Consider the following 275,330-nt stretch of genomic DNA (forward strand, 5'->3'; position numbering starts at 1 on the left):
AGGTCCACCTTCACCTAGATGCCACCTTGAGGAGAATAAGAGAGTGTTCTCGTTATCTACTGCTGTGTAACAAACGACTCCAGAGTCAAGAATTTGGAAAGGGTATGTTGGGGACAGTTTGTTTCTGCTTAAAATCTCTGGGACTTCAGCTGGGAAGACTTGGAGGGCAGAGGTGACTTGACAGCTGGGGGCTGGAATCATCTGGAGCTGCTCATTCAAATGTCTGGATGTTATGCTGGCTGTCGGCTGGGATCTCAGCTGAGGCTGTCAGCAGCAGCACCTACAAGTGGACTCTCCATGAGGTCTCTCTGCTTCCTCAGATCCAAGGTGGCTGGACTCCAAGATGTGGCATCCCAAGAGGACCAAGCAGAAGCTGTCACCTTTGGCTCTGTGTCACTTCCACCTTAGTCATAGGCCCACCCAAATTCAAGAGGAGAGAATACAGACTCCTCAGTGGAAGTGTCAGCATCACGTTTAAGAGCATGTGGTATGGAATATCTAGCTGCAACCCTGTTGAAAAATTAAGAGGAATGATGAAAGACCAAGCATCTTCCTATAGGGACTGAGTTAACCCCCAAATACCATGTTTTGTTATCTATGTCTGTAAAACCGCCTCAAACTTTAGTGCCTTAAAATAACAATTTATTATTTCTATGGTTCTGTCGGTTGGCAGGGGCTCAGATGGGAATTTGGCTGGAACTAGAATGATCAAGATAGCCTTAGGCCTTTCTCCACATGGGCTTTATCTCTGACAAAGTAACTGGTCTTCTTACATGGCACAGACTAGCAAGAGGGAATGTTCCCAACCAAGGCGGGCAGAAGCTACAGATCTGTTAAGTCTCCACCCTGGAACTTACATATCAGCAGTTCCCAGATTCGTAGAGAGCGGAAATAGACTCTACCTCTTGTAGGGTAATTGTCCAGGTCACATTTCAAAACAGCTTACAGGGTGGGACATATTGTTGTCATCTTTGGAAACACAATCACCACCACAACTTAAACAAGAAAAAACTTAGAGATCTTTAACTGGGCAGTTAAATTTCCCCCCATTTCTCCACATCCTGTAGGATAGAGGCTTAAGAACAGGTTAGATCAATTATAAAATAGGCTACATTTTTTCCCATGCATATCTGAATGTAATGAGTAAACTGTGAGCCACTACTTATGTCAAAATATTGGTCTGCACTAGAAAGAGTCTTAGTCTTAAGACGTAAAACTGGAGAACAAATGTGAATCGGAATGGGAAATAGGAAGATTAATTTTGGTTTTGGACCTACATCTGTCCATCATTTGAGTGCGTGCTGTGACTTAACAAATACCCAAGATGGGCCAAATGATCACCTGAGACTTTTAAGGCTAGCTCACTTGTTCTACATTTTCCTTTGCTCTCACCCTGGTTCAATCTACCATCACCCCTCACCTAAACAACTGCAGAAGGCTCCTAATCAGTTTCAGTGCATCCATAGTTGTCATCTTCCAATCCATTCTCCATTTATGTATCTTCAAGATACATATTTAAACACTTAATACTAAGAATATCCTTTAATACCAAAAAATTACATAATTTTATTGTTAGGGATTTTGCTACAATATCTTTAGATCCTTAAAGCTGGAAAGAAACTTAGAGACCAACACTTTCATTTTAAGGATGAGGAAACTGAATCCCATAGAAGCTAAACAAGTTGCGCAAAGGCATACTGGTTAGTAATTGGCGTAAGATGGAACATGACTTCCTAATCTAGTGATCTCTTTACTCATCACATTACCTTTCAAGTAAAGAGGGAAAACATATAATAATAATAATACCTTATATTTTTATAACCCATATTTATACTTTTAAAAAACCTGATTTATCTTTACAACAATCCTGTGAAGTGGCAGGGTAGATGCTATTACCTTTAATTTGTAAAATGAAGACAATGAAATAGCAACTTGGTGACTTGTCCAAGGCCATATCTAGTTGGTAATAGAATTGGACCTAAGAATAAAAGTCTTCAGGCTACTCTTTCAAGGTTTTAAACTTCTTTTCCTTTTTTAAAAAATATTTTTATTACAAAAGAAATACGTGCTTATTATAACCAATCAACACATAAATGTACAATGAAAACTTCTTAAGCAAGAATAACCAAACAAATGGAGAAGCCATACAGGAAAAGACATATTTAACTATCTTTTAAAGGAAATTAAAACAAAAGACACCCTAAATAAAGTAAAAAAAAAAAAAAACTAGAAACATGCTCTGAGAAATAATTCCAACACATATGACTGAAAAAGTGTATCTCTAACACACACAAAGAGTGCCTACAAATTGATAAGAAAAAGAAACAAACTAATAGAAAAGTGAGTAAAGGATATGAATAGGCAATTCATAAAAAAGAAATTCAGTGTAGCCAATAAACATATGAAAAGGTGCTGGTAGTCAAAAAACCAAAAATTAAACGAACAATATATCATTTTCACTCATCAGATTGATAAAAAGAAAAAAAGTAATAATATTCAGGGACTAAAAGGATGGGAGGAAACAGCACTTTTGTATCTTGCTGGTGGGAATATAAATCACTGTGTTTTTTAAAAAGTAACCTGGCAATATATACTAAAAATAAGAATACATGTTCACTTTTGTCCAGCAACTCTACTTTTAAGAATCTAGCCTACTGAAATAAAACCATCAGTATAGAAGGCCAAATGTATAAAGATGTTTATTACAATATTGTGGTAGCAAAAAGTGGAAATATCTTGAATGCCCATTAACAGGGGAATGACTGAATAAATGTCTCCACTATGGAATATTAGGCAACTGTTTAAGAAAATGAGATAAATTTATATATACTTTGTGGTTCTATTTTATTGATTCCTTTTGACTATTGAGCCGCTGAACCTGCTTCCTATGTTTGGGGGATCCCCACCCAACCACCGCTGCCTCTGCCTTGTAAGATACAGCTTTCCTCCCACCATAAAATGCCAGCTATTCACTTTTCTAGCCTCCATTGCAGCTAGAAAATCTGCAGATTAGACCACCAGTCCCACATCTTGAATTGGAAACAGGTGAGGGGAAGAAGCAGGGAAGGCAGTGAATGAAGCCTGGTGAGGGGAATGGCAACAGGGGCAGCTTCAGCCAGTTTCTAGAGGTGGTAGTCATCACAGTGACTCAAATAGTAGCACCCAATGTCCAGAACGTAGGACTGGCTACATGATTTGTGGGAGCCAGTGCAAAATAAAAATGTGGGGCCGCTTGTTCAAAAATTATTAAGAATTTCAAGACAGGAACAACAGACAAACCCAGGTCACAGCCTTTCTCAGTGCAGGGCCCTATGGGACTGCATAGGTCGTATGCCCATGGAGCCAGGGCAGAGGGCAGAGTAAGTCAGATATGCAAGCCGCAGTGTTCCTGCCCAGTGGCAGTGGCAGCTCAGGGTACTAATTCATCAGGACTAACAGGAATAACTTAAAATCCAAGTCTAATTCTCTATCTCCCTAGAAATCGTATGAACTACCCAATGTCCTTTAATAAGTTATTTTTCCACTGAATTAGCCAGAGTTGATTTGTATTTCTTTTAGCTGAGGACTCTGATACCTCAGTGATACATTAAATGAAAAAGGCCAGTTGCAGAGTAATGTGTATAGTACAAGAAAACAATATGAAAGGATGCATAACAAGTGCTGACGATTATTTAGTTTCAGAAACAGTTCCCTGACATAATTTCTCCCACTTCTTCTAGTAATGTAACTTTTAGTTGGGCATATAACCTCTCAGAATAAAAACTGTATTTTTCCTAGCCTGCTATATTTGCAGCGAGCTATGGTCAGTGACTAAGTTCAGGCCAATGAGATGAAAATGGAAATATCTTTGTGTGACAGCTTCAAGTATCATTCCTTAAAAGACAGCTGCTGAGCTTCCCTAGTGGCGCAGTGGTTGAGAGTCCGCCTGCCGATGCAGGGGACACGTGTTCGTGCCCCGGTCCGGGTGAGCTCATGGCCGCTGAGCCTGCGCGTCCGGAGCCTGTGCTCAGCAACGGGAGGGGCCACAACAGTGAGAGGCCCACGTACCGCAAAATAAATAAATAAATAAATAAAAGACAGCTGCTGCGTGCCCTTTGGAACTACTGCCATCTTGGATTACGAGAATCAGGGTTCCACCCTTGGGATGGAGCTGGAAGGAATATAAGACCCTGAGGTCCTCAAGCAGCAGAGCTCCTCTAACAACCCAGGACTGCATACCTCTGGACATTTTCATGGGAGCAAAATAAACCTCTCTATATTTTTAAGGTACTTATTTTAAATTTTCTGCCACTTGCAGCCAAATCTACTTTAACTAGAATAGTTTTTTCCCCAAGGAAGATGAGGTTGGAATGCTGGGGGGTGGCGGAGGGGGAGTCTTTGCATATCTCTGTTTGATTTTCTACAATGTGAATATATTCCTTCTATAATTAAAAAAAAAAAAATCCCTGAAATTGTGGCCAGAAGACCTAGAGTCTAATTACAGCTCCAGTATTAACTGGTTATGGCCTTAGGCAAATCATTAAGTTTCTCAATTTAAAAATTTTTCCAAATGAGAGAAAGTAATTCAAATATTCTCTTAAAATAGTTGAAAAAGACAAAAGCAATATTCTGTATTACATGTAAAGTTTTGCAAAATTTCAGCTAAGAAAATTCCTTGAGATGCTCCATGAAAAATCAGTCCAGTGGTCAAATAAGTTGAGGAAATGGTGTATATTATATCCCCTTTCCACTATAGAAGAGTTTTAATGTACACTTGGAAGTTAAACATCTGAGACTTCCCACAGGAGAAACTTGTTTTGTTTCACTTATCCAATCAGATTAAATGAGGGCTCGAGATTTCAGATTTTAGGGTCTGGACTTTCAGGAACAGGTCAGTTTGGGAGTTTGAAAACTGGTTCTGCAACTTACTGGCTGTGCATCTTGGACAAATTCTTTAACCTTCCTATGTTTTAGTTTTCTCATATATAAAATGTACTAATATTATTCTCATTTTACAAGGGGCTATTGCAAAAATAAGTTTAAAAACTTTGGCTTTACTTTAATTGCTCAAAAAATTTTGATAATTGTGAGAATAAAAACTCTGATCTAGACTTTTTAGGAAATTACTGACTCTGTGCCTTATTTCTGACAAACAAAGAAGAAGAGGGTAAAATTTGGGAGTGGTCTGAGGCAATATGTTCTCAGAGAAGAGGTGTGAATGATGATTGAGTGATTTCTGTATGTAACAAGGAGGGACACAGAACTCTGGAGAGCTCTGGTGTTCCTCTTGGTACTTGTTAAAATGAGACATGAGATCTTATCCTAGCATCGTTCATCGGTACCTATTTTCATTACTTGGCAGTCTTCAGTGAAGTTCACATTACACAACACTTAAAAAAATTTTTTTTTCTTACTGTGGTAAAATATATATAAAAGTTACCATCTTAACCCTTTTTAAGTGTACAGTTCAGTCATATTAAGTACATTCATATTGTTATATGACCAACACCCTTATCTATTTCCAGAATTTTTTTCATCTTGCAAAACTGAAACTCTGTACCTATTAAACAATAACTCCCCATCTCCCCTGCCACCCCCAGTAGAATTCTACTTTCTGCCTCTATGATGTTTGATCACTCTAAGTACAGGTACCTCATATAAATAAATCATTCAGTATTTGTCTTTTTGTAACAGGCTTATTTCATTTAGCATAATGTCTTCAAGGTTCATCCAAATGTTGTAGCATGTCAGAATTTCATGCTTTTTTAAGGCTGATAATATTTCATTGTATAACGTTCACATTACTTCTTGTTATATTAAGAACTTTGGCCTTTAGCAACATGTTTCTTACATTTTGCCCACAGGAAGTGTCACCACACCTAGTTAGGACAATTTTTTCCATCTAGGATTTCAATTCACCTTTTAAAGGGAGGAAGTGAAGGCAGAACAAAGAAAGGTGTGGGAATTGGCTGAAATAGTCATTCAAATGAGTAATTTCCTGGACAGTATTCTTAGGCTAGATATGTAGAAGAGCAGGCCCCCAGAACTGAATTAAGGAGTTAGATCTGGTGGGGGTGGGGGTGGGGGACATTTACTTATTTATTTATTTATTTGGTAACAGATTTATTGAGATATAATTTATAGACCATACAATTCACTCATTTCAAGGGCACACTTCATTGACTTTTAGTATATTCACAGAGTTGTGCAAATATCACCACAACCTTAGAAAATTTTCCTCGTCCCTGAAAGAAATCCTGTAGCAAGTTGCCATCACCCTCAGGTCCCTCCTCAGCCTTATGCAACCACTAATGTGGGCCAGTCTCTGACTCTCCTCTCCCTACCAGGAACTGAAGAGACCGTGCCAGTACCTTTCCCCATGATCAGTTTCCAAGGAAGCAAAGCTTTCACGCATCTGACCTCAAGGGTCAGTGGGACTCTGGGAGAGTCCTGAGGGATGGGAGAGATGCCTGGAATTGACTCCCATCACTCTTTATCTACTCACCACTATTTCTCACCCAGGTTTCTCCCTAAAGCAATGCCTTAGGAGGAGCTATTTCCCTGAGTACACAGCGACACTGACATATTAATCAAATCTTTCTGCGCAGAGGTGGTGGCAATCCTCCAACAACAGGAAGTTGGAGTTCCTTCCCCATTCTGGGTTGAACAACCAAATTTTCTTGGCTCTTAGAGTCTCTCCTCCCCCCCACTTCTTTTTAAAACTTGACTCTGTCCCTGACTCTTTGCTATCCCATTGCTCAATATCTTCCACCACATCTTCCTCCTCATGACTCTAACACTTATGTAATTTAAGGATTCGGTGGCAGGAGACAATGGGCAAAAGATTTCTTCCTTTGTAGTGTAGGGGGTAGGGGACTGGTTGTAAAACTAATCTCCACTAGAGGGAGACTTAGTCTTAAGAAAGAAAACTGGTTATGAAATTTGTGACGTTTAGTAGTAGAGGTATTAACTCATTTATATAGCTGTTTAGTATAGCTGTTTAGGTATTAACTCATTTATATAGCTGTTGTATTTAGCCAATTATCTCTGTAAAAAGAAAACTGTTGTGAAAATAATGAGAATTCATTTGTTTTTTTATTTTAGGAATTACCTTTTTTTAATCTTAATTTTATAATTATATTATAATTATAATTTTATAATTATATTTATAATTATAAATATAATATAATTATAATTTTATAATTATATTTACATGGTTCTAAAATCAACTCTGCAAAACAAGGTATATTCAAAGAAGTTTATCTTCTACCCCTATCTTTTCTGCATTATTTCTCCTCTCTACCTAAAGGTAATCACTAATCATACCACTTATTTTTCCATCATTTTTCTATTAGAAACACATATAATTTATATCTCCTTTTTAATATAAACAGTAGCACACTATTCACATGTCCTACACCTTGCTTTATTCACTTTAAAGTATTTCCTGGAGATCATTCCACAGCAGCATCTTCCTCACTGCTTTTCACAGCTGTGTAGTACTCCACTGTGTGGAGATACCATATTACCGACCGTTGAGTTGTTTCCAGTCTGTAGCTATTACAAATAATGCTGCATATAATAGTTGACACTTTTCATATTTTTGCTAGAGTATCTTTGGGATAGATTTCTAAAAATGGAATTGCTTAATCAAAAGGCATTGATAACTGTGCTAGCTAGATACTGCCAAAGTCTCCATCGTGGAGGTTGTACCATTTTACATTTCCATACTCAACATATTAGAATGCCTGTTTCCTCATAGACTGACCAACAGAGTACGTTATCAAACTTTTAGATTTATGCAGTCTCGTGGGTAAAATGTGGTATCTCCATGCAGTTTTAATTTTAATATTTCTAAAATTATGAGCAATACTGAACAATTTTCATATGGTTAACAGCAATTTGTATGTCTTTCTCTGTGACATGCCCCATTATAACCAGTTTTCTATAGGGTTATTAGTCTTTTTCTTCTGTATTTTTAGAAGTTTTGTTGTTGTTTGTTTTAACATTTATTTCTTTCTTTATTTATTTATTTTGGCTGTGCCGGGTCTTAGTTGTGGCACGCAGGATCTTCGTTGCAGTGTTTGGGCTTCTTAGTTCTGGCATGTGGACTCTTAGTTGTGGCATGTGGGATCTAGTTGCCTGACCAGGGATCGAACCTGGGCCCCCTGCATTGGGAGCGTGGAGTCTTACCTACTGGACCACCAGGGAAGTCCCTGTTGTTTTTATCAAGGATGCTAACTCTTTGCCTGTGGTATAACTTTTTCCCCCAGTTGTCTTTTTACTTTTTGGTGGTGGTGTTATGTATTAAAATTTATCAATGCATCTGTGGAGATGAGCATTTTTTTACCTTGGATCAATTAATATGGTAAACTATATTAATGTACTTCCTTTGACTCTCCATCTTTGCATCCATAGAGTATTATCCACTTGGTCATGATACAATTTTCTTAACATACTATTGGATTCTGCTTACTAATATTTTATATAAGATTTTTGTATCAATATTAATAAGTGAAGTTGATCTAGAGTGCTTTTTGTTTAGTCTTTGTCATGGTTCCAAAATTCAAGTTTGGGAATCAACGTTACACCCACTTCATAAAGTGAATTTGCGAATTTTCCTTCTTTTGCCATGCTCTAAAATAGCTTAGAAAGTTAAGGATTTATTTTTTAAAATTTGATAATATATTCTATGAAACTATCTGGATCTGTTTTGTTTTGTGGGGTAACTCTAACCATTTTCTCTAATTCTTTTATATTAAATGATATGTTTTTACTCTGTCTCCACAGGGGTCAATTCTGTTAAATTGGGGTTTTATACAACATTATACATTTAATGTAGATTTTCAAACATATTTACATAGAATAGATAAAAATTTTTCTTTTCTGTGTCTCTTTCTTTCTAACATTATCTATTTGTACTGTCTTCCCCGCCCCCCTTTATTTTGAGTAGTTTAGTTAAGAAGTTATCAATTTAATTTTTTCAAAGAAACAGTTTTGGATTTATTTATTTTAAAAGAGAATTTTAATTTCCAGTTTTAAAAGTTCTACTTTTTGTTGTTGTAGTTTTCAAACCCATTAACACTGCCTTTCTTTTACTAATTTCTTTCCTTTCCTGACATTGGTTTGCCTTTTTTTTTATTTAAAAAAAACACTTTATTATGAAAATTTTCAAACATACATAAAAGTTGAATAGTGTAAATGAATTTGTATATATCCCTGTCCAGATTGAATATTTATCAATATATTGCCACAGTTGCTTCATCTATCCTTTTAAAAAAAATTTTCCTGAAGTACTTTAAAGCAAACCTCAGACATCACAATCCTAAACTCTTCACGGTACATCTCTAAAAATAAGATCATTATCCACCTGTATCATCCATCATTATCCATCAGTACCATCCAATAGCCACTCCACATTCAGATTTCTCTAAATATCTTTATACATTTAATTAGAATCAGGATCCAGCAATATTCATACTGTGGTTAGTTCTTATATCTCTTTTAATTAAAAACAGTCCTCCTTTTTTTCCCCATGTCATTGTCTTGCTGAAGATACAATCATTTCTCTGTTATTTTCTAGTTCCTTCCTTTGGCCATGTTCAGTTTGATATGACTGATGTCTCTTTTTTTTTTTTTTTACATCTTTATTGGAGGATAATTGCTTTACAATGGTGTGTTAGTTTGCCTTGTTCTTTTTTCTCCCTAGTTTTTTGAGTCATAATGTTCATTTATATTTGCTTTTTAACTTCTATTCATTTAATATTAAATCTCTGATAGCTGTTTTAACTATTTCCCATAGATTCTTATTTTCATTATTAACATTTTCGATTGGTTTTGCATTTCTCCTTTGACCCAGAAGTGGTTAACAGCAAGTTTTTAAATTTCCCATTTGGAAATTCAAATTGGAATTTATTGAGATTTTTTCTGTGGCCTAAGCTGTGAATGTGCCACATTTTTGTGATATTTGTGAATCCTATGCATTTGGGGGGGAGGAAAGCCATATTCTCTATTATCAAGGTTCAGAGTTTAATATATATTAAATCTATCTTATTTATTATGTTGTTTAGGTTGTCTGTATCTGTACTAATTTCTTGTTCACTTTATCTCTCTAGATCTGATTTGTTAAAGTCTCCTATTATTAATGTGCTTCTATTTCTTCCATATTAAGTGTAATTCTTTCTCTTTTTTTAATCGTGGTAAAAATTTCTTTATCTCGAATCCTGCAGCCTGTGGAACAAAAACCACATTCACAGAAAGATAAACAAGATGAAAAAGCAGAGAGGGCTGTGTACCAGATGAAGGAACAAGATAAAACCCCAGAAAAACAACTAAATGAAGTGGAGATAGGCAACCTTCAAGAAAAAGAATTCAGAATAATGATAGTGAGGATGATCCAGGACCTTGGAAAAAGAATGGAGGCAAAGATAGAGAAGATGCAAGAAATGTTTAACAAAGACCTAGAAGAATTAAAGAACAAACAGACAAAAATGAACAATACAATAACTGAAATGAAAAATACACTAGAAGTAATCAATAGCAGAATAACTGAGGCAGAAGAACGGATAAGTGACCTGGAAGACAGAATGGTGGAATTCACTGCTGTGGAACAGAATAAAGAAAAAAGAATGAAAAGAAATGAAGACAGCCTAAGAGACCTCTGGGACAACATTAAACACAACAACATTCACATTATGGGCTCCCAGAAGGAGAAGAGAGAGAAAAAGTACCCGAGAAAATATTTGAAGAGATTATAGTCAAAAACTTCCCTAACATGAGAAAGGAAATAGCCACCCAAGTTCAGGAAGCACAGAGAGTCCCATACAGGCTAAACCAAAGGAGAAACATGCTGAGACACATAGTAATCAAAATGGCAAAAATTAAAGACAAAGAAAAAATATTGAATGCAGTGAGGAAAAAATGACAAATAACATACAAGTGAACTCCCATAAGGTTAACAGCTGATTTCTCAGCAGAAACTCTACAAGCCAGAAGGGAGTGGCATGATATATTTAAAGTGATGAAAGGGAAGAACCTACAACCAAGATTACTCTGCCCAGCAAGGATCTCATTCAGATTCGATGGAGAAATCAAAAGCTTTACAGACAAGCAAAAACTCAGAGAATTCAGCACCACCAAATCAGCTCTACAACAAATGCTAAAGGAACTCTTCTAAGTGGGAAACACAAGAGAAGAAAAGGGCCTACAAAAACAAACCCATAACAATTAAGAAAATGGTAATAGTAACATACATATCGATAATTACCTTAAACATGAATGGATTAAATGCTCCAACCAAAAGACACAGGCTCACTGAATGCATACAAAAACAAGACCCATATATATGCTGTCTACAAGAGACCCACTTCAAACTTAGGGACACACACAGACTGAAAGTGAGGGGATGGAAAAAGATATTCCATGCAAATGGAAATCAAAAGAAAGCTGGAGTAGCAATACTCACAGCAGATAAAATAGGCTTTAAAATAAAGAATGTTACAAGAGACAAGAAAGGACACTACATAATGATCAAGGGATCAATCCAAGAAGAAGATATAACAATTATAAATATATATGCACCCAACATAGGAGCACCGCAAAACATAAGGCAACTGCTAACAGCTATAAAAGAGGAAATCGACAATAACACAATAATAGTGGGAGACTTTAACACCTCACTTACACTAATGGGCAAATCATCCAAACAGAAAATTATAAAGGAAACACAAGCTTTAAATGACACAATAGACCAGATAGAGTTAATTGATACTTATAGGACATTCCATCCAAAAACAGCAGATTACACTTTCTTCTCAAGTGCGCACGGAACATTCTCCAGGATGGATCATATCTTGGGTCACAAATCAAGTCTCAGTAAATTTAAGAAAACTGAAATCATATCAAGCATCTTTTCTCACCACAATGCTATAAGATTAGAAATCAATTACAGGGAAAAGACTGTAAAAAACACAAACACATGGAGGCTAAACAATACGTTACTAAATAACCAAGAGATCACTGAAGAAATCAGAGGAAATTAAAAAATACCTAGAGACAAATGACAATGAAAACATGACGATCCAAAACCTATGGGATGCAGCAAAAGCAGTTCCAAGAGGGAAGTTTATAGCAATACAAGCCTACCTCAAGAAACAAGAAAAGTCTCAAATAAACAATCTAACCTTACACCTAAAGGGACTAGAGAAAGAAGAACAAACAAAACCCAAAGTTAGCAGAAGGAAAGAAATCATAAGGATCAGAGCAAAGGGCTTCACTGGTGGCGCAGTGGTTGGGAGTCCGCCTGCCAGTGCAGGGGATGTAGGTTCGAGCCTTGGTCCGGGAGGATCACACATGCTGCGGAGCAACAAGGACTGTGCACCATGGCTGCTGGGCCTGCACTCTGGAGCCTGCAGTCCACAACTACTGAGCCTGCATGCCACAACTGCTGAAGTCTGGGAGCCTGGCGCCCGTGCTCTGCAGTTGGAGGAGCCACTACAGTGAGAAGCCCGTGCACCACCACAAAGAGTGGCCCCTGCTCAGCGCAGCTAGAGAGGGCCCGCCTGCAGCAATGAAGACCTAACACAGCCATAAATAAATTAATTAATTTAAAAAAAAAAAAGGTCAGAGCAGAAATAAATGAAATAGAAACAAAGAAAACCATAACAAATATCAATAAAACTAAAAGCTGGTTCTTTGAGAAAATAAACAAAATTGATAAACCATTAGCTAGACGCATCAAGAAAAAGAGGGAGAGGACTCAAATCAATAAAATTAGAAATGAAAAAGGAGAAGTTACAACAGACACTGCAGAAATTCAAAGCATCTTAAGAGACTACTACAAGCAACTCTATGCCAAAAAAATGGACAACCTGGAAGAAATGGACAAATTCTTAGAAAGGTATAACCTTCCAAGACTGAACCAGGAAGAAACAGAAAATATGAACAGACCAATCACAAGTAATGAAATTGAAACTGTGATTAAAAATCTTCCAACAAACAAAAGTCCAGGACCAGATGGATTCACAGTGAATTCTATCAAACATTTAGAGAAGAGCTAACACCCATCCTTCTCAAACTCTTCCAAAAAATTGCAGAGGAAGGAACACTCCCAAACTCATTCTATGAGGCCACCATCACCCTGATACCAAAACCAGACAAAGATACTACAAAAAAAGAAAATTACAGACCCATATCACTGATGAGCATAGATGCAAAAATCCTCAACAAAATACTAGCAAACAGAATCCAACAACATATTAAAGGATCATACACCATGATCAAGTGGGATTTATCCCAGGGATGCAAGGATTCTTCAATATATGCAAATCAATCAATGTGATACACCATATTAACAAATTGAAGGAAAAAAACATATGATCATCTCAATAGATGCATAAAAAGCTTTTGACAAAATTCAACATGTGTTTATGATAAAAACTCTCCAGAAAGTGGGCATAGAGGAAACCTACCTCAACATAATAAAGGCCATATATGACAAACCCACAGCAAACATCACTCTCAAGGGTGAAAACTGAAAGCATTTCCTGTAAGATCAGGAACAAGACAAGGATGTCCACTCTCACCACTATTATTCAACGTAGTTTTGCAAGTCCTAGCCACGGCAGTCAGAGAAGAAAAAGAAATAAAAGGATTACAAATTGGAAAAGAAGAAGTAAAACTGTCACTCTTTGCAGATGACATGATACTATACATAGAGAATCCTAAAGATGCCACCAGAAAACCACTAGAGCTAATCAGTGAATCTGGTAAAGTTGCAGGATACAAAATTAATGCACAGAAATCTCTTGCATTCCTATACACTAATGATGAAAAATCTGAAAGAAAAATTAAGGAAACACTCCCATTTACCACTGCAACAAAAAGAATAAAATACCTAGGGATAAACCTACCTAGGGAGACAAAAGACCTGTATGCAGAATACTGTAAGACACTGATGAAAGACATTAAAGATGATACAAACAGATGGAGAGATATACCATGTTCTTGGATTGGAAGAATCAATATTGTGAAAATGATTCTACTACCCAAAGCAATCTACACATTCAGTGCAATCCCTATCAAATTACCAACGGCATTTTTTACAGAACTAGAACAAAAAGTCTTAAAATTTGTATGGAAACACAAAAGACCCTGAATAGCCAAAGCAGTTTTGAGGGAAAATAAATGGAGCTGGAGAAATCAGACTCCCTGACTTCAGACTATACTACAAATCTATAGTAATCAAGACAATATGGTACTGGCACAAAAACAGAAATATAGATCAATGGAACAGGATAGAAAGCCCAGAGATAAACCCACGCACTTATGGTCAACTAATCTATGACAAAGGAGGCAAGGATATACAATGGAGAAAAGACCATCTCTTCAATAAGTGGTGCTGGGAAAACTGGACAGCTACATGTAAAAGAATGAAATTAGAACATTCCCTAACACCATACACAAAAATAAACTCAAAATGGATTAGAGACCTAAATGTAAGACTGGACACTATAGAACTCTTGGAGGAAAATATAGGAAGAACACTCTGACATAAATCACAGCAAGATCTTTTCTGACCAGCCTCCTAGAGTAAAAACAAAAATAAATAAGTGAAAAAATAAAAATAAACAAGTGGGACCTAATGAAACTTAAAAGCTTTTGCACAGCAAAAGAAACTATAAACAAGATGCAAAGACAACCCTCAGAATGGGAGAAAATATTTGCAAATGAATCAACGGACAAAGGATTAATCTCCAAAATATATAAACAGCTCATGCAGCTCAATATTAAAAAACAAACAACCCAATCCAAAAATGGGCAGAAGACCTAAATAGACATTTGTCCAAAGAAGACATACAGATGGCCAAGAAGCACATGAAAAGCTGCTCAACATCACTAATTATTACAGAAATGCAAATCAAAACTACAATGAGGTATCACCTCACACCGGTTAGAATGGGCTTCATCAGAAAATCCATAAACAACAAATGCTGGAGAGGGTGTGGAGAAAAGGGAACCCTCTTGCACTGTTGGTGGGAATGTAAATTGATACAGCCACTATGGAGAATAGTATGGAGGTTCCTTAAAAAACTAAAAATAGAATTACCATATGATCCAGCAATCCCACTACTGGGCATATACCCAGAGAAAACCATAATTCAAAAAGACATATGCACCCCAATGTTCATTGCAGCACTATTTACAAAGCTAGGACACGGAAGCAACCTAAATGCCCATTGACAGACGAATGGATAGAGAAGATGTGGTACAACAGAGTACTACTCACTCATAAAAAGGAACAAAATTGGGTCGTGTGTAGAGACGTGGATTAATCTAGAGACTGTCATACAGAGTGAAGTAAGTCAGAAAGAGAAAAACAAATATCATATATTAACGCATATATGTGCAATCTAGAAAAATCGTACAGATGAACGGGTTTGCCGGGCAGAAATTGAGACACAGACGTAGAGAACAAACATATGGACACCAAGGGGGCAAGAGGCCAGGGGGAGGGGTTGGTGGAATGAATTGGGAGATCGGGATTGACATATATACACTGATGTTTAAAATGGAAAACTAATAAGAACTTTCTGTATAAATAAATTAATTTAAAAAATTCTTTATCTCTTTTAAACCATTTTAGTCAGAATTCTACTTTCTTGGATAATTACAATTGCAACCCCTGCTTTAATTTAAGAAAATAATTCTGGTACTTTTTTAGTCATTTATTTTTAGGCTTCCTGAATCTCTTCAATTTAGATATATTTCTTTTATACAGCATAGTGTTGGAATTTGCTTTTGTAGTCAATGTGAAAATCATTTTAACAGGTGTGGTAAGCCCATTTATATATTTGTTGATTCAATCAATATTTCTGGACTTACAGCTGCCTTACTGATTTAAGTTACATATTTTTTTTATATATGTAGGTCTCTCACCATGGGATCTATTTCATATGCTTCCTCCTCTCCCCACCCAACTTTTTTTTTAACATACCTTCTGGTATTTAAAAGAGTTCGTATTTTTGTTCTAATGGTTAACTTTATCCTAATACTTTTATACAATACATAAGTTCTGTCTCTTTTTTGCTATTGTCTATATGAGCACGTGAGATGATAGAAAATACATATATTGGTCTCTGCCCCTTGTTCATGGCACAGAGCTCCTGAAACCCTTGTAAATACCTAAGTGATAAAAGCACTAGGAACATCTTTTGTGCTAACATTTGGTCTTTGACCCTGGTTACTGACACAGTGCTTGGAATTTCCTGGGTAACAGGGGTGGGTGTGTCTTTTGTTCTAATGAGGTGATTATTGGTGGGCTCCTGGATGGAAGCTAGTCACCAGAAAGACCAAGTCATGATTAGAAGCTTAGACTTCAACTCCATCCCCCATTCTCTGGAGAGGGGAGAGGGGCTAGAAATGGAATTAACGATTGATCAGGCCTATGTGATGAAGCCTCCAGAAAAATCCCAATAAGATAGGGTTTGGAGAGTGTCCAGGGAGAGTGGCAGACCCAGAGAGGACATGGGAGCTCCACGCCCCTTCCCACATACCTTCCCTAAACATCTCTTCTATCTGTATGTTCATCAGTATTCTTTATCATAGCCTCACAGATATCCTCAAGTATTTTGTTGAGTTCTGTGAGCCATTCTAGCAAATTAAGTAAACTCAAGGAGGGGGTCATGGGAACCTCTGACTTACAGCTGATTGATCAGAAGCACAAGTAACAACCTGGACATGCAATTGGCATCTGAAGGGTAGGGGGGCAGGCAGTCTTGTGGGACTGAGCCCTTAACCTGTGGGATCTGATCCTATCTCCAGGTAGATAGCATTAGAATTGAGCTAAATTATAGAACACCCAGCTGGTGTCATGGAATTACTTGATGTGGGGAAAAACCCCTTGTCTGGTGTCAGAAGTGTTGTTAATGAGATAGTAGTGTGAGAGTAAAGGAGAAACACAGGAGGACTGGAGTTTTTCCTAATATAGAGCAACACTGAAACTATCTAGGAATCTCTTAATCAGTCACTCCCCCCACCAGCCCCCATTGCTTTCCCCTAGCACCTAACTTGAGGCAAATCCTTTATTTTTAGCTAATATCTGTATATGGTAATCAGGGCTTATTCTATTGATACTTCTCACATACTACCTAATCTACCTCACATATCTAATCTCTCATTGTTATCTGTACTATATTTACAGGGTTGCCAAGAAATCTGGAAACATAAATGAATACATATTAATGGTTTGTTGGTATTATATTTCAATACAGAACAAAATAGTATCTTTTCCCAGACTTTATGGCCACTGTGTATATCGTCAAAGCACATAGCTATCACATAACTACACTCTTTCCATTAGAACCATCGTTTATTCTTGGTTATTCAAGTAAACATAAATTTAATTCTCTCCACTAGTGAGAGATACTGATGTCTCCTCAGTCACTGTGGTCGTCTACAGCTTGTTCTCTAGATTCCTCAGGAAGTGTTCTTATCAACAATATTCTTTTATGGGGTATGGGAGGGGAGACATAATAGCAGTCTCCAATAGAGGGAGCCTTAGGTTCCTCCAAGGAAAGAAAATAGGATAAAAAATTTGTAATATATAGAGAAATTTTGAAATAGTGTCTATATATGCAGCCATCCATTTCTTCAGTGCTTACTGTGTACAGAACTGTCTTCGGTTCCTATAAAGGAATATAGAAAACAGGGGGGTGTAAATAGTTCAAAGTTGGTCCAGTAGCTTGGTTGGATAAGATCCTGTTAACTCAGGAAAACAGGCAAAAGCCAGGTCTCCAATCCAAGACCCACTACCACCTGCCCCAGTGAACTAGCATGCAGGGTACTTTGGAACTATCTGGAAGAAAACGTGGAGAGCTGTTGGTCAAACTATGTAATAGATGAGATGCTCAAGTTTTTACTAATGAGGTTACTAATGATTTTTCTGGTTTTAAAATTGCCATGGGGGGGAATTCTCTGGCGGTCAAGGGGTTAGGACTCTGCGCTTTCACTGCCGAGGGCCTGGGTTCATTCCCTGGTTGGGGAACTAAGATCCTGTAAGCTGCATGGTGAAAAAGAAAAAAAAAATTGCCATGGGAAGAAAAATACATTGAAAGTTCAGGTTGCTAACTTTTGGCTATTATAAATTAGAAATCACTAAATGGGGTAGTTTACCTAACAACGCAGATTTTTGAGGGAGAAGTTGCTGTGAATCTCTTTAATGTCTGGGAAGAGATGTGGGATAAAAGCAAACTTGGAGATCTCATCAATCTATCAAGGCTTCAAGTTCTGCCAGAGAACTCTTGATATGTGGCTGGAGGGGATATAACCTCTAGAAGGCAATATGGCAGTATCTATCAAACTGCACATATCCTTTGACTTCACAATTTCATTTCTATAAATTTGTCTTACAAATATACTCACACAATGCAAAACAACACATGCAGAAGGTTATCCATTGCTGCACTGTGACAGCAAAAGTTTAAAAACAAACTAAATGTTCAACAATAGGGAACTGATTATAATACATCATTAATGTATACTATGCAGCTATAAAAAAAGCAAGGAAGCTCTTTATGCACTAATATTTAATGATATTCAAAATATATTTTTTAATCTTAAAATGAAAGTAGTATGTTATGCTACAATTTGTGTAAAATGTAATGGTGATGAATAAAATATATATTTCTATTTATTATATCTATTCTTGAATATGCACAAAACCTTGGAAAACTACAGAAAAAACTGATAACTGATTGTGGGAAAGTTATTACCTATTTTTTAAAAGAAGATCCACTGGTTCAAAGCAAAAGCTTTACCTTCTATGGTCTCTTTCCACTTAAACTGACCAGCATTCTTTTTGTTCTTCCCATTCCCTCCTATTGTATTAGTAAGACTCTTACTAGGTTGCAAGAAAGGTACAAGTCCAAGTAATCTCAGGATGGTGGCTGTCAATGAGGAAGCAATCATACTGGCTGACTTGCAGAGAAATAAGAACAAGGCATTGCAGAGAACAATGAGATGGAGAAAAAAAAAATCCCTCTTCTTGATCATGTTCTATCTTCCAGATTCTAGTACCCTTTAAGGCCCAAACTATACTTCCTACTTTTGGAATCTGTTATAAATATCCCATAACTTTATAATAAATTCCCCCCTTTTCTGTTTCAGGTAACCTGAATAGGTACTTCTTTTTACTGGGCAGTCTCGAGCTAATACTAATGCTAAAATTATTGAACACTCACTATGCATCACGTACCCTACTAGGCATGTTACATATGTTTAACTCTCAAAACTCAGATTATCCTCGTTTCACACCATAAGGGTTCTCAGACCCAGAAAGACCAAGTAACTTGTCCAAGGTCACACATTTAGGCAGAACCAGAATTTAATCCAGGCAATCTGACTCCAGTGCTCAGGTTGGTAGTTGCCCTCAATTAGGTAGTTTATACACTTCCTATAGACACAAAGTAAACTTGTAGTCCAATGGCAGATGATCTCAACCCAAATAAAAGATTTCCTAATGGTCTAATTTCAGGCATCAGAGAACTGAATCAAATGATGAAAATATCGTGAGGCATATTTTTTGAGTGGGGCCTTTATGAGCCCTTCCAACTTTGAAAGAGTTAAATCTGGTTCGATAAAAGAACAACAGCTGTACCTAAAGTCAACCAGTCAATCTGAAGAAAGGCTAATATTCAATACAATTTTGTTAGAAGCTCGAAATTGCCTGTTACTATTTATATTACAATTTCCTAGTGTCTGTGAAATTCTAATTGGAGAATTCACACAGGACCCAGCCAGGATTGAACCATGGATTTTAAAGACACAAATAACCTAAAATGGTCACCTCTCCCTGCAGAACAATGGGTTAGAGGATCCAGAAACAGACCCAAATATATTAGGGAATACAATAAAGGTGGCAATTCAAATCAGTAGGGAAAAGATGGCTTATTCAATAAATGATGCCAAGACAACTAGTTAGGTATCTGGAGATTGACTTCAGTTTAGTCACCAAAATAAATTCCAACAGAATAAAAATTTATATATAAAAACTGAAACCAGGGGTGAATTATTTTTTAAATATTGGAATTTACAAAAAGCCTTCAAAGTATAAGATCCAGAAGTACAGAAAAAAAGGGTGATAAGTTTGACTACATAAATTTAAATGACAAACTGGGGGAAAATGTTTGCAACATAACTGACAAAAGGGCTGATTTCCTTAATACATAAAGTTCAAATAGATTAATAAAAGTGATCAACAGCTCAATAACAAATGGCAAAAAACATGAAAGGCTATTTTCAGGGGGAAAAAAAAGAAAGAAAACATAAAGAAAAAACCTTGTAATTAAAGAAAGTTTAAAACAAGGATACACCATGTTTCACCTACAGCTTAAGAAGCAATACAGTGTAATGGTTAAAACTGATCACTCAAAAAAAAAAAAAAAAAAACTGATCACTCTAGAGTCAGAATACTTGGGATTAAATCCTGGTTCTACTCCTTACTGTGCATGCCCCAGTTTCCTAGGCTGGGGTTCTTGTGAGAATCAAATGAGAAAATATAATAAAAAGCAATTAGGACTGCGCCTGGCATTTAGTAACTACATTAGTTTTTATCATTAGATTGACAAAAACAGGAAAAACATTGGTAAGGGAGTGGAGAACTAAGCACTCTCATACACCGTTGGCAGATGTATAAACTGGTACAATGTCTTTGAGTGGCAATTTGACATTGTCTACTAATGTTCTAAATTCATAAACCCTTTGACTTTCCACTTCACTTTTAGAAATTTATCCTACTAATCACATATGTTCCTAAAGATATATACACATATTTCTCTCTATATATCTTTATATTCATAAAGATATATATGTAGATATAGATTTTCATTGCAGCAATGTATGTAACAGCAAAAGTCTGGAAATAACCTCAATGGTCATCCAAATGAGACTAAATAAATACATGATGGTACACCCTAAAATGAAATAATATACTATCATGAAAAAAAAAATCCCCAAGACAGTCAAAAAAGCAAATCACAAAACAGTGTGAACGGCTTGCTCCCATTAATCTTAGAATGTATAGAGTATTTCTGGAAGGAGACACAAGAAAATAATAAGAGTAGTTGCCTCTGAGGAGCAAGACTGGGAGCTGAAGTCAAATGGAGATTTGCTTTTCAGTAAATATCTTTCCGTAAACGTGAAATTTTTTCCCGTGTATACTTTTTTCAATTAAACAAAAACTAATTAAAAAAAATAAAATTGAAGCCATCATATAACATTACATCTCTATCAGAAAAGCATACCAGCTAAAGACAGAAGTTCCAAGAGATATGATGCTTGCTTAAATATCACTGTGGCTTTAGGAACCAAAATGTTATCACTCTGGAGACTAATGAGAACCACAGGGACTAAGCACATGAGTCCCCTTTCCAGACCTCACATAAGCACATCTGTTAACTGCCAGAGTCTGTAAAACAAGAGCTGGTTTTTACCTCCATCTCTAGAAGTGTAGGAGTGTTCTTGTACTTGGTGTGTTGGCTGGGATGAGGACTTTGGAAGAAGGAAGGGAGAAGGGATTGACAATCATCCATTAAAATGCTCTCCTGGTTCTCAATGATCTATTTCTTTGGACAACTTATTTCTTAGTTTTTTCCTTTCATTTTAATGCCTTATGTATAAACTTTATAATTCAGAAAACACAATTCCACTTTCTCCCTAACAACCCAGTAGATGGTTCTGATAATACCATTTTAGATTAGTCTCAGAGAGGTTTCCTAGTCCAACAAATATTAGGTTTGTGTCATAGCACCACCACTTAATTTTCTAAATCTGATGTTTTCCACACTACAGCTTTCTTTCATCATCCCTGCTCAATCTCCTGGCACCAGCTCCTGATTCCACCTCATCCCAGCCAACATCAAGCACCTTTGTTTTTAGGCTCTGTGATTCTAGAGAGTGATGGAAGAGACAGGAGTCATTTAAGGACTAAGGATATGTTTTTCTTTCTGGGGACAAATCTGAATCAGCTGCTTTTAAAAACATCATTCCTGGATTTCCCTAGTGGCGCAGTGGTTAAGAATCCGCCTGCCAATGCAGGGGACACGGGTTCGAGCCCTGGTTCTGGGAAGATCCCACATGCCACAGAGCAAGTAAGCCCGTGCGCCACAACTACTGAGCCTGTGCTCTAAGAGAGCCCGTGAGCCACAACTACTAAATCCCACACGCCTAGAGCCCATGCTCTGCAACAAGAGAAGCCATCACAGTGAGAAGCCCGCACACCACAACGAAGAGTAGCCCCCGCTCGCCGCAACTAGAGAAAGCCCACACACAGCAACAAAGACCCAATGCAGCCAAAATTAATAAATAAATTTATTTTTAAAATAAATAAATAAATAAATAAAAACATCATTCCTTTGTTATTCTGAGAAAATGAAGTAGTGGACCCCGTAAACAGGGTCTTGGCAGTACTGAGTACCTACCATGGTATGACATTATCTAGATACTTTATTCACCTCACCTCATTTACCCTGTAGTTGTTCTATTATTTCCACAATACAAATGACTATAGAAATTCAGTGAAGGGACATCAGTTATTTAATGCCATACAGCTATGTTCCTGTGTTTAGTAAGGACTCAGACCCCAGTGTCTGGCTCTAAAGTCTATGATACATTACACCACACTGCCCAATGAACACAGCTCTTGGGGCTCCATGGTTTGTTATGGTGGTTAAAGACCCCAGTCAAAGACAACCTGGAAGTTCTTAAGCAGGGGAAGTTATGCTAGAAAAAAGTCTGGGCCACTATTCAACCAATTTTCTCACATTTATTTACTCTGTCCCTCACATCTCTAAAATGAAAATGAACCTAAGTTTCAAGGGGAAAGATCGGGGGCACTGTCAGCCAAGAAAGTGATTAACAAGAAGGAAAAGGCAGCCCCTGCTAATTGGGAGGTAGTCGAGAAGGTCTGCCTTCTTGCAGTTGCCAGGCAACACAGGTAAACAGAGGAAGTGGCAGGATCATGGCCACTAACTACAGCGCCAACCAAGTAAGTACTCTTTTCCATTTCTTTCTGTAACGTTAAATTTTGCCTTCCAGATTCCACCTTTGGTCTGACCCCTCCCGTAGGATTCTGATGACTGAATATATAGCTGAGAGTGGGTTGAGACAATATTTTTTTACCTCCTCAGCTCCTCAGGGGAGGGAGGGCCCAAGGACAAGAAATAGGTATCTCTGGGTTAAGTCTGTAGGCCCTAACCCAGAGGTCAGCAAACTTTTTCTGAAAAGGGCCAGAGAGTAAATATTTTAGGCTTTGTGAGTCGAGTGACAAAATCAGAGATATTATATAGGTATGAGAGAAAACACTTTTCCATAAAATTTTGACAAAATTCAAAATACAATAACTGAGTGCAATTTTTTGTAATGTTAATGAAAAGCATGAAATTCTTATAGGATGAGAAAATATTTCGGTTAATTGGGGTACAAAGTTAGTGTTCCCCTTTATCAAATCAAGTGCAAATGTTCATCTATAAAAACAATTCTTAGCTTTCTCAGGCCATCCCAAAACAGACAGGAGGATGGATTTGGCCCAGGCCAGAGTTTGCTGACCGCTGGTCTAGACCAGCACTGCAATAAAAAGATAACGTGAGTCACAAATGTAACTTTAAATTTTCTAGTAGCTACGTGAAAAAAATTAAAAAGAAATAAAGTAAATTTTAATAATTTAGCCCCAAATATTATTTCCAACACTTAATCAATATTTTAAGTTATAATCAGATGTTTCATTCGTTTTTGTACTAAGTCTTCAAAATCCATTGTATTTTATATAGTTGACCCTTGAACAAGGCAGGGATTAGGGTACAGATTCCCACACAGTTGAAAATCTACAAATAACTTTAGAGTCGGCCCTCCATAACCAGGGTTCCACATCCACAGATTCAACCAACTATTGATCATGTAGTACTGTAATACATATTTATTGAAAAGTACATATTTATTTATTGTAAGTTAACGTGCACAGTTCAAACCCATGTTGTTCAAGGGTCAACTGTACTTACAAAGCACCTCAATTTGGACTAGTCACATTTCCAATGCTCAACAGCCACATGGGGCTAGTGGCTCCATGTTGGACAGCACACAGATGAAACAAATCACATCCTCTCTAAAGCAAGTTAAAGCTTACTTAGCATGGTTGTTCACACTTTTGGTCTTCAAATCTGAAGAACTGTGCCTAGCTATCATTTCCTGGGCTTGGGGCCTTTGAGTCTCATAGGGCTTCTCATCTTTTTCTCCACAGTATGAAAAAGCTTTCTCACCCAAGTATCTGCAGAACTGGTCTCTCGCCAAGCCAACAAAAGAGGTATTCCACATTCAGCACACCACAATGCCAGTTTCTGGTTCTTTATGTCACACTCTATGTAATTCACTGGTACCTAACTTCTTTCAGCCTTCTTGGAATTCCCATATCCTCCTCTCCCTCAATCCTTAATTAAAGCCCTTCAGATACTTTCTTCCACTTTTCCACTCCATGTTCACAAGCACTTCTGTCCCCACCTCTACCCCAGAGGATTTCTTCCCATGAAGGCTACACTCAGATTATCGCCAATGATCGTGGCCATCTGTTGCCTTCAGTGCCCCGTTCCAAGGTGAGATACTCATCTCCATTCTCATCTTGAAAGGTAAAGAACTGAGGCACAGAACTGGAGTAAGGGGGCAGGGAGACTTGCAATCTCCTGCAGCTACTATTTGGAAAATTAAGGTGCAATCTAATTCACATTGTAACACGAGTGCCCCCAAACTTCCAGCCAGCTTATCCAACAGAACAGGGTCGTGTTTAACACCCAGAATTCCTTAAGCGGATGAATCATCTGTATAAAATGAACACCTTCAGGTGATAACATTTATGCAGTGGGTACGCTGCCAAACTTAACCTAAGGATGTGGAATTTAAGCCAGCAGAGACAAGCGGATGAAAAAATTAGGGTAGCCTAAATGAGAGAGGGGGAAAAGGAAGAGTGGGGAAATTATGCTTTCATTCTTGTTTCATGACGATGCATTCCCAAAGGTAAAGGATGGAAATAAGACAAACAGCCCACCAATAGGTCAGTTACTGGGAGTGAGAAGCCCTGTTGAGGAATCCCATTTTTCCTTTTAGGCAAGTCCTTGGGGTTCCTTCATGGGCACCTGGCAAATGCCTCTGAAGATACCCCCTGCTCGGGTGACCCTGACCTCCCGTACAGCTGCTGGTGCTGCCTCCCTTACCAAATGGATACAGAAATATCCTGATTTACTCAAGGCCTCCAATGGGCTACATCCTGAAATCTTAGGCAAGGTATCTGTTCCTCCCATCTAACCTCAGTCCTGTTGTCTTCACTTCTTTTCAACCTCAAAAATGCCTAATGTTATACTACCACAATCCCAGCAGGGGGAACCTCTAACCAATTCTGTCTTACCCTATCCAGTCCTTAAACAACCTCTGAGGCCTGAAGGGATAAGCTAAGGGCATCTTATCCACACCCTCCCATTCACACCCCGTCCACACAGTACAGCATGAGCTGATCTCAAGGGGAAGTTAACAGTATCAAATTTAACTCTTCTTATTTGAAACCTGACCTTTTGTTCATGGAATGGGGAGAAAGGGATCTAGAATTCTGAGATGGATTGGGAATGATCTAGGCCTAACCTGAAACATAACTGTCTCTTCTATTCCACCCCTGACAGCCCCATGATCCAGACAGTCAGAAGAAACCTGGGGAGTCTATCACAAAGACTGTACGGCAAGCAGCACCAAATGCAACCATAATCCCAAGCTCCCCAGCATCAAATCTCAATTCCCCAGATCAGCTCCAAAGGTCACACCCCTCTGAAGGTCACACTCCAGGTCCCCAAAGCCCACCCAACTCTCCAAAGAGTCCACCTGGAAGCCCATGTATGCTAGAACACTGTGCAGGTCCTAATTTAGCTGAGGTCCAGAAATGCAAACCTGGAACTCCATAAGGGACTAAGGGACCACACTGAGAAAACCTGTCTAGAGATTGAGTGATGTAAGCAAGAGCTCCCAGTCAGGGAAATTATGGATGGGAATAAAGGCAAATTTGGAAAATAAACATTGTTTGTTGACTCTTTTACTGATTTGGATTTTTCCCTCCTGCTATGTCTGCCTCTTTTAACCCATAACTAGGAGAAGGGTTGGAGGAAATAGAGCAGGGAAAAGAACATGACAGTAGCTTGGGGGTAGAACACATTTTTACAAGGATTGAGTCATTTCCAGAAATGACCAGGAGGAAGTTGGTCTGAATCACAGCAAAAGAAACCTCAAATAACCAGTCTGTCACCCCTACTCGCTCACTTTTCATCCTGAGCATGAACTACAACTTCAAAGTCAGAAGTACAATCATTTAGAGTAGAGTGTGTGTATGTGCATTTGGAGAAGGTGGGGAAGAAAAGGTACAGGAAGCCAGAGTAGAAGACACAATCCTTGTCTAACACTTCATTATCTGATGACAGAACACACAGGGAAAACAAATTAGAAAGAGTTATAAAAGCAAAACTCAAGCAAAAATACAAATACAATTTGAAAACTGAAGATAAAGAAGTGATTAGAAGACAGAGAAGAGAAATAAAGGGAGACAACAAGTAGAAATTTAGGACAGAATAACATACATGATGACCACACTGCCACTCCCCTCACCCCAATCACCTGAATAAGAAGCCACCAAAAAAGTCCCTTATCTATTTCCCAGCCTCCAATTTCTGTTTATCATTATCCCCATTCTGCATCTTCCTGGCACTGGCTGTTAAATTTAATGCCCTTGCCAAACCTTTCCCAGTTCCATTGCCCAATTGTTCCCTCATGAACACGTATGCCTAACTCCAAGGACAAGTACAGAGGACATATGTATACGCTGGAGGAAGGCTACAAACACTTCCCAGGGCCAGCGTAGCAAAAAGGGAGAAGTGATCATCACTTAAAGTCAAAGACTACTTGGGAGCTGGGATGAAGACTGTTGAGGCAACTAAGTAAGGTCTTCCTCTCTAACTGACACCAATTACAGCCACTGTTACTTCTCTCCAACCCACAGCTTTAACTGGTTGGCTAAAAACTCAGAGTGACAGACAAGATAGACCTGTCACCCCAGAGTTTCCAAAGGCTATCAAAACAGCACTCCTGTCAAGGCAGTTAGGGACCCAAAAGCCTGGCCTACATGGATTATAAAAAGTAGCAAGTTTTCTCACTAAACTATAAATGTTTGACAGGTTTCCAACAATCTCTCCTTTCTTACCTCTACTCTCCTTTCTCCCCAAATGGACATACTTAGTTCATATTCATAGTCCCTTGACTGTCCCCTCCATTGTTCCACTGGATCATAATTTGCTGAACTGTACCTTAAGGCTTATAATAATCAGTTCTCAGTGGGATTTTGGAGCCTGTAATAAACAAAAAGCTCAACTTCCTCTCTTTTGCTCCTTCCTTCTCTGAGGTTTCGGCAAGATGTTAGATCCATGGCTACTTGCATTTGATTCCCTGAAAATTTTTCCAGTGGTCACTTGTAGGACAAACTGTTTCCCTCCTGAGAAAGGTCAGATTGGGGGATGTAATCGCCTGAGACCAGAGGGAGGGGGAGGAAATTGGCTCCTCCCCAACCACCACTGTCTTGGTTTCTCAAGATATCAAGGAGAGTCAAAGACAAAATAATAATTTTAATTCTGTTTCAGAAAAAGCTGTCACATGAATTTGGATTAGAAAACATGACAATAAGAGGTTTGGTTTTTCTGGAAATGCAAGGAAGAGAAATAATCCTTAATAGGTTCAGTGATAGTTTTCTGGATCTTCCTCTTGCATCAAAAGCTATATATCTTCTTCTCCCCAAAGCATGTGCTCCAAGAGCCAACTTACTCTCTTCATCTCCCTCTAGCCAGGACAGGCTAATTCCCCTCCCCCCCCCACCCCTCTTCTTTCAGTCACACTGTGTGGGTGTTAAAGACCCTGGGCTCTGACCAATTAACAGAATTGTCCTTTAAGCCAGCAACCCACAGGCAGTGGCAACCCAAGCCCCACTCCCAGTCCCCATGGCAGAGGCCACAGAGTGGCATTGTTTCCACTGTCTTAGGAAGAAGCCAAAAGCTGACCCTCAGCACAAATCAAGGCCTAATATGGAGAGAGAATGAGGGCTCCCAGGCCCAGAGTAGGCTGCAAGCTGGGGGCAGGAAAAGGGAGTTTTTATAGTCATTCCATCTTTAGAAATAAGGGGAAAACTGGATCCTTTTCCACTACTCTAGTTCTATAAGGTACTCTTACTGCTGAGCTCCAAGGGTATCTGCAAGCACAAAAGGGTCTGAACAAATCAAGATAACTTTGCCCTGGCTTAAGATAAGAGTAACAAACAGGAAGATGGGTCAATGCAATAACGGGTAGGAAGATGATGCTGGGAACGTCGGCTCTTCACATGGCTGCCAGCCCTACAGAGGACAACACGGTAAGAACCAAGACAATCACTCCAGACTGGTATAGCTGGGAAATCGTCAGGCCTTTTCCTAGGTCCCACATCTGTGGAAATAAGAAAAAAAAATTTTTTTTCAGCAATCAGGGTCCTGGTCACTCTCACAGCTCCTTTCTCAGAAAGGAACTCCACCTAGGAACAGGCAATTTCTCTCAGCATGATTCTAGAGAAAAGCTCTTCTCCCCTTATTCCTGACCTTCACTTTCCTCAAAACTCACAATACAGTAACGACCACCTACTTATCCCAATGACAGTAAAGGGATCCATCCTCAGCCCATAAGATCTTCCAGAATGAATAAAAACTTTCTCTCGTGACAAAAAAACTGATCAGTGTTTCCCAAAGTGTGTTTCTCCAAAATCTAGTTCCTCAGGATGTTAAAAGGCATTACATGGGGGAAAAAAGTTCTGTAGTCAAATTAATTTGGTAAAAGTTTAACTACAAGACTTCTCAAACAATTTATTAATACACACTGTTAATCTCCAAAATGGGGATATAATATACATGATTTCCTAGGTATAGCCAACCACAGAATCCCCTTTGAGAAGGAACATTTGTCCATCAGAGGACTAGTTTTTTTTTTTTAAATAAATTTATTTATTTATTTTTGGCTGCATTGGGTCTTCATTGCTGCGCACAGGCTTTTCTCTAGTTGCAGCAAGTGGGGGTTTCTCTTGTTGTGGAGCATGGGCTCTAGGCACGCAGGCTTCAGTAGCTGCGGCACAAGGGCTCAGTAGTTGTAGCTCATGGGCTCTAGAGTGCAGGCTCAGTAGTTGTGGCGCTTGGGCTTAGGTGCTCTGCGGCACGTGGGATCTTCCCAGACCAGGGTTCGAACCTGTGTCTCCTGCATTGGCAGGCGGATTCTTAACCACTGTGCCACCAGGGAAGTCCAGGACTAATAATTTTTAAAAATACTCTTTGGGGTCTACAACACCATTTCTCAATTTTGTTTTGACTGTGACCCACACCCCCAACTAAGAAATACCTTTTAATTAGTATCCAGTGTATGTGTGCGTGTGTGTGTATAAAATATATAATATATAAAAGTTCATGAAACAATAAGCAATATTTATCATTACCATGTGTGTTATATTCTATATGTTGTATTCTATTTAAATTTCTTTTTTTTGTTGGTAGCAACCCACTGTATTGATTTTCTACCCATTGAGTCAAAAAAACACAATTTAAAAAATACTGATCTAGACTCTCTTGTGCCCTAGGGACATTAACATATTGTACTCTAAAAGATCCCCTAGGGCAAAAGTAGAGTCTTCAGGTTTCACACTTTCCACATATGACTGTCTCAACACACACATATACCTATACCCTGAATGTAAAACTGAATAAATTAGGATTGCTTCAGAGAAAAATTAGAGAGCCCCCAAAATAATCAAGATAAGAAGATGCTCCACCTCAGCTGCCAAAGAGCTTCTACCTAGATAAGATTAGGAGTCAAACAGATTCCACAAAAAGCTGTTTTGCTTATAAAGGCACAGTGTTTTACCAAAAAATCGAGTCCTACTGGGTGGTGGTGATGGGGGAATATTCTCTAGCATACCAGAGACCTTGTCACTTCCTACTCTCTTAATATCAATTCCACCCTCCACTCCCCCACTAGATCTTCTGGCAAGGCAATTATCAAGCTGAGAGTGCAAGAACTATGGACTGTCACAGAGAACAGATAAAAATCCTGTCCCACACTCAGAGCCAGGACTTGCTAAAAGAACAAACAAAAGCAGATTTAAGGGATTAAGAAAAGCCTTGACTTAGTTCTGACATTTTATAAAATCTCTTCCCCTTCCCTCCCCCCATACTGAGACAAAAGCAAATATATGGCAAGTCCCTGCCTGAGCCAGGATGCCAACAAAGGAAGCTGATCAGCTGATTCCATTGGAAAGCTTTGTTCTGTGGAATAAGAAGTCATTAATGGAAATGCCGTCCCTCTCCATCCCCTCCTCCTGAGGGAAGTGAAGTCATTTTGAATCAAACTGAACACTGCCCCAGGGACCAGTTGATAGATACACTTAATTTAATAGATCATTTAGTCTCTCACTCTTCTGATTCCATTAAACTGTCTATTGGACCAGAATACAATTCAGAAAGTGCTTATCTCTAGGCTCTGATGTGGAAGTTATGAAAGGTCAAATTAAGGCAAGAGCATCCAACTGACAGAGGCTTAGGTTGAGAAATTATGGAAAACCGGAAAGAATAAAGCTGTAATTATCTTCCTGGGAAAGGAAGCAAGATTAGGGGTAGGGAGACCACAAAATATAAATCTTAAGATGCTGTAGGAGAGATTCATCTCTGACCTGGGGCAGGTTTGATTAAGCTTTAATTCCTTAATAAAGAGAAGGAGACACCAGTTTGAACTGACCCCAAGGTCATGTAGGAGGCAACATGGTCAGATTTCAGGCTCTCAAAAGATTCCTAAACTCAATATTGGGATCCTAGCACCCAGTTGCTTGTTAAAGTTGGCCCCATTCTCTCTAATAGTTCAAAACAAACAAAAAACAAAAGCAGTTAACACAATCCAACATCAAGATAATAAACGTCAGAATATTTGACTCCAGCCAAATTTGTCACTCTGTGTTGACAGGAAGTTTAGACTGAAAGCAGTAACTAGTATTTGTCTGATAAATATGCCTTCTATGCCAGATGTATGGCCTGGCTTCATGGGTCTCTTTTGGTAACATCCCTCTTGAAACTAAAAGAGTTCACTGAGACCCTGCAAGTATCTGCCAGGCCTACATCCAGTCTCAGCTACATCACCAGCTGGGCTACCTGGCAACGCACAGGGCATCTAGTTTAGCTTTCCCCAAGAGGCCCCTGAACAAAGGTCCAGCACAACTAACTTTAAGAACAGCACTAAACCCAGACCAGGAAAGAGAAAATCCTTCCAGGCTCTCCATTCCTTTCACCCAGAAAACGTACAAGTCTACAATTAACTTACCAAGTGTCGTATCCCATTCCAGGTGTGATACGTGAGAGGGAAGACGAGTGCAAATTTGGCTGTGTGGATCAGCGCTGGCCCCAAATACAGGGACTTTACAAGTTCCAAATGAGACTCAAAGCTCCCAGGGACCAAGAGGGCTGACAAGCCAAAAAGAGAGACCCCTGCGGAGAAACAAAGTAAGCCCGTCACAGCTACACACCAGCTACAACCAATGTAACACATAAAACTGGGTTCTATGACAGCCCCTAGGACTTCACACAATTCTAAACCATTTTAAAATGGGGAAGATTTAAACTAATGTTCACATTCTCAGTGGAAGATACGTTACTTGGAATCTGACCCTAATCTCTTAAATTTGCCATATTGCTACTTCTTTCAACATCTCTCTATAAAAACTTCACCCATCATTTTAGAAGGCACCTCTGGCTACATCTATATCATCATCTCAGTAAGAAAAAATAAGAACAGTACATTCAATCCAAGGAAAAGAATGAGAAAAAAATTTACATCTCTACCATACAAAAATTTAACTCAATATGGATCAGAGACCTAAATGTAAGAACTAAAACCATAAAACCAAGAAAACACAGGAGTAAATCTTTATGACCTTGGATTAGCAGTGGTTTCTTAGATATGACAGCAAACCAGAAGCAACAAAATAATAAATTGGACTTCATCAAAATTAAAAACTTTTGGGTGCCGTCCATTTCTCCATCAGTCTGGAAGAATGCTGGTGCTGAGAATAACTACCATGGCTTGCAGCTCTTTGACGAAACCTCAGATGCGTCAGAATTTTATAGCATTCATAGGAGAAGCAAAGGCTGAAGGAAGACATGCTGTTCACACCCTAGGATGAGGCAGCCACGTCAGAGTCTGGTCTCCTAGAGGTTAGTGTTGCTGAGTGGCTATTCCTAGGACTCAGTTAGTAGACTGCTGTCACACTTGGTGCACAGATCAAAGCTGAGCCTGGTATCTGAGGCATATGTGTGGCTGTCGAGGTTTCGGAACTTCAGGTTTGCACTGAAATTCAGAGGATAGTGGGGAGCTCCTGTGATCGTCTAGCTTCCTATCTACCCAGGCTGTCAAAGATCCTTGAACGCTCTTGGGTCATATCTTCCTCCCAAACCTTCTCAAACTATCTCAGTTCCATGGTACCTCAGTGTTTTCAGGAATTTTTTTCATGATGCCCCCAAGCCAAAAGAAAAACCTAACAGTTCTGTTTATTAAGTAGTTAGATTCAAACAACTCAAATATTTATGTCCTAACAATTTAGTAGCTATGTGAAAAAAATTATCCTTGTAAATGGAAAGAAAAAACTTTTATTCTTAAATAACCAGAGTTACTTGCTAATATGTTGTTGGATATTGTACATCTCAAACCTCAGAAATTAAATTGGACATTACCATGCTCATTTCCTGTTCCACACTGACATTCACACAAGTCGGATTAGAGAATCAGACCTTCAGTGAGAGACCAGGCAAACCTAGTGCTCAGGCAGTCAGCTTCGTTTCTAGAAAAGCCAAAGGACTTACAGATTTATAAAGTAATTAACGGAACTCTGAAATTACTGTTTTATTCTCTTGGGCTTTCTGTGAGATGGGACATGAATTATTGATTCTCAAATGTGATATGTCATATGTTAGGAATCCCAGTCATTCCAGACAGAGGCAGTGTAGAGAGAGTGAAAAGTGCACAAACTTTGGTTAAGACAGATCTGAGTTCAGTTCTGTCACCAACTAGCTACTATATCATCACTTCCTTCTCTGCTTATAATAATGCCTAGTTAGGACTGTGAGAATTAAATTAAATACATATATATAAAGTTCCTAATACAGGCCTGGTAGTGATTATTATTTACATTAATAGTTGGAATATTTAATCTTTTACCTCTCAGAAAATGTCTGATCATTTGTAGCTAAAAATCTCATTCTCAGCCCTTCCTACTCCATGTCTTAGTCCCTGAATTGTCAAGAGGGGATGACCTGGAAAAACTGATTGTCACCAGAAGAGAAAATGCTTCTCAAAAATGCTTTGTTTTCCCTCAATGCATGAATACTCCTGCCCGCCTCGTGCCCCCCCACACACAAGGCTGCAGGGAAGCAGACAGGCAGAATATATGATGAGATTAGTTTGACAACACTTTAGTTAGGACAGCAATCAGGTACTGCCAACCTGAGTTTTAATCATCATTTGGACAGGTCCACCAAGTCCCTTTTAGATGTTTTCATTTTCTTTGGCAGTGACATCTGCAGAGGCTTGCTGGGAAGAAGTGTCTGAAAGAACTTATGATGGCTTCTGGAAGTGGCAACAGGACTTACTGACGATCCGCACAGCTCTGTATGTAGCACTTAACTGCAGAGGAGCAGGCTGAAGTTGTCTTGGCAGCCAAGTGGAAGCACCATTTAATTTTTCTTAGTGATTAGATGGGACAGCTTCAGTGGCTTTGTTTTCGTAATTTAAATTGTTTGGCTGTTAGAGGAGTCCCTCCTCAGGCACTCAGGTTCTAGGAGGAGAGGCTATTTCCTGCCTTCCAGTACACTAGACATCAGAGGAGGATTTAGGAAATTTCATATTTAATTTCTTCTCATATACTTTTCATTTGTAAAGAGGAAAGCTTTGGCCAAAATCGCTTCTGATTAACTTACTGATACTGATATTTCTTGTTTGAAGATGTGATACAATAAGAAATATGTATTTGGTCTTTTTCCCCCAATTCCTGGCACACAGCTCCTAAAACCCTTGTAATCCCTGGAGTGAAAGGAAAGGTTTTTTGTATGCTAATGAGATAATTAGTAGCTGGGGGGGAGGGGGGGCAGGAGGCTAGACAGCTTCAAGATGGGGTCTAAGATGCCAGAAAGACCAAGGCATGATTTGAGGATTGGGACTTTTAGTCCCATACCTCCCTCCCCCAACCCCACCACACCTGGGAGTGGCTGGTGATTGAGCTAATCACCAATGGCCAATGATTTAATCAACCTTGCCTAGGTAATGAAGCCACCATAAAACCCACTAAACTACAGGACTTGGACAGCTTCCAGGTCACTGAACACAAAGATGTACTGGGAGAGTGGTGTGCCCAGAGAGGGCATGGAAGCTCCATACATACTCCCCTCTCTACTCCCCCATACCTTGCCCTGTGTAACTCCTCCGTTTGGTTTTTTTTTGCGGCACGCGGGCCTCTCACTGTTGTGGCCTCTCCCGTTGCGGAGCACAGGCTCCAGACGCGCAGGCTCAGCGGCCATGGCTCACAGGCCTAGCCGCTCCGCAGCATGTGGGATCTTCCCAGACTGGGGCCCGAACCCGTGTCCCCTGCATCGGCAGGCGGACTCTCAACCACTGCGCCACCAGGGAAGCCCCGTTTAGTTTTTTAAATAAAGGAGTTGAGGACTTCCCTGGTGGCGCAGTGGTTAAGAATCCCCCTGCCAATGCAGGGGACACGGGTTCAAGCCCTGGTCCAGGAAGATCCCACATGCCATGGAGCAACTAAGCCCGTGCACCACAACTACTGAGCCTGCGCTCCTAGAGCCCGAGCTCCGCAACAAGAAAAGCCACTGCGATGAGAAGCACGTGCACTGCAACGAAGATCAGCCCCCGCTCGCCACAACTAGAGAAAGCCTGAGTGCAGCAACGAAGACCCAATGCAGCCAAAAAAAAAAGTTCTGAAGCAAGTTTAAAAAAAATAATAAAATAAAGAAGTTGATGCTTTATTTTAAAAACCAGTATGTCTTGGGACTTCACTGGCGGTCCAGTGGTTAGGACTCCACACTTCCAATGCAGCGGGCACAGATTCAATCCCTGGTCACGGAACTAAGGTCCCACAAGCCACATGGCAAAAAAAAAAAAAAAAAAAAAAAGAAACAAAACAGTATGTCTAAATAAAGTGTCTTCCTGAGTTATGGTGAGCTCTTCTAGCAAATTATCAAACTGAGGAAGGGGTCATGGGAACCCTGATTTACAGCTCGAATTTTATATACTTAATTCTCACAGTCCTAACTAGGTATTATTATAACCAGAAAAGGAAGTGATGATACAGTAGCTAGTTAGTGACAGAGCTGGAATTGAACTCAGATCTAACTCCAAAGTTTATGCTCTTTTCTCTTTCTCTAAACTGCCTCAGTCAGGAATGACGAGGGTATAACACATCACATTGGAGAATCAATAACGCCAGTCCCATCTCATGAAAAGTCCAGATGAAAAAAAGTCATTTCAGAGTTCCATTAGTTACTTTATATATCTATAAGTCCTTTGGCTTCTCTAGAAAAGAAACGACTGCCTGAGCAATAGGTTTGCCTGTACAGTCAAGTGACCTTTCACTGAAGTTCTGATTCTCCAATCTAACCTGTTTTTAAAGACTATCCAAAACACTCAGGACCATTCTTCTACCCATTCAAGTTAATTGTACAATTTATTTATAGTTGTATTCCTCTAAAATATCTGTTGTTTGGCACTCATATTTTCTTTTTTGAATCTCATTCTTTTTATTGTTGTATGTTGCATCTTGATTACCCTTTCCCAGGCTCATTCACATTGCAGCTTCAGGTACCTGTCATTCTCAAGCAATTTACCTAATTTCACCTAGATTTTTATACTGTCTGTCACTATGAAAAATCACGAGTATTTTAATCCCTACAGAATCTAAGCAATGAAAGAGTGTTACTAGCCTTCTCTCTCCATCTTTTAAAGGACTGCTTGAAAAGGTCTTCCTCAATAAATTCTATATAAAGTCAAACTAGTGTCATCATGCTTTTCTAGTTCAACATGCTTTTCAGAATTTATATAGTGGCCACAAAATCTCTACAGTCTGAATAAATACCTAATCATGGATTTGTCTAGGCCAAACAAATGAGAACATGAACCTTTATGACTTCCCATGGTCAATGGGATCAAGTTCCAACTTCTCAGCACAGCAGTCAAAGTCCTTTACAGTCTGGCGTACTTTCCAGCCTTATCTTTTGCTGCTTCTCCCATAACACAACTCTTAAACAAGCAGATCTAGTTATCATTATCCAGGGCTCTGGATGCTTTCCAAACCCTGTGCCTTTGTATAAGGTAGTCTGTCCATTGGAAAGTCCTCCTCTACCTCCTTTTCATGAGTTCTCCTACTCATCCTTCTTTCAAGTTCTCCAATTCCGGAAGAGTTGTCCTCTCCTCTGGGATCTCATATCTCTATTAAAAAGTTATCACAGTGCATTATAAATATTTATTTGTCTTACTCCTTAGACTCTTTCACCCTTGAGGGTAGAGGCTATTATTATCACTAACCAATTTCTAATGCATAACAGGAGATTAATTAGAAGTTAGAAGGAACGAACATATCTGAAATGACCACTATGAGCAAAGTGATTTACATGGTTGTACTCATTTAGTAAATAAAGATTAACTAAGCACCTACTGAGTGCTAGAGGATATGAAAGGTAAATAAGATAGATGCAGTTCCTACTCTATGAAGAGTTTACAGCCTAATAAAAGAGACAGATTTATAAAAACTAAGCAAATAATTACAAGTTATATAATAACCTAAGGAATGGTAACATAGGAATGATAACATCGTATCTTAAATAGGAATTCCTATCTTTACTTGCTTACCAACAAAACTAATCTAATTGTGAATAGCAGAGACTTAGTTTTGGATAATTTCTCCAATGTCTCAGCAGCTGCTCCCTAAATACAGGATCCCTATATTTGAGCCACTAGTTGTGCTGATGACCACTTCAGTGAAAACACACTCTACAGAAGCCTAGGAGGGGCCCCCAAAGGATATTATGAAAAACGAAAATATGTCCACGTCTCCAGCGCTAGCCAGAGAAAACTTTTAAAATACAGCTGATCCTCTTATAAAGTACCTCCCTACTGTGGAAAGATCCATCAGACTCCAGAAACCTGACTATAATCTGTACATCCTACCTGTAATAAACCTTACTACCTGAAAAGGATGCACTAAGACCAGCATATGACTCACTCTGCAGCTGTATTTCATATCACATAAATAAATAAACAGACATTCTGATTTGTAACCAAGAATTTTTGAGATTGGAGAATGAGTTAATGTTTTTGCACCTGATCAATTCTAGGTGATGAAAACTGGGTGCTAAAACTGAGTTTCTGAAAGAATAAGGTTGATGGTTAATCTTGGACTGTGTTTGGTCAGTCAGCCAATCTATCTCCATTATATTTCTATATCTGTTCTCCGTAATGACAATAAACATACTATCAGGACATGCTAGGGATGATTTAAAAATTGGCTAAGAAAAGATAAGAAAAAGAATTAAAAAAAGAAAAAAATTGGCTAAGAAAAGAACCTAAGCATTGTGTGAACTCATAATTAATTGTTAAAGAAATGAACAAACAATAAGCTTAAATGACTTATCATTTTCTCTAAATCAAGTTTCTGAGGAGGCATTGCCAAGAGCCAAAGAAACAGCAAAGTTTTTCAAAGCAGTATGTGTGTGTGTCTGTGTGTTCACGTGCACATAAAAACATACATACATACCTGCACTCAAGGCAATACCAGTGCCACGGTGGCAAATGGACATCACCATGGGAAGAGACCATCTGAAAAGAAACACACAAAAGCAATTTAAAAGAAGGAATAGGACTTCCCTGATGGCGCAGTGGTTGAGAGTCCGCCTGCCGATGCAGGGGACACGGGTTTGTGCCCCGGTCCGGGAAGATCCCACATGCCGCGGAGCGGCTGCGCCCGTGAGCCATGGCCGCTGAGCCTGCGCGTCCAGAGCCTGTGCTCCACAACAGGAGAGGCCACAACAGTGAGAGGCCCGCATTCCGCAAAAAAAAAAAAGAGGAATAGATGACACCATAGTAGAGAGTCCGTCTTGGCAAAGAGAATATAAACCACTTCGGAAATAGGCAACCATTTATCACAAAATAAAAACAAACAGCTTTCACATTCCTGTGTTTCCACTCTCTAATTTGAAAATAAGAACAATGATTTATTTAAAGAGATGCATTACTCCCTTTTCCAGACTGCATCACTAACAGAGCTGAGAGGAGGAATCAATTAAAACTCAAACTCCTCCTTTCATAAGAAGAAGGAACATGGGTCAAAAACATCAATAAAAGTTGCATACAGTTAGAAAATAAACACTAGATTACAACCACCTGCGTCCTTCCATTTCTCCAGTCATAAGACAGAAGTAGAAGAAAACCTGAGTTTTATTTATCCGCTGTTTCATATAACACAGTCATCCGTGATCTTTCTTATTATATACCCCAAAATATCCAAATTGAGCATATCAGTCATTCCCTAATAAATTACCTATCCCAAATTTAAAATCCCATTTTGCTGGATTTAGTATATGTTCTTAATCCACAGTAGTTTTAAAATACTTTGTCATCAAACCACTTTTTAAAGCATGTTCTGGGACTTCCCTGGTGGCGCAGTGGTTAAGAATCCTCCTGCAATGCAGGGGACACGGGTTCAATCCCTGGTCCAGGAAGATTCCCACATACCGCGGAGCAACTAAGCCCATGGGCCACAGCTACTGAGCCTGCGCTCTAGAGCCTGCGAGCCACAGCTACTGAACCTGTGCACCCAAAGCCCGTGCTCCACAACAAGAGAAGCCACCACAATGAGAAGCCCGCGCACCACAACGAAGAGTAGTCCCCACTCGCCGCAGCTACAGAAAGCCCGCGTGCAGCAAAGAGGACCCAACACAGTCAAAAATAAATTAATTAATTAATTGATATAAATAAATAAATCATGTTCTGATTTGTCTGTCTGCCAAAGCATTTCCATTGAAGGACAACCAACACTGCTACATTCTGGACCTAGTGCTCATGCTCAAGAGGGAACTGGTTAGTGAAATGGAAAGAACAGGCATCTTTGGATAAAGTTAACATTCATCCTGGAAAGTCAGCTTAGATAGAGAATGCTGAGCATAATCAGACCACGTACTCCATACTCTAAGGGAAGCAACTCAAGTAGGTTGAAAGGACCGCAAAAGGAAATTCTATGTATTAAAAATGGTCACAGTAAGAAAGGAGTAATGTCTAAAGAAACCAAAAAAACTGGCTAGACACCACTCTCATTAACTCAGACTAACAAGATAAATATAAAAGGCAGAAGAAGAGCCTCATAACAAAGGACAAGCGGAGAACAATGGCATAATTTGATTAGAAGAATCAGGAGACTAAAACCCAGAATGAGCTGAGGCTTGCAAAAATGTCAAGGACAACAAGGGGCTTTTAAAATTGTATTCAGGGAAAGACAGCCTCCTAACTGGGGTTGACAATTTTATGTTAATGGATGACAGAGTGCAAAGCAGATTGCTCAACTATTTTATTTGTCAAAGAGAATGATTATCAGACTCAAAAAGACAGAACAAATATTGATTTGAAAGAAAAAAAAAAAAAGTCGGGAAATTATAAGACATTGCTTAGCATTCCAAGTGCACTTAGGGCTCCTGGCAAGATCAATTAAATCCCAAGAGCTAACACATGGAATATATGCACTGTTCTAGTAATCTTTTAGACATATTGAAATGGAAAATGGGAGTGATAAAGTCAAATGTTACCCTAATTAAAAAAAAATGGTTAGGCTTCCCTGGTGGCGCAGTGGTTAGGAATCCGCCTGCCAGTGCAGGGGACACAGGTTCGAGCCCTGGTCCGGGAAGATCCCACATGCCGTGGAGCAACTAAGCCCGTGTGCCACAACTACTGAAGCCCGTGCGCCTAGAGCCCGTGCTCCGCAACAAGAGAAGCCACCACAATGAGCAGGCTGCGCACCACAAAGAAGAGTAGCCCCCACTCGCTGCAACTAGAGAAAGCCAGCACGCAACAATGAAGATCCAATGCAGCCAAAAATAAATTAATTAATTTAAAAAAATTTTTTTAATTAAAAAAAATGGTTAAAACCATAGCCTGGTTAGCCTAGTACTGAGTAGGTAAGGGAGATTTTATTTTCCAAACAACCATGATATTATTTCCAGTCTCACATGATCTTCCAGAATCTTGTCACTCCTTATCAGGCACTATTTATATTTAGCGCCTTGACTCTGGGCAGGACTTCATGACTGACTGCCTCAAGATATAGAATGCAGCAGAACTGACACTGCACGAGTTCCAAATCACTTGCCCTCCTTCTATCCCTCCATCCCTTCGTCCATCCCTCTCTTATGCAATACGGAAGCCCAAAATAGCCTCAGCAGAGAGATCATGTAACAAGACCCATGCAGAGAGAAAAACGAAGTCCCCTCTAAGAGCCAGAATCAACCCAAAACATGTGAGTAAACGGATCTTCAAATTATTTCAGTTCCAGCCTTGTGTTCTCTAGTTGAGGCCTCAGATATCATGGAGCAGAGACAGATCATCCCCACTATTTCCTTTCAAACATTAGATAAGAGTCAAGCACAGAAAATCAAGATTGTTTAAATTCACTTACAGAAAAGATGATCACTAGGAGCCAGTATGATTTCCCTTTGGAAAATTTTTTTTCAGGAAATACTGAGATCCTTTTGAACACAGATTATATGTTATTCATCTTTGTATTTCCAACTCCTAAAAAAGTACCAAGCACACTGTGAGCAATTAACAAATATCTACTGATTTAAAGTGTGTTGAATTTTTTTCTTTTTGACTGTTAGTAGAATGTTAATCAAGGAAAAGCTGAGACATAAGATATATGATTTTCAGCAAGTGACCTAACATCACGCTGCAAACAATACCACCAAAAAAGTAAAAAGCAAAGAAGATATATAAATGGCCAGTAAGTATATGAAAAGATGCTCAGCATCACTAATCATTAGAGAAATGCAAATCAAAACCGTAATGAAATACCTCTTCACATCCATTAGGATGGCTATTAAAACAACAACAACAAAAACAGCAAATCACAAATGTTGGCAAGGATGTGGAGAAACTGGAACCCTTGTGCACTGCTGGTGGAAATGTAAACAGTGCAGCCCTTGTGGAAAACAGTACGTTGCTTCCTCAAAAAATTAAATATAGGGACTTCCCTGGTGGTGCAGTGGTTAAGAATCTGCCTGCCAACGCAGGCGACACAGGTTTGAGCCCTGGTCTGGGAAGATCCCACGTGCTGCGGAGCAACTAAGCCCACGCGCCACATCTACTGAGCCTGTGCTCTAGAGCCCACAAGCCACAACTACTGAGCCCATGCACCTAGAGCCCATGCTCTGCAACAAGAGAAGCCACCACAATGAGAAGCTATGCACCGCAACGAAGAGTAGCCCCCGCTCGCCTCAACTAGAGAAAGCCCGCGCACAGCAAAGACGACCCAACACAGCCAAAAATAAAGAAATAAAATAAATTTATATTAAAAAAATTAAATATAGAATTACCATATGACCTGGCAATTCCACTTCGAGGATATACCCAAAAGAATTGAAATCAGAGATTCAAAGAGATATTCGTACACCCACGTTCATAGCAGCATTATTCACAAGAGCCAAAAGATAGAAACAACACAAAAATCCATGGACGAATTAATGGATAAGCAAAATGTGGTACATATGTAAAATGGGATATTATTCAGCTTTAAAAAGGAATTAAGGGCTTCCCTGGTGGCGCAGTGCTTGAGAGTCCGCCTGCCGATGCAGGGGACACGGGTTCGTGCCCCGGTCCGGGAAGATCCCACATGCTGCGGAGCGCCTGGGCCCGTGAGCCATGGCCACTGAGCCTGCGCGTCTGGAGCCTGTGCTCTGCAACGGGAGAGGCCACAGCAGTGAGAGGCCTGCGTACCGAAAAAAAAAAAAAAAAAAAAAGAGCATAGGACTTGAATATACATTTCTCCAAAGAAGATATACAAATGGCCAATAAACACATTAAAAAGATACTCAACGTCAATAAAGCCTGTCAAAAAAAAAAATGGACTTAGATCTATTTTATATGGTTCAAGGTAGAACTAGAACCACTGTACAGAAGATATAAGTTGTAGTAAGTTCAATAAAATGAGGGTCTTTCTGATAATAAGAGAAATTCCCAAATTGGAAAAGGGTGATAGTTCCTTTTCTCTGGAGGTGTGCAAGCATAGGTAGACATCCATTTATGAAAATACTGCAGAGGAAATTCACTCATTAGGTACAACAGTGGCTTTTAAACATTTTTATTTTTATTTTTTTATTATTATTATTTTTTTGAGCAGCACTCTTTCTTCAAATGCAAAATCCTTAAAGTCACGTTGCTTTGGTTATCCAGGACTAAGGGCCTACAGTGCAATCTGCATGTTGGCCAGCCCCACACGACTATCCGCAGAAGCTTAATGGAATATCCAAAGCCCCAAGTAGCAGTCTTAAAACCAATGAGGTTGAAGAATAAATTAAAATTTAAGAACGTTTCTAACTCTAAGTTTTTAAACTATTTTCTAACGTCCTTTAGAATGACTTGTTTTCCCAATAATGTAATCCCTATATACACTTTTGCTTTGATAAACTGACTTAATTTATTAAGAGATAAAGAGTACTTCAGGGACTTCCCTGGTGGCACAGTGGTTAAGAATCCGCCTGCCAATGCAGGGGACATGGGTTCGAGCCCTGGTCCCGGAAGATCCCACATGCCGCAGCGCAACTAAGCCCGTGCGCCACAACTACTGAGCCTGCGCTTTAGAGCCCATGAGCCACAACTACTGAAGCCCGCATGCCTAGAGCCCGTGCTCCACAATGAAGAGTAGCCCCTGCTCACCACAACTAGAGAAAGCCTGTGTGCAGCAACGAAGCCCCAACGCAGCCAAAAATAGATAATAAATAATTTATTTTTTAAAAAATTTTTAAAAAAGAGTATTTCAGAAAGGGCTAACTTAACCATATACTTCCGTGCTACCTCCAAAAATCTATGAAAGTTAGCAACAGAAAATATATGATTCCAGGTATCTCAGAAATCTTTCCCAGACATTTCACCTTGGAAACAGCTCTATGTTTCCTGTCTAGAGTTTCATAACCAAAGAGCAAACAAGGTAGTTTAAGTCTCATCTCATCAGCTTATTACTGTTTGTTATATGAGCTGTGAAAAAAGGCCAGGGCTTTAAATATAGACTCAAAATAATTTGAGAAGTTCTTCATCATTATAATCCTCCCCCACATCCTTCAGCTCTTAAAAATAAGTTTTACCATAAAGTAGCAAGGATTGAGATCACTTATTAATCTTCTGTTTTAGTAGAATGTCCAATTTCTACTGTTCAATCAGAATTATTTCTGGAATCTGGCTTGGAAAAAATCTGAAGGGTTGTGGTATTTGTGGAGGTGGTTAAAATATGATCAGCCTCCCTGGCAGGAACCCAAGTAAAGACGGTAGCTCAGCTCAAGATGATTTGCTGAGTTAGCTAGAAAGGAGCAGATCTATAGGGGTTTTTGGGGAAGACACCAGCATAACCACCATCAATGCTACTTCTGAAGACAACAAATTAACAGAAATAGATGTACGTATGCATATGTATATACTCACATATACACATGTACATGTGTGTATTCATACATATGTCTCATAGATCTATCTACTGAAACAGCCTAGAAGCAATGATATCCTGGTAGCAGTGAGCACATCTAGCACCCAGATCTTGATTTCACAGGAGCCATCTTGAAAGAACTCCCACTAGCTAAGGCTGGGACAATCTGAACAACAAAATAAATCAGAGTAACAGTGTAACTCTTTGGGCAAAATAGGAATTGTGCAATAATAGGAAAAAAAAATATATATACATATTTTTTAAATTAATTAATTAATTTTTGGTTTTGTTGGGTCCTCGGTGCTGCTCACAGGCTTTCTCCAGTTGCGGCAAGTGGGGGCTACTCTTCATTGTGGTGCGCGGGCTTCTCATTGTGGTGGCTTCTCTTGTTGCGGAGCACGGGCTCTAGGAGCGTGGGCTTCAGTAGCTGTGGCTCATGGGCTCTAGAGCGCAGGCTCAGTAGTCGTGGTTAATGGGCTTAGTTGCTCCGCGGCACGTGGGATCTTGCCGGACCAGGGCTCGAACCTGTATCCCCTGCATTGGCAGGCACCACCAGGGAAGCCCATATATACATAAATATATATATATATATATATATATATATATATATATATATATAAAAATATCTGTTCCTAGTTTCTGACACAGTGCTCCTAAAACCCTTATTAATCTCCTGAGTGATACGGGTGCTAGGAGTATCTTTTTATTTGGTCTTTGACTCTGGTTCCTGACACACAGTTCCTAAATCCCTTGGAATTTCCTGGGTGGTAAGAGCGATCTTTGTTCTAATGAGGTGACTCTGGATGGGGGTTGGTCCCCAGAAAGACCAAACCATGACCAGAAGCTTGGAACTTTCAGCCCCACTCCCACCTCCTTCCGGGAAGGGAAGGGCTAGAGATTAAGTTAATAATTGATCATGCCTACGTGTTGAAGCCTCCATAAAAATCCCCAAAGTACAGGGTTTGGGAAGTTTTCAGGCTGGTAAATACATCCATGACGGGAAGGGAGTGCACCACCAACTCCATGGGGACAGAAGCTCCTGTGCTCAGGATCCTTCCAGACATAGAACTAACTAAAAGGGCACCTGGCTATCCATCTGTATCATTTGTAATATCCTTTATAATAAGCTAGTAAATTTAAGAAAATGTTTCTGAGTTCTTTGAGCCATTCTAACAAATTATTGAATCCACAGAGGGTGTTATGAAAACTCTTGATTTATAGTTGATTAGTCAGAAGTACAGGTGACAACCTGGGACTTGCGATTGGCATCCAAAGTGGCAGGCAGTCTTGTGGGACTGAGCGCCTAACCTGGGGGGGTCTGTGCTAACTCCAAGTAGTAAGTGTCATAACTGAATTGTTGGACACCCAGTTGGTGCTGGAGAGTTGAAAAATTGGTTGATGTGGGAAAACCCGTACACATTTGGTATCAGAAGTATCGAGAGTAGAGAGGAAACATTAGTGTCTTTCCTTTAGTTGGTGTCGTAAGAGTAGAGGAGAAGAGTTTTTCCTGTTAGAAATACTGGAGAAAGAAAGAAAGAGAGAGAAAGGGAGAGAGAGAGAGAGAGAGAGAGAGAGAAAGCAAGCTTTACCTTATAGTAATAAACAAGGTATGATGGAATTAGAAAAATCACAATTTGCCAACCATCACAGTAATAACTGATTCAGGCAACTACCATCGAAAGATGCTAATGGATAAACTTCTGATGAGAAGTAGAATATTATACTCTCCAGTACCTCCCCACAAAATAAGAATTAATAAATACAACATCATTTTTCATTAACTTTACAGTGGAGAAACCTAGCAGACACACCTTAACCAGTGATAAAAAGTTACATCACCAACCAGGGACTTCCCTGGTGGTCAAGTGGTAAAGAATCCACCTTACAATGCAGGGGACGTGGGTTCGATCCCTGGTCAGAGAACTAAGATCCCACATGCTGTGGGGCGACTAAGCCCCCACACCACAACTACTGAGCTCGAGTGCCTCAACTAGAGCCTGTGTGCCACAAACTAAAGAGCCCATGTGCTTTGGAAGCCATGCATCACAACTGCAGAGCCCATGCACCCTGGAGTCTGTGCGCCACAACTAGAGAAGAGAAAACTCGCACGCCACAACTAGAGAGCAGCCCGTGCACCACAACGAAGATCCCACATGCTGCAACTAAAACCCGATGCAGCCAAAGATAAATAAATTAAATAAATAAATAATAAATAAATCTTTAAAAAAAAAGTTACATCACCACCAATGGGATAAATCATCATCCTGTGTCACTCTCTGATAGGATGCACTAAGAAGAACATGGCATCACTTCAGAGGTATTCCTGCCAAAACCACATAAACACAAGAAAACATCAGATATACCCCAAACTGGGAAACATCCTAAAAATGTCAAGATCATAAAAGATACAGAAAGCCTAAAAAACTGTTCCATACTGAAGGAGATTAAAGAGACAACTAAATGTAATACATGATCCTGAGTTGGCTCTTGGACCTATAAAGGACATTACTGGGACAACTGGCAAAATCTGAATGGGATCTGAGGATTAGTTGGTAACACTGGATCAATGTTAATTTTGACTGTGATGGTTGTAGTATGGAGAGTTTCCTTGAATTTAGGAAATATACACTCAAGTATTAAGCGATTGTGGTAGGCAGAAAGATGTCCACATTCTAATCCCTGAAACCTGTGAGTATTTACCTTAAATGGCGAAGGGGAATTAAGGTTGCATGTGAAGTTAAGGTTGCTATAAGCTCACTTTAAGATAAGGAGACTATCTTGGATTAGCTGGATGGGCCCAATATAATCCTTTTAAAGTCCTTAAAAGTGGAAGGGTCTGGCAGAAGGAGGCAGTTAGAGGAGAAATGTGACAATGAAGCAGGTTCAAAGTGACAGGATGGGAGAACTTGACCCACCATTGCTGGTTTTGAAGATGGAGGAAGACCACGAACCAAAGAATTCGGAACAGCCTTCAGAAGCTGGAAAAGGCAAGGAAACAGATTCTCCCCTAGAGTCTCCAGAAACGAATGCAGCCCTGCTAACACCTTAATTTTAGCCCTGTAAGACATGAGCCAGAGTTTGACCTACAGGACTGTAAGATAATAAATGTGCTGTTTTAAGCTACCAAGTTTGTAGTTAACTTGTGACAGCAGCAATAGAAAACTAATACAGGAATAATGGGGTATCATCATCACTGCACTTGTTCTTAAATCATTCAGACATGTTATAACACACTGGGAATCTGCAAAAGGTATAGAGGAACACAGTGCACTACTTCTGCAACATTTATGGAAATTTGAAATTGTTTCAAAATAAATTTTTTTAATTAATAGGAATTACATTTTGACTTACCAGAATTTTCCAAATAGTAGTTTTGCAGGCTAGATTACCCTTCTAAGGCCAGAAGAGAGAATTTAGTCATCTTGTTATAAAAAAGGCCTAAGGGAAATAATCAGGGAGGCTATGGGCCAACCTCCAGAACTTTTATCCACTACTACTAAATTCCCTGGTTCCAGAGCCCTTACCTGTAGATAGTGACATGGGGAGACAAAGGACGGTTTGAACCAGTGTTCTTATTCCAGAACCTCTCCATCTCTTCTTTGGCTGTGGTTCCCAAAGGAACAGCACTAAAATAAAACCAAAAGGTTTTAAAATGATTAAAAGTAAACTTGGTTTAAATTTTCACATAACAAAAAGTTAACATATAAAAAGGTAAGCTGGGCTAGATAAACCTATGTATTAGGAAAACATGTTTGTCCACTCACCTTATCTTTCTGCCAAGGTTGACTCATTTATTAATAACCTCAATCACCCAATGAGGTCATATCAGAGGATAACTCTTCTTTCCAATCCCCCAACACACAGGTCCAGTAACGGAGGCTAAACTTCTTTCTTGTTGGGCGGCAGGGCAAATATAATATTTCAAAACCATTTACATAAATGGATTACCCTTTTCCCAGGCCATGAGTGATATCTCATATATTACCACCTGCTCTCATCTGGCTCTTCAAGAATCCTTTTTAGGTTCTCAAAAATCAAGAACTGGATTCAGCTCAGTACCTCTGAATAGCTTCTTGGTTTTCCTTGTCACTGGGCTAGGCTGAAGCCAACTGTTTTATTCTTTTTCTTTTCTTTTTACTTTTTTTTTTTTTTTGGCCGCACTGTGGGGCATATGGGATCTTAGTTCCCCCATCAGGATCAAACCTGTGCCCCCTGCAGTGGAAGTGCAGAGTCTTAACCACTGGACCGCCAGGGAAGTCCCTGAAGCCAATTGTTAAACAGCTGTGTTCAACAATTTAACTTTCTAGGTGCCTATATTAAACATGATCTATCCCCCTCAAGAAAATATTTCCCCATAGATTACTTATTAATTGCAGAAGTTAAAAACAGTAACTCCATACTGGGAAAAAACTTAGCAGACATTTCTGTATTCAAGTGATCAAAGTTAAAATCACTAATGGGACAAATGACATCACATGCCCCTGATGTGATGTACTGAGGATACAACATCATTTATGTATTACACTTGCCAAAAATGGATAACCTGAATCTAGTCATTAGAAAACAATCAGACAAACCTAACTTAAGAGACACTCTACAAAATAACTGACCTGTATTCTTCAAAAATGTCAATGTCATAAAAGACACAGGAAGGCTAAGAAATAGTTCCAGGTTAAAGGATACTACAGAAATATGACAACTAAATATAATATGTGAGCCTAATTAGATCCTGGATGGGGGACAGGTGGACTGTATTTCTATAAAGTACATTATTTGGGACAAATGGAAAATCTGAAAAACAACTGTATATCAGATAAGATTACATCAATGTTAAATTTGCCAAATTTGATAATTGCATTTGTATAATTTTACTGTGCTTTATAACATAATGCTCTTGTTCTTAGAAGAAGTTGTGGTTTTTTTTGGCCACATCACACGGCATGTAGGATCTTAGTTCCCTAACCAGGAATAGAACTGGTAGCCCCTGCAGTAGAAGCTCGGAGTCCCAACCACTGGATCGCCAGGGAATTCCCTTAGGAGAAGTTTTTAGAAGTAAAAGGTCATGATGTCTGCAACTTAATCTCAAAGAATTCAGAGAAAATAATCACAATAATTAAATTGTGCTGAATCACACTAAATTGTCAATACTAGGCCAGTTTTGACCCACAAAAATGGCAATTTCATATAGCACAACCTAAAATATATAGAGTGATAGGTAAACACAGCAAAATGTTAACAACTGATGAATGTAGGTGAAAGGTATACAGAACCTCCTTGTACTATTCTTCCAACTTTTCTGAAAGTACAAATTATCAAAATATTTCTACTATCTCTCTTTTTTTTTTTCCCCGGCAGTACCACACAGCTTGCGGGACCTCAGTTCCCCGACCAGGGATTGAGCCCGGGCCGCGGCAGTGAAAGCACTGAATCCTAACCATTGGACCACTAGGGAACTCCCTGGAAGTACAAAATATTTCTAAAATTAAACGTTAAAAAAAAAAAGAACCACAAAGAGACAATTGTTGAAGTCAGTAGACTAGAAATGAATATAGCAGAAAGAAAGAGAGATAAAGACTAAGGCCTGGGAGCTGCCCAAAATGCAAATCAATAAAGTTATATATAGCAGAAAAGCTTAAAGTGAGGAAAATTGAGAAAAAAAACAAAGATATATTCTTATTCTTCCTTCTTCTACTACCAGCTGAGAAAAATAAGGACCACAATCACTAAATTTTCAGCCAACCATCTACAATTACCTGCTTTCGTACATATCCCCAAAATATCAGTCAACCTACTGCTTTTCCCTGATGAAAAAAAGGTTAAATAATAATAATCTCCATATTTGGAAACTTACTTTCTGATACAGAGCAGAGGACTAAGGTGGGCACGGAGGCAGTGATGGCCAGCACGTCTGAAAGATAAGAGAACCAACAGTCAATACACATTTAGAGATGTACTTCAGTATATCAACTTCTCTATTTTTGTACTGTATTAGACTCTGGGTGGAGGGGAAAATTAGGAATAAGATAAAAACAATGACAGTATCAGGATCTTTGAGATATTTTCTAGTTGGAAAGCTGCAACTTTAAATATCTTGAGAATAATCACAAATATTACTCACAAATGCAAAATAAGGTTTTAGCTGAACACAAATAATACAAGGTAAAAGAATAACCAGAGCTGGTAATGTTCAACAAAGAAATACAGAAAGCAAATTTTTTCAAGCTAGATCTTAAAGGAGGTGATGTTTAAAAGACAGGGGTTTAACGAAAAGAGAGGGGGACTTCCTTGGCGGTCCAGTGGTTAGCACTCCTCACTTGCACTGCAGGGGGCAAGCGTTCAATCCCTGGTCAGGGAACTAAGATCCTGCATGCCATGAGGCATGGCCAAAAATAAAATAAAAAATAAAATAAAATAAAATTTTAAAAGGGGGGTGGGTACAGAATAAGCCAGTGGCAACACCGAGTACTATACAACTTAGCCAAAGCAGACACCTGATGCAAATGGATGAATTTAAAAGGTTTAAAGAACAAGGGGTTTGAGGAGGCAGGGTCCTCAGTATTAAGCTGTCATTCTAGGAACTACCAACAAGTTCCAGACAACCTGGATGAACTTTAAGTGAAAAAGGCTGTCATATAATAGTGCAAAAAATATGAGAATGTAGATTTCTTTACTACCCACATGAAAAGGTACTTGAAGTAGGTAACACAAGTTTTCTACTAAAAAGTTGCTATTTTTGAAACGTATATATCAATACCGGAACTGCTTTTCAAGTCTGAGACTAAAATGTACCCAGGCATTCTATCTAAAGAGAATTTAACTGATCCAGCATTTACATGGTATTATGAAAAACACATGATCACTACACCCCTTTAACTCATGTTATATCGAATCTTTCCAAAGGTATTTGAGAAAGTTATCAGAGTGAAGCTCTGGGACCAAATATATTGAGATTCTACAAAAGTTTATTGTATATACACTATGTGCAAGACACTGTGGGGATACAAGATCACATTAAGATCCAATGATCTTCTAAAAAAGCTCATGATGTCCCTCATACCATTGATATTAGATGCATAAATATTTCAAGAACCTTACACTCTACACTAGAACACTAGAAGGGCCCACTATTTGAAGGAAAAATAATCCAACCAACACTTCCTTCAGCTCTTCCCTCTTTCCAGCTTTGGAGGCAAGAGATGAATACAGACATTGTGTACCCAAGGCTCCCAGAAAGAAAGAAGTGGGAACAAATCTCTTTAAATCAATTGTGACTCTGAAGTTGCAGGGCATGCATTCCTCACACCAGGCTACGTCCAGTCACTCAGCTACCCAGCAAGAGTTTGCAGATGTGGGTTGGAATCTACAGCACTCTCTGTCTAGTGCTATTGTCTCCCAGACAAATACCAATGTAAACTTTCCACAAGGCCCTAACAGAAACTAGTTGCACAACTGCATAACCTTATTTGAAATATGACAAGAGTAGATATCTAATCTATCCTTGCCTTTCATGTGAAACCAGGAACCCTGAAAAGATTTCTTTTTCCACCCAGGAAGAGTTATATGTTATATGTTATAGCTAGAAAGTAACAGTACTTTATTTTATTTTTAATTAACAAGCCAGAACTGATTTCTAGTTAGGGCCTGTCCCTTTCTAAATGCATTATACATGTCTCCCCCAAAATGTAATCATGGCTTAAATTGTTTTTGAAACTCTTCTCTGTACTGAGGCAACAACAGTAATGTAACAAGAACACTGGACAAAGTAAAACAGCCAGACTGGAGGTCTAGATCTGCATAAGTTGTGTAACTTAGTGAGTCACTGAGCTTCAGCTTTTTCATTTATAAAATAGGATTGATAATACCTACATTATTGGTTGTTGGGAGGACTGCAAGAGAAAATGTATAGGAAAGCACTCTCTAAACTGCAATATACCCCATACATGTAATTTAGTAATATTTCACTGGTCTCCCAAAGGTCTTTAGAATTCATATCACATTCTTTTTAAAACTCTGCAGTGTAAAAATATTCATCTGCTGAAAATGGATTTGACTTTTGGAAAAAAACAAAAGTTATTCAAAGCCAAGTCTATGTGATCAAATTGAATAAGATCCACTTTTGGTCCAAAACAAGATGTGACTATAATATAATGAATTTCTCTTGTATGCCCTCTAAACTTGATCTGATGGCATGTCAAAATTTAGTTTCATAAATGTCTGAGGTAACAGGAACATTAAAGTATTTACATAACCTTGAAGGACACAATGAAGAGCAATCATTTATATATAGCATTTCTGATTAATTGTATGAGCACCCAACTAACTCCAAAGATACAATGTTAAGTCATTCTTGATTTCTTTTCTCTTACATCCCCCCATATATATGCAAGGCATCACCCAATCTTACCAATACTATCTAGAAAACTTCAGTCCATTGTTTTAGTCTGTATTCTCTTCATTTCTCACTAGGACTGTAACACGAGCTCCTGAATTGATCTCCTAGCACCAATCTCTTCCCTATCATTCAATATTAGCAGCGTTAAATTACTGAAAAATAAAGCTGACTTCATCAATCATCTGCCTGCAAGTCTTCAACAGTTCCCCACTACTTATAAGGTTCACACTGCAGTCAAACAAGGCCCTTCTCAACATGACCTGACCCAATTCTCCAGAGCTATTCTCCCACAAGCTCCCTTCAGCCCTCTATACTTCTACCACACTGAATGTTACATTACCCCCAGACAGAGCATAGTTTCTTCTGACCACATGCCTTTGCTCAGGCTATTCTCTGAGTGGACCTCCCTAGCAGCCTGATAAACTCATCCTTCAAGATCCAACAACTCCCAAATGGCAACTTCACCACTCCTTTAGCCCTACCTGCTGCACCTGTCATGCTCCCACATCACTTGTTCATATCTCTAAATCAACATTCTGTTGCTTATTAATTAATCCATTTATCTCCTTTGCTAAATTTTGAGCTCCTCAAGAATAGAACTGGAATACTTTGCATCTATAGCACCTATAACAATATGACAGAAGAGGCTCAAAAAAATGATTTGTGAATTAGTATGCTTATTTTAAAAGGCAGTCTTAAGAATTTAGACTTTAAATAAATTAAACCTTGTTTTAGGAGGTGCTTCACATGTAGCATTTAATATGATGAGCAACATTCGGAGGGTTAATGACTTGGTGGCTTTGTGCTTAAACTGCATGAACATTACTAGATAGAAGCCTAGCTGTTCTTAGCTTAGTTCTCTATCTCAGTCTTGGCTTTGGCAAGTCATTCCCTGACTGACTGCCAGTGGAGTCTGTGCTACTTAGCTGGTTATTCCTCCCTAGCTAGCCCAAGAACTTTAGGGAGTCTACAAAATATAGAGCACTATTCAAAAGCCATGACATACAATACTGTGATAACTAATAATTTTTAGTTAACCAAGCATTAAAAATGTTTAGCCAATATTTCTCTTAAGTGAGTTCAAGTTATCACTATTTTCATTCACAAGTGAAGAAACCACAATCATGCAATCAATGACCTTGACTTGTCCCAAATAAATGGAATTAGTGACACTACTAGAACTAGAAACTAGCTCCTAGAATTTAAGGTGCCCTTTCCATAAGAGTTTTGTACTACCACTAATGAATCCTAGTGATGACAGTCCTACACAGCTCAAAATGATACAGACTGGACATACTCAATGTGTACAGTGATCCTTGGTTTCTAAGCACTAATCATGAAACTCCTAAAATGAACTGTTTAGACCCAATATGATCATTACAAGCTAAACGTTAATTCCACCAAAAAGCCTGTGACATCTTCTAAAATATGATATATCAAAGAATTCAAAAGCATTCAATTATGGTCAAACTACTTGTAATAAAGAAGGCAATCTGGCAAGACTAGCCCTGACACGCTTTAGAAAAAAAGACACAATTGTAAATAAGAGTCAGGGAGAAAAACGAAGGATTAAGATAAACCATTCCTGATCTCAGCTCCAAGAGGAATCATTCTGTCACAGAGAAAAACTAAATAAAGTCCGTCTATTTTTACACTGGGTGATTGAAGTGGAAAGAGAAATGAGAAGACATTTGGGGAAATCAGGAATTAAATCTCAACTGCATTAAAACTAACTTTCCATAACAAATAGTTTCCAAAAATAGTGCTGGCACGAAACTATGCTGGGATTTGTACCAACAGCGTCAAAAATCGCTATGGCTAGAAAGGCTCTGAGCAGAGAACGAGGCCTTGTCGACAATGGACAGTTCATAATGGAAGACGGTCTAGGGTATTTCTCAGGACAAGGAGTTGACACTACAGAGAAAAACTGGGGCATCTATTCCCCTCACCCACCAAGTAAAAAAATAAACAAACTGAAGTTCCTGGCTGCTCTGAGGCAGCAGAGCAACCACTATGGGCGCTATTGCTAATCGTCACCCCGATAGGGGTCTAGGCCTCCTGCACTCTCTACGAGGGGCCTGTTAGGAACTGGGACAGTGCCCACTCATTGCCAGCAGCTGGTGTTTGCAGGAGTAAAACGCAAAGGTAAAGTACACCAAGATCCTTCTCCTCGAGGCCCAAGCCCTAAATAAGAGAAGTTAGACCTACTTATTTTCTTGGAGCTCGGCTCTCGCTGCAGCCACAAGAGCAATCTGGGGAAGAACTATTTTAGAAGTGGGGAAAAACTATTTTAAAAGTGGGAAAGCTGGGCTTCCCTGGTGGCGCAGTGGTTGAGAGTCCACCTGCCGATGCAGGGGACACAGGTTTGTGCCCCGGTCCGGGAAGATCCCACATGCCGCGGAGCGGCTGGGCCCGTGAGCCATGGCCGCTGAGCCTGCGCTCCGCAACGGGAGAGGCCACAGCAGTGAGAGGCCCGCGTACCGCAAAAAAAAAAAAAGTGGGAAAACAGAAGCGGCGAGAGCCCCGCGACCCATCCGCAAGGAGTAAGGAAAAGATAATCGGCCAGGGACCCCCGAAGCCCTACATGGTGCACAGGAGACGCTAGGGGAGGGGAAGGGTCTCTAGGTTTCCAAAGCGCGTGGCCTCCACCCACAGGTCCTTTCCCTGCCGAGGCACGGGGTAAACAGCTGTTAGCAAGACGTGAGGGGCCAGTGCAGCTCTCCCGAGAGCCGCCGGCACCGACTCCCACCCCACACTAAAGTCACCTCAAACAGAACGCAGCCATCTTGGGTTCCGGCCTGGACGGAAGTGACGCCGACGGCCCCACCACCTCTGGGCGAGGGGAGGGGCGGGGCTTCTGTCACGTGACGACACCAGCTCTTTCTGAGGATTGGGAGGCTCTCCGGATCAGCCCTAGTTCCGACTCTTCGCATATCTTCTGTGCGCAGTTAGTCTCTGACCCCTCCTCTCTCAGCTGACTTCTAAAAAGTGGTAAGTTTTCCGCAGAACTGCCGCTGGGTCAAATTCTGCAGTCTACGTTTTACCTTTTTGTTTTCAGAGGTGCTTCACAGGTAGCACCTCTAAAAACACTCATTTTGTTTAGCACCACAAAGCAGAGGGCTTGCCCAGATTCTTCACTGAGGACTTCTCAGTCTAGTTTCACGCCTTCCCCCTCCCAGGTGGGACTAAAAAGTATTATAGGGTGACTGAGACATGCAGGGAAAAAGATACTTTCGGCTTGCAGCAACATGGATGAACCAAAAGATTATCGTACTAAAGTAAGTCAGAAAGAAAAACACAAATAACATATCACATATATGTGGACTCTAAAATATGGTACAACTGAATTTATTTACAGAACAGAAACAGACATAGAAAACAAACAAACATAGTTACCAAAGGGGAAAGGAGGAGGGATAAATTAGGAGTTTGGGATTAGCAGATACAAACTACTATGTCTAAAACAGGTAACCAACAAGGTCCTACTGTATGGCACGGGGAACTATATTCAGTCTCCTGTAATGAACCATAATGGAAAAGAATATGAAAAAGAATATATATATGACTGAATCACTTTGCTGTACACCAGAAATTAACACAACTTCGTAAATCAACTATACTTCAATTAAAAAAAATTTTTTTTGTAAAGATACTTTGGGCTCCTTCCCATTCTTATGTGAACCGTCTTCACCAGTACAGAGATAGTGCACAAGTTGAGATCCGTGGGGGAGAGAACCTCTCAGAGCACCATCCGAGGATGGGGAGCGTCCTCTAACCACCTCGATTAGCTTTATGTCTCACAATTCCTGGGCTTGAGCCGCTGCATGAGCTAGATGCCCACTAACCAAAGACAACGCTCCCTTGTTCCTTGTTTCAGGGCTCTGTGGGTGACACCCACTGCCAGAAGAACCTGGGGTACGGGTGGGGGAGAACTTGCTTTGATTTATATACATAAAAACAGTTTTGAGCAATCACTTCCAGAGCACTTATAAGGGAGAAAACAAGCAAGTGGAAAGGAACGGAAAAGCGCAAAAGTTCTTGAGCCTCTTTTGAGGAGGAAGGGTGAGGAGAAGTGAAGCAGACAGCCAAAGCAACTCCTGTTCAGCAATAAAAACATATTCGTTGCATTAATATTCAGATCTTATTTATATTTAGCGCTTATGTACTTTTCCTTTCAGGACTTAAATAGCACAGATTCATTTATTTCTACATCAAATGAATATACTATTTTGCATTTCTATAATGCTGGCAAAGAAAGCACTATAATAAACTTCTGGACTGGAAGGGACCTTACAGGCTCTCCAGCCCGATTTTCTCTCCAGTGTAGGAATCTCCTCTGTAGCGCTGCTGACAGCTGATTTTCAAGAGTGTGTTCTAACACATTCGCTAATGGGTACCTCAAAAAACAAGTTTCATTTAGTAAACAATTTAGTCATTAGGAAGTTGTTACATTAAAATACAGTTTTCTGCGATTGATCTTCCAGTCATTGATCTTGCTTTGGCCCTCGGAAGCTTCACATTAACAAATCCAATGAATGCCTCTTTCACTTAGTTCTTCCAATGTTTCATGTAACGTGTTTGTCTTAAAACTCAGCTCTGACCATGTAGACACTCCCATTCCTAACCCCAAATACCATCCCAAAACCATCAGCAGAATTCTTATGATGTACAGGATTAAATCCACCCCCTTTGCTCTGTCATTTAAGGCCATCCACAAACTGGCTTCAACTTTCCTGTACAGACTCCTTTCCTCTGATGCCTGTTCAAGATCCCCCAAATTGAGTAAAAATGGAGGACACCAGATCTGCCCTGAATATTCCCAAAACTTCACAAACCTACCCACCCCCCCCCCACGCACACACACACACATACACACTTTCTTATCTCTTTGTCTTTGCTTTTGTTGTTCTATCTGCCTAGATACCCTCACTGCCAATTTCTCCTTTTCAAAATGGCATATATCCTTAAAGGTTGGTCCACATCTAATACTGCCTTCTAGACATGACTCCCTCTTCCTCTGAACTTCATTTATTAAATGAAAGTTATTGATATTTTTGTGTTTAATCTCTGTTACATAACTTAATTTTCCTAATGTAGCTCTATGTGCCCTCACTTCTACTCTCAGCACTTTGTTCATCAGTCTGCTGCATCATGGTTTATTATATTTCATTGTTAACGGGTTTGTCCTCTGATTCTCCCCTCTGCCTCCCCAAACTAAATTTTGAACTCCTTGAAGGAGGATCTTAATTTTTATTCCTCTTTCTATTACTCACATACCCACATATTCACATACTCATATATGTAGCTGGCTGGCACTCAATATAATTTTGTTGCCTTGCTTTTAACTGAAATGGACTTAAACTGCAGCGTGAGGCAGTGAAGGACTTCCTGAAAAAAAGGGAAAGATCAAGGGATTCTTCCCTGGGTATTTTCCCACGGAAAAAAAAGTTTTTTATCTGGAAAGAATCACCCAAGATGCAGAGAGATAGGAAAAAAAAAAAAAAAAGACACCCAAAGGACTTAGTCATCTCAAGAAGCCTATAATGTAGCTCACAGTAGTGAAGATAGCAGGGATATCCTGTTTTGAAAGTTCTCTGGGGGAAACCCACCTCTAACTCCTAGAGCCCTAGGGGAGCCACTCTCAGGCATGGAGGCTAGGGAGGAATCCCTTTTCATAGCCTTAGGATTCAGGTTCCTCCACCCATCTGTCCCTCAGAGAAATGTGTTTGTGTCCCTTTTTCTGTCCCTCTCCCTCACCCCCCCCCCGACATTCCAGCCTGGGGCAGGGGGAGGCCAGCAGACACAAAGCCCTCAGTGTATGGGGTGGTATGTGTCCCCCCCCACCCCTCTACCCAGAGGACACAATGCCCCTTCTGCTCCCTGTGCTCTGCCCCCCTCCTCACCACCTCTCAACTGCACATGCCAGGCTGCAATTGGCTACTGGCTCAGGACAGCCCCCTCATACCGGGACCCCGGGGGATTTTAAGCGGGTTCCAGGAACCCCCGCTCAGTTCCTTGTCCCCCACTCTCCCAACCCCGCAGACGCTCCGGGCCCTAGCCCTGCCCCAGCTATGGCTCCTGGGGCTCCCTCTTCCAACCCCAGTCCTATCCTGGCTGCGCTACTCTTCTCCTCTTTGGGTAAGTTGAGCCACCCCAGTCTGGGGGCCCCGGGGCTCAGGTTGTCTCTCAGCAACCTTCCCGCTGCCTTCGCTGCGCTCCTCACTGCAATCAAAGAAAGAGGCAGCAACAGCAGGAAGATGCTATTCTATGCAGAGAAAAAATATATATATAGTTTGGAGGGAGGCTGTAAAGGTAAAGGTATTCTGTGAAGGGAAAAGGGAAAAGAGTGTAGAGAGCTTCCCTGAGGTGGACCTGACCGGACCCGGGTTGGAAACCAGTAACATGCCCCCAAAGCAGTGGTGAAGGCCTAGTAGGAAGCAGTGTTAGAGCTTGGTAAGGAACATGTTCAGACATCTGGGTTCTGGTCCCTACTCATTCCCTAGTCGTGCAGAAGGTACCTTAACCTTAGTTTCCCTGAAGAGAAAAGTCAGGGAATGTGATCTAAGGAAGGAGCCCAAGGTTTGTGGTCCCAACTCCTCCGATCCTTTGTCTCTTGGTGCCTCAGTTTCTCTTTGTGGATCTGTTGTCCATTATGTGGGTGAACAGAGTAGAAGGGAGGTTCTGTGAGATTCTAGGGTCTTGTCTCATCTAAAGCTATCTTCCACATAAGTTGACCCGCCCCTTCCTTGCCCCACGGCAGATGTTGGGTGAGGAAGAGAAGTTCAAAGCAGGGTTATCTGAATGGATTGTTCCCTTCTCCAAACTGCCCTGAAGCCTAGTGCAGTGGGTGAGAAGTAGGGCAAATGAGGGGAGGGGAGGGAGGGCTGGTTAGAATGTCTGAGATTCTCTGTGGTCAGCTCCTTGAGTCCTAAACCTAGCAGCTAGACTCTTCTGGACTGTACTGGACTATTCAGAGGTATCCTGAGAAAATGTTAAGGATAGGGAGTTGGAGAAGGGCGTGGTGAGGGAAATGGGGAGAGGGGATCTTGGAGTATAAGAGGGAGATAAAGTTCTGTCCCACTCATAGCACCATTGAACAGAGCTGAAGGGCAGTGGTTGATATTTGAACAGGAGGAATAGAAGTTAGATCCAATGAATAACCTTCCTTGTTACATTTGGGATACCCAAGAAGGCTCGAAGGCTGAGTCCCCGGAGGTGAGTCATTGGTATTGCATGCTGAGGTGGGAGATTTGGGACTATGGACCACGGGCAGGGGTGCAGGGGGCAGTGAGGGGAGGGGAGGCATGAGCCCCCAACACTGGTCAGTGGTCAGACAATGGGTCTCTATTTATTTGATTGCTTCCTCCCTCTCCCATAGAACAAAAGGGTCTACAGTTGCCCCCAGCCAGGGCCAGCCCACACACATAATCTCCCTGGAATGGCCTTGTGTGGGTGAGTCTTGGGAGTGACACTGGGCCAAAAGGGCCAAGAGGAGGGTGAGGAGGGTCAAAGCAGAACCACAAGGGGCTCAAATGCAGAGTCATCTGAGCTTTGGGCTTGGGGGTCCTGCTCTGAATCAAGCTTCCCCTGAGAGGGATATGAGGTCCTTCCCTCCGTGCCCCCCCAACCAAGAGCAGCTGTATGGCAATCAGGGATTCAGCACTGAAGACAGCTGGGTCAGGGAAGAAGACTTACATTCTCTAGTTATCTTCAATTCTTCTGCAAGACATTTGAATTTGTTGTACTGTGAAATACTATGTAGCTGTTAAAAATAATATTGATCTGTACGCATCAAAGTGGAACACTCCCAACAGATACATATATTCTTTTTATACATATATTCTTAAGCCAAAAAAAAAGACTATAATGCAATGTATGTTAAAAAAGAAAAGAAAGCTCCACAGAAAGAAACTATTTCTTATAAGTATATGTGTATCTTTAGTTTATGTTGAGTCTGACACATAGAAAATGGTTACACATTAAACTGATAACGTTGGTAATATCTGGGAGGGGACTACAGGAAAGGAATTGGTCAAGAGAGACTTTAGCTCTCTTTATCTCTATTGCTTGAATAGTTATAAGAAGAATGCACTATGTGTTACCTGTATAATTTATAATAAGTTTTAAAAATTGTAAAGCCTGCATCTAAGGGATAGCTTAAGAATTAGATACTGATCCAAAGGGAAAGTTAGACTTGGAGACAGAATTCAACTTCTGGAAGTCCTCAGGGGAATTCTGGTACTGCTGATTTCATTTCCTCTATGAACATGCCGAAGAGCTTGAACCAACACAGCATTTCCACTCATCTATTCAATTAGGCGAGAGAGACCTGGACCGCAGAATTCGTCATTTCTGTCCCAGTCTTCGCTTTGGCCTCTGACTCAGGCTTGACTTCCTATTGCTCTCACTCCCTCTATATCCCTTTTTGGGCCCACATGTGCATCTGATTCCCCCTCTATGTTTGCAGTGCTCTCCCCAGCCCAGGCCATTGTGGTTTACACGGACAAGGAGGTCCACGGTGCTGTGGGCTCCCGGGTGACCCTGCACTGCTCCTTCTGGTCCAGTGAGTGGGTCTCAGATGACATTTCCTTCACCTGGCGCTACCAGCCAGAAGGAGGCCGTGATGCCATCTCGGTGAGTGCCTGGGGGGAATCCTGAGTTTGCGTAACAGAAAGGGTGCTTCAAAGAACCACAGAAAAGAGAACTTGGGCTAAGGAAGGGGAGTAAGTGGCAATCTTTGTCACACTGACTAGGGCTGAACCCCCTCCCCAGCATTACCCTCACCAGCCCAGAATCCCTCATCCTGAAGCTAGAAATACATGCTTCCCCTCATTCCTCATAGATCTTCCACTATGCCAAGGGACAGCCCTACATCGATGAGGTGGGGACCTTCAAAGAGCGCATTCAGTGGGTAGGGGACCCTCTCTGGAAGGATGGCTCCATTGTCATACACAACCTGGACTATAGTGACAACGGCACTTTCACCTGTGACGTCAAAAACCCACCAGACATAGTGGGCAAGACCTCTCAGGTCACGCTCTATGTCTTTGAAAAAGGTGTGAGAGGAGGTGGGATGTGGGTATGGGAGGGAGTTCAGAGAGGGGATCGGGCCTCCCTGAGAGGCTGGGGGAAGGGGCAAAATGCCGGGGCTAATGCCCCTCAGGCTCTGGGAGAGTGGGCAGAAGACAGCCTTGGTTGGGATGTCTTACAACCCAAACCGCAGGGAATAAGTGTGGGGCTAGGAACCAAAGATACTTGTCCCTGCTCATTCCGCCACTTCTTTTCCTTCCCCTTTTAGTGCCTACTAGGTACGGGGTGGTGCTGGGAGCCGTGATCGGGGGTGTTTTGGGGGGTGTTCTATTGCTGCTGCTGCTTTTCTACCTGATTCGGTACTGCTGGCTACGCAGGCAGGCGGCCCTGCAGAGGAGACTCAGGTAAGGCGCGGAGCCGACTCCCCTTCCCCAACCCACTACTCCCCATGTGGGCGGAGACTAACCCAATGGGTGGGAGGGCCAAAAGGAAAAGGAAGCCTTGACCCCTCCTTGAGGGGCTCCAACAGGGCCAAATCCATAGCACCCCCTTTCCCTGCAGTGCCATGGAGAAGGGGAAATTGCACAAGTCTGTGAAGGACTCGTCGAAGCGCGGCCGGCAGGTTAGTGGGACTTGGGGTGCCTCCAGGCAGCAGTCGGGGGCAGGATGGGAACAGTCAAGCCCCACCAGACCAGTGACTGATGCGTGCACTCCTCCCCACAGACGCCAGTGCTGTATGCCATGCTGGACCACAGCAGAAGCACCAAAGCTGCCAGTGAGAAGAAGACTAAAGGGTTGGGGGAGTCTCGCAAGGATAAGAAATAGCGGTTAGCGGGCCGGGCGGGGGGTAAGGGGTCAGGGGCGGAGGCTACCAAAGGCTCTCAGATGGTGGTCATAGAGATGGAGCTACGAAAGGATGAGCAGAGCTCGGAGCTCCGGCCTGCTGTCAAGTCCCCCAGCAGAACCAGCCTCAAGAACGCCCTCAAGAACATGATGGGCCTGGACTCAGAAAAGTGATCACCCCCTCCCCCCACCAAGGCCCTGCCAGAAAAGGGGGACCTAGGCTCCTCTATCCCCCGTCTAGGTGCTTTCCTCCTTAGCTCCCCAGCCCTTGCCCTGCCCTCACTTCCCTTTGAGATGTAAGTTTCATTCCAAAATTCATTCCCCAAGCACTTCATATTCTCCCCCACCTTCACCCCCTGGCTTTCTGGAAGCCCAGGGCTCCATCCTACACTTCACCTGCCCCAGGGACTGTGTGTTTGGTGCCCGTTCCTCTGGCGCTGAAAAGAAAGGGACCTTGCTACCCCCTGCCTCAACTCCAGGCCACCTGATATTCCCATCCCCTGCACCACCTAGCCTGTCCCTCTGACCCTCTTCTCTCTGACCCTCCCTCCCCTCCATCAGGTGGCCCAGCTGCAGACTCTGCCCTCCCAGCTAACACCCAGGTCACCCAGATCAGATTCTCCTTCAGGTTTTATTTAGGTTGTTAGTTATTTTTTATTTTTTAATCCATTCTTGTTTGTTTGTTTATCTGATCTGTGCCCATGCTCTACCCTCCCCCCATGACTGAGTACCAATGACGTCATGTGGCTTTGGCAATTCCCCACCCCCCATTAAATCCTTAATGGAGAGCCAGCCCAAGCAGAGGGCCCCCCCGATCCTCAAACCTCAGCTACAGGAATGGTGCCCCCTGACCACTTTGGAGCACTGTTCTGGGACTCAAGGTCACAGGAAAGGAGAGGGAGAGACAAAGGATCTTCATAGGTGAGGGGGCTGAGGAGGGGACAAATGAGCCTTAAGAAATAGCTTTTAAATAACCAAAGAAAAAGCAGGAAAAACAAATGGGAAACAGGGGGGAAACGGAAGAGGCTGCAATCCACAGGGGATTCTTAGGATTTTTCTACATTCTGTATATTTCTTCTCAAACCCCCAAATCTCCTTAAATGTTTAATAAACACTGACATTTCCAGAAGCTGTTGCCTCCATCTCCAATTTCCTCATTCTTCTGGGAATAATCCCTGCCCCTTATCCCATCCCCAACCTCTCACCTTCCCCAAACCCTCTCCTCCCCAACTCCTTCTTCTCCCTAACCGGTTTCAGTTGTTAAGAATTTGATTTCATGGCATGGGTTACATAGTATTATGGAAAGAACTCTGAAATAGGCTCATAAGACACATTCATACATTCAACAAATATTCAGTGAGTTTGTACTATAGTACACAGGGTTCGTACTATGTGCTAAACTGTGTGTCAGGCTCTGCGTTTACATGGGTTATAACAGATTCCCTCTTCACCAAGAGCTATGTTTTTAAAATACCCCAGCCACTCACAAGCTGACCCAGGGCTAGTCACTTGGCTTAGGTAAGCCTGTTTCTGCATTTGTAAACAACTGAGATAATGATACCTGCCCTACTGAATTCCCAGGATTCTTGTAAGAATCACATGATTCCATCCTGTGTATGGAAACCTTTGTAAACTATAAATTGATATACAACTAAGATATTGAGGATCAGTCCTTTAAAGATGTTTCTCAATCTTGCCTAAAGGATTACACTTTACAAACTAGCACTAATCTCATTCACCCCTACAAACTCATGCACACACAACTTTGTTTTGTTGGTGCCTTTTAGGTATGATATTAATAGCTCATTAGCTGGTTTGTTGGTATGCTAATGGTACACCATTAATATCCTGGAATTCTTAAATAATTATGGAAAAACATATATATCTTTTTCCCTTGGCGGTTACTGATAGCAAAAAACCCAAGATTCTCACAAGTCAATTCTTCACCTTGTTAAGAGGTTAAAGATAAGATTTTTAACAGCAGCTTTGCCGAAACCCAGAGTGCTTCCATTTATTTCAAGGGCTGTCTTCCACTTCTCTGAAAAGAAAAATTAACCCAAATTCATGTTAATAGAAAAGCTAATAGATTCCATTAGGTAAATACAAATGAAAACTACAATGAGATACCACCTCATCATACCCATTAGGATAGCTGCTATCAAAAACAAAGTGTTGACAAGGGTGTGGAGAAGTTGGAACCCTTGTGCACTGTTGGTGGGAATGTAAAATGGTACAGCCCCTGTGGAAAGTATGGAGGTTCCTCAAAAAAATTAAATACAAAATTACCATATGGTACAGCAGTTCCATTTCTGGGAATATATCCCAAAAAAATTAAAATCAGGGTCTTGAAAATATATTAGTACACTCATGTTCATAGCAGCATTATTCACAATAGCTGATATGTGGAAGCAACCCAAAGGTCCCTGGACAATTGATGACTGGATAAGAAAATGTGGTATATCTATACATACAATGGTGTATTATTCAGCTGTAAAAAGAAAGAAAATTGTAACATGTGCTACAACATGAATGAACTGAGAACATTACGCTAAGTGAAATAAGCCAGGCATAAAAAGACAAATACTTTGATTCCACTTATATGAGGTACTTAGAGTAGTCACAATCATAGAGACAGAATGTAGAATGGTGGTTGCCAGCCGCTGGGGAAATGGGAGAATGGGCAGTTATTGTTTAATTGGGATAGAGTCTCAGTTTTACAAGATGAAGAGTTACGGAGATGGATAATGGTGATGTTGCAAAACATTATGAATGTACTTAATACCACTGAACTATACATTTAAAAATGGTTGAGAGGTAAATTTTATGTTAATTGTATTTTACCACATTTTTTTAAATTGGAAAATAGAAGCTAATAGAGTCTATATAGCTTTTTCAGGGTGGGAGAGGAAGCTGAGTCACAACTCAATGAAGTTGGGAATATCTAAGCTAAAGAGTCTTTATCAGTAGACCAGAATACGGAGCCCAGAAATGCAAATAAGTGTGGGAACATATTTTATTATAAAAATAACATTCTAGTTCAGTGGTAAATTAATGGATTATTTAACAAAAGGTATTGGTGCAATTGACATATGTATAGAAGAAAACAAGGTAAGATCTTTATCTCATGCCATATATAAAAATAAAATCTAAATATTAAGAAATAAAATACAAGTATCTGAAGGAAATAAGCATATTCATTTAATCCTCAAATGGAAAAGGCCTTTAAACAAGACAGGAAGTCCAGAAATCTTAAAGGAAGTACATAAAATCTTGAACCTCTTTAATGGCAGAATATATTATAAATGAAACCAAAAGACACTTGGTAATTGTGGAGAAAAATACAACACAAATGAAATATCTTCCTACACATAACAATTAAATATCTCCCTTATTCGCATCTTCAACTACTGTCCCAGTTCTCTGCTCCCCTCTATAGCAAAACTTCTTGAACAAGTCTAGGGCACTATCTCCTACCTCCCATTCTCCCTTCAACACACTGTCCCCATCCCTCTACTGAAACTGCTCCTGTCCAAGGGCATTAATGATGTCCATTTCGCCAGATTCGATGGTCATTTTTCAGTCCTCCTCACCCTTTCAGCAGCATTTAACATTAATGGCCACTTCCTCTTTCTGATAACACTTTATCTCTTGGCTTCCTTGAAACACGCTAATGGTTTTTCTCCCACGTATTTGAAAACTGCATGACTTTTTTTTTTTTTTTTTTGAGGTACGCGGGCCTCTCACTGTTGTGGCCTCTCCCGTTGCGGAGCACAGGCTCCGGACGCGCAGGCTCAGCGGCCACGGCTCACGGGCCCAGCCGTTCCGTGGCATGTGGGACCTTCCCGGACCGGGGCACGAACCCGTGTCCCCTGCATCGGCAGGCGGACTCTCAACCACTGCGCCACCAGGGAAGCTCTGCATGACTTTTTTAAAGTAGAGATTGAAATAACCAGGAAGACATCTTTTGTTCGTCCCACACGAAGCGTGTTTGTTTATTTAAATTAAGGCTACATTTGAGCGTCACAGGGCAACAATCATCTTGAACTGAATATAGTTTTTTCCCTCTAGATAGGGCCTGAATTCTCACTACTCTCATTTCCTTACCTGCCCAACCACCCTTAACATGAATTTGCTGCTCTGCCTTAAAACATCTAAGAAATTGGACAAATATTTATGTGTGGGAGTGAAGTTGGAGAAGGGAGGTAAAGTCAGACTACAACACAGAGCTTTTCACATTTCCTCAAACAGGCCACCAGTCGTCATGTCCATCTCTGGCTATATTAGCTACTTCTTAAACCCAGAGTTCCACTGAATTTTTTGTTACCTAAAGATTAAATTGTGAAGTTCACTTCCAACAACTAGTATAATAACATAAAAATGGGAAGAAAGGGAGAGATGAATAAAATGGTTAACTTAGACAAATACATATCTAAAACAAGCAAACAGAAAATATGCCAAGTTACCACAGTCCTCATTTCTGTAATTGGTCAAGAAGCCATAATTAATATCTATGAACTGCTTCAACTACTCATTCCATATTTCCTATGTCTTCAGCCAGAACTTCAGATAGTCAGGGTTCTTTACCTGGTAGAGTGATCCAAACTTCCATTTCTGACTCAAGGTCTGTCCTGTCTTTTTTTTTTTTTTTTTTTTGGTTGCTATGTTAACATTTACTCTTAGGCAAGGAAGTACTAAGTGATGCCCCAGAGAATCTCCTGGGTTCCAGAAATAGCTCTCCTTGCTCCCATTGTGTAGCAGCATCCCAACTTCCCCTAGGTCATCAGGATATATCACACCAGCCAGCCAAGTAATCATTTTTTTTTTGCCTCTTGGTTCAGTGATGTATAGAGCCCAAAATGACCAGGTGGCAGTCTCCTCTTCTAATTCAATGGAACCATTGTGTCTAATGGTAGAAGCATTCTCCTTTTGTAGACTAAGTCCTCCAAACCAGTAGAGCTCAAAGTTGCCAGGAGAAACAAAAATTCTGTGAGTTGGTTATTAGGTGTCATAGTGAAAAAGCCACCCGCACTTTTACCCCTTGACTCTGGAACCCTTGTATTCAGGTCATAGAGGAGAAAACACCATGTAATGGTCTCTGATTCAAAGCATATATTGCATCCTGTAAGCCAGAACTTCATTCTTTCAGGGTACTGTCTCCCAATTGCTGCTGTGAATCTTCAGTAAACCATTCCACGTTTCAAATAAGCTTCTGCTTTCAGATGATGGGGTACATGGTAAGACCACTTAATTCCATGAGCACAAGCCCGTTACTAAACTTCCTTTGCTATGAAATAAGCTCCTTGATTAGACATAGTACTATGGGGAATGCCATAACTATGAATAGGCATTCTGTGAATTCCCCCAGTGTTGGTGCTGGCAGGAGCATTATGAGCAAAGAAGGCAAATTCATGTCCAAAACGTCTATTCCAGTGAAGACAAATCTATGCCCCCTCCATGATGAAAGAAATCCAATGTAATTAACTTGACATCAAGTGTCTGGCTGGTCCCCCCAGGGAGTAGTACATATTAGGGACTCAGTGTTGGTCTCTGCTGTTGACATATTAGGCACTCAGTTATGGAGTCATCTAGAAGATTTGTTTGTTTGTTTGTTTAAAGCATTTTAAAATTTTATTTATTTATTTATGGCTGCGTTGGGTCTTCGTTGCTGAGCGCAGGCTTTCTCTAGTTGCGGCGAGCGGGGGCTACTCTTCCTTGCGGTGCGCGGGTTTCTCATTGCGGTGGCTTCTCTTGTTGCGGAGCACGGGCTCTAGGCGCGCGGGCTCAGTAGTTGTGGCACTCGGGCTTAGTTGCTCCGCAGCACGTGGGCTCTTCCCGGACCAGGGCTCAAACCCGTGTCCCCTGCACTGGCAGGTGGATTCTTAACCACTGCGCCACCAGGGAAGTCCCTCTTTGCTTATTCCAAAAGAAAGAAAAATTAGGAATGGTCTAAAGAAGGAACTCACCCCTGTTTTTGGCAACCTAAAACACGGATCAAACCAGTCCTGCTTTAATTCCTGTTGAAGCTCTCTGTGACCTGGGACAAATCACGTGACTGTGGAAGCTTGAGTTTTGTTAAGTTGATATCTATCCTATGGTGCACTTAAAAGAAGAAATTGAGAATATATGTGAACCATGTCACTAAGTACTTGGCGTAGAGTAGAAGCCCCATCCACGTTAGTTCCTAGTCATCCTCTTCCTCCCTTTTTTTCCTCTGTTCAGTTGAAGCAAGTGGGGAACCTCTCCCCCAATACACATTCAGGCAGGAGGGCCTAACTTGCCCACAGGTCAGATCTCCATCTACTACTGTCTGCTTCACAATTCAGACATCATCACAACACAGACATGACCCTTTTGTCTTGCAAAGGCTTTTCTTTGTAGGCATTAAGTGTGGCTTCCAGCTGAGTCCCCATTGTTTATCCTGTGGTCCCTCTCTGAGTGTCCAGCTCATGGTAAAGACTTACAGCTTGGCAGTAAGGTTTGGGGGCCTCTTTTAGAGAAAAAAGGGGTGGAGGCAGGGGAAAGATGAATTCCTGAATCTTCAGGCTAGTGCTGGGCATGGCTTTCCAAAAGCTTAGAGCAACAGTTCCCAAAGCCCTCAGACACAGTGCCCGTTTTACTATCCAGGAATGATATTCATATGTAATATAAACTATAAACATAATTTCAAAAAGTAAATATAGTACTCTAACCATATATTATAAAGGTGAAATAAAAGATTAATTTATAATAAAATTGTCTGTATTTTAATATGTAATGTTCAGGCATAACTACACTGGAAGCATAAAACATAGTAGAGACTTGAACCTACACGTAGAATCACTGTAAATACAACAGCAACAAATGCAAACTGATAGGGGCATACGTATCAGTGACTCAAATACCATAAGCAGTATTGTCATCAATGACGTGGATTTCTGAAACGGTAAGCAACTCATGATAAAGTTCTGAACAAAACACATTATAAGTTCCTTCAATCTACACGTTAGTTGCATTTGTGAAAATCCAGTGTTTAAAATGGTGCAAAAAGTACTTTGTGTTCATATGTAAAATGAAGTTGGGCTCCAGGTACCCTCAGGTTGTAACAGGTTTTTCACATTAATGCACAATGGTATTTTTAAAAGACATGAGGGATGTGGGACAATTTTATTTTGTGCAGCACTATTCTGGTCACTGCAGTATGGTTAGCATCTTTCACCCCTGAATGCTCAATACCAGGAAAACCTCCCTCATCCCCACCCCACCCCCCTACATATCATGACAACCAAAAAAATACCCCCATGGACTTCCAAAACATCCCCTAGAGGGCAGTACATCCTCCTGTTGAGAACTGGCTTGGGGAATCAGTGAGACCTGGAGCCCTCCCAGGAGTTAGAGAAGGCTTTGGTTTCATTTCATGATGCCCGCATCTCTTCACCGTTATACCCTAATGTGAGTCTGTTGACCCTGCTTCCTTTTCTGGGCATGCGTATCAGCCCTACCCGCCAAGTTCTGTGCCCCATTTCTCTAGCCATTTCACTTCAAACCACCTTTAATTCCAGAGGGCCTGCCCCATGTTCCTTGGAGCACCAGGGGAGGCAGCTGGATGCGATCAAGCCACTGATAGAATTCTGGGAGGAGTCTAGCAGTACAATCAGGTAAAGCCAGAGCTGGTGGTCCCCTAGAAATATGGGGGACCACAGAGGGTCTAGGTCTTACTTGTGTGGGCCATGAGGGACCAAGTAGATATGCCTGGGCTCAGCTAAGGGAAGCTTGGCCCTCTCTGCCCTCTAAACTAGGCTGAACGACGTCCTCGACAACAAAGCTCTCTACTCTTCAGTCATCCAGTCCCTTATCAAGGTGGTACAAAGAGCACAGATGCTGGAGGCAGACTACCTGAGCTCTGATACTAACTCACCTATTCACTTGCTTTGGGAAGGTTATTTAATCTCTCTGTGTCTCAGTTTCTTCATATGTAAAATGGAAATAATATGTCGTAGGGTTGTAAGAATTAAATGAGTTTACATATGTAAAACGGCTTGGAACGTGGCCTGGCACACAGTACTTTACAAATCTAGATATTACCATTGTCATCACCATTCATGCGCTGCAGGTAGCATAAGCCTAGGGAGTTACCCCAACTTGGGAGATGAACATGATGAAATCTATGTCAACAGAACATTATGTACAGGTAATACTCAAGTGATCTAGGGGATATGACCCTCTTGCTTTATTCTTGAAGATCTAGGTGATTAGGGAATAAGAAAGGCCTATTAGTAGTAGCAGTAGTGTTATACCAAGGGGAGACTAGAATCCTGAGAGCAGGAGGGAGAGCGGTCAATGCCACCCTAACCCAATGGCTGGAGGAGGGAAGAAGTCAGGGAGGGAATGAAGAAGCCTCTGCTGAAGCCTTGGGAACAGGCTGACTTTCTGAACATCCGTGGATTGTGAGTTTCTGCCTTTGCAGATCTGGACAGGGCTACCAGCCAAACAACCAGAACAGTAGGCACCAGTGATGTCCGTCTTAACAAACCACCGGACCCACAAAGCCTCAGTTTTCAGAGGCACAGACAGCAGAGGATTAAAAGTGGAAGACAGCAGCTCACTGGAGAGTGATTCCAGTGAGAACTTGTTCTCAGGGATGAGTACGGCCCCTGCTCAAAGAAGCTGCCAGGAGTCACTCCAGCTGAAAACAACTCCAGAAATAAGGGAAACACAGCAAGGGTAGACAGAGAGAGGCAGAGGTGGACAGGAAGGGAAGCTCCCAAAAAGGACATTAGGACAGGGGTTAAGTGTAAGAGTAGAAGATGGAAGAGATCAAAGTGGAAAAAGATGGCTCTATATTGGGGCAAGTTCAAGGAGAGGTCAAGAGCCCTACCCAGCAATGACACCAAGTCCCTGAAAGTAGGTTGTCCAGGGAAGCAGGATCCTTGTCCTTTTAGCCGCCTGAATTTCTCCCAAGACTTTCACCTCCAAGTTTGGGCTTTGGGAACATATTTCAAAGTATCTCCCGCTCAGATCTCCAGACCTCTTTCACTTTTGACGAGACTCTACTCCCAGCTCTGCCACTCCTACACAGAGAAAAAAGTACCAAAAGAGTTAACAGTGATATAGATGTGACAACTGCATTTGCTTTCTTCCTCGACTGTTTCTAATGCGTGTGTCTTCTGCTAAACCACTTATTATGAGAGTATTCACCGATCCCTCAAAGACCTGTGGTTTTTGCTCCACAGAACAAAGCACTCGGGAATAATTTCTCAGTGATCAGTACTCAAGGATCGTGTCTCTGGCAGAGAGACAGAATGCTAGGGCCCCAAGGAGGAGTTACAGATAGGCCAGAGAGGAAAGGCTCAATCTGAGTGCCCTATGGTAGAAGTAAGTAGCCTGGGCAGAGAGAAACCAGCTTTCAGAACTTTTACTGAGAACTACTACTGGTCCAGCAAAAGATGCCTAAACCTTTCTTTCCAGTTCAAACTATCTTTCCCAAAGCAACAGACTATGTTTTTGCTACCATGCACTTTCTTTAAAATACACATGAGAACAAGAATAATAGCCTGGAGCTAGTAGTAGTGAAGGGGAAAAAAATCATGCTCCAGACCAGTGTGGCAAAAAACAAATCAGCAGGTATCCTCCAAGCAGCAGAGTCTATAGGAGACGGCTGGTGACAGAGAATGCCACTATTGCCCTAGCACCAGCCAACTCTCAAAAGCTCATATCACCAGGAATAGGAAGTACCTGTTTTACTTTAGTGTTAATAGGGGCAGACCAAGGTGCAGTACAGTTAATCCCCATCTTGTGTCCACGGAACCAGAGAACAGGGAATCCTCCTTTTCTACCAGGACATACTGGACACACACCTAGTGTGGCAATGAGGTTATCCTGTTATTTGCCCCTGAGTCCAGGACTAAAAGCCACCATCATTACTATACTGCACTCAGAACAGATTTCAAATGTAAAATTTCCTTCTCGTCTCTGGCAACAGGAGAAGAGGGCCTTCCCATGAATTACTGTTTAATCCTCCTGATAGTCTATAGCCATGGCTTGTTAGGCATGGACGAACTTTGTAATATAGGTTGCTTCCAGGGATATAGTTCCTTGCTTCCTATTCAGAGCTGCTGCATGGTTCCAGCTTCTGTATTCTTAAATCAGTACTAAGAAGTGAGGAGAATGGGGGAGAGAGAGCGTTCCTTGTTCGACCTTCAAGCATTTGGCTTCTGGTTTCAATGTATAGAAATCATTTCTCAGCAATGTAAGCCATCATTTTATTCATGGTTTAAAATCTTCAGCGTGACAGTGGTGCTCTCTATTGACCCAGAGTCATCTGCCTCTTCTCCTGTTTGATAAAACAGTGGGAGGGGAGGAGGGTCGTGGGAGGAAGACAAAGCAGGAGGGACAGCTAACACAGGTCACTCGGGGAGAGGGAGGAAGGGAAGATGGGGTTTGTTTTCAGAGGCAGATCCACCAAGCGTGTGCTCGCTGGAAGGGGAAAGGGAAGGAGATGAGCGCCCTTGTAGGGGAGCATCGGGGGTGGAAATAGCAGCAGGTAGAGACAATGTGGGTGGTGAATCAAGGTGAGGACGAGGTCAGGGAAGGAAGGTAGGAGAGGGCTTCGGTCTGTGCTAGTTTCCTGAGCCATCATGTAATCCGCGCAGTTGCTCTACCACCCTCCCTGAGGCCAGCTCAAGCTTATATTCATATTCCTCCCAAGAAAAAACAGAAGGAGAGGTCAAAGGCCCCACTTGAGGATTTTGTTTATTGTTTTCATAATTATTAAACATGCTAAAATCACATAGAGTGGCTGTTCCACTTCTGCTCTGACTCCACCGTGGGGCAGGTGGGAACTACAAGGGTCACTTGGTTTTTGTGGCCTCTGGGGGTGGCTAGGCATGAGGGGTTAGAGGTAGGCAGGTTAACAAAGCCCCAGGAATCCTTCATATGGTACACCTTTACCAGCAGTAACTTGTGTCCTTAGAGATCTCCTCCTCCTTCACTTTTCTTTTCTTCCCAAATCAACTGGCGATTTCCTTCCCAAATCTTCCCATTTCCCTGCCTGCGGCCCCTTGAACCTCTTCCACTTCTGCCCCTTACGGTTCTAGACTAGACGATGAAGGAAACTTGCCCTTGTCTCTACCAGTCCCAGTCGGCCTTCCTTGGAACTAATCTACTGAGCATGCACTAACATGGGAGCAGTTTGATTTAGGTCTGCCCAGGGGAAAGGGAGGCTCCAGTCCCCACTGTGGCTTAGCTCATAGGAGGGAAGTTGAGGTCCTGATGAGAAGGATGTGAAGGTAAAAAATGCTACCTGAAGTGTGAATGCTGTAACCAGTGGAACATATGCCCCACCCTCGGGCACCCTACTCTGAAGGCTTTTCCCTCCCTCCCACATCGTCAGGGGTCCCTCTCTCAACCTCAAATCCTCTTGCTCTTCAGCCTCATAGAGCAGGCACAGGTACTGGTCAAGAAGCTGTATCCCAAGGAGAAAACGTTTCACCCTTAAGCAAGTGGCTGCCTGTTGAATTCTTCATCTTCCCTGTGTTCCTTGTGCCTCTGCGGCTGCGATGGCTTGAGAGGCCAGAGAAAATAATGTATAAGTGTTGAACTTGCCTCAACGAGAAGCTTGAGGGACAAGGAGACAAAGATACATGGGAGTCAGAGCTGTGGAGAAGGGGAGGGAAGGGAGCAAGGTGAAGGGTAAGGCTGGTTATTCAGGAACTGGAATCCTTTTTCTTTTTCTGGAATCGCCGGAACTTGCCCTGAATAGCAAGGGCAGCCTTCTCTGTTTCTGGTGCCGTCAGATCAATGTCAATCTCCTCCTCCTCCTCAGCCTTCTTGGCATTGCCAGCTCTCCCTGCAGATAGTTGAGAGATTCATTAATGAGTAAACCTGAATTGCCCCAGCCCCTTTCCCAGGCCCCAAATACAGTGGTTAAAGTCCACTTTCTACTGGACTCTGTGAGGTTCCCCAATCTTTGCTAGGACCCGGAATGCCTGATGACTCTCCCAGAAGCTTGAGTCAGGGTACCTAGGCTGAGAATTAGTTATAGTAGGTACTCAGAAGCTTTGCAACTCTTGAACCAAGATGACAAATGTCTTCTATCACCACTTATTCCTAAATCCTACAGTTCAGAGTCCCACGGCACACTCACTTTCCCCTGTTTTCCCTAAAGTTCTGATTGAGACAGGGGCTGGGATCATTTGATGAGTTTCTTCCTATCACTGTACCTGTTTCCAAGCATTCCAGAGCCAGTTTCTAAAATCAAAGCGTAAATTCTAGTAGGTTTACTTCTTAGGAAAAAGTGGAAGGAAGTTTATAGATATAGTAGTCCTAACCTAGTGCTTTGTTTCACTTATCACATTCTTATTCCTGTTACATCTGACTTTAGGAGCTTCCAGGCTTCCAGCCCTACTTGTCTTCATGTCCCTATATTTACCTGCCCTACAAACTGCTTAGCCCACCCCCACTCACCCTTTTCCTCTGGGCCAGCTGCCTGGTTGGTTGCTGGGGATGTTTTGGTGTTAAGCTGGAAAAGAAAAATCAGAATATTAGATATTCACAGAAGTATTAAGGTGCCATCCCCGTAGACTCACCATCATCATTTTCAAGCCCTCCTACTACCAGGTCCATCCCTTAGTCTTTTTTTTTTTTTTTTTTTTCGGTATGCGGGCCTCTCACTGCTGTGGCCTCTCCTGTTGCGGAGCACAGGCTCCGGACGCACAGGCTCAGTGGCCATGGCTCACGGGCCCAGCCGCTCCGCGGCATGTGGGATCTTCCCGGACCGGGGCACAAACCCGCGTCCCCTGCATCGGCAGGCGGACTCTCAACCACTGCGCCACCAGGGAAGCCCCATCCCTTAGTCTTTTGAAGAAGTGGGTCTTGAGATCAGAGAGAGGGAGAAGAGTCATCAAAATTTGTTCAACAAGTATTGATTGGTGCTAGGGAAATTGTAGAGGACAAAACAGAAAAAACCCTGCCCTCATGGAGTTTACATTCTAGGATATAGATAGACAAATGAATAAAAAAATTATTATTATGTTAAGTGGTGATAAGTGCTATAGAGAAAAGACAGGGAAGGGAGGTAGTGACTGCCAGGTGGGAATGGAGAAATACAGTTTTATACAGAGTGGTCAGGAAAAGCCTCTCTGAAAGGTGGTATCTGAGCCAAGAGCTGAAGGAGATAAGGGAGTAAGGGCTGTAGGTGGTGGGCAAGAGCTCTCAAGGGCCCTGGGGTGGAAGTGTGACTAGCGTGTTTGAGCAATAGCATGAGTCCAACGTAGCTGGAGTGAACGACAGTTGGAGATGAGATCAGAGATAACTGGGAGTTGGGGCAGACTCCGTCGGACCTTGGGAGTCTTTTTAAGCCTTGGGAGTCTTTTTAAGGAGCTTGACTTTTATCGTAAGGGTGATGAGAAGCCATTAGAGACCTTCAATTGGCACATAAGGGGCATTAGGGAGGAAGCTGAAAAATCTGTTAGGCAATTATTGCAGAAAACTAGACAGGAGATAATGGTTGCTTGGATCAAAAAGGTGTCAGTGGAGGTGGTGAGAAGTGATCTGATTCTAGGTATACAATTGTCCCTCAGATTCCGCAGGAGATTTGTTCCAGGACCCACAAGGATACCAAAATCCACAGACGCTCAAATACCTTATATAAAATGGCATTTATTTGTATATTGGCAAGTATTTGCATATAACCTATGCACACACTCCCACATACTTCAAATCTCTAGATTACTTATAATGCCTAATACGATGTAAAGGCTATGTAAATAGTTGTCAATACAATGTAAATGCTATGCAAATAGTTGCTGGCTTGCAGCAAATTCAAGTTTTGCTTTTTGAAACTGTCTGAAATTTAAAAAATTATATACTTTCAATCTTTGGTTCGTTGAATCCACGGATGCAGAACCCTCAGACACAGAGGGCCAACTGTATTTTCAAGCTACGACTATTGGTTAAATGGCATAGTGACACAACTCAAGGATAGCTCCAAAGTTTTGGGGCTGAGGAAATGAAAAAAAAATGAATTGCCATTTCCTGAAATGAAGAAGACAGCAGGAGCAGCAGGTATTAGGGAAAGGATCAGAAGCTTGTTTTTGGACAAGTTTGAGATTGCCTACCTAGTTATCCAGGAGGAGTTTTTTTTTTTTTTTTTTTTTTTACATCTTTATTGGAGTATAATTGCTTTACAATGTTGTGTTAGTTTCTGCTGTATAACAAAGTGAACCAGCTCTACGTATACATATATCCCCATATCCCCTCCCTCTTGAGCCTCCTGCCCACCCTCCCTATCCCACCCCTTCTAGGAGGTCACAAAGCACTTGATCTCCTTGTGATATGCAGCTGCTTCCTACTAGCTATTTTACATTTGGTAGTGTATATATGTCAATGCTACTCTCTCATTTTGTCTCAGCCTCCCCACCCCGTACCCCCTGGCCCCCGGCCCCCCACCATCCTCAAGTCCACTGTCTACCAGGAGGAGATGTTGTTATAAGCTGTTGGATATTCAAGATGAGTTAAAGAGAAGACTCTTGCCTAGAGATATAAATTAGACAGTTATTAAGATGTGGTTGGCATTTAAGCCATGAGACTGGGTGAGATCACCAAGGGAGTGAGTTCAGATAAAGAGGAGAAAAGGGGCAAATCCTGGGGCATTCCGGTGATTAGAGGTTGTAGAAATGCGGAGAAATCAATAAGAGAAGTTGAGAAGAAGCCAGGAGAAAAGTCAAGAGATTATAGTACTTTAGAAGCCATATGAAGAAACTATTTCAAGGAGACAAGAGTGATTAATTGTGTCAAATTCTGCAGGTAAGGGACTTCCCTGGTGGTCCAGTGGTTAACAATCCGGCTTGCAATGCAGGGGATGCCCGTTTGATCCCTGGTCAGGGAACTAAGATCTCACATGCCATGGGGCAACTAAGCCCGCGCACCACAACCGCTGAGCCCGCGCGCCACAACTACTGAAGCCCGCACGCCCAGAGCCCATGCTCCGCAACAAGAGAAGCCACTGCAGTGAGAAGCCCGAGCACCACAACAAAGAGTAGCCCCCACTCACCGCAACTAGAGAAAGCCAGCCTGCAACAACGAAGACCCAACGCAGCCAAAAATTAAAAAAAAAAATAAAGTAAAACCAGTCAAGATATTATCCCTATCTTCCAGGCTGAGTGAGGAGACAAGACAAGTATCCAAATAATACTTCCTGAGCATTTATTATGGCCAAACCGTATCCCATTTAATCCTCTGAAATCTCTGAGATGTCATCCTATTTTATAGTTGAGGAAACAGGCTTAGAGATGTTAAAGATCTTGCCCAAGGGCTTCCCTGGTGGCGCAGTGGTTGAGAGTCCGCCTGCCGATGCAGAGGACACGGGTTCGTGCCCCGGTCCGGGAAGATCCCACATGCCGCGGAGCGGCTGGGCCCATGAGCCATGGCCGCTGAGCCTGCACGTCCGGAGCCTGTGCTCTGCAACGGGAGAGGCCACAGCGGTGAGAGGCCCGCGTACCGCAAAAAAAAAAAAAAAAAAAAAAGGATCTTGCCCAAGGTCAAGCCACACTACTAGAAAACAGTGGAACTGGCTTTGGGACCGAGGCAGACCAACTCCACACTCTTAGCCACTGTGCTATGTCCACAAGATCGAATACTGTCGCATTTTGACACAAATATGCTAATATAGTCACAATTACTGAATCTAGCTGGAAAAGATATGGATGTGCATTGAACAACTCTTTCAACTCTGATAAATTTTTCTAACAGAAAGTTAGGGGGAAATAAGAAGAAAATAATAATTTAAAGTAAAATAAAAATTATTAAGATAAAAAACGCTGGGGGCTTCCCTGGTGGTGCAGTGGTTGGGAATACGCCTGCCAATACAGGGGACACGGGTTTGATCCCTGGTCCAGGAAGATCCCACATGCCACGGAGCAACTAAGCCCGTGCGCCACAACTACTCAGCCTATGCTCTAGAGTCTGCGAGCCACAACTACTGAAGCCTGCACACCTTAGAGCCCGTGCTCCACAACAAGAGAAGCCAGGGCAATGAGAAGCCTGTGCACCGCAATGAAGAGTAGCCCCCGCTCACCACAACTAGAGAAAGCCCATGCGCAGCAACGAAGACCCAGTGCAGCCAAAAATAATTAAATTTACAAATAAAAGTTGATATGGTCCAATTTTTGTAAAATATATTGATTGCTTATGTATGTATATGTACATTTTTATTTAAAAATCTGAAAGAACATGCACAAGGGTGTTCCCCAAACCCTATGGAATTCCTGCTAGTCTCCCTTTGACCAAAAAAAAAAAGTTTCCATTAGAGGAAGGGTTGTTCCTGAGACTCTTGGGAGACGGGCCACTCATTACTCTTTCTTTTCCCATGATCTTCCTGTAGTCTATATATATATATTTGGCACATGATCAATGTAATGACCCAGTAGTTAGCTAGGTGACGCTTTCCACACTGGCACGCTGTCATCACAAGAGGTCTGTCCACACTGCAAAAGCATGAGATACATGGGGTGTTTAGTAATAGGATAATAGTCAATAGTCCTGACAAGAGGGTCACGGGTCAAGAGGCAAATTCTATAGTCCTATGATCTCTGACTTCAAACTCTCCTTTTTTTATTGCCAGCAAATCCCTGAATCTGATCCTTGCTTTAACCATTATCCCTCTCTCTCTCTAAGCCTCTTCCCTTAATCCACCAATTCTTTTCTTTCATCCCTCCCCTTTGGAGGAAAATCTGGACCCCAGTTCTAAAAATCTCCCCTCGAGTAACTGCCCCTTCCTCTGCCTTCCTTCTCATATCAGCTAACCTTGAGAATCCTCGAAGCAGGAATATTTGCCAGGGCTGAACCACACCCGCCACTCCTTTCCCTCCGCCCTGCCAGCTGTCACCTTCCTGAGTCTCTCCTGAGATCACTGACCCTGGAATGGAGCCATGGCTCAGCTGCTATCTAGCCACCCAGGGGTTCTCAGCTCCGTTTGGCTGAACTTTATGAGCGGTCACTATGGAGACTAGAAAAGGGTTCTGTAAAGGAGAAGAAAACCCCTATTACTCACAATGCCCCTTGAAATCTCTCTCACACCCTCTGCTAAAAAGTAATATGCTGGGGCTTCAACCTGCCCCTCCTCCCTGTACCCTCTCCAGCCAGTTCTCAAATAGCTACTCTGAACACTATGGATTTCTGGATTTAGTGGTTAGTGATTTGCTGAGGTGGGAGGTGGGGGCAGTTAGATCACAGGTTGTTAGCTCCCACCCTCTACGTCATACTCAGCCCTTTCCTGGTCCCTGGTCTCTGCCCCAAGCCTCCTGTGTATCTTCCAGAAACTCAGCAATTTTAGATGAATCAAGGTCCTCTGGGGCATCCATCTGACAGCCATCAGATTAACCATATTTCTGGTAAACCAAGGAGGCATGGAGGTCCACTCTGGATGAACCAGAAACCACATGTGCTGTAAGAGTGTCTCTTACAAAAATTCACAACTCCAGAGGATCAGTGCTCACCCACAAGAGCTGTGACAGGTGAGCATTTCTCAGCCGCTCTCTCAGCCTCTCATTCTAGCCAGGTATGGATTACTGGAAACTCTCAGGTGCTCTTCTACTTCTTTCAATACTGAGTTCTTCTGACCAGAAATAACAACAGTGAAATGGTTTAGCAAATCCTTCCTTTTCCTTATGGGACCCATCTAGGGGAACTGGAAGAAATCAAGGACTTTAGAATGCCACCCCACCTCATCTTATTAATAATCATATATATTGATATAATATTTACTTTGTGCCAGTCACTGTTCTAAGTACTTTAACATGTTTAATTCTTACAACAGCCCTATAAGATAGGTATTGTTACTAGTCTCACTTTACAGATAAGAAAACTAAGGGCCAGAAGAGGTTAATTAACTTGCCTAAGGTCATATAGCTAAGAAGTAGCAAAGCCAGGATTTGAACCAACGTGGTCTGACTCCAGAGTCCACCCTCTTGAACATTATGCTATGCTGTATCCGTCTCCAGCCAAAGGTGTAAGCATGTGTATGCATGTGGTACATACATACCACATGAGAAGGATGTCCAGTGTGAAACTGATTTAAATAGACAAGTGCTCCCACACAGCAGAGCAATCCCTAGGTAAGAAGGAAAGTCCTAGAGATCGTGATTTCCTTCCATTCCCACAGTTAGGCAGCTGTATTCAAGGACCAGTCTCTCAATCCATAGTCCCCAACACTTGCTTGATATATACTCTAGAGGGTCCTGTCCTCCCAATATGGGGAAAGCTTACTTGTACTTTGAGAACCTGATCCCAGACCTTGCTACTGACTCAGATTCCTGCTCTGCTAGTTGAGCTAGCCATGCTGATTCTGGCTTTCATCTTGATGTTTGCCCAGTGGGCCTCCTGACACATACCGGGCTGACCCCTGGGGGTTAGCCATAGCCTGTATGTGTGTTTTTCACTCCCAGGGCCAGATGCTAGCCTTTCAGATTCTGAGAATTCCATGTGCAGGATCATCCTATTGGTTTCCATTTCAAATGACTCTCTTGCTTACATTTAAGCCTGTTATTCCAAGTTTCTAGTGAGTTGAAGATTGGTTCAGTTCAGCCTCACTGCCTACACAGGACTAAATGTTTCTTACTTCTCAACATGTAATTAGCAACTATGAGGCCCATCAACTCTTGCCTTTCCCTAGAGGGCCCTAGTTTCTTTCCCTGCCTACATTCCTGTATTCCTTTTCTCCTCACCTCTGGGCCTGATGTGCTCCAATGTTCCATTCCATCATCTTGGCAGTAGCTGTCAATTCCCCATGAGTATATTTTTGTTTCCTCTGCAGTTCAAAGTTGTGGACTCTCCCTTCCAGTGTGGATGGAGGAAAAGGAGAGGTCTGCTGGCTTAGGGGTCTTCTGTCTTCAAACTTTAAGAGACTGCAGAGAGGGATATGACACAGCAATATCCTCCCTTTCCTGACCCCATACCTCCTTCCAGGGCATTTATCAGCATTCAGATGATGTCTTTTCCTTCCATTTGAGCTTTAGATCCCATTCCCCTTTTCTCCTCCTCAGGAATCTTCACAATCAATTCTCTTTACTTGCTTATAAATAAAACCTCTTCCTTTCTTTAAAACCGAAAAAACAAGAAAAAGCCTTCCTCAATCTGAATTCCTTCTTCAACCACAACTAGAGTGAAAAGAAGCGGGTCTAGGACCAAGCCTTGAGGAACCCCAATATTAAAAGGTTAGGGTGAACAAATGGAGAAATATACTATGTTCTGGAAGAATCAATATTGTGAAAATGACTACTACCCAAAGCAATCTACAGATTCAATGCAATCCCTATCAAACTACCAATGGCATTCTTCACAGAATTAGAACAAAAAATTTTACAATTCGTATGGAAACACAAAAAACCCAGAATAGTCAAAGCAATCTTGAGAAAGAAAAACGGAGCTGGAGGAATCAGGCTCCACAACTTCAAACTGTACTACAAAGCTATGATAATCAAGACAGTGTGGTACTGGCACAAAAACAGAAATACAGATAAATGGTACAGGATAGAAAGCCCAGAGATAGACCCATGTGCATATGGTCACCTAATTTATGACAAAAGAGGCAAGAACATACAATGGAGAAAAGACAGCCTCTTCAATAAGTGGTGCTGGGAAAACTGGACAGCTACATGTAAAATAATATTAGAACACTCCCTAACACCATACACAAAAATAAACTCCAAATGGATTAAAGACCTAAATGTAAGATCAGACACTATAAAACTCTTAGAGGAAAACATAGGAAGAACACTCTTTGACGTAAATCACAGCAAGATCTTTTTTGACCCACCTCCTAGAGTAATGAAAATAAAAACAGAAAAAACCAAATGGGATCTAATTAAACTTAAGATCTTTTGCACAGCAAAGGAAACCATAAATAAGACAAAAAGACAACCCTCAGAATGGGAGAAAATATTTGCAAATGAAACAACAGACAAAGGATTAATCTCCAAAATATACAAACAGCTCATGGAGCTCAATATCAAAAAACAAACAATCCAATTAAAAAATGGGTGGAAGACCTAAATAGACATTTCACCAAAGTAGACATACAGATGGCCAAGAGGCACATGAAAAGATGCTCAACCTCACTAATTATTAGAGAAATGGAAATCAAAACTATAATGAGGTATCACATCACACCTGTCAGAATGGCCATTATCAAAAAATCTACAAACAGTAAATGCTGGAAAGGGTGTGGTGAAAAGGGGACCCTCCTGCACTATTGGTGGGAATATACATTGATACAATCACTATGGAGAACAGTATGGAGGTTCCTTAAAAACCTAAAATAGAACTACCATACGACACAGCAATCTCACTACTGCGCAGGTACCCTGAGAAAACCATAATTCAAAAAGAGACATGTACCACAATGTTCATTGCAGCACTATTTACAATAGCCAGGACATGGAAGCAACCTAAATGTCCACTGACAGATGAATGGATAAAGATGTGGCACATATATACAATGGAATATTACTCAGCCATAAAGAGAAATGAAATTGAGTTATTTGTAGTGAGGTGGATGGACCTAGAGTCTGTCATACAGACTGAAGTAAGTCAGAAAGACAAAAACAAATACTGTATGTTAACGCATATATTATGGAATCTAAAAAAAAAAATGGTACTGATGAACCTAGTGGCAGGGCAAGAATAAAGACGTAGACATAGAGAATGGACTTGAGGACATGGGGGGAGACGGAGGGGGAAGCTGGGGCGAAGTGAGAGTAGCATCGACGTATATACACTACTAAATGTAAAAATAGATAGCTAGTGGGAGGCAGCAGCATAGCACAGGGAGATCAGCCCGGTGCTTTGCGATGACCTAGAGGGGTGGGTTAGGGAGGGTGGGAGGGAGGCTCATGAGGGAGGGGACATGGGGATATATGTATGCATATGGCTGATTCACTTTGTTGTACAACAGAAACTAACACAGTATTGTGAAGCAATTATACTCCAATAAAGATCTATAAAAATAAATAAATAAATAAAACGTTAGGGTGGTCCTTTCAAAATAGTGCTGGAACAATTGGATAGTCAAGTGCAAAGAAACCTCAATCTATGTCTTGCACCCTATACAGAAATTAACTTGAAATGGATATAAAACCTAAAACTATAAAACTTCTAGAAGAAAATCCAGGGAAAAAATATCTTTGCAACCTTGGGGTAGGCAAAGATTTCTTAGATACACCAAAAGCATAATCCATAAAAGAAAAAAATTATAAATTGGACTTCATCAAAATTAAAAACTGCTCTTTGAAAGACACTCCTAAGAGAATGAAGAGACAAACTACAGACTGGAAGAAAATATTTGCAAATCACAAATCTCATAAAGGACTTGTATCCAGTATATATAAAGAACTTTCAAATCTCAATAGTATGAATATAGTTTGTAAAAAGGAGCAAGATATTTGGACACTTCACCAAAGAAGATACATGGATGGCAAATAAGCACATGAAAAAATATATATCATTAGTCATTTGGGAAATTTGAACTAAAACCACAATTAGATATCATTATACACCTATTAGAATGTTTTGTTGTTGTTGTTTTGGGGTGTGTGTGTGTGTGTGTGTGTGTGTGTGTGTGTGCCTGTGCACGCATGCACGCATGCATGCACACACGTGTTTTTGTTGGTTTTTTTTTAATGACTATACGATGTGCTGGCAAAGATACAGAGTATCTGGAGCTCTCAGACATTGCTGGTGGGAAGGTAAGATGGAACAGCTAGTGTGGAAGTTTCTTAAGTGTCCATTTTTCATACAACCCAGCAATCCTACTCCTAGGTATTTACTCAAGTGAAATTAAAACGTACGTCTACATGTAAACTTGCAGGTGAATGTTTATAACGGCTTTACCTGCAATCACCAAAAACTGGAAACAACCAAATGTCCCTCAACTGAGGAATGGGTAAACAAATTGTAATACATCCATAAAATGTAATACTACTCAACAATTAAAGAAGGAATGAACTACTGATACATACAACAACATGGGTGAACTTCAAAGGCATTATGCTAAGTGAAAGAAGCCAGACCCGTAAGGATACACGTATACTGTATGATTCCAATTATATGACATTTCTTGTAAAGGCAAAACTATAGGTACAGCAGACAGATCAGTGGCTGCTAAGGGCTGAGGTCATGGGAGGGGTGAGTATAAAGGAAAATGGGGGAATTGGGGGATGATGGAACTGCTGTATATCTTGATTGTGGTGGCAGTTACATGATGTATATGTTTGTCAGAATTCACAGAACTATATCCGGATAAAAGTACATTTTACTGCATGTAAGTTATACCTTATTAAGTTATACAAGTAACGTAATAAGTTATTAAATAATAAGTTATTTTTTTACGGGGAAAGAAGGTTAAGAGAGCTAGAAAAGACTGAGAAGGACCAGTTAGAAAGGTAGAGTAGATAGGTGACTGGGGAAGGGGTGGGGGCCAGGGTCTCTCACATCTCTTTTCTTTTCATAGCTGGACTTCTCAGAACACTTACTATCTCCATTTCCTCACCTCCCACACACTCTCCCACCCACTTCAACCTAGCTTCTACTCCTACTCCACTGAAATGCCTCTTTAGAAAACCAATGTGCTCTATGATAAGAAATCAAATGCAAAAGTTTCAGCTCCACTTGGCTTGACCTCTTGAAGCGTTCAATACTCTTAATCATTTCACCTTTCTTGACACACATTCTTTCCTTGGCTCCTGGGACATCACAGTTTTTCCTGGTTTTTCTCCTATCTTTCTGGACACTTCTGTCAACATTTAAGTATTGGGGGCTCTCGAGGTTTAGGGCTAGGCTCCCTTCTGTTCTCTTTTCCTAGATGATCTTATCTGCACCTATGACTTCAGTTATCATTTATACAGCACCATCCAATAGAACAGTGGTCAGCTATCTACTGCGCACCGCCAAATCTGGTCTACGGCCTGTTTTCCTAAATTAACTTTTACTGGAACACAGCCATGCCCATTGTTTGCATATTGTCTGTGGCTGCTTTTGCACCACAGTAGCAGAGTTGAGTAATTGCAGCAGAGGCCACAGGGCCCACAAAGCCAAAAATACTTGCTACCCGGCCCATTACAGAAAAAGTTTGCAGACCCCTGCAAAAGAACTTTTTGCAATGATGGAAATGTTTTATATCTGTGCTGCCCAATATATGGCATCCCCTAGGCACATGGGGCTATTGAGCATTTTGAAATGGGGCTAGTGCAACTGAGGAATAAAATTTATAAATTTATTTAATAAGTTAATAATTTATTAATAACTAATAAGTTAAATAACTACACGTGGTTAGTGGCTACCATATTGAACCGCACAGAATGCCATTGATGGCTCAAATGTACAGCTTTCCCTTGGTATCCAAGAGGGATTGGTTTTAGGATCCCCAGGGATACCAAAATCCACAGATGCTCAAGTCCCTTACATAAAATGGCACAGTACAGTCTGCCCTCCAGTACCCATGGGTTCTGCATCCTCAGATTCAGAAATTCAATCCGCTGTTGGTGGAACCCGTGGATGCAGAGGGCAGACTGCATACCTCTATCCCAGAAATCTCCTCTGAGCTTTTAAACATCTCCACTTGGGCTTCCCTGGTGGCGCAGTGGTTGAGAGTCCGCCTGCCGATGCAGGGGACACGGGTTCGTGCCCCGGTCCAGGAAGATCCCACATGCCACGGAGCGGCTGGGCCCGTGAGCCATGGCCGCTGAGCCTGCGCATCCGGAGCCTGTGCTCCGCAACAGGAGAAGCCACGACAGTGAGAGGCCTGCGTACCGCAAAAAAATAAATAAATAAAATAAAAATTAAAAATAAATAAATAAATAAAACATCTCCACTTGGATGTTCTATGGGAACTCCAAACTCTTTGTGTCTCAAACTAAATTCATAATCCTACCTACCCAACCTAGTCCTCTGCAAGGTATTCCCCATTTCATCCAGTTGTACAAGCCACAAACCTAGAAATTGTTCTTGACACCTTTCTTTCCTTCACATTGCATATCCAATTCAATATTAAGTCCTATTAACTTTATCTCCCAAATATCTCTTAATCCATTCACTTCCACCATCCTAACACAGTTGTTTCTTATGTGGACCACGGTAATAGCCCAAGTGGTTACTGATGCTCTTAGGATAAAGAAGAAAATGCTTTTTTTTTTAGAAGAAAATCTTTAACACAGTCTAAAAGATCTTACATTATGCAACCTCTGATTACCTCGGTAACCTCATCTCTGTTGCTTCTCACCTCAGGACCTTGGCACATGGTTCCCTTACCCCTGCTCCCCTTTTACCTAGTTAATTCCTATTTATCCTTCAGAGCTCTACTTAAGGGTTCCTTCTTCCAGGAAGCCCTTCTTAGCTCCCCAGACTAGGCTAGGACCGTCATAAGTTTTCACAGCACCTGGTATTTCTCCTTAGTAGTACTTGTTACTAATGTAATTAAATAATAATTTATTAATTAGTTATTTAATGTCTGTCTCCTCCATTTCTGTGCAAGTTCCTATGAGGAACTCGCTATGAGGGCAGGGGCAGTGTCTATCTTACTCACTCCAGGGTCTAGCATGATACACACTCAGTATATGTTGAACAAATGAAGGGAGCTCCTACTCTGCTGTATTTGCCACCTCACCACGATTTCTGAAGTTTAATTTGCTTTCAGATAGCTGAGGGCCTCACTCTGTAGCTGGCTCAGAGATTGTGAAGCCAGGTCATTGTTTTTCCTCACTTCAGTAGATGTGCCTGAAAAACAGCTGAGGATGAAGGGGAAGAACTTCTCTAGGAGTGTATTTCATGTTACCTGTATTATAGTTATTGTGTATTTGTCTTACCTCCCCTTCCCCAACTTCACCACCCCACCAGAGTCCATTTCCTTGAAAGCACGGTCCATTTATTTGTGTATCACTTGTAGTAACTGCAACCTATGTCTTGCACATAGTAGATACTCAGTAGATATTTGTTTATGTGAATTAAAATTTTCTCAAGCCTCAAATTCCTGGTGGAAGCAATATGTCATCTTAGGTAGAGGTAGACAGATCCAAGTTCATATCCTGGATCTGCATTGACTATCCCGGCTCTCCCATTCCTAGCTGTGTGACATTGGATAAATCACTTAGCCTTGCTGTGCTCAGACATCTCATCTGCAGAAGAGAAAACATATCTATCCTAAAAGGTGAAAAGAACTAGATAAAATGTATGCAAAATACCTAGCATATATCAAAATAAATTGTTATTATTTTGAAGTAATGTAACTGTGGATTGAATATAAGAATAGGACAAGTTACTGGGGTGTTGCCTGGCTCAAGACCTGGAATCAAAAAGTAGAGCTGCCACAGAGTATATCTTCACTAAGTGGGACTGAAGGAGGAAGGGAATACCTGGGATGGCTCTAAGGGCCCTTGAGGCTTATTCTGCTACCAAAGGAGTTTCATAACTGTTCTCTTTTTATTCTAAACCAACCCTGGAAATCACAATCTCCCTGTATTCCCAATGTCTGTCCCCAAAAATGCTGACAATAGCTCTAAACCTTTGGTAAAGGGCCCAACAATAGTCTGCTTGGGCAGAAATTGTATTCTGTATAGCAGCTGCCCATGTCTGGAGCCCTGGAGCCTCCTGGAGCTACTCCCAGGTCATAGGTGTACCAGAGGGGACCTCCAATACAGCACCTCCATTAACGTTCATGTTTCATTGCAAAGAACCCTTAGACACAAACATACCCTATTTTTTTTTTTTTTTTTTGTAGACCACAGGGAGAAGATGATTAGTCCTCAGGAGCAAATAGACCATATCTCCTCAATCAATCCTTTGTATCAGAAAGATGTCTGTGTAAAGCCATTCCTTGCCTCAGAAGGATAGTTTGTTAGTATTGGCAAAGCACCTGAAAATAGTCAAAGTGGTAGCGACTTAGGTGCTTTTTCCCTATAGCTGTCACTATTGGGGAATAGGTACCCTATAACTCTAGGCCCTACTCGCCCTGCCCCCTTCTTGGGCTGCATTTCTTCCTTTCTTTGTCTCTTACATCTTTAATGGTGTTGCCACAGCAACCATTGTCACGCGAAGAGGCAAGATAGTGTCACCCCCTCTGTTCCGAGCAGCAATTTAGAACTAACCATGGGAAAGGTAAACTACCCAGATTTCCCCCTACGCCTCATCCCACTGGGGTCTTTAAAGAGGTATCACAGGTTGTTAACAGCAGCAACAGACAGGAACAAAGGAGCACCTCATTGCATCTGGATCACATATACTCTGCTTTTGCATGATATATCTTGGATGCTGGGCAAATGAAAACACATCATATACACATTATAGTACTGTTAGGATCACTTAGCTCAGATGAATAAGCACAAGGACTCAGAATCCTGTCCTATAGTCCAGGGCAGGGAAATCTAAAAAGGGCCTGAATCCTAAAAATCCTAAATATGAGCCCCAAAGACCCCTTTCTTGCCTTAGTATTGAAATAAATCCTAGGCCTTGTAAGCTCCCTGCTTGCTTTAGAGATGCAGAAAGTGAAGGGAGACAGGAGTTAGTGCATCTGCTTTCAAGTAGTGACAAAGAGGCTTCAGCCCCCCAGGGACCCTTTTATCCCTGCTGACATGTTCTCCCCCAGTGATAAATGAAGTTCACTGCTAAAGACCCTTAGAGAGGCCTTTGGGATCCCCTGGTGCCCCTGAAAGACCCTGGACTGCTGTTTTTGGAGCACTGCTGGAACTGTTTCAATTCTTTCAGGGCAGCAACCAGCTGCAGTCCTCAAACAGCTTCAGAAAGACTTGCTCAAGGTCACCCTCAAGATAATAACAGAAAAAGAGCTAGGAATCCTTACTCCAGGTTCTACAGACACACATTCTTTTCCTAATGTTTCCTAAGGCATGGAATATAACCCAAATACCTTAGAGACAGGAATACAACCTAAGCAGTCCGAGCTCCCAAGCCCCCTGGTCTGTCCTTCCCCGCTCAGCCATCCCACCCCTGTTTCCTGAAATAGCAGTACCCCTCACTGGAGTCAGGCAGAATTCTTTGGCTATGCCAGCTCATGGTATGCAGTGAGTCAACAGCCCCCGCCCGTTTCCCCCCAGCATGGGCTGCCACAATTTAATAAGTAGTTATTTGCGGTGCTCTGCACACAGCTTGGAGCTGTGCCTTCACCCCATACTGGGGGTAGGGGGTGGGGGAGAGAGAGTAGTGCCAAAGCATCATGTATTACTGGAATCTTCAGTGTGCATCCCACCCATGACGTTATTGTCCCAGAATAAACGTATTAATCCCACCACAGCCTACAAGGCAAATGCTCAGCTGGAGGGCTTTGTGGGGGAGGGAGGCAGCACCAAGGACAACAGAAGGGTAAATGGCACCTCTTTTCCCTGGATGGGGGGGTTGGGAAACCTAGGTGGGCCCGCCTTCTGGCATCAGCCTGGACTTAAACAATAATCAGGCTTCAGGGAGGAGAACGTGATAAGATCCAGGCACCCGCAGGGGTGCAGATTTCTTAGAAAAAGTGGTTTGGGATCTGCTTCTGACTTGGCTTACTCTTGCAGGTCAAATAATTCTGGAGCAAGTCACTTTGAGCAGTAGGTCTGGATTACGGATTTAGAAAATCATGCACTTAGCATTCATCACTTACTTTGCCAGCCTAACGTGTTCTTCTTTCCCTCTTCTAGATTTCTCCTCCCAAAGCCTTGGTACTCTCTTTGGAAGTCAAGTGGCCAAATGAAGGAGGAGTAAATGTTCAGCGTCTGTTTGATTATCAGGTACCGCAATTTTACTTAGATACCTGTTTTCTGCACTGGATCCTCCAAGTCAAATACTTTAGAGTTAAGAGAATTGCTCATTCCTTTCTTTTCTGAAAGAAAACCTCTCCTTCTGGTCCTTGTTTCTTTACAGTGATGATAATCAGTGATGGACACCAGAAACTAAGAACGCATGAAAAGAGGACCTCCAGACTTCCGCCTTCCTACACTCCTATTAACTTACCTACTCCACTTCAGCATATTCATTGCACTCACTTTTAAGGTGACTAGGCATCTTGCATAAGGAAGAATAGTGCTTACCCTGTCTAGTATTCTACCAAAATTTACCCCGTTGGTACATATCATCCTACGTTGGTCTCTCCTCTCCCTCTATCCTCTTGCTCAGGATTTATTAAATCACACTGCTTAGAGCTCCTATAGAAAGTATTTGTAATATATTCCTTCAAAGTTGCATGTAAATTAAACCATTCTATCACTGGAGTCACATCTTAAAAGAGTCTTAGGGAAAGTTCTTTGGGGATAAGAAGGCAGCAGTTCTATGCCCCAGTGTTGGTTCTAATACTGTGTAAACTTAGATAAGGTTTGGGCCGCAGTTTCCTCATCTGTAAAATGAGGAGATTGGACCAGATGATCTTTTTTTTTTTTTTTTTTTGCGGTACGCGGGCCTCTCACTGTTGTGACATCTCCCGTTGCGGAGCACAGGCTCCGGACGCACAGGCTCCGGACGCACAGGCTCAGTAGCCATGGCTCACGGGCCCAGCCGCTCCACGGCATGTGGGATCTTCCCGTACCGGGGCACGAACCCGTGTGCCCTGCATCGGCAGGCAGACTCTCAACCACTGCGCCACCAGGGAAGCCCTGGACCAGATGATCTTTAGGGTTCCTTGACAAATCTGAAATTATATCGCTAAAATGTTTTGATATATTATTTGAGATTTTTTTGGTAAAAAAAAAATATCTGTATTTCTTCTAGATAGAAGGATTTTTGCAAAACTAAGCTTATTTTTTCCATGATAACATAGACTCATGAAAGACAATTTGGAACTACAGAAAAACAGAAAGAAAACAGGGGGAAGCATTCATAGAACCACTACCTTGAAAAGACAAGCTAGTGACTTGTCTTGATCGACCTGATCCTACTTCCTCCTCTGTCTTTGCAGCCCTATCTCCATCACTGTCATCAGTTAAGATTCTCCATGGACAGACATGAAAGACACATCAGGTTTGCATATTCGGACTCCAGCCAAAATACTTACGGTGCCTGTCCCTATAGAGACTTGACATTCTAAGGTGTTACTGATAACAGCTGCAGCTGAGGGAGAAGACTATATTCCCAGGTCACAGGATGACAAAGTCATCCACTTTTATCAGCCAGTCTCCTGCTCAAGCAGCTAAAGCCAACAACCTGGACTGGTGACTGAGAAAGGGATGAGCAAGCTCTGGAACCAAATTCTGGTTTCTCTTACTTCAGAAGCCAGATATTTCTAGAGGTGGAAGGCTCTCCAGTATCCAGCTCTTCTGTTTTATACGTCCCACATAATCATCATCATAATGAAATACCAATGAGAGAGAAAGAGAGAAACTTGGATTTCCTCCAAGTCCCTACCAGGTTCCCTAACAAATGGTTCGCAGAAGACATAACAGAATGATGTCACCCTGACCAAACTTCCATTGTGGAGGAGGTTGTAGATTCAGGCAGATATGCACAGGAAGGAGAATGGGATCCCCAAAGTGTGATATCCCATTCCTATTACCTAGGAGGACAGCAAGCAGAATAATAAAGGAGGGAGTACTGGGTCTAGTGAGGTTTCTAGTTGATCTGTCCCTTGCTCCATCCCCTGCCAGCTTGAGGACAGACACTATGGGGCAGACACCATGGAACTAGTTACCAGTCATACATAAGCCCCATTTCAGCAGAATGACGGCTGGACCAAGGGATTCCTCCAGCTGGGCTTTTTACAGTTGAGAAGGGCAACAGGATCACAGAAGAACTTGCAAGTGTGCTTTAAGCCGCCAGCTACACCATATGACAAGGGATTATAGGAAAGAGCCCTCATGGACTGAATGCATCTCCCATCCCCACTCTTCACCGAAACTAGCAAAAAGTTATTAAACTATAAGAGAGAGACTGTGATTCACAGCAATCAAGTCCTGCCTGCAGCTGTGAATGCAGACAAGCTGGAGACGAGCCCCTGCAGCTCCTCTGCACACGAACACACACACTCACAGGGGAATGCTCTGCTGCAGTACTGAGTGACAGCAGAGCCAGGAAGGGAAAGTATAACCAGAGACCCTCCCCAGCAGCGTCACCAGGATCCTACACTTTTCCTCTAGGTCTGGAGACCCCCTCCCCAATTTTTGTTCTTCATTTGAAATGGAAATCTCTTAAAGAGATCCCAAATTCTCTCATTTCATGCAGTTTCACTAAAGCAAGACAATAAGCAGGTGGGGGAGGTGAAGCTTACATAAGATTCAGAGTGCACAGGGCTTTCCTGGGCTAGAGCTCCAGCCTGAAAGAGGAGACCCCTGGGGCTGGGCTGAGAGAAAGAAGTTTGGAGTCTCCCTAGAGCTTCAGAGCTCTGGGCAACACTTCCACTTTTCTTCATAGCTTTTACAAGAGGAAGAAAACAGGCTGGCTCTTGGCCTCTAGGGAAGCAGAGGCCCTTTGGGTATCTGGTTCAGGGACAGCTGATCTCTGTGTAAGCCCAGGTGGCTGCTTCTGGATTTTATAAATACTCATCCCTGAAGCCAGGCTCAGCTTTGTATTAGGAGGCAGCTTCGACGACTAAACTGCTAGTTAGGACCAGTTCATTCTGACAGCCTGGGAGGTCAGGCAGCCCTGCAGACACTGTCAGTTACTTCCCATCCAAGGATTCCACTCTCTTCATTCTACTGAGTTCCTGATCGAGGCTAGTCAAGTACAGCTGCTAAGTCAAGACTTGACTTTCCCCTCAAACACCAAATTATTTTTCTTGACACTGCTTTGTGACAGCTTTGTCACTCTACCAAATATCACCCTAGATCCTAGCCCCTGTAGTGTATCCTACAGAGAAGCTGTGCACTTCCCCTAAAGAGCACAGGCTAACCACACATCTTCATGTTGGCATAGACTTCAGATCACAAACCTCCAGGGGATGGCTTGAATTGCAACTTTCAGATTTAGAAACACTAGGGGGGCGTTGAACTCTAGACCTCAGTGAAAAGAGGGTAAAGAGGGCCTCCCTGGTGGCGCAGTGGTTGAGAGTCCGCCTGACGATGCAGGGGACATGGGTTTGTGCCCCGGTCCGGGAAGATCTCACATGCCGCAGAGCGGCTGGGCCCGTGAGCCATGGCCGCTGAGCCTGCGCATCCGGAGCCTGTGCTCTGCAACGGGAGAGGGCAAAGAAAACCTCTCTTCTCACATTAGGGCTGAAAGAAGCAAAAGGAAAGAAGATTGAATCTTTTTTTCCTTTTCTTTCTTTCTGAAAGGCTGCTGTGGTCACAGTCACAACTATCTGAGGGACAGGAAACCACTTTAGTTCATCTGCAGCCCCCAGAGTAGCTGAATTTTCCAGGATAAACTTAGTGGACATGGCAACCAAAACATAGTAGTTGGCACTAATTGGCTCCCTGGGTGAGAGCTTTTGGTAGGAGCCAGCAGAGCTCCTACTAAAGATGAAGATCTAAACTGAGACCTACAGGGTCCTACCCCTTCACTAACCTTGTATCCTTGACACTTCTCATGCTAGTTTTCTGAAATACTCTAAAATAATTTTTTTTAATTTTAGAAGTGAGATGGAGATAATAACAATATCTAACATACAATGAGTGCCTACTCTCTGCCAGGTACTGTTCTCAGTACTTGGCATATATTATCTCATTTAATCATTAGAACGACCAGTATTACCCCCATTTTGCAGATAAAACACTGAAGCAGAGAAAGGCTTAGTAAACTTGCTTAAGGCCACATAGCTAGTAAGCAGTAGAGCTGGGATCTGGCATATAGCTGAGATGTTGGATTTAACACAAGATCCTGGGTACTAGGAAAGGGAGTGCAGAGAGCAAGCTTGTGATGTCACTGCCCGTACTGACTTCACTTAGAAAGGAAGATCCTTGTCTCTGGATGCCTTAAAATGCAGTCAAACAATGAAAGAGGTCTTTCCCAGTCTCTGCTTTGACCCCCACGGATGGACAGTGTTCTTTGAATAGAGGAAATCACAGTTAATGGACTGGGTCTGGTTCGGATGACCGCGGACCCTGTGGAGACTCAGGGTGTAACAAGCACTGCAGAAGGAGGTCTACTCTTGAAGGGGACATCTCCCCAGCAGCCAGACAGGCCCCCACTACAAGTCTTCTGAATATCAGAATGGTCCCTCCAACGGTTGGTTCTTGATTGAATGAGTGGAGGGTAGGATGCCACTTTCCTAATAGGGGCGAAGTGGCCACCCCAGGGGGCGAGGGCTGGAGTTCTCCGTTGAATGCTACATAAGGAGTGTAAAAGCAATACAGCCCTAGGAGAGGGAAGACAGAAGCTAATGTTTTTCTCAGAAGTCTGGGGAGTGAAGGGAAGCCCGAGTAACCTTGGAGCAGTAAGACCTATGCAGAGGGCAGTATCCTGAGGATAAAACTTACGACCTGAGACCTCAGCCCTCCCATTCTACAATCGATTCCAGTCCCCCCAAATCTCCACCGACAGTCAGGGAACTTAAAGCCTCCCTCTTCCAATCGCTCCCCAGCACTCCAAGGTGGGAGCTTTCCCAGAGAGGCAGGGGGCGTCCCAGGAGGATTCTCAGCGGCTCTGGGCTGCAGCACCCTCCCTCGCAGCCCTGGGACCCCGAGCCGCGGCCTCCCCGCGCCGCAGCCCTAGTCCGCAGCGGCGGGACCGGGCAGCGCCTCTCACCTCGCTCATCGCGGCGGCCAGACGGGGCGCGCGGGGCGCGACACGTGCAGGGGAGACAAGGGGCACTCAGGCTGCACGGGCGACGGCCGCAAGTTGCCGGGCTCTGAGGCAGGGACCCCGCTGACGAGGCGAGGAGAGTTAGTGCGGAGAGCCGCTGCTCCAGTTCCCGCACCCCAGCTCCAGGCGCTCAGCTCCCTGCCAGGAGTCCCCTTCCGACCCTGTCCTGTCAGAGCCGCTCCGCGAGCCTCCGCCGGCCCCACCTTTTATAGTCAGCTCCCTACCCGCCTCCAGCCCGCCCAATAGGAGCTCTTCCTGCCGCAGAGTGACAGCCCCTGGCATCCAATGGTGGCAGGCTCAGAGGTCTGCTGCATTTCCAAACTAGGGTAAGACAGAGAGCGGGAAGGAGGGGGAGACCGTCGGGGGATGAGAAGATGGAAAATGAAGCAGGGGGAGCAAAGGAGGAAGGAGAGGAAGGAGTAGTACACGAAGGAAAGAGAGAGAGAGGCAGGGAAGGAGTGTGTGAGTTTGAGAAAGTGAAGAAAGAAGAGCTGGAAGGATATCAAGAGGGTGCATGTGAAGCAGGAAACTGAATGAAAGGGTAAAAGCCAAGAGATTTTACAGATTAAGATTTAGTAATAGGATGGCAGTCTGAATAAGAGAAGGGCAGAAAGGAGGAAGGGAAGGAGAGGGAGAGATAGAGACAGAGAGGGACAGAGAGAGCAAAAGAGAGACAGAGAGATGCAGGGGGACGGTATTCTGTGGCAAAGAACAGGGGAATTTTGAAGTGCCTGTTTGATGGAAGATCATAGATCTAAGGAGTTGAAAGACATTTTAGGATTCATCAATTCTACCTCCCACATAATGCGAAAAACCCTTCTCCAACAAAATGATGGTCCCCTAGCGTCTACTTGAATAGGTAATGAGCTCCCCCCAAAAGTTAATTTACGACTGTTTACTCATTCAATCTCAGTCTGACAATGTGCCCTCCACTGTACTCCACTGTGGTGGTGAAGCTATTAAAAAAATGAGAGAGAGAGAGAGAGAGACACACACACACACACACACACACATTATGACCTTGCACCTATTGTTGCCATTAAAATAGATTTCAATATGCAAGTCCTAACTCTTAGAGTCTAGATTTTTTCTTCCTGCAATTCAGGTAGGAACCCATTTGGTGGTATATGTTTGAGTACCAAAACTAGCAAGTGGATTCTGCCCAGATGTAGGGAGCAGATGTGAAAGATGAAGCCCGCAGTCCAATCTATATAGATTATTTTTCAGTAAGATGGAACTTTACTAAATAATCACTATGTTGTATAAGTTTTAAGAAAAAAATATGATTAGAGCAAGATGAAAAGAAATAGAACACCTAGGTAAAAGTCAGGAACTTTCTGATAACTTCATCTGCTATTCCTAAATATCTAGCTTCCATTTCTACTTTAAAGAAATCCTTTAAATGCTCTTGCCTGTGATACTTCTAGGCATTGTAAAACCTTTTAGCCTACTTAAAGCTTCAGTCAGCCAAAGCCAAACACTTTCAGCGTTAGCCGTTACACCCTTTTGATAGTTTCTATCATGGCCTGTAATAACTGAGTCATTAATAGCTGAGCTTCTCTCAGCCAGCAACCACTGATCCCTTCTCAACAACCAGATTCAGATAAGACCTCAAATACCCTTTCTCTAGCGAGACCCTCTGTGTGTTTACATTTTCTCTGCCACTTCGGAAACAGAGAAGATGGAAAAGAAGATCACATCTTTTCCCCCATCTACCTGGGATCTTCTGACTCTCACTTTCCAATGGGAATCTGGTTGCCTAAGTTACTAAATTCTAAGTAGGCTAGCACCTACTTTATGCAGCCTACCCTCTGGCTTCCCCCACCTGTCTAAGGAACAGCTAATTAGCCTTGAAATGATTGTCTTTAGTGAAGCAGACCTCTCCAAAGTTCTTGAACAGTGATGCAAAGATTATACAGAGAATCCAAGATCCTGGATCAGAGGTTAGCAAGCTTTTTCTGTAACAGCCAGAGAGTAAATATTTTAGGCTTTGTAGGCCCTATAGTTAAACTACTTGAGCCTCCCATTATAGCTTGAAAGCAGTCATAGACGATATCTAAACAAAATAGGTGTGGCTATATTCTAATAAAACTTTATTGTGGACACTAACATGTGCATTTCATATCATTTTCATGTGCTGTGAAATATTCTTTTTCTTCTTTTACATTTTTAATGTAAAAACCATTCTTAGTTCACAGACTGTGCAAAAACAGGCAGCAGGCCAGATTTGGCTTACAGGCCATAAACTGCCAATCCCTGCCATAGATGATTAAATGCCCAAGTATGCTACAACAGTAAGTTGTATAACAGTAAATAGTATAGGTCTAAGAAGAAAGACATTGTCTAGGACTGAAAGAGTCAAAAGCTTCCTGGAGAAAATGGGATTTGGGCTGGATAAAGGAAGGCTAAAATTTAGACAAATGCTAGAAGGAAGGGGGGAAGGAGGAAAAGGTGTCGATCTGACATCTGGGTGATAACAAGAAAGAAATGGTGAAAGAAGACTGAGGTTTATGGTAGGGAAGTGGCAGGAGATGTGTGAGGGCCTTGAATGTCAGAATAAGGAATTTAAACCTTACCCTGGTACAAATGGCATTTTTAGATTATACTTGCAAGGAAAACATAGGACTGATTTGACAAGAGAAAGACCAAGAGCAGGGAGAAAAAGATGGGGATGTCATAATTGTACAAAGTGCAACAGTCTGGGTGACTATAGTGACAGTAACAGAAGAAAAGGGACAACATCAAGAAACCTAAGGCATAAGGAATCAATAACAAGATTTAGGAGAGGATTCGAAGTGACTCTTGGAATCGGGACCAGAAAATTGGGAGTTATTCAATTATTCACTGGCTATTAAACACACATTATGGCCAGGACTTATGCTAGGTGTTGGGAAAAGAAGACCCACATGACATAGAGCCTACAGTCTAGAAGGGGAGAGATGGTCATGTGAACGCGAAGGTGCAATATCATTATGGGTGCTGTGGTGGAAGTCTGGGCAAGTGCAGTGAGAGTCCAGAAGAAAGAATAGAATGAGAATAACAATCTGAACAGGCATCATAAGGAGCTACTAAGAATAGCAAGATCCCATGCATGGAACCAGAGTTAATTTGTGAAGACATTCACATACTAGAATGAGGATAAATGAAATCAGGTATGTAAAGGCATTCTGTAAACTGTGATGCTAAAATGTGAGCTATTTTTACATTTTAACAGAGCCTTGTGTTATCTATATTAGGGAAGAACATAGAAGAAGAAAGGTGAGGAGGTTGAAATTGAGACTAAGAGAAAAACCCATAGTTTTCCATAACCAATAGCCTTAGGAAAAATGAGAAATCAACAGAGGAGAAAGAAAAAAGAGCTACTAGAAGCACAGGTTGAGAATCAGGAGCACATAACATCATAGAGGCTATAGGGAGAAAAGACATTTCATTTTTTTTTTTTTTTTTTTTTTGCGGTACGCGGGCCTCTCACTGCTGTGGCCTCTCCCGTTGCGGAGCACAGGCTCCGGGCGCGCAGGCTCAACGGCCATGGCTCACGGGCCCAGCCGCTCCACGGCATGTGGAATCTTCCCGGACCAGGGCATGAACCCGCGTCCCCTGCATCAGTAGGCGGACTCTTGTCAGGGAGTCAAAGCAATGGGGAGGTTGATTGGGAGAAACATAAGAGAAAGCCCATTGAATTCAACAGGTCACCGGAGATCTTTGGTGAATTTAAAGATCAAAACCAGATTACAGGAAACAAAGGAAAGGAGGTAGCCTGAACCCTTTCTATTCAAAGAAGTGTTTGTGCCAAAACTTGGGAGGCCGAATAGGATAAAGCAGGCCGACTGGAAACTTGGCTCAGTGGACACCTGAGTGAGGTTGACCACATGTCAACTGCAAACGCGGCAGGTAAGAACAGCAGGCAGCAATTGTTCAGAAGTCAGAAATGAGTCAGGAATCAGACTAAAAGACCAATGAGTATCCTGTCAGAAACTCAGAACAGCAAAAGATAATCAGCTATGAAAGACAGCAGCGAAGAGGGAAACAGGAAATGGACCCAGATGACATGGGATGTACCTTACTAAAAAATGCCTGGAAAAATAGATACCCATTAAGTATTTGTTTAATGAATGAATTCATTCTCAAATAATAACATGATGCCACATAGAATGGGCGTGAGTTTGGAATCAGACCTTAATTCATATCCCAGCCCATTTACTCACTCTGTAAACATTTATTATCTGCGCTTGGAGTACTCAAGACCCTAAGGATCCAAAGATAAAAGATGCAGCTCTTGACTTCAACTCACAGTTGATTGACAGTCAGAAAGTGACAGTTGCTCTGCAGTGTGATACGTGCTGTGACAAATGTGTGAGCAGACGTGTAGCTCTAACCCACAGGCTCCCAGAGGTGACCTGCTGTGCTCAGGCCCGAAGGGCCAAAAGGATCAAGGGAACCTGGTGGGGGGGGGTGTGTGTGGTGGTTTGGAAGTGGGGTGTGTGCGGCAGTTCCAATCAGGCTGAATAATAAGGGCAGATGTTCAGGGGTGGTGAGCATAGCTTGTTCAGGGAACTCTGAGCGCTTAAGCACAAAGTATGATGTGTTAGGTCAGGGGAGGGAAGTGGGATAGATGAAGGCAGAGTGATAAATAGGGACCAGATCACAAAGCACTTCGTGTGGCATGCCAAAGAGATTGGATTTTATCCCAAAGGTGATGAGAAGCAAATGAAGAATTTTAAGCAGGGGAGAGACATGATCAAATTTGCATTTTAGAAATAGCAACAGCATGGAGGATGGGTTGGAAATAGATGAAGCTGGTCTTAGGGAGAATAATTTAATTCCACTACTTGCAGTGATAAGTGGAAAATGATGAGGGCCTGAACTCAGCTAAGAGGTAGTGGGCATGTAGAGGCCAGGAGACAGGAATGACAGGGCATGGAATCTGATCTTTTTTAGGGAGGGAGAGAAAAGGGGCTAGGTGACTCTCCGGCTTCTGGCTTGACATCAGGGAGAGGGCAGCAGTGGAAAAGAAGGAAAGGAAGAGTGTAAGAGAATGAATATTTATTGAATTCTTTCCATGTTCCAAGCACTGTGTAAGGAAGTTTACATATATCACTTTATTTAATCTTCACAACAAACCCAGCTAGTGGGTGTCATTAAACCCTTTTTTCCAGATAAGAAAACCAAAGTTCAGAGAGTTTAACCTACCAGGCTACAACCAACACGGTTGTTTTTCAGAGCCCGGCCTAGGACAGGTATGTTGGAAGAGGGTAAGGACATCAGTTAACCCTGAAAGCCTGTTCATCATGAATGCCAGGGGCACCCTGCAGCACATCCCCCAGTCTCAGTCTGCTCAGTGGGAGAGACCATGAAGCCTGGGGAGCATTTCTGTACATAAGAAGAGCAAGGTCAGAGAGGTGTGTTCCTAAGACAGCCCCATCTCAAAGAACTGCAAGGTGGACTTCTCCAAGAACAGGAAGGCTCAGGGCCAGGGAATTCCCTGGAAGTCCAGCGTTTAGGTCTCTGCACTTTCACTGCCGAGGGCACAGGTTCAATCCCTGGTCAGGAAACAACAACAAAAAAAGAAGGCTCAGGGCAATCCCTGGGCCCCAGGTGAAGGGGCAGCCCTGGGCCAGAGCATCTCTCCTCTAGCCTGAACTTCTCCCTAACTCAGCACTGAGCTAGGAAAAGGAAGTCAGCCTCCCTTCCCCAGTCTGGGAATGGCCCAGCCTGATGATATCTGACTCCCATGGAGCTGGGTCTCAGTGACTTCAAATAATTAGGAAAGGAACCAAAAAAAAGTGATTCAGCTAGCAAGAGCCGGAGTCAAAATTTGAACTTAAGTCTGTATGACTCCAAGCCACATGCTCTTTCTATTGGCTTGGCCAAAAAGTTCATTCGGGTTTTTCCATAACATCTTACAGGAAAACCCAAACGAACTCTTTGGCCAACGCAATACTTCCTCATGTTGGGATAGTCACCAAGTTAGGTTGTGTAGGAGAAATTAGTTTGTGGGAGGTGACAGTGATTTCCATTTTGTTTTACTGAGGTACGATTGACATGTAACATTGCGTAAGTTTAAGGTGTACATCATAATGACTTAATATGTATATACTGTCAAATGATTCACCTCACAGCTACAATTTTTTTCCCTGTAATGAGAACTTTTAAGATCTGCTCTCTTAGCAACCTTCAAATATACAATATAGTATTGTTAACTATAGTCATCATGTTGTATGCTACAACCTCAGAATTTATTTACATCATCACTAGGAGTTTGTGCCTTTCGACCAGCTTCACCTCTCCCCCCACCTCTGGCAACCACCAATCTGATTTAATCTGATCTTTATCTCTATGAGTTTGGGTTTGTTTTTTTTTCTTGGCCGCCCTGCGTGGTATGCGGGATCTTAGTTCCCCCAGGGTTCAAACCGGTGCCCCCTGCAGTGGAAGGGCGGAGTCTTAACCACTGGACCGCCAGGGAAGTCCCCGAGTTTGGCTTTTTTTTTTAGATTCCACATATAAGTGAGATCACACAGTATGTGTCTTTCTCTTATTCCCTTAGCGTAATTCCCTCAAGGTCCATCCATGTTGTCACAAATGGTAGCGTTTCCTTCTTTTTTATGGCTGAATTAAATACATATCATATATTAAATAGATATTATATATATATCATCTTCTTTATCCATTTATCTATTGATGGTCACTTAGGTTGTTTCCATGTCTTGGCTATTATAAAGAATTCTGCAACAGATATCCCTTTGGGACAGTGATTTTGTTTCCTTCAGATAGGTACCCAGAAGCGGAATTACTGGATCATATGGTCGTTCTATTTTTAATTTTTTGAGGAACTTCCATACTCTTTTCCACAGTGACTGTACCAATTTACTTTCCCACCAACAGTGCACACAGTTTCCCTTTTCTTCACATCCTCACAAACAATTGTTATTTCTTTTCTTTTTTCGCGTGCGCGCGCGTGTGTGTGTGTTTATTGAGGTATAGTTGATGAACAGTATTACATAAGTTTCAGATGTACAACATAGTGACTCACAATTTTTATATTTCTCGTCTTTTTGATGATTGTCATTCTAACAGTTGTGAGGTGATATCTCGTTGTGGTTTTGATTTGCATTTCCATAAATATTAGTGATGTTGAGCACATTTTCATGTACCTGTTGGCCACCTGAATATCTCCTTTGGAAAAATGTCTACTCAGGTCCTTTGCCCATTTTAAAGTTGGATTATTTGGGTTTTTTGCTATTGAGTTGTATGAGTTCCTTATTTATTTTGGATATTAACCCCTTTACAGATGTGTGGATTGCAAATATTTTCTCCCATTCTGTAAGTGGCTTTTTCATTTTGTTGATCATTTCTTTTGCTATGCAGAAGTTTTTTAGTTTGATGCAGTACCACTTATTTTTTTATTGTGTTGCTTGTGCTTTAGGGATCATAAAGCTTCGCTGTAGACATACTGAATTTGAGATGCCTGTGTGACATCCAGGTGAAGTCATCCAATAAACTATTGGGTATAGTAATCCTTGTACAAGTTACTTCAACTCTCTGGCCTCAGTTTTCTCATCTGTAAAGTGGTGATATTACTTATGTTTCAGGGTTAACACTGGTAAGGATTCTTACACAGCACACTGCTCATAATAAGAACAAATTAATGAAGCAATTAATACCTATGATATATGATCTTTACCACACAATTTAGAGTTTGATTATATATTTCCTGGTAAGATCTAGGAGTTCTATTTACTTATGCAATCTCCATAATCAGACAGTAAATTCCTTGATAATAGGAACCCTCTCTTTTATCCCTTTCCATAGTGCCTCACCACAGAGTGGGTACTTAATACCTTATTGCTAGAGTAAATCTGCAACTGTGGAAAAGGATAGGGGCCCAAGTAGGGAGGGCCGTATACTCCTCCTGTAGTCTCTCTCCCATTTGGTGGTACCACCATCCACTCAATCACCCATGCTAGGAACCTGGAGTCATCTTTACCTCTTCCTCTTTCTCAACGTAGACATTCTAGTACTCACCAAGTTCCAATTATTTCACCTCCCAGGTATTTTTCAAAATCCTCTCCTCCACTATATCCTACCACTATCCTAGATCAGGCTTAATCCCTCACCTACTTTATGGCAAGAGTAGCTAACTGGTTTCTTTGCCTCCAGTCCTGCCCCCTCAAATCTATCTCCCAAACAGCCATGACCATGACCATGTCCATGTCCATGACCATGTCATTTCCCATCTTACCCTTTAAAACCTTCCTGATGGACTCAAGCTGCTTTCTCTGGCACACGAGGTCTCCCATGAACTGGCCCTGCCTACATCTCAGCCTCATACCCCATCTCTCTAGACTTTTCTCTTCCCACTCCAGCCTGAAATGTTATGCTCCAGCAAGAAAGACCTGTTCGTGGTTCTACCGTATTTACTTTTTTGTATCTGGCTAACTCCTTCTTATCCTTTAAAAATCAACTCAGCTGTCACTCCTCCAGGAAGACTTTCCTGCCTCCTCCTCAACACGTCTTTGCCAAAGCAGGATTAGGTGCCCCTCTTCTGTAGTCTCAGAATGCTCTGTGCATAGCGTCATCACTGATAGGATTATATTTCTTTTCTTTCTTTTTTTTTGGCCGTGCCGCCCGGCATGCTGAATCTTAGTTCACCAACCAGGGATCGAACCTGCACCCCCTGCAGTGGAAGTGCTGAGTCTTAACCCCTGGACCACCAGGGCAGTTCCTGATTATATTTCTTTATAGCTATTTAAAGGTCTGTCTCTCCACTAGCACCTTTAAACTCCATGAGGGCAGGAAAGCATCTTATTCACCTTTTTTATCCTTAGTGTCTGATACATAGTAGGTTCTCAGTCAGTATTTGTTGATTGAATGAGTTAGTGTGAATTCTCACACAGTCTCACTCAGGCAAAGATACCAACAGATGCATATGCATAAATATGCTCACCGACTCCCAAGGACCAGGTGCAAGCACCTGTGTTCTCTGGAGCTCAGCTTACTTCAAATGCAGTAAATTATACATAGTTGGATGTTACACCTACTTGAGATGAAGGGGACCTAAACAAGGCTCTTTTTAACCCAATCTCTCCTCTCTGTCTCTGTCTCTCTAAATGTATTTTTATGGCTCTAGCCTCCACTTGGGCTTTTAACTCACTGTTAGAGCATCATTAATTATAATTTAACCCTTAACTGAAGAAGCAGATGATATGCCAAAAAGAAAAAAGAAAAAAATGCTGTATTCTAGTGGGAGAAGTCTATATTAGTGCAGAAACAGCAAACACTCAGGGAGATGTACAGTGAGAAAGACCTTTCAAAGTGAAAGATTGAGATTTGGACCTTATGCCAGTGTGTGTGGGATCGGAGTTATCCAACATAGATGTATCCAACATGTTACCCATCCCCAAAACATCCAAATAGCTTTTGAAATTACTTCTTCTGTTCATAAACATTGGGAGAGAGAGTGCATGTGTATGTGTATACACACATACCCACTTTTTCTTTTAGAAATTCCCACCTTTTAAATTTTTTAAAATTTTTATTTTATGTTGGACTATAGTTGATTTACAATGTTGTGTTGGTTTCAGGTGTACAGCAAAGTGATTCAGTTATACATATACATATATCAATTCTTTTACAAATTCTTTTCCCATTTAGCTGATCACAGAATACCGAGCAGAGTTCCCTGTGCTATACAGTAGGTCCTTGTTGGTTATTTATTTCAAATATAGTAGAGTGTACCTGTCAATCCCAAACTCCCAATTTATCCTTCCCTCCCATCTTTCCCCTTTGGTAACCGTAAGTTTTCTGTCTGTGAGTCTGTTTCTGTTTTGTAAATAAGTTCATTTGCGTCATTTTTTGGATTCCATGTGGAAGCGATATCATATTTGTCTTTCTCTGTCTGACTTACTTCACTCAGTATGATAATCTCCAGGTCCATCCATGTTGCTGCAAATGGCATTATTTCATTCTTTTTAATGGCTGAGTAATATTCCATTGTATATATGTACCACATCTTTATCCATTCATCTGTCGATGGACATTTAGGTTGCTTCCATGCCTTGGCTATTGTAAACAGTGCTGCAATAAATAATGGGGTGCATGTATCATTCCAAACTATGGTTTTCTCCAGATATATGCCCAGGAGTTGGATTGCTAGATCATACCGTAGCTCTAGTTTTAGTTTTTTAAAGGAACCTCCATACTGTTCTCCATAGTGGCTGCACAAATTTACATTCCAACCAACAGTGTAGTAGGGTTCCCTTTTCTCCACACCCTCTCCATCATTTATTGTTTGTAGACTTTTTGATGATGGCCATTCTGACTGGTGTGAGGTGATATCTCATGACAGTTTTGATTTGCATTTCTCTAATAATTAGCAATGTTGAGCATATTTTCAACTGCCTCTTGGCCATCTGGACACATACACACTCTTTACACTTGCAAAAATATTCTTCAGTGTCTATTGAGCACTAGACAACCCCAGTGAAGGCTCCTACTTCTGATTCTTAAACTTATTAATTAGATGTCCTTCATCTTGGCTCTATACAAACCAGGTACATAATTTGCAGGGCCCACTGAAAAATGAAAATGCAAAGCTCCTTGTTCAAACATCATTAAGAATTTCAAGACAGGACCTCCCTGATGGCACAGTAGTTAAGAATCCACCTGCCAATGCAGGGAACACGGGTTCGAGCCCTGGTCCGGGAAGATCCCACATGCCACGGAGAAACTAAGCCCGTGTGCCACAACTACTGAGCCCGAGTACCACAACTACTGAAGCCCGAGCGCGTAGAGCCCATGCTCCGCAACAAGAGAAGCCACCGCAATGAGAAGCCCACGCACCATGACTAGAGAAAGCCTGTGCACAGCAACGAAGACCCAACACAGCCAAAAATAGATAAATAAATTTATTTTAAAAAAAAAGAATTTCAAGACAGTGGCAATATCAGAGCATTAAACCAAGCCCAAGATTCCTCTGAGCACAGAGCCTGTGGGACTGCACAAGGTACACTCCCATGATGCCAGCTCTGGTGCAAGAGGCCCCAGATCAATCCCATATATCTAATGTTTTAGAGGCTATTCTGATTTAATTCTCAGCCCTCCCTTCTCGGGAAGTGGGACCTCTTCTAGCTCTTTACATAAGCCCTTAATTAGCCCCCAGTCTCTTTTGAAGAACTTTCCTTTTGGGAGCTTTGTACAATTGTAATGCCTATTCTGTTTTTCTGTTTTTTTGTGTTTTTTTTTGCGGTAAGTGGGCCTCTCGCTGTTGTGGCCTCTCCTGTTGCAGAGCACAGGCTCCGGACGCGCAGGCTTAGCGGCCATGGCTCACGGGCCCAGCCACTCCACGGCATGTGGAATCTTCCCAGACCGGGGCACAAACCCGTGTCCCCTGCATCGGCAGGCGGACTCTCAACCACTGTGCCACCAGGGAAGCCCATGCCTATTCTTTTACTGTTGACATACGTCATGTGAAAAAGCTTGTTCTCTCCCTCTCTCCTCAGCAATAGGGAACATCTACATGGATCTGATAAGGAGCAGTTTCTATCCTTGTTTTCCAGATACTGAGGGCCGTAATCCCTAACTCTAAACACTAGCAGCTCTTGAGCTCAAGGGGAAAGCAGGGTCAGAGTGGGAAGAGAAGCAGGTAGGAAAACTTTCAGGGTCCAGAGACTAAAAGCAATTAAGTGCAGATAATGCAGGGGGTCAGGCCGAGGGCAGGTTTGGGAAGAGGCTCTGCAGAAGGGGAAGAAGGTCAAGGGTGGTCCAGAGCCGACTGATAACCCCTCTGACATTCAGGGGCCTGTGACAGCCACTGCAACACCTGAAGCCATGGTCCGTGAGGAGGATGAGCAGAGGAATTGTGTGTGTGCAGGAACTGAGCCACAGGCCATCCCTTCCAGGCCCTGACTTCTGAGGACTGCAAGGGTTTCTTCAGGTGAGAACCTCCTCCCCAGCGGAAACGCCCTCCCAAACTGCCTGCCAGGCAGCCTTTAAGCCCTGGCACATGCCCAAGCTTGTCCAGTTACATCACTCCTGCATCTTGAAGCCTGACTACCCTGTGGCTAGCACGCTGCAAACTGCCAACCTCAACACTTGTATAAACATGAGGCAAAATAACAGAGGGAAGGCTGAGTGCTTGTCCTATGGACACAACTCCTTGGTCAAGGGTACTCACTACCTGCAAAGCACCAAACTAGTACAGCACCAACTAGGCTCTCCTGACTGATTCTGTGCCCCCCTGGAAATGCTTGAGATGCGTTGTATCCTCTCTACCCCTAGGGACCTCTGGGCACAGCTCAGAGTAGCCCATGTCACCACAGATTTTTTTTTTTTTTTTTTTTGGGCCACTTGCCTTGCGGGATCTTAGTTCCCCAACCAGGGATTGAACCCCAGGCCCTCGGCGGTGAAAGCGCATAGTCCTAACTGAAACGGTGCACCTCAGATTGGGACTCGAACCCAGCCTAGACCCAGATCGGGACTTGAACCCTCTCGGCCAGGACTCGAACCCGGCCAAAACCTACGGTCTTCCAACTGAGATCACATACCTGGTTTCAGGACTTAATGACGCTCAGGTTCTTGATGTCTCATCACAGAAAGAATTCAGTGAGAGACAAAGCGATAGGTAAGAAATGGATTTATTTAGAGAGAAACGCACTCCCCACACAAAGTGTGGGCCACCTCAGAAGGTGAGAAAAGGCACCAGGGTCTGGGGTTGTCAGTTTTTATAGCGGTGGGTATTTTCATATGCTAATGAGTGGGAGGAGTATTCCAGCTATTTCAGGAAGGGGCGGGGATTTCCAGGAATTGGGCCACCGCCCACTTTTTGATCCCAGGTGGGCCTGGGAACTGTCATGGCCCTGTGGGTGTGTCATTTAGCTTGCTGATGTGTTACAGTGAGCGTATACTGAGGCTCAAGGTCTAGTGGAACTCGACTTGTCTGCCATCTTGGACCCATTTGGTTCTAATCAGTTTATGTCATGTCCTTGGGCTACGTCATTCTTTCAAAGGTTGTGCCCTGCCCCCTTCCCTCCTGTTTCATAACCACTGGACTGCCAGGAAATTCTCACCATAGTTTTTTTTTTTTTTTTTTTTTGCGGTACGCGGGCCTCTCACTGTTGTGGCCTCTCCCGTTGCGGAGCACAGGCTCCAGACGCGCAGGCTCAGCGGCCATGGCTCACGGGCCCAGCCGCTCCGCGGCATGTGGGACCCGGACTGGGGCACGAACCCGTGTCCCCTGCATCGGCAGGCGGACTCTCAACCACTGCGCCACCAGGGAAGCCCCATAGTTTCTTTTTGACCATTTCATTTCAGCCCCTCACATACCTACCTGCTCGCTGCCATCCCCAACCCTCACAATGTCTCTGTCCTCTCAGGCGAACAGTCAGCAAAAGCACCGGTCTCACGTGCCCCTTTGCTGGAAGCTGGAAGGTCAACAAGGCCCAGCCTGCAGGTTGCAGAAGTGCCTAGATGCTGGCATGAAGAAGGACAGTGAGTTGGCCCCTTTCCATCCCGAGAATCCACTACGTCCCTCCACTGACTATGCTTTGCCCTTGTTCCCACAGCGTATTCTCCACAGGGCAGGCAGAGTAAGCTTTGTGAAACAAGTCAGACGATGTCACTATTCTGCTCAAAACCTCCAAGGGCTCCTCCTCTCTCTTATGGTCCATGATCTCATGGGCCAGCTCCTCCATACCACCTCTCAGATTTCACTTCCTACTCTTCCCCTTGCTCAACCCATCCCAGCCACACTGACGTCAATGCCATTCTCAAACACACCAAGCACACTCTTCTCAAGACTGTTGTAACTTATACTTGCACTCGCCATTGCCTCTACCTGGAATGCTCTTCCCCTAGATATTTATATGGCTTGATTTTACTCTTCCATCTCTCAAATAGAGTGCCTGTCACTTAGTAGGTACTTGATAATTGTTGAATTATTTAATGTTTTTTTCTCTGTGCCAGGTAATAAGGCTCTGCCCCCAAAAGATAATGTATCTCATACTCAACTTAAAGTAACAGAAATCAACTTGTCCAAGTCCACTCGGCTGAAAAGTTGTAGAGTCAGTATTCACCAGACCCTTGCTTTCTCCATGACGTCACACTGCTTTTCAATATGGAGCAGTGGAAAGGAAACTGTAGAAGTCAAAAAATCTTGAATTCAGTCTACATCACGTTAAGTATTTTGTGACCTTGGACCTGTCACTGGAATGTCAGTCTGTTTCTGAAAAATATGGATAATAACACCTGCCCTCTCCACCCACAGGATTGTTTCATTCAGTGAGACTTAACCTCAGAAGCTTTGACATTATAAAGCTATGCAAACATAGGGTGATGTTTTTGGTATCACAAGCCCTCCCTCTTCAGTGCTCCCCCAGAAGTCAAACATCTCCTTATACTATTCCCACTTTATTGTCCATCCTTTTTTTCCTTCCCACAGTGCATTGTTTTCTGCTGCAGTGCCTCACAGGGCGGGGAAAGTGTACAGGAATCCCCTACCACCTGGAGCCCCTGGGACTTCAGCCAAGCCCAAGGAGGCCTCAAGAACTCTCCTCCCTCCCCGCGTCCTTCATTACGCAGTGTCCGAGGGCCCCAGACCAGGGGCTGACAGAGGAAGGTGCTCTCTGCTAGTCTCAATAGTTTTGTCACATCCCTTCCCCAGGCACAATGATCGCATCGGCAGAAGCCCGGGCGTTGCGGTAAGCAAGACAGGCCCAGCGGCGGGCACAGCAAGCATCGATGCAGCTGAGGAGAAAGAGCTAGTCCAGACACTGCTGGGGGCCCAAACTCGCCACGTGGGCGCCATGTTTGACCAGTTTGTGCAGTTCAGGGAGAGCATTTCCAGGATTCAAGCTGAAATATGACCAAAAGAGTGCCCAAGGAGGCTGGCCTGAGGGAGGGGGCCGTGTGCCACGCACCAATAGAGGACAGGACTTCTCCAGAACCCCAGCCGAGGCAGACTCCTTAGCCCGGAACCCTTCCAAGATAAAGCTGGAGAGGCCTAAAAGAGATCCCTGGGACCGGGGCCTCTCACCCAGGCTCTGACCTCTGCAGCCTCCAGCTCATCTGTTCCTCCATCACCAGCGCTGTCCACCCAGTTCCCTGCACTGCCTCTGCTCACACATTTCGCAGACATCAACACTTTCATGGTACAGCAAATCATCAGGCTCACCAAGGACCTGCCCCTTTCGGTATGTGACCTCCCCTTACCTTTCAGGAAGAAAACACTCCAGTAAATTATAATCCCACCCTCACCACCACCCCCGCCCCCAAAAAAGGTCACTAACCAAACTAACCCATCCCTCAGCCTTTTCAAGTAGCAGGTCTTGAATTCCCAGCTTTTAAGTGTCTCAATCAGAACTGGGAGTTCCTCTCCCTCTCTGAAGTTCAGGCTAGAGTCTAAAGAGCAGGTTTCCTGCTCTGGCCCATGGAGGACCAGATCTCCCTTCTCAAGGAAGCAGTTGTAGAAATGTCACATTGCACTCAATGCCACTTTCTGTCTCCAAACACAAAACTTCCTCTGCGGGCTTCTTTGCTACACAGTAGAAGATGGAGTGCATGGTGAGATGGTGCTAGAACAGTAGAGGACATGCATCCCTTCGGTATGGTATGTGGCGAGGTGACCTGAAGGCTCCTACGCCTGGTGGTGCAGTGGTTAGGAATCCGCCTGCCAATGCAGGGGACACGGGTTCGAGCCCTGGTCCGGGAACATCCCACATGCCGCGGAGCAACTCAGCCCGTGCGCCACAACTACTGAGCCTGTGCTCTAGAGCCCGAGAGCCACAACTACGAAGCCCGTGTGACACAACTACTGAAGCCCGTGTCCCCGGAACCCACCATGGGGTTCCAGGAAGAGTTTTTGGAGTTCTCTTCGGCTTCCATAGGACACTGTGCCAACTGCAGCTCCAGGAGCCTGGAGTATGTGTTCGTGGCTGCCATGGCCCTCTTCTCTCCCGGGAAGCATCCCTCAAAGCCCAGAAGCTTTTGTTCCACCACCTTTGCCCAAACTCCCAGCCCCTTGAATCCATCCATCCAGGCCTTTTAGTCTTCAAACTTGTGGAATGGGTCTATCCCAGTCTTGGCTCCCCGGGGCACCATGCAGGCCACCCGCAACCTCCCACCTTGTCCTTCCCCACTCCCTATCTTACAGACCGGCCTGGGATAACCCAGAGAGAGGGGACTGATCAGTTGCAAGAGGAGATAGTGCTGACTCTGCAGAGCTATATCAAAGGCCAGCAGCAAAATCCCCGGGACCGGTACAGTGGGACTGGACACGTGGAGGCTGCGCCAGGGTGGGAAGGAGTTAGGGAGACACTGAACTCAGGATGAGTGCTTTTACTGTCCTTTCCTTTGGGAAACCAGGGCCCCTGGGGGTCTAGTCCTTCCCTCCCATCTCATAGAGTTCCGGCATTCAAATTGCTCCTACTGCTGTTTCATCTCACTTTTCCCAGATTTTTTTATTCAGGAGAGATGCAAAGTAGTAGCTCACAGGCTCGGTATAATAGCATTCCTGAGATTGATGACATCCATCACCTCACCAATCCAACTCCTCCAGCCTAAAACAGACTTTCAAGAATCTTGTTCACTCTCTTTCCTTGGCCCTTCCCCTCCTTCTCCATTGGTCCAATTCCTTTTTCATTCCCCTTGAAGTTATGGTCATTCAGTTTCATGGCCAACGCCAGCCCCTGGTTCAACAGTCCATGATCTAACCAGGCTCTGAAGTGCACTCCACTTCTGTCTTGCTTATTCCTCAATGTGCCAGTTTGGCCAGAAGAGGGTTGCTTTATACCATAGAACACACCCACCTTCTAGAACCTGCTCTAGAAGGCCAGATCCTCGGATTCCACACAGCTGAATATCTGGCAAAGTCTGGGGCTTCCTTCACACTCGGCCCTCTGAGCTCTGGGTTCAAGAAAAACGGCATGGTGAGAGAAGTCAGTGTCAGATAGAGGCCCCACTGGGGACCTTTGGAGCTTCTGATACATTTGTCACATCAGAGCGTATTTTCCCTAATGTTCAGACCTAGCTTCACAGAGAGGCAGTTTAGGGGGTCAGGGCCTCAGGACAAGACTCTCAGCTGCCTCTCTCTCTTCTCCTTCCCTGGTGACCCCAAAGGTTTCTATATGCGAAGCTGCTGGGCCGGTTGGCTGATCTCCGAAGCATTAACAATGCATGTTGGTACCAAATCGACAACATCCAGGGGACTGTCCACCATGGTGCCACTGCTCCAGGAGACCTGCAGCTGAGGCCCAGTCCGCCTCCTTCCCCAGACCACCTGGACACGCCGGACTGGAAAGGGGAAAATGCTCGGACCAGAGGCTGGAGCCAGTAAACAGGGAGCCCACTGGTTGCAGTGAAAGATCAAAGCAATGTCTGCCTCTTCATGCGGTAATGGGGAGAATGAGGGGCGGCCACGGGGACAAAGTTGTTCTCTGGAAGCACAGAAGATGGGGAAGGAGGAAGCCTCAGGGCTAAGAGGTAAAGAAGCTCCGTCTGGGAATAGGTGGACCCCACTTTCTGGGGTCAAAGATTTAGCCCTTCAGCCCTTCTTTCCCAGCCTTGGGAAACTCTGGGATGGAAAACAGGATGGGAGCTAATGCCATGCAGATTTTTCTGCTCTGAAGAGGAAGAGGCTAGGAGCTTTAATCCATAAGGAAATGAAGGAGGTGGGAGTGAGGGGAGAAAATGCAGCCAGACAGACCCGTTAATTCTTCTCCCTTAGTCCAGAGCCATAAGAGTATGGGAAGATGAAACTGGGGCTGATGGCAGAGATGGGAGCCTCAAACCACTGCGTCAGCAGCTGCCTCTGTGGCAGCTCCAGTTCTGAGGAAGGCATGTATTGTCCCCACTCTGCTCCTGGGACCTAGAGGTCACCCAGCAAGGTGGGCTCTTGAGAGGGGCCTAGTTCCTGGCCCCAGGGCACCTGACTGAGAGGTTCCAGCTGTTATGGGGGCTGGCTCTGGGACAACCTCAGCCCACAGTGACGCTGAAGCCACAGTGGAATCTGTTGCGCCAGTGATTAAGGAAGGCTCCGAGGGCGAGGGTGACGGGCAGCGGGGGCATCTTCTTCTCCAGCACAGCACCCACACACCAGTTACTATCCACCAAGCCTGTTGGGGAAGAGAATATACACTAGGTTATCTAACAGGGCTCGGAGAAAGGGGCCAGCAGAGGAAGGCGGAGCTTCCCTCCCGCTGTCCCCCACCCCGATCCCTCAGCACCTCCGAATGTCATCTGAATAACCCTCACCTCTAAATACCATGTTGGCCTGGGGCAGAGTCAGGTGGTAACCAAAGGAGAAAGTTGTGTCTTGTAGCCTCGTATTTGCCTCAAACTCCACTCCAACCTGAACCTGAGAACCATGGGCAAGGATGGGAGAGGGATCTGTCTCAGTGACGACTAGAGGAGTCCTGACAGGGGATCAGCAGAATGGAGGGGCGCATGAAACGTATATGTAGCGAGGGTAGGAAGAATAGTGGGTCAGCAGGGCCTGTGGAGGTTGGGAGGGACTCGTTGCGGCAGGGGATGGGATCAGTAGACTCACCTGTTCATTTGCCTTGTGGTAATAACTTGCATGGGCCCCACCTGATCCCACATTCAAGGTAGCTACCCAGTGTACAGCTGTCAAAACCAAAGTACAACAAAAACACACACACACACACACACACACAAAAATAAAAAAACAAAGTACAAGTGAAAAGGAGCGTTACTGTAATAGAACACAGGCCAGGACCCCAGCCAAGTCCAGAATTTCCCTCCCTGTCACTATTCCTCCTCACCCCATACCCGAGTACTTCCCAGCCAGTGTCAAAATGGCCCCCTCTTCGCCTGGCCGCCGGTGATAAACTAGCTCTCCTCCCAACACCAGCCGATGAGTGAGGCTCTGCAGGAAGTGAGCAACCATGATCACTGTGGGGTGGGGAGACATGGAGTCACTCACAGAGACAGGCCCTCTACCTCACCCCCAGCAGCCCCCCACCCCAGCCTGCCCCAGAAAGTTTCTTTTCTAATCCCTGAACTGTACAGACCATGAAGAGGCATAGCCAGCATTAGCAAGTGGGCAGCCAAGACAAAAAGAACCTTGTACCAATTCCTCACCCGATTCCCCAATCAGGTCAGGATTTCCTAGGGTCAGAGTGGCTGTGTAGTCATCTCCCCGATACTCGCCATCAAACTGCCACGTCAGGAACTTGGCCTGCTGCGTCTGGGTAGGGAGAGGGAGAAGTAAAATCTCCCTCCCTCTTTATGATCACTGTTGCCTCTGCTCCTCTCCCTGAGCCCCCAGAGCAGGACACTCATGGGGCAGAAAGAGGAAATGCTTCAGTAGATGAAGGCAGGAACCATGGATCACCTGGAAGACAGCCTTGGCTCGGAGCCGCTCTGCCAAGAGGAGCAGGACCTGGGCGTTGAGGCTGCCACTGCTGTCCATGTCCCCGACCACAGTGGGGAACACCTGTTGAAGAGTGTCCAGAGTAAGACTGAGCTGGGTGGCACCACTCACTCTAATCCAAATGTAGGATTTCTTTAACGGTACCCGGCGCCCCCTAGTGGAGCCACAAGGACAAACTCCCAGCTCATCACAAATGCTTCCCCACCCTCTCCCAAGAAACACAGAGGAGGTGCCCTGCCCATTCTTCCTCATAACACACACATTTCCTCCTCCTCTACACCTGGGTCCTAGCTGGGCTTTTAGGGAGATAACCCAGGTGTGTGGAGCCCTCACCTCAGTTGGGCTAAGTTGCCAGTCCCCTGCATAGGCCGCATGGAGGTGATAGCCCGGCAAGCCCAGAGCACTCATGTGCACAGTGTGAGCCACCTAAGGAAAGAGAGGTTGATGGAGGAGAGAGCATCTCTGCTCTATTTCAATCCCCCATCCCACCCTTCATCCTGTCCCCATCCAGCAGGTCTTTTAAGAAACCCAAACATTACAACATATACAGAGGGTCACCAGATTAAAAGCAACAAGTCCCACAGGCAAAGGAAGTAAAGAGAGCCCCCATATTCTCTCTCTTTTGTCCCATATAGCCTGGCTAAGGCTGGAGCACAAAGGAAAGGAGAAGAGGATCCAGAGACAGGCAGGGAGGAATTGAAAGGAGGGGCCAGAAAAGTGGGAGCACCTGGAAATGGCTGCTCAGAACCTTGTTGACAACGAGCTTCACTCCCTCCATCTGTGCTGGGAATACATCTGAAGTGGGTGGAGGGGAGGGGAAGGGAAGGAATAAGCACAGGCAAGGAACCCCTACCCCATGAAGTAGTCTCCCCTTTCAATCCCATAGAAACTGCTTTGGAGGAATTGACCTCCTTTCAAGTCCTGTAACAGGAAGTGCTCCGCTGCACTGAGCACCTGATCCTCCCTGAGGCTGCCCGCCCCAGCTGTGATCTCCCCTTTTCTGCTCCCATCACTGGACACCCGCCATTCAAGACCCTCCCCTTCTCTGCCCCTTCAACTTGAGACACCTAGATGCCAAGTTCTCACCTTTGCATAGCCGGTGCAGCTCATCGAAGCTCCCAGGGTTGGGGAGAGGTTCCTCTCGACGGGGGCTCCGGCGGGGCAAAGCCCCCATCGGTGCCAGGCCCAATGTGTTCCCCATTTCAGTCCAGAGGTCGGGGAGGGGCCGGGGTTCGCCTGGGAAAGGACGCTATTGCTCCCTCTACCCCGCACGGGCCCCACCCCCCATTATCCGGCTCCCCAGTCCCAGAAACTTCCACATGGTCCGACGCTAGACCTGGAACAGGAAAAGTGGGGGGAGAGGGCACCGGTGGGGAGCTTGAACCCCAGGCACACTCCCACCCCATCTTTAATCCCTCACCCCCACCTGTCACCCCTGTACCCTCCCCCACTCTCTAATCCTAGCCTCCACCACAGACCTCACCCAGCTTCCTAGCCTTTCTGCTCTTCATTCCTATGCCTCAAGGTGAGGTTTGCAATGGAGCAATAACCCTTACCATCTCATACCATCATGCTGCCCCTTTCCCCCAGGCACACCCCGGTCATCTTGATGGGGGCAGCCATCTTGAATGATGGCAGAACTGCGGCTTCACGTTGCATTCCCAGCGTAGTCATGAACACCATCTTGGAACCGGGCGAAAAAAAAAGGTTTCAGAGACCCAACCCTCCCTTGATTGGGCTCCGCCCAATCGATTAAAAAAAAAAAAAAAAAAGGCTGCCTGGCCGCTGAGCATGGGCCAGTGGGAGAGGAGGACGCAAAGGAGTGGCAGACCTCTCATCATGAGAGCTCCAACCCGGCACTGCAGAGACAGACGGGACTTGCTGGTAGCTGCTTAGACTTACTCAAGTAGATGGCCTTAGATCGCCCTGCCTTTCCAAGGTCGGGAAAAACCTTTGAGCGTGCAAGACACTAGAGGGAGCATCTTGGAGCTTGAGCCACTGAAGTTCCCTCCACCATATAGCCTGGAGACGCGTTTTGTGAAGGGTGGCGGAGGGAACGACTGTGAAAACTTCTTTCGAACACCGCTTCGGAACACCCCTAGGCGCCCCCCACCCTCCCAGGCCCTGGGGACTCCCCCTCACAGTCCTGAACAGTACACAGTACACCTCCAAGTGAGTTCGACGCACAGGTACAGCTCTCCGTAGGCAAATGGACCTACACTTCCCTCCTGGAGGTCTGCACCTCTCAAAGTTGGCTCTCTTGTCCTCTTGGTAGAATGGGAATGGGTGTGAGAATTTGGGGTAGAGGAACAGGGGCTGCAGCCTTAATTCTAGCAGAACTATTCCCTGAAACAATTGACCCCTGAAGTTAATCCTTCCTTCCCTGGTTCCTTAGGCAGAGTTGGCAAATAAAATCGAGGAATATGGACTCCTGCCCTCAATGCGCTCCACTCCAAAGCTACAGACAAGTCAATGGAGTGCCCTTCAAGAACCAAGTGCTCCACAGGGGAATAGCTGAAGATAGAATAAGATATCTTAGGCTCTCCCCACTAGCTCTCACATCACCACTCCCATCTCCCAGGAATGCTCTCCGTATACTTTGAGGGCAAAAGGATGAAAGATACAGATACTTCTGATATCTATTTAGCTGGTTTCACCCAGATACCTTGGGCCTGGGGAATGCACCTCTGCCTTCCCTCACAGTCAGGGCTGGGACAAGGGTCAGGGCCTTGGTCAGAGGGCTGCTTTGGCTCCTGCTGACTCATATTGGCTGACCACTGCCTGAAACCGGTAAGGTGATCAAACGCCCAGAGACCTTCAACCTTTATCCTTGGTAGAAGCCTCTCATTCACCTCTTTTCCCGCCAGAGCGCTCCAATTCAGGGGGAGGGCACCGGCTGCTTTCTGAATTTGTTTTATTGGGGGTGGGCTGTGCTCACTGATCGGCTCCAGTGTTTTCTCTCCCATCTCATTCGTTACACATTAACTCAAAAAGGTACAGAGTCAATCACACCTGGCCTCTGGCCCTAACCTTTATTGTCCTAACCTGCATTCCCCTCACCCCGTCTCTGATTTTATGTCCTTTCTTCTGTTCCCCGGTACCTCGCTGCCAAGTTGCAGTGATGGGGGATAGGGTTGGGAGATGAAATATCCCCATAATGGGACAAAGATACCAGGGGCTGAGGGCTTGATATGTCAGAGCTTTCCAGAGAAAAAAAACCTAGGAATCCTGCTTCCTGAAGCATTCAAATCCAAGGACTACTGGGCCCAGGCCCCAAAGGAATGGATCCTGAATAAGCCTAAAGTATACCCCTTGGCATCCATTAAGGCCTGCACCCCCTGCCTCCTACCCCGTCACCATGAGTCCCCCACGTGCTGTCCTCTCCTCCCCCCATTTCTCTAACTTGTTTACTCCAGTATAGCTCCTGCCCCCCTGGACTCCTCCAAAGTACTTGTCACCTGACAGGGGGGTGGGGAAGCATACAGATATATAGCCCCTGCCTCCCTAGCCAGGCCAGGCACAGACGGCAAGGACAGCAACGCTGACTAGGTAAAGTAAGGGAGTAAGAGGTGTGGGCAGCATCCAAAGATTTAACTGTAGAAAGGGAGGGAACCAGGTTGGCGTGGACATGTAGGTAGGGGTCTCTGGGGAGGGGCTGAAGCCCATTCGCTTCAGTGACCTTCCCTGCCCTCACCTGTTCGCAGGCCAATTTCCCTTCCATTAACACCATGAAGCTGCTTCCAATGACTGTGTTGCTCCTTACCATCTGTAGCCTTGAAGGTGGGTGTGTTATGAAGAGGGGTCCCAAGGAGGAAAAGGTGCTTGGGTCCTAGCTGCCCATCTGTCTGTTCTCCTAGGCCCAGGTCTGGCAACCAGAGAGCTTAAAAGAAAAATCATTCCCTCTCTAAAGTCCAGAAAAGTGCATCCAAAGACCTGGAGCTGGATACCTGTTTGGGGAGAGAGCTGAGAGCTGAGGCTGAATACTGGCAGAGATGTGAGACTCATTGTTGGGGACTCAGCTGAGGATGTGTGTGTGTGTGTGCAGGGGCTTTGGTTCGGAGACAGGCAGAGCTGCCGAATCTGCAGAGCCTGTTCTATCAGTACTTCCAGACTGCGACCGACTACGGCAAAGACCTGCTGGAGAAGGCCAAGGGCTCAGAGCTTCCAAACCAGGCCAAGTAAGTCTCAACAAAGGGGGTTCATGGACCAGGGGGCTATGGAGAGAAAGAGGGGAAGCTGGGAGGTCCTACAGAAGACTGAGCTAAGGGGTGGGGGTTAGGGAGGATGAGGTTTAAATTGTAGAGAAAATTCCTTCATCACCCCACAGATCCCATGGACCTCTTGGACAGACAGGGGTAGCGGGAACTGGGCTTTGAATTTCTATCTGTATGGTCTCTTCTATCTCTATCTCTGTCCAGCGGAGGGCTTGCCTCTCCTCCTAGGAGCTTTGCCATGCCAGGATAGACCAGGCACTAGGGTTTGGGGACTTGGGTCTCATCTCCCACTACCAAGAAGGCCCCTACCAGTCCCTCATCCTGACTTCTAATCCCTCACATATCCAGGGCCTACTTTGAGAAGGCACAGGAGCAGCTGATGCCCCTCGTCAAGAAGGCTGGAACTGATCTGATTAACTTCTTGGACAGTACTTTGGACCTCAAAACACCGCCTGTTGCCAAGTGCGTTGCCTAGACTGTTGTCTTCCATCCCCAGCTGGCCCCTGGAACACCCACTGGCCAGGCCTAGAGCTCCTCTTCCTACCTACTCCTTGTTTTCTACGATAAATATTGAAGGAATCAAGTTGTGAGCCTGGTATGTTTTGGGGACTGGGAAAAGTAGGGGTAGTGGAGGAAGAGGAGGAGGGAGAACAAAGAGAAATCTGCTTCTTACAGGAGAGGGGTTTTGGTGTGAAGGGGTGGAGAAAGGGTTGAAGAGACCAGTGATGGAAATGACAGAGTAGGGGTGCCTGTGACTCTTCTCCAAACCCCAGGGATTTTTCTACAGGCCTGGGAATGGCCCTGCAGGAGAAACTAAAGAGACTTTGCCGTGGACATGGTACCTTGAAAGGCATGAAAAGATTCATGAACTGAATCCCTAGACTCCTGAAGGTCACGGGAAATGAGAGCACCCTTCAGAATTTCCTCTGTCATACTATGAAGAGGAGAAATCTTCCCCAAAATGAAAGGTGTCACCCAAGGCCCCTCCCTTCCCTTCTGAGCCAGGGGAACACTGTGCTTTCCCCCATCCTTCAATAAAAGACTCCTCTCCCTGAAGGCGCTCTAATCCTTCCATTTGAAACCTCTCACCTAGACCCCCTGTCTGGGAACACCCATTCCAAGCCTGTCCCCCACTATTACCTGGGTGCTATTCATGGAACTGGCCCAAGTTGTGGTAGCCGTCTTAGAGCCTGGAGCTAGTAGACGTGGTAGCCAGTTAAAGGCCTAACAGGTCTCCAACTTGATGGACATGTGGGACTTGAGAAATTTTGGTAGCTGTGATACCTGGATTAAATCAAAATGGAATGGAGGTCAGGCTGGACTGATGCAGGAGACTCACAATCCCAAAATGGGAAAATGGGCATTTTCCAATAAAAGTTTACTTCCACTTTATATTTAAAATAGTTACTTCTCTACCCTGACTCATTCATCATATCTCATCTGAAATCACCTTTTCCCCAGACACCAGAGATAGCTCCAATTTCTTCTGTATATATATATATATATTTTTAATTTTTATTTTATATTGGAGTTTTGTTGATTAACAGTGTTGTGTTTCAGGTGTACAGCAGAGCGATTCAGTTATACATATACATGTATCTGTTCTATTTCAAATTTTTTCCCATTTAGGTTATTACAGAGTATTGAACAGAGCTCCCTGTGCTATACAGTAGGTCCTTGTTGGTTATCTATTTTAACTATAGCAGTGTGTACATGTCAATCCCAAACTCCCAGTCTATCCCTCCCCCGCTCATCTGTATGCTGAGCAACCTCTTCAGTCTGGGCTTTAAGACCCTTACCACTCGTGACTACTTTCTTCCCCTTTCTTTCTCAGTATCTATTTATTTTTTCCTCACGTGGCAACACGTGCAGGGACACAGATCTGTCTGTCCCTTGCAAGACGACATTGGACAGGTTAATTAACTTCAAAGAGCCTGAATTTCCTCACAGTGTTAATGAGTGGATCAAATGGTACGACAGGATGGAAAACACATTGAAAAGTGTAAGTCACCATGCAGTACAAAGTATTGCCCAGCATAGGGGGTTGCTAGGGGTAAGCCTGGAGACTCTGGACCCGTTTGGACAGGGCTGGGATGGGATTCAGATACTACCAGGGAATCCTGCCTCGAAACAGGACAGGCACTGAGAAGGGGGATTCCTTCACCACTCACCCATGCAGTTGGAGGACCTGGCCTCCCATCTGGACCTGACTTGTTCCCCTTTGCCTTACCCTCCTCCAACCCAGACCTGGCTCCCTCAGGTCCCTCTTGCCCCAGAATCCACTGAAAACACGGTTCCCATAAAACCTTCCATTGGGAGCATCACACAAGCTTTAGTCGCACCATCCCTCCTGCATGTTTGGCTTCTCAGCTATGCTAATGCCCATATGCGTGTATATTGCGAGCTGCACTCACACTGCTCCCTGAAGCCCACTCTGATCTGGACTGGTGACTATTTGGGGTTGGATAGCCAGGCTTCTCTGCAACCCAACCTCGTTTCCGTTGTCAGACACAGAGGGCCAAGCTGGGTGCGGAAGTCACTTGTTGGGTTCAAATGTCTCTGAATGTGCCTAGACCCCCAACACATTACTCCCTGCTCCAGCACCCTGCTAGAGAGCCTGGGGATCAAGGGTCTCATCCTTCCCCCAGACACAGTCAGCATTCATCCCTCAATCAAGCAGAACAGCTCTGGTCTATTAGACTATGAGTTATGGAAGGTCAGGAACTAAATTTGCCTTGTGATATTTTCAGTATCCAGCCTAGGCTAGTGGAGGCTGAGTAAATGTATGTTAAATGAATGAATGAATAGAGTCCAGTCTGCGGTAACTTTATTGATGTTAATGCCTTCCGTTTCCATCGTTTAGTGGGAGTTGGGGACGGGGAAGCGGAGAAGGGTGGCATAAAGAGGTGAGACTAGAATATAAACATTAATGAAGAGCATCTGAGGTCTTTGACAGGGAGGAGGAACCACTGGTGTCTATTAATGGGGGGCATAGCGTCATTACAGGGATAGGGTCAGCTGGCATTAACGGCGGGGAGGCATATGTGATGCCAGCTACGAGGGCTGGGAGGAGAGTGGAAGAAGGAAGTGACCAAGGGCATCTGTTCTAAAGTTATTGTGGCGGTTTCTCATGCTTCAGGGTCTCATAAGTCTCCTGGTTCCGGGTGCTCAGGCCCTGGAGGTAGAAGTCAGAGGACAGTCAGGAGCTTGAGCCCATCACAGGGCCTCCTACCCACCCCCAGAGGCCCTACCCCTTCCAAAGTTCACTCAAAAGCCCACCCTCTTCTGCTGACTTCCTGGGACTGGGGTTGGGAGGCAGGTTCACTCACCGTGTAAATGCCATCTGATTTCTGCAGAGGTAAAAGGGCAAGGCATTAGAGACCCACATCTCCAGGGCCCCTCAGCATCTTCTTCCCTACCCCAGGAGGTATTTGTCCAGGGGTGGCTGGCCCCCTTGGGCTAGAGGGCACTCCCACGGGTACTCGGGGGCATGAATGCACATTTGCCCATATGGCTACCAACACACATATACACACAACATACAACACTCTCACGTACGCCTTGTCACTCTACACTTGACTCTTCCTCATCACCTGTTGAATATTTTGTGATTTGGCTAGGTGGCAGGGTGGGTAGGATGAGGTAGGAGGGGGACCTCTGAAGCTTACAGAGATCAGCACCTGAGTCCCATGCCCCCCAGAGACCGCAGATCCCAAGGCTAAAGCCCCAGAGGGGCTGAGAGACTGAAAAATTGTTGATACCCAGTTGAGGAAGGGTCCATACCTCATAGCTGGCTGTAGCTGCCTTTCGCACCTGCAGCTGGAGTAGGGGAAAGGCCATCAGTAAAGGTGGAGTTAGTGGCCCAACCCCACCTCCAAACGTTGTAGGGGAACCCCTTTTATTCCCTCTCTTTGGAGCCATGTTGCCACCACCCTCCCACTTCTCCTTCCAGCCCTCATCCCACGCTGCCCAGCCCTACCTTGAGTCGACAGTAGAGCAGGGTGAGGATAATACCATATAAAAACAGGATCGCATCCAGGATATAGCAGAGCTGAGGTTCTCCCAGGGCCGCTGAGGGGACAGAGGGTACCCATGGGGTCAGGGGCAGCAGGAAAGATCTGGTGCTCAGAGGAGAGAAAGAAAGGGCTCTGGAGGTAGGACGGGACTTGGAGGGGCACCGTCCCAGGGAAGAAACTTCATCTTCCTCTCTAGATTCCTATTTCTCTCACCTCTCCCTCTTCTTCCTCACCCTAGGCTAGGGGTAGGACAGGAAGTGTGAACTGTTCTGTTGTGATGGAACTTATAGGTTCTGAGAGTTGAGAGCTTCCCCCTCAGCCCCCAACCCTCTCTTTTTAGCACTGTGGGTTCCTCAGGCACCACTGAGCATTCCATAGCCCTCAAGGGACCCATTTGAGTTCACTGAGCCAAGACCAAAACCTCGGCCCAGGGGGGTCAAGTGAGTGGAGGCAGTGACAAATTTCAGCAAAGAAACCACAGGGGTGTCTCTGCTAAGTCCTGTGACCTGTTGCTAAGGGCTGGACCGGAAGGATGTGAGCTGAGGAAAGGAGGGAAGGCAATCACTCTATTATGGGTCATCTAGCCTCAGCCACATCGCTTTCTGTCCCCCCCCCATCCAACTAAGACACTTAAATATGTAAAAACAAGGTGCCTGCTTTCCTTGGCCTTATAGATACCGATGGCTCTGCACATAAGGCTGAGCGAGTGTCTTAGCCCAGGCTCAAGGGAATGACCACAAGCTGTATGGATTCCGGCTCCGGGTACTCTGCCCTGTTACTCACCCTGGGCCACTGAGAGAGGAAGTTTCGTGCAAGGAAAAAAATCAAATAAAGTCTGAGCTCCAGCCTCTATCTGCTCTGACCCCTATCAGAGGGCTCATGGGCATGTGACATATGGGTGAAGTACGTTTTATTCTGTGACACTCTTTCACACACGGTATTACATAAGTCTCAAAACTACCCCGTGACGGAAACATCATCGCCATTTTGTAGGTGACGAAACCAAGGCTCAGAAAAGCTAAGTAATTCATTTAGGGTCACAGTGTGAAGTACCAGAGCAGGAATTGAAATTCAGGTTTTCTGCGTTCCAGGTTCGTGCCCTCTCTCTTATGCCTCAGTGTCCCTGCTCCCTCATCCCATGGCAGCAGACTGGCCGCTCACTCAGTCCTTCCATCTTCACAGCTGGGCTGGTGGAACTCCATCCCAGTCCATCCAACTTCCCCATTTTCCCTTAAGTTTCACTAACCTCTTCCTACCCGAACCCCAGCTGTAACTATCCCTCTTCAAAACACAGACGACCCAGACAGAGCGAGGAGAGTTTAGAAAACGCCTGGAGCCTCAGAGCTGCAAAGGACTTCCCATTTCTGCCTCCATTTCTCAGCTGACGTTTAGCTCTCTGGAACTGGGCATTGTACGCTGCCCCCACCCTCACATCAACTGTGCCTTAGTGATGACCCACAGAAGCCGCAATCACGTATCTGACTACCGTTGCCTCACTCCTAAACACAAGGACAGGCCCCTGCCTTCCTGAAGGGGGCTTTATATTATTTAACCAGCTAGAGGTCAGCTCCCAATGGAGAAGACCAAAGGCACCCCACAGAAAATGCTGATCATGAGAAACAGAATTTTCCCCCAGACCAGCTTTTCATGTCATACACCCACTCCCTTCCTCTGCCAAACTGAAGACTTACGTGTGTATCAGTCCTGAAAAAGTAAGAAGGGGACAAGAAAGGAGGGAACTACAAGCCCTGCGCCCTGACAGAGACTGGGCAGGACCAGCCGCAGGGTCTCTGTGCCCATCCTCCCAGTGCCAGCCTCCCTCTGTCTGTCCCTGCCTCAGCCCTCAGACACATGCCCTTGATTCCAACCCTGGAGCCCAGCTCACTGTCCCTCACCAAACCCTCTTACCTGCTTGTTCAACCAAAAGGATTAAGAGCAAGACCACTGCTGGAAACATCTTGGGCAGGGGCTGAGGGGCCGCGAGCTGGGGATCCGACGCTCTGACGGCACCGTGCAGCTGTGCTCTGCGAGCGGCTCCCTGACCACAGCGTTGCCCCCTTCCTGCCACGCCTTCCTCTGAGCTCTGGCCCCTTCCCCTTCCTGCACTAGAGACCGGGCGGCTCCCGGAAGGGCCAACCAAGGGAGCTAGGAGATCCGGTCTCCTATGTCTCCGTCCTTCAGTGACCAAGCCCCTGCTACCGTGGAAAGAGGCAACACCCATGCTTGGGAAAGGCTATCTAAACCCGCCATCTCACTCTAGCCCTGTTCAGAGACAGAGCTCTGATAACTTGCCCCTCAAAATTCCCTAAGACCCCATGATAGCCCCTTTCTCTCCCCCCTGGAACTCTGTACCCAGTCTTCATTTGAGGAGTTTACCAATTGGTGTGGGCAGCAATGTTTGGGCAGGGAGGAAGTAAGGGAAAAAGAGGAAATGGGCAATGGAGAAGTGGAAAGGACAAGGGTCACAAAAGAGGCAGAGATGCACAGGAAAAACTGCTAAGCACTGAGTCTAACAGAGAAGTACAGGGTTAACACTCATGAGTTTCCCATCAAACTGAAAGACAGTAAGATACTGAGAAAGACATACCCACAAGTTTGGGCTTGGGGCCAGAAGGCGGCTAATTTATTATAATTTCTCCTTTTCCAGTACATGCACAGAAAGCCTGACAGCTAAGCATTCATGTACGTGTACACACACACACACACACACACACACACACACACACACACAGTCCCATTCCCAACGATGGACAGGCTCCGCAGACGAAGCAGGTAGGCAGGGAGGTCCAATGCTGTTCCTGTGCTCACCGATCTACTTCTCCAAACACAATATCTTGGGTACCTAGGAGGTCAGGGAGAGGAGAAGAAAAGTGATGTTACCAAGAATCTAGAACTCATTACTGTGCTCAGGAAACTGAGGATTTCAGTCTATGCCCATAGTCTATGTTGAACAGAAGTGTTCAGTTTCTGTCCCCAATCAGAGTCTCAAACTCCCTTGCCTAGAACACCTCTACTACACAACAGGCCTTGTACCTATGATGGCAACGACGTCCGCCAACATGTGTCCCTTAGACATCTTGTCCAAACCAGCCTGCAGAGATTAAGACAGCAATAGTGTTAGGCAAGATTAACAGGGTAGAAGGAGGAGGAGTGAAAGTGCATAAAAATCTCAACCAAGGCCATTAATTACTGGCTTTGTGTATTAGCGTTAGAATCTCTGGGGTTGGTTCTTACCAGGTGGGCAAAACCAGGAGCCTTGATCTTGCATCGATAAGGGCGGCTGCTGCCATCAGACACCAGGTACACCCCAAACTCTCCCTGTCCAAGGAAGAAGGTTGGCTGCCTCCATTAACAGGAAGAACCCTTTCCTCTGCCAACAAAAACCTCTCTATTCACCCTCACGTCCTCTCTCTCACTGATGAACAAGCATTTATCTGAACATCCATCGCCAGTCACCCACTCCACGTACTGTCCTTTCCTTCCCCTTCTTGCCTCACCTTAGGAGCCTCGATGGCAGTGTATGTGGCACCTGGAGGAACTTGGTAGCCCTCAGTATACAACTTAAAGTGATGAATCAGTGACTCCATAGAAGTCTGGAGAGAGGAAAAACGGAGCGTCAACAGGCCAGACCCAAACTGTATGGCAGGTGTACCCACACACAGAAAATAATGCTATCCCCAGGGAGTCTAAAATCCCACATGTAAGCCAATGGGCACAGAAGGTATAGAAAAAGAGAGGAGGCTACGGGAGGTTAAGAATCTTATACAGTGAATTCTTTGAAAAAGGAAAACTGAAAAGTAGGAATTTAATCCCAAGATCCTCCTCCCCAGCCGCTGCCCCCTTTCCCCCTTTTCCCTCCCCCTATAGCTAACCTTCATCTCCGCTCGTTTTGGTGGAGACACTTTGGCATCGTCAACCTTGATCTCCCCGGGAGGCATCTTGTTCAGACACTGTAAGATGATTCGAAGGGACTGGCGCATCTCCTCCACCCGACACAGGTACCTGAAGTAGATGAGACAGACTCAGATCAAGAGAAGAGCAGCCAGAGGATGAGATGTGAGGCTGGGAGGATGGATGCCCTTGGCCGAACTGAACAGTGCTAGGTAACTTTCCTCATCCTTTCCTCCTAGTACAGCATCTCTGCTTGGCCTGGCCACCCATAGAAAACCTACAGTCTTCTGATTCAAGCACTGAGCCCTCTCCTAGTTTTCTCAGACCAAATCCTCTTCTAGTTTTCTCAGACCATGTCCTGTAGTAGTTCCCTCTTTAATTACCCTCTTAAACATTTTTTGGAGTATAGAACAGGTGAGAGTCAAAGTGACTCAAAAAGAAAACAGTAGCAAATTTTTCTTGGGGTCAGTGAAGAGGAATGGAATTTGAAGCTTAGAATCTAGTGGAAACAGCACTGGATAAGGAGGATTCTAGTCTCAAGCACTACTAACAGAATCATACCCCAGGCTAATCTCTAACTTTTGTGCTTCAGCTTTCTCAGCTATAAGATGCAGCCCAAACTAGTCCCATCTAAGACATAAGAAGAATGTAAGGGTAAAATAAAATGTCCCATATGTGCAAGTACTTTGAAGAGCAACCTAGTTTAACACACACAAGAGCTCCAATAGATACTGGAAAGGATGAGAAAGCAGAAAGCAGTGAAGAGAAAAGTTAGACAGGGGAAACTAGCTGGAAAATGAGCTAAGAAGGGATCTGGGCCTCACCTATCATAGCAGTCCCCTCGAGAGCCAATAGGAACATCAAACTCCACCTGGTCATAAACATCATAGGGCTGGGTCTTCCGCAGGTCCCACTGGATGCCCGAGCCCCGGAGCATTACCCCGCTGTAGAGAGTACAATGGGACCAAGGGTCACTTTCCACAAACCAAGAAAAGAGGCATGCTCTCTTCCCTAGTCTCCCCTCTCCCTCCCGCACGCTCTGGGCATTGGATACAAAGACAGCATGGCAAGGAAGGCGCCACACCTGAAGCCAAGAGATTAAGCTGGAACCCACCCGCCCCTGAGGAGAGAAGTCTTATTCCTCACACCTAAAGCCATAGTTAAGTGCGTCTTCTGCTGTTACAACCCCAATGTCGACTGTCCGATTCCGCCAGATCCTATTGTTGGTCAGCATCTGTTGAGCAAGAGAGCTGGTGTGTGAACACTCTTCATGACACTCTTCAAATACCTCTGTATTTCTTTATAATTGGGGATTAATCCCACAGATCCTCTTGGGGTAAAAGAGGGATTTTTCCCACGGACTCCTATCTTACCTCCTCCAGCTCATCAATGCGAAGAGAGAAGTTCTTAGAAAACTCATAAATGTCATCCATAAGCCCAAGGGGTAGGTCCTAGAAGACAAACGGAGAATCGATAGGGAGTGCAGGGTCTCCACTGAGGAGAGCCAGCCCTGCCTCAGGGATACAGGGTTAGCGCTTCCATCAGCCAGGGCTGCCCTCCAGTGGCCACAGAGGATACAAGCAAGGACTGGACCTTAAGAGAGGCAGGGGAGCCTGCTCACCTGGTGCACACCTCCTGGCCGGACATAGGCAGCATGCATCCGAGCCCCAGACACTCGCTCGTAGAACTCAAACATCTTGAGAGGACACACTGGGAATTAGTGACAAAGTCCTGGGCCCCTAAGTCCAACACCACGATGGTCTACTCCCCCGCCCTCAGCCTTCTGGTGCCCAACCAACCCCTCATGACACAGAGCTCCTCAAGATATAACCCAGGTTAAATATACCTTCTCCCCCTAAATGTTCTCTCTCCTTTTACTCCCGTCTCCTTCGTACCTTCTCTACCTCTGGCACCTCCTTCCCTTTTCCTATTCTTTCCTCCTTCTCATACCTTCTCCCTTTCTTCAAACAACCAGAAGAAAGGGGTCATGGCCCCAATGTCCAGGGCATGTGTGGTCACAGCCATGATGTGGTTCAAAAGCCGAGTGATTTCTCCAAACAGCACTGTAGAGAGGTGAAGACAAGAGAAGGATATAGGAGCCAAGGATCCAGGCTGACAGAGCAGCTCTGGGCAGAGCCTGGGGTCTGCCTACTAAGCTCCGGTTCGGCACTCCTAAGATGCGGGGCAGAGGCACCATGCTGTACTCTCAGTGGGCCACAGGAAGAAGGGGATGGGGCATACCTCGGATCCACTGTGCCCTAGGAGGAGGTTGGATGTTGAGCAACTTCTCTACAGCCAGTGAATAGGCCTGTTCGTTACACATCATGGACACATAGTCTAGCCGGTCAAAGTATGGAAGGGCCTGGGAAGAGGGAGGAATCAGGATCACATCTAACAGGCCAAGGAACCCTCAGTCTGGCTGCTAGAAGCACTGCTCTCAGTGGGCATCAGAGGTCAGTGCTACATAAACCTTCCCGATCTCAGGAGCCTCAGAAAGGCAGGATGAAACACACTGAAGGGGTGAAGGTGGGGAGACCCCGATTTGTCATGTTTGCCCATTTCCATGATGAAAATACTCCTACGATGTCCCACTTTAAACTACCAACATTATGTAACTGACCACAGACAGCGCTGGGCCGAGTAGCACACCATTACACAGTATTTCCACGATACAGATACAATGGAAGTAACTACCTAAGGAGCACAGCGTAGAAAAATGTAGTAAAATAATGAAGGCATGGATTTTGATACTTCTTACCTTGATTTTTAATATATTAAATCACAAGCTAGTATAATCTGATTTTTAATAACAGCTGTGTTTAACAACTGGCTCACAAAATTCCTGAAAATTTAACAGTGTTCTTGTGAGCCACTGAGTTAGCTCCAGCACACCACTGCCAACCAAGTCTTCTGGGCCAAGTGACGCCTCTGTCAAAGACGATCGCCTCTCTGAGATACTGCAGGAGAAAGGTAATCTCAGGAGGAAATTAAGAACACCAAGAAGAATGGGATTTGTTTCTGTAGGAAGAGTCAGGTAGAAATGGTTCTTCCCCAGAATACCAAGAAAGCTAAGTCCTAGCTGTATGCTGAACCAGCTTCAGCTTCCAGGAAGGAGGCGGAGCTAAGAAGCTTCTCCTTGGAACAGCCAGTTCTTGCCCTGATGTCACTGTGACGTGGGATAAAGCTACAGGGTTTAACTCCATGGACTCTGGGACCAGAAACCATCATTGCCTGGACTCTTTGGGGGAATCACATTCTAGTCAGCTGGTTCTAAATCCTAACTCCATCGTCCTCTGTTATCAAGAGCTTTCTTCATGATAGTAAGAAAAAAACTTCAGATCCCTATCCCAGATCCAGTTTCTTCAAATCTGACCCTACCCTCATTATTTGGGTCACAGAGTTCTCCTAAAAACAGCAAACTCTGTTACAAACTCCCTCCCGGTCACTCTGACTCACTGAGTATTTCGAAAACAAACTTAGAACGCTGGAAGATACAAGAATCAGCTGTTAAACCTGGGGAGTTGACGTCTCTCTCCTCTTTCCCTGACCCCAGGGACACCAGCTCTGACGTACTAGTATGACACAAGAACAGGGAAACTGAGGCACTAGAGTAAGGATAAAGGGGTCAGCCAAAAGTCAGCCAGAGAAGAGCTAGGAGTGTAGCTCCAGCTCCAAAGTACTTCTGCTGGATAAACCAAATCCACATGATTCAAGTCAAGCATCCCCTGCCACATCCCTCCATCCTCCCAGTCAAAACTGTCCTAATAAACTCAACGGGCTACTCCTCTCAACACCCCCCTCCCCTGGGGTTTTGGGGCAGTGAACTGGCAAAGTCCGAGGCTAAAGCATCCCCAGGTCCTGGCAACAGGTCCCCGTTCACCCCCCACACCTGCAGATAGGTCTTGTATTCAATGAGCTTCTCCGTGCCTCGGTGCAGCAGCCCGATGTGAGGGTCACACTTGCGCACCATCTCCCCACTCAATTCCATCACTAGCCGCAGGACTCCATGGGCTGCTGGGTGCTGGGGCCCAAAGTTCAGGGTCAGGTTCGACACCAACGTGTCCTTTGGAGGGTCCTCATCTGAGAAGTGGGAAATAGTTGAGCCAAATGGTAATTCCTTTGAGAACCCCCAAAAGACAGCAAGGAGTTAATATCTCCCTGGAGACTTTCCATCTCACCATTCCATACCGTGCTGATTTCCTAACCTTTATCATAACCAGGAGGAAGACCATTAGATGGGAAAAAGGGAAGGGAGACTAAACTTTCTGATGAGAGGGACCATGAGCCTCACTCTTTCCATGTCTCTCAGGATACCTTTAAAAAACTAATAACGAGGGGCTTCCCTGGTGGCGCAGTGGCTGAGAGTCCGCCTGCCGATGCAGGGGACGTGGGTTCGTGCCCCGGTCCGGGAAGATCCTACATGCCACGGAGCGGCTGGGCCCATGAGCCATGGCCGCTGAGCCTGCGCGTCCGGAGCCTGTGCTCCGCAACGGGAGAGGCCACGACAGTGAGAGGCCTGCGTACCAGGAAAAAAAAAAAACAAAAAAACTAATAATGATAGATAACACTTATACAGTCCTTATTATGTGCCAGGCACTACTCTAAGCACTTTACTTATTTTAATTAATTTAATTATTTCAACAACCATATAAGTAGTTGATACTATCATTATCCTCATCTCATTGGAGAAGTTGAGGCCAGAAAGACTAAATGAATTGGCAGAGTCAGTAAGTGGCAGAGTCAGGATTTAACTCAGCCTGGTCAGCTCCAGACTCCACACTCTTAACCACGAAGATACACTGCTCTCCAGATGTATCTGCTGAATGGACAACTAATTGGGAAATGTATACTTAATTCTTACTATTACTAATCGACAGTTTTTACCCTCAAGAGGCTTACAATTTAATTCGGGAGATAAGTACATGTGAGAAACTAGTAACACAGGTCAAATTTACAAGTTGCCAAGTAAGTTGCTTAGCCGTTAAATATTTAAAGAAAGGAAAGAACACTGTGAAGACCTCGTGGAGGCAAGATATGAGCTGGTTCTTAAACACAGGGAATGATTCAAATAGGTAGAGAGAAGAGGCATCCCATGCTATGGAATGAACACATGTCAAATCTCAGAAACAAGAAAGTAAATATCTATGGAACTCTTGTTTGCCAAGAGACAGATTAAGTGTTGGCAGGCAGTAGGGGGTAGTGGTTCAATTATCAGTATTATTTATTTATTTAAAATTTATTTATTTTATTTATTTATTTTGGGCTGCACTGGGTCTTCATTGGTGCACACGGGCTTTCTCTAGTTGTGGCGAGCAGGGGGTACTCTTCGTTGCGGTGCGTGGGCTTCTCATTGCGGTGGCTTCTCTTGTTGCAGAGCACGGACTCTAGGCGCACGGGCTTCAGTAGTTGTGGCTCGCAGGCTCAGTAGTTGTGGCTCACGGGCTTAGTTGCTCCGCGGCATGTGGGATCTTCCCGGATCAGGGCTTGAACCCGTGTCCTCTGCATTGGCAGGCAGATTCTTAACCACTGCACCACCAGGGGAGCCCCAATTATCAGTATTATTAGTAACACTTAGGAAGGACTTAGCATGAGCCAATCACTACATTACGTGGTTTACGTTACTTGTATCTCATTTAATGCTTACAATAACGCTATGAAGTAGGTACTTTATTCACTGGTAAATGGAGAGTTGAGATCTGAAACCAGAGTCTACCTATGCAACCAAAATTCTTCACCATGGGCTTTGGAGTCAGACAGACCCACCTACAAATCCACCTGTGTCCTCGACCACTTTTTAATCTCTCCACACCACAATTTCCTCAAAATTGGGATAATATTAGTATCACTCTCATAGGTCTGTTGTAACAACTAAGTGAAATAATGCATACAAAAACACTCAGCACATGGTAAGCACTCAGCTGTTGTTACTGTTAAATTTTTGAAAGGTTAACTGGAAGTTCCTTTGAAGGTTTTCGATCAAAAGAATGAATGACATGCTAAAATGATGTTTGGGGAAGATAAAGGCATAGACACTGTATAGGATAGCTGGAGGGAAACTATATCAGTGGCAATAACCCGTCAAAGAGACTTCCGAAATAATCAAGGTCTAATACAAAATAAATCGAAACAACAAAGGGAGAAATGACCAGATGTGAAACATTATTAAAGAATCTGCATGTTATTGAACATAGACATGGAGGGCAAGAGAGAAAAAAGAGCCAAAAATGACTAAAAATCTTCAATCCTGAGGGATTAGGAGAATGAGGGAGTCACTGATCAAAATTAAAAATCACGGGCTTCCCTGGTGGCGCAGTGGTTGAGAGTCCGCCTGCCGATGCAGGGGACATGGGTTCGTGCCCCGGTCCGGGAAGATCCCACATGCCGCGGAGCGGCTGGGACCATGAGCCATGGCCGCTGAGCCTGCGCGTCCGGAGCCTGTGCTCCGCAATGGGAGAGGCCACAACAGTGAGAGGCCCGCGTACCGCAAATAAATAAAATAAAATAAAAATTAAAAGTCACAAGGAAGAGCTAGTTTTGATGGGGGGGGAAAAAGGTTTCGTATTCAGAAAGGTTTCATTTGGGTGCCAGTGGGAAAAACCACCTTGTCAAGAGAGGGAGATAGAAATATACTGAATCGGGCTTCCCTGGTGGCGCAGTGGTTGAGAGTCTGCCTGCCAATGCAGGGGACACGGGTTCGAGCCCTGGTCTGGGAAGGTCCCACATGCCGCGGAGCGACTAGGCCCGTGAGCCGCAACTACTGAGCCTGCGCGTCTGGAGCTTGTGCTCCGCAACAAGAGAGGCCGTGACAGTCAGAGGCCCGTGCACCGCGATGAAGAGTGGCCCCCGCTCGCCGCAACTAGAGAAAGCCCACGCACAGAAAAGACCCAGCACAGCCAAAAATAAATAAATAAATGAAATTTTAAAAATATATATATATATATATACTGAATCTCTGGAAAAAGCTGAAGCTAAAGATATAAATTTGGTAGGGATCTCGAGGGTTGACTGGGACCTTCTCTTTCTTTTCTCTTGGAATATTCTACTTGACAAATACCTCCTATTATCACTACAGTCACGTTTGTTGAGTTGCAAGGTTAAAGCAGCAAAAAGAGTTGGCGGCTAAAATTTGCCTCACACGGAGAGCTCAAGAGCACTTAGAAATCAGCTTGGGGCATGGAGGGGTGTAGGTTGGGACAGTGGCACTGGGCACTCACCATTCCAAGGTGGAGGCTTCCAGTGGGCTGTTTCCTTGGTGGGGTACATGACAGCGCCCCCAAACTGCTCTGCCCATTCCACATCTGGCTGCCATTGCCGAGCACCTCTGGGGAGGTAATGACAGATCCTACACAAAGGGCCTGAACAGTGCTTGGTTCCTCTGTTCCCATTCACTTTCAGGCGGGCCCAGGGAAGGGTGTCTTGGATTCTTCAACGTCAAGTCACTGACACAGAGTTGCGTCGCTTTGGCAGAACAAACCGGATCTCTAGAGGTTCCATCCTTACTAACAACTTATTCCTGAAATCACTTCACCTATCACCCGTACACATGCAAAGCCGGGGATCCCAGCTCCTTTAAATTCTGGTCATATTCATATTCCCATCCTGGTGGATACAAACTCAAAAAGGTGTTTATTCAAGGTCAACCCAAGAGTAAGAAAAGAAAGGCGGGTGGGGCATGCTGGCTCCTTGGCTCTGCTCAAGTACGGCCAGAACAATGCACTGAGGCCAACCGGGGATTCTTGGTTTATGTTCCTCCTTTAAGTCTATCGGGGTTGCTCTCCTTTTCTTCCACAGCGTTTAAGGAGACTTTTCACCAGTCGCGCCCCACCCGTGAAGGGGTTTGGGAAAAGCAGCAGGACATAAAGGGAGGGTGACATTATCACTAACACTGAGGCGCGGAGTCTCCCTCCAACTGATTTCACCTCTGGCAGATCGAGCTCAAACCCTCTTTCCTCCCTCGGCCAAGGCAGGCACCACTGGACCCTGGAACTCGATAGAGCAGGCCTGGACGAGGGGTCACGGGCCTGGGTCATTCTTTCCTAGGGGGGGTCACAGGGCCCGTGGAGTCCCCGGACTCGAGAAACCCTAGCCCTGGGGACAGCGCATCGAGGGCTGCGCTTGGTCTCACCTGGTGGGCTGAATCGGCAGTCGGGCCCCAGCCCCGGGCCGCAGCACCAGGGCCGCGACGCCCCGGAGGCCGCACAGAGCCCTGAGCGTCGCCATCTTGCCCCGCCACAGACTGCGGGAAGCAGAACCGGGCGGAAGTGCCTCTTGCGCGCCTCCTGTGGGCTTCTCGCCTATTGGCACCACTCAGCCGCCCTCTTGGAAGCTGGCGGGGTCGCCGAGCGCGAACCTGACAACATCCGGGTTCTGCACCCCGGCTTCACTTTCGCTTAAATACCGGAGGCTGAGGACCTTGCTTCCCACCGCCCCTGGTGGGCTCTTCTAAGGCTGAGCAGGAGAAACTTGCAGTTCCTGCTGCGGGTAGCGGCGCCCTCGTGCACCATCGCCGAGCTGCCTGCGCGCCTTAGAAAGTGCCCTGCCGCCCGGAGCCAGGCGGACACTCACATGGGGGCCCTTCCCCACTCCTCGCGTGAGCTCACCGCTGCTGTAGCCCTGCTCTCTGGTTGTGTCTGAGCCCTGCCCTTCTGGGGTAGACCCGGGCTTTGCCAATTACCTCCTTATCCCCGAATCCAAAAGATTCGGAGCCGGGAGAGCTAGCTAATTTCCAGACGGCCTAAATGGGTTAGGGAAAAGGGGCCCAAGTGGGGCTGGGCGGGTCTGAGAGCTCCTGTCAAAGTAAAATGAAAAAAGAGTAGGATGCGAAGGCCACCAGCATTGGAACGGGCTGCTGCGGTGTGTAGGAGCCACCTCTTGAGGATAGGAGGTCCCCTATGGGTGACCCTTATATCTGCCAGGCTTCCAGAGCCCACAGAATTACAGACCCAGGAAGTGCCCTTAGCGATGCCTCGCACCCCACTTCCACCCTGGGTCAGTCTCTTTCACCTCATATCTTTCTGACCCGGCCTCTGTACTGGCCAACGGCATAGAACTGTAGCACCATCAGGAGTCTGATCCTAATCCTGTGTGGAGGAGACAAAGAGGAGTTCCAGCCTTGGAGCTAGTTGCTGTTCTCTCTGCCTCCAAGCCCAGCTCCAGCTGGGCCACCCGTTAACTTTGCACATCCCTCCCACTTGGGGCCTGGAAAGAGGCCTTCCCCAGATCTCCTCCAGACAGGGTGCCTGGGCCACAGCTCACCAGCAGGACAGCAGGGTGGGGCAGACAGACCAGGAGAGTGGCAGAGACAGGGAATTCTTAGCTGCAAAGAAAGAGGGGAAAGCCTGACTTCTAGCCTGGGAGTTGACCTAATGGGAAATGTACCAAAGGGTGAGGCCATATCCCTGACTGGGGGAACTGACTGGGACACCTGGGTGGGCTCGGCAGCCCTCACAGAGCCAGGCAGAGGCTGTGCCTCCCTGCTCCCCTCATTCCCCAGCGTCTCCCTGGGCCTCCTCTCCCGGTATAGCTGAAACACACAGTGAATGTGGTGATAGTGAGGGAGGACGATGTAGGGACTGCATTTATTTGCCCTAATCCAGCCTAGGAGAAGACAGGATGGACTCCGGGCTGCTTGGCCCTAGGGGCAACTTGAGCTGGAGCTAGGGTGAGGGATCCTGGGGGGCTGCCTAGGACACTGCATCTTTTGTGCCTTCTCCAGGCTGCCAACGCTCCCCACACACACTGCTGCTGCTGTTACTCTAAGGCCTTTTGTCTCTCACTGCTTACTCGCCCCCTTTGTCCTCGTCTCAGATGCGGGTGCAGAGGGGCAGTAAGAGTCCTCTGGTGACAGCTCCTCTTGCTCCTGCCCCTTCTGGTCTCCCATCCTTTGTCTGACTCCTGCAGCACCAACCCCCTCCCCTTAGGACCAGGGTCAGGGCATGTGGTGGGTCAAGAGGTGGGTCCTGCAGTCCGAAGGGGGTGGGTGATACAGGAAGTGATGGTCACCAGGGCAGGTATCTGCAACCTGAGCAGGAAGGGAGGGGAAAAGGAAGTATTCTGGCGGATGGGTTGTGGAGGACAGGAGGTGACTAGGCTGAGAGTGAATAGAGGAGTGGGGGCAGGGGCAGGTGGTCTGCCTCTGGGAAAGGAAAGTGCTGACGGTACTCTCCTTCCTGGGGATATCCTGGGGAAAGGAGTGGCCATAGCATGGGGTGAGCAGAAATTGCCCCTACTTCTGAGCCCTTTCCTTCCTTGTCTTGAGAATCCACCCCCAAGACTTCGTTGCTGAGTTCTCTCCAGTCCCAAACCAAGGAAATCATTCTGCTTCCTTGCCCTAACATTACCTCTTCCTCCCCAAGCACTCTCTCCATCCCAGGCACTGGGTTCCTGTTTCTCTCAGTTCCCTAATTTTCCTGTACCCACAGTGCTACAACCACCCTCTCCCTGTCCCATGTGGAATGAGAAATAAAAGATTACTAGATATTCCAGGAACCACTGGGTTCTTAGGAAAAGGTGGGGCTGAAAAGGGGAACCAGGTGGGGATTCCCTCTGATGGACTGACATAGGGTACTTCTGGGTTCCTGAGAGAGCACTTCTTTCTTGTGCTGGGGGCTGGCTGACTTGAGGCTGGGGGAGGGTTTAGGGCAGTTGGGAGTGGGTAGGAGCAGGGCCAAGAGCCTGGGGGAAGCTACTGGGAGCTGGGCCAGGGAAATGGGGAGTCAGGAAGTGGGGAGGGGGAGTTCTGGGGGGAATGGAGGCTGGAGGCAGAATGGCTGTCTGGGCTTCTGAGGGGGCGGGGAATGGTAATTCAGGAAAGGGGATCCTGAGGGAGAGAAGGTGCCACCCTAGAGCTCCCTTCTGTAGAAGGAAGAGTCGTTAACCCCTCCTGCCTTGTCCTCTGCCGGCTCCGTGTGCCCATTCTAAGCAGACTCATCCTGCCTTTGGGCAGTACACTCCCTGATCACTGTCTCCTTGCCTGCCCCTTCTCCCTGCCTCCTGTACCCTCTCCAGCTTCTTGGTCCCATCCTGAGCAGTGTCAAGCCACCTCCTTCCTTTGTTCGGCCGTCTTGATGCTTCCTTACCTGTTCCCCACCCTCTTTCCCTGGCAGCTCACTCAGTTCCCTCGGCCCTGGAAACCAGCCTCTAGGGGCAGAGGGCATCATGAGGGATCCCTGAGAAAAGGGAGGATGTGCCAGGTTAGACAGTGGGAGCTAGAATTCTCCTGGGACCGTGGTCCCTTCTCCGCGTGTGGTCCAGGCCCTTTCCCTGACTTCCTACCCCTCCTGGGGCTCTGTCCCACCAAAAAGGGAAAGAGACAGCTGAGAGCTGACTGTGGGGTTTGGGAAAAGACTATGTCATCAGCTGGCCCAGTGCCTATGATCCATCCGGCTGCTAGAGATTCCCCTCCCCTGGGCAAGTCCCATTTTTTTTTTTAAAGGAAAACAAAAACTAGATTTTTGGGAAGCAATGAAACACCCATCTGAGTCCTACCACCAGAGCTCCTGGCTGAATGGCTTATAGCTCAGCCAATCGTAGTGGCTCAGGATGCTTAAAAGAGCTGGCGCGGAGAAAGGCTGGGAAGAACTCACAGGGAGACCCACAGACTCATAGACACGGGAGAGAGAGGAGGAGAAAGAAACAAAGGCACGGCGGAAGGAGGCAGAGAGAGGACAGGCACAGAAGCGAAGCCAGACAGAGTCTGAGGGAGTGCAAAAGGAGAGGCCAGAGAAGCTGCAGAAGACACAGGCAGGGAGAAACAAAGATCCAGGAGAGGAGGGTGTGGGAGGAGAGTTTGGAGGAACCAGACCACTAAGGCACCTCTCCTAAGCCTAAGGGCCAAGTTTTCTCCATCTCCTCTGAAGGTCCCCAGACCCTCTGAAAATTCTGCCTCTGACCCTGGCTGGGGTCCGAGCCCCGAGGCTGCAGAGAGGAGTTTTCCAAAGCCAGGGCAGGGAGGACTTGGTGCCCAGACGGCCTCAGTCCCTCCCAGCTTCAGCACCAGTGCCATGTCCCGGACGGACTCACATCCCGGGAGGGGCTTGGCGGAGTGCTGCCTGTGGGGAATCCAACCCCGCCTGCTGCTCCCCAGCGTGCCCGTCTCCGAGCTGCTTCTGCTGCTGCTGGCCTCCCTCCTGCCCTCAGCCTGGCCAGCCAGCCCCCTCCCCCGGGAGGAGGAGATCGTGTTTCCAGAGAAGCTCAACGACAGCGTCCTGCCTGGTTTGGGCACCCCTGCCAGGCTATCCTACCGCTTGCCAGCCTTTGGGGAGACGCTGCTACTAGAGCTGGAGCAGGACCCCGGCGTGCGGGTGGAGGGGCTGACGGTGCAATACCTGGGCCGGGCGCCTGAGCTCCTGGGCGGGGCAGAGCCGGGCACCTACTTCACTGGCACCATCAACGGAGATCCGGAGTCGGTGGCATCTCTGCACTGGGATGGGGGAGCCCTGTTAGGGGTGCTGCAGTATCGAGGGACCGAACTCCACATCCAGCCCCTGGAAGGAGGCACCCCTAACTCTGCTGGTGGGCCTGGGGCTCACATCCTACGCCGGAAGAGTCCAGCCAGCGGCCAGGGCCCCATTTGCAACGTCCAGGCTCCTCCCGGGAGCCCTAGTTCCAGCCCACGAAGAGCCAAGGTAGGCAGCCCTGGAGTCTGTGTCCTGCAGTGTCCTCCTGCCATGTCTGTCCTACTGACCCCTATTCACCTTCTCTCCACCCACTTCCACTTCTGGCCAGCCTGCTGCTTCCCTCCCTTCTGTCTGCCTTTTCTCTTTCCACTGGCCTCCTTTCCTGGGAAGGCTCTGGTTTTTCCCTGCCCCAACCCTTCTCCTAGCCAGACCGCTGATCCCAAGGGGGTTCCCAGGGTTGGGTCAGAGACGCTATGCTGGGAATGACCGCTCTCTCTCTCCACCCCGACCCTGCCTGGCCATGGCATCCTACTGGCACAGTCCCCAACAAGGAGGCCCTCCTGATAGCCCCTTGGCCTTGACTCTTTTCTGGGCCCCAAATTTGATTTTCACCACCAGCTAAAGGAGTGAGGTTTGAGGCCCAAGAGTCTGGCCTCTGGCTTCTGATGCTGTCTTCAGAATTGTTCTGGCAAACTGCAAACTAGGGCAGGAGTGGACCGGGGAGGAAAGGCATCCTGAACCCCCTTCTGGTCCGTCCCCTTCCCACATTGTGGACTGACTGCAAGGCTGCCTGAGGCTCCATCCTTTCCTCCCTCCCACTCCCAGTCTCCCCCCTTCTTCCCGTCCTTCCTCCCTCCCTCTCTAGCTTTAATCCAGACCAGACGCTCCCTCCACACCCGCCACGCTGAAATCTGGCCCTGGCCCTAGCTGCTGACTGAATTGTTCCTCCAACCACACAGGGAAGACACGTTGCAGCCCAGCCCTCTAGCCCCAGTCCTGCAGCCCCAGACACACTCAGGCATGGGGGACCCCAAAGTCCCTCCCAGAGGCAGTCCCAGCTGCTTTTCACCTCTTGGGCCCACATAGCCCTGGGACGTGGCATCCCCATCCCCTCCCCTTCTCAGAACCAGCAGATGATTTCTCAGCGTTACCACAAAAGCCCTGGGATTTGGAGTTGGGGGGGAGGCCCCACCGAGACCCATCAGGAATCCCGTGGGATGTATGTGGCCCAGCTGGCTCTGCTGAGTTCCAGACCCAGGAAGTAAGGGAGGGGAGAAGCGATCCATGGGTCTGGGAGGCTATTTCAGGATCCTCCTCCCCTTTTTTCCTCTCCAGCGCTTTGCTTCAGTGAGTAGATTTGTGGAGACCCTGGTGGTGGCAGATGACAAGATGGCGGCGTTTCACGGTGCTGGGCTAAAGCGCTACCTGCTGACGGTCATGGCAGCGGCGGCCAAGGCCTTCAAGCACCCAAGCATCCGCAACCCTGTCAGCTTGGTGGTGACTCGGCTGGTGATTCTGGGGCCAGGTGAGGAAGGGCCCCAAGTAGGGCCCAGTGCCGCCCAGACCCTGCGCAGCTTCTGTGCCTGGCAGCGAGGACTCAACACCCCCGAGGACTCGGACCCTGACCACTTTGACACGGCCATTCTGTTTACCCGTCAGGTGAGGCCCCGATCAGCACCTCAGGCCATGCACTGCACAACTCCAAGAAGCACCACTGCACAGACCGTGATGTCAGTGGTGCCCCTGGAGTTGTTCAACATGGTGCCTGGCCCCAGCCACACTGCCAGTGCTATCTGGGCCCTGACAGTGCTGGATACGCAGTGCCCAGGTCTCCACTAATCTGGATCTCAGCTCAGTGGATGCTGGTGTCTTGGTTCCTCATGTATTGTCTCTGATCTCCCTCTCCACAGGACCTGTGTGGGGTCTCTACTTGTGACACTCTAGGCATGGCTGATGTGGGCACTGTGTGTGACCCAGCTCGGAGCTGTGCTATTGTGGAGGATGACGGGCTCCAGTCAGCCTTCACTGCTGCCCATGAACTGGGTAAGTTAGGGGTGGGGTCGTGGGGCACCTGTGATGAGTGAGAGAGCTATCAGGGGTGAGGTGAGGGGACAGTGAGCTCACCAGGGTACAAATGCAAGTCACAAGGTGTTTCTTCCTTTTCCCCAGGCCTAGGTCCAGGGCCATTACCCTTCTCTGCTCCGGATGTTGACAAGCATTTAGATTTTTCTATTAAATGAGATAGTGTGTAGAAATCTACTGTGAACTGTGTTTGGAGGGGAGGTGGCACAGTACTGAGAGAGATTATTCACAAGAGTCAGTGATAGAGTGGATGGAATCAGGGTTGGGAATGTAGGCTATAAGGAAAAGTGGGTAGGGAGGGGCCCTGAGTGTATCATGGGGAGAGGGGAGACAGAGCAAGGGGGGCTACATATTGAGAAGCCCTTAGAGCACCAGAAAGACACTGGGTGCAGGTTGGGATGGGGAATGGATCTGACCATCCATACCTGCAACCAGGCTTATGATGGGCCTGCAACCCCCTGAGGGCACAGGGATGAGACCCTTGGACCCTAACAGGGCCTCTGCTCCCACAGGCCATGTCTTCAACATGCTCCATGACAACTCAAAGCCATGTGCTGGTCTGAATGGGCCTGGGAGTACCTCCCGCCATGTCATGGCTCCTGTGATGGCTCACGTGGACCCCGAGGAGCCCTGGTCCCCCTGCAGTGCCCGCTTCATCACTGACTTCCTGGACAATGGCTATGGTAAGCAGATGGCCCTCCCCTTTCCCTGTGCAGGACCCAGTTCCTGCCCCCCGCTGTACTTTCTCTTCTGCCGCATTTCACATGGGCCAAACTGACTCCTTCCAACGTGCCTCCTCTGCAGTGTGGGATGGAGTGAGAAATGCTGCTGCCTTTGTGTGGTTCCCACTTCCTCTCAAAATAAATAGCACAGCTACAGGAGGCAAGTTTTGGCTCAATAGAATTAGAACTGACCTTCTAAGGGCCACAGCTGTCCAACACTGCAAGGGGCTAGTTGTGAAAGAGGTGACTGCCTTGTCACTTGAGGTGTGCGTGCCTAGCAGTGTGACTATGGTTGGGCAGCGCTGTTGAGGAGAAGCAGACTCAAGAATTCTGTAGCTGGTTGGAATAGGTAGGAAGGTCTAGTGCTTTGAGTTCCTATCCTGATCCTGTTCTTTAGATGTGTGTAGACGTGTGACTGTAAGTTACCATCTGTAAGATACGCATAATAACGGTAACCACCTCATAGGCTTTGGCCATGATTAAACACGATACCGTTGGTCAAGCATCTAGCCGATGTTCATCACATAATAAGCATTGAATACATTTAGCTGCTACTTAAAGCTTCTTCCAGCCCTAGAATTTGGATCTTAGGATCTGTCAGGCCCTGGGGAGCCCAAGGCTGGCACCCCTTCAACCTATTGGTGACGTCCTACCCCTGCCTCTTTTCCCAGGGCACTGTCTCTTAGACAAGCCAGAGGCTCCCCTGCATCTGCCTGTGACTTTCCCCGGCAAGGACTACGATGCTGACCGCCAGTGCCAGCTGACCTTTGGGCCTGACTCACGCCATTGTCCGCAGCTGCCGCCGCCCTGTGCTGCCCTCTGGTGCTCTGGCCATCTCAATGGCCACTCCATGTGCCAGACCAAGCATTCACCCTGGGCTGATGGTACCCCCTGTGGGCCCGCACAGGCCTGTATGGGTGGCCGCTGCCTCCATGTGGACCAGCTCCAGGACTTCAATGTGAGATCCCAAGGGCAGGGGAGGGGCAGAGGGCCTGGGGGAGGAGGGAGTAGCCCTGAGCCCAAGAGAGTGTATTCATCCCACTCTTCCATTCTGTCCTTCTGCAGATCCCACAGGCTGGTGGCTGGGGCCCCTGGGGATCGTGGGGTGACTGCTCTCGGAGCTGTGGAGGTGGTGTCCAGTTCTCTTCCCGGGACTGCACACGGCCCATCCCCCGGAATGGTGGCAAGTACTGTGAGGGCCGCCATACCCGCTTTCGTTCCTGCAATACCCAGGACTGCCCGACTGGCTCAGGTGAGGAGTGGGGGGGATGGGAGCCTTGGGAGGGATGGCTAGGACGGAAAGGACTGTCCCTTGAGTTCAGGGACCAAGGAGGTGTTGACTGTCCCTGCTGTTGGGGGGAGTGGCTTTACCCTTCAGGAAAGTGACAGGTAGTCTGTGGGGGAGAGAGCTGCCGTACTGTCTGGAGGTCTGAGAGGCTCGGTGGAGGGGCTGGTGGGGCAGCGTGAGGAGAGAGGGGCTCTGACTGTCCATTTTAACCCTACAGCACTGACCTTCCGTGAAGAGCAGTGTGCTGCCTACAACCACCGCACTGACCTCTTCAAGAACTTCCCAGGGCCCATGGACTGGGTTCCTCGCTACACAGGTGTGGCGCCCCGGGACCAGTGCAAACTCACCTGCCAGGCCCGGGCACTGGGCTACTACTATGTGCTGGAGCCACGGGTGAGAACCAGGATGCCCCAGGGCCCCGTCTAAGCTCACACACTACCCAACCCGCCCTCTACTTTCTGGTGGCACAGATCCCAAACAGCACTACTGCTGGCGTTCCCACAGCCATGCCCGGGGCCCACTCAGACTTCTCTGGCCAGGGGTATTTAGAAAAGTAGCCCTGGACTCTGGATAAGTTGCCAGTCAGGCAGCTCTAGCCTGTCCCATTTCCCTTGGTTTCTTTCCCTCTTCCTCCCCCTTCTTCCAGTGCTCCGTTTTGTGAGAATGGAAGTGTGTGGACTTTTGGGCCCTTCTCTGACCCCCTTCCCATGGGCTCCTCTGGCAAATTACAGTGGTGGCCTCACTGAGCTCATGGATGACCAGTCCCTCACTGGACAGGCCTCCTGGAGACAGCAATGTCCCCGCACCCCCCCTCTGTGATAGGGCCCTGGGTTGAGGCTGAAGAAAGAACAAGCCTAGCGGGTTTGCATCCTTCACCCCTGTTCTGGGGAGAAAGCCTGCGCGTTGACTGCCCTCTAGTGTCCAGCTGGGACGGTACCACCAAGATTTAGGGCTTGGGGTTGGGACTCAGACCTGCAATTCCCGTGTTGGCTTCTCTGCTTGCCAGCTGTGTAACCTTTGGGCAAGCTCCTAATCTTTCTAAACCTCAGTGTTCCATCTCTACAAACCTCAAATAGTGGTTTTGAGATTTATATAGCCCTTAGCACCGTGCCTAATTCATAGTGAGTGCTCTGAAAATGATGGCTTTTATGATTATCATCCCTTACAGTGGCTGGGGTTCCCTCCACACTCCATCCACATCCCCTCCCTGACCCAACTTTTCTGGCATCCCCTCCCTGATGGGATATGGGTCTTGTTCGACTTACCAACCCGTTTTGACTAAGGAAGACCCTTTCATCACTCCCTCTCTTCTCCTCAGGTGGTAGATGGGACCCCCTGTTCTCCAGACAGCTCCTCAGTCTGTGTCCGGGGTCGCTGCATCCATGCCGGCTGTGACCGCGTCATTGGCTCCAAAAAGAAATTTGACAAGTGCATGGTGTGCGGTGGGGATGGTTCCAGCTGCAGCAAGCAGTCTGGCTCCTTCAGAAAATTCAGGTTCGTTCACTATTTATTTCCTCCTCCCACCTTCCTGGATGCTGTCCTGGGCCCTGGGGATACAGAGGTGAACTCAACACTGCTTCTCCTTTCAAAGAGCTGACGTACAGTCTAGTAGCGGAGACAGACGAGTTCACAGTTACAGCGCAGTGTCCCACCTGCTCAAAGGTGTCAGCCTGGGCTGCTGTGAGGGCACTTGTGGGCATCAGGGAAGGCTTCCCAGGAGGTGACCTCCCTTCTGGAGGAAGAATAGGAATTGGACAGGCACCAAGGAGGCGGGGCTTAGATGGGCACCTCAGTAAGGGGGCAGCAGGTGTAAAGGCCCAGAGAGGAGGAAGGAGGGCACATTTGCATGTAGCTCAGATCTAGGCTGGACAGCTCACGTAGGTCTGGGGAGACAACCTTCTATACACATACAATCATAACAAACACAGCTCAGAAAGGCTGAGAGGATTCAGGGAGATGCTGAGTTCTCCTCTACTCCTTGCACACAGGTACGGATACAACGATGTGGTCACCATCCCCGCAGGGGCCACCCACATCCTGGTCCGGCAGCAGGGTAGCCCTGGTGTCCGGAGCCTCTACCTGGCCCTGAAGCTCCCCGATGGCTCCTATGCCCTCAATGGTGAATACACGCTGATACCCTCCCCCACAGACGTGGTCCTGCCCGGGGCAGTCAGCTTGCGCTACAGCGGGGCCACTGCAGCCTCGGAGACACTGTCCGGCCACGGGCCCCTGGCTCAGCCTTTGACGCTGCAGGTCCTGGTGGCTGGCAACCCCCAGAACGTACGCCTCCGCTACAGCTTCTTCGTGCCCTGGCCAACCCCTTCAACGCCACGCCCCCCTCCCCAGGACTGGGTGCACCGCAAGGCACAGATTCTGGAGATCCTCCGGCGGCGCTCCTGGGCGGGCAGGAAATAACCTCACCGTCCCGGCTGCCCTTTCTGGGCACCGGGGCCTCGGACTTGGCTGGGAGAATGAGGGGGCTCGGCAGCTGCCTCGCACCGAGACACAGTTGGGGAGGGGCTGTGAGGTGAGCCCGCCCCTCCTCTCTGCCTTACCGAGCAGGCTGGCCCTGCCCGGGTTTCCTGCCCTGGATGGCTGGTGGATGGAAGGGGCTGGGAGATAGTCCCCTATCTAAACTGCCCCCTCTGCCCTGCTGGTCACAGGAGGGAGGGGGAAGGCAGGGTAGACCCCGGTTGTATTTATTTAGTATTTATTCACTTTTATTTAGCACCAGGGAAGGGGATGAGGGCTAGGGTCCTGGGGAAACTGACCCCCTGCCCTCGTAGCCCTCACCCTGTCTAGGAAATCCAGGGTGGTGGTGATAGGTGTAAGTGATCTGTGTGTGTGTGTGTGTGTGAGAAGATGTGTGTGTGTGTGTGTGTGTGTGTGTGTGTGTGTGTGTGTGAGGTTCCTCCTGCCTAGCTTTCCTCTCCCTGAATTTTCTTTTCTGGGAGAGGAAGAGTCAAGGGTAGGATAGGCCTTCAGGGAGTAAGGGATTATCATATTTTTAAATATAAATTGAATTCTGCTATTTATGTGCTCCTTTTGGAGTCAGACAGATGTGGGTTGCACCCTGGCTCCACATCTCTGAACACTAGTTTCCTCATTTGACGATAATAATACCTCCCTTGGAAATTTGTTGTAAGGATTAATGTAAATAAAGAACTAGCATCATGCCTAGCACTTGGTAAGTGCCCAACAAATGTCAGCTGCCGTCAGTTATTATTATCACCACCTTACCGTCCTCGGCTCCACTGTCCATGGAGTCCGCGATGCATTTGAGGGTGGCAAGGATCTGCGTCAGCGGTGCCTGCCCTTGTCCCCCAGGCCCAATTCCTTTGGTTGGCAGAACCCTAGCCTGGATTTTGAAGGACTGTCAGAGAAAGGACAATTCTGTCCCTGATCTCTGGAGGCTCCCAACCACATGGAGGCGTAATAAACACTCGGCTACCAGCACAATTGACAAGAACACGAATGTGAAAGATAACTAGAACACTGCCGTCAAAACAAACAAGCGCTTAGTAATGAGAGTGCTAGTTGAGGGCGTTGGGGGAAGCTGTTATAGAAAGAGCACTGGAGCGGGAACCGATGGGTCTGAATCTCAGCTGGGGTTCAGCATCTTCCTAGCTGGTAGTGGTGGGTAAGTCACAGATGCTTAGCCTTAGGTTGCTCATGTGTGTAATGGGGCTAAAACATACCTGTTCCCACAGGGTTGTTCTGAACAAATGTTACAATATTTTCAAAAGAGTGAAGGCTGTACCCGTGTGAGAAAATAGTGAAGGATGCACCCATGTGAGAGGTTATCCTTATGACTACTGAGTGACTGGTACAGGGTCCCCAGAATCAACCAGTGTAAACCCAGCAGACTTCTTTGAAGATGTGATGTTAGAATGGAATTTAATAAGAGGAGTAGGGGATAGTCTGGAGGGCAAAAAAAAAAAAAAAGCACGGAGAGGGAGCTGAGGCGAGGGGGAGCCAGGTGTTCAGTGGTGGCGGAAATCAGTTCTACTTTTCCGTCTGAGCAGGTGACTCTGCTTAAGGGAACAGGGTTGGGAAAGGGCGGCAGGTGGACCCTGCAAGAATTTAGAGTCTTGACTGGTAGTAGCAGGACTGCTAGGGATTGGAGAGGGGCTGAATGTGGAGGTGAAGGAGGAGCTATAGGTAAAGAAGACCCTGAGGAGGGAGTGGAAGAGGGGGAAATGGGGGAACTAGGGGTGCTTCACTCTGCCGTAGTAGCTCTTAGCTGGGCTGCCCAGCACTGCTCGGGATATAGTGCTGGGACTAGGGGATTAAGGCAAGCCGTGGAGAGTGTAGCAGTTGTGTACACTCTGCTCACTGGGGCTGGGCTTCGCTGCTCAACTTCTGTACGAGGCAGCGCCTTACACGGTGCCCTGGACTTTGTACCACCAAGTATGGCATTTACTCCCTTGGCAGCACTGGGAACAGGGCAGCCCCCTACTCTGCTCGGCCTCCTTTCTTCCGTATGCATGGCCCCCACTGCTGTGCTTGGGCCCAGGCCCTTCCTCCTGTCCTCCTACCAACCAGGCTAGAGGAGGGAGAAACAGGAGAGTGGGACAAGGCCAGAGCGATCTTCAACTATTTCATCTGATTAGCAGAATTGGACCACCAATAACATGTTTGTAGACAGACCTTAATACTAGGAGCTGATGGTACAATGAGCAGAGTTCTGTGCTAAGTAGATGTAAAGTACAAACGCCAACAACACACACATAAAGATGCTCGCTGCAGTCTGGGGGAAGGTTCTGTACTATGCCTCCACAAAGAGAAATATTGGATGGTACAAAGAGCTGTATGATAAGGGCAAATGGAACCGTACAGAGATTGATGCCTGGGCTTAATGGGCTATGAGCGTTAAGGAGGGTGAGTCTTGGGCTGGACCTTGAGGAACAGGTAACCATGGTAGCCCTTCTTACATTTCTTTAGTGCCTACGGTAATAAATCACTTATATAAATTATTTTAAGAGAAAGCCCTTTACTCACTGAGTAAGCTTCTGACTGCCATGAAGCCGTTTTTCCCAGAAAGTTACTGAGTTTAGGGGACACCTGTGTGATTGGATGGGTGGGGGGCGGGGGGAGGCATACAGTGAAAGAGAAGAGAAGACAGAGCTGCTCCTCAAAGAGAATTGATGGGTATCCTGGCCCTAAATCCCTAGCAAGGCCTCACCCCTTCCTGGAATGTTCTCGCCCATACCACCCTTCCCAGACCCAGGCTGTAGACTGCCTAATATCCCGATGTCAGGGGTCCAACAAGTTCTTGCTATGGATGTGGGGAGGGCATTATTGCCTTCATGGGTCTGAGCTGGGCTGTGGGTGTACAAGCAGGAGGAGAAACAGGAATAACAGGAAGGAAGAAGGCATGGAGACAGTTCAAGTATCTGGTCCTTAAGGGAAAAAGAATGGTGATGAGCTGGAGGAAGAAGAGTCGGTGACTGCTGAGAGAACCCCGTCCCTGCCGAAGTTCAAGGAGAGATGGACAACTATTTTATGGGATGGCAAGTGTGCCTTTGTGTTCAAGGTGGGGGAAGAGGTCGAAGCAGTAACTGTGTGTTGGGCCAATTTCTCTAAGTCCTTTCTGTCCCTGAGATTCTCGACTTCAGTGATTAGAGCGGAGGAAATCTGGGCATTTGTCCAACCCCTATCTGTGTGGTGGGGGTGAGAGAGCCAGCATTCCTGAGGGGTGCCGTGGGACCAGCTACTCGGTTACATTTCTACTCCATCTCTGGCTCCACTTGTTTAATCTCCATACGGTATTACAGTGTTTGGTTTTCTGAAATACCAGATTGATAGTAATTGACAAAACCAGCATCCCATTGGTCAGGACTTGTGGGGGAGGAAGGGGGAAGAAAGTAGAACTTAACGTAGTAACATTTTATTGGCTCAGACGATGCCTCTGAACAAGTTGAACACCTTCCCCGTTGACTGTCGCTGGGGGCAAGCTAAAATCATTGGCAGCAAGAGTAACCAGCTGACAGCTGCAGGAAACCACCACTTCTAAAAATGCTCAGAAAGAGGCAGATGAGGGGAGGGGGGGAACAACAATTCCGAACAACTTCCTCAGATAGGACCTTATATGGGGACAGGCCCAGAGTACTTAAGTAGCTTTAGGAAGGAAAGGGAGGGGAGGAAGTATAGATTGAAGGCAACCCTCACAGTCTTTGAGCAACCAATAACAGGCCCTACAAACCCAGTAATAGACAAATATACAAACAGTGACACACATTGACATACACATGTCCAACTCCATAGAGATACGTTAGCACATTCTCTTGATAATGTAGATGCAAATAAGCATTGAGAAGCTGAAAATGTGAGAACTGGGGCCTGAAAACGGGTCAGAGGAAATATATTAACTGACCTAATTCCCCAGTGAGAATGAATTGTTCATCCCACTTATTTGTTCAATAAATAAGCCATTTTGTTATAAACTAGAATCAAATCATTCTCTCACAGTGTCTGGAAAGGACACAGATTTTTGGAGTCAGACTGAATCTAAGCTTTGCAAGAGCCAGGATGTAATGGCATGATCTTAAATTACTTGATCTCTGTGAGCCTCAGTTTCTTTATCTGTAAAATGGGTATATTACCACCTGCGTTATGGAGAAGTTGTCAGAACTTAAGAACATAATGATGTAAATGCTTGGCCCTGTGTGTGGCTTCTAGTAAGTGTCAATACATGCTGATTCTCTTCCCCTCAAATCTCTTCCGTTCCCTGTTCCCTTCCCACTCCTGCATTGGCCTGAGAAAATAAGTATACCAAGGAACTTTCTAGGTCAGATCTAAAATGGGCTATTTTGTAGAATTTGTGCCAAAAGTTGTAGGTTACTTTCAGGGGATAATAAAGAGGAAGACATGGTCTCTGTCCTCAGAGAGTTCATAGTCTGGTGGCTAAGACAGTCAGGTAAGACAAAGATTCCAGACCTGTGTGATAGGTGCCATGATAGAAGAGGCGCATAGAATATGGGATCAAGGAAGTGTTCCTGGAGGAGGTGTCTGTCTCCCCTTCTAGAAGTAAGCTATAAGGGCTTTTGGAGAGTAGGGTAGTGGTGGAAGGTGTGCTTGCTAGTTCAGCTCCCAGGCTCTGCTCTGCTCTGCAAAATCAAAGTAAAGTGAACAGACTTGAAGCTGGTGGATAATACTGTAAAGCAACTGAGTCGAGTTGGAAGGGGTAGTTTTGGGGAGAAGCTACCATCTCGGTAGAAAATGTTAAGTGGGGGAGAGAGGATTTTAAAGACATTGAGCTGTGTATTAAAATGTGCTCCTGCTTCACTCTCCCCTCCCCCATCCTCTGATGTTTCCTTGAGAAACTAAGTAAAGATTTAAATTATGTTAAATTAGTTTTTTTTATTACTAGACTGCGTTTCTTCTGTTATGTTGTGTGTCATGACTGGGCCTCTAGAGGCCCCAGGATTTATTCAGAATACAGAAAGATCGGATGTTGTGGTGGAAACCAGCATACCAGAATTTAAGGTTTCAGAAACTAGCAATTCTAGGGGATGACTAAGCCCAGGATGCGGCCAGGGTGAAAAAGAGTAGAGATGAAGGTTCTTGAAAACAGGGAGCTTGCAAATGAATGTAGAGGAGTTATCAGAAGATGGTAGATAGGAGGGATAAGAAGGTGAAGTCAGTTTTACAAGAGTAGAACACCGTGGAGGAGCAGAGGCTGAGGAAGGGTCCTCTAGAAGAACTACATTTCAAGTTTCTGTATGTCTGTCTTTTCCACTACACAGTGAGATCTTTAAAAAAAATAAAAAACAAAAAATGAGGGCTTTTACTTGGCTCTTACTTTGTGCTCAAAATCAGATGTATTGAATATCTGCTGTCTGCTGGCCCTTTTCCATAATTCTCACTAATTATCACAAAACCACTTAAGATGGGTTCACTGTGTGGATGAAACCCAGAGAGTGTATTGCTCAACATCACACAGCCAGTGGGTTTCAAAGCTGCCATTGTATTCAAATCCAGTATTATCTAATTCTGAGCCTCCATAGGCACTCAAACTCATGAGGTCCAAAGTTGAACTTGTCATCTCTACTGTTTCCCCCAAATGTGCCTCTTCTAAGTTTTTTTTTTTGCGGTACGCGGGCCTCTCACTGTTGTGGCCTCTCCCGTTGCGGAGCACAGGCTCCGGACGCGCAGGCTCAGCGGCCATGGCTCACGGGCCCAGCCGCTCCGTGGCATGTGGGATCTTCTCGGACCGGGGCACAAACCCGTGCCCCCTGCATCAGCAGGCGGACTCCCAACCACTGCGCCACCAGGGAAGCCCACCTCTTCTAAGTTTTGTTTCTCATTAAATGTCGCCACCATCCACCCAGTGATCCACATTAGAAATCTGGGAGTCGAGACCTCCCTGGTGGTCCAATGGTTAAGACTCTGTGGTCGCAATGCAGGGGGCCCAGGTTCTATCCCTGGTCAGGGAACTAGATCCCACATGCCACAACTAAGACCAGGCACAGCCAAATAAATTACTTACTTAATTCATTAATTAAAAAAAAGAAATCTGGGAGTCCTCTTGGAGTCTTCTAACTCCCTGACTTGACACATCCAGCCAATCACCAAGTCCTATTTGCCTCCTAAAAGTTCTCAAAGGTGTCCTCTTCCTTCCAGTCCCACTGATATTACCTTGTTTTGCATGAGTTTCATCTCACTCCTGGATTGCTGCAGTAACCTCCTTGATAGGTCTCTGCTTCCAGTCTTGACCACTCCAATCATGCTCCTCGTTTCCACCGGAGTAAAATTCCTAGTTCTGATCGTAGCACCCTCTGTTTAGAGCACTTTAAGGCCTTCTTCTTGCCCACAGGATAAAACTCAATCTCTTTCAATGTGGTTTATGGAGTCTTTCATTATCTGTCACCTATTTACCTCTTCAGTTTCATCTTTCACCATTCCCCTGACTCTATCGTTTAGCCTATTGATCCATTTTTTAATTTCCCCAGCTCCCTAATTTCTTCCTCATTTCCAGACTTTTGCACTGTGGTTTCCTGTGTCTAGAATGCTATTCACCTGTTAAAAGATAATTTTCAGAAAAGGGTAAAATTATGACTCTCACACTGTTAAAGAAAAAATTATTCTGACACTTGTTAAAATGGTAAGAAAGACTTTATTCAGGACTATTGCAGTAGGTGCCAAGGCTATCCCAATCAGAGAGAGATTGGGTTCAACTCTGAATACAGTTAAGGACAGATGGATAGTTATAGCCAATGAGCAGAATGAGTCAGTAGACAGAAAATTACATCAAGAGTAGGGAGACTCTTGCTCAACCAACTTAGAATTCTTGCTAAAGGCAGGCCAGGGTGATCAGAAATTAAGGGTGAGGGGATTCTTGCTAAAGTGACTTAGCAGGATTCTTGATAAAAATGGCTATAGGCCCAAGGATGAGGTCTATTAGAAAAGAGGGCTCAGGGGAGCCTGTCTAAAATTTGGTCAAGGAGAGAGTTTTTGTCAATACACGTATAAAAATGAACACCTGCTAAAGATTTTATTTAACTCATAAGGAAACCAGCAGATGTTATAACTCGTTAAAAAAAAAATCTAAAGAACAGACACATTTACAGATCAGAAATAAAGAAATATGAAAATGGAGGCAAAATTGTTTTGTTTTGTTTTGTTTTTCCCACAATGCGGGGGGGCGGGGTGAGGAGGGGAGTAGGGGGTTAATTGAACCTCTCTCAGACAGGACAGAATTTGCATGTGGATCAGTTAACCTACACAGAATTGTAAAATAGCTCCATGGAGACTGAATCTTATAAAACAGAAGGACATGCTATAGACAAGTCCTTCAGGTTTCCCATTAGTCATCATTTCTTCTGGGAAACCTTTTCCAAACTTCAACTTGTGAATGAGGTGCAATTTTTAGGCTATCATATTTATCACACTATATTGTGTACAACTACCCTGACCCCCTTCACCCCCACCCCGACCCCGCACAAAAGAACATGAGCTTTTTGAGGCAGACACTGCGAGTTATTTAAGTTTCCTCAGTGTGATGATCTGCTTCTAAGTAGAAGCCACAAGATAAAACATATTGCATATTAACGAAGCGTCCATCTGCCCTTCCCTCCACACTCAACGTTTCCTTGTTTTATTAACCGTTTCTATTTCAAGGCCTGCGGGATACCTTGGGGATACAAAAATGCGCCAGAGGAGTCTGCAACGATGTACCCTGAGCAAGAAATAATTTTGATAATAAGTGGCACTAGATTAAAGGGGGCGCCGCTGACACACTGGGAAAGGGGCTCAGGTCAACTTCGGGCGATAGTGAGGTCTTCCGATGCACCGGCCTCTCAGTACGTCTTGGCCCCGAGAAAGGTCCTGGTTTGACTTGATGTTTTCACAAGTCTGAGGGGTGAGGGGTGAGGGGTGAGGGGTGGGTGGTGGAATCCCGTTGGAAGTCGGTCCGGTGGGGATGAGCCCCCGCGCCTTCTCCCGAGGGATCGAGCCCCGAGAAGCCCGCACGATACCTTCAACCGTGCCCCACAGGCCGCGCGGGGCTCAGACCTTGCGCTTCGCGGGCCGGGGCGGCTCCACCCTAGGCCCCGCCCCGTGACGCGAGGCCCCGCCCCCGAAGCTCCCGCTTCCAAGATGGCGGCAGCGGTTTCTTTCCGGCTGTCGGGGTGATGGTGAAGACTGGCTGAAGAAGGTCAGGTGTGTGGTCTGGGGCTGGTGGGGTGAGAGGCACGGGAGAAAGGTTCGGGAAATTGGGAAGGTGACAAGTTTTGGGTAAAGGCTGGAGACAGCCTTGAGCAGGGAGGGGGACGTAAGTGCAAGTATGGACAGAGGCCGGTGGGCTCACATTGCAAGGCAGAGCAAACGCAGGAGGAGATTGGGGTGGGATGAGGGTGCTCCGAAACAACTGGGCTGTAAGCCCCTGCAGAGCACTGACCACGCCCCTCTAGGTGAGCTAGCCCAGGTACCTCTGACAGGTTCTGCCCAGCCCTCCATCTCCCTATCTCATTTCACCAATAACCCCTGATCCCCACCTCCGATAGGACCGGGGAAAGGTAGAAAAAGGTAGGGGATGCTACCCCCATCCTATTCCCCGCCGCGCTGCAAGGTTGTTTGCATGCAGCTCCCAGGTGGTCACGCTCCCTGCACCTGCAGAGCTAGCTCCCAGAAACGTGAAGAACGGAAAGGAGCCAGTTTCTTCCGCCTCCCTGGGTTCTCTTGAGGCCACTCCACAGTCCTGTTAAGACTGCCTCACCCCCTGGCGAAAGTAAGATCTCCGATAGCTTCCCTTTCCCCACTCTCCAAACAGGTTGGTCCTGCTGGGGTGGAGGATGGTTAAATACAGAGTGAATCTGACACGCTAGAGGGTTACGGGGGAGAGGCCAGGGACCTACCATCTACTGCTGCACCCCTTTTCTCTCCAACCACTTTCCCTCCCTTCCCCAACTGGGAAACCGGCTTCACCCTGATCCTCGTGTCTGCCCCTCTGCGGGTGGCTGGCTATCCTTGACCACTTCTGTTTCAGCTGGTCCTAAGATTGCTGTTGGAGTGCTGGATGGAGCCTTTCTCTGTCCTCTGTGACATTTCCAATTTTATATAATGCCTCACATCTCTGCTCCCCCGGGACCCCGTGGAGTCCCCGTGACCCTGAAGAAGACAGCTTGAACCTAGGTGAGTCTATCTCTACCCCCTCTAAAATTGGAAGGGAGGTTCTCCAGAGAATGCTCTGAAATGGCCTTGGGACATGAATGATGTAAGCATTCTTGGGGACTGATAGTAGGTGATAGGAGTGGTTTGAGGGAGGGGTGGAGGAGAGTGAAACTTGGGCTGGAAGTGACAGGTGGTAGGTCTGATAGTGGTAGCATTCTATTTCTTTCCATACATCTGTGTGCTCCCTTCTGTGACTTTGTTCTTTTCCTCTTTACCCCTGGCACCGCCTTCATCCATGCCCAATGATCTCTTTCTGCTGGCTTGCTCTCTTCCTGCCTGCCCCAGCACTCTCCTCTCTCCCTCTCCAGACTACACCCCAGGATGCTGCGGAGGCTGCTGGAGCGACCCTGCACTCTGGCCCTGCTTGTGGGCTCCCAGCTGGCTGTCATGATGTACCTGTCGCTGGGGGGTTTCCGAAGCCTCAGCGCTCTATTTGGGCGAGAGCAGGAGCCGACATTTGACTACTCTCATCCCCATGATGTCTACAGTAACCTCAGTCACCTGCCTGGGGCCCCTGTTGCCCCAGGGGGCCCCCCAGCTCCTCAAGGTCTGCCCTACTGTCCAGAACGATCTCCTCTCTTAGGTGAGTGCAGAAGGAAGGCAGAAGTGAAGGCGAGGCCAAGGTGTGGGGACAGGGAGGCTTGGACAGGCATAGGATGGCAGGAGTGGGTCTTAGAACAGGAGGCTCACGTAACTGGAAGGGAGGCTGAGGTTGAGATAGAATGGACTCTAAATTTGGAGTTTCGACTGGGCTCTTGGGTTGAGCCACAGCCCACTTAAGGGCTCTTCTTGCCTTGGGCTAGGACTTGCTTCTTTTGTAGATCACTCCTAGTTTAGTGAGTTAGTTGGAAGTCCATCTGTTCTCTCCATCCCCTAACTGTAAGCTTCTAACCTTGTGAGGCAGGGGGAAGTTATGGAACCCTCAAATAAGAAGGTAGTCTAGGTAAGGAGCCTTCACCTTCCAGACTTTGCAAAGCTGTCCCAGTGATGGGGAACTCAAGGTCTTGTGAGGTGTCTGAGCAAGCCCTTGGGGGAGCTGAGCCCCAGAATAAGACTGCCAGGGACAGTTCTTCTTGCCCTTCTAATCCCTGACCTTGCCATTCCCTCCCAACAGTGGGTCCCGTGTCCGTGTCCTTTAGCCCAGTGCCGTCACTGGCAGAGATTGTGGAGAGGAATCCCCGGGTGGAACCGGGGGGCCGGTACCGCCCTGCAGGGTGTGAGCCCCGGTCCCGAACAGCCATCATTGTGCCCCATCGTGCCCGGGAGCACCACCTGCGCCTGCTGCTCTACCACCTGCACCCGTTCCTGCAACGTCAACAGCTTGCTTATGGCATCTATGTCATCCACCAGGTACCCCCAATTCCCATACCCTTCTGATTTTCTTTCTTATAAGGAAGCCTCAAACAAATTCCACTCCACTCTCATATAATGGATCCCTGAAATAATTTTAAGAGGGGCAGACTGTTGAATGTGAGAAAGCAGGGGGCTTCCCTGGTGGGGCAGTGGTTAAGAATCCGCCTGCCGATGCAGGGGACTCAGGTTCAAGCCCTGTCCGGGAAGATCCCACATGCCACAGAGCAGCTAAGTCCGTGCACCACAACTACTGAGGCTGCACTCTAGAGCCCATGAGCCACAACTACTGAGCCCGCGCGCCTAGAGCCCATGCTCCGCAACAAAAGAAGCCACCGCGACAAAGAGTAGCCCCCGCTCACCGCAACTAGAGAAAGCCTGCGTGCAGCAACAAAGACCCAATGCAGCCCTAAAAAAAAAAAAAAAAAAAATACATACACACACACACACACACACATATATAAAAAGAAAGCAGCAGCTGGCACTGCTCTGCCAACGTGTTAGTCGCATACTTCTCCTTAAGGATATTCCCACTGTCCTATAATCTTCCATGATTTTTCCGTTCTTGAATTTGGAAGTGGATAGATTTGGGCTAAAATTCTGGGTTCTGCCACTTGTTCCATATGTCACCTTGAGCAGGATCCCCAACCTGCTAAAATGAGGCAAAGAGTGATAACTAATGTACCACCTGTTCCACATGGCTGGTTTGTTGTCGGGATTAAATGCTAAATAGCAGCATGTAAGTGTCAGGCACATACTGATGCTCAAAAAATTTTTTGTTGAATGAAAAAACAAAGACGTTGTCTTTCTCTTCATTCTCCTTGTCCCATATCCCACTTTGATTTCCCTCTTTTCACTTTTATGCTTCTTTTCCATGCTACCTATAGACCTAGTTTGGTCCTCCGCCATTATCTTCCAGGCTGGAAATGGAACATTTAACAGGGCAAAGCTGCTGAATGTTGGGGTGCGGGAGGCCCTGCGTGATGAAGAATGGGACTGCTTGTTCTTGCATGATGTGGACCTCTTGCCAGAGAACGACCACAATCTGTATGTGTGTGACCCCCGAGGACCCCGGCATGTTGCTGTTGCCATGAACAAGTTTGGATACAGGTAGAGGGCATGAGAGGGTACTGGAAGCAGGAATTCCACCACCCAGTGGAAGAAGGGGGGATGGCCCCCCAGAAGACTTGTGGAATCCAAGGATGTTTCTCTCCCCAGCCTCCCGTACCCCCAGTACTTTGGAGGGGTCTCGGCGCTCACTCCTGACCAGTATCTGAAGATGAATGGCTTCCCCAATGAATACTGGGGCTGGGGTGGTGAGGATGATGACATTGCTACCAGGTCAGACTCCTGCCACCACCTCCCTCCCTAACCCCAGCCTGGATCACTGTCCTGTGAGACCACCCCTAGCCATAGTCCTTTACCACTAACTTTTAGCTCCCTGGTGCTGCACTGTGCCCATTCCTCTCCCTTAGTCTTTTCAGTCTACCCAGGTCAGGCTTTGCATGCTGCTCCCCATTCTTTTATCCTTCAGTCTCTTAGATCTGGTTAGTAATGTCCCTGGGAGAGATCAGATCAGTAGACTATAGTATCATGGGATTCCAGAGCTGGAAAGGGGCCTAGAGACAGTTTAGTCCTGCCTCTGCTAGGGTTGCAGCCAAACCACACTTCCTTTCAGGGCTGGGAGAGGAGAGGCTCAGCTCCACATAGCCCAGAACCACTTTTTTTTAAAAAAAAAAAAAAAGGCCTGGGCCATTGGCATGATGCCAACTTATTTTTAGCATGTGAAACATTTTGACCTTCAGCCTCAGCTGACCCAATTTCCTGTCATTTGACTATTTGACCTTGATATGCTGGACCCACTGCTTCTCCTCCCCCTTTGTCCTCGGGCATGACATCTCTATGAATTCTTGTCTTCTGTATGTGTGTAAAGCACCCAGCAATTTCTAAATGTATGTATTCTTTCAGTACCTTCCCAGGCTATCTTCACTTCTTGCTTCTGTGGGTCAGAGTGGGAGTTTGTTTCTTTCCAGGTCCTGATTACTTGGTTCCACTCTTTTCTTAACGTGGGTGGGGGGTAGGGGATGTGGCAGAGTACTCGTCTAAATAAGAATCGCTGAGCTTGGGTCTGTGACTCCCAGTCTTGCCCTCCCTTTCTGAGAAAATGGCTCCTCTCCCGGTCCTTTCCAGACTGCAGGGGCAGCTCCTGGGAGCCATTTAGGAAGCAAAGGTGGGAGGTGCAAATCTACCTCTGCCAATTGTTTAAAGGCCCCAGGGTGCCTGGCAGTAGGCCCTGAGGATCTGGATACATCCAGGCTTTTACATTCTCTTCAGCCATTTCTTTCTTTGTGTTTGACTTTCTCTCCCCTTCCAGTACTTGGCACTTCTTCTGCCTAGTTAGCAATAGCTGTTCTTTGTGTAAAGAAACGTGCAATTCCGTCCTTGCTAGCCTTAGCTCTTCTTGCTCACCTGTCAGCAGCTTTCTTCTGCTCTGGGTCCTCCAAGTTGCCCTCACTTTTCCCACAGGGTACGCCTGGCTGGGATGAAGATCTCTCGGCCCCCCACATCTGTGGGACACTATAAGATGGTGAAGCACCGAGGAGATAAGGGCAACGAGGAAAATCCCCACAGGTAGGATGGGAGGGCTGCCTGGGAATTATTACTGGATCCTCAGGATTCTGCACCCTAGCCAGGCAGTTCCTGAAGGTTCCTAGATTCCTGGCTGTTCCTTTCCAGGTCTTAGTCTCCAATCTCTAATCCTCAGATTTGACCTCCTGGTCCGAACCCGGAATTCCTGGACGCAAGATGGGATGAACTCACTGACATACCGATTGCTGGCTCGAGAGCTGGGCCCTCTCTATACCAACATCACAGCAGACATTGGAACTGACCCTCGGGGTCCTCAGACTCCCTCTGGTCCCCGTTACCCACCTGGTTCCTCCCAGGCCTTCCGTCAGGAGATGCTGCAGCGCCGGCCCCCAGCCAGGCCCGACCCTCTGCCTGCTGCCAACCACACAGCTCCCCATGGTTCACACTGACTCCTCCTTAATCATGAAACTGAATCAGAAGAGTTGTGTTCTCCCCACCCTCAGCTCCTCACTGCTCTTAGAGGGGATGTGGGGGAAATGAACTCTACTGCCGTGCTGGGGGCAGGGGCCTCTCCTCACTGCTGGACTGGAGCTGGGCTCCTCTAGCCCTGGGGGTCCCTCTTTCTAGGGTCGCCAGCCAGGGCTTATGACTGTGAATCCTTGATGTCATGATTTTCTGTGATGACTCCTAGGAGTCCCCTGCCCAGGGGGTAAGAGCAGGGCTGGACCCCAAATCCCTTCCTCTTCCATGGAGAGAAGAGTGTTCTGACTTCTCCCGGGACCTCTGTGAATATTTATTCTATTTATGGTTCCCAGGAAGTGTGTTTGAAGGAAGCCCCTCCCAGGGTACTTTCTGCCAGTGCTGGAGTAGCTCCCTCTTCTGGACCTTGCTCAGGGGGCTGGGATTTTGATATATTTTCTAATAAAGGACTTTGTCTTGCCTCTGCTCCTGCTTTCTGTATCCTAAGCACCCTTTACCTACCTTTGCTCACCCACCCCACCCACGCCCACAGGAGACAGAACAGCCAGACCAAGCCACGCTCCAGCATCTTTTATTTTCATGGGTGAGAGAACCCCTGTGAGCAGGGGCAGGAAGAAGTGGGGTTTGAGGATCAACTGTTAGGTTCTGTGCCCAGGACACGGGCTGCTGCCTGGCGCCCACTCTCTATACAATCATTGACAGCAACCCCCTCATACGAGGCTCCGGCCAGAGTCAAAGGCAGCTTCTGAGCAGCCAGGAATTGGGTAGCTGACTCTGGGAGGAAAAGATAAAAGGAATGTTACAGCTGGGGGTCTATTTTCACAGCTCTTCTCAGCCCAGCTGCTTTCCCAACTTACCCAGTTTTTGCCAGTGGCCTAAAGTATACTGGGGGATACAGTTCTGGGGAGAGAAGAGGGGATACAGGGAAAGATTATCACTGATGTCCCAGGCCTGGGTAGACAATGCCTCCAGTGGGTAGCTGAGGAGTGTTTACCTTGTGTAGATGGACCAAGCAGTGACTTGGTGGCTCCTTCAGTCCTAACTGAGTGGCAGCTGCTTTCTCTGCCTCCTTTTGGAACAGCTCCTGAGATAAGACACTGCCCCTGGCTTCTAATGTCCGTAACCAGGAACCTCCCAACATCACCTAAAGAGGGAATACGGCACTGACCAGCCTGGCCTTACTACGCTGGGGCACAGAGGAGCTCTTGGGAAACTCCCACTAAGCAAAGCTGCCTTCTCTCACAGTCACTCTGAGGCCAGGGGGACTCCCATCCTGCTCAGGGAAAGCAACTGAGTCATACACGATTCCCAGGATGCCTGGGTCTTCTGAGGATGGCACCAAATGTCCAAATCCCTGGAGAAAAGGAAGAGACTGGGTCAGGAGGGAAGAGTTCCAGTTGAGCCCACATCTCCCCTTCTTCTGTGTCACACCTGGACAGGCAGACGAGCTCCTCGGTACTGCAGATTCACCACAGCCACAGACACAGCAGTGATGGTACTCAGAGCGCGAGCCAGCGGTGCCGCCTCAGCAGGGAGCAGCTTGCTGAGCACTGGAGGAGAGCAGGCAGAGGCCTGCCTCAGGAGGCATTCACGCTTCAATTTTACCAACCCTCCTTGGGATTAGACTCCCACAGGGTTGACCAGTTCAGGGGCATGGCATGGTCCTGCTGGCCCAGAAAGAAGCTACGTTGCCTCAACCTGGTTGGAGAAGGGGAGGGTGACCACCACATTACCTGAAGCTGGAATGGCACTAATAATGTGGTCAGCCTCCAGGTTGCTGTCCCCTAGAGACACCTGAGAGGAAGAAAACATTTAAAAGACACAGAGGGCTTCCCTGGCGGCACAGTGGTTGGGAGTCTGCCTGCTGATGCGGGGGACGCGGGTTCGTGCCCCCGTCCGGGAGGATCCCGCGTGCCGCGGAGCGGCTGGGCCCATGAGCCATGGCCACTGAGCCTGCGCGTCCGGAGCCTGTGCTCCGCAGCAGGAGAGGCCACAACAGTGAGAGGCCCGCGTACCGCAAAAAAAAAAAAATAAATAAAATAAAATAAAAGACACAGAGATCATGGGAATTTTGCCTTAGTTTCCCAGGCAGGAGAGAGACTGGGTGCTGACTCAGGATGAACAGACTAAGTAGTCAGCACAAAAATCATCCCCCCATTACTCCAGGAAGTGGGCCAGACAAAAGCCAGTGGGCTACTCTGAAATGTTTAGTGGAGCTCAGTGGTTCTTGCCCCTAGCTGGGAGCCACTTATATATATTCTATCCACAGGTTTGGATCAAACAGGTCTTGGAGGAAGGTCCACAAATAAGGCCTAGGAATGTGGAGTAGCCCATATTTAAATAGCTTCTAGGACAGGAGAACAAGGAGAAACTCCAGTCCTGCCGGCTAAAGCATTTAGACAAAGTTGGAAACTCTAACAGACAGGTTCATTACACTCCAGGGGGCTCTCCTACCTTCCAGCACCCTTCTGCTTCGAGGCTGAGCCCACAGACTGGCTGGCCTCTGAGAACACTGACACCCCTACTAGTCAGGTGGGTGTTAAGGGCCTGAGGCAATGTCTCCAGCCCTCCACGGAGTGACCACTGGCTCCAGCGCTCAGCCCGAGCCTGGCGAATAAGTGCTGAGTCTGGCTGTGGGCCCCGCCCTGCAGAGGAGGAAGTAGAGAAGAATCATTAAAATAACACACCTTGCTTCCAGTCCCTCACTCTGGCAGTCCTTAATATCTTCAACCCTTGAACCAACTCCCCCCTCACCTGCCCCCAGCAGCAGCCCCAATAATATGGATCGATGGGTTTGCTCAGCTTGGAAGAGACTGGGAAAGCAGGACCTGATGCTGAGCTCACGGCTGTTGCCTGCAAACACTCCACGGCAAAGACTGTCCATGGCTAGAGACGCCACCTTAAGGGTGAGACTGGGATTGAGAGGCCAAGGAATAAGTTGCACTAATTTCCACTGTCCCTGTTTGGCAGAGAATAGGGGTGGGGTGGGGTTTGGTTGGAAAGCAGTCCCACTATTACAGAAAGATGGAAAGGAAATGAAGGCATTCACCCCCAACACTGAGTTTGGGGGGGCTACTGGGTATGAAGAGAAGAGGGCGTTTTCAGATGATACAGAAGAGGCCCTAGTGGAAGGTTTCAGTATGGGGATCTGCAGCTGGTTTAGGAGGGGAGGGATTTGGGGGCTTCTGGGCGGTGTTACCTCAGGACCAAGGCGGCGCTGGGCGAAACTGTGCACAGTCTCATCAGGGTCTTTGCCCCGGGGCGTAGTCAACTCCTTCAGCCCAGCCCAAAACAGAGGTTTGGAGAAGGGAGGTGAAGGGCGGAGTAGCCCCCTGCATGGAGGAAGGCACAGTGAAGAGGGAGCTCTGATTTAACCCCCCAGCTCCAGGGGGTCATTTCCATTCATTTGGCCCCTTTTGCTGGGAGGGCTGACAAACTGGAAGATGAGGAAATGGAAAGGATGTGAGGATGGAAGCGGAGAAGGATGGCAGTAAAGAGGTGATAGCATTACCTGATGCCAGAGGGCAGGGCGTGCAGGGTGCCACCTACATACAGAAACCTATTCTGGGCAGCTGCATGGTCTCCACGGACAGGCAACACTTCTGAGTCCAAGCCAAGCTCGGAAACCTGCTCCACACGTCCTCAGAAAGAGCATAAACTAAGGAAAGGACTGACCACCAAATCTACTTGCTCCCCTTCACTCTATTCTCCAGTGAAGGTCCCTCCGTAACCTCTCCTAGGCATTCCACAAGCCGCTCACCATGAGCAGGGTCCGGGCTCCCAGGACTCCCGCCGGCCGAATTCCTCGAGGTCCAAGTTCAAAGACAGCACCATCTGGCCCTCGTACCGAGCGGATCCAGCCTCCCAGGCGCTCGCTGCCCTCCACCAATACCACCTGGGGACAAGAGGGAGACACTGCGGCCTATAGCCGCGGCCGCGGCCGCGGCGGCGTAAAGGGTCAGGAGGGGAATGGGGCGGCGCATTCCCTCTTGCTGGAAATGGGACAGGAGTATTAAAGGAGGCTCCCTCTGGCACGGAGGGGGGGGGGCACTCACCTTGGGGGGACAAGGGGCCCGGCTCAGGTGGTAACTAGCGGCCAAGCCGCTGATCCCTCCGCCCAGCACGACCACGGTCCGGCCCATGGTGAAGCCTGCGGGTGTGGAGGCGATACGGACAGGCTGACCAGAAGCACCCTGCTCTCCAGAAGACCTGCGGGTTCCGCGTTCCACCCCCGGCCATTCGCTGCTTTAGGGGAAACTAAGGCCGAGCCCGCGGATGGGGTGGTGGAACTGTGAGGTCCCCGCCCAGGGCCTAGGACTCACCCACGAGAGGAACGAGAAAAATGAGGGGAAAGGAGGAGACAGAGGTCTCAACACATCATGCCGCCGGCGTCCCAGGGGCGGGGGCTGGGAGGTGGATAAGGGCCACACCCACGCTATCTGCTAGCGCAGGGCTCTGGGCTCCGACCTGCCGCCAGTCTTCTGAAGCGCTTTCCGTCCCGCCCGCCCCCACTAGGCCTAGAGTTTCAGTCCGCTGCCTCCACCGCCCGCCCCCCTCCCAGTTTTTCGGTCTCTCCGACTCTCCGTCCACTCTATTCTCGCGGCACACTCCCGACCTTACCTTCCTGCTCCTGGATTGGTGGGTCCTGGAAGGCCCCGATCACACTCACCAATGAAAACACTGAACCGGCAGCGGCTCCTCCTCCCGCAAAGGCGGAGAGTTGGCCCCTGTAGAAGGTTGCTCTGTGGAGCTGGAGGTTAGTTAACTGTTTCGATGCCAGGTTGGAGAGAGTAGCCGTATCCATTACTGACTTCCCCTCAAGGCTGGAGCGGCGAGAGCTGCGTGCTGGTTAGCATGCCCCAGCTCGAGCTTCCCAGGCCCAGCTAGGCTGAGAACCCTGGAGGGAAGGCCTCATGAGCTTTGGTTGTAGGGAGAGTAGATAGGGACACGGGAGGCTGGTCCGTGGGGAGGTGGCTCCATAAACAGCTCCTTGATGGTAGCAACAGCCTGGACCTACGGGAGTTAGGGCGGCCCGGCAACGTACCGTGTTTATCAACAGGGGCCCTTGGGCACCTCGCTCTCGAGGGGGCAGCCCCCTACGCCGGCAAAGCCCGTCTACCCAGTGCCTGCGCTCTAGCTCCAGGCTTCCCTACAGCTTCACGAGTCTCAGACTCGCCTTCCCTTTTCCTCCCAATGTAAACCTTCACTGCGTGGTCAAACCTTGGCATCAACGGGTCCTGGTCCGGCACCTCTATCCCCACTCCCACCCCCACGGCTTTGAGCGCGCCCCCATCTGTTCAGAAAGGGAACTGAGTCCCAGGAAGACTCCAATTCGGCCTAGTTCTGTATCTCCACCCCCTTTAAGCACAAATACAAATAAGGACATCATTTTTTCTTAATAAATTTATTCACAAAAAAAAGTGAGACTGTAGAGGGTCTGGGGGCTGTACACGGGCAGGGGCCTGGGGAGCTCTGTACATGGGGCTGGGAGACAGGGGAGCCTCCAGGTAGAAGGGTATTTTTTAATAAAAAAAATAATGGGAGGTACAACCACCCCCTCCCCCCTCCCCGATTAAAAAGACACAAAAATAGACGTCTCTGAGGTAAATGGGGAGCCTGGGGGCTTGAGGGTGTTGAAAGGGTTTCACAGGTGCCAGGGCTTAAAGGGGATGTCACAGGCACCGGGGTGGCTCCTGCATCAGTTGGTAGAACAGCACGTAGCCCTCACTGGATGCCACCTGGTTTTCACTGACAGGGGAGACACTAGGAAGAAGGGAGATGGGGAAGGAGGTGTGATCATTCCTGCATATTCCCCCCTCCCCACATGATCAACCTCACAGCATCCCGGTAGTGATGAGGAAAGACGCCCCCATACCCCCACACACACCCACCCACCGCCCGCCTTTTACCAGGCACTGTGCTCTCCTGGGGCTCCGTATTAGGGAAAGGTGTCAGGGCTGCAGCGGGAATGGGGCAGGAGTTGAATAGGAGGCTATTCTCACCGAGAGTCATTGTAGACATGCCAACCAGTCTGGCACCGGCACAGGGCTGTGTAGTGGCCATAGTGGACACTGCCCGAGTGGTTGCAAAGGGCATACAGCTGATATACGGGGCTTCCTTCGGGGTTAGAGATGACCAAATTCTATAGTCAGAGCTGTGCCCCACTCCCACTCTCTCCCTCCCCTTCACGGGAGCTCCTCAGGACCTTCCCTACAAGACTCACCGGCTTTGTCACTGGCAAAGTCCCCTAGGCTCAGTCGCTGCAGCGGGAAGTCTACACCTACTGAACTTTTCTTGATGGAGCCCCGGGAGGCGGAAAATCGATTAAGATCTAAGCTCTTGTTAAGGAGAATTTGGGAGGCAGAGGGCCTCTGAGGGGGGCTGAGGAATTGAATGTTGTCCACTCCCCTCCCTGAACACACATGGGGAGCTTGGTAGGGAAAGGTGGAGTGGCAGGCTTTTCCTAAGGAAAACTGAATTCCCAAATGTCCAACCTCTGCAAACATGGGGAATGAGGAAAAAGAATGAATGGGAGAAATAAGAATTTGAAGATTAGGATACGGAGCACGAGGATTCGGGGGAATCTTTGTACTGTCAACTTTTTGGTACTTCGTGTTTTCTGCCGACATTGGTCACACACCTGAGTAAATGTCAAATAATATAAGGTTAACGTGCTCCTCACCTCCGTTGGCTTTTCTGACACCCTGACTCACATACAAATTTACTATGCTCCCTATTACTTCTGTATCCTCTGGGCCACTGCCCTCTGCCCTGGGAATCCCAGGACATATCTGAAACTCCTACACAAACCCAGACATATATAAGTGTTATTCTTCATACTAAGGCATCATGCAACCCCTTTTACCCTTATGGAGCCCCCCCAGGTCTCCCACCCTTACTATATCCCTCGTGAACCCACACATACTGGGGCATTCTCCGATTCTAGCTCTTCTTCCTTGGTGAAAAGGCTGAAACAATCCCGCAGAGACACCTTGCCCCCAGCAAATCCTTTCTGGGGGGAAAGGAGAGTGAAGGGTCAGCATGTTCTGAATTTCCTTTTCCAACTCTTCTCAATTAATCCAAGCTTCATTTCTGCTCCAGAGACCCACAGGGTTCCCTCCCACACTGGGGGTGGGTAGGGTTGGGTCACAGAACCCATGTCCCATCCACCCCTGGAATCTTCTGGAATCCCACCTTGGGGATGGGCAGGGACAGGTCACAAAAAACCTCGAAGGTCGTGGAGCGATACCCACAGGACTGGCACTTGAGACAACTTTTCAACTGGCCCACAAACAGGTCTAGATAGAAGCAAAGGGGCAGGAGAAACAGTCATTGTGGGATGCCTGAGATGCTTCCTTGGATTCCCATCTCTTCCCACCCGTTTGCCTGACGCTTCCTTTCCCACCACCGACACTCCTCACAAACCCCTCACAACTTCTCCACATTTTTGTCATCCAGTCTTATTCCCACACCCCTGGATAGGATTGATTTTTTTCTGCCAAGCCCGCATCCCCCACACACTAACTTTCCCCATCACTTTGTCTCGTTCCATACCCACAATCTTGCTGTCCTCTCGCTCCAGGTAACGCTTCCACATTAGGTTGGCTCGGTCGTCATCGCTAGGACAGATCAAGGGAAGTGGGGAGCACCCATGAGACAGCAGGAACACCGGGCACCCCCAACACCACTGAAATGATCCACAGAGCCCTGTACCCCACCCATACCCCAGCTCCTTCTCTAAATTTCAAGAAACAGACAAAGGAGTAATGCTTCAGAAGACTTTCCGGGGAAATCCAAGGTGAGAGGAAAAGAAAGGAATGTCGACAAGGGACAAACATGCCGTCTTCCTCCACCTGGCTTCAGACCCCTTAGGTACCTTGTAAATTAATTATCCCCTCCTCCGTCAATATGGTGACAGCCATAGCACTGTCTTCTGCCTCCATCTGTGCCCCTCAGCCTCCCTCCTCCTCCTGCCTTCTTCCTACTTCTGCACTGCTTCTCAAACCATTTTCTGAGCTAAGTATTTCCTTGGACACTACATCCTCAATCTTGACTAGCTTACTTCTGTGAAGGATGAATGCTGCTGATAAACTACTGCGGAGGAGAAGGAGGGGAGCAACCTTACCTTAACTCAGGTTCCTCTAGCAGAGCCCCTCCACGGCGGGGTTGGGAGGGAGCTGGACTATTGGCCAGGACTGGCGGAGCCCGGCGGTCTCGTCGGTTGATTTCGAGGTGCAGCCGCTCCATGAGGAGCTTCAGAAACTCTTGGGCATCCTGCTGGCTGCAGTCAGACAAAGAACATGGGCAACCGACCCCTGCCTAGTCCACAGTCACTAACCCCTGTCCCCACTTCCTGGATGAATAGCGTCTCAAGGCTCAGAATGATGCTGCTTGGCCCTACCCCCAGACAAGGCCAGAGAGAAATCCCATACCCTCCAGCTCTCCCACCTGTATCCAGAGAAGGAGGGAACGTATTTCTGGAAGACAGCTCGGAATCGAGTAGGATTCACAGCTTCACAGGAGTCAGGGTGCCACAGGGCACCAATCACATCTGCAAAGGCTATTAGGGTGGGAGTGGGGAAGGGAAACAGTGGTTAATGACTAGAAGAGGGAAGCAAGAGGAGGCTTAGAAGGTGGAAAACAACCTCTAGGAAATCAGGCACTGGGAAAAACAGATACACCTGCCAGCTTTCAGGGTTGGGCCACTGGCACTGGCAGATGGACCTACAAGGGTTTGGGGAAAAGAGGACTTGAAAGAAGGGAGCAGGAGTTGTCGCCCCACCTTCAGTGAGCTCTTGGGCTCGGCCCCCTCCAGGCACCTCTTGCCGGAAGTCCCTTCGCAGACAGAAGTCCCGAAGAGGCCGAGTGCTGCTCAAACACTGTAGCACAGCATTCAGGAAGCACTGGGGAGCAGTAAAGACAGTGCCATTACCTCCCCAGACCAGTGCCTAGGAAGCCTTAGGAGAACTTCAGTGCTGTCCTTCCCCAAGTTTCCCTCCCCATGCCTGCCTCCAACACCAGTTCACATTCCTGTTAGGAAAGACAGGAGAATGGCTCTCACCGTGTTCCCCAGGTTTCGGAGGCCAACATGACCAGAGCCCAGAAGCAGTGTGTGATGAGCCTGGAAGGTCAGAGTACAGTCAGCACGTTCCCATATATCCCACCTGGCGCTTTAACCTTTCAACAGCATGCTGCGCACTGCCTTCCCCACCCCATCCTTCACTCCCAAACTCTACACTTTTTCCGTCACTGGGTATTAGGGTCTCCCTACCTCAATGACCATGAGCAGTAAGCCTAACACAGCTGAGTGTACCACGGACTCAGCCATGGCTGTCCCACCTATTCCCCACTTACTCCTCTGCCCAGCTAGCCGGCAATGCAGCTCCTGGGGCAACTCCCCAAGCACTGTCATGGTTGCCCAGCTGCTCCCCACCCCCACCTTGCTACCCCCAAGGCCCCCTCCTGCACCCGTGGCCCCTTCCTGCACCCTCTCCTGATGGCTCCAATTGCAATCAGCCTAGCTCACTTAGCTCGGGAAATGGGCAACCGCACGAGCTCAGATGTTCTGAGCCTGCCCCTCTTCAGCTCCAGAGATTAATTAGGCCTAGGCAGCATCCTAGGAGACAAGGTACAGCAAGGGAAGGTAAGGGCCTGGGGACCCAAAGAATTCCAAATGGTTTATTCCTTGGGGACTGAAATGGCACACCATTCTGGGGAGTCACAGACAACCCTGGAAAGGGTCTATGAGGCTTAAAGTTACTTAAATAAGGGAGAGGAGAGTCCAAACTACTGAAATGAAGGGGGTGAAAAAGGAACTTGGCAAAAAGGGGAAAGGAAAGCCATATGATGGCAAGAAAGCTGGAGGCATGGAGGAACATAAGCATGGAAGGCGTGCGCTGGCAAGTCCTCACCATCTTGTCATCGGCGTAGAAAGGTTCAGAGGGCCGGGCAGATATCACGTGGAAGGAGCCATGGGAAGTAGGGGGCTCTGTCCGTATGCTGAACAAGGTGGGTGGCCCAGAAAAGCCCCCAAGGCGGCGGAGAGAGGTGCTACGTCTCAAAGTGGGTGGCTCAGGCCGGAGAGCCAAGCGGCTCAGTGCAGCCCCTAGCTCTCCAGTGCCGCGGTGCCCTCCCAAGGCAATCCCCATTGGACGCAAGTCCCCACTGCTCACAGACTTGGAACGGGCTAGGTTGGTCCTTGATGGGAGAGGCAGAGCCACAGTTGGGGGTGGTGAGCCAGGCAGGGGAACTCCATGATCTGCCCGAAGCGGGCCTCTGGGACGAGGGCCTGAGGTCCGTCCCCGTCCCAGCTCCAGTTTCTTGAGCCGTTCCTCAGGGGGACCTGGCCTAGGAGGCAGAGGTCGTAACACAGGGTTCGGCCCAGGGCCTGGGTTTCGGCGCTCCTTGCTCCGGGCCCTGGGAGCAAATGGTAGCTTGGATCCCACTCGGGGCTGGACATTAAGAGGTGGCTCTCGGGTCCGTCCCAGGCGGTGCTCAGAAGCCTGGGGCATTGTGGACACCACAGGCTGGACCTGAGAGGAGAAGAGACGATCAGCGTTTGAATATGGAGGGAGGTGGGAACCTAGGCTGCCATACTAGCTACATGCATGGAGGGCAGGAACCATGTCTAGTGTATCAATCATTGTATCCCCTGTGTCTAGTATAGTGTTTGGTACAAAGTAAACACTTAGTATCCATTGAGTAAATGAATGAATGAATGATAGCAGGCAGGGCTTTGACTCTTTCTACATTCCTCACGCCCTTCCTGCAGAATATTGCTTTACTGGAGAGCCAATGATAAAGAGTTCCTATCTTGGCTGTCTTTATAATCTAGGTGCTCATGAAGGTTCCCCCATACCTGCCTAGTCAAGTGGGATGTGCTCTGGGTCACTTGGGACCTCTGGTCAAATAGCGGTGTGGATGCAAGTATAACAGCCCCAAGGACAGCATTCCATTCTCAAACCCCTGCCCCTCCTGGCTGCAAATGAAGCACACTAAAAAGGTTACTCCCTCCCCCACCTCTGAGCTCCAAAGTGGTGTTGGGGCTCAGGGGCTGTGGCGGGGAGGGAGGACGAACTAACTCCCTGACCCCTAATCTCTGCACATCTCCCACCACAGGAGGTTTCAACCGGGTCCGCCCCCCTCGAGGGCAGAAAGGCCGAGGCTGCTGATTGGCTACGGGGTCCAGCGGCATATTCTACACGATCCATGGATGCTGGTCCCTCCAGCCCAGTTCTCGCAGGCCTGCCGGGCCCCCAGCACCTCTGCTTTTGGGGTGGGCGATCTCTCGGGTCTGGAACAGTCTTCCCTCGGCACCCCCACACCATAACGCCCCGGACCGTACCTGTCCCCGGGTGAGGCGGCGGGGTAGGCCAGCCGGGGCCAGGCCCCAGCTCAGGGCCACCCCCTACTACCCTCGTGCAGCGCCCCCGCGGGCCCGGCTGCAGCTTTAGCCGCAGCTAGTGCCCAGATCTCTCCCACCGCAGGGGCCGCCGCCATCTTTGTTGGTCCCGCCCGGCCACCGACCGCCGGCTTCACTGTCTCTCAGAGCGCCTGCGCACCCACACTCAGACTCCGCCCACCGGCTTCCTCGGCGCTTGCGTGAACCCGCCTCCTAGGCTCCGCTGCCGACACCATGGAAACACAGCCAACTTTAGGACCGCCAGTTCCCAGCTTTGGCAAGAATTGTCTTTAAACCGTCGCTCCAAAGCAAGTCCCTAAAGTAGAGTCCCATCGCCCCACCCCGTGGCTCTAAAGGATATAGATCTGACAATCGTAGTATGGCCCCCCGGCTTGCAGCACAGATCCTTCCCAGGGAGCAGGGGTACGAATGCAGGGCCTGGGTCCAGCCCACAGACCAGTGAAGTATCCACATAGGGTTGGGAAGATCCCTGGAGGGCAGGGAATACTGGCCCTGCAAAACCAGTCGTCAAGCATCTTGCAGGCCAAAGCGGTAGGCTCCCTGCTAAAGGACAAAAGCAGATCTCAGCAGCAGGGAGAGCAGTCAGGATTTCCTTTCATTCCCCAGCTCCAGAACAGAGCATCCTCCATTTCCCCTTCCCTCCCGAACTAGTATAGTTGTACATGTGCCTTGGGTCTTAGCCTGCTGACCCTAAGCCTGCTCACCCTCTATTAAGAGCCACCAATGAGAACCACAAGCCACAGGAGGAAGCAGCTTTTATTGATGAGTTATCTCCAGAAACCAAAAAGACTATGTACCCACTTTCAGTCACCCCCTATCCCTCCAGAACCTCACACTGCTCCACCTGGACAAGGGATATAAATTGCCTTTTGGTTTTTCAAGGCCCTAGTCTTTCTTCCTCCTGTGTAGCCCAACTTAGAAATTCAGCAGCAATACCGTTGTTTTTTTCAGCAGTGTCTGCTGCAACTGTTGGTACTTAGTAACAATTATGGGTGAAGGGGTGTGGGGGGAAGTGGTTAGATGAGTAAAAAGAATGATGCAGAGGAAAACAGGAACGTAGCCTATGGAAGGTCCCTCTGTCCTGCCTCAGTGGATTGATCCTTCATTGGCTGCATTTCTCTTTATGCTGAATCACTCCCTTCTGAATCAGATCGGGGATTTCCACTGCCAGCCACGGACCCAGCTGCAATACAAGGGAGACCCTGTGAGATTACTACCACCCAATCAATGCCTCTTATTCCATCAGAAGCTCCTTCCTAGAGATATTCTAGGAGAGCATGCCCAAAGGAAAACACTGTTATTCCTTGTTTACTCTCAGTTACTTCTCTTATACCACTCAGGACCTAACCCCTTCTTCCCTTATATACCAAATACTCCAAACTTACCCCCAGAGCCATGAGATGAGCTAGTCCAAACTTAGGCACATTCCTGGCCCACAAAGGCTTAAAGTGATCAGTCAGGCATATTTTGCCACCCCTGTGAGAGGGACAAGATGATCAGAAGGTGTTGACATGCAAGGTATACCATAAAGCACAGCAGGCTCTTGAGAGCACAGGAAGACTACTGGTGATCGGAATTGAGAACAAGGTCAGCTAAGTGCTTCGCCCAGGCTTGGCAGAGGGAGACCTGGAGTCTCTCTAGGCCTGCAGACTCTGGGAAAACTCCTGCCTCAGAGAGTTCTTCCCCAAGGCCTTCTTTGACCTTTTCCCATCTCCTATTCAGTCCTACCTGTACATCTTTGCTGTTTTTCCATCCAGTTCAGGGACTGCGATTTCTGGAGCAGTAGTGGGATATGTGATAGGAATCTGGAAGAATTATAAAGCTTTAATAAAACAGAATCAGAACAGAAAGGAAATAATCTAATCAGATATACACACTTCTTGGTTGAACTGAAATCTTCCATAAACTCATCAAGCAGCAGTCACACACCAGGATTCTGGACATGGAGATGAATAACTATAACCTACGCTTGTTTCAAACCTCAGCTTTTCCCTCCCATTTAAAAAGTTATCTTTGGTCCCTCCTGGTTAGCTTGTTAACAATCACCTAATCCCTCCTGTTCTACTAACCTCCATAATTCCCACTCCATCATACTCACGTCAAACTCGATGTCAAACTCATATTTGAGGAGGTCATGGATGTACCAGCATTTTCCAAACCACCTGTAACACAGACCAAACCTCAGTGCAATTTTCCCATTCTTCTAATACTCAGATGACATCTTCTTGGCTTAGGTCACCAGCCTGGGAGACTCGTGGGTTGGGAATTGGGGAACTCTGGAGTTGTGGGAGTGGAGACCAGAAAGGGGCAGGAAAGGCCTAGCAGTGGGCTCTGGGACACCAAAATGCTCAAGCTATGTGGCATCCCCACCCTCACACCTCCCAAGAGGGTCTGCCTACCGAGTCCCTTCCTTGTTGGACTCCAGTCGGAACCAATCATTGTCTGCATTCTTGTTGTTCTCCACGTACTAAAAGTAAGAGAGTGAGGTCTTTGAGGGGAGTGTTGAGGTCAAGGGCAGTCCCCCTTCCCTCAAAAGAAAAGTGTGTGATTACTTCCTCTCTTAAGCACCCATATGCTGATGACTTTTAAATCTTTATCTTTAATCTAGAGCTTTTCTCAAAGCTTCAACTCCATTATCCAACTGTGTATTGAAATTTCTACCTTCATTCCACAGGTACCTCAAACTTGGCAGTCCGTTTCCCTCTAGTCTTTCAGACTTGTTTCTCCACTGCACCAATCTCAGTTGGCAGTATTAGCATTCAGTCACCCAAGCCAAAGACCTGGGAATCATCCTTGACCCTCCTTCTCCTTTACTCTACAAACCAATCTTTTACAACGTCCTGCTGATTTTACCTTCTGAATATTCTTTAAATCTACCTCTCCTCTCTATCTTCACCATAACTCCCAAGTTTAGAGATCATCATCTTTCTTTTGCCTAGATTAATGACAGCCTCCTAACTTCAATCTTATCCCTGTCAATTCTATTTTCCTCTCTACTGCCAGTGACTGATCTAAACCCAAATCTCATCGTGTTACTCCTCTGCTTAACATCCTTTAAAGGTATCCCAATGCCTCCAAGATAAAATTCAAGTGCTCAAATCTATTTGTCAAGCCTTATCTACCACTCCCTGCCACACTTTGATGCTCTAACAACTCTGATCTACTTGTGTTTCTTCATATATGTCATGGTGTTTCTAGCTTCTATGACTGCTCATGCTGTTCCTTTTGCCTTGAATGTTCTTCTCTTACCTTCATGTTTTATCAGGCCAACTTATGTTCACCCTTTAAGCCTCAGCTCAAGCATTGCCTCTTCTAGGAAACCTTCCCTGACCAGACCCAAGCTGGATTTCGGTATCTCACCTCCTGCTTCAAAACATCTTAGCAATTTCTCAGACTCCTTCTCCCTGTTTCTCCACATAATGTATTATCATGATATGTTTCTGTCCACCTCCGTAGGCTCAATTTTATTCGGCTTTGGATGCCCTTCCTAGGTACTTGGTGTACAATAAATGTTTTTTAGTGAATGAATACACGCATCAGGAAAGCTGCTAGCCTTTGAAACAGAGACCACCGCAAGAAAGTCAAATTTTCTTCTCCTTCCACAGAAGGGAGATTAGCTCAGAAGATGGCTCGTTCCTAACCCTGAGCTCAGCTCCTTGTCTCTCTGCAACTAATATCTACCTGAATTTTTAGCTCTAACGTGGATTCCTCCCTCAGGACAAGTGAAAGAGGGAGCGGAGAGACGCGGACCGGGACTTAGGGCTCCAGGAATTCCTTTTGACCACCTCCCCTACATCCAGGAGAGCAATCACCTGGGGCCAGGAGGACACGTCATTCTCCGGGGCGGCATATCCCCCAAATAACTGCTGCTTTCAGTCAGAAAGTCTGGCGCCACCGCGCTTCCCTAAGTCTCCCAGCCCCGCAGTCGTCCAATATCTATGAATTCGTAAAGTTAAACTTTAAAACCGGAAGCGGCTTCCACACGGAGCCTATTCCTAAGGACACCAGATTACCCGCAACCCTTTTGCGACGCGGTTGGCAGTAGAACCACAACTGACCCGGATAAGAGACTGATATTCCTCCTTGAGTCTCTGCACCCACAACTCCCGATCTCGAGGTCCGGCATTGGTCTTCAGCACCGGGATCTCAGACACTACACGCCGGGTGGCCTCATCCGCCATCTTGGACCAGGGCGCAAGAGAAACACGGAAGTGGTATTACCTGCAGTTTACATTCAGGGCGCCTCCATCTTTACTACTGGACGATAGGGAGTTGGGCTGCCTTGAAACTTCTTTGAATACGATCTTTATTTTATAGTAACGAAGAGAAATTTGTCACCTGATCACTTGCTTATGGGTGCAACGAGAAGAAAAGAATGGAAACGAATGTCTCTGTCCTGAATATAATTAAACCGCAGATTGCTCAAAGGGTGACTTCCGCTCATGCTCAGAGACGTAATCTCAGCAAACGCTTCCGGACACTTGAAGAGTTGTTACAATTTCAGGCAGTTCTAGGCTCTCTTCCGGACGCTGTCATCCTAAAACGCGCGATTCACATGTTTCGGCTTCGAATAAACTTCTTTAACTTATTGTAGTTCAGCTGAGATAGCGGGGGGCCAATGCAGTGATCCATTAGGAGGGTAGTAAACTCCTGAGAATTGTTGGGAACCGTGGAGAATCAAAGTATATACAGTCTCAGCCCTGAACCGTTAACACAATTGAATTAGAAAATTCTTAATAAATGCCAAAGGAGTTTAGAGGTCACGGGAAGACTTGCCTTAGTGTAGCTTAGGTATTTGGGTCTGGAATGAACTCATCTAGGAAGGAATCATGTCTCTTTAGTGCATGGCACACAGTAGGTACCCAGTAATCCTTTTGCGAAATTTGTATCTTCCAGTTGATTTTTAAACCTAAGCACATTATTTTTGGCCTTAACTTACATATCTTGTTGCAGTGTTAATCGTTCCAACCCATGGCAGTAATTTTGGATCAAATCCCATTAATCATCAATTCTATAGTCTATCTACAACTTTAATTTCTAATGGCTGAAAACTCCAGTACAGTGTTGAGATGAGACAACCTTGTCTTGTTCTGATTTTAGAAGGGAAAGCATTGTCTCTTCCTTAAGTATGATGTTACCTGTAGGCTTTTCGTGGATGCCCTTTATCAAGTTAAGGAAGTTCCCTTCTCTTCCTAGTGTTGAAAGTTTTTATCATGAATGGATATGGATTTTTTTCCCAAACCCTTTTTCTTTATTCACTGAGATGATGATGTGGTTTTTGTCTTTTATTTGCATGCTATATATTTCTTTCTTTGAAATATTGGATATTGGATAAGGGTAAGGCAAAGCTTGTAATATCTCACTAGAGTTCTTTCTCCTAGAGAAATAAAGATTTATTCCATTTAGGGTGTAGGCTCTGTGGTGTGGTAGAGTGCAGAGATTCGGAATGAGGCTTGCAATTTAATTGTCATAAGACTTTAGAGATGGGGGAGAGAGAAATGGGGAAACGTAGGTCAAAGGATACGAACTCTCAGTTATAAAAAGAATAAATTCTGAGGATTTAATATACAGCATGGTGACTATAATTAATAAAATGGTATCGTATGTTTGAAAGTTGCTGAGAGTAGATCTTAAGCATTCTTAACCACACATGTGTAAACTATGTGAAGTGATGGATGTGGATATTGATCTTGGTAATCATTCCTATATATATATATATATATATATATATATAAAACTATCACATGTATATGATTTATATGTATATCAAACCATCACTTTATACAATTATATTTGTCAACTATTCCTCAGTAAAACTGCGGGGGGGAAAAGACTTTGGAGAGTTACTCTGTGAACTGCATTTTCTCCCCTATAAAAGGAGGATAGTAATGCTTATAGGGTGATTGTAACTATATATGCAGTGTCTCTTCATTCATTCACATAATAGATTTTCAGAATGAAATTCACATTAAATATATGGCAGGGCTTCCCTGGTGGCTAAGTGGTTAAGAATCCGCCTGCCAATGCAGGGGACACGGGTTCAAGCCCTGGTCCGGGAAGGTCCCACATGCCGCAGAGCAACTAAGCCCGTGAGCCACAACTATTGAGCCCATGTGCCACAACTACTGAGCCTGCGCTCTAGAGCCCGTGAGCCACAACTACTGAGCCTGCATGCCACAACTACTGAAGCCTGCGTGCCTAGAGCCCGTGCTCCGCAACAAGAGAAGCCACTGCAATTAGATGCCCACGCACTGCAACGAAGAGTAGGCCCTGCTCACCGCAACCAGAGAAAGCCTGTGCACAGCAACAAAGACCCAATGCAGTCACAAATAAATAAGTAAAAATAAATAAATTTATATATATATATGTATGTGTATATATATACATATATATATATATGGCAGTAATTTTCAAACTTTTTGTAATATTGGAGCCAGGTTAACAACAACAACAAAAAATCTCACTTGGAATCTCAAAATATAAAAATGATCAGTGCAGAGCTGCTCTTGTTCAAGTGCAGGCAGAAGACCTCTAGCCTTAGAATACTTCCCCTATGGTAACAACACATCACACTTTATTGTTTAATTGTCTTGAAAGACTGTAAGCTCACAGTAGAGACTGTATGTCAGTCTTGTTCATACAATAATACTGTAATGCCTGGCACAAAGTAAGTGATCAATCAATATTTTTAAAATAAAGGAATATCTTGATGAGTTAGGTAAGCATCAGACAAGCTGTCACCTTAAATCTGCATCTTACCTTTTTTTTTTGAAAATCACCTTATTAGACCACTTTGTAAAGCAGAGTTCATAACGCACGACAGCTGTCTCTATTGTAAGCATAGTTGCATCTCTGGAGAGAGAAACTTCTTTAGAGAAGTTTCTTTTTAAATTATCAATTTAGCTGATTCTTGCTTTAAGTAATTCTCACAAGAGATCAGAAGCTAAGGTTGAGAAGACTGAAAGAAGAGTGTGTAGGCCTGAGCTTCATCTTTTTTCAAAGGAAGGGCTCATTCATACACAATTCATGTGTTTATGGAGTTCTTACTACATTCAGGCATTGGAAATACAGTAGTGCACAAGGCAGGCAGAGTCCTTGACCTCATGGAAATTGTCCTAAAACAGCTATAAAAAGGAACCTGACAGAATTGATCGGAAAACTCAATTCTGGGAAACACACTAACGTCAGACCATGGTTTTGATGGGATAGTACTGTTGAGTACATGAAGGAGCCTCTGAAAGTAGTTGAAAATCCCATTGTCAGTCATCATGGAGAAAGGTAGCTCCTGGGACAAAAGGAGAAATAAATATTGTATTAGGAAAATAAACCTTGGATTAGGAAATGAATTAAAAATTTTCCTCCTTCTGGTCTTTAAGGGGTTAGTCTGGACTCTGATATTCTGGAATATTACTCAGAATGGTGAGGGAAATACTGGTTCTCCTACAGGGAGGGAGCCACCCTATAGAGCAGGGGTCCCTAAGCCCCTGGGGCCGTGGACCGGTACCGGTCCGCAGCCTGTTAGGAACCGGGCCGCACAGCAGGAGATGAGCAGCGAGTGAGCAAAGCTTCATCTGCCGCTCCCCGTCGCTCGCACTACCGCCTGAACCCCTCCCCACCCCACCCCGCACCGGTCCGTAGAAAAATCGTCTTCCATGAAACCGGTCCCTGGTGCCAAAAAGGTTGGGGACTGCTGCTATAGAGGATCAGTGTAGATGAGTGGCCACTTCTGTAAAATTTTCTCCTTTATGATTGCCTTTAATTATTCTGGAGACTTCAGCAAAGAATTCTTGTAAACTGTAACCTGATCTCTGTTATGACGTGGGGAATTAGTTTCACACTTAGAGAACTTGGTAAAATGAATGATAAAAACTAACATTTAAACAATGCTTACTGTGTGCTAGGCACTGTCCTAAACGTTTTTAAAAATTAGATCCTTTAATTCTGGCAACAACCTTAAGATAATTACTTTCATTAGCCTCATTTACATTTGAGGAAACTGAGGAACAGTCAGGTTCAATGAAAGAAAGCCCTATATCACACAGACACTAAATGGTAGAATTGGAATTCAAGCCCAAGCACAGTCTGGCTCTAGAAATCACATCCTTAACCAGCTTTCTACCATTTCCAGGCCAATGTGAAATTAGCACCAGTGATCTGAGGGGATGGAGGTGGTGGCAGGGGCTATTCACGGCCCTAAAAGGGAAGACAGCTATCAGTAATGAACCAGTGTTTCTGAAAACACCAAGAGAGACTGCAGGAACAAACAGTAGGGCTGCAGGGACATAAATGAGATAACAAACCCCCTCCCTGGAATGGGCTGATGTGTGCACAGGACCCTCTGAGGTGTTGGTATCATCCCTAGAGATTTTGCAACTATGGACTTTAACTGCAACCTACTAGCTAGTAAGATCTTGGCAAGGGTTGGGAGTGTCAGAGGATTTGGTTAACAAAGACGAAAAGACGTATTCTTTGGGGAGGAAAAACTAATAAGCAGTCAATTACCATAAAATAAAAAATCTCTATTCTGGAGGTATACAAAGTACTGTCTGAGTAAGTATTCCTGAGAATCAGGTAAGGCTGTTAGTATTTGAACTGGAACTGTTAGGATGAGCACATTGAATGTGCGGGCAAGGAGAGAGCAGGGCAAGTATGGCATTCTAAGCAGAAAGAAGAACATGTGTAAGGCAGGAAGGCATGAGGGAATATAGTATTATATTAATGACACAAAATATCTAGATCATTATTTATAACAGAAGAGGGAAGAAAGCTCCTAGAAACTGTTAATGTTATATTAACTATATGGAATATGCTATAGAGAAATATTTATAAAATAAGTGTAAAATCAGAACACAAAATTGTACATAGATATGGTTTTAAAATATTTACTTTTGAATAGGTAATACATACACCTGCTCAAAATTCAAAAGATACAAAAGGATATAGAGTGAAACGTTGTCTCCCTCTTATCTCATTCCTTGGCTAGTTCCCTTCCCCAGGGGCCTCTCCCCTCCAACTAGTTTTTTGTATATCCTTCCAGATATACTCTATGCACTTACCAATATGTACACACACACATTCTTTTAAAACATTTTATAAAAATCATAGCATACTATTCACATTTCTGCACATTGCTTTTTTCACTGAATAATATATCTTGGAGGCTGTTCTATATTAATACATACAAAACTACCTCATTCTTCCCCCCCTCCCCCTCTTTCTTCTTTTGTAGATGCATCCCATTGTATGGATCTACCATAATTTATTCAACAAGACCCTCAGGATGTTTATTTAGGTTGTCTTTTGCTATTACGAACAGTGCTGCAGTTAATAGCCTTGCCTACTCATCATTTTGTACATATGTAATAAATACTTAGATATGGAACTGTTGCCTCAAAAGATTTGTGTATTTTAAATTTTGTTAAATATTGCCAATTTGCCTCTAGAAAGATTAAACCAATTTGTATTACTATTAGCAATATATAAAATGACAAGTTTCCCCACCGCTCGCCCTCAAAAAATCAGAGTTGTTTTTGCCAATTTCATGATTGAAATGGAATCTCAAGACAATTTTAATGTCCATTTCTCTTATTATGAGTAAGGCTGAATATCTTTTCATATGTTTAGGATCCATTTGTATTTCCTTTTCTGTAAATTCTTATATCCTTTGCTCCTTTTTAATTGTCATTCATTTTTTCTTACTGATTTGTATGAGTTTAAAAAATATATATATTAAAGAGGTTAGCCGTTTGTGATGAGTTGTAAATATTTTTCCCAGTTAGTCATCTGTCTTTGCTTTTGTTCAAAGTATTTTTAACCATGTGGAAAATTTTCATACATGAGGTCAAGTCTACCAGTCTTTTTTGCTTATAACTTCTGGTGTTGAGTCACCACAACAGTTTATATTATTTTAAAAAAATATCCCATGTTTTCCTCTAGTACTTTTTCTCTTAAAATGAAAATGACTTTGTTCCAGCTTATTTAAACAATACGGAAAAATAAAATTAATTCAAAATCCTACCCCAAGAGACAAAAACTTCTATCATTTTAAGTATGCATCCTTCCAGGCATCTCTATGTGCACATTTTCTTTCTTCTGCTTTCTTTGGGTTTAATTTACTGTTATATAGGTTCTTTTTTTAAAATTAATTTTTACTGGAGTATAGTTGCTTTGTGTTATATAGGTTCTTGAAATGGATGCAAAGCTTATGAACTTTCAGCTTTTCTTTTTTCCTAATATGTGCACTTAAGACTATATATTTTCCTGTAAGCACAGCTTTAGTTACATCTAAGTTTTGGTATGTAATATTTTTATTATCATTCAGTTCAAATTATTTTCTAACTCCAATTTGATTTTTTGGGGGGTTACTTAGAAGTAGTGTATTTCACAACTTCTAGTTACTTTTTTGTTACTGATTTGTAGCTCAACTACAAATCAAGAAACACACTTTGTATAATTTTAATACTTTGAAATTTGCCTTATAGCACACTATGGTCAGTTTTTAAAATGTTTCAAGTGTGCTTGAAAATAATTTGTAATTTAAAGTTTTGGAGTACAGTGACTATATATCTGCTTGTTGAGTCAAATTTGCTGCTCACGTTATTTTTTGTATCCTTACTAATTTTTTGGGGGGGTGTCTACTGGTTCTGAAAGAGGTATCCTCTATCAGTGGATGACAGCAGTATATTAAATCTCCTATTATGATAGTGAATTTGTCTATTTTTTTCCTTGTAGCTCTGTTGCTCTATATAATATGAAGTTAAGTGCATACAAATTTAAAACTTCCTGGTAAATTGGACTTGTTGATATGAAGTGCCCTTGTTTATTTCTAGTAATGCTTTTGCTTTCAAGTCTACTGTATGTTATTATATAATTTCCTTTGGGTTTATATTTGCACAGTATATCTTTTCCAATTCTTTTTTCAACCTTTTTGAACCATTATGTTTTATTTATTTTTTTAATAAAATTTTTAAAATTAATTAATTTTTGGTTGCATTGGGTCTTCGTTGCTGCATGGGGGCTTTCTCTAGTTGCGGCAAGCGGGGGCTACTCTTCGTTGTGGTGTGCGGGCTTCTCATTGTGGTGGCTTCTCTTGTTGTGGAGCACGTGCTCTAGGTGCGCGAGCTTCAGTAGTTGTGGCACACGGGCTTTGTTGCTCCATGGCATTTGGGATCTTCCCGGACCAGGGCTTGAACCCGTGTCCCCTACATGGGCAGGCGGATTCTTAACCATTGCACCACCAGGGAAGTCCCTGTACCGTTACGTTTTAGATAGTTTCTAGTATTTTATATTAATTACGATTGGCTATTAATACATGTGGAAGTAATTTTAAAGGGTATGTATAATCTTTCCACTGATCTAAGGTGACACCTTTATCAATACAAAATTTCCTCACGTATTTGGGTCTATCCAAGAACATGATATTATTTTCCGTTTGATCAAGTTCTCTTTTATGTGGGTAGCATTTTATTTTAATTTATTTATACATTTATTTATTTAGTTTTGCTGCATTGGGTCTTCGTTGCTGCGCATGTGCTACTCTTTGTTGCAGTGCGCGGGCTTCTCATTGTGGTGGCTTCTTTTGTTGTGGAGCACGGGGGCTCTAGGCACGTGGGCTTCAGTAGTTGTGGCTCGTGGGCTCTAGAGCACAGTCTCAGTAGTTGTGGCACACGGTCTTAGTTGCTCCATGGCGTGTGGGATCTTCCTGGCCCAGGGCTCGAACCCGTGTCCCCTGCATCGGCAGGCGGATTCTTAACCACTGCACCACGAGGGAAGCCCGTGGGTAGCATTTTAAAATTTCATTCATATTGGGAATTCCCTGGCTGCCTAGTGGTTAGAGCTCTGTGCTTTCACTGCCAAGGACACAGGTTCAATCCCTGGTCAGGGAACTAAGATCCTGCAAGCTATGCGGCACGGGGAAAAAATTTTTTTTTCATTCATACAGATCTTGCCTATTCTTGTTAATTATTCCTAGGTATTTTTATCTGACTTGTCACTATTGGGTCTTTTTTTGATTATACCTTTAACTTATTGTTTATATATAAGGGATATTTATTTCTGCATGTTACTTCCCCTCCCAACCACCACTTTACTAAATTCTAGTAATAATTTTAAAGTTGATTCTCATGATTATATCTGTGTAAATAAGCTATCATCTGCAATAATAATTACATTATTATTTTAGCTATATAAAATGTTTACAAATAGCTAAAGCTTGGCAGAAAACATTAAGAAATGAGGTAAAATGAGTTAGGAAAAGTCTTTTTGTTAGTTATAAGTTCATTAATGATTAGCTAAAATGGTAACAGGATTCTTAGCATTTTAAATGAGTTCAGGGCCTGGACACATGGTATTCTAGAAATGAGAAATATTTGTAAGTGAAATTGTTTTCTGTCTAGGTCATCTGAGGAACACACAATATAGCAAATGTCCACATTTTCAAAGAGGGAAATTCTAGATGGTGAATTCTGGAAACTAAAAAACTAAGATTATTGATTCTTAGTCAAACTGTAAAAGTTATTAAAGAGTATTTTATGAATAGAAAAGAAAGCAGCGATCCCCAGATGCCTACAGTGGTTCATGGCGATGTGATTCAGTCTCCCAAGGTGTCGGTTCTTCCTTGCCTTTGGGCCTTTAGCAGGTATCCTCTCAGCCTGGGATATTCCTCCCTTTTCTTCAAGAAGGCTGGCTCCTTTGGGTCCTTTGGGTCTCAGCTTCCATGTAACCTCCTCAAAGAGAGCTTTCCCTGATCATTCATTTTTCTGTCACAGCATTCTGTTCTTTTCCTTCATAGCACCTATCTCAAGTTAAAATGATATATTTGCTATTTTCTTTCCTTAGTGTCAGCCTACCCATGTAAACTGTAAACTCCATGAAGACATGGACCATGTCTGCTTTGTTCACCACTCTGTATCCTATCCTATATGCCTATCACACTACTTGACATTAGTAAATGCCTAACGTATATTTATTAAGTAAATGACTGAATGACTTTCCTTGTCAGTGTTACTAGATTAACAGACTAGAACATCATAGAGACAGTACATCTTGACTTCAGGAAAACATAACAGTTTCCTGATATGTTCTTTGAAAAAGACAGTGAATTTGCTAGAATATAGAATCATTTTTATTTGACTGAACAACCAACCAAAGAGAATTAATTCTCTAATTAGCTGGTGGGGTTGGTAAAACAGGGCTGTTTTTGTCATGGCCTACTTGTGGGATAACCAATGACTTGGAAAAATCATCCCAATGGGGGCAGCAGAGAGCATTAACAAAGAACCTCCTGAATTTCTGAAACCTGGTGAAAATTGTTATATATAAATATTAGGTAACATTTATCCACTGCTTACAATGAGCTAGGCCCTGTGTTGACACTGCACATATATTATTTAATATAATCATTAAAACAGGGACCTATGACATGGATGTTATTTTATATTTGCCCTTTTTACAGATGAGAAAAAAAGCTCAGAGAAGGAACTTGCCCAAAGTCATATTAGTGAGGGTCAGAGCTGGCAAATGAAGGGAACAGGCTAAGGAGAATTTTGGACAGCAGATCATTAGGATTCAGTGACTGATTGTGGTCCCTACTCTTCTATTCAGGAGCCAGCAGACACTGGAATTCTAGCTAAGGGCTTACAGCTAGGTTTGAAGTACAACTGAAATTAGGAGCAAGTATGATGCTTGGGTGAAAATGAGTAGCTAGAGCAGCTTGGAGTTAATGGGAAACCAAGACCTAGAGAGGACTGTCAGGTCATCAAGTCATTGTAGGATAAAGTTCAAGAGGAAAGCCCAGGCAGGGACATGGGGATCAGAGTGGGCCTGGAAGAGTCAAGAGGATACTTGTGACAATAGGTTGCTAACAGGGTATAGAATTCCTTAAGGGGATGTCTGGTTTAAAAAGATTTTAATTCTGGCAGAGCTGAGGAACAGCATGGACTGGGACCAGCAGCCTCAAAAGAGTATTCAGATTAAAAAAGATAAGAGATCTACTGTAATTTGAATTGGTAGTACCATTGACTGGGAAAAAAATATTTAGTAGGGACATAGTAGCTATCTGAAGGGCTGACATTTAGCTCTGATGTGTTGATCCAGAGGAAAAAAAAATAGGACCAATAAATGGAAGTTACAAAGAGATTTTTCTAAGTACAGGAAAAAAAAAAAGGCGTTTCTAACCACTGAAAATTAGAGTGAATTGAGAATTAAGTGCAGGACATACTGGAAATGGGAGCACGTGAAAGGTAGCTGAAGGATGTCAGTTTAATGATTCTAGTGAAGGAAGAGATAATTGTGGGAAGAGAGTGTATTGAGAAGCAGAAAAGAATGGGATTCAGAGTCCAGTTGGAGGGGCCCGTCTTTGAAAGCTGGAGGGATGTTATCTCAGCTGAGGCTCCAAGGAAGAGACAGGAACTGATATAAAGGAAGAGACATGAAAGGCGGAGGAACAGGAGAATCCTACATAGGGTTCTCAATCTTCTGAGAGTTTTCTCGAGTTTTTAGTTGAAGGAGAGGGTTGAAAAAGAACATCAGGCAAGAGATGAAGTTTTTGCTTTAACTGCAGAGATGATGTACAGTTTAAGCCAAAGGGGAACAGCTGCTTAGCTACACCTAACAAAAAATCTTAGTGTTTGAAATATTTTTTCTCAGTGCTGGGCATGAGAGTGCCCGTCTCCTTGGTTTAGTTAGTATTTATCCCATTTCACCTCAGGAAATCTGCTCAGCTCTCTTTATTGGCATTATGATCTCTTCAGCACCTATTATATCTCAAGGCTTCACGTTTTTTGTCTGTCTGTCTTTTGTTTTGGCCACGCAGCGTGGCATGCGGGATCTTAGTTCCCTGACCACGGATCAAACCTGTGCCCCCTGCAATGGAAGCACGGAGTTCTAACCACTGGATTGCCAGGGAATTCCCAAAGGCTTCACGTTTTAAGAGTGAATTTCCAGGGCCCCCCCAAAGCAGAAAACTTTCCTACAAATGCAGTCATGAATGGACTAACTTAGGAACAGCTGGCCAGGCAACTGTCCCAATGTCTGGAATTTGTAAAATTTAGTTAAGGTTTGGCCCCAGGGAAAAGGATTAGGTCCTTCCAGTCCTATAAAGGAAGAGGGATTACTTTGAAGGCCTAATGAAGAAAAATCCCAGTCCTTCCTTTAGCTTTCCATTCTGAGTGAAGAAGGCAATCTATCTTTTCCCCAGAGGCTGCAAAGAGCAGACAGGACACCATACTATTAGAGAAGGGAGTCCTCAGCATGGACTCTCCTCTCTAATCCTCTAAATGGGGTTGGGTTAAGTTTAGGAGACGGGCTCATGGAAAGGAATTACTACCATGATGTCAAGATTGCTAAGTATCAAACCACTTCCGGACATGGGTAGGGAGAGAACATGATTCTATTTTAAGAAGTAGTGCCTGCATCTGCCTCTTTTGTGGGCTTATGTGGGTGGGGCACATCCCCCTTCCATATATCACAGCTAGCTACCTCTGTCCTGATGACTCGTCCACTAGGAAAAGTTAGCGAGTAATCTGTGAAGAAAATGAGAATATAGGGGAGGCTGTTTACAACAGAACAGAGTTCCAGTACGGGGTGGTGGTGAAGCGGGGGTAGACATTTTTGGCTTTTTCTAATGGATATCTCTTCCCTTCAACTGTGTAAAGTAGAGGTTGTTCATTCTTCTACTCCTGTAGGAAAGGGTGGCAGGGTATCATCCTTCTCTTTGCAATCCACTGCTACTTTCAGATGATTGTGCTCTCATCCTCTTGTAAAAACTCTTCCTTCTTTAAAGCCTATGCCATTTGGCTCTACTACTCTTTATCCCTCATGCTTACTGAGAACTCCAGTGCCTATTAAATAACCTCTCTGTGCCAACTCTTCCTATCTGGGTGGTTTTAGGAAAATCTACGTGATCATTAGCTAGTTTTTGACCTTCTCAACTACAACTTATACTCCTACTTTCTTTTTTGTTTTTAATTAATTAATTTATTTTATTATTTTTTATTTTTTGGCTGTGTCAGGTCTTCGTTGCGGCATATGTCATCTTTCATTGCAGTGCGCGTGGGCTTCTATCTAGTTGCGGCATGCGCGTTTTCTCTCTCTGTAGTTGTGGCGCACAGGCTCTGTAGTTTGCAGCATGAGGGCTCTCTAGTTGAGGCGTGCAAGCTTAGCTGCCCCACAGCATGTGGGAATCTTAGTTCTCCGACTAGGGATCGAGCCCGTGTCCCCTGCGTTGGAAGGCAGATTCTTTACCACTGGACGACCAGGGAAGCCCCTATTCCTACTTTCAATTCCTTAACTTTACCATTTCTGGCAACACAAGTTTTTCTTTCTGGCAGCTTAAGGGCCATAGTAAAGAATGGGAGAGGAAGCATTCTTGACTGTGGAAATATTAGTGGTGCCAGAACTGGCTGGTGTTGACTTCAAGACCCACTGAAAGACTGGAACTGGCAACCATGATATATAAGGATGGAACAGCATGGGGGTTGAATTCCACGTGATATTTGGTCATGGTTCAAGATCTGGATTTGACCTTTATGCCAAGTTCCCAAGAAACCTGAGTCTGGAACTAGCTTTTAACCTTTCTTGTTAGCTGCCTTTCTGGGGACATCTGACACTTTTAATAACTTCCATCCTCTTGAAACACTCTCTTCCTTCTGATTCTGTGACAATTAGGATCCAGTGTTTTTCTTCCTCACTGGTTGTTCCTTTTCAAAGATTCTCCAAGGGCTCTCCTACTTGTGCCTTAAATGTTAGAATTCACCAAGGCACTCTTCTTAGCCCTCTGCTGTTCTCTGGGGAGCTTATCCAAATCTATGGCTTCAGCTACCACTGAAATGTTCATGATCCCGAAATTCTGGCCTATACATCATTGGAGTTTTTAAAAAGCAGCTTTCTATAAAAGTAATATATGTTATGTATACAGTAAAACAAATTCAAACAGTAAAGATGAATCTAAAATAAAAAGCATAAGTTTCATCCCTCCCAGGCCCACTCTTCATAGGTAATTTTTTAACGCTTGTGTAAATATGTAAGTATTCTTCTGCACTTGCTTTTTTTCCATTTAATATAATTTTCTCCCATGTGTTAGATTTGTACCTTCAACTGCCATTTGGACATCTCCATCTGGCTGTCCCACAGATATCTAAAACTCCTTCCCTTTCTTTGTAATTCTCCCTTATGCTATACCCTACTGCTAGTCTCTTTCTACCGTCAACACCGTGAAGAAATTGTCTTTACACACTGTGCCTTTCCAGTCACGCAATTTACCTCAATGTTGTTTCTACCCCCACTGTATCTCTGAAACAGCTTTCTCCAAAATTACTAAACGACTTACTTGTTGCAAAATCCAATGGACACATTTTAGTCCACACCTTACCTGATCTGTTATGTTTGACACTGACCAGTTTCCTTGATACTTCTCTCCTGGTTTCTTCTTTCCTTTCCTTCTCAATGTCCTCTTTTCCTCTCTCTTCCCTTATGTCATCTCAAATTCCTCTTTCTAGGCCATCTTAGTCACTTCCATGGCTTCAACAACCTTCTATATTCACACGCTAGGGCGCGCCCCCCCGTCCCCCAAACTTTCCTTTTGGACTCCCAACCCACCTTATCTAATATTCTATTGTCTAATGGATATCCCACAGGCACCTAAAGCTCACTCTTCCCCCACCCCAAACAACAATGAAAATGGCATTATTCCCCAGGTGCCCAAGCCAGAACACTGGGAAATACCTTGGATTCCTCCCTCAGCCTCATACCCGTTTCCGATCAATTTTTCCCCATCTGCACTCCCCACTTCTAGAGGACAGACCGCTGTAGTCTCTTACCAGGGTAAGAGCTTCCCAATTGTTCTTGCCTCTAACTTCACGCCCTCCAATTCATTCTCCTCATTGCAACCAGTGATCCTTCTAAAACGCAAATATATTTGTTCACACCTCTGCTAAGACTCTTCAAAACCTATTCATTACCCTTAGGATAAAATAAACTAATTTACAAGGCCTTGCGTAATCAGGCCCCTCCCAACCTCCGGGACTCATCTATTACCTCTCTTTTAACCAAACCAGGCTGCTGGCAGCTCCAGAAGGTACCTAGCCCCCCACCCTCAATTCCCAACAGTCCAGTATTCAGCTCAGGCGACACTTCCTTCAGGAAGTGGGTGCTCAAAAACCAAATGCTCAAAAAGTGAAATCCGAGAGGGCATCTGAAAAGCACTTTCTGTTCCGGACCCAAGTTTACGGAACGTCCGGGTTACCAGGAAGCTCAGAGCAAAGGTCAAACCCAGATCATGAACCTTCCCCCAAGTTCGGGGGGCAATCCGACCCCCGTAATATTCCGCCCTTATGCGTCATGGCTGCCAGTCGCAGTCTTTCAATGGATCCTGAAGTCGACACCAGACAGCTCCCACCCCACCAACGTTTCCACACTCAAGAACGCAACCCTCTCTCATGCCTTACTACGGCCCTGAAGCCGTACTGAAGAAAAACTTGCGTTGCCAGCTTGCCCCAAAGCAAGATGGCTGCCAATCTCTATTCTCCGCTACCGAAATGAAGCTATCCACTTCCCGTTTAATGCCGCTGCCAGGCTGCCCTCAACTAGCATGGCTACTCCGGCTCATGCCTCACTATGGTCTCGAAGCCGCCACTAACCGGCCAGGTTCCGGGAGGCGCTGTTCAGGATGCAGCCACCCCCGCCCGCCTCTCCCCTCCCCCACGCCCGCGGCGGCGGCGGCGGCGGCTGGAGCCCGGATGCGGCGCCGTGAGACAGGCCCGGGAGAGCGGCGCGGATGGATCCAACATGGCGGCGCCGAGCCTGAGCCGAGAGTGAGGCGGCGGGGCGGCCGGAGTGGGGAGGGGGAGTCGAGCGGGACGGGGCGGGGCCGGGCGGGGCCGCAAAGGGCTTGGGGAAGGAAAGTGGAGGGGGAGGCGGTGGCGACGTCTAGCCTGAGAACCTGAAGAGAGGGAGGTGACGGGACGCTGCAAGGTGGGGGAGGGGAGCGGCCGAGGGGGGCGTGCGGGGGAGGTGGCAACTGTGGGAGAGGGCAGGGTCGAGGCGGAGGAGTGGGGCAGGGGAGGGGCGTAAACAAGGGCCGAGGCTGGGCCAGGCTAGGGGTATTAGAGAGGCCGAGGTGGGGAGTGGGGCTGCGGTCCCGCCGGGCTGAGGGGGTAGGAACGGGAACGAGGGGCCGAGGGTGTGAAGGGGAAGGGGGCTTGTGGCATGTGGTTGGAAGAAGGACTGGACTCTTGTAAGGGGTGTTGTGGAGAGGTGGGAAAAGGTGAAGATTGGATTTGAGACGTTTGGGGGGAGGTTCTGAAAGTGTTAAATTGGAGGTGGGAGGGGGAAGGGCCTAGGGGAGAATTTGGGTGGAAAAGGAGAGGACGGAGGTTTGGGGAATGGAGAGCGTGTCGGTGTGACGAGGTAATGGAGAAAGTGAGAGACTAGGAAGAAAGTTTGGGAGGAAGGAGAATGGGATGGGAGATAGGACAGTGTAGCTGCACGAGTGATAGAGGTTCAGGGGTTTCCTTTTCCCCTGTAGAAAGGAAGAGAGAGCAGAGTTAATCAGCATCAGTTACAGCCAATTCTAATTGCCAGGCCTTTAGCTTTTACTAGGGTGGGAAGGGCAGAAGGGAATGGTCATGTGGATTTGGAGAATTGGGGTTGGATGAGGGTTCAACTGGATTTCCAGAAGCTGCCTAGCTTACTGCTCCCTTGTTTTTCCTGGTTACAAAAAGAAGAGAAAATGGGGAGCCTGGTATCGCTGGAGTGTGGAAGGAGTAAAGGACTTTTCTAGTTTTAAACAATTAGCAATGCCAGAATGGGGAAACAGCCATGCTATGTTGGAACGCTGTTTGCAGGGAACAGAAAACACAGGGTGGTGTCTAGGCAGCCATGCTAATTAAATGAGTGCTTTCGTTTCCAGACCCTTCTTTTGCTGTTTAAGTGCTAGGAGCGGGGGTCAGTATTCATACATAAAAAATGTTCCCTGGTGAAATGTAGATGTTTGACTGGATGCTGCCTCAGTGGATATTTTGTTCTCACAGTGTGTGAGAATTTGGAGGATAGTTCTGGTCTCATAAGTGAAGTAACGGAAAGAAAGTGCCTTCTTTGGCTGTAACCACTTTCCTCCTAGTTCATCTAAAGATGAAAGTCAATGTTAATACTGTAACAAAGTAGGTGGGCCTCATAAGGAATTGAGGAGTCAGGTGAGGTGTCAGAGGATAATTGGTTTTCCCACAAGTTGTTGAATTTGGGACCTTTCTTGCCCTAAGCCACTGAGACTGGAAATTCTTGGAGTTGGTTTTGTGTTGTGAATTGGGTAATAGAAGGTTAGGGAAGCCTGGGGACTTTGATGGAAGTGAGTTCTCTCATTTAGCTTGGAGTGGATCATTTCAATTGAAATGGCTTTAGGCTTGTCTGTATATTTTTGCAGCTGAGATTGACTACCTCTTTGAGGTTTCAAAATAAAGCTTGAAAATTGACACTTCCCCCTCTTATTTGTTTTTGCTTTGCTGCTGGCTTTGAACCTTGTGCTAGGAAGAGACCTGGGAAATTAAGTTTCTTGCAGAGGTAAGTCTGGAACTTTTTATTGTTTTCAAACAATGGAAGGGAGTGGAAATGGCATGAAATGGAAATGGCATATTGGGAGTTGAGCTCAGTAATGGGGTAGCTGACAGGGAAAATGGGTTTTCAGTGGGTAAGATCTGTTGCAGTCGTTGTCCCTTTGGGTCACCGGAGATTGGTAGGAGGGAAGGGAGAACAGAAATTAGGTGTCTTAGGGCAAGACTCCAGCCTTGTTTTGTTATTATCTAGCCTTCGTGGTCAGCTCTGAGAGAAACATTTTTAAACATATGGAACTTTGTACTCTAGTACAGTGTCTACTAAATGTTGGCCTTGGAGGGTTGCGGAGGCACCTGCCCTGGGAAGGCTTTTCCTCTAGCTTACTCTTTATCCTAGTTGTTCTGGAATCTTCATTTTGAAAACACAGTTTGTAATTCTGACTTCCAGATATTTGGTTACATTTTCTTGGTCCTACCAGCAAGAAAGCTCTTTATGTAGTTGTCTTAGTCATCTTTAAGGTTTTCCATGTCCTTTACATTTCAAGTTTCAAGACATCACTCTTTTTTAGATTTTCCACATGACTTTCCCTCTCACAGGGCTTCTGAGAGAGTCAAATACCTCTAGTTCTTTTGGGATGAAACTAGACTGTTGTTTTCATTTCGAGACATCACTCTTTTTATTTCTTCCACGTGACTTCTAAGGGCTTCTGAGAGAATCAAGTACCTCAAAAAATACAGATCTCATCCCTGGTTGGGATGAGACTAGACTTTGCATGGAAGTAGAAATCTAATAGATAACGATTAGTCAAGAGGAAGTCCTGTAGATACATATAGATTGTTTGTTGGCCCTTGGCTGGCTTGGACCTCCTCCCAAAAGAAAGCGAACAACAAAAAACCCTGCAGCTCCAGGAAATGCAGCAATTCATCAGAATAAAGAATGAGTCTTGGGAACCTATTAAGGGTGATCCATACGTTAGGCTCTCAAATAGACCCAAATCAGCCAGCAGGATCAGGACTGTTGTTTACTGGAGTGTTTGTCTCTTGGTATCTGGCGATGTTTCAGGCACCAAGATTCTGAAGTTCTTTCTAATCTTCATTTTTAGAGGGGGTATATTCTCCTCACTGCCCTGATACTTTTCATCTAGGATCTCTGTATAATTTAAGCTGAGTTCCTTCGATTCACTGCCACAGAAAGCTGAGTATATTTTGGTTTAAGGGGAAGTTGGCCACGTTCTTTTAGTGCTGAAGTTAGATAGATTCTTGGAACCCCCATCTGGATTGCTGAGTGAGTGAACTCACCATCCTAGATGATAATTAAGTGGGGAGGGCTGCCTATTAGTCTGCATGCCAGCCTCCTGACATTTCTCCCAAGGACAAGCATGGCCTTGGGAAACTTCTGCCTCTTTTTGCTTCATTGCATAAGCAGTATAAGTCTGATCAGCAGCCTAACAAGGAAGGGTCTGCTTTTGGTCTAGTTTTGGGACTTTAAAGATGGCTGCAAGGTTTAAGTGCAGGATCCTTTCTGTCTGTCTTGCAGAGGATGGCATTTCTCTGATCTGCACAGAAATTTAGATTGAACTAGGTCAAATTAGACCTCCTGGGATGGGGCGGAAGGGAGTGTAGTCCTGTCACCTGCTGTTCACCTAAATGGCAACAGCAGGTGATAGAGAAGCCAAGGTTGGAGTGGGATGGAACTCCTTAGTTAAGTTAAATGAGTCTTTGTCTGACTGGCTTTTCTTCTGGAATATTGTTTGATGGGTTTGGGTTGGAGGGACCAAATCACTTCCTTTTCCAGATATAGGATGGAAGCGACATGCTGTCTCTCCTTTTGACCCTCCATCTAGAATAGGCTTTCTCATCTTTAGCATTATTGACATTTTGGACCAGATAATTCTTTGTTGTAAGAGGCCGTCCTGTGCATTATAGGATGTTTAGCATCATCCATCGCATTTACTCACTGCACGCCAGTAGCACCCTCCCTTACCACCCTCCCAGTCATGACAATCTAAAATGACTCCAGACATTGCTGAATTCCCCTGGACGGCAAAATCGCTCCTGGTTGAGAACCACTGACCTAGAAGCTCTGATAATTCCTGTCACTTTGATCCAGCCTAGGATCTACGACTTAAAGGTGGCTGTTTTTTCCTCAAATCTAGGGAGTTAACCCTCAGGATTGAGACCTATTGTAGAATTGCATCCATTGATACACAATTAGGACCACAGTGCTTCCCTGTATTCTGCTTCATTTTCCAGTGACCAGGTATGTGGGGACAATATTTCCTAATTTCCTGGGGTTTATAGTCAGGACACTTTGAATTAGGGAGCTCTGAAGCAGCCTGCTCTTCTGATTGGTTGAATGTGAAACCTGCCCATCTGTTTTTTATGGGATCCACATAATGAACAGCTGGCCAAGGGGAACAGGTGGGATAGGGAACAAGGAGAAGTTGTAGGGGCTCTAAGGAGACTCAGTTTTCTCATGTTACCTGCTATGAGCAAGAAGTTGTTTTCCTTCAGTCCCCTCTATTTGTAGCCAGTGACTGCAGCAGGTGAAACGAGAGGAAGAGACGAGGAAAACCAGTCAATAGTTGAATCGCTATTTTCCCTGTTGTTTCCCATGCTTTGGGTGGGACATCTGGGCTCTCATAACTAGATACGGGCTATATTTCCTGTCCATCTATCTGAACCCATGGTATGGGGCTAGGTGATTACAGGGTGGCCCTCCCTTTTTCTTTTCTTATTTGTTTATTTATTTATTTTTGGCTGTGTTGGGTCTTCATTGCTGCGCATGGGCTTTCTTTAGTTGCGTCAGGCGGGGGCTGCTCGTTGTGGCAGTGTGCGGGCTTCTCACTGCAGCGGCTTCTCTTGTTGGGGAGCATGGGCTCTAGGCATGTGGGCTCAGTAGTTGTGGCTCGCGGGCTCTAGAGCGCAGGCTCAGTAGTTGAGGCGCACGGGCTTAGACGGGCTTAGATGCTCCGCAGCATGTGGGATCTTCCCGGACCAGGGCTCGAACCCATGTCTCCTGCATTGGCAGGCGGATTCTTAACCACTGTGCCACCAGGGAAGCCCTCCCCTTTTCTTAAGGGTATGAGTCTCTCTGCTTTCGTTTCAGGATTAAAAGAGAGAACCAGGTCCTACTTGCTCTTCAATTTTTCTGAGTCCCCAACAGCTTGACTTTTCTGAAGCAGTTTATAATTTTATTCTCTTTCTAACCTAGCCTCAGTTTCTTGGAGTATAAAATGGACAGAATGGCCTGTCTCGCTGTTGAGTAGGATGCTATGGTATGGGTAGTTTTGCAGTGTGGGGGAGGCTATAGCCAGTTAGAGTATATGCATGATACCTGAGTTGCATGTACTTTTAATTGGGTCCTCTCTCTCTTGGATTTTTGTTGAGTTTTTTTCTTAATTGGTGTCGCTTGTGGTAATCTCTTGGAGATTCATTTCAGTTCAACAACAGGTTACTCCTACTATATGCCAGCCTCCATCTATTGCTAGGCACTAGACACATAAAGATGAAAATGACCTAGGCCCTCTACATGAGTTGCTTAAGATCTAATAGGATAATAAATACACAAATGATTTTAGTACACTTCGATAAATGGTTTAAGGGAAATATGTACAGTGTTCCATAGGAGCACAGAAAAGGACTACTTATACCAGCATGGGGGTGTAGAGAATGAATTTGAAGATGGCATCTGAGCTGATTCTTAAAGGATGAGTAGGAGTTAACCATCTGAAAAAGGGTGGTAATGGGGGGTGTGGAAGAGAAGGGAGAGGGGCATTCAGGCAAGGAGAATAGTCTGAAGAAAGTTACAGAGAAATGAATTGTATGACGTATATGAACTATAAACAAACGGATAATGTTAGAGAATAAAAAGTGAGTTACGAGGTTGGCAAAGTAGGCAAGGCCTGATCTTGGAAGGTTTGGTGTGTTGGGTAAGGAGTTTGGAGTGTTCTTACTGGTAAGGAGGGGACTGTAGCGAGGTCTTAAGCCGAAAAGTGATATGGTCAGTTGTGCGTTTTAGATAATTCAGCTGGACGTGGGTGATTGATGTAGGCAGGTTAGGGTTGGTGGCTGCAACAGCCTTAGAGTGGCTGTTGCAGTAATCCAGGTGAGAGATTGCTGGGGCCTGAACCAGCATGGTAGAGGTGGAAGGGTGAGGCAGATTTAAGAAGTAGAAAGTAGCATCAACAGGAATTTATAATTGATTGGGTGATTGGAGGCTGTGGTCAGATGGTGGAGCAGTATTGGGTGGTACTCTCTGCCAGGGCAGTAAATAGTAGGGGCTAGAGAGGAGGTGAAAGTTGTTGGACTTGAGGATTGGTTATTGGCTGGGTCACTGATATTACCCAGGATGATGGAGGAACTTTGTGAATTAAATGCCAAAATATATAATAAATGTAGGACTGTGATTGGTCATTGACAGGGGATTGGTAAATGACAACCATGAGGAAAGGTTAGAAGGTGACATATCCAAACGGTGTGTGAACATCAGGCGAGTACAGGTGGCATAGGAGACTTACAACAATGCTCAACCTAGGAGCTTAGTGATGTTTCTTGTTTTAAATCCATGAGTTTTGGTGGATATTTAATTAACTTTCTTAGCATTTATTCTCCTGGACTTGGTTTGATTGTTGGAAAAATGAGGTTAGGTTTGTGGAGGGATGAGTCTGGCTGCAGAGGCTAGGATGCTTATCTCTTTGAAATCTCTTAACCATTTAGATAAGTTTTACAGTGATTTCACATGCATCTTCTCATTGGATTCTTAACTCGAGGAGTAATTTCTTTCATCCCTGTTTTGTAGACGGGGACAGTGAGACTTTGAAATTAAGTGACTTAAGGTCACACAGCTACACAGTTTGTTAATGACATAGGCAGAATTTTTTTTTTTTAAGTCCCATTTTTCTTTTTTCTCTTTAGTTATTTATGGCTGCGCTGGGTCTTCGTTGCTGCACATGGTCTTTTTCTCTAGTTGCGGCGAGCAGGGGCTACTGTTGTGGTGCGCAGACTTCATTTTGGTGGCTTCTCTTGTTATGGAACATGGGCTCTAGATGTGTGGGCTTCAGTAGTTGGAGCTCACAGGCTTAGTTGCTCCATGGCATGTGGGATCTTCCTGGACCAGGGATCGAACCCGTTTCCCTTGCATTGGCAGGCGGATTCTTAACCACTGTGCCACCAGGGAAGTCCTGAAATAGGCAGAATTAAAACTAGTTCTAGGGCTTCCCTGGTAGTGCAGCAGTTGAAAGTCTGCCTGCCAGTGCAGGGGACACAGGTTCAAGCCCTGGTCTGGGAAGATCCCACATGCCGCGGAGCAGCTAGGCCCGTGAGCCACAATTACTGAGCCTGCGCGTCTGGAGCCTGTGCTCCGCAACGGGAGAGGCCGCGATAGTGAGAGGCCTGCGCACCGTGATGAAGAGTGGCCCCTGCTTGCCGCAACTAGAGAAAGCCCTTGCACAGAAACGAAGACCCAACACAGCCTTAAATAAATAAAATAAAATAAATAAATAAATAAAAAACACTAGTACTAACCCTAAAGGCTTTCAGTTTCCCTGTTGTCGGCCCCTAAGTTCATCTGATGCAGCTTCTATATTAGAATTTAGAGTGAATTCTCTACTTCTCCTCATTTCACCTACATTTAAGGGATGAATTGATTGGGGGTGCTGGCAGGGAGAGCACAAGGGACCAAAAGCAGTATTTTGGAGGCCAGAGGAACAATTGGGGTAATATTTAATAGAAAATTCTGCTGAATATGTAGCGCTAAAATTGCAGTTAACAAGTCTTACTTAGCAGAAGTTACTATCTATCTCCAGTAAGATCTGGACTTAGGGCAGCATCTGTTGGATATACAGAGCTCTAGGCTGTATTCTTTTTTTTTTTTTTTTTTTTTTTTTTGCTGTACGCAGGCCTCTCACCGCTGCGGCCTCTCCCGTTGTGGAGCACAGGCTCCGGACGCGCAGGCTCAGCGGCCATGGCTCACGGGCCCAGCCGCTCCGCGGGCACGAACCCGCGTCCCCTGCATCGGCAGGCGGACTTCCAACTACTGCGCCACCAGGGAAGCCCTAGGCTGTATTTTTTAATAAGTACTTTGTAGGGACTTCCCTGGCAGTCCAGCAGTTAAGACTCCGTGCTTCCAATGCAAGGGTCGGGGAACTAAGATCCCACATGCCGTGTGGTGCAGTCAAAAAAATAAATAAATAAATACTTTGTAAAAGTTAGTAAATGCTTATTAAGCACTACACTGTGTCAGGCATTGTGTTGGGCTCTGGGAATATAGGAATGGATGACTAATTCCTGACATTGAGTGGTTCACAGGTTCTTTCCTTTTCCTTATAGTATAGTGGGGATTGCAGCTGCTGAGCAGGGATTCTGGAAAGCATTGTGCACCTGAGCCCCCAGCATGGCGGGCCTAAAGCGGAGGGCAAGCCAGGTGTGGCCCGAAGAGCATGGTGAGCAAGAGCATGGGCTGTATAGCCTGCATCGCATGTTTGACATCGTGGGCACCCACCTGACACACAGAGACGTACGAGTTCTTTCCTTCCTCTTTGTTGATGTCATTGATGACCACGAGCGTGGCCTCATCCGAAATGGACGTGACTTCTTATTGGCGCTGGAGCGCCAGGGCCGCTGTGATGAGAGTAACTTTCGCCAGGTGCTGCAACTGCTGCGCATCATCACTCGCCATGACCTGCTGCCCTACGTCACCCTCAAGAGGAGACGGGCTGGTGAGGGTGCATTGGGGGCTGGGGACACTGGAATCAGGGAAGAGCTGTGGGCGGCCCTGTGTGAGCACCATGGGGGTCCAAGCAGAAGGAGGCATTGACGCTGGGGAGTACTGAGGAGAATAAGTTATGAGGCCCATTGGAGGGTTGGACTAGGAGAAGGGAAGGGTGTATCTTTTCCTGAGTGAACCCCTCTCCCCCTACAGTGTGCCCTGATCTTGTAGACAAATATCTGGAAGAGACATCAATTCGCTATGTGACACCCAGAGCCCTCAGCGATCCAGAACCGAGGCCTCCCCACCCCCCTAAAACAGGTGAGACAATATTAACTCCCCCTAATTTCCATAATCAAGAAAGAGGACACTGGACCCATCTTTTCCCAGTTTTGCCAGCCTAAATGAAAGGACAGTGTCCCCCCCCACCCATATCTGGCCCCCAAAAAATCAGATGAGGTGTTAATGCTTCATCTGGGTCCTGTAATTGTTCCCACATTGTGTCCACCTTTCAGGTCACATCATTGATACTGTTTTTAGTGCTAAGTCTAAATGATCCTTCCTCATTCCAAGTGAACTGTTTGAATTTCTGCTTTTACCCTACTATGTCTCCCTTTTTACCCTCTGGTCAGTGCCTCCCCACTATCCTGTGGTGTGCTGCCCCACTTCGGGCCCTCAGATGTGTAGCAAGCGGCCAGCTCGAGGGAGAGCCACACTTGGGAGCCAGCGAAAACGCCGGAAGTCAGTGACACCAGATCCCAAGGAAAAGCAGACATGCGGTGAGGAAGTTCAAGGGTTCTAGAGGTAGAGTAGACTTGAAGGGAAATACAAAGAACTGCTGGAATACTGGGCAGTTATTCTATTCAGTGTAAGGCTCAGTTTGATTGCTGTTGCAAAGTGAGATTGAATGGTATAGTCTCTGGGAGGAGAACTCCTCTACCTTTGTGGCAGAGTACATTTCAACTCTTTCTAGGTAATACTAGATGAAAGGGATGCTGTTATGACATCCTTATTGTAGGATGACCCAAGTCATGATAGAGTATTAAAGTGAAATTCTGTGTCTGTTAATTAGGAAAATATCTCCTAGAATCAAGGTGCTACTTGTGAGTGATGGAAGTAATCTGACCTGGGCATGGCCCATTTAAGGGAACCTCTTGAGTTCAGGCAAGGATTTCAGAGGTACACAGAAAAGAACTAGTCCTGGGAAGAGGTAGAGAAGCTGTCAGGTGATGTTCCCAACTTTGCTACTCTGCTGTTCTGTTCTATTGCTGTTCAAGCCTTTCAGACTTGGCTGTAAACTGCAACCTCTTCTGCATATCTTCTTTTCCCCACAGACATCAGACTGCGGGTTCGGGCTGAATACTGCCAGCATGAGACTGCTCTGCAGGGCAACGTCTTCTCTAACAAGCAGGACCCACTTGAGCGCCAGTTTGAGCGCTTTAACCAGGCCAACACCATCCTCAAGTCCCGGGACCTGGGTTCCATCATCTGTGACATCAAGTTCTCTGAGCTCACCTACCTCGATGCATTCTGGCGCGACTATATCAATGGCTCATTACTAGAGGCACTTAAAGGTGTCTTCATCACAGACTCCCTCAAGCAGGCTGTGGGCCACGAGGCCATCAAGCTGCTGGTGAATGTGGACGAGGAGGACTATGAGCTGGGCCGACAGAAACTCCTGAGGAACTTGATGCTGCAAGCATTGCCCTGACCTTTTTCCCCTTCTCACTTCTCGGGGGACTTCTTACCACCCACCTCTGGAGCTTACATACCGTTCTGGGGTTTGTCCTCTACCCTTCCAACCAATCACACCCCTGCCTTTTTTTTTTTTAAAGGAAAAGACAAATGAAAAATGGAAGTGGTGTTCCCCACCCCTCCCTGCACCCATGTGCCTGGGCTTCCCTTTGTTTCCCTTTTCCACCTACACCCCTCGTGTGTCTCTACAGCCACCTTGCCATTGAGCCATAAGACAAATGTATAGGGAGAAGCAAAGTCTATAGAACATAGTCTTTGTAAGGGATTGAAGTGATCACTGCTTTTGGGTGCACTGAGGGGTTATCAGTACTTCTGGCTTTATGAGGGCTCTTAAATTTTGTCTGAGAAACCAAAGGGCTGTCAGTAGGGAGCTGTGTGGAAGGTGGGACTCTGAAGTGTATTTTGGAAATTAATCACCACCCTCTCCCAAATTATAGAATTTTTAAAAAACAAAGAAGCTGTGGCCCTTTCCACTCTCTTCTGGCCCTTGGTGCTGCTCCTCTCTGCCTCGTTTCCTCCATTCCATGGCTTGAAACCTCGGCCTGGTGTGGCTCCTTCCTTTTCCCTCTTTGTCAAACCCTCTTCAAAGGAGTAATAGGTAAGCGGACTAGGTCAGCCTAGTCGCCCTCCCAGCTGTGTTGTGTGTGTACACACATACACAGGGTGGATGGAGAAGAGGTTGCTGATTAAAATACACTCCCCCTAAAAAGGGGAAGGGGGAGTGTGACACTTCCTTTCCATGTTCAAGTGAAAATAAATAATGTACCCTGCAGCCCTTTTCCCCTTTGCTTTCTTCTGGCTTGGGCAAAGGGCATCATAGGTGAAAGTGAAATGATTCAATATCAATTCCTTTCTTCTTTTTCTTTCCCCATCCTCTATCCCCACTCCCACCCCCAAGCTTGGGAGCATGGGGTTGGGACATGCACTGAGTGTCGCACTTTTATTTAGATAGGGAGGCATGTTGAATGAGTCAGGAGGCCTAGAACTGGAGTCTAGTCCAGCTGGTACAATACCACCTCCCCTTTCAGCTCCCAAAAGAGATATCCAGACACAGACTTTATGATTATTATATTTTTTTCATTGCCAGTGCTGCTCAGCCCTCAGCATAACTTCAGTTTTCATGAAATAAACAGTGACTATATAAAATTCCACCTTTCTGAAACTGAAATCTGAGCTCAGGTGAAAGTTTCTTCTTTCCCAAGAAGCTGAGCCTGTGTTCCAGCAAGAGAGACAAGGTTCTCCAAGTGAGGGGAGCTGCACCTGGGTCCTGCCTACAAGTCATAGCAACACCAGCTCACAATGGGGGTCTCAACGGACAGAAGCCAAAAGTCTTAAGACAGTGGGTGACCCAGATGGCCATAGAGTTCAGGCCTACGATGCTGGAACACAGGCAGGTGTTGGCGCAACCGTCGCAGATAATTGAGGTCAATTCGGGCAAGGCAGAGGCCTGGTCCTTCAGAGCAGCGGGCCACCACTGTTCCCCAGGGATCTACCACCATGCTATGGCCATAACTTGCTCTCTTCTCATGGTGGCGTCCACACTGTGCTGCTGCCACTACGTAGCACTGGCTTTCAATGGCACGGGCCCGCAGCAACACCTGCGGATGGAGGAGATAGGCGTTCACTTAAATACAGGTAGCAGCTAGTAGGGAAGTGCTAGGCCATGGACATTACAGGCCAATCTACCCACTGTGACCATTCTGATAATTGCCTATGAACGATTTACTATGTTAACTATTCTGAGAGGCAACAATCTGGGGAAATGAATTTTCCCACTAGGTGGGAAGGAGAAGAAAATCTTTTAACTGGTAGAGCCAAGGGAGGAGAATGAGGTAAGAGAAGGCCCTTATGTTCTAAAGAGGTGTCCTCTTACCTCCCAATGGGCTGGGCCTGTAACAGATCCAAACGCTGAAGGGTAGGTAAGTATTTCTGCTCCAGCCTGAACCAATGCCAGAGAGAGTTCAGGGAACCGCATGTCATAGCAGATAGCTAGACCAATCTGGAATGAAAACAGCCTATTTAGTCTCCCGCCCTGTTTGTCACAGCATCTGGTCATAACCCCGCTACTGCACTCCTTAGGGCTTTCTATCCTCTACTACCACTTCAAAATATTCCTATTCCCCTCCCTCTTGTTCCTCTCCCACCCTCATCCTTTCACAACTCCCACCTTGCCTGCTGGTGTGCTGATAGGAGACTCAAGACTGGGCCCAGGTATGGTAGAGTTGCTTTCATGCATAGGCCCCTGCCCTGGAATCTCTACGTCACACAGATGCGTCTTCCTATACGTGGCCACTACTGACCCTTGAGTAAGAGGGAGAAAGAGTGCTCAGTGCTGGTGCTCTAGAAGCCCAGCTTAGTTCCTCTCCTCCCAAACAGGAGGTAGCTTATAGGCTAGGAACAGAAATACAAACGCCCCTAAAACCCTTGGCCAAGGAAACAGTTGAGAAACAACACAGAATTCTGGAGAATCTTAGGTAGAAGAGCCTGAGAAGAGGCAGGCTGAAGAGTCTCACCCTTGTTGTTCAGAATCACATGACAATTGTAGATTTTCTGAGTCTGCTCCCAGTCTTGGCCACGCTCATGGAAACCACCCAAGGACAGCCAGAGTCCACATTCCCTGAGGGGGAGGGGACACTGACAACTCTTCTCAAGGCTCTACCCTCATATCTGGCAATCCTGGGACATTACCCAGAAAGAAACTACTTCTCCCTCCCCCTTTCCCTGATACCTGGCAAGCTGGGTATATTCTCCCAAAAGGTTCCCACCCAGTGGCTCAGACAGGTGAAGCGTCTCTTCAGGGTTCCGTGCAATGAAGTCAAATGCCTCAGGCAGGAAAGCCAGGCAAGCGCCCAGTCTGGCAGCCTCCCGAATCAGCTCAGCACATGTTATAAAGTTCTGCTCCTTGTCTGGTGTCGATGTTACCTGGCACACAGCCACCAGGGGTAGTTCCCAGGAGGAAGAGGAGACAGCCATGGCTCTGAGTCTGTAAATGGCACAGGCAGGACTCAGACTGACTAGCATGGGGAAACCCAAGTTTAATGATAAGAGGCTAAAATGGGGAGGCAGGAAGGCTGGACTTTCCTTTGAATCTGCTCTTACAGGGCACAGTGACCCATGGTACAATGACCCACTGATCAAATGCTCTGTGATAGTTGGCACCCCAGTGTTTCCCACCATCCATACATTTAACATTTATTGAGCATCTACTACATGCCAGGCACTGAGAACACAACAAAACATGTTACCTGGGCTGAGCACAAAGTACTGAGAGTCGAGGTATCCGGAGTCCAGGACACAAAAGGGACAGGAGCTCGTGAGGAGGCCTGACGATGAAGCCCAACCTGAAGAAGGTGAGAAATCAGGACACCAACCCCACTCTCAAGCAATAAATTTCTAAGATCCTCTGACTTCTCTCTTCATACTGTGAAGCTGAATCAGGGCCCCGCCTGTAAAACCCCCCAAGTCTTCAAAACACTCTGTACCATAAGTAATTATGGGCTACCGGAAGAGCTCATAAAGTGGGAAGATGGAGGAAAGGGCTTTGATCTCACATTAAATTGAAGCCTCTTTCCTCAAATGTTTCCGCAGTTCACAAGTCATCTCCAAGATACTTCTTTGGTTTTCCCAGCCTCTGTTCTTGACTGTGCACCTGCACAGTTTTATTGACGCAAAGCATATTTCCCCCACCAGAGTCTCTGAGGGGAAGTTCACCCTCCCTCGTTCCTCATCACCCAGGGCCCAACCCGCGCCCCACTCTCCAGTTAACCCGTTCTTCCCCGCCTCTCCCAGGGGCAGCGTCTCTGTTGCACAAGTTAAAGCATGGCAGGTGAGAGTCACCGCAGCGGTTGGTATAGGTAGGAGGTCCTACATGAAGATACGACCAAAACGATTCGCAGGATCCGAACCGAAGAGCGGCCTGGAGGTGGGGTCGCTGGGGGCGAGAGGGCGGTAACTCCGAGACCGGACGTGACGCAGGGCGAGTGGGCTGAGCTACGCAGGCCGGAAGCCCAGCAGGCGGTGAAGATGGCGGAGAACAGCGGTCGCACTGGCAAGAACAGCGGGAGCGGCGCGGGGAAGGGGACGGTGTCAGCAGAGCAGGTGGGGAGCAGGGAACGCGAAGGAGGGCAACTCGGCTGGGTCCGGAGTCGATGTGAGAACGAGGGAAGCCTGTGGCTGGTGCAGACCTTTACTCCAGTCCCACATTTGCGTGGCCACCCAGAGAGGGGCGGGTCCTTGGAGAAGCTAGCCGAGCCCCCGGGGAGAGAGTAGGCGGATTGGTAGGTGAAAGCCACGCCCCCTCGGGGTGTTGAGTGAGCCAGGGGGATAGAAAAGCTCTGAGAAGCAGGGTCTGGGAGGATGCGCAAGTCTGAGGAAAGATGGGTGGTCACTTTCCCTATTTTCCTCCGCACCTTCAAACAGGGTATGGCTGGGCAAGGCAGCTTCTAACGAATCCCAGGGGATTAGTCAACGGCTGGGAGTGTAGTCTGTTACTGGACCCTGAAACCACGTTGAAAATCGTCATCGCTCTGCAGAGACACGTGACTCACATACTCGAACAGTCTAGTGTTTCATACTATTTTGATTCGGGAGTCATTACTAGATTGAATTTTTTTTAGAGACCAGAAATCCTTTACTAAGAATCCGAGCATGCATTTCCCCTACTGCCTTGCCTAGCACCGGGAAACGTTTGATAAATTAATCAGAAAAGCCCCTTGTGGCTTGGGAACCATGGTTTGCTAATAGTGGGGCTAGTGTTTACTAGGGGTGGGAAGAAATCTGCGTAATAGGGAAACGTAGTCAAAACAACAGCTTTTTATTTTATTTTATTTTTTTTAAAACTTTTTAAAAGTGCTTTATTTGCAGAGAGACTATGATTTGTGGCCTCTCCCGTTGCGGAGCACAGGCTCCGGACGCGCAGGCTCAGCGGCCATGGCTCATGGGCCCAGCCGCTCCGCGGCATGTGGGATCTTCCCGGACCGGGGCACGAACCCGTGTCCTCTGCATCGGCAGGCGGACTCTCAACCACTGGGCCACCAGGGAAGCCCCAACAACAGCTTTTTAAATTATATTTTCATTTATCAGTTATTTGTTGAACAGTTACTATAGGCAGAGGTATTTGCATAAAGATCTTTAAAACTGACCCCTACAGTCAAAGAGCTTATAGTCTGGTGGGAAAAATATGACATACAAAATGTTAATGTGAGGCAGAAATATATCTAAGGGAGATATAAAGTGCTATGGAATTTTGGGGAGGAAAGAAGAGATAGTTTCTGACTTAGGGGGAAAAAGGCAAGGGAGAAGGAACTTAATACTTTTTGAGGGTCTGCCATGTGTCAGACATTCTGCTGGGTACAGGGAAAAAGATAAATGAAATAGACCTTGTTTTCAAGTTAACACAGACTCATTTGAGAAAAGACAAAGCAAACAGTTTTTTTTTTTGAATTTTACATTATTTTTTATACAGCAGGTTCTTATTAGTTATCTATTTTATACATATTAGTGTATATATGTCAATCCCAATCTCCCAATTCATCCCACCACCACCCCTCTCCCGCCACTTTCCCCCCTTGGTGTGCATACATTTGTTTCTCTACATCTGTGTCTTTATTTCTGCCCTGCAAACAGGTTCATCTGTACCATTTTTCTAGGTTCCACATATATGCGTTAATATACGATACTTGTTTTTCTCTTTCTGACTTACTTCACTCTGTATGACAGTCTCTATATCCATCCACGTCTCAACAAATGGCCCAGTTTCGTTTCTTTTTATGGCTGAGTAATATTCCATTGTATATATGTACTACATCTTTATCCATTCGTCTGTTGATGGGCATTTAGTTTGCTTCCATGACCTGGCTATTGTAAATAGTGCTGCAATGAACTTTGGGGTGCATGTGTCTTTTTGAATTATGGTTTTCTCAGAGTATATGCCCAGTAGTGGGATTGCTGGGTGGTATGGTAGTTCTATTTTTAGTTTTTTAAGGAACCTCCATACTGTTCTCCATAGTGGCTGTATCAGTTTACATTCCTACCAACAGTGCAAGAGGGTTCCCTTTTCTCCACACCCTGTCCAGCATTTGCTGTTTGTAGATTTTCTGATGATGCCCATTCTAACTGGTGTGAGGTGATACCTCATTGTAGTTTTGATTTGCATTTCTCTAATAATTAGTGATGTTGAGCAGCTTTTCATGTGCTTCTTGGCAATCTGTATGTCTTCTTTGGAGAAATGTCTATTTAGGCCTCTGCCCATTTTTTGATTAGGTTGCCAAAAAGTAAGTTTTATAATGTTCCTCACGGGCCTTCTTAATGGCAGCTAGAGGAGGGACCTCTAACTAAGCAGGAGATTATGAGATTGGGGGGTGGGTGGGAAAGGGAAGTGTGGTATAGTGGGGTGGCTAAGAGTGTAATGAGTGCACTGGGTTCAGATAGATCTGTATTTGAATCACATTTCTACCTTTTACTACCTATATATGACCTCCCATGAGTTACTTCTTTTGGTCTTCTTCTGTGGAAACGTAATGGTGCTTACCTCACTGTATTTCAATTATTAGGCTAGACAACGCATACAAAGTGTTTTGCACAGTGATTGGAATATACTGCGTGCTTAATAAGTGTTAATTACTTTGTTTTGTAAAAATGATAATCCTTCAGCTCAATTCTAAAGGATGAGAGAAGTTAGTCAAGCAAAGAAGGAAATGGAGGATTTTCTAGGTAGAGGGAATAATGTGTTTAAAAACACTGTGGCATGAAACTGCCTGACATGTTTGGGATGCAGGTGGACTTAAAGTTTGGGATGGACTGCAAGACTTGGACGTGGAGAAAAAGAGATAAAAGAGGAATCTAGGATGTCCCTCAGGTTTCTGTTTTTGATGGTGCCACAGGGAATGTAGGAAGATGGACAGGTTTGGGGAGAAAATAAGTTTGAATTTGGGTTTCTTGTGGGATATCCAGGTAGAGACATTTAGCAGGTTGTTTGATTTATAATCTTGAGTTACAGAAAGAAATCTGAGTTGGAGATACAGATTAGAGAATTATAAGTTTATAGATGGTAGACAAAGCCATGGCTGTGGATGAAATCACCTACAGTTTGTACAGAAAGTGAACAAAGAAGTAGAACAGGAGTGAAACTAATAGTTAAGGGGTGGTAGAGAAAAAGAAGCCCTCGAAAGAGACTGAAGAATTGTGGTAACTGAGTTCTGAGGCTTTCCTTGCTTAACATTCTCTGGCCTTTGTTTGTGTTCCAGAGAGAACACTGGGTAAAAAATATTATACTTATCACTGGTGAAAATTTGAGCCATATAGACAAGATGGAGGCAAGTGGCACATTGAGCTAGGCACTTTACTTGTTTTATCTGCTGTTACTTAATTACTGCCATTTGAAGTAGCAGTATTGTCCTCAGGATGTTTGAATTTCGGAGGCTTTAGCTAACTTACCCAGTGTCAGTAACTGGGAGAGCAGGGCTTTTAATTGAGGGCCTTGAGCATCAGACAGACCTATTTTTTATACCGTAATCCTATTAGAGATATTTGGGCTGAGCCGGAAGGATTGGATAAATTTGAACAGGTGACAGTAGAAATAGAATATAGGGAATAGGGTAAGAAGAGATCTTACCCTATGAGGAAAGCATACATTGACATGAAGTGCAGTGACTAGATTAGCTAAATCATGAGTTATAAGTTAGAAAGATGTAGTCCTTAAAGCAAGCTGAGTCTTTGCATGGCAAAGAATTCAGGACTTTTTAATGTAAGCAGTGAGGGAGACATAGAAGGGTATATGTTATACTATTAATTTTTTTTTATTACATAAAATTATACACATTCATTTTAGAAATTGTAGAAAACACAAGAAGTACAAAATAAGAAATAAATTACCCATGATCCTACTTTACCTATGATCCTACTATCCAGAGGTAACTATTCTTACCATTTTGAAATATATCCTTTGAGAGGTTCCTTATGTTTTTGTATATGTGTGTGTAGATGGAAAGGGAGGGCCTGTATATTTTACATATTTAATTTTATAAAATTAGTATTATACACTATTTGCTGTTTGGTAATCTGCTTTTTTCTCTTAAAAAGATTTATTTATTATTTATTTATTTTAGGCTGCATCAGGTCTTAGTTGCGGCACGCAGGCTTCTCTCTAGTTGTGGCATGTGGGTTTTCTCTTCTCTAGTTGTGGCATGCAGCCTCCAGGGTGTGTGGGCTGTGTAGTTTGCCGCACGTGGGCCCTAGCTGAAGCGCATGAGCTCAGTAGTTGTGGTGTGCAGGCTTAGTTGCCCCTTGGCATGTGGGATCTCAGTTCCCCGACCAGGGATCAAACCCCCGGCCCCTGCATTGTAAGGCGGATTCTTTACCACTGGACCACCAGGAAAGTCCCCGTAATCTGCTTTTTAAGCCTAATAATATATCACGAATATTTTTCTATGTCACCCAAGTGCTAAAAGAATTAAATTAGCAACAATGTATAGGATGGATTTGGAGAGTCCAAAAATGGGGAGATAATTTAGAAGACTGTTGCAGTAGTTCAGACAAGAGGTAATGAAGGCCTCAACTAGGGTGATGTCAGTAAGCCTAAGAAAAATTGCTGAGGTAGAGGCAATAAATTTGGCAGTTGATGGGATAAGGGTGTGTCCAAAGATGAAACCAGGGTTTCCTACCAGGCTAGAGTCATGTCACTAGCAGAAATAGGGGAGACAAGAAGAAGAGCAGTTTAAAATGGAGTAAAAGAAAATTCAGCTTTGAATGACCTGAGTTTAAGGTATCCATAGGACATTTAGGGGGAGGTGTTTTATAATAATAGCAGGCACTGTTTATTGACAATCTGTTGTCTGCTGGATATTGTCCTAAGTCCTTGATGTAATTAATGAATCCTCTCAACATCCTATGAGGCAGATATCTCCATTTTTTTTGAAAAAACTTAGATTAAAAGAAGTAACAACAACAAAAAAGTAACTTGGGAATTCCCTGGCGGTCCAGTGGTTAGGACTCAGTGCTTTCACTGCCATGGCCCAGGTTCAGTCCCTGGTTGGGGAACTAAGATCCCGCAAGCCTCATGGCCTGACCAAAAAAATAAATAAATAAAATGAATTGGGAGGTGAGGAAGTGGAGGCAGTGCATGTAGACTAGTCCTAAAATATTTGATGAAGAGAAGGGATGAGAATCATCATTTGACGATGGTCAAATCATCATTTGATAAGGTCGGAGAAATTTTTAGAGTTGAGTATGTTTGTCAGAAAAGGGGGCACTGAACTGAAAAGAAGATATTTAGTGCAGCAATAGCCCAGAAAATGCTTTTCCAGATGCATCCAGTCATAATTCTCTACCTCTTTTATTGTTCCATTGAACCCAATAAGAGTAAATATCATGTAGATGAGAAGACCAAAGGACCTTTTGGGGATAAATGTAATGATTGTAGATTTTCCCCAAAGTTATCAAAATTATATGGTATCAATTAAACAAAAAAGAAAGAAAAGAAAACCAAAATAAATCAAGTGGAAATAGTTTGACTTTTTTTTTTTACAGTTGTGTGTGTGAACTTTTTTTTTTTAACTTGTTTATCTTATTTATTTTATTTTTGGCTGCACTGGGTCTTCGTTGCTGCAGGCGGGCTTTCTCTAGTTGCAGTGAGCGGGGGCTGCTCTGTTGTGGTGCACAGGCTTCTCATTGCGGTGGCTTCTCGTTGCGGAGCATGGGCTCTAGGCACGGGGGCTTCCGTAGTTGTGGCACTCGGGCTCAGTAGTTGTGGCTCGCAGGCTCTAGAGTGCAGGCTCAGTAGTTGCGGCACACGGGCTTAGTTGCTCTGTGGCATGTGGGATCTTCCCAGAACAGGGCTTGAACCCGTGTCCCATGCATTGGCAAGTGGATTCTTTTTTTTTTTAACATCTTTATTGGAGTATAATTGCTTTACATTGTTGTGTTAGTTTCTGCTGTATAACAAAGTGAATCAGCTATACATATACATATATTCCCATATCCCCTTTCTCTTGAGCCTCCCTCCCACCCTCCCTGTATCACACCTCTCTAGGTGGTCACAAAGCACCGAGCTGATCTCCCGGTGCTATGTGGCTGCTTCCCAGTAGCTATCTATTTTACATTTGGTAGTGTATATGTGTCAGTGGCACTCTCTCACTTCGTCCCAGCTTACCCTTCCGCCTCCCCGTGTCCTCAAGTCCATTCTCTATGTCTGGCAGGTGGATTCTTAATCACTGGGAACAACAAAAAAAAGATGATTGTGTCCTGTGTAAAATTATTTGTACATGCCAAATATGAAAATGTAAAGAGCTCTGCATGGTTGTAAGGCTTGAAGTTACTTTAGAATAGGAAAAATAGGGAATTCCCTGGCGGTCCAGTGGTTAGGACTCCGTGCTTCCACTGCAGGGGTCACAGGTTCCATCCCTGGTCGGGGAAACTAAGATCCCGCATGCTGTGCCGCACTGCCAAAAGAAAAAAAAAGGAAAAATAGTTGGTATTTTAATTGGATTCTTTTTCAGCAGGGATGTTTATATGTTAGATGATTTAATAGGGTTGAGAGAGTCAACAGTGACCTGGCCATCCCTACTCATGCCAGACTGCTTTAGGAGAACACGAAATAAGGGAAAGGGAAGGAAAATTAGGTCAAGCCATAGGGGAGAAAACCACTAGTAAGTTGTATTTTAGGAGGAAGAATGTGGGAATAGAGCATAGCCTCTCTGTCTTCATTACCTGGCAGACCTCAGAGATGGCAGGTTAATATCAGCTTATTTTGCGTTTAACTAAAAGTTAGTTGTCAGTTAGCTGCTAAGAGATTTCATTTTCTTCAAGTGCATCAGTGGCTGAAATTTTCCATAACAACTGTGGATAACTCATACACTTAGATATATTTACTTCAGTTTGGTGTTGTAATAAACTCTATAACTGGACCAAGAGGAAATAGGGGTTGTTAATTAGCAAAAGTATTTGAAGAAAAGTTGGAATTAAAATCTTTTTGCCTATAGTGTTAAATTGGTGGTTGAAAAGTAGATTCCTACTAATTACTAAGGAAAATAAGTTCAGGCCTCAGAAATTTTAGACATTTAAGCTGCGTTCATTAGTGTGTGTTAAATACGACATACATGCAGAAGAGTGGATGTCATTTGGGTGCTAGGAGAACATCTAGAGTCTAGTTTAGTTGTGGAATTTTCTTAGAGGAAAGTATTTTGATCTGTAACATTGACAGTGGAGAAAATGCTAATTATAAATGGAATAGTTTTGATATAGGCAATGAAGGTGAAGGAAAAACAGCTTGTAGATGAGTGAGATTTCCAAGGCGTTTGCTGAAATGAGTGGATGAAGCGGATTGAGATGAAAGGATGATGGATGGGAGAAGGAAACAAGTTGCTCTAATGACAAGTTCCTAGTCAAATTTATTCCTTCATTTATTGGGCAGTAGAAAGGCTGTAGGGGTGGTACAGGACAGTCATTTGGATTATCTTAGCTGTATATGAATCTTGCGGAGAGAAAGAGCTAGAGATAAGGGACCCTAGCAAAGATGAGGTGGTTAGTCAGTGATGGCAGTGAGACTAGAGATGATGTAAATGAGAGTGAGAGATTTGGCAGTGGTTTGAATGAATGGGCTCACTGCTCTCAGTGGACCAGGAGGGTCCAAGGTACACTTTGGGTTTGGAGGGAAGGTCATAATAGTAATTAATGCACTTCACTGCTTACAAAGCCGTTTCACATTAATTCATTCACGTGATACAACAGCCCTATGAAGTAGGTATCATCCCCTTTTACAGGTTAGGAAACTAAGGCTCAGAGACATTAACCCAGTGGTTCTCAGTTCTGGCTGCACATGAGAATTTCATGGGACATCTTTTTTTAAATACTGAGGCCTGGGCCTCACTCCCAGTGATTGTGTAATTGTTCTGAGGCTCCACTATTCACATTTTAAAAATGGTCCCCTGGTGATTCTAATGTGTAGCCAGGGTTGAATGAACAGGGCTAAAAGTCTGTCAGAGTTCATAAAGCCAAAATGTGGCAGAGGCAAAACTTGAAACCTGGTCTTTTGTCTTTCCAAATACAGTCCTCAGAGCCCTATACTAGAAGTGATGCTGGTGGTGGTGTTAGTACCCTGTCTGATTTTCACACTGTTCAATTCTCTGCTCAGTTTCTGGGGAACAGGAAGCTGGTGGTAATCACTTCTTTGGGTCTTTATGTGTGTTATTACGCTTCTTTTGTACCACTACCCCCACCCCCACCCCCAGGTTCTCATCCTTCAGGCTTCAGTTAAGGCATTATCTCTCAGGAAGCCTGTATCAGTTAGGGTTTAGAGGCTACAGATGCAGGCTTTGGGCAACTTATTTATTATTTTTTTTTAAAGAGTGTTTTAGAAGGACGGTGGTAGGTCACAGAATTGAACACAGTGAAAAGGAACATTAAACAACTAGGCCACACAGAGTTCAATAACTAGGGCAGCTTTGGGGATTTTAGGAATAGGAATGGAGGACCATCTTTATAGGACAACTATAGGTGTCTTAGCTCCAGCTGCCTTCTGTACCTGTTTGTCTCTACCCCAAATTCAATTCCTATAGTATAGAATATAGGTCACTGCCCCTGTGGTCAAAGAGCAAGGGCCCTGTGATTAGTAGCCTCACAAGAACCCCAGTGAATTAGGAGGGGCACTTGCCTAATGGGAGGGCTGCTGGGCGGACCCAAACAAGAGTTACTCGTTACATGGGACTTCCCTGGTGGCGCAGTGGTTAAGAATCCGCCTGCCAATGCAAGGGACACGGGTTCGGGCCCTGGTCCGGGAAGATCCCACATGCCATGGAGCAACTAAGCCCTGCGCGCCTAGAGCCCGTGCTCCACAACAAGAGAAGCCACTTCTCTTCGTTGCGGTGCGCAATGAGAAGCCCGCGCACCGCAACGAAGAGTAGCGCCCGCTCATCGCAACTAGAGAAAGCCCGCGTGCAGCAACAAAGACCCAACACAGCCAAAAATAAATAAATAAATAAAATAAAATAAAATAAAAAAAAGTTACTCGTTACAAAGCCTTTCCTGACATCCCTCTTTACCTGCAAGTTTAAGCTCCACTGTAGGTGCTCCAGTAGCTCTCCGCCCCCATTCCTATGTAACAAATGCCTAATCCTCACCGAACTAAGCTGCAAGATGGCCTAGCAAGTATCTCACCCCTAGTAGGCACTCAGTGTGGGGTGAATGGAATTCCAGACTTAATTTAGAAACTGCAAACTGTTCTACTCCTTTTCCAAGATAGGTGTCTACTACTGCATCTTTGTAAAGCCTGCTATCCTATGCTGACCCTCTGCCATTTCCACTGTCCCCTCTCTCACCTTTATCTCTTTCTCACCTTCTTAGGTAATCGCTGGCTTCAACCGCCTTCGGCAGGAACAGCGTGGCCTGGCATCCAAAGCAGCTGAGCTGGAGATGGAGTTGAATGAGCACAGGTGAGGAAGCCGGGAGAAGCAAACAACAGGAGAGTCGGATGGGCCCCTTTTTTGGGGGGGGGATGGGCCGTTTTGTAAGAGAGGGTTGCAGCAGAGTGGGACTGAATTCTCAGATCCTGCCTTGTCCTCCTACCTCAGCCTAGTGATCGATACTCTGAAGGAGGTAGATGAGACCCGCAAGTGCTACCGCATGGTTGGAGGGGTACTGGTGGAGCGGACTGTCAAAGAGGTGCTGCCTGCCTTGGAGAACAACAAGGAGCAGGTGAGCAAGAATCCCTGCGTAGATGCTCTGGGCAACCAAGGAGTAAGGAAAGGGAGGCCAGGGCTTTAGGGAATGTGGGGGAGGAAAGTGTGGGTAGGAACTCGTGTTGAAGGCAGCATAAATAGCCTATCAGCCTATGCTCTTTAGTTATGCTACGGCTAACTCCTTAGACAAAGGAGTTGCTGACTATGCCTCTTTTCTGGCTGAATTGGGGGAGGGGAGGTGGTTAGAGTGGAGTTTCTCACAGTGTAGTCCATGGCTACGTATATCCAAATCACCTGGAAGACTAATTTAAAATGCAGCTTCCCGGACCCTCTCCTGTACCCACTGATTCAGAACCTTTGGGGATGGGAGCCATGAAGTGGCATTTTAAAAATAAGCAGCCCAGGTGATTCTTACGTATACTACAGCTTACAAACCTTGTTTTAAAGAAAGGAATACTTTTTGTGTCTGGGCTCTACTATTAATACTTGGTTAAAGTTGAGGTTAGAGGTATCATCACTCCTTCACTTCCCCCAACCATAGTCTGTAACAGATGGGGGAAGGGAGTCCTGAAATCCTTACATAATCCCTGTCGTTTGCCCTCTAGATACAGAAGATCATTGAGACACTGACACAGCAGCTTCAGGCAAAGGGAAAAGAACTAAATGAATTCCGGGAAAAGCACAATATTCGTCTCATGGGGGAAGACGAGAAGCCAGGAGCCAAGGAAAACTCAGATGGAGCTGGGGCTAAGTCCAGCTCAGCTGGAGTGTTGGTCTCCTAGAGACCGAGGCCTTTGCATTTTTTTCTACCCTGATTCCCACTTCTTCTAATTTCTCTTTATTGTTATTATTTTCTCTGCTATTGTAATTTTTTTTTGTTAATTAAATGTTTTGTTCAGAATGCTTAGCTCTAGCCTGAAGCTTTCACCCAGTATTAGGGGTAGAATTTGCACGGGGCATGGGCAAGCATATGATTTGTGGTTTGGGGTCCATCTGGTTAATGGCTCACAATATCAAACTAGGTCCCATATTTTATCCTTTACCTTGCAAATAAAGATGCACCTCCTTATTTACTTCCCTCCCCGCCAAAAGATTCAGAAACAAACGTTAACTCTCAGGTTGAAATTTAATCAGCATTTGACATGAGGCAGATAGCTCTGGTGATAACTAAAGCTTATGAGTCTGCAACAAAACAGAGGCTTGGTGCTTCCCTGGTGGTGCAGTGGTTGAGAGTCTGCCTGCCGATGCAGGGAACAAGGGTTCGTGCCCCGGTCCGGGAAGATCCCACATGCCACGGAGCGGCTAGGCCCGTAAGCCATGGCCGCTGAGCCTGCGCGTCCGGAGCCTGTGCTCCGCAACGGGAGAGGCCACAACAGTGAGAGGCCCGCGTACCGCAAAAAACAAAAACAAAACAAACAGAGGCTTGGTGGTGTATCTTGGCACTATTCTTCAGATAAAGAGGTCCAGAATGCAAACCTGTGGACTAGCTGTCCTGCCATCCTCACCAAAACCCCCAACCAGGTAGAGCTGATCATTCCAAAGGCAGGTCCGATGGCCCACGCGTTTTAGTCCATGGTCTGCACAGGGGAAGTGGAACCACAGAGAAGGAGACTTTCCTGTTGGGTAAGGGCAGAGAGTGGTTATTGAGGCAGTAGCGCTTTGGCTTCCATGGGGCTCTTAACAAGACCAAAGATTTGCTCATTATTTTTCTCCTCACTGGATTTGTGGGCCTCTTCAAAATTTAGCATTCTGTGTATTCCTTTAATTTGTCGACTAAATCTTCCTTCTCCCTACCCCATTACTCCATCCTCTTTCTTTCTGTAGTCTGCAGGTTCTCCTATCTTCCCACCTTTTCCCCTTCTCAACCATTAAGCCCCTTCTCACGGGTATCATAGATGTAGAGGTCATTGCAGATGGTGTCTCGGGCTCTAGTCAGAGTTTCTCCACCAAACAGCACAGCAAAGGGCCCAACCACAGAACACGAGTGATGCCGGAGTCCTCGAGGCCCCTGCTGGGACCCCTGCCCACTGCTCACGAGACTTGCAAGCTGTTCCGTCAGACGGGGGGCAGCAGGTGGCTCCTCCTTGGGGGGGAGAGAAGGGACTGTCTGCAGAGATTTGGGCAGCCCCATTTTAGCCCCCTTCCACCCTTAGCAAGATGTGAGCAGATAATACCTTAATCTTCCCATGACTCCAATGCCCAGCTACTTCTGCTTCAGCTGAGTTGCAGCCCCCAAAGAGCAATAGCTGGTGACCTGGGTGGGGCCCAGGACTTCGGAGTAGGGCAGCGCAGTGACCTGAACGTGAGACTGTGTGGTAGCCTTCTTCCTTATAGCTGTGAAAGTCAGGCCTGAGTTGGGTTTTCTTTAAAATATAAGCGCTGTACTGCCTTTTCCCCAACCCCCTTGCCAAGGATAGGAAGGAGACATGGGACAGTGCCCTATGTAGTTCGGTTGAGAGGGAGGGTAATGTTGATGAGAGTTCAGCTATCTTAGACATGGAAGATTCCCGGGGAAGGAGGGTTCTAGGGTGAGGATATTAGATAAATTGCCTGCGAAGCTGTTTTTCCAGAGTGTAAGTGAGGGAGCATGAAAGGTTTTGGGCAAGGGGTGTCATACCAATAGGTGCGGGCGCCAGGGTCCAGCCTTAACGTGTAGATGCTTCCATAACGACGCTGAGTGCGAGTCCCGCCCTCCCTGCCTGCCACCCGCAGCTCTCGGTCGGAGAGGCGGGTACAGGTGTGACTACTGAGGCCGGCAGGGGAGCAGCTGCCGGGGGCGGCGGTCCACGCCTCCCACACACCGCGCTCGGTGTCCAGGGCGCTTACTGTGGCCAGGCGGCGCGACCCATCCCAGCCGCCCACTACACAGACCCAGCGCCCGCCCACCGGCGCCGCGTCGTGGTGGCTGCGCCTCGGGCCGCCCCGGGCTCCCACCCGCACGGCCTGGCCCTCAGCCGGATCGAAGACCACCATATCACTGCTCGGCTCTCTCGCTCCTCCGGCTAGGAGACCCCCCACCAGATAGAACCGTCCCCGCAGTTCGGTGCATGAATGAAAGGCCCGCGCCAGCAGCGGATCCCGCGCCACCGGCCGCCAAGTCCAGCCTGAGCCCCCTGTCCCACCCACCGCCCCGGCCATGGGCCCGGGGAGGGGCGGGCTGCGGGGCCGGCGGCCCGGAGCACCCCTACCTGGGGGCGCAGGCTTCCCCGGAACCGCCTCTACACCCCTACCGGAAGCCTGTCCGGGTCCCCACCTCAAACCACCTGCTTCGCTCCGCCGTCGCCCAGCAACCACTGCAGCGGCTGCAGCACGACCGCTGCAAACTGAAGGTCGCAAAGCATCGGTTACCGTGGAGACAGGAGACCTGGGTAGCCACCATGAATTAGTGTTGTCACCATGGCGACAGGAGCTGTGCGAGGTCAGTAAAAATCTTGAAAGTCTGTTAAATTCGGAAAGTCCGAGGACAGCCAGTTCCTCAGAAGGACCCATGTTATCCAAGATGTGAATTCACTTGGGACTATGACGTTTCAGGTGCAGGCGTTGCTCTGCAAGGGTTGAGGAGGAACCATGTCCTTTTTGGCTTTGGCGTTTGGGGCGTTTTTCTGATTCGTTCTGACCTCCCCAGGGATAAGCTAGGAAGGGGAGACAAAAGTCAGAGGGGAGGCAGTGAAAGTGGATTAAGCACTGACCTGGGAGTCAGGAGACTTGAGTTCCGGTCCCAACTATACCCTGACTCTCAAAGTGATTATTTTCCTCTAGGCCTCTTCTTTCTCATTTATTAAATGTGCTGTTGGGGCTTCCCTGGTGGCGCAGTGGTTGAGAGTCCGCCTGCCGATGCAGGGGACACGGGTTCACAGGTTCCGGGAAGATCCCACATGCCACGGAGCGGCTGCGCCCGTGAGCCATGGCCGCTGAGCCTGCCCGTCCGGAGCCTGTGCTCCGCAACGGGAGAGGCCACAACAGTGAGCCCGCGTACCGCAAAAAAAAAAAAAAAAAAAAAGTGCTGTTGGCTTATCCCCTAGGTGTCTTCCAGACCAAAGACCGTGGTAAAGTCTTGAAGGTCTTGATCGACGGGGTGGGACAGCCCTTTCCTCTCTGGCCACTAGAGGGTAGTAGAACCCAGTCTCTCAGGGCCCATTGTAGAGTGAGTGAGTGAGTGAGTGAGTGAGTGTGTGAGTGTGTGTGTGTGTGTGTGTGTGTGAGAGAGAGAGAGATATTGGGTTGAGGGTGATGGAAAATACCTTAGGCATTGGAGAACTTTTCACTATAGAGTCCTAGGAAGAGTAACTCCTTATTTCCTTTTGTCTCATAAGCTCATAGAGCAGGAGGAAATTGAGGTACCGTGGCATCTGGAACTCAGAATTAAGGTCAGGGAGTTTCTCCTGATAAGATCCAGGGCAGAAGCTGCCTAGTCTTAGAAGCTGGATGGGGGTGAAGCAGGCGAGGAGTGAGAAAAACAAACTCCTGCCCCTCCCTGGTATCTTCCATTTATTCAAGCCAGGTCCTTGAGCTGCTTCTTGACTCTATCCCTTCAAGACCCAGTGAAGAATGAAGAGGCCCAGATCCAAGCTGACTAGTTTTAGCTACTGGTGAAAATGCAGACAGATTTCTACTCCCAGCATAGCTGGGGTGGGACAGAAACAGGACTTGTGTCCCCCAGGGCTGGTCTGTAAATGAGAGTGATGACTGCTTACTTTTGCCTTTGGTTTCTATTCATCAACTTGATCCCCATCAGGCCCAAGAAATGGAGGCCATAGAGAGTGGCTAGAGCTGCAGTGAGGCTGGACATGTAATTCAGGGCAGGGCTCTTCCCATTCCAGATCCTAACTCTTGGTCCTTAGAGAAAATAGCATGAGGAGGGTATGGGCAGGAAGGCACATTTAGAGAGACTGGTAGATACCAGGACCTGTTCCCCACCTATACCTTAAAGCCGAGACCCAGTAGTAGCTTTGAAAGTCTCTGCCCACCCAACTATAGCTTTCCCAGATTTTGACAAAGAGGATCCTCAGTTTTCCAGACCATGGTAAAAAAAAAAAAAAAAAAAAAAATCACTAACTTCTAACATCCTTGGCTGAAATCTGAAAGCCAGCCTTTTCCCTAAATCTTCTGACTGGCTAACCTCCCAACTGCTGGATTCAGATCTGTCATACTCCTAGGATTTCAGTGAGGAGCTGCCTGGTGGGTGGTGTCAGTTTTGCTTTAACCGTACTGGCCTGTATGCCCATTTTAGGCTCTTGCTTTTGCTTAAGTCTTTGACTGTCGTGCCAGTCTCCTGGATAGAACGGGGAACTCCCCACCCCAGGGGCCTTTCCAGTTCCTCTCTCCCAGCTTTGTTTTCCTTCTCCTCCCAGCTGCCACTCCGACTCTGAGTCCTCAGCAGTTGTCATCTCACTCGAACATGGAGGCTGAACCTCACATTGCTCCTTGGCTGTCCCCTCCCAGTTCTGCACCTCCTCCAGTTCCACCTAGTAGCTAGAGGTGTCCATCCATTGCTGCTCCAAACATAGACCTGGGGGAGGAATCCTACCTCCCCTGTTTAGTCTGAAGTAAGCCCGTATTTTGGAGGAGGCAGAAAAGAAACTGGGGGAGGAGAAGGGGAAGAAGAAGAAGGAGAAGAAAAGAGAGGAAGAAAATAAGCCAATTTGTACTTGTCTGACAAACACTTGACACCCCAGGGCAGCATCATAAGTGGTGTATAATGACCCCGTCAATGATAAAAAACTGAAAGGCACAGGGACAAACTCTGTCCAGGAGTGGGAGTGGGGGCTGATCATTCTGAAAGTCTCAGAATCCTGATGTGATCCTATGAGTTTGGTTTCCTCAGTTGGCTGTTTCTGGCAAGCAAGGATCCCTGAAGCTCAGCTTCTTAGTCTTAGATGTCTGTCCCAGCCCCAAATCTACACACCCTTGTCTCAAACCTTCATAAAACTTTTAGTCTAGGGGCTTCCCTGGTGGCGCAGTGGTTGAGAGCCTGCCTGCTGATGCAGGGGACGTGGGTTTGTGCCCCGGTCTGGGAAGATCCCACATGCGGCGGAGCGGCTGGGCCCGTGAGCCATGGCCGCTGAGCCTGCGCGTCTGGAGCCTGTGCTCCGCAAGAGGAGAGGCCACAGCAGTGAGAGGCCCGCGTACCGCAAAAAAAAAAAAAAAAAAAAAATTTTAGTCTAACTTCTCCTCCCCTTAACCTCATTTTCTGACCCTGGAACCATCCCTGGTTCACAGCATTGTTCAGTACACACAAAAAGCCAACAATTGGACCCTAGGGGTCTTAGTCACACTCTCAAGACTCTCTCAATTGCCTCTGCCTACATCTCCCAGGCTGTCCCATCCTTCAGGTGGTCTCTGCGGCTCTTCCTTTATTGTCCTCTGGCCTTTCTACATTTTTCTCACAGTTCATTCTGCCTATAGCTGATTTCCTGGCCCCATGTCTTCTTGGTCCCAATTCTGGCTTTTTGCTCTCAGCTCAGCCAGAATAAGGACGTGGGCAAACAGGAGGACAGAGGAATGACCAGGAAAAGAGATTTCAAGAGGCCAGATCTTGAGACGTGATTGAGACGTGAGCTGAAAGTAGTTGGTGAGAGAAGTGGAACTGTGAGCAGCCTTGGGGTGGAGGGGAGTGGGAATCAGATGAGTTAGAGAATGATGGAGAGGTGGGGTAAGGATGGGGAAAACTTGAGTTTTTGAGGGACATGGCGATATTGAGTAGGAAAGTATCAATGGGTCATTGTTGAGTGGTGGAAATTGAGGGTGGAAGAGGGAAGTACCTGAGTGATCCCAGCAGTGGGCAAGTAGGCGTCCAGAAATTTCTCTTTAGGTATTTCTGTCTCTGTTTCAGATTTTGTCTCAGCTTCTTATCTCTTTGAATTACCCCCTTCAATAACTCGTGTGTGTGTGTGTGTGTATCTGTGTGTCTGTGTGTTTCTCCCTCTCTGTATCTATCTCTAGGTTTCGACCTGTCTCACGGTGCCTTGAGATCTCTCTCACCATATCTACTTTGTGTTTTTCTCTCTGGGTCTCTGCCCTTCTGTCGCCCCTGCCCTCTCTCTCCTGCTGGACAGAGCCAACCATCTGACTTTTCTGCAAGGAGCTTTGGAACCTTCTAGGAGTGGCCAGGATTCTCCCCCTTTGGCTGTATGCTAGAACAGTAGAACCAGTTTGGGGTCCCTGGGCACAGTCATAGGGTATTGATTACTGATGAGGTCCTGAGTGAGCTTCAACAAAAGGGGCCTTTTCAGGGAGTAGGATTTCCCCACTGAGGACCTTAGAGCATGGAGGCCTGGGCCCAGGGAGAGAAGCAGGCTGGCACGGGGAGATGAGACTCCGGTCTTTGTTCCTCTACCTTTCCTTATAGCCAATGCTTCCTGATCTCGCTAGTTTTCATGAGCAAGGGACTAGTTAGTTATCACTAGTTAGTTATCTCACTAGTTATCATTAGCAAGGGACTCTTGCCCTGTGTCTTGATCCCTAGCCCTTCTTCTTGTATGCTACTTCTAGAATTGATGGAAAAATTGAGGTTCAGGAAGGCTTCAGGGTGAGGCTGGAGGGCAGTTACCAGGGGTTCCTGCAAGGAAAGCATGAAGTCCATCTGGGGATGTATGGGGAAGATGCTCAGAAGGGACTCAGGGGCACGCTCTACTCGGCTTCCATCCCTGCTTCTCCCGCAGCCTGGGACCTACCTCCTCCATCCTCGGCTCAAAGGCTCCCAACTTTGCTATCTCTGGGACTGAAAACAGATGCAGGACAGGGTCCGAGTCTCTTAGTGCAGTGAGACCAAGGCCAAGAACTAGTCCTGCAGCACTGGGGCTTTGGGGGTGTCTCGGAACCTGAAGACCCAGCCCCTGCTTTCCAGGATGAGGCAGAGAAAGCCCAGGGCACTGAGACTAGGGCTCCTCTACAGCTGCACCACATCCTGGCCTCTGACCAGGGCAGCTACACCTGCCTGCTGAGTGCTGAGCACTGATAATGGAAACAGGCGGAGCTGCAGGTTTGAGGTAACTTTGGGTTCTGGTGTGGAGAGAAAGGAGGGAATTAGAGTTGACGTGATGGAAAGGTGAATACTCCTGGGCCATACAGAAGGAGGACTCTGCTAACAAATTTCAAAAGAAAATCTACTCTCTAATTACGAGAATCCCCAGGTCCTATTGGTTCCTCTGATTCCCAACTGCTGCTCGTGTCCTCTCAGCTCCTACCCCTCTCCTCTAACGTCTTCCCTCAGAGTCCTTTCAACACTGGCCCTCTCCCCTTGGGGTCTTCTGCGCTCTTCCCCCTAAGATCCCACCTCTTCCAGGCTTCCACAGCCCTTGGGTCTCATGGTGTCTTTCTCCATCCGCGGCCCCATATTCTGCTCCGCAGCTGTCTTGCCTCCCCCAGGGCCTGTTCCAAGGGTGATGTTTGATCGCAGGGCCTCAGGAGGCTTTCCCCTAGGGAAGCCAAGTTGGGTGGTGGCAGGAGCCCAAGCTGATGGCCAGGAAGTGGCAGTCTTTGGTTTAGAGAGGAACCACACCCTCAGCATCTTAGCTGGATACCTGGAGATGAGTGTGAGAAACTACAGAGGCCAGGTGTTACCTGAAAATGCCCTGGTGGTGCAGGCTCTGCAGGCTGGGCTGGCCCTTGGGGGCTGCCTACATGCATGTTCCTCAACAGGTGAGCTCCTGGGAGGAGCCTGGCTCTTTCTGTGGTCAGGGGTGGGGACAGGGATGGGGAGAATGCAGAGGAGCGCAGCTTGGGGTCCTCACTAGAATCCATTCTCTCATCAAATTCTTAGGACCCCACTTAAACTTTGCTCTTACCTCCTCCTAACCACTGCATCTTCTGCTGCTTTTGTCAGCACTTGGAAGACTCTGATTTCCACGAGGGCTCCTACTCTTGTCCTGGGCCAGCCAGGACCTATTTCTAGAGCCTTCTAAAAGTGCTAGCCTACCCAGAGACCACAGGGTCAAAGAATAAGGCATCTCTCTCTTTACCCATGCCCTGGTCCCTGATTCTACGACCATGTGTTTACAGAAGTTTGGAGAGTCCATGGGGTGAGAGCAAGGAGGAGGGGGCTCTGCACACAGTGGCCTACTGAGATACAGGGCCCAAATGTGCCGTATGTTCAGCTACTTCCTCACTCTAGCTTCAGGACTCTTTAGGAACAAGCAAATCCAGCCTCCTGAACTGTAAGTGATGTTGTTAGGCAACCAGGAAGTGTGGTTGTCACTAAGGGATGGGGCTGGGTACTGGGGATCAGTGGGCCTGCAGGATAGGCAGATAGGAACAGCACAGCACATGGCAATGTTTAGATGGAATCTCTTGGAAAGCAGGATGCCACCATCCTAATACTGGGCACAGTGAAGCTCCAGCTGCGGGGGGAGCAAAGGCGATTTGCAGTGGAGGAAAAGCTGCAGGAGTACCTGTTTTCTGTGTGGGGATCGCTTCCCAGTCCTCTGTGGGTGAGGAGAGTCCTAGGGAGGAGCAGGAAGAAGGACCTTGAAGCTTCTACCTGCAATAGCCTTGGTCCTGGGGGATGGAATCAAGTCCCCTATCAGTAATCTTCCACTACAACGTCAGTCAACCTCCCAACACTTCTCTGTACAAAGAAGCCAAGGCAATGAGCAGATCAAGACTAGCTTAATATCACACAGAGAAACAAAGCTGTATAGAAATGGATTACAGACATTTGGTCCACATCCATGCTTGCAACGAGTTCCACTCTGATTTATTAACCACTCTTATCTCTCCCAAAGCCCGAGGGTCTCCCTGCCAGCCTCTGACTCTTTGACCTGGGATCCCACTGCAGACAAATAGGATATTACTCACTAAGAAACCCTCTCATCTGCTCCTTCCCCCAACCCATCCTCCTGATACCCCGCCCCCAGCCCTTCCTACCTTGACCCACTCCCTCCTTCCCCTACTCACTCACTCTGACCCTCACTCTCACTCTTCTTCTCCCCCACACCACCCCACCCATCCTTGTCCCTCCCTGACTCACCTCCAAGTCCCATTGACACAAACAAAAATTTCAGCACAACCCACTCCAACCGGTTTGGCTGAGGTGTGCAGCCTGCCATGGGGACAGACACAGGTTACAAGCGGATCATCAGATACACGCAGGTGATGAACATCTGCGGTTACGCACATAGAGACAGCCCCGGGTATGGACACGGCATATATACAAACAGAGACGTATAGGCAACACATGATGGAGGGACATAGCACGTTATAGTTGTTTATGTGTCTGCCTGTCCTAACTGCGGACTCCTTGAAGGCAGGGACCATGTATTAGGTGTCTCTGTCCTCTCCCTGGAGCCTGGCACGAAGAGGTGCTTACCTAATGTCTGTCGAATGAACTCAGGTATGCAGGCCTTGCGTGCAGTGGTGCCGCTCAGACAATTTACATGCTAAGGATTCTGTCTTGACTTGAATTGTTCCCATTCTTAGGGCCCAGAATGCAGGTAGGAGGAGGGTAGGTAGTGAGGCATGAGGGGAATGGGGGTTCACTGAGGAAGAAAGAACAGAACCTAAGAGACCAGGCACTGGTCTGGAAAGTCTTCCCCAGCCAGTATTTCCTTCTAGCCCCAACCCTGGCATTTGCCTTCTGCAAGCTTCATCCCAGAAGAGTGAAGGCAAGGCCGAAGGATGAGGGCGTATTCCCCAAGAGCATGGCCCTTGTGAGATGTGCGGGACTGAGGGCATGGGGGCAGGGGGACTTGGAGACCGATATCTGTTAGATAAGGGGGAGGAAGATCCCTACCTCGAGCAGAGGGCTGGAATCACTGCCTGGCCCAAGCGCTCCCTTTCAGGCCCAGTGATACACGTAGCCCTCCCTCCAAGGCCACCTCTGGGGTCTAATAGGACCTGAACATACCCATGAAAAGATATTTGGCTCAGCCTGGACTTAACACCTCTGGAATGTCCAGCCTCCATGCTCCACATGGCTGGAGTTGGGGGTGGGTGACTGAGGGTCCCAGCCAGAGGCTCACTGACTTCCTGACTGGCAGTACTGGGATGTATTGTGAGCTAAAAGGCTGAAGGAGATAGAGGGACAGGATACCCACCTTTTGATCTAACTGCTTTCCTACCACCGTGCCTCAGTTTCTCCTGTGGTTTCCTGGACCAGGAGGGGTGAACCTGTGGGAAGGAAGGGAGTTCCTCTGAAATCACGCGATGGGATCCAAGGTTTGATGATTATAATTATAACACGGGACGCTCCTCCCTCCCATTCCCCCCTGCTCTACCCCACCCCTGCCACCGTGCATCTCAAAGCAGCATAGGGGTGGGGCTGCTTCCCTGGCACAGGTGCGATGTGAGTCCCGAAGAGGGGAAGGGGTTCACCAAAGTGGAGGCGGAGAGAAACAGGAGCTTTGGCATTCGGCCTGGCCCCGACCTGTGGGAAACAGCCCTCCAAGAAGAGGTCGCTACCATGGACCCTGCTGAGATTTGGGATCTAGAGAGAGAGAGTTGGGGTCACGGTCCAGAGGCACGTTAAAGTCTGGGTCTCTAACCAGATTCAGGAGAGTCAGGATCTCCACTCCTCTACCTGACCGCCTTTTCCGTTCATAATACCATGCCTTCAACAAAAATGTATTCAGTCTCCATTAAGTGCTGTGGACTGTCCTAGCATGGATGACTGAGACAAGATTATAAAACAAGCCTGACTTTCCAGGAGTTCACAGACTACAGCGCTCGTCCTGTCCCTCCATTTAACACATTTACTGAATCCTTGGCACACAGCAGGCTTCAATTGTTGCTTCTTGAAGTGAAGCTTACAATTTAGTTAAGGAGATAAGATGTGCACAAATTATGAGTACACAGACTATAATAAAGGGACTAGCAGAGGCTGAGGAAGAACAGAAGGGAGAAAGATTAATTTTAGGTGGGAGGAGCTGAGAAGGCTTCATGGAAGATGTGGCACTTGAGGTCAGTTTTGAAAGATGAGTAAGATTTTGACAGGTAGAGGCAGGGGTGCGTGTGTGTGTGGAAAATATTCTACCTGAAATGACCTCCCACCTTGCTGGTCCCGGCCCCTCCTTCCTGCCCCTCTCCAGACAAAAGGATCCCACTGCAAGATTTTAACCCGTATGTATCTTCTCTTCTCTCCTGTCTACCTGTATATATATATTTTTAGCTCCAGTATGTCAGCAATCTTGCCCCTCCCCATCCCTCAATTTTCAGGGAGTTCAGAGTCTGCCCCCTCCTCTGGCTATCCCAGCTAGGCCAATTTTTGTGTAACTTGGTGGTTACATTATACGCATCCAACACGGAAACGTGTGGTCTTACAGGTCTGAGTACACCTATAGGGACATAAGGATAGAGTATTTGGAATCAAGATTGTCCTTGCGGGCTTCCCTGGTGGCACAGTGGTTGGGAGTCCGCCTGCCGATGCAGGGGACACGGGTTCGTGCCCCGGTCCGGGAAGATCCCACATGCCGCGGAGCGGCTGGGCCCGTGAGCCATGGCCGCTGAGCCTGCGCGTCCGGAGCCTGTGCTCCGCAACGGGAGAGGCCACAGCAGTGAGAGGCCCGCGTACCGCAAAAAAAAAAAAAAAAAGATTGTCCTTGCAAAGTCCGGACATGTGGCTTGTCCAATGACCATGGGATAAATGGATAAAATGACCATGGAGATGGTGGAAAGGAACCCCTTTCCACTCAGGTAGTGCTGACTCACTTTGGGGACTTCTGGCCAGTAATGAGAAGGTGTTGATGCTGATAGAGGGTCCTGCTAGGGAGGCCAGGAATCTGTGGGGTTAATTCCTCGGTCAATTCCTTGGCTTATCCTCTGTGGGGTAGGGGTGAAGCGGAGGGGGTCGCTTAAGTTCCATCTGAGGGGTCTTTGAACTAACTCCCTGCCTCAGGGATAGGGATGTAGGGATACCACCTAAGTTGTGTGTCCTCCAGCAAGCCCCTTCCTCACTCTGGGCCTCTGTTTTCTCATCTGATGGATGAGGTATTTGGGCCAGTACTGTCCTCAGTTCTGGCTTTCTCTGATTCTGGCTCCCAAGCTGAACCCCTCTGGGAGACTGGGGAACTCGGCAAGGCCGGGGGGAAGGCAGCAAGGCTGGCTGGGGTGTGGGATGCTTGGGTTCCTTTCCACCCACAAGGGCCTTGCCCCTGTTCCTCCTGGCCTGGCGCCTCCCTCTTTGAGCCACACCAGGCCTTCTCCTACCCAGCCCCTATCCCCCCCCGCCCCCCCCCCCCAAGCCTTTCCTCTCCGGTCACAGCCCCTTCCACACACTGCCAGGTAAAGCCTGGAGCTGACGATGGGATCCCACCTCCCAGGTCCTTCCCTCCTTCCCTCCCTCTCTGGCACCCATTAGCCAGCGCAGGCTGTGGGGGTGGCGGCTGCCGTGTCTCCGCGCCAGGCCCAGCCCCCAAAGACGCACCTGTTCTGACCTGCTGAGCAGGTTCCCAAGTTTCTGCTGTCGTTGTTGGCCACGGCGTGGGAAGCAGCTCTGGGGGAGCTCGGAGATCCCGATCACGGCTACTTGCGGGTAGCTACGGTTGGGTGGGTGGAACGGGACCGGGTCCCCGAGTGGAGATCCTAGTGGGACAGGCAAGTGCGGCAGTGCCTGAGGACTCCGTGACTTCCTGTCTTCTGGGTCGGTGCTCGATCCAGCTCTAGAGCCGGCTCCCAGGGAGAACTCAGTGGAACTTCAGAAACACCAGGCAGCTCTGCCTTTTGACCGATGCCTCTGTCCCTGGGAGCCGAGATGTGCGGGCCTGAGGCATGGCTGCCACTACTGCTCCTGGCATCGTTTACAGGTAGGACTTGCTTCAGGATCCTTGCTTCTGAGCCCAAGCCAACACACACACACACACACACACACACACACACACACACACACACACACACACACACACACACACACACATATACACGCACGCACACATACACATTCCCTTTCCTTTTACTCTGAACTGAGGAATCAATCTCTCTCTCCCACCTCCAGCGGATAGTAGTGCCCCCAGAAGAGCCACTGTAGCTCTCCTGCTTCATGTCCCCTTCCAGCCCCAGGCCAGGTCATTGGGTCTGGGGTCCCTGACCACCTCAGCCAAAGGGCTGGAGCTGTCTCTTGGGGAAGAGACACGGTGACCCGTTGCAGGTGGCCAGGGAGGTAGAACTGGTGGGGACCCTTTCACCCCAGGTTTTCCTGGAGGTTCCCTCGCCTACACCCTGGGCTTCAGAATTGCTGACTGGGGCTGCAGCTGGTTTCCCCAGTCATCAAGGTGAGGGAAGCCTGAGGCCCAGAGAGCAGATAGGGTCTTTCTATCTCCTTCTCCTCTGTTCACGATATCCTAGAATACTGTTGGGTGACTACAGGGGAGCTGGAAGCTCTTCTCTCTCTGGCCCCCTCTGTCCCTGAGCACACTATGAGGTACCAGGGTGGGAATCAGGCGGTTACTCAGAAGAGTGGGGGTCTAGGGAAGGGTAGCTTCTAGAGTGCCCTACCCTAGGGCATTCTTTTGTTTATCCCCGTCCCCCCATTTTCTCAACTAGATGCCTTGTATCGCTCTCGTGTAATGTATATACAGAAGATATAAATTATAGGAATTTATAATCTTCAGAGTGGGGGAGAGTATATGTGTGTGTGTGCGTGCGTGAACATAATGAGTCCACGGTAGGTGGGATTCTGTAGGCTGTTCCCAGGATAATGGGCAACTGAGAAATCTTTCTCCTTGGAAAGACAAGGCCTTATCTATATGGGACAGTTTGATTCCCAGTCCCAGGATCAGTAGTGACGGAGCCTCAGTTGTCCAGCAGGGCCTAGCAGTGATGTCCCCCAACCTCCATCCCCAGCTAAGGCTGTGCGGAGGAGAGTGAGGTCTAGACGTGTGGATGGGTAGGGGCTGCTTCTGCTCTGATCTTATAATGGAAAGGCTGTTGGCCCAGCCTCCAATCGCAGGTTACTGAAACTCCAAGCCCTGCCATCCCCCCTACCCCCTACATCTTAATTCCCATCTTCCAGACAACCTTCTCACTCGCTTAGGCCAAGAGGGCGGGGCCTGTTTGCTGGGGCCAGGGAACTCGGCAGTCATTTTCCTGTAGGATCTACCCACGCCTAAAGAATGGAGCCATGATGTCTCAGGACTCAGAAGTTACCAAAGAGATCATCGATTCAACTCCCTCATTTTACAGATGGGAAAACTGAAAGAAACAGATAGGCAAGTGAGCTAACAATATTACTCAGTGTTAGAAACGTAACCAGGGTTAGCGTCTTGGTCTCCCAGTTCCTAGTTCATTAAAGCATAGTGCCTGAGTGCACACTAGGGATAGCCAGGGTGCTGGATGCTGGAGATGCAGCAGTGAACAAGACAAAGTCCCCAGAGAAGCCAGGGAAGGGTAGAGGACACCCCTTCTAGTTAGGGCGTCACCCCAACCTTGCCCAGTGCCTGGACAGGTGCTGTGGCTACCCGGCTCCAGGGAAGCTGGTGCCCAGTGAGCCATGATCTACTGCTATAACCTGCACGGAGCCGGAGGGTGCTCTGAAGGCTGAAACTCAGACTCCAGGTTCCTAGCCCGAGGATCAGATGCGCCCACCTAACTGCCACCCCTATTCTGGCTCCTCTGTAGGCATCTCCTCAATGGCCCCCAGGAAACTAGAGTGTTTCTTGTCTCTGAAAAAGCCTTGGACTGGGAAGTCAGGAGTCTTGGGTTCTGGTCCCTTTCCTGCAATTAATTTGCTACACGACCTTGGGCAACTAAGAAACTAGACTTCAGCAGACCAGGAGGTAGAACCAGATGATCCCTATAGGCCTTCCAGCTCTGAAAGCCTGTGGCTGCGTAAATATGCAGCCCCGAACTGAAGGTGGGTGCTGGGTGCTGGAAGAGGCGGTGAGTCTGGCTGTGGTGACAGAAGGGGGAAATGTCCTGACCCCATTTCGCAGTGGGGACCAAGGGTAGCTTTACCCTGGATATTGCCTTCTGCCCCTGCACTGCTGCAAATTAGTGCCCCCACCAAGTCCTGGGCCATTAGAGCTCTGAGCCCCAGGGCCCTGCCCCACCCCTGACAGGGAAAGGAGCCCAGGCTAGGGAGGCACCTCGACACCACAGCTCTTTGTCTCTCCTTAATGGGATGAGTTTCCAGGTGAGGTCCCCTCCCTTCTCCCTCCCCATCTCCTGCCCTGGGCCTGAGGGACCTAAATCTACAGATATCCCCCCAATAGGATCCTAGTTCCTAGATCTATTTTGGGGCCCAACTGAGCCCTGCACGGGGTTCTCTGAATTCTGAGGTCTCTCCTCTGAGGGTTAGGACCAGCTTTCTGTCTGAAGTTAGTTTCCTAGAAAGGGAAGGGCCCCATCCCTGCTTTTCTACTCCTGTTTATGGAGGGGGGCAGGCCCTTTCCTGTAGGATCTACCCAAAGCCGGGGAAGCCAGAAAGGCAGGCTAGCTTCCCTGCCCAAGGTGGGGAGAACTAGGGGGAATCCCAGGGAAGCCCTGTGGCCCCGTTGACCTTGGTCCCACCCCAGTGTTTCAGGGAGCTGGGCTAAGGGGATCCCAGCCACAGAGATGGCAGTGAGGGGCTCATAGTAGAGTCCACAGTCCCAGCCTCTAGACCCCAGCCTCAGGATCCTGGGGTCCTCCAGGCAAAGTGAAGGGGGGTCAGCCACCGTGGGGAGCCAGCCTAGTGAGGAGAGAACGCCTGGGCTTCCCGGCCTTCCAAACTTGCCCTGGTGCTAACCAAAGTCTGGACAGAGAGAAGGGATGGGGGTGGGGTGGGGAGCTGAGTCAGGAGTGAAGGGAGGAGAGAAGCCTAGGGGTTGGATCTGGGAACAGAATCTAAAATGCGAAGGTCAAGTTCAGAACTGGAGGCAAGCCACCAAGCCCCCTGGAGCAGGGCTGTGCAGGAGGGGGTCGGGGTCACTCTTTCACTGAGGCAGGGAGCCTCTGGCCTCAGAAGTTTACCCACAGTTCTCAGGCCACCCTCCTCCCCTCTAGCCTTTAAAACTGGCTGGCATGTCCTGAGAGCTGGGTTGAGGTTGTGATTTGGGGCGGGGCAGAGCTGGCCACACTTGCAGAGATGTGGGAGGGGGGTGGTTGGCTGGCAGGACTGGGGAGGGGGTTAGGATCTCAGGAGTTTGGGAGAAGCGGAATTCTGGGTCTCCCACCCACGGTGTGGCTGTTTTGGTGACTCAGCCGGGCTCAGACTCTGGCTCCCTGGGGGTTTAGGGGACTTACCTGTGCTGGAAGCTGTGTCTGGGCCAGAGCCGGGGCTGCCTCAAGGCCTGTCCTCCCCCATTGTTCTCACCTCCCTTTGTGATTGGTGTGGCCCCCCTCCCCATCCACTAATCTGTGGTGGGCGCTTTGCCCGGGTTGGGAAGCTCTCACTAAGCTGGGGGGCTTAGGACAATGTGGGGTAAATGAGGGAGGTGGATGAATGCAGAGGGAGAATCTTGCTGGTTTTCAAATTAGCATGCCAAGGCCAAGGCTATGGGGGGAAGGATGGAGGAAAAAAAGTGCTGGGTTGTGTATATCACCTGTCCTGAATGGGGGGCTTCAGGGCTCCCCTCCCACGTCCTTTCTTATCCCAAACTCACCCACACATTCCACCTGTCTCTGGTGGAGGCTGCTTCTGTGGGGTGAGGGGAGGCAAGAGTTAACAAAGGAGAGTGAGACCCTAGATAGCTTGGACCCCTCCCCCTAGCCCCAGGCAGGGTCTCCCCCCACCACTTCCCACCAAACCTACACCAGACAACCCTCACCCCAGGCCTGGAGCTAGAGCTGGTTTTTCTGGTGGTGGCAGCAGCAGAGGCCTGACGGAGATTCCCAGGGAGAGGCCTCCTTGGGGGGCCAGAGGTGCTGGAGGGCCTGGGGGCGTGGCTGGGGGGTGAGAAGGGTGGGGGTCCTTCTAGTAGGAACCTGAGGAGCAAGGGTAGAGAGAGCTTTTGTTTTGTTCTGTTGGGGCGTCCTTGATGGTTATTTCCCATCACCCTGGAGGGACAGTGACCTCATCTCTGGGTCCCCCCACCTGAGATGCATCTGCCCTCAGGTCTGGGGTGGGGTGGGGAGGGCTGCCTGGGCGACACTCCAAACGGGTGCAGAGGCGAAGGCGCCGAGCGACACACCACTGACCTAAGGCAGCTGAGACAGACAGCCATGCAGAAGCCAAGAGAAACCGACATGAAAATATTTACTGTGTGCGCACATTCACACACACACGCATTTCATAGCCCCCTCTGGATGCAGACAAGCACACACGCTTTCCTGAAATGTGCGAAACACCCCCAAGTTCATGCAAAGAGACAGCCTCTCCTGCACGTTAACCAGCACTGAGACTCCCCAGACCCTCACCCAAAGATGTACGTTCAGACGCAAAAGGCTCACACTTATTCCCTTCTTCCTACTCACAGGCCCATCTCTAGGACCCCACTGTGTACCCCTAGATGTACGAGCAGGGGATGCTGAAGGAGACAGTCTCCTCAGAAAGAAAAGCCTCCTTCCCCAGAGATGCTGTCATCTGCAGCTGCCAGCCTGTTGCCCCTCTGGAGATCAGAGGCCGGGCCTCACACAGATAGGAAAGTTGGGACCCAGGCACAGGGTGGGGAACAGGCAGCCAGCCCAAGCCAGGAATGGAGGGCCCGTCTGGGAGCAGGCAGGGTACACAGAGGGCAGGGCCCCAGAGAGGCCCGTGGGGGCTTGGCCCGGGGTGGGGGAGGCTGAGGGCAGGGATCCCGTCTGGCCAGTTGGGCCTGTTCTCTCCCTTGCGCAAGGTGGTGGCTGGTGGTGACTGAGGCTAGGCCTGCTGTGCAGCAGTGGCTGAATCACCCAGGCATCCTGGTACTCCCAGAAGCAGGGGAGGGGAGGGGAGGGGAGTGGGGGGGAGGGTCAGAGGGAGGAGTGCCCAGCCAGCAGAGTCCACCAGGCTCAGGAAACAGTTTGCAGCAGAAGGGTCCGTGGGCCTGGCCTGGCTACTACATGCCCGCAGGGTGACCTCACCAGGCAGGCGGTGTGTCTCCTTTGCTCTGGTGACATCATCATGCGGATGCTGGGTGGGCACTGGGTGGGGGAGAAAAGTGGGAGGCAGTCCTGGCCTACCTTACCCTGGGAGTATGAGCTTCTGGGTCCACAAGCCCAGGACAGGGATTCTAAAGCCCAAGTTTTCCTTTCCTTCTCTTGCAGCGCGCGCGCGCGCGTGTGTGTGTGTGTGTGCGCGCGCGTGTGTGTAAGTGAAGGAAGGCGTTGCTCAAGCTGATATGCTCCCACTAAACAGTGCATTTAGGACAATGGGGAGCTCACCCAGAAGGGACTTTCTGGTTTTACTGGGTTCCTCAACCTGCGAAGCTTGGGCTTATCACTTGGGTTCATGGGGATCTTGGACCCACAGGTAGGGATGTGGAAGATTGGACTCAGACATGTGCTGGGGACTTGATGCATGTTGTACCCTAAGAGGGTATTTTTGGGAATTCCCTGGCAGTTCAGTGGTTAGGACTCTGAGCTTCCACTGCAGGGGGCATGAGTTCGATCCCTGGTTGGGGAACTAAGATCCTGCATGCCGCTGTGTGGCAAAAAAAAAAAAAAAAAAAAAAAAAGGTATTTTTTTGGGGGGGAAATGTGAGTGATTCATGTTGGGGAGGGGCCAGCTGGTTAGCAAGTGTAGGGATGGGGATGGAAAATATGCCATCTGACATTGTCCTAGAAATAGTCTTTGAAAGGGTTTGAGTGTCCCAGTGGAGCAGGCCTTGGACTCCCTGTGACCTGCATGGACACCAGTGTTCAAAGCAGAGGAAGTACTGGGAAGCCCCTATCTCAAGCCCACCTCCAGCCCTTCCTTGGCAGCCCTGCTTCCTCTGGCGCCAGGAGGAGGTGTCTGGGAGAGGTGCAGATGGTTAGCTGGACTCCCAGGCTGGGCTGGGTGGGACCAACATCAGCTTAGGCAGGTCAGGGCCCTGGTATCTGGCCCTGCAGGTCTGTCCTGTCCTGTTTGGGACCTCCCAGCTTCCAAGAGTATCCTCCCTTCCTCCTCCCTTGCAAGCAGGGCCATGGGACCCCCTTCCTCTGTCCCACGCTCTGCCTCACTGGAACCCTCTGGTCCACTCTAGCGGGGCTTCACTTTCTCCCTCCGTGCCTGACGCCCTGCATCCCCTTCCTTCTCCCTAGGTCCAGTCTGGAGGTGTTTCCTTTGGCAGAGAACCCAGGTAGCCAGCCTATCCTGTCTCTAATGTTGTCTCTAAGGCAAGCCTAAGGTTGCCATGCCAACCCCCTCCCTGCCCAGCCCAACCAAAGACTGCACATTCCTCCTCATTCTCCCCTTTCCTTCTTCCGCCTGTCTCTCGCATTCATTCATTCACACGCCCATTCACTCAGTCAGTCAATAAACATTAACTGAGCACGAATTATGTGCCGGGAATGCAGACCACTGAGCACTAAATCAGAAACCGTGTTTCCATATGTGATGTGAGACCGAGTTTATACTCTTGAGGTTCTCAATCTGGTGGAAGAGGCAGACAAGAAAATAGCAAATACAATCTGTGGTATAAAGTACTACGATGGGTCAAAGCAGGGTGCTAGAGGAGAACAGAGGAAGGGCACCTCACTCTGCCTGAGGTGGGGGTGGGGGGAGGGAGGACTCCAGGAGCAAGTGATGTCTAAGCAGAGTCTTCAAGGATGAGTAGGAGTTACCCAGACAGTGATGACTAGGAGCTGCCAGACATAGGGAGGAGGGCGTTCCAGCAGGAGCTCCAGGTGGAAGCAAGGTGAGGGCCAGCAGGGTGTGTGAAGTGCTGGCCAGAGGCAGGAGCTTTGAACTTTTGGGAATTGCTGCATATGCATTCCAATGCAAGGAGCTCTTGCCATCCCAGAGAGCCTTCACTCTGTCTGCAGCCTCAGCCCCCAGCCCTGTGTTTCACACGCTTTATTCCACAACTCCAAATTTCTTTCTTCCCAGCCATGAGATTCCCCGGCCATGCCTCCCTCATAAGTTACTTATCCTAGAAACCCAGGAGTTGTCTTTGAGACTCTTCTCTCTTTCTGATCAGTGACCAAATCCTGCCAAACTTCCCCTGGAACTGTCCCGTCCTCTCAGCAGCACGGTGCAGGATGGCAGCTGGAGGGTCCTAGAGGGTCTCCTGTCCCCAGTCTCCCTACTTTCTAGTCTGAGGGCACACGCCCATTGGCTTCATGCTTTAGGGACTCCCTATGTCCTCTTGGCCAAATCTGAATTCCTTTGCCTGGTATGGAAGGTCCTGGGTGATTTTTCTCTGACCAGATGTCCCACTTCCTGCTCTGCCTTAGTTCTGTCCTCTCCTCTCTGCTTCCTGAACCAGCCAGCCTCTCCACCTCCTTGGGGTTCGCCCACCTTGGTCCCTTACCTGGGACCCCTTTCCAGGTCTCATCCCCTCCTGATTCTACCCAACTCATGCATGAGCCCCTCCCATGTGACTCGGGACCACTGTGACTGTCCCATCCCACGACTAACCTGCAACACACCACTAAGCACTAAATCAGAAACCATCACAAGTGTTTCCATAGCTGTCTCCTTACGTATCTCCTCTTCCAGAATAAAGCTCAGGTTCTGTGAGTGCAGGAAATGCATCCTTCTTTGCAGATAATGCTACATGATAGATACCCCTGACTGCTTCATACTGCTCCTTGTCATGCACAAAACACTTGCCTTTTGTCACTGGTCCCTATCTCTGGTCCTCCGATTCTGGCTCACGGTTCTGACCCTGTCATGTGTGTCTGTGCTGACCTCGTATCTCTGGGCCTCTGACCTGGGGCCTTTCTGTCTTCGGTGACTTTCTCATTCCTGTCTCTGAGCCTTGGTTCGTGCCCTTCCTCCCACATAGAATACCTTCTTCTCTCTGGGAATCCAGGTCTCTCATCTTAAAGCCATGAAAAGACTGTTCCGAAGGGCCTGCTGGTTTGGACCCTTCCTACACTACATGCCCCATCCCAGACACCAACTGTTCTCCACCCTTGCCTTGGTTCCTGGCCACACTTTCTGAAAGCATTCACTTTCCCCCCCCCTTGGTAGGTTGAGCCTTCTGTGAAAGTTTGTCCATGGCTTCCCATCTTTGTGTGCACAAAATCCATTTCCCGGAGCTCCCTGAGGGCAGAGGCTGGGTCTCTTCTCTTGTTATAGTCCCCACCTTACAATTGCTCAGGACACAATCCTGGGCTGAGAGAGGGTATGACTCTTCCACATACCACCTGTGTGGCCTTAGGCAAGTCACTTCCTGTCTCTGGGTCTCAGTTTTCTCATCTTTTAAACGGCGATAATAACACCTGCCTCTTGGGAATGTTTTGTGAATCTAATGAGGTAATGGACTGAACGTGCTTTGCAAGCATAAAGTGCTCCAGGAGTTCCGGGCTGCCTTTGCGGACATTATCATTGTGGTTAAGTGTTCCCCCGGCTCTGGCGGCGCCCCTAATCCTGGCTGCTTCTGTCTGCCCCCCTGCAGGTCGGTGCCCGGCGGGCGAGCTGGAGACCTCGGACTTGGTGACCGTGGTGCTGGGCCAGGACGCAAAACTGCCCTGCTTCTACCGAGGGGACCCGGGCGAGCAGGTGGAGCAAGTGGCATGGGCTCGTGTGCATGAGGGCGAGGGCGGCCAGGAGCTGGCACTTCTGAACTCTAAATACGGGCTATACGTGAGCTCAGCCTACGAGGGCCGCGTGGAACAGCCGCCTCCCCCAAGGAACCCCCTGGACGGTGCGGTGCTTCTGCGCAACGCGGTGCAGGCGGACGAGGGCGAGTATGAGTGTCGCGTCAGTACCTTCCCTGCCGGCAGCTTCCAGGCGCAGCTTCGGCTCCGCGTGCTGGGTAAGTGGGGCCCGTTAGGCATGGGGGCGGGGGTGCTGTGTGTGCAGAAGCACCAGGTCCTCAAGCCCCGGGTCTTGGAGGGCAGAAGCTGGAGGCGGGGGGATGCAGAGATGGAGCGGGCAGAAGCGGAACAGGAAGAAGAGGTGGGGCCCTGTAGGGATGAGGGAGCTTCATTTAGCCACCCCCCCTCACCCCAATCCAGAAATTCTCTCCAAGTGACCCCAAAAGCTTGATACTGCTTGGTCAGGCTTGGGGAAGAATCCACGTATTAGGCTGTTCTTCCTTCTGCTGATCTGAAATCTCCCTCTCGGTTGCTTTCACCCGCCCCAGCAAGATGACACAGGCTTATTCTCCCTTCTGCACGACAGCCTTTCCACCAGCTGAGGACCTCTGTCATGCCCCACCCAAGTCTCTTCTTCTTCAAGCTAAACTTACAGGTTTCTGCAACAGTTCTACTAAAGACACTCATTCAGAGCCTCCCTCATCACCTTGGGCTCCATGGTTTTAGAATGTGGTGCCTAGATGTGGACATGCAGACCCAGCTATGACCAGTGTGGCTGTGCATGACCAGTGGGGCTGAGACCTTTCCTGATCTGGACCTTCAGTGAATGTGGTTGGAGACCACAATCACCTTTTTAAACCACCACTTTGCACGGATGCCCTAGACTTATGGTCAAGTTAAGTCTTTTCCATTCTGTGCTTGGACTGTTAATGTTATGAAGATAAAAATAAATAAAGGCCTTTATAGTTTCCCTTTATCTACACGGAAGTTAGTAATACCAGCCTTGGTAGAAAAATCTGGGTGTGGATCTTGGCTTCACCACCTAATAGCTACTGATCTGGAATAAATCATTTAACCTCCCTGGGCTTCAGTTTCTTCAGCTGTAAAATACAGATAGTAACACCTACTTCGTGTCTGTTGACAGGATTAAAAGAGACAACGTTTGTAAAGTGTTTAGCACAATTCTGGGCACATAGTAAGTGCTTAATAAATGATGGCTATTATTATTATTATATAGATGTTATCTGGTTAGTTTTTTAATTACTTCATTATTTTTATTTGAAAAATGACCCGTACTCATTGTAAAAAATTCAAGCATTGGAGAAAGGTACAAAGTCCACTGAAATGCTACCACTCACCTGGCATCTTTGTTGATGAAATAAAAGAAGAAAAAGGGGCCTGAAACTTGCACCTGTGCAAGACTGAACCGGGATGGGGCGGGGCCTCCTGACAGGGGTTGTGAAGGTTGTGATTTCTGCCTCCCCCCCATCTGCAGTGCCTCCCCTGCCCTCGCTGAATCCTGGTCCAGCACTAGAAGAGGGCCAGGGCCTGACACTGGCAGCTTCCTGCACAGCAGAGGGTAGCCCGGCCCCCAGCGTGACCTGGGACACAGAGGTCAAGGGCACAACATCCAGCCGCTCTTTCGCGCACTCTCGCTCAGCTGCTGTCACTTCAGAATTCCATCTGGTGCCCAGCCGCAGCATGAATGGACAGCCACTTACCTGCGTGGTGTCGCACCCTGGCCTGCTCCAGGACCAAAGGATCACCCACATCCTCCAAGTGGCCTGTGAGTACCTGGATCTTGGGTAGGGCGCCCCCATGGGCTCCAAGAGGATTGATGAGATAGTGAGAGACCCTAGGCCACACCAGTCTGGCCAGCCTGGGTCCTGGAGGCCACCTTGTATGGCTGCGAGAGCACCAGTCCAAGGTAGGAGACCTGGAGCCCATCCCAGGTGACCTTGGCAAATCACTCTGACCTTGTGTCCTTCTGTTTACAAAGGAGCTGGCCCTGCTTCAGGGGTTGTTGGGAGAATCAGATATAAACATGGAATTAAAAGCATTTTGGAAAATAGTTTAGGATTTGAAGACAGATAGACTTGGGATGAGCCCTGGTTCTGCTGTTTACCAGCTGTTAGTCAATCTTATTAAGGTTCATTTTCTTCATCAGCAGAAGGAGTATTATTATGTCAACTTTACAGGGTTCTGAACGAATGCAGTGCCTCTCGCATAGCGCTTAGTGCATAGAAGGTGCTCGGTCGACAGTCGATATTGTTTTCCTGGCATTAGACTTTGAGCCTCTCTGGAGGATAGCACTGTTTTCTACTCATACTAACCCAGCATTTGGCACTAAGTAGGTCCTCAACAAATGTCTGTGAAAGAAGTGAATGAACCGGAATTCCCTGGTGATCCAGTGGTTAGGACTCCATGCTTTCGCTGCCAAAGGCCCGGGTTCGATCCTTGGTCGGGGAATTAAGATCGCACAAGCTGCGCCACACACCCAAGAAAAAAAAAAAGAAATGAATGAACTAGTAGGATGGTTAAGCCTCTGATGAATCAGGGAGTGTTTGCTGAGCACCTGTTCTGTGACTAGCGCTATGCTACGGACCACGGGGGATTCAGAAAAGGTGTGCCACATTGCTGTGCAGAGGGACTTATAGGCTCACTGCACAGGTAAACCCATGTGGACTCTCTGAACTTCGAGAGGGGAGGGAGCTGTCAGTAAGGCGGGGCTGGGCTAGCTTTGGCCGCAGATGAGTAAGATGGAGAAGGGCAGGGGGAGGCTATTCCAGGCAAAGTGGGGCCTGGGGCGGGGGCCCTTTGAGGAAGAGCATGATCAGAGGTATCATTTCCATTCTTTCTCCTCCAACTTTTCATTCCAGTCCTTGCTGAGGCCTCTGTGAGGGGCCTTGAAGACCAAAAGCTGTGGCAGGTTGGCAGAGAAGGAGCTATGCTCAAGTGCCTGAGTGAAGGGCAGCCTCCTCCCTCGTACAACTGGACACGGTAAGGGCCTAGCTTGGGACCAGGGTCTTTCCCTCAGGACCAGCACATACTCACCGTGGGCTGGGACAATATATTCTGAACCCCAGATAAATTAGGGCACGTGTTCAAACCAGTACAAGAATATGCATGGTCACCAAATATTGTTATTGCCTTGCACCTAGGAGTGTAGGATACATGGTAATTGGCAGGAAATTAGCTGATAAGTCCTTGGCTTTTTTTTCCTTAACTTTAAAATTGTGAAATATAATACAGCATTTCGATGTTAATACTTTATATATTTATGTAAGTGCCTAAAGTGAATAAGACAAAAAGATACAGCTGACTGTGACTGTTGTGAAACTAACACTCTTAGAGTCACTACCAGGTTGCTAGCACCTCAGAAGCACCCACCCATCTCTGCCAGTTCTTTGACTTTTTTTCAGGGTCTGAGATGTCCAGACAATCAGGGAGGGGTCAGGGACACATGTGTGTGAGCCCATGACAGGCTCACATGTGAGCAGATGAGCCATGCATGTGGCCTTGTGCCTGGGGCTGTGTTCATGTATCCTGCCATGAAACATCGTGGGTGCTGGAGCATGCAGTCACATTGTCCAAGTATATCTGAGCCCCGATAGGAAGGAACAGTCCTGTTGTGTGGACTTTATATACCGTGTGGACCTGGTACCTAGTGCGGGATGACGTGATGCCTATGGAGCTTGTGGGACGGCACGCGTGTGGATCTTCCCCAAGTGTGTGTGTGGGTGCCTGGGTCAGGCTGGGCGGCAGGGAGAAGGGACCTCTGCCTAGACCTGCCTAGGGGAAGGAGGGGCACCGTGGGAACAGCCGGTGGCTCTGGGTGACGTCATGGGGGAGGGAGGTGGAGAGCTGCCCGGGCACGTTGGGTCGTGGCAGTCTCAGCCCTCCCCAGCCAGCACCCATCAGCTTCCCTGTCCTCCAGGCTGGACGGGCCTCTGCCCAGTGGGGTACAAGCAGAAGGAGATACCCTGACCTTCCCCCCGCTGACCACTGAGCACAGTGGCACCTACGTCTGCCATGTCAGCAATGAGCTCTCCTCAAGGGATTCGCAGGTGGATGTGGATGTTCTTGGTAAGCACTGGGGCAGAGGCTGGGACCTGGAGCAAGACAGGGGGGACAGGGAGCAAGACAGAGAGAATGAATTGGGAGAGTATTGATTTGGAGGGGGCTGGACTGCATGTATTTTGCAGAGGGCCAGGCTGAGGGGGTGGTCCTGGGACGTGTTTTGTGAGGACAGTGTGTGGGGGGCTGTGGAGTCCGGGGGCCGGTCAGGGATCTGGGCATCGGCCTCAGACAGTGGCCTGTCTCCAGCAGACCCCCAGGATACCACGGGGAAGCAGGTGGATCTGGTGTCGGCCTCCGTGGTGGTGGTGGGTGTGATCGCCGCACTCTTGTTCTGCCTTCTGGTGGTGGTGGTGGTGCTCATGTCCCGATACCATCGGCGCAAGGCCCAGCAGATGACCCAGAAATAGTGAGTACTGGCCACTCATGGGCGGGTAGAGGTAAGCAGGGAACAAAGGGGAGGCAAGCAGGAGGTGGGCCAGGACCGAGGAGCGAGAGGAGACTGGGCGGCCTGACATCTGAGGAGCTTGTGGACCAGAGGTAGGCAGAGCCAGTCTTCTGGGAGGTGAGAAGGGCCTTGGGGCCTGGGTCGCAGCTGGCTGAGTGAGGGTCAGATCCACATGCACGTGTATCACAGGGGCACACACACGCTCTGCAGCCGCACCGCCACCTACAGCCACTCACTCGCACTTGCAGGGACAACCCAGCGCCCACACCCTCCAGCCCCGGCTCACATAGGCTTGGCCAGGCTAGGTTCACCTTGGGAGGCTACCACTACCCTCAGCTCCTGACCAGGGGGTGTCTTCCCAGTGAGGAGGAGCTGACCCTGACCAGGGAGAACTCCATCCGGAGGCTGCATTCCCATCACTCGGACCCCAGGAACCAGGTGTGTGCCAAGGTTGGATGCATTCTTGGGGCCGGGGCCCCTCTGCGGACCAGAAGCGCAGCCCGCCCCCAGGTCTGGCCGCCGCTGACTCAGCCCCGGCAGGTCTGGAGCTGCTCTGGGTTTGCTGGGCTCCTTCAGAGGGCCCCCTTCAGCAACCCCCTTCGAGGTTGCTGTGGGAAGCCACCCTCAGCACTGGTTTCAGGGCGGGATGAGGGTGGGATGAGGGTAGGGGTGGGGGAAGTGAGGATGTTTGCATCGAGGAGAGAATGGACAGGTCAGGCTGGGGGGAAGGTGATTGGGGGGAGGCTGGGGGAGGACAGAGGTGAAGAGGCTGAGCGCTGTTCTGACTCCTCCCCCATGTGCGGGCCTTGCAGCCGGAGGAGAGTGTAGGGCTGACAGCCGAGGGCCACCCTGATGGTCTCAAGGACAACAGTAGCTGCTCTGTGATGGTGAGGCCCCCGGCCCCACCGGCGTCCCTCCCACTCTCCTCAGGCCCCTCTCCGGGTCCCAGATGTGGTGCGTCAGCTGCCCCTTCACCGGTCCCTGGTACCTCAGACTCATGCTGCCCCATCCCATCCCCTCCCCGCCCCGCTATGCCTTTGCTCTCTAGTCTCCCCTTCCCCAGGCCTAACATTCATTCCTGGCCCCCCATCTCTGAGCCGTTGAGCAACCATAACCCCTGCTTGTGCCTTACCTCTGACCCCAGCGTGCCCCAGCCGACCCCCTCACGTCTGGCTGCCCCGCCTTGGTTCCTGACTTGCCCTCCGCCCTTGGTCTCCAGAGCGAAGAGGCAGAGGGCCGCAGTTACTCCACGCTGACCACAGTGCGGGAGATTGAAACACAGACTGAACTGTTGTCTCCAGGCTCTGGGCGGACAGAGGAGGAGGAAGATCAGGATGAAGGCATCAAACAGGCCATGAACCATTTTGTTCAGGAGAACGGGACCCTGCGGGCCAAGCCCACGGGCAATGGCATCTACATCAATGGGCGGGGGCACCTGGTCTGACCCAGGCTTGCCTCCGTCCCCTAAGCCTGGCTCCCTCTGCTGACATGGAAGATTTCAGCTCATCCCCGGGGAGCCTCCCTACACACCTCATTTCCTGAGGAAGATGCTCCCCACCCCACTGACTGCTCGACCTTTTCCTCCGGTCCTTCTGTTGGATGACGGAAGGGCTCTGCTTGTTGAGTCCCTCCCACAGTGTGTGCAGGTCACTGTGTGTGCATTAGTGCTTGTCTGAGTGTGCACTGTGTGTGCGCGGAGGGGTGACCGTGCCCACGGTGTGCGTTGTGTTGTCACGTCAGAGTCCAAGTGAACCGTGGTGTGTGTGCCACAGGGTTCAGTGGCTGCATGGGGAACTCCACAGGGGATCGGTGCATGTGTCGTGTGGCTGTGTGACCTTTGCCTGTAAAACGCAGGTGTTTTCCTCAGACCCCAGAGCAGTATTAATGATGCAGAGGTTGGAGGCGGGAGGTGGAGACTGTGGGCCAGGTCCAGGTGTGCGGGCATAGCTGGAGCTGGAATCTGGCCTCCTGAGTGCGGGAGCCGGGCTCCCACCACTTGGGAGCTGTCAGGGCAAGTGTAAAGCAGCGGGCCTAGGGGTGGGCCAGAGGCTCAAACTGTTACAGAAGAAACCCTCTGCCCTCTGGTGGCCTCTGGGCCTGCTGCATGTACGTATTTGTTGTACGTAAACCTGCACAGTGGAGCTTCTTTGAGGACTACTGCCCCAAATGCATTCATAAGACAAAAGACTTTTTATAAACTTTTGATTCACCTGGACATTTATTACTGCAAGGACTGCTTAAAGTGACATCAGCCTACACAAGAATTCAGCAAAGCTAGACCTTGCTCAGGTCCTACCCCAGGGGGTTAGTTCCTGTGGTTCTGAAAGGTGCTCCGTCTAAGGCATCTTAATCTAGGCAGGCTCTTGGGAGGGAGCCGAAGAGCTGATAGAGTTTGAAGGAGGGGTGTGTGCCCCTCCGTTACTGGCTATGGGAGGGTAGGTAGGGTCCTTGGCCCTAGGGGCTCCTGAGCTCTTCCCCTAGCCTCATGTTTTCTTAGTTGTATCCACAGTTGTTTGTGATCCCTTGGTGGGGGGCTGCTAGGACTTGGTGACAAGGGCTTCTGGTTTGGTTGTGGTGTAGGGGAGAGAGAAGAGTGATTATAGACCAAGGGAGGTGAAGGAGCTGCTGGGAGCAAGAATGTCTCCTTTTCCCCAGGAGTCTCAGGGTTACTAACTTGGGTCACTAACTTCCAGCCGTTTCTCTGGTTGGGATTAGATAAGGTCCATTTTTGCCTGCCCCACCCAAATACATTCAACCAGAATATCTAGATTTAGTGCCCAAACCCTGCTCAGCCCGAACTCTGCTGGATTTCTGGACCAAAGGAGAGACTCTCATCCCCTGCTCTCCAGCCAGCCCAGGACTTTGGAGGCGGAACCTGAAGATATGGAACTCTAGTATGTATATTTTGTGTAAATATGTTCATATTTGTACATAAAAAAGATATTCTGTTTTTAAATAAACAGATAAAACCTGTTCTTTCCGGTTCCTGTCTTGCTCCCTGGACTGTGTAAGTCCTGAACCTCAGTGCTCTCTGTCTCTGCACCATCTTCCTTGTGGTCCCAAGTAGGGGAGGAGTTAGTTTGCCTGGAACTAGGGGGGACGGGGGAAAAGAAGCGGCCTCCACAAGACCTTCAGCCGTCTCTGAGAGTCGAGGTCGGACAGTGGAACTATAAGCCCTTCCAGGATAGGCAGTGCCTTAGCTGTCAGTATTTTATATCCTGTATTGTATTGGAGTCTCACTACGACAGGCCTGGAAAGTAGACAACAGTGTAAACTTTTTACAGTCAAAGAACCCAAAATTCAAATGAGTTCCACAGAATGTTAGAGTTGGAAAGATTTAAAGATCATCTAGTCCACTCTCTTCATTTTTTTATATGTGTTGAAACTGAGGCCCAGTAAAGTAATGTGACTTGACTGAGACTACAGGCCGGTCAGGGCCAAAGCCTGGCCGTCCTCCCTCCTGGGTATGCCTTGCACAGCCCTGTGTTGCTCTGCTCCTAGGCAAGTCTCGGGTCTCCACCTCAGACCCCAGAATTCTGGTCTCCGAGGGTGTCAGTCACCTGCTCACACCCCAGGCGCTACCACCCACCCCAGGGCTCTGACATCACCTCCTGTTGACCAATGAGTGGAGGCCCAGCAATGGGTGAGGATGTGAATGTCAGCTACCTCCCCCACCCCAGCTCTGTGGTTGCAAAGATGCTCTAACAGGAAGCGGGTTTAAGGAGCTGCACAGCTTCCTGCCCCCCAGGGCTGAGCAGGGCGAGAAGGGTGAGTGCCAGGCCCGGCCACGAGACACAACTTCTTGCCGGGGTCCTGGCAGCTTCCTCTTCCACAGCCACTTCCGTGTGGCCGGGGCCCCAGAGGCAGGAGCTGCTGCCCGTTGCCCAGGCCACCCTCCACCCCCAGTTCTGAGCCCTGCCCCTCTGGGGCCAGGCCAAGCCCAGAGGCTGGCTTGGGATCCCATGGGGGACTAGTAGGGCAAAGGTCTTAGGGGACAGAGGTGGCTGGGCCAGAGCCCTGGGGCTCCGGCCATGAAGTCTCGGCAGAAAGGGAAGAAGAAGGGCAGCTCGAAGGAGCGGGTGTTTGGGTGCGACCTGCAGGAGCACCTTCAGCACTCAGGCCAGGAGGGTAAGGAGGCCAGCCCGGAGCTGCTGTTGGGCGGAGGGGGAGGCGTGCAGCTTCTCCAGCCTGATCTAGGCTGAGGGTACAGAAGCAGCTTCCAGGAGCTCATGGAGAACGGGCAGTGGCTTGGGGTCACCCCCAGGCAGGGCAGGAAATGTGGCTCAGTGACTGCCTGGGGGTGAAGAGACTGGTGATGAGAATGGGGGCACCGAGGGAGCACTGAGAGGAGAGGAGGGAGAGACTGGAGACCCAGGAGAGGTAGAAGAAGCCGAGGTGAGGAGATGACAGCTGGGGGACAGGAGAGGAAGGCTGAAGGGACAGGGTCAGGAGATGAGTGGCTGAAGGGGCATGGATGGTCCTTAGGTCTCAATGAAAAAAGACAGGAGAAGGGCCCCTGGAGAGCCTGCGGATGGCACATGGGGAGGATGGGTGTTTCCTGGTTGGAGGAGACGAGGTTATGGGGCTCTGATCCCTCTGCAGCCTTGCTGGGCCACAGGTGAAGATGCAGGGTGGGGACGGTCCCCTCCCCCTGTCTCTCTGATTCTCCGGTTTTCCCTGTGCAAAGGAGAAACAGGTTCAAAGTGGAAGGTGAGGGGAGAAGCTGCTAAAATGGGAACACCAGAACAGTAAGAGAGATGGCCTGAGGCCTGGTGTGAAGATGGGGGTAGAGGGTACAAAGGAGGATGGGGGTGAGGACTGTCTGTGGAAAAAATCCTCCCTGAGTTACCTTGGAGGACGCTTGGAAACGAGCAGGACCAGGGACAACATTGGCTCCCCACTGCGCTTGGTGTGCAGTAGACACTCAGAAACATTTCTTGATTTGATTTGGAATTGAACGCAGGTATCCTGACGGCCCAGCCCAGCTTGTTTTTTGGTACTTCGACCTCCTCCCAAAGAAGGGCATGATTTCTCCCCCCCTCCACCCCAATCTGTCATTTCCTCTTTGTTCTCTGCTCTGGGCTGCTGCTCCGTGTGCCTGCAGTGGAGGGAGGGTGATGGTGGTTCCCAGCTCATTTCCTGCTCTTAGCCCCGCCCCTGTGTCCCCAGACACCTCCTTCCCCTTTTCTCCTCCTCCAGAGGCCCCCATCCCACTGGCCTCAGTTAAGGGAAAGCCCAGGCCCCAAGGAAGGGTGTTAAACAGCCGAAGTGGCTTCTCTGTGCCTTTCTTTCTTTTCTAACAGGGCACAGCCCAGCTGCCAGTGTGGGGTTGACTCCTTTACGAGGGATGCCTCTTGAGAATGATGGCTCTTGGGTGAGGGCCACATGATTTAATTGGGGCTGATGTTCTTCCAGTTCTCTGCAAACCCTCAGTTCAGCATCCTCATCCTGGCGCTGTCCTTCCCTGTGGACCCCCTGCCAACCTCCTGTTGAAACACTGAACTCACAGCCAGCCCAGATCCCACTCCTGTATCCCTTCCTGGCCTCTGTCAGCATTCCCGGAAGGTGAGGGGCATGTTCTCTGGAAGGGATAGGCATCTGGTTGCTGGGTCCTGATCCTAGTGAATCCCAGAGAGAGAGAGAGAGAAGCCCCTCCTGCCCTTCACAAGAACCTCACCTGAGTCCAAGGGGGGAGGGGTATCTTGGGCACCAGAGCAGCAGTGGCAGCCTTCTCCCCTTCTCCCAGCTCCTTCCAGCATAGACAGGTAGAAAGTGGAAGGACAGAGAGAGGTCAGTGATGGCTTCTCTCTTTAAGCCAAGATCCAGCAAAAATGAAAGCCCAGGCCAGGACAGCTGTGTTTGTGGTTAACTCATCCTCCCTGATTATCCTGGTTTCCCCCATCCTTGCAGCTTCGCTCCATCTCAGCACCCTCTCTCAGCTCTTTGCCCTAGGTGGGTCTCTTCCTTCCCGAGCCCTTATATCAATTGAGTTCTTCCTTTTTCCTAGTATTTATCTCTTTGAGATCTCGTTCAGGTTTCTGATTCTCCCATTTCCTAAGCTTCAGGCCCTCCTCCCTGACCCACCCTTTGACTCTACCACCCCAACTATGTCTCTAACTTTTATCTTTGACCCCATTTCTCTTATCTCTGTCTCCTTGACTCCTCCATCCCTCTGATCCTCTTATCTCTTCCCCCATCTCCTTGACCCATTTCCTCTATGGCTCTGACTCCTTAGGCTCTCGAATGCCTTCTTTAAAGGTATGCTTTTGGGCTCCCCTGGTGGCACAGTGGTTGAGATTCCACCTGCCGATGCAGGGGACATGGGTTCGTGCCCTGGTCCGGGAAGATCCCACATGCTGCGGAGCGGCTAGGCCCGTGGGCCTGTGCGTCCGGAGCCTGGCAATGGGAGAGGCCACAATAGTGAGAGGCCTGTGTACCGCAAAAAAAAAAAAAAAAAAGGTATGCCTTCTTCAAAGGCCTCCCGTGGAGACTCAAAATCAACAGAGAAGGATGGGATGGAGAAGACCTGGACTGATTGCAGTTACTGTGAAAACAACCTGGGGTTTAGGTGACAGCCGACTATTTATGAGTCAACAGAGTGACGGCCGGAAGAGTTGGGGTAGCATTATTCACCCAAGAGTAGAGAAACAGCTTGAACCAGGAGGGTCTGCCTCATCTCTGCATTCAGTGCTGGGAACCTGAGGTCAGGGGACCCTGGCAAATGGGCAGAGGTCCTGAAGGGATGGATGGTGAACTGTAGAGCCTGGACTAAGGTGAGGCAAGAGAGGTGACTAGGGTGCAAAATGTAAGGAAACTCCCACTCTCAGGGCCAGGCAAGTGAAGCCCTAGGTGATTCTTTCTTAAGGAGGCATTCACTCTCAAGATCGTGCATGTGCACAGTTGACACTTACACAACCCTAAGAGTGAGTGCTTAAATTTTGCAGCCTTGATGCTGTCCTTGTCTCACCCAAATCCTGGCTCTGGGGTGCAGGAGGGTAAAGGGTGTGGACTCCGGGTCACATAAAGAGGGTTTAAAATAGTGTTTGATGGATTTATTGATTTTCTTCAGTCTGTATTTCTAACTTACTTAATTCCACAAAGAGCTTGAGATGGATGACTTCCAAAACCCAAAACTTTACAAAAAGAATAAATGACTGAAGGAATTGAGTTGAAGGGAAAACAGGAGGGGTAAAATCAGTACCTAGAAATGCATTTCAGGTGGTTCTATATGGTTCCAAGATATGGGCTCTGAGCTTCCTGGTAGTTAAAGAGGTAAACGTAATCAGGTATGAAATTCATAAAGCCCATAAGAAAAGAATAGGTGGCTTAGGAGAAGCACAGCTTTTTCTGACACTAACACATGACAGGAATTTCTCTGGTGAGTCTCAGTTAATTGGACTCAATGTTTTGTCTTAGGCAATATTCTCTATTAAAGCTCCAATTCATTGACTAATTCATTGAGTAATTTAATAAACATCTGTTGAGCGCCTGTTCTGTTTCAACACTGTGCTAGACGCTGGGGAGGATGTTACTACTTGTCAGAAGGTATAGATACAAAATACACCAGTCATAACAAAGTACAATAAGTGCTATGGACAGATATAAACAAAGGACCTTGGTAAGTGTAATACGGATGTAAGCAAAGCGTTCAGAATTGGAAGTGATGTCTGAAGTGTGCTTTGAGGAATGCACGGGGGCTCACCAGGCAGACACAGAGAGGAGGGCATTTCCAGGCAAGGGAAAACATGAGTGATAGTACCAAGGCTTGTTCGGGGGTAGGAACGTGCTGGATCATAGGATTTATTGGGGGAGCTGGCTGGAGCTAAGGCTGGAATGGCAGCTGGACCTGGTTTGTGAAAAGTCTCATACAGTATACCAGGTTGAGGAGTTTCTATTTTATTCTGTGTTTGTAAGCTAAGCATTGAAGATCGGGGTGGAGCAGAGTGTGTATGTAGCAAAGGATTTAAAGCATGGAGGTGCTTAAAAAAAAAAAAGTAAAGCATGGAAGTGCTTTAGAGAGGTAACTATGTGGCCTTGTGGAGATGAATTCAACACATGGTTTCTGAGGATTTCCCATGACTGAGACACCATGACAGATAAGGTGAGGAAAGGCAGGATGGGTCACACTTAGATCTTGTCCTTGAGGAGCTTACGGTCTAGTAACTGGGAAGGGCTCCGAAGAAGGGAGAGAGAATACAGCTTTTTGCACTCTTGGGTTTGAATCCTGGCTCTAGCTGGATGATACTGCACACTCATTACTCCTATGATCCTCAGTTTTCATGTCTAATGCATAGTGCTTGGCATATCGGTGCTTCTCTCCTGAATTGACCTGTCTGAAGGTCTGTTGCAACTTCACGTACCTTCCTATGGCAGATCTAAGATCCATGCATTCACTAACCAGAGGAGGTGCTTCACAATAATGCCCATCAGCTCTGTTCCATTTTGGTTGCAAGAGCTAATGTTCCTTTATCTTATGTAGGGTGTTATGTAAACGCACTTTCAAGACCAGTCCTTCACCCTGAGTCCTCTTCCAATCACATTGCTGTCCCTTAAAAATTTCCGTAATAGCAACTAGTAATTACAGAGAGAGAGAATTTCAGGTCAACAAAGGCAGAACTTTCTAACAGGAATGGGCAGTCTGGAGAGGCAGTGAGCTCCCCCTTACTGGGGGAGTTTATGCCGAGACTCTAGGCCCAATGGGCAGAGAGATTGTAACGGGTTGGCAGGCTGGAGCTGATGTCCTGCAAGAATCTTTCTGACAAGTTTTTTTTTTTTTTTTTTTTTGTTGCGGTACGCGGGCCTCTCACTGTTGTGGCCTCTCTCGTTGCGGAGCACAGGCTCCGGGCGTGCAGGCTCAGCGGCCATGGCTCACGGGCCTAGCCACTCCGTGGCGTGTGGGATCTTCCCGGACCGGGGCACGAACCTGTGTCCCCTGCATCGGCAGGCGGACTCTCAACCACTGCGCCACCAGGGAAGCCCCCTGACAAGTTTTTATTCCACGAGCTTTGCCTTCAGTCTCCCCAAGCCCCCTTCCCTGATGCATCCATTTCTCAGACCCCCTGTAGTCTCTGACCTCCCAGACCTTCTGATTTCTCTTTCTCTGCCCCATCTGTGTTCCCAGTGCCCCAGGTGCTAAGGAGCTGTGCAGAGTTTGTGGAGGAGTATGGAGTGGTGGATGGGATCTACCGCCTCTCAGGGGTCTCTTCCAACATCCAGAAGCTCCGGTGAGTCAGGCAGTGAGGGGAGAGCTCTGTGGCCAGGAGGCCAGGAATCACAGGGGTGAGGGGATGTGGGGAGAAGATAGATGATAGATACTGTCCAAGGGAGGAGCTCTAGTCTCCTCGGGAAAGGTTGACACCATGCCCCGCACTCCCCACAGGCTAGCCTGCACACACGCATGTGTGTGCGCACACGAATGTACACACACACACATGCACACACACACACACACCCCTCCCCTCCCACATGCACCCACCCAGCTTTAGAAACAAATTTAGATACAATTCACATGCCATAAAATTCACCATTTAAAAATGTGTAATTCAAAAAAAATGTATAATTCAGTGGTTTTTAGTACATTTACAAGGTTGTGCAACCAGCGCTGTCTAATTCCAGAGCATTTCATCAACCCCAAAAGAAACCCTACACCCATTAGCATCATTCCACATTGCCCTTCTCCCCCAGCCTCTGGCAACCGCTAGTCTACTTTCTGTCTCTATGGAGTTGCCTATTCTGGACATGTCACATAAGTGGAATCATATAATTGTACATTTCTGTGTCTGGCTTTTTTTACTTAGCATGTTTTCAGGGTTCATGCATACTGTTGCATGTACCAGTACTTCACTTCTTTTTAGGGCTGAATAGTATTCCATTGTGTGGCGTTATCACATTTGTTCACCCATTCATCCGTTGACGGCTACTTGCGTTGTTTCCACCTTTCGGCTGTTGTGATTAATGCTGCTATAAACATTTGTGTACAAGTATTTGTGTGGACATATGGTTTCAGTTCTCTTGAGTATATACCTAAGAGTGGAACTTCTGAGTCGTACGGTAACTCTATGTCCAAACTGTTTTCTATAGGAGTTGCATCATTTTACATTCCTACCAGCAATGTGTGAGGGTTCCAATTTCTCCACATCCCAGCCAACGCTTGTTACTGTGTGTCTTTTTGATTATAACCACCCTAATGTGTATGAGGTGATATTTCATCTATATTTGCATTTCCCTGATACCTAATTATGTCGAACACCTTCTGTGTGCTTATTAGCCATTTGTGTATCTTTGGAGAAATGTCTATTCAAATCTTTGCTCATTTAATAATTAGGTTATTTGTGTCTTTTGAGTTGTAAGAGTCCTTTATGTATTCTGGATATCAGATCCTTATTAAATCTATGATTTGCAAATATGTTCTCCCATTCTGTGCGTTGTCTTCATTTCCTGATAGCATCTTTTGGTACACAACAGTTTGTAATTTTGATGTCAAATTTATCTATTTTTTTCTTTGGTTGCGTGTGCTTTTGGTGTCATATCCAAGGAACTGTTGCCTAATGCAAGGTCCTGAAGATTTACACTTATGTTTCCTTCTGAAAGTTACACTCCTCCATCCTTACACATACCCAGAAACACACATTTAGGCTCGTCCCCCCACTTCTACCGACTCCTACATACCCCTACATTGCTACTCACACCGACTCTACATCCTGATATGTACCCCTGTTCATGCATAGACCCATTTACCTATCCACTTACCCATCTCAACATCCACTCTGCACGTTGACAGATACAACGCCTTATACTTGCTGCCTCACGTATATACACGCCCCAACCTCTTCCTTCCAAGATTCATACGTGTTGACCCTCGACCCTGCCTGGAGCTCATCTCTACAGCTCTGCCTAGGTGAGGGTCCCTCAAATCATAGATTTAATGTAGGTGAGGGTCCCTACATTTCCTCAGACTGTCACCACTCCTGACCACTCTGCACCTCCCCAGGCAGGAGTTTGAAGCTGAGCGGAAGCCAGACCTGCGGCGAGATGTTTACCTTCAGGACATTCACTGCGTCTCCTCCCTGTGCAAGGCCTATTTCAGAGAGCTGCCAGACCCCCTGCTCACTTACCGGCTCTATGACAAGTTTGCTGTGAGTTGAGTGACAGCGGGGTGGGGGGAGAAGAGAAGGCTGAGGGTGACCTCTAGGGATCCTGCGTGATAGAGACCACATGAAAATGAAAAGCCCCGTCCCTTACAAATCTCCTAGCTCTGCTACCTCTGCTCTCCCCTGTCCCTCTGCTCTTCATTGTCTCTCCTTTCCCTGCAAACTGCACACCGTGCAGGGTGAGACTGGGGGAGAGTAGAGGTCAGAGAGAGAGCAGAAGCTGGAAATCCCTTGGAAATCACCTAGACCGGAGCTTCCCTACGTTTAAGAGAATGAGAACCCTTTTAGGAAGTCAATTGTTTTTCAAGCGTGCCCTTCCATGAACTGTGATCGTGTGCTGAACATCTTTTGAATAAGAAAATACATGACAAAAGTGCTCTCTTGTATTGAGTAACACTTCTAAGTTAAGTTGCATTTTATTGAGCATGACATCATTTAGAGATCCTGAATACCAGGGCATGACATTCAGCCCATACAGGCCAGAAGGGGTGGGCATGGGCCTTCCTGGACACCTTGAAATCAACTCCGTGGCCCCTGGGGCGCCCACAGGGTGGAACCTGATGTGTTCCAGAACCAGAGCACTACTGATGAGGACGCTAAGGCAGAGAGTGGCTGTGAGTTGCTCAAGGTCACAAAGCTAGTAAGTGGCATAGCCAAGATTCATCTGCAGGTCCTGGGGCACCCAGATTCTACGTCAGTGTGCTTTGAAGATTCAACCTGGGGGATGGAGTGGGGTACAGCACAGGCTGTTTCTGAGAGTTTGGCTCAGAACTCTGGGGAGGAAGCAGGGGCAGCGCTGGGTCAGTGACTCCTGCTCCTTGATTTCAACCAGGAGGCTGTGGCAGTGCAACTGGAACCTGAGCGCTTGGTCAAGATCCTAGAGGTGCTTCGAGAACTCCCTGTCCCAAACTACAGGTGTGTGGGCCTCCTCCCCACCCAGAGTCCCGACTCACCCCGCTCAGCCCAGGCTCTTTGTCCACCTGGGGCCTTGACTGCTCACTTCTCCTCTTGCACCACCCCTCAATCCTGCCTCTGCCTGAGCGCTCCCTTTGTGAGCTCTACCCCACAACGCCCCTTTCTGCAGGACCCTGGAGTTCCTCATGCGGCACCTGGTGCACATGGCCTCATTGAGTGCCCAGACCAACATGCACGCCCGCAACCTGGCCATCGTGTGGGCCCCCAACCTGCTGAGGTGGGTGCATGTGTGGGGATCCTGGCAGAGCCTAGCCCCTGGGAAGCTGCTCGAGGAGGGGGTGTGGCTGTGTGGGTGCACTGGAGAGGGGTCTCACCCAGTGAGAACAGGAAGTTTCAGGATCACATTGAGTGCGATGGAGCTCACCCACGTGAGCCCCTTCTCTGAGCTTGAGTAAAGTCCCTAAGGACAGGGCCTTTGTGTTTTCTTTTTCTTTTTTGTCCACACTGAGGGGCATGCGGGATCTTAGTTCCCTGACCAAAGATCGAACCCGTGCCCCCTGCAGTGGAAGGACAGAGTCCTAACCACTGGCCTGCCAGGGAATTCCCAGACCTTTGTGTTTTCTTACACTGCATCACTTAGCTCAGGGACTGGAGCAGGAAGGGGTTGGGGGGATCATTGTCAAACGTTTGTTGAGCAAATGTCTTGGAGAAGTGGGTTGCACGTCACTCCCTGTGGTGCAAGGCAGACTATGAGAAGTCCTGAGATTCGTTATACACAAGGCGCCCTGCAGAGGAGGTAGAGATTAATCCTGAGGAGGGTGTCCAAGAAGGCTTCCTGGAGGAAGTGGCCATTGGAGACTTGAATCATGCATGTAGATTAAGAGGTGGAGATGGGGTTAATGGCATTCAGGGGAAAGGGTGTAAGCTCTTTTTAGGGAGAATGCGAATGGGGAAGTGTGGTGGGGCTGGGGGAGAATAACTCCACACCTCCACAGGTCTAAGGACATAGAGGCCTCAGGCTTCAATGGGACAGCAGCCTTCATGGAGGTGCGGGTGCAGTCCATTGTCGTCGAGTTCATCCTCACACATGTGGACCAGCTCTTTGAGGGTGCTGCTCTCTCTGGTCAGTGCCCTTCCAACTCACCAAATCACCATTCTCTGTCTGGGAGTCATGTCAGAGTTATAGAGAGCCTCCAAGATCATCTAGTTCAGTTTCCCTGCTTCGTGGATGACAGAACTGAGTCTCATAAAGTATTGTTGCTTATGGTCATGTGGAGAAGACCCTGCAGAGAGAATGGTGCCGTCAGGACTTGAGTAGGCCTCTTCTGCTCTCCGTCCAGGGCATAACTTGGCCTCTTAATCACCATCCATCCTGGTTCTCGAGGCTAGTGAAGGATCATTCCCACCCCCGGCCCACTGGGCCAATGTCCTGGGATCTCCTGGCCCCCTTTGTCCCTGAGGACTCCCTCTTGAGGAGCTAGACACAGAGGGTCTGCCTCCAGGTATATCCCTAGCATGGTAGTTGGTGAGTGGGAGGGTGCAGTGAGGAGCTCCGTACCCAAAGCCCTCTCTCTGTTCCTGGCTGGCCAATTCCTCTTCTTTTCCTAGGTGGTGAGGTGGAAAGTGGATGGCGATCACTTCCAGGGGTCCGGGTGTCAGGCAGCCCCGAGGACCTTATGCCCCGATCCCTGCCCTACCACCTGCCTAGCGTCCTGCAGTCTGGTGATGGACCCCCACAGATGCGGCCTTATCACACTATCATAGAGATTGCAGAGCACAAGTAAGGCCTTCTTCCTGGGCCCTCCTCCCCTGCACTGGCCACCAGGCTCCAACTGCAGTGATTTCTCCATCCCCTCCAGGAGGAAGGGGTCTTTGAAAGTCAGGAAGTGGAGATCTATCTTCAATCTGGGTCGCTCTGGCCATGAGACCAAGCGTAAACTTCCACGGGGAGCTGAGGACAGGGGTAAGTCTGGGGAGATGTAGCGGGAGCTCTGCTGAGGGTGTGCCAGGCCCTGGCTCTACGCACATCCCTGTCTTGCAGAGGACAAATCCGATAAGGTGACTCTGCGGCCAGCCAAGAGCATGGACTCACTGAGTGCTGTGGCTGGGGTCAGTGATGGTGAGTATAGGTGTGCACTCTTGTGTGTGTGTCAGGGTGGGGCGAGGGTAGTGATGGCTAGTGACTGTACCTCCAGGAGGGAAGGGGGTTCCTAAGTAGGTGTTGGTGGGGTGACGTCTGACCTGCTGACTGTAAGGTTCGCAGTAGCGGCTAAGGGAAGATGGGCCTGGTGTATTCCAGGCTAGAGAAAACAGGGGGCACTCTCTGGAGCCTTTCTGAGGTGTCCAGGCCCCTTGCAGAGGCTGTTGCCTACCTCTCTCTCCTCCACAGAGCCAGAGGGGCTGGTGGGACGCAGCAGTCCTCGGCCATGCCCACTGTTGCTGGCGAGCTTGGAGAATGATTCTGTGGAAGCAGCAGAGGGTGAACAGGAGCCCGAGGCAGAAGCACTGGCTGGCACGAGCTCTGAGCCCGGCACACCACGACCTGGGCGGTCAGCAATCCGTGCTGGGGGCAGCAGCCATGCAGAGCGCCGTGCTGGCGTCCACATCTCAGAGCCCTACGATGTCAACCTCCCACCACACATCAGTTCTATGCTCAACATATCCCCGAACATCATCTCTAACGTCTCCTTGGCCGGGTTTGCCCGTGGTCTTGAGTACCCGACCCTTCAGCCCCGGCCAAGCCCTGCCTCTGGCCCTGGCTCTGGCCCTGGCCTTGGCCCTGGTCCCCCAGGTGAGGATTCGAGGATTTCCCGGGGCTGGGAGAGGGGACTAGAACTCTAGGCTGAGGCTCCGATGCTGGGGATCTGCTCTGGGCTTTGGCAGGTTATCTTTAGCTGCCTCCCCGGATTCAAGACGGGGGGAATCCAGTAATATTATCAGGTTGTGTGAAATTCTTGCAGAGAGGATCTCTGGCAGCCTTAGATCACTGATATACCCAAGAATGGGGATCTGTGTCATATATATACAGCAGGGATTACTAAGTACAAAGTGGGACTATATCATAGATGATGGTAATAATAATAATATTAATACTAATAGCTAACATTTGTCGAGAGTTTATGATGTGCTTTGTTAAGGACTTTGAAGGCATTAGCTCATTTCATTTTCTCATAATGTTGACACAGGTATTGTTTTTATCCTTATATTACAGCAGTGGAACCTGAGACTTAGGTTAAGCAATTTGGTAGGAGGTGGCAGAGCTGGGATTTGATCTTTGCTCTGACTCCAGTTCCTGAAGTGTCAATAATGAGAAGTACTGAGGCAGCACTAGGTACTGGGTAAGGATAAGGGCTACAGAGTTAAGTAGTCTTGGATTCAAATTCTGGCTGTGCCACTCGTTGTTTGTGTGACCGTGGACAAATCTCTCTGAGTCTCACTTTCCTCATATATAAAATGGGGATAAATACCCTACATTATAGGGTTGTTTTATGGAGAAAATAAGATAATGCATTATAAAATGTATAGCACAGTGCTTGGCACCCGGTAGGAGCTCAATAAAGGTGGCTCTAAGCCAATGGTTAGGAATATTGGTCTGAGAGGATCGGCCACATGGAGGATCTATGCTGGGAATGTTGGGCCCATACTGTAGGAAGACTCACATTGGAAACGGTCAGGGCTGGTCTTGACCTTTGTATTCCTGGGACTACCTTTCTCCCAACAGACGAGAAGTTGGAGGCAAGTCCAGCCCCAGGTCCCCTGGCTGACTCAGGCCCAGCGGACATGACCCCTGCCCTGGAGGACTGCCTGTCCCAGGAGGTGCAGGATTCCTTCTCCTTCCTAGAGGACTCAAGCAGCTCAGAGCCCGAGTGGGTGGGGGTGGTGGATGGGGAGGTGGCCAAGGCAGGACCAGCAGGAGCAGCCTTCTCCCCTGGGGAGGACGACCCTGGGATGGGCTACCTGGAGGAGCTCCTGGGAGTTGGGCCTCAGGTAAGGAGGCGCTGTGCTGGGTTTGGGGGTGCTAAGGAATCCAGAGGGTGGACAGGGCCACCTGGTCCTGAGCCACGATGCTGTGCTTACAGGTGGAGGAGTTCTCTGTGGAGCCACCCCTGGATGACCTGTCTCTGGATGAGGCTCAGTTTGTCCTGGCCCCCAGCTGCTGTTCCCTGGACTCTCCTGGCTCCGGGCCTGAAGCAGAGGAGGAAAGTGGGGAGGAAGTCTTCCTGAGTGCCTATGATGACCTAAGTCCCCTTCTGGGGCCCAAACTCCCAACCTGGGAGGGTTCAGGCAGTCTAGAGGAAAAGGGAACAGGGTCTGGAAGACAGGAGGCTCCAGGACAGGCAGAGGGAGAACAGGTATTCTGGGAAGTTGAGGAGGGCAAGGAGGCTGAGCCTGGAATTAGACGGGACATCAGGGAGGAGGCTGAGGGGAGTCCAGAGAGTGGAGTGGAGGGTGGAGAGGCCAGTGAGGAAGGAGTGGAGGCTGAGGGAAGCCAAAAGGTGATTGACAGTTTGAGCGAAAGATGTGGGGAAGAGAGAGAGGAGACAGAGGCCAAGGGAGAGGAGTCCAAAGGTCAGCAGGAGGATGAGAGTACAGAGGAAGCTAAGGGTGTGGAGGAAACAGGAGGGGAGCAGGGGAAGGAAAGAAAGACCGAGCGAGAAGAAGAGGAGGAAGGAGATGAAGCCCAGGGAGAAGCCGGGAGGGACCCAGAGGATGGGGCCCAGGAAAACCAAATTGCTGAAGAGAGCTGGGAAGTTGTACACAAACAAGAGGCTGAAGGAGGCAGAGAAGATGAGGTCAAAGGGCAGAGGGGGGATGAGAACCAAGAGGCAAGAGAAGACCAAGGAGATGGTGAAGATAGCAGAATCCCAGAAGCAGCAGCTGAAGGAGGAGCAGGGAAGGTCAGCAAGGAACGGGAGTGTGGAGACGGAGAAGATGAGGGAGACCAGAGGGCTGGAGGTGACCATGTAGAAGAGGGCTCCCTCCCTGAAATGCCACACGTAGAGTCCCTGGAGGTTGACAGTGCCAAGGAGGGCAACGCCCAGCCCTCTGAGACAGAACACGCAGCCCCACAGCCACCCCGGCCAGAGGAGATGGATCCGGAGGGGCAGCCCAGTCCCCTTGGCTCAGCTGGTGGTGTGAGCATGCGCCTGGCTTCCACCCTGGTTCAGGTCCAACAGGTCCGCTCTGTGCCTGTGGTGCCCCCCAAACCACAGTTTGCCAAGATGCCCAGTGCAATGTGTGGCAAGATCCATGTGGCACCAGCAAACCCATGCCCAAGGCCTGGCCGGCTTGATGGAACTCCTGGGGAACGGGCCTGGGGGTCCCGAGCCTCCCGCTCCTCTTGGAGGAATGGGGGCAGTCTTTCCTTTGATGCTGCTGTGGCCCTGGCCCGGGACCGCCAGAGGACTGAAGCTCAGGCAGTTCGGCGGACCCAGACCTGTACTGGGGCTGGGGACTACAGCCTCATCCCCAAAACCTCCCCCTATAGCATGATCTCTGCCTATTGTCCTCGGCCCCTTAGCTGCCTGGAGCTCCCAGCTGAAGGCACAGAAGGGTCTGGACCCCGGAGTCGGTTTAGTCTGCCCCCGAGAGAACCCCAGCTCCCTGACCCCGTTGAGTCGCCCCAGCGCCGATCGTATGCATTTGAAACACAGGCTAACTCTGGGAAAGGTGAGGGACTGTGATTCGGACCAGAGCACAGGGCACAGGGGACAGTAGCTGTCTCCAGGGTCTCTCTGCTGTCTCTTCGGCAGCCTGAGTAGCTTTAGTGCCCAACTTTATAGGTTTTGGCCCTCCAGCTTCTCTTTATGACTGTGGAAGGCACGTCTTGGTCCGTTTACCTGAGGTTGTCTCAGACACAAAGCACTTATCCCTTACAAGATTCCAGAGAAAGTCACCGAGATCCGGTTCCCAGAGAGTGGGGTCACTGGCCAAAGGGAACAAAGAGTAGGCGGCAAACTTAACGATTTCTCAATGTGAAGAATGAAGGCAGAACTCCAGCCAAGTTCCGGCCCTCTTAGGCAATGAACTTCTCTTCATGGAAGTCCAGAGTACAGCCAGGGGTCAGGGCCAGATCAGAGCCTATTACATACAAACACTTTTAGAGTTACCCATCCTTGTTCTACTCTTGGGCCCTGGGACACCTCTTGCTCCTCTTAACTCCAGATTAGGAGGAAAATGTGCAGGAAACTTTGAATGCGGAGTATTTGTTGGAGGGACTGGCTCCCTTCCCAGCTCCCCCACCCTCTGCCTCCCTGCATCTCAAGGAAGAGAGGTCTTGTATAGATCTCTCTGGCCTCTCCTTTCTGCTTTGGAATAACTTCCTATTTTAGGGAAGGGGAATGGCGTCACTCAGGCCCTGGGACTGCTCCCGACAGGCTGGGGCCACACGTCCCAAGGGGCAATGTCTCAGAATAAACGTTGTATTTTTACACATAAGTAGTGTGATGTCTCATTATTCTTATTAAAGTCTTGAGTGATACGTTTGGCCAAACGTTGTGTTTTTCTGTTTTTATTGTTCGGGCGCTCTTCGTCAGTTGTTGTCGTGAAGACCTGTAGCTAGAAACTAGAGCTGGGTTCATGGTGGTCAGGAAATGGGGAAGAGAAACTTATATTTACATAATGCTCATTATATGCCAGTAAAGGCTAGGTATTCTATGTGCACAGAATCTATGCTCTTGATTTTATTTGGTCCACCTAATAATTCTGTAAGGTTGGTATTTGTAATCTCCATTTACAGATGAGGAAACCAATGTTAAGTCAAACGCTGCCAAAAGTCTCAGAACTAAGAAGTGGCAGAGGTTAGATTTGAGACCCGAGTTTGTCTGGCTCCAGGGTGTGAACTCTTCCTATCACACCACACTACTCCAAATCCATTAAGGGTAGGTCTTGACTGAAACGAATGGGAATCAAGATACCTCTCACAGAAACTCTGAGCCTCACAAAAACCATAAGCCTTGGGGGGTCTTTGGGTGACCGCTAACGCTAATACAAATTCTATGTATGCCCAGATATGTCCTAATCTCCAATACAGAGTTTCTCCAATAGAAAACTTAAAAAAGATGTCCTTTGTTAAAGATGGCGCCTCCATCCGACGTCCCTCTCTTGATCTAAGCTGGCCTCTCTCACTCCCTTCTCCTGGAACTAAAAAGGCACTGTCCAGCACAAAAATGGTAGCACCAAGTTAGTCGTCCTTCTCCCGTTCTTGGACTAGGACGAAAGCGACTACGACTTCAGAGCCATTCTCCCGAGATCCCTGAGCATTGCTTCTTCCCCGCCCCAGCAACACCCACAACACGACCCCATCCCAGCCCTCATCAAGATGGAGCGAACGGAAGTGGGGCGATCAGAGGCTGAGTAGGCTGGGCGGGTCCAGAGACACACTTCCGCCCCTCACCAACATGGGCGCGGGCCGGCAGTGCGCATGATCAGCTGTCTTTGGAGATACCCTAGTCCGGAGAGGGAGAGCACGGTTGGGGGAGATCGGCGGCTGAAGCTGCCTTGGCCGGTGAGTGCAGGACACGGCGGGAGTCTGGAGACTGGGTGCGCCGGCGAGGCAGAGCAGCCTCGATTTTGTTTCCGTTTTTTAGGTTCAGGAACTCCTGGGGCGGAAGCCTTTGTTTTGAGGGAGGGGGCCGTGCCTGTTTCGTTATCTCCCCTTTTTGTGGGCCGAACTCACTCCCCGCCCCCGGGCGCACAAGTCCCCGCCCTCCCGCGCTGCTATCCGCGAGCCGATGGGCCGGACACTGCGGGACCCGCTGAGCTCCCAGTGTCCTTTCCTACCTCTGCGGATCAGCGGAGGCTGGGGGTGAGCCCGGCCGGGCTGGCCAGGTCACCGCGCGGGCTCCTGGTCGCGCGCCTGGCCGGCGCTCAGCTGCTGAGCGCCTACTGGTTGGTGGGCCTGCAGGGAGACGCCGCATTCTCAGGCAAGGTCTAGGCGCCTGACTTCTTTGCGAACTTGATTCTTTTTTCCCTTTGTGTCGAGACTTAGGGCTCTTGCAGGGCCCTCGTTCCCTGAGCGTGCACGCCACAACATCCTAGCCCGCTTTCCGTGTCGCATACCCCTAATGCTCAGGAAATGCTTCCCGATGTCCAAATAAGATTTGAATAAGTAGCCTGATCCCGTTGCTGGGTGTCCTCAGAGGCTGCCTCTGTCTGACAGCTGTGGGCCATAGAGACGCCTCCTGTGCCCTGGCCTCTGTTTCATTGCTTCCTTCTGCTGTCAGCGCTGCAAGCCTCAGAGGGGCACTTCCTCCGCAGGTTTGAGGCTGGAGAGGTAGGTGGTCTCGAAACTCTGGTGCTACTTCTCCCTTAGGGACTGGGATCTTCTTGCAGCGCTACTTCCTCCGGACAGTTTCACTTTCAGTTCCTTTTTTTTTTTTTGGTTAACACTGGATACAAGCTTTCCATGGCTAATTCGCTGAAGATAAAGGTCTGGGGGACCTTATGGGTAGAGAACTTACAAAAGTCTTACCCCTTTCCTGTCGGGATTATTTTATTGCTTTGTACAATGTAGCTGTTTTTTTCCTGGAGGCATCTGTCTGCTCAGCCCTTTGTTTTTCCTGCCCGCCTCCCCAGTCCGCGCCCCCCCCCTCCCGCCCCACGGGTGTCAACGGTCGTAAGGCAGGCACCTCGTAGATGGATTCCTCCCCCATTGTCTCGTCTCTTTCCGAACCCCGAACCTGGAGTTTCGCCCCTTTTTGCTGAGGCTCGGTTGATTTGGAGTTGTCATGGCAACATTTTAGCAACTGTGTTGCTCTACAGGAAGCCTTGGTGAATAAAATTGTAGCAGCTTGAAGATGATACACTTGGGCTTTAGGGTCTTTAATGAATGACATAAAGCTGGACTCCCCAAAACAAGAGCCCTGTCAGTAGAAAGGGGCCCGAGGGCCAAGTCTGGTCTTTATGGTTCCGGAGGTTTTTCCAATGGGTTTCAGGTTTCCCTTTCCTAGATTTGAGGACGGGAATTTTTCGGCGTACAGTATGTGCCTGAGAGGCTGGAAGAAGCGTCAGCATCCATGGCCCTGTTTTTTTTTTTTTTTCTTTTCTGGCGGTACACGGGCCTCTCACTGTTGTGGCCTCTCCCGTTGCGGACCACAGGCTCCGGACGCGCAGGCCCAGCGGCCATGGCTCACGGGCCCAGCCGCTCCGCGGCATGTGGGATCCTCCCGGACCGGGGCACGAACCCGTGTCCCCTGCATGGGCAGGCGGACTCTCAACCACTGCGCCACCAGGGAAGCCCGGCCCTGTGTTTTTTGATAGCTGTGGTCTAAACATGGCCCTTCCTAATCCTCATGTCATGGCAGATCGTAATAGCTTTAATAATAATCCATCCAGAAATACGTTGTTTCTCAGTCTTGCAGTATAATTATTCCCTCTCCATCAGGAGATGGAGTGATAATTGGAGAGACGCGGAGCACTATTTGTAGAGTTGCTTTTTCAATCACTGTAGCCAGCCCTCAGTATCAGAATGGAGAAAGCTGATTGTCGCCTGCAGATGACTGGTTTATGTTCCTGGATGTGTCTTCAGGGAGCCTAGGTTCTAGAAACAGGGGAGCTTTCAGTTTCCTAGACTCACTAGACTCCCTGATTCCTACCAGGACTTAGCACTCAGGCCTGTGAGGCAGGAGATACGAAGACTTCCAAAGAAGGACCAATTCCTCGGATGTGCCCCCTCACAGAGAGATGAAGGGGTGAGTGAAGAAGAGGTAGGGTCTGGGATGGGAGATGGGAGGCCTGGGAGAACGCAAAATGGCTAAGAGCACTGGCTCTGGAGTCGGGCAGACCTAGATTTAGGTCCCAGCTACATCACCCTGCTGTGTGATCTGGTTTCCAGTTTATAAAATGCAAGTAATGCTACCTACTCATAGTGCTGTTCTTAGTATTGAGTAAGATATTGCCTGTTAAGTGCTTAGCTCAGTGCTAAGTAAATACTAGCTCTTGTTATTCTAACCTAACCTAGCACCTGTTGGGAATGCCAATGAGTTTGGGAGCCATATGTTACTGGGCCAGTGAGCTTTTAATTCACTTCTTCCCTTATTCTTCCTCTTGTCCCTTCACAAACAGGCAGCAGAAAACAGCTGAAACGGAAGAGGGGACAGTGCAGATTCAGGAAGGTGAGTGGGAGAAACGGAACTGAGCTGAGACCAAGAGCCCATCGTGGCCTCTCCCCCTACCCCATGGGCCTATCACCTGTGCAAGCTACTTCTTTTAAATGACATGCAAGTGCAACAGAGGGAGAAAAGCAGTAACTCACAGACTTGTCCTTTTCCTAATTCAGGTGCAGTGGCAACTGGGGAGGACCCAACCAGTGTGGCTATCGCCAGCATCCAGTCAGCTGCCACTTTCCCTGACCCCAACGTCAAGTACGTCTTCCGAACTGAAAATGGGGGCCAGGTAAGGGAGGGGGCCAGGTGGCTGCAGGTGTTACCTGGGGTTGGGATTGAGGGAGGTAATTGAACCTGTCATGGGTAGAACCTGGTTTGGAGGATGAGGTGAAGATGTGGACTGTTTGGGGGGAAGGGGATGGGGGTCTCTGAAGGATTCTTGTTTGGGGGCCCTAACCAAGAGAAGCTTTATGAGGGATGCTGGAATCCCTAGCACTTACTCTCTTGTTCCCTCTTCCCCTCCTTCCCCTTTCCTCCCTGCCTCTAGGTGATGTACAGGGTGATCCAGGTGTCTGAGGGGCAGCTGGATGGCCAGACTGAGGGGACTGGCGCCATCAGTGGCTACCCTGCCACTCAATCCATGACCCAGGTACAGGGGTATGGGCTGCAGAGGGGACTAGAGCTCTGAGTAGTAACATGAAGAAGGGAACCAATAGGATAGGTGTGGCTAGGGATAGGGAAGCATCTAGGGCTGCCTTGACCCAAAGCACTAGACTCTCCCTTTCTGGATGTTTCTCCCTCCCTCCTCCCAAGGGATAGAAGCTGCAGAGTAGCTCATGGGAAGTATTTAACTGTCACTTGTCTCTGTTCTCTTGCTCCCCTTCCCAGGCTGTGATCCAGGGTGCGTTCACGAGTGATGATGCAGTTGACACAGAGGGGACAGCTGCTGAGACGCACTATACTTACTTCCCCAGCACTGCAGTGGGAGATGGGGCAGGGGGTACCACATCGGGGAGTACAGCAGCTGTTGTTACCACCCAGGGCTCAGAGGCACTACTGGGGCAGGCGACCCCTCCTGGCACTGGTGAGATATTATGTGAGGATGCTGGCTGGAGGGGCTAGGATAGGCTGTGGGACATGGCTGGTGGGCAGTGGGCCTTTACTCGTGATCCCTTAAGTGATCACAAAGACGTGGGCAGGCAGTGAGTCTGGGGCTGCCCTTCCAGCAGGAGGCAGTATGTCCTTTTTAGAGGAGGGTCCCAAGGCCTTGGCCTTAGCGCTTGGTGAGGTTCCTAGGCCTATGTCCTGACAGAACCTACCGTGCATCTTCATAGGTCAGTTCTTTGTGATGATGTCACCACAAGAAGTGTTGCAAGGAGGAAGCCAGCGCTCTATTGCCCCCAGGACCCACCCTTATTCCCCGTGAGTAACCCGGTTTCTTTTCAGTTACCAGAAATGGTCTTGATTCCTTCCAGATTTGGTGTAATTCCTCACCCCAAACTCCAATCTCATTTTTTGACCCTCCCTTCACTCTGGCCACTCTGGGCTCTGTTGCTAGGAAGTCAGAAGCTCCCCGGACAACTCGGGATGAGAAACGCAGGGCTCAGCATAATGAAGGTAGGTATGATCTGCATCTGAAGCTTGGAGCTCTCTGGTGGGATTGGGGGATAGCTGTGATGTTGAGGGGAGAGGTTAGGTAATTTTACCCTGGGGCCTTTGGTGAGTTCTCCCTGAGTCACCTTGTCCTCTACTTTGCCCCACAGTGGAGCGCCGCCGCCGAGACAAGATTAACAACTGGATTGTACAGCTGTCCAAGATCATCCCAGACTGCTCCATGGAGAGCACCAAGTCTGGCCAGGTCATGGAAAGACCCTGGTAGTGGGCAAGATGCCTGAATTCTGTCTCCTGGTATTGTTTCCAGAAATGGTAGAGAGTGGGCACACATGGCAGTAGTCTTTTCCTATCTCTCTCTGAAGTTCCTGAATCCCTGGGAGATGTTATTTCACCATCCTTAAGGGAAAATGAGGTCCAAAATGTAAACATGCTTTTGGAAAGCAAGCCAGGTATCTTATGTCCTAGTCCTCATTTTGTTGGCTTTTTCTTACAGAGTAAAGGTGGAATTCTATCCAAAGCCTGTGATTATATCCAGGAACTTCGGCAGAGTAACCACAGGTTGTCTGAAGAACTGCAGGGGCTTGACCAGCTGCAGTTGGACAATGATGTGCTTCGACAGCAGGTCAGACCCCCGCACCCTCAGTATAGCTGTCCTCAGCCTCCCTAACCACTAACCCAGCTTGGGCCTCCTCCTCCTCACTGGTGCGTGTCCCGGTAAGTTCAGGGACTTGGCTGTGCCAACTTTTCTACCTATTTCCTTACTGCCTCCTTCCCGTGGTAGGTGGAAGATCTTAAAAACAAGAATCTGCTGCTACGAGCTCAGTTGAGGCACCACGGAGTCGAGGTCGTCATCAAGAGTGACAGCAACTAATTCTGGGGATCCAGAGGCTTTGGGCCCTACAGCCCCAGATAGCCCAGGAGCAACAGGCTAACCCCGTGCCCTTTCCTTCACTGCCCACTTCTGGCATGGGACTGGGGGGAGTTCAGAAGGCGTGTCTTTGAACTGAGGCCCTGTGATATAGCAGCCTGCAGTGGTGTGAAACACACACGTGGATGTGTACTGACCTCCTCGCCCAACCCCACCGTGCAGCCCCTGGGCCCTTGTGCTCCTCTTGCACAATGCATGTGCTGTCTCCATGCTGGACACTGGACACACTGAACTGGGGGGCTTGCCCTGTGCTTGCTTAGAGTGCCAGCAGAGGGTCTGCTGACAAGCAAAGCTCTGGCTTGCCCCAGGACACTGGCGCTTCCACTGGTTCTTCCTTTCCCTGGAGCTCAGATGTGCACCTGAGGACTCTGGGGAACAGGCTTCAGCAAGAAGTGGGGATAGGATGCTTAGCAGTGGCTGCTGCCCCAGGAAGAGGAGATTGGCCGGCAAGCAGCTAAGGCCTATGCAGAAGTCTCTGAAGCCAGGGAGAACAACAGGCAGGGCCCACTGGGGGCCTTACCCCCTTGTGGGGACTTTTTTTTCCCCCCCCCTTTTCTTTCTTTCCTTTTTTTTTTTTAAGATAAAATATTAAGAGCCACAACTTTCTCCGTTTTTTCTCCTTTTGCGGGCCCCAGGGCGGGAGGGCGGGGGCACATTGTGCTTTGACCAGTAAGGGTTGGGCCAAGGTTAGGGTGGGGTGCTGCTCCTGGACTCGGAGTCCTACTACCTGGGCCAGACCTGTGTGTCGTTGCCCGCCCACGCCCGGCAATCGCGAGGATTTCTCTAGCGGGCGTGTGTTAGGGCCACTGGGAACCGGTGCTGCAGGGGGATGTGCGAGAGGCGGTGCCTTCGCTTCCGGTTCCGGTCTCGGCTTGGCTCCGGCTCCGGCTCTGGGAGGGCGGGGGAGATGCTGCGGGCGCCCAGGGGGCTGGCCGGGGCCGCATTCCTGAAACTCGCGTTTGCGGCGCGCACGATGGCTGGAGGTACCTGCAGGGGAGACCTGGAATCTCGTATAGGCTGCGCGTGGAGACCCCCGGTGGAGGTGCACGCGGAGGGAGGCGCAAAGGGGCGTGGCGGAGGGCGTCCTCGCTCATCCCCCGCCGGGTAGGGGCGCGGCCAGGTGAGGGGGTGCCGCGGCAGCCGAGCCTTGCAGTCCTGCTCCCCTCAAGGCTCTCGTGCCCCCTGCCTCAGAGCCCACGGTCTTGCTCCCTGAACTCCGTTCGCTCCTGGCCTCGGGCCGGGCCCGGCTCATCGACGTGAGATCTCGGGAGGAGGCGGCAGCTGGCACCATCCCTGGGGCGCTCAACATCCCGGGTATGGGATTGAGAGGGGAAGCCCTGGTGGTGGAGTAGAGAGGCCGTCCAGGAGAGTCGCAGCCCATGGGACCTCACTTAGGATGGTGTGGGGAAGGCACTGGTTACAGGGCTCCAGTATTCCGGTAGCTCCCCAAACTTCCCTTAAGAAGGGTTGATTGGAGGCGGATCCTGGCCGCGGAACTGGCCCTTCAAGTTTGAGGGGATAACAGGCGACATGGAAGTGGCAGGCCAGCTTCTGTACACGCTCGATCTCCCCAAGGCTGAATGCCTGAGTTTGCCCGCTCCTCACAAACTAGGGAAGTGGCTTCCCTTCAAAGGTTGTGTGGCTGACTTCCTGTGCAGGTAGGCTGTATCTTGTCCTTGAGGTTGGGGGGGGTGGTCACCGTGTGTTGTTTTGGGGCCCCCTGGAGATTTGTTCGACCGCAGGACCAGTCCTTCCAGGCCCAGCCTCAGAGCCTGAGGTTGCCAAACTGCCGGCTTTCCATTCTGTCCTCTCGACTCCTCCTGCCAGTGTCAGAGTTGGAAACTGCCCTGAAGATGGAGCCAGCTGCTTTCAAGGCTTTGTACTCCACCGAGAAACCAAAGCTGGAAGATGAGAACCTCATTTTCTTCTGTCAGAAGGGCAGGCGGGGCTTTCAGGCCACACAGTTGGCCCGGGGCCTTGGATACAAAGGGTATGGGGATGGTGTGAATTGCTAGCTGGGGCGTGACTGGGGACTGCCTCCTGGGCACTGCCTCCTGGGCTTGTCCTTCCCTCACCCCTCTTTCTCTCCACAGAGCTCGGAACTACGAAGGGGCCTATAGTGAATGGTTCCAGAAGGAAGGTTAGGTAGAAGGTGGCTTATTGAATGCTCCCTCCACCCACCCATGGCCTCCTTCACTAAGAGTGATGAAGGGGCTGACTTGCTGGGTTGGGCAACTTCTTACAGTGCTGTGCACCAAAAGCAACAAATAAAGAGCAGTTCATTAAAGTATTGGAAGCAATTTGTCAGGTGGACTGAAAACAGTTCTAATCTTCATCTAGACTTCATTTCAGCCCTAGGTTCTTCTTCCAGCATTCATCTGCTCCTGCACCCTCACACACCAAAACCAAAACAAAAATGAAAACACCCAGCAGTTTGCTGAGAGACTATAGTTCAGAACCACCTGGCAGTTTGTTTATTTATTCATTGGCCGCGTTGGGTCTTGGCTGCTGCGCGCCGGCTTTTCTCTAGTTGCCACGAGTGGGGGCTACTCTTCGTTGTGGTGCGTGGGCTTCTTACTGCAGTGGCTTCTCTTGTTGCGGAGCGCGGGATTTAGGCGCGTGAGCCCAGTAGTTGTGGCACATGGGCTTAGTAGCTCCGCGGCATGTGGGATCTTCCTGGACCAGGGCTCGAACCGGTGTCCCCTGCATTGGCAGGTGGATTCTTAACCACTGCACCACCAGGGAAGTCCCCACCCGGTAGTTAAAAAAAAAGTCTTGGGCCCCATCTCAGATTTGGAGTCTCGGCAGTGGGACCTGGGCATTAGTGGTTTTACAAGCCCCTCAAATGATTCTGATGTGAAGTCAGGAGCCAGAACCACTGCTCTAGACCAGAGATCAGCAAACTATGGCCCCACTTCGTCTTGCTGCCATGACCATTGGCTTACATATTGTCTATGGCTACTTCTGGCTAAAATGGCTGAATAGTTGTAACAGAGACTGTATGTTCTTCGAAGCCTAACATTTTTACTATCTAGTCCTTTATAGAAAAAGTTTGCCCACGCTTGCTCTAGATCTTCAGGTCCCCAGCCCCAACCTCACTTCTCTCAGACTTTGTCACTGGATTGAGAAAATGAAAGGGCTCTCCCAGGCAGTCGCGTGAAGGAATGGATGCCACTCTTAAATCCTACACTTGTGTCAAACACAGATTACAGGTATGAGGAGTTCCTCCTGTGCCAGCAGAAAGAGGTCCCAGTTTTTAGCAACACTGTTCTCTGATCCCACAGTGGATTTAACAAAATTTAACTGGTAAAAAAAGAAAAGAAAAAGCACATGTTTACTGAGATAAAATGCAACACTATACAGTAGGTATGTAACTTCCCTCTAGCATAGTTCATGGTTTAAAGCAGCAGTTCCCAACCTTTTTGGCACTAGGGACTGGTTTCGTGGAAGACAGTTTTTCCACGGACCAGGGGCGGGGCTGAGATGATTTTGGGATAATTTACGCACATTACATTTATTGTGCACTTTGTTTCTATCATTGTTACATTGTAATATATAATGAAATAATTCTGCAACTCACCATAATGCTGACAGGGGGCGGCGCTCAGGCGGTGATGCGAGTGACGGGGAGCGGCTGTAAATACAGATGATCTTCACTCACTTGCTCGCCTGCCGCTCACCTCCTGCTGTGTGGCCTGGTTCCTAACAGGCCACGGACCGGTATTGGTCCGTGGCCCGGGGGTTGGGGACCGCTGGTTTAATGCATATGGTTCCAGACCTTTTAAATATATATATATATTTTTTGCGGTACGCGGGCCTCTCACTGTTGTGGTGTCTCCCGTTGCGGAGCACAGGCTCCGGACGCGCAGGCTCAGCGGCCATGGCTCACAGGCCCAGCCGCTCCGCCGCATGTGGGATCTTCCCGGGCCCGGGCACGAACCCATGTTCCCTGCATCGGCAGGCGGACTCTCAACCACTGCGCCACCAGGGAAGCCCCCCCTTCTAAATATTTTAATGGCAGAGTTTTGACTTCTTAAATTTGATTTACAAAACTTTTATTACTTTTTTTGTGGAAGAAAAGGTTGAATCAGAGATGGACCCAATTTTCTGATTTTTCAAGTTTCTGGAGAAATTCCTTCAGACATTTCCTGTATTCCTTGCCTTTCTCTCACCTTTTCCCCTTCTGCCTTTCGGGGGACTGAACCCAGCCCTCATACATCTTTTATCTCACAGTCTACACTGCACACTGTACAAAATCTTCCATTCGTCTGAGCTCTCCACCTCCTTTCACAGACCTATTTCACTCTCTCCCTGAAATAGTCACAATACTGTTAAAATACCGAGCTTAGATGGACATTGTTGGATCGGAGATGAAGTTGAAATATGTGAAAGAGTGTAGTCTAGGGTCTGGCAAATAATAGGTATCAGTTACTCTTTCCCCAAATACCCAAATTCCTTTGGTTCTCAGACTAGTTGGGAAATTTTTCATGGGATCTAATTTCCTTCTTTGAGTCTTTTTTTTTTTTTTTTTACATCTTTATTGGAGTATAATTGCTTTACAATGGTGTGTTAGTTTCTGCTTTTTAACAAAGTGAATCAGTTATACATATACATATGTTCCCATATCTCTTCCCTCTTGCATCTCCCTCCCTCCCACCCTCCCTATCCCACCCCTCCAGGTGGTCACAAAGCACCGAGCTGATATCCCTGTGCTATGCGGCTGCTTCCCACTAGCTATCTACCTTACGTTTGGTAGTGTATATATGTCCATGCCTCTCTCTCGCTTTGTCACAGCTTCTCCTTCCCCTTCCCCATATCCTCAAGTCCATTCCCTCTTTGAGTCTTAACTTTTCTTTTTTCCCTCCTCAAGTTTTGTAATTTGATTTCTTTTTTTATTGAGGCATAATTTACCTACAATAAAATGTACTGGTTTTTTGGGTTTTTTTTGGTCACACGGCATGTGGGATATTAGTTCCCCGACCAGGGATTGAACCCATGCCCCTTGTAGTGGAAGCATAGAGTCCCAACCACTGTACCGCCAGGGAATTCCCTAAAATGCACTGTTCTTAAGTGTTCTGTTCATTGAGTTTTGACAATCGTATGCTTACAGGTAACAAGCATCTTAAGCAAGATACAGAACACCAAAATCCCCCAAATTTCTCTAGGGCGCTTTTCCAGTCAATTCCATCCCTAATCTCTTTCTAGGCAACCATTTTCTATCTTCTAACTAGAAAACTAGTTTTCTAGCTTCCTTCCTGGCCTGCTAACCTACACTACTTGCTTTCTTCAGTTTAGCTGATGAGGGTTAGAGAGGATCCTGGGAGTAAACTGGGCTGGCCCACTACATGACCACGCCCTCTGGCTTGATCATTGTTAAGAGAACATTCCTCTTTCTCCCTCATTGACTATATGGTTCATAATCTTGATAGGCTGTGCCAAGCCATTACCTTGCCCTTTAACATTCTCTTTCCCTTTCCTCATAGCTAACTATTTCAGCAGGTGAGGCTGCAGAGCTAGAGCTTACCAGCTCTATGTCTTTCCCCTGCCTTCTCTCTTTCCATGCTACATCAGACTCCTCTCTTTCACCATATTTTATCTACCGTAGGTTTGTGTTGACTGTGTCATCATATCTAGTACATTATGTTTTTTGTTGTTTATCTCTCTCAGTTGATTGTGAACTCCTCAAAGGAAGAAACTGGCTTTCATTTCCTCACCTCCAGTGCCTGGGATCTGAGTTCTCAGTAGGTGTTTGTTGAGCATAACTGGCCTCCCCACTTTCAGAATCTTCTAATGTCAGTCTTTCTGAAACATCGCTGCCTGCGCAATCTTAAAATAACATTTTAATCTTATCAGTCAGAGTTGATAATTTACAATAGGTCCTTGTTGCCTAGTGGCTCAAGCACACGTCCTGGCCTGGCATTTCGAGCAGTCTCTAGTCTGGGTCTGGCAACACCCTGCCTTTTCAAACATATCTTTCAGTGCCAGCTCCCATCAGGCTAGTTTCTTTAGTGGCCCCAAAGTAGACCCTACTCCTTTCTGACCCTGCCTTTACTCAACATTTACCCTGTTTGGGAAGCTGCCAGCCTCTTTTGTGCCACACTCAATTTCACAAAAATTAGAAGAATGTATTTGGCAGGATGCTTGCGGTCTTCATCTAGAGGGCTTGTAAACTGAAGGAAAAGGGAGAAAAATAACCAGATGAGATGGTATAACTGATCCATGAAGGACAGAAGAAACAGGAGAATGGTGGATAAGGCACACACCTCTATGTAGCACTTAACACACTGTATTATAAATTATGTCGTTCTTCCCCTTTGGACTGAACTCTTTAAGGGGAGGGACTGTTTATCTTATTTTTGTATGGCCAACAATGAAACCAGAACCTGGCATAAAGGAGGTACTCAATAGATGTTGAATTTTTATTGCGGTGTTTAATAATTCCCAGGGGGGAAAATGCAAGGGGAGAAAGTTGGGAATAATACTCACGAATGGTATCATGGCATGTTATTATGTAAAGAGCAAAGGCTATGAATCAGAGTTCTGAGTTCCAGTTCTGACTCAGCACTACTTAGTGGTCACTGCAAGTTACTTTTTAACTATTCCACTTCTCACTTTCCTTATCTATAAAATGGGGGTTAAAAGACTATCTCTTTGGATGGTTGTGAAAGTTTACTGGGATAACATATGTAAAGTGCCTGTCATTTAAAACGTGGATTTAGAGATGTACATATGAGTAAACACAAGAAGATAAATAATAGATATCATTGAAACTTGATGGAAGGGAACTTATGACTGGTAGTGGAAAAGTGGTTTTTTAAAAATATTATTTATGTTAACTTACAAGGGGGTTGTTTTGTTTATTTATTAGGCCGCGTCAGGTCTTAGTTGCAGCATGTGGGCTCTTTCATGGTGGCATGCTGGCTCTTTGTTGCAGTGCACGGGCTTCTCTCTAGTTGTGGTGCACGGGCCCCAGAGAGCGCGGGTTCAGTAGTTGCGGCATGCAGGCTTAGTTGCCCTGTGGCATGTGGGAACTTAGTTCCCCTACCAGGGATCCAACCCGTGTCGCCTGCATTGGAAGGCGGATTCTTAACCACTGGACCACCAGGGAAGTCCCCAAAACTGTTTTTTTTTTTTTTTTTAAAGAAAATATATTTAATAGAACAGTCAGACAATATAAGTGTTCAGCTTGATGATTTTTTACACACTCATTTAAACACTGCTGTGGTCAGAAAACATACACTGTGATTTGAATCATTTAAACCACGTTGAGACTTGCTTTATAGCCAAGTGTATGGTCAATTTTTGTATATGTTCCATGAACACTTGAAAAGAGGGTATATTCTGTAGTTTTAGGGTGTAGTGTTCTATATACGTCAGTTTGGGCCAGTTTATTAATTATTTTGTTCAAATCTATAGCTCTACTGACTTTTTTTGTCTGCTTATTCTATTAGCTACTTACAGAGGTATGTTTAAATCTTTCATCATGATTTGAATTTGTCTTTTCTGCTTTTCTGGCATTTTTACTTATATATTTGGAGACTATGTTATTTTATGTTACAGACTGAGAATTGCTACGCTTCCTCCGGAATGGATCCTTTTCTCACTATGTCCTTCTTTATTTCTGGCGATGCTTCCTACTTTAAAGTCTATTTTGTTTGCTGTTATTACAACTACACCAGCTTCATTTAGGTTAGTGTTTACATGGTAATCACAGACCATGTCTCCTGGAATTCATATTAACCAAAGAAGAAAACACGAAGCACAATTAGACACAAGAAAAGCAGATTTTTTTAATGAAAAGAAAATATCAGTTAAGCTCATAGCCAGAGACTCTAAGGAGAATATGCGTCAACAGAGTTGAGAGTCTTCAGAACCTAGACTTGATAGTATTTCCCAGTGGGAAGCCCTTCCAGCTCATTTATTCCACTAGTTTTCCCCACCCTAATCATATTCCTCAACCGATCAAGTCCTCCAATTAATTGACCTTACCCAAATTTCACTATTATTTTCCTCATGATTTTATTTTGCTCCTAATCTAGTTGATTCCATGCATGGTTCATCATTATCATCATTCCTTTGCATAACTGGGACTAAACTTATCAAGAAAATTCAAAACCAATATGAAGAAAATGTTAAAACATGACGAAAAGACCTTAAAAGAAGACTTGCACAAAAGAAAAGACTTAAAACGTTCTTGGATAGGAAGACTCAGTTCCATAAATATATCAGTTTAGTTGAAATGAAGAATAGCCAGAAAAATCTAGAAAAAGAACATCGGTAAGGGGGAGCAAGCCCTACCAGCTATTAAAATATATTAGTTAGCAATTAGATAGATGAGTTCCAAACCCCACACTGTATACCAAGATAAATTTCAAAGATTTAAAGTAAAAATGGAAACTATCAAGAAGAATTATTTTGTTATCTAAAAGTGGGGGAGATATTTCTAACTTTAAGTCAAAATTCAGAAGCCATGAAAGAAAAGACGGAGAAAATACAAAACAAGCAAGCCTCTGTGTGGTAAAGACAAACATCACACAAGTCAAGTCAAAAGACAAACAGCAGGGGACTTCCCTGGTGGTCCAATGGTTAAGGTTCCATGCAGGGGGCACAGGTTCAATCCCTGGTCGGGGAACTAAGATCCCACATGCTGCGGGGCCAAAAACAAAGAAAACAAAGACAAACAGCAAACTAGGGGAAAAATTCAACTCATAGCATACACAAAGGGCTAATTCCTTGAATATAAAGAGCCCTTACAAATGGATAAGAAAAAGACAACTATCCCAATAAGAAAGTGAGCAAAACAAATGAAGGGACAGTTAACAGAATACACATGACTCTTAAACCTACAGGGATGCTCAGCTTACTCATAAGAGATACAAATTAAAACTAAACTGAAGTTTCAATTTGCATTTATCATTTTAGCAAAAATTTAGATGTTTGATAAAACACTTTTAGCAAGACTGTGGGAAAATAGATACGCTAATAGATTATGTAAATATAAATTGGTACAACCTCTATGGAGGGCAATTTGTCAATATCAATAAAAATAATTGTAAGGTCGGATCTTAACAAACGGCACCGTGAAACAGAGGAAAGCTTCAAGTGAGCTTTATTAGGGAGCGCTCCCGGGCGAGGTTCACTGGTCCGAGAGAAAGGGGGCCAGAGAAATCGCACCCGGGCGAGGGTTGGGCAAGATTTTATAGGGGAAGAAGGGAAAGGGGTGTGGTGAAATCTGGGAGGGCGCAGGGTATTCCTTATTAGGTGGTCTTTTCGGGTATCCTGGGGGACCGTTAGTCCCGCCCCTCGAAAGGCGGGAAGGCTGGGCTGGGTTCAAAGTCCCCAGGTCAGTTCCTGGAACTGGGTGGTCCAGAATGTCTCCAGGGCAGTTTCTGGAACTGGGTGGTCCGGAGAATTTCGGTCTGATGCAACCTGTGAATCTGATTGTGTTCCCCTGCCTCGGGCCAGTTGGCCTTACATCCAGACATCTTTGGTGTAATGGGGTTGCGTTCTGATCTCTGGCTACTTCATGCTGAATGGGGGCGTCGAAAGGGGAGTCGGGCGACCAGAGGTCCGAGGCTTAGGGGAGACCAGTGGGGGGTTCTGTAGGAAGCAAGGTGTAAGGGCCGAGGAGCATTTGGTTTGTGGCCACCCGAGAGACTTCCTCCATGCGCCTGCGAAGGAACCTAAGAAAACAGGGAGCAAACGTGAGCAAGATACAGATGAGAACTGAGGGGCCTAAGGTTGGTGTTAGCCAGGTATAGAGGGTGGACCGCCACCAGTCGGGAATTGGGGAGGCGAACTGTTGGTGTTTGCGTTGGAGTTCTTCTCTTAAGCGATGGAGGGCTTTTATGTTGTCTTCGACGAGTCCTGTTTCATTGATGTAATACCAGCATTCCTCCTGTAGGAAGAGGCAGGTACCTCTTTTGTCGGCCGTCAGGAGATCCAGGGCTCGTCGATTCTGGAGAGCGACTTGGGCTATGGAGGTGATTTGGCGCTGGAGAGAGGAGATGGGGCCAGCAGAGGCTTCAATGGCTAGCTGGAGTTTATGTTCTAAGTCGCGGGATGTTGAAACACTATGTGTTAGAGCTCCCTCCCCCCGAGGCCTGCAGCGACCAGAGAGGAGGTGAGAGATGCCTGCGACCAGAGGAAGAAAGATAGCTCTTTTTCGTCGGGTAAAGGGCGGCGTGATTAGTGAGGAAAATTCGGCTTGGCTATCCAGTGTGAGTTGTGGGACGAGAGTAACGGGGATACATGGGAAGGGGGAGGAAGAATTGATCTCTTTTGTGAGGGAACCATTGCACCACAAAAACGTGCCGGGTGGTGCTTTAATTGATGTGCTTACCATGGAGGGATGAGTTGCAAAGAAACCCAGTATCAGCTAGATTTGGGCGGCTGCCGTAACAGATGGTGAGATTTTTTGAATCAAGGAATATAGGGACTTTTAACGGGGGAAAAGGTGGGTTTTGGGAGGTGTGGGAAGTAGAATTGAAGGGCTGGTCGAGCGGGACAGCAGCCAAGGGTGGTCGGCCAGGCGAGGCACATAGAAAGCAGTCGGAGATGTTACCTATTCCTTTGTGGTTGAGTATCTGTACTGCTTGATGGGACGAGGGTCA

The 275,330-nt window shown here is 47.0% G+C and overlaps 22 protein-coding genes and 1 long non-coding RNA gene across 66 annotated transcripts in view; 12 read left to right on the forward strand and 11 right to left on the reverse strand.

Moving 5' to 3' along the window:
• LOC109549499 (uncharacterized) overlaps window positions 1–16,908 on the reverse strand; it is a 20,462-nt gene extending 3,554 nt beyond the window's left edge. The window contains exons 1-2 of the long non-coding RNA XR_002175806.2: window positions 858–16,908; window positions 1–510 (exon numbers count right to left, since the gene is read on the reverse strand). The exon at window positions 1–510 is cut by the window's left edge and continues 3,554 nt beyond it. This is a non-coding gene — a long non-coding RNA (uncharacterized lncRNA). The remainder of the gene's footprint in view (window positions 511–857) is intronic.
• A 6,085-nt stretch (window positions 16,909–22,993) lies between these two features.
• On the forward strand, window positions 22,994–26,053 carry CFAP126 (cilia and flagella associated protein 126). The gene is made up of 5 exons (XM_033860074.2): window positions 22,994–23,020; window positions 24,269–24,357; window positions 24,467–24,617; window positions 25,126–25,302; window positions 25,692–26,053. Exons 1-5 carry the CDS (start codon window positions 22,994–22,996, stop codon window positions 25,965–25,967), a joined length of 720 nt encoding a protein of 239 aa, XP_033715965.1. The 3' UTR covers window positions 25,968–26,053.
• A 1,598-nt stretch (window positions 26,054–27,651) lies between these two features.
• On the reverse strand, window positions 27,652–55,070 carry SDHC (succinate dehydrogenase complex subunit C). Its single transcript, XM_004314123.4, has 6 exons — window positions 54,992–55,070; window positions 49,686–49,742; window positions 47,359–47,460; window positions 37,913–37,974; window positions 31,420–31,583; window positions 27,652–28,518 (listed from the first exon to the last, which is right to left on the reverse strand). Exons 1-6 carry the CDS (start codon window positions 55,009–55,011, stop codon window positions 28,414–28,416), a joined length of 510 nt encoding a protein of 169 aa, XP_004314171.3. The 5' UTR covers window positions 55,012–55,070; the 3' UTR covers window positions 27,652–28,413.
• Window positions 55,071–55,239: 169 nt separating this feature from the next.
• MPZ (myelin protein zero) lies at window positions 55,240–63,228 on the forward strand. Its single transcript, XM_004314126.4, has 6 exons — window positions 55,240–58,364; window positions 60,694–60,860; window positions 61,069–61,282; window positions 61,525–61,660; window positions 61,818–61,878; window positions 61,980–63,228. Exons 1-6 carry the CDS (start codon window positions 57,947–57,949, stop codon window positions 62,079–62,081), a joined length of 1,098 nt encoding a protein of 365 aa, XP_004314174.4. The 5' UTR covers window positions 55,240–57,946; the 3' UTR covers window positions 62,082–63,228.
• Window positions 63,229–65,094: 1,866 nt separating this feature from the next.
• Window positions 65,095–94,967, reverse strand: PCP4L1 (Purkinje cell protein 4 like 1). The gene is made up of 3 exons (XM_033848004.2): window positions 94,722–94,967; window positions 74,541–74,595; window positions 65,095–73,923 (listed from the first exon to the last, which is right to left on the reverse strand). Exons 1-3 carry the CDS (start codon window positions 94,728–94,730, stop codon window positions 73,781–73,783), a joined length of 207 nt encoding a protein of 68 aa, XP_033703895.1. The 5' UTR covers window positions 94,731–94,967; the 3' UTR covers window positions 65,095–73,780.
• An 11,637-nt stretch (window positions 94,968–106,604) lies between these two features.
• On the forward strand, window positions 106,605–112,018 carry NR1I3 (nuclear receptor subfamily 1 group I member 3). The gene is given in 16 exon segments (XM_019932197.2): window positions 106,605–106,635; window positions 106,638–106,710; window positions 108,149–108,210; window positions 108,213–108,263; window positions 109,435–109,515; window positions 109,518–109,602; window positions 109,826–109,854; window positions 109,857–109,967; window positions 110,183–110,240; window positions 110,242–110,326; window positions 110,590–110,635; window positions 110,638–110,687; window positions 110,689–110,728; window positions 110,908–111,028; window positions 111,888–111,972; window positions 111,974–112,018. Coding segments are annotated over 16 exon segments (1,053 nt in total).
• Window positions 111,211–115,863, reverse strand: TOMM40L (translocase of outer mitochondrial membrane 40 like). 2 transcript variants are annotated; one of them, XM_004314127.4, is made up of 10 exons: window positions 115,719–115,863; window positions 115,249–115,498; window positions 114,890–114,957; window positions 114,496–114,588; window positions 114,124–114,225; window positions 113,871–113,976; window positions 113,559–113,681; window positions 113,317–113,393; window positions 113,022–113,124; window positions 111,211–112,882 (listed from the first exon to the last, which is right to left on the reverse strand). In XM_004314127.4, the coding sequence occupies exons 2-10, from the start codon at window positions 115,361–115,363 to the stop codon at window positions 112,743–112,745; spliced, it is 927 nt and encodes a 308-aa protein (XP_004314175.1). In that variant the 5' UTR covers window positions 115,364–115,498; window positions 115,719–115,863; the 3' UTR covers window positions 111,211–112,742. The 2 variants fall into 2 exon arrangements, with proteins under 2 accessions (XP_004314175.1, XP_019787745.1); XM_019932186.3 differs by lacking the exon at window positions 113,559–113,681.
• Window positions 115,864–117,670: 1,807 nt separating this feature from the next.
• On the forward strand, window positions 117,671–118,955 carry APOA2 (apolipoprotein A2). Its single transcript, XM_033848010.2, has 4 exons — window positions 117,671–117,711; window positions 117,867–117,942; window positions 118,208–118,340; window positions 118,725–118,955. The coding sequence occupies exons 2-4, from the start codon at window positions 117,891–117,893 to the stop codon at window positions 118,849–118,851; spliced, it is 312 nt and encodes a 103-aa protein (XP_033703901.1). The 5' UTR covers window positions 117,671–117,711; window positions 117,867–117,890; the 3' UTR covers window positions 118,852–118,955.
• A 2,231-nt stretch (window positions 118,956–121,186) lies between these two features.
• Window positions 121,187–124,661, reverse strand: FCER1G (Fc epsilon receptor Ig). Its single transcript, XM_004314130.4, has 5 exons — window positions 124,301–124,661; window positions 122,356–122,447; window positions 122,160–122,195; window positions 121,706–121,726; window positions 121,187–121,551 (listed from the first exon to the last, which is right to left on the reverse strand). Exons 1-5 carry the CDS (start codon window positions 124,611–124,613, stop codon window positions 121,489–121,491), a joined length of 525 nt encoding a protein of 174 aa, XP_004314178.2. The 5' UTR covers window positions 124,614–124,661; the 3' UTR covers window positions 121,187–121,488.
• Window positions 124,662–124,986: 325 nt separating this feature from the next.
• Window positions 124,987–134,554, reverse strand: NDUFS2 (NADH:ubiquinone oxidoreductase core subunit S2). Of its 4 annotated transcripts, XM_033856032.2 has the most exons (14): window positions 134,409–134,553; window positions 133,498–133,604; window positions 130,173–130,363; window positions 128,525–128,645; window positions 128,234–128,346; window positions 127,905–127,979; window positions 127,657–127,734; window positions 127,432–127,517; window positions 127,108–127,227; window positions 126,265–126,394; window positions 125,890–125,985; window positions 125,627–125,710; window positions 125,426–125,483; window positions 124,987–125,234 (listed from the first exon to the last, which is right to left on the reverse strand). In XM_033856032.2, the coding sequence occupies exons 1-14, from the start codon at window positions 134,501–134,503 to the stop codon at window positions 125,197–125,199; spliced, it is 1,392 nt and encodes a 463-aa protein (XP_033711923.1). In that variant the 5' UTR covers window positions 134,504–134,553; the 3' UTR covers window positions 124,987–125,196. The 4 variants fall into 4 exon arrangements, with proteins under 4 accessions (XP_033711923.1, XP_033711932.1, XP_033711927.1 ...); XM_033856041.2 differs by lacking the exon at window positions 125,627–125,710 and having other exon boundaries at window positions 134,409–134,554; XM_033856036.2 differs by lacking the exon at window positions 125,426–125,483 and having other exon boundaries at window positions 134,409–134,554.
• An 80-nt stretch (window positions 134,555–134,634) lies between these two features.
• On the forward strand, window positions 134,635–146,002 carry ADAMTS4 (ADAM metallopeptidase with thrombospondin type 1 motif 4). Its single transcript, XM_033856030.2, has 9 exons — window positions 134,635–138,909; window positions 140,017–140,340; window positions 140,592–140,724; window positions 141,276–141,446; window positions 142,157–142,443; window positions 142,551–142,737; window positions 142,991–143,166; window positions 144,092–144,267; window positions 144,762–146,002. Exons 1-9 carry the CDS (start codon window positions 138,286–138,288, stop codon window positions 145,186–145,188), a joined length of 2,505 nt encoding a protein of 834 aa, XP_033711921.1. The 5' UTR covers window positions 134,635–138,285; the 3' UTR covers window positions 145,189–146,002.
• Window positions 146,003–153,346: 7,344 nt separating this feature from the next.
• B4GALT3 (beta-1,4-galactosyltransferase 3) lies at window positions 153,347–159,330 on the forward strand. Of its 4 annotated transcripts, none has more exons than XM_033856264.1 (8): window positions 153,347–153,435; window positions 154,262–154,407; window positions 154,755–155,029; window positions 155,561–155,796; window positions 156,716–156,906; window positions 157,015–157,137; window positions 158,323–158,427; window positions 158,561–159,330. In XM_033856264.1, the coding sequence occupies exons 3-8, from the start codon at window positions 154,768–154,770 to the stop codon at window positions 158,832–158,834; spliced, it is 1,191 nt and encodes a 396-aa protein (XP_033712155.1). In that variant the 5' UTR covers window positions 153,347–153,435; window positions 154,262–154,407; window positions 154,755–154,767; the 3' UTR covers window positions 158,835–159,330. The 4 variants fall into 4 exon arrangements, with proteins under 4 accessions (XP_033712155.1, XP_033712144.1, XP_033712134.1 ...); XM_033856253.2 differs by having other exon boundaries at window positions 153,417–153,435; window positions 153,860–154,407; XM_033856243.1 differs by lacking the exon at window positions 153,347–153,435 and adding an exon at window positions 153,443–154,003.
• A 90-nt stretch (window positions 159,331–159,420) lies between these two features.
• PPOX (protoporphyrinogen oxidase) lies at window positions 159,421–164,121 on the reverse strand. Of its 9 annotated transcripts, XM_073805348.1 has the most exons (13): window positions 163,486–163,504; window positions 162,921–163,015; window positions 162,626–162,760; window positions 162,377–162,492; window positions 162,065–162,197; window positions 161,620–161,764; window positions 161,320–161,510; window positions 160,599–160,659; window positions 160,297–160,415; window positions 160,109–160,237; window positions 159,860–160,009; window positions 159,723–159,765; window positions 159,421–159,639 (listed from the first exon to the last, which is right to left on the reverse strand). In XM_073805348.1, the coding sequence occupies exons 2-13, from the start codon at window positions 163,005–163,007 to the stop codon at window positions 159,497–159,499; spliced, it is 1,452 nt and encodes a 483-aa protein (XP_073661449.1). In that variant the 5' UTR covers window positions 163,008–163,015; window positions 163,486–163,504; the 3' UTR covers window positions 159,421–159,496. The 9 variants fall into 9 exon arrangements, 8 of the variants coding, with proteins under 8 accessions (XP_073661449.1, XP_073661443.1, XP_073661439.1 ...); XM_073805342.1 differs by lacking the exon at window positions 163,486–163,504 and adding an exon at window positions 163,535–163,553 and having other exon boundaries at window positions 161,620–162,197; XM_073805338.1 differs by lacking the exon at window positions 163,486–163,504 and adding an exon at window positions 163,188–163,399 and having other exon boundaries at window positions 161,620–162,197.
• Window positions 164,122–164,250: 129 nt separating this feature from the next.
• On the reverse strand, window positions 164,251–170,883 carry USP21 (ubiquitin specific peptidase 21). 5 transcript variants are annotated; one of them, XM_019932235.3, is made up of 13 exons: window positions 170,210–170,883; window positions 168,777–169,397; window positions 167,927–167,986; window positions 167,648–167,768; window positions 167,314–167,425; window positions 166,991–167,146; window positions 166,420–166,484; window positions 166,060–166,163; window positions 165,791–165,877; window positions 165,427–165,505; window positions 165,089–165,196; window positions 164,868–164,982; window positions 164,251–164,628 (listed from the first exon to the last, which is right to left on the reverse strand). In XM_019932235.3, the coding sequence occupies exons 2-13, from the start codon at window positions 169,374–169,376 to the stop codon at window positions 164,538–164,540; spliced, it is 1,698 nt and encodes a 565-aa protein (XP_019787794.1). In that variant the 5' UTR covers window positions 169,377–169,397; window positions 170,210–170,883; the 3' UTR covers window positions 164,251–164,537. The 5 variants fall into 5 exon arrangements, with proteins under 5 accessions (XP_019787794.1, XP_019787799.1, XP_033712050.1 ...); XM_019932240.3 differs by having other exon boundaries at window positions 169,728–170,883; XM_033856159.2 differs by having other exon boundaries at window positions 169,724–170,883.
• Window positions 170,884–171,025: 142 nt separating this feature from the next.
• Window positions 171,026–175,819, reverse strand: UFC1 (ubiquitin-fold modifier conjugating enzyme 1). Its single transcript, XM_004321799.4, has 6 exons — window positions 174,346–175,819; window positions 172,687–172,754; window positions 172,386–172,449; window positions 172,016–172,092; window positions 171,673–171,763; window positions 171,026–171,470 (listed from the first exon to the last, which is right to left on the reverse strand). The coding sequence occupies exons 1-6, from the start codon at window positions 174,466–174,468 to the stop codon at window positions 171,390–171,392; spliced, it is 504 nt and encodes a 167-aa protein (XP_004321847.1). The 5' UTR covers window positions 174,469–175,819; the 3' UTR covers window positions 171,026–171,389.
• Window positions 175,820–188,935: 13,116 nt separating this feature from the next.
• DEDD (death effector domain containing) lies at window positions 188,936–200,066 on the forward strand. 7 transcript variants are annotated; one of them, XM_019932291.3, is made up of 7 exons: window positions 188,936–189,096; window positions 190,808–190,840; window positions 192,987–193,090; window positions 197,161–197,549; window positions 197,753–197,860; window positions 198,172–198,318; window positions 198,874–200,066. In XM_019932291.3, exons 4-7 carry the CDS (start codon window positions 197,225–197,227, stop codon window positions 199,248–199,250), a joined length of 957 nt encoding a protein of 318 aa, XP_019787850.1. In that variant the 5' UTR covers window positions 188,936–189,096; window positions 190,808–190,840; window positions 192,987–193,090; window positions 197,161–197,224; the 3' UTR covers window positions 199,251–200,066. The 7 variants fall into 7 exon arrangements, with proteins under 7 accessions (XP_019787850.1, XP_004321849.1, XP_004321850.1 ...); XM_019932297.3 differs by lacking the exon at window positions 188,936–189,096 and adding an exon at window positions 189,241–189,256; XM_004321801.4 differs by lacking the exon at window positions 192,987–193,090.
• Window positions 200,067–200,337: 271 nt separating this feature from the next.
• NIT1 (nitrilase 1) lies at window positions 200,338–203,265 on the reverse strand. Of its 3 annotated transcripts, none has more exons than XM_004321804.3 (7): window positions 203,163–203,265; window positions 202,540–202,635; window positions 202,023–202,277; window positions 201,808–201,911; window positions 201,462–201,595; window positions 201,168–201,293; window positions 200,338–200,892 (listed from the first exon to the last, which is right to left on the reverse strand). In XM_004321804.3, coding segments are annotated over exons 1-7 (984 nt in total). In that variant the 5' UTR covers window positions 203,165–203,265; the 3' UTR covers window positions 200,338–200,625. The 3 variants fall into 3 exon arrangements, with proteins under 3 accessions (XP_004321852.2, XP_033712186.1, XP_019787832.2); XM_033856295.2 differs by having other exon boundaries at window positions 203,132–203,254; XM_019932273.3 differs by lacking the exon at window positions 203,163–203,265 and adding an exon at window positions 202,846–203,161.
• A 3-nt stretch (window positions 203,266–203,268) lies between these two features.
• PFDN2 (prefoldin subunit 2) lies at window positions 203,269–213,871 on the forward strand. The gene is made up of 4 exons (XM_004321808.4): window positions 203,269–203,392; window positions 212,630–212,718; window positions 212,857–212,980; window positions 213,570–213,871. Exons 1-4 carry the CDS (start codon window positions 203,318–203,320, stop codon window positions 213,744–213,746), a joined length of 465 nt encoding a protein of 154 aa, XP_004321856.1. The 5' UTR covers window positions 203,269–203,317; the 3' UTR covers window positions 213,747–213,871.
• A 205-nt stretch (window positions 213,872–214,076) lies between these two features.
• On the reverse strand, window positions 214,077–222,774 carry KLHDC9 (kelch domain containing 9). Its single transcript, XM_004321809.4, has 5 exons — window positions 222,354–222,774; window positions 215,582–216,596; window positions 215,139–215,298; window positions 214,849–215,047; window positions 214,077–214,580 (listed from the first exon to the last, which is right to left on the reverse strand). Exons 2-5 carry the CDS (start codon window positions 216,451–216,453, stop codon window positions 214,414–214,416), a joined length of 1,398 nt encoding a protein of 465 aa, XP_004321857.2. The 5' UTR covers window positions 216,454–216,596; window positions 222,354–222,774; the 3' UTR covers window positions 214,077–214,413.
• Window positions 222,775–226,295: 3,521 nt separating this feature from the next.
• NECTIN4 (nectin cell adhesion molecule 4) lies at window positions 226,296–242,979 on the forward strand. Of its 8 annotated transcripts, none has more exons than XM_033856197.2 (10): window positions 226,296–226,700; window positions 233,035–233,072; window positions 235,338–235,697; window positions 236,975–237,265; window positions 238,359–238,479; window positions 239,417–239,565; window positions 239,806–239,965; window positions 240,367–240,442; window positions 240,817–240,891; window positions 241,149–242,979. In XM_033856197.2, the coding sequence occupies exons 1-10, from the start codon at window positions 226,666–226,668 to the stop codon at window positions 241,446–241,448; spliced, it is 1,605 nt and encodes a 534-aa protein (XP_033712088.1). In that variant the 5' UTR covers window positions 226,296–226,665; the 3' UTR covers window positions 241,449–242,979. The 8 variants fall into 8 exon arrangements, with proteins under 8 accessions (XP_033712088.1, XP_033712068.1, XP_073661487.1 ...); XM_033856206.2 differs by lacking the exon at window positions 226,296–226,700 and adding an exon at window positions 226,804–228,101; XM_033856177.2 differs by lacking the exon at window positions 233,035–233,072 and having other exon boundaries at window positions 226,305–226,700.
• Window positions 242,980–243,103: 124 nt separating this feature from the next.
• ARHGAP30 (Rho GTPase activating protein 30) lies at window positions 243,104–258,507 on the forward strand. 5 transcript variants are annotated; one of them, XM_033856079.2, is made up of 13 exons: window positions 244,037–244,132; window positions 245,420–245,569; window positions 249,126–249,228; window positions 250,999–251,139; window positions 251,987–252,069; window positions 252,239–252,346; window positions 253,065–253,192; window positions 253,678–253,849; window positions 253,929–254,032; window positions 254,111–254,188; window positions 254,459–254,860; window positions 255,791–256,056; window positions 256,149–258,507. In XM_033856079.2, exons 6-13 carry the CDS (start codon window positions 252,255–252,257, stop codon window positions 257,751–257,753), a joined length of 2,847 nt encoding a protein of 948 aa, XP_033711970.1. In that variant the 5' UTR covers window positions 244,037–244,132; window positions 245,420–245,569; window positions 249,126–249,228; window positions 250,999–251,139; window positions 251,987–252,069; window positions 252,239–252,254; the 3' UTR covers window positions 257,754–258,507. The 5 variants fall into 5 exon arrangements, with proteins under 5 accessions (XP_019787929.2, XP_019787942.2, XP_019787935.2 ...); XM_019932370.2 differs by lacking the exon at window positions 245,420–245,569 and having other exon boundaries at window positions 243,104–244,132; window positions 250,995–251,139; XM_019932383.2 differs by lacking the exon at window positions 245,420–245,569 and having other exon boundaries at window positions 243,104–244,132; window positions 250,995–251,139; window positions 255,791–255,885.
• Window positions 258,508–259,441: 934 nt separating this feature from the next.
• On the forward strand, window positions 259,442–265,318 carry USF1 (upstream transcription factor 1). 5 transcript variants are annotated; one of them, XM_004321815.4, is made up of 11 exons: window positions 259,442–259,576; window positions 261,669–261,761; window positions 262,135–262,184; window positions 262,349–262,464; window positions 262,723–262,824; window positions 263,064–263,259; window positions 263,510–263,597; window positions 263,734–263,792; window positions 263,939–264,033; window positions 264,283–264,411; window positions 264,571–265,318. In XM_004321815.4, exons 2-11 carry the CDS (start codon window positions 261,754–261,756, stop codon window positions 264,658–264,660), a joined length of 933 nt encoding a protein of 310 aa, XP_004321863.1. In that variant the 5' UTR covers window positions 259,442–259,576; window positions 261,669–261,753; the 3' UTR covers window positions 264,661–265,318. The 5 variants fall into 5 exon arrangements, with proteins under 5 accessions (XP_004321863.1, XP_073661571.1, XP_073661563.1 ...); XM_073805455.1 differs by lacking the exon at window positions 259,442–259,576 and adding an exon at window positions 259,609–259,994; XM_033856322.2 differs by lacking the exon at window positions 259,442–259,576 and adding an exon at window positions 260,050–260,344.
• Window positions 265,319–265,578: 260 nt separating this feature from the next.
• On the forward strand, window positions 265,579–267,004 carry TSTD1 (thiosulfate sulfurtransferase like domain containing 1). 2 transcript variants are annotated; one of them, XM_033856337.2, is made up of 4 exons: window positions 265,579–265,700; window positions 265,909–266,031; window positions 266,545–266,707; window positions 266,811–267,004. In XM_033856337.2, the coding sequence occupies exons 1-4, from the start codon at window positions 265,625–265,627 to the stop codon at window positions 266,860–266,862; spliced, it is 414 nt and encodes a 137-aa protein (XP_033712228.1). In that variant the 5' UTR covers window positions 265,579–265,624; the 3' UTR covers window positions 266,863–267,004. The 2 variants fall into 2 exon arrangements, with proteins under 2 accessions (XP_033712228.1, XP_033712231.1); XM_033856340.2 differs by lacking the exon at window positions 265,909–266,031 and having other exon boundaries at window positions 265,584–265,700.
• The last annotated feature ends 8,326 nt before the right edge of the window (window positions 267,005–275,330 follow it).

Source organism: Tursiops truncatus, chromosome 1 (assembly GCF_011762595.2).
Source record: "Tursiops truncatus isolate mTurTru1 chromosome 1, mTurTru1.mat.Y, whole genome shotgun sequence".
Taxonomy (NCBI): Eukaryota; Metazoa; Chordata; class Mammalia; order Artiodactyla; family Delphinidae; genus Tursiops; species Tursiops truncatus.

Bases quoted from the DNA above. Each gene is read 5' to 3' on its own strand.
- FCER1G (XM_004314130.4), bottom strand. From the start codon at position 124,613: ATGGGTGTTGCCTCTTTCCACGGTAGCAGGGGCTTGGTCACTGAAGGA. The intron at 122,196-122,355 runs GTAGGGCTGGGC...CCCCTACTCCAG, and splicing joins TGCTCTACTGTCGACTCAAG to CTGCAGGTGCGAAAGGCAGC. The intron at 121,727-122,159 runs GTATGGACCCTT...TTACCTCTGCAG, and splicing joins CAGCTACAGCCAGCTATGAG to AAATCAGATGGCATTTACAC.
- APOA2 (XM_033848010.2), top strand. From the start codon at position 117,891: ATGAAGCTGCTTCCAATGACTGTGTTGCTCCTTACCATCTGTAGCCTT. The intron at 117,943-118,207 runs GTGGGTGTGTTA...GTGTGTGTGCAG, and splicing joins TACCATCTGTAGCCTTGAAG to GGGCTTTGGTTCGGAGACAG. The intron at 118,341-118,724 runs GTAAGTCTCAAC...TCACATATCCAG, and splicing joins GAGCTTCCAAACCAGGCCAA to GGCCTACTTTGAGAAGGCAC.
- TOMM40L (XM_004314127.4), bottom strand. From the start codon at position 115,363: ATGGGGAACACATTGGGCCTGGCACCGATGGGGGCTTTGCCCCGCCGG. The intron at 113,394-113,558 runs GTATGGGGTGAG...TGGTTTTGACAG, and splicing joins ACTGGCTGGGAAGTACTCGG to CTGTACACTGGGTAGCTACC. The intron at 113,125-113,316 runs GTGAGTCTACTG...CATGGTTCTCAG, and splicing joins ACCACAAGGCAAATGAACAG to GTTCAGGTTGGAGTGGAGTT.
- B4GALT3 (XM_033856264.1), top strand. From the start codon at position 154,768: ATGCTGCGGAGGCTGCTGGAGCGACCCTGCACTCTGGCCCTGCTTGTG. The intron at 155,030-155,560 runs GTGAGTGCAGAA...CCCTCCCAACAG, and splicing joins AGAACGATCTCCTCTCTTAG to TGGGTCCCGTGTCCGTGTCC. The intron at 156,907-157,014 runs GTAGAGGGCATG...TTCTCTCCCCAG, and splicing joins ATGAACAAGTTTGGATACAG to CCTCCCGTACCCCCAGTACT.
- SDHC (XM_004314123.4), bottom strand. From the start codon at position 55,011: ATGGCTGCGTTCTGTTTGAG. The intron at 49,743-54,991 runs GTGACTTTAGTG...CTTATCTTTCAG, and splicing joins ATGGCTGCGTTCTGTTTGAG to ACGTGCTGGCCATCACTGCC. The intron at 47,461-49,685 runs GTAAGTTTCCAA...GTTTTATTTTAG, and splicing joins CCTCTGCTCTGTATCAGAAA to TGCTGTTCCTTTGGGAACCA.
- NDUFS2 (XM_033856032.2), bottom strand. From the start codon at position 134,503: ATGGCGACGCTCAGGGCTCTGTGCGGCCTCCGGGGCGTCGCGGCCCTG. The intron at 127,228-127,431 runs GTGTGAGGAATA...TACTCTCTACAG, and splicing joins GCACTTAACTATGGCTTTAG to CGGGGTAATGCTCCGGGGCT. The intron at 125,235-125,425 runs GTACAAGGCCTG...CTGACCTCCTAG, and splicing joins GGACGTCGTTGCCATCATAG to GTACCCAAGATATTGTGTTT.
- KLHDC9 (XM_004321809.4), bottom strand. From the start codon at position 216,453: ATGGGTCCTTCTGAGGAACTGGCTGTCCTCGGACTTTCCGAATTTAAC. The intron at 215,299-215,581 runs GTATGACACCCC...TGACTTTCACAG, and splicing joins CCTGGCGCCCGCACCTATTG to CTATAAGGAAGAAGGCTACC. The intron at 214,581-214,848 runs GTGAGAAGGGGC...CTTACCCAACAG, and splicing joins CCTCTACATCTATGATACCC to GAAAGTCTCCTTCTCTGTGG.
- USP21 (XM_019932235.3), bottom strand. From the start codon at position 169,376: ATGCCCCAGGCTTCTGAGCACCGCCTGGGACGGACCCGAGAGCCACCT. The intron at 167,987-168,776 runs GTGAGGACTTGC...CTGACCTTCCAG, and splicing joins TCTACGCCGATGACAAGATG to GCTCATCACACACTGCTTCT. The intron at 165,197-165,426 runs GTATCCTAATCT...ACAAGAGCTTAG, and splicing joins CCCCCGAATCCTCGTGCTCC to ATCTTAATCGATTTTCCGCC.
- UFC1 (XM_004321799.4), bottom strand. From the start codon at position 174,468: ATGGCGGATGAGGCCACCCGGCGTGTAGTGTCTGAGATCCCGGTGCTG. The intron at 172,755-174,345 runs GTCAGTTGTGGT...TCTTACTTTTAG, and splicing joins AATATCAGTCTCTTATCCGG to TACGTGGAGAACAACAAGAA. The intron at 171,764-172,015 runs GTAGGACTGAAT...TCCCTCTCACAG, and splicing joins AAAACAGCAAAGATGTACAG to GGGTGGCAAAATATGCCTGA.
- USF1 (XM_004321815.4), top strand. The intron at 262,825-263,063 runs GTACAGGGGTAT...TCCCCTTCCCAG, and splicing joins CCACTCAATCCATGACCCAG to GCTGTGATCCAGGGTGCGTT. The intron at 264,034-264,282 runs GTCATGGAAAGA...TTTTTCTTACAG, and splicing joins AGAGCACCAAGTCTGGCCAG to AGTAAAGGTGGAATTCTATC.
- TSTD1 (XM_033856337.2), top strand. From the start codon at position 265,625: ATGCTGCGGGCGCCCAGGGGGCTGGCCGGGGCCGCATTCCTGAAACTC. The intron at 265,701-265,908 runs GTACCTGCAGGG...CCCCTGCCTCAG, and splicing joins GGCGCGCACGATGGCTGGAG to AGCCCACGGTCTTGCTCCCT. The intron at 266,032-266,544 runs GTATGGGATTGA...TCCTCCTGCCAG, and splicing joins TGGGGCGCTCAACATCCCGG to TGTCAGAGTTGGAAACTGCC.
- MPZ (XM_004314126.4), top strand. From the start codon at position 57,947: ATGTGTTTGTGTCCCTTTTTCTGTCCCTCTCCCTCACCCCCCCCCCGA. The intron at 58,365-60,693 runs GTAAGTTGAGCC...CTATGTTTGCAG, and splicing joins GCTACTCTTCTCCTCTTTGG to TGCTCTCCCCAGCCCAGGCC. The intron at 61,879-61,979 runs GTTAGTGGGACT...TCCTCCCCACAG, and splicing joins CGTCGAAGCGCGGCCGGCAG to ACGCCAGTGCTGTATGCCAT.
- NIT1 (XM_004321804.3), bottom strand. The intron at 201,912-202,022 runs GTATCAGGGAAA...CCTCCCCCTCAG, and splicing joins GAATATACCCAGCTTGCCAG to GGAATGTGGACTCTGGCTGT. The intron at 201,596-201,807 runs GTGAGACTCTTC...CTCTTACTCAAG, and splicing joins TGTGATTCTGAACAACAAGG to GGTCAGTAGTGGCCACGTAT.
- PCP4L1 (XM_033848004.2), bottom strand. The intron at 73,924-74,540 runs GTGAGTGGGGGT...AACTATCTGCAG, and splicing joins AGCTGGCCCAGAGGAAAAGG to GGAGAGCTGGCAATGCCAAG.
- NECTIN4 (XM_033856177.2), top strand. From the start codon at position 226,625: ATGCCTCTGTCCCTGGGAGCCGAGATGTGCGGGCCTGAGGCATGGCTG. The intron at 226,701-235,337 runs GTAGGACTTGCT...GCCCCCCTGCAG, and splicing joins GCTCCTGGCATCGTTTACAG to GTCGGTGCCCGGCGGGCGAG. The intron at 240,443-240,816 runs GTGTGTGCCAAG...CGGGCCTTGCAG, and splicing joins ACTCGGACCCCAGGAACCAG to CCGGAGGAGAGTGTAGGGCT.
- CFAP126 (XM_033860074.2), top strand. From the start codon at position 22,994: ATGGCCACTAACTACAGCGCCAACCAA. The intron at 23,021-24,268 runs GTAAGTACTCTT...TTTTCTCCACAG, and splicing joins CTAACTACAGCGCCAACCAA to TATGAAAAAGCTTTCTCACC. The intron at 24,358-24,466 runs GCCAGTTTCTGG...CCTTAATTAAAG, and splicing joins CACATTCAGCACACCACAAT to CCCTTCAGATACTTTCTTCC.
- PPOX (XM_073805342.1), bottom strand. From the start codon at position 163,007: ATGGGCCGGACCGTGGTCGTGCTGGGCGGAGGGATCAGCGGCTTGGCC. The intron at 161,511-161,619 runs GTGAGGGGGGAG...CCTCCTCTGCAG, and splicing joins GGGGCTGCTGCTGGGGGCAG to GGCGGGGCCCACAGCCAGAC. The intron at 159,640-159,722 runs GTAAGTTGGGAA...TTTTCCTCCCAG, and splicing joins AGGCCACTGGCAAAAACTGG to AGTCAGCTACCCAATTCCTG.
- DEDD (XM_019932291.3), top strand. From the start codon at position 197,225: ATGGCGGGCCTAAAGCGGAGGGCAAGCCAGGTGTGGCCCGAAGAGCAT. The intron at 197,550-197,752 runs GTGAGGGTGCAT...CTCCCCCTACAG, and splicing joins CCTCAAGAGGAGACGGGCTG to TGTGCCCTGATCTTGTAGAC. The intron at 197,861-198,171 runs GTGAGACAATAT...CCCTCTGGTCAG, and splicing joins TCCCCACCCCCCTAAAACAG to TGCCTCCCCACTATCCTGTG.
- PFDN2 (XM_004321808.4), top strand. From the start codon at position 203,318: ATGGCGGAGAACAGCGGTCGCACTGGCAAGAACAGCGGGAGCGGCGCG. The intron at 203,393-212,629 runs GTGGGGAGCAGG...TCACCTTCTTAG, and splicing joins GGACGGTGTCAGCAGAGCAG to GTAATCGCTGGCTTCAACCG. The intron at 212,981-213,569 runs GTGAGCAAGAAT...TTTGCCCTCTAG, and splicing joins TGGAGAACAACAAGGAGCAG to ATACAGAAGATCATTGAGAC.
- ARHGAP30 (XM_019932370.2), top strand. From the start codon at position 244,036: ATGAAGTCTCGGCAGAAAGGGAAGAAGAAGGGCAGCTCGAAGGAGCGG. The intron at 252,070-252,238 runs GTGTGTGGGCCT...CCCTTTCTGCAG, and splicing joins CTCCCTGTCCCAAACTACAG to GACCCTGGAGTTCCTCATGC. The intron at 256,057-256,148 runs GTAAGGAGGCGC...CTGTGCTTACAG, and splicing joins TCCTGGGAGTTGGGCCTCAG to GTGGAGGAGTTCTCTGTGGA.
- ADAMTS4 (XM_033856030.2), top strand. From the start codon at position 138,286: ATGTCCCGGACGGACTCACATCCCGGGAGGGGCTTGGCGGAGTGCTGC. The intron at 140,725-141,275 runs GTAAGTTAGGGG...CTGCTCCCACAG, and splicing joins CACTGCTGCCCATGAACTGG to GCCATGTCTTCAACATGCTC. The intron at 144,268-144,761 runs GTTCGTTCACTA...CCTTGCACACAG, and splicing joins GGCTCCTTCAGAAAATTCAG to GTACGGATACAACGATGTGG.